We start from the raw sequence: 258,590 nt of genomic DNA, 5'->3' as shown, positions 1-258,590 counted from the left end.
GGAGGTGCCGGAGGGGACAGGTGCGACCAGCCCCCCCAGCAAGCTGAGACCCCGCCCCCGTGCCGGGCCCGGCAGGCTGCCCGGGCATGCTGGGGGTGCTCCCGAGACCCGGTGGGGGGGGGCCACGCAGGGACCAGCCCTCTCCCCAGCTGGCCCTGGCAGCAGGGCAGCAGCCGCCCTTCTCGCATCTTCTCTTGCAGACGGAGAGGCTGGAGGGCTGGGAGGCACTGCCCCGCAGCAGGGTCACACGGGGAGAAAGACTGACCACGCCAGCCTTGCCGCCTCTCCCAAGGCTTGAAGCGATACAGGCAGCCGCACCCCGCTACGCACTTGCAGCTCCAGCGGCAGGATCTGCAAATGTCACCAAGCTGCCCGCTCTGCCAGCAGCAGCAACCTCCGCATCTGCTCTGAGAGGCAGAGCACACGGCGTGGGCCCTGCGGCCAGCGGCCAGCGAGAGCTTGTCCCACCTGCTCGGGGCATCCTCGGTCACCAGGGCGTGGCAGCAAGAGCTGAGAGATGGGGGCCTGCCCCGCACGGCTGCACAACCCGCGACGCGGCTCTGGAGTCCACAGTCCAGCCATTGGTGTCAGAGGTCCTGAGTCGCGTGGTAGCCGCAAGCTGGGGAGGCGGCCAGCAGCCCGCGGCACAGGGCCGCCTTGCGCACACCGCTGGTCTGGCGACACCTCCAAGAACAGCCCAGGTGCAGGCCGCCAGGGGTGGCAAGGCCGCAGCGGCTCAGCCAAGACCTCATGCCCATGCTCCGGGGGGCACCAGGGCTGCTGGCGAGGCCCACGCGCCAGTTTCCCCGGGGAGCTGCACCGGCAAAGGGCACTGGGCACAGCCGGTGGCAAGGCAGGGCCATCGTCTGCCACCCGTGCGACTTGTCCACGGCAAGCCGCTGCGCGCACAGCCTGTGGATGCCCTGAAGCATCTTGTGGTAGCGCAAATCAAGATGGAGCGTCTGGAGGAGCTGGAGGAAGAGGACGACAACAAAACCTCTGAAGACCTGTCAGGACAGAGGCAGCTGGAGGAAGAGGTCTCCATCCATACCCTCTGGGGCAGCCCCAGTCTGCTGAGACTCAGCCAGGAGCCACACGCAGGCCCCCAGAAGGTGGCTGGCGCACCCGGCAGCGTGGCCAGAGATGCCGCAGGAGAGGCAGATGACCACCCTCAGCGCGCGTCTCCTGCCCCGTCAGCAGACTCAGATGTAGAGCCAGCAGCTTGGTGCCTGGCCAGAGCTCCTGGGGAGCAGGGGCACGGCGAGCCTCCCCGCGCATCAGCACCTGACGATGTACAGCCGTTGGCTCCTCCCTTGCCTGCGGCCATGCTCCAGGCAGCAGACGATAGTGCCGATGCCGCGGGCACTGCTCAGGCCGTCCTGGGCAACCGGGACTTGGCAGCGGGGGCTGAGGGCCAGGGGCCTGCCCCTGTTGGCCCCGTAACCAGTGACACTGCTCTGCAGGACCTGGAGGAAGCGTGGGAAGAGGTCCCTGACAGAGACGCAGCAGCAGAGGCAGCAAGCGCCATAAAGAGCGCATCTCTTGCCCCATCAGACGACACAGACACACAGGCAGCAGCTTCTCCCCAGGCCGCATGTCTCGGGCGCGACGGCCACAGAGCACCTCTCCCCGCCCAGCCCCTCGCCTACAGCTCTCCTTCCCCCGCAGGCTTCGTCGCGCGCCCGCACGCCCCGGCTCGCTGGCGATGTCCCTCCGTCCTCAGGACAGCTTGTCGGGCTCTGCGCAGGGCTTTCCGCTGAGCTGCCTCACGGGACCGTGAGAGCAGTGGCGCCCGGCTGCCAGCACCTTGCCAATGGGCTTGCCTGGCCATGCCCTGCACTTGACCAGCGCAGCCTGGCCTGTCTCCCTATTAAACTCCTTCCTGGCTCTGTCCTGTGTGCACGCGTGTGCGCGGGGGGGTGAGTGCAGCAGCTGGGGTCAGACCACGGCGCCGAGGGTCCCCGTGTCCCTGGGGCAGCAACTGGAGCGAGTGCGGGTGTGGGAGTGAGTGTGATGGCCAGCGAAGATCAAGCCGCAGAGGTGGTGAGCAGGTGACGTGGCCTGGGAGCAAGGGGGTGAGTGGGTGTCCGACGGCCAGCCCTGCGTGTGAGAGACCCTGGCTGTCTCTGGTGGTGAGAGCACAGAGGGTCAGCTACGGGACCGGGGGCAGTCCCGGCCGGCTCGGGGTCGTGGGACGGTCTGTACCAGCAAGCAGACAAGGGCTGTGGCCTTGGGGGCTCCTACCTGCAGGGGCCAGCAAGTGGGGAGACTGATTTATTTCAGGTTTGCGCAAGCCTGGGCGCTCGGTGGTTTCCCACAACTCAAGCACACGAGATTTCTGCCAACAGCCCTTGTTTTATACAGTACAAACATAACAGACGTAATCCGTTACATAGCCTTTTTGCTGCCTGATTGGTATAGGTTAATATGCATTCCTCACTTGGTAAGAAGATAAATACATCTTTACAGAGCATGCTCAGAGAGTAGGGGTCCCCTTAATCAGAGGAGGGTCCCACAGTAGCCGGGGAGGGTGATTTTTAGTCTTATAGTCAGGACAGTGCCTAGAAAGGAGAGGTATGTTGTCCACTGTTTCCCTGGTGTCCTTGGTTTGTTCACATCAAAGAATCCAAAATCGACTACTACTGGCATTTCAAAAGACATCCTGTTTCTTTTAATAGACGAGCAACATCTATCGAGCTACGCTCTGACAATCCACCTGTCTCTCTGTTAAGTAGAAGAGGGGAGGCTGAGTGCCTGAGCCCAGCTGCTGGCGGGCTACACCTTGCCCACACGTGTACATTCAGCCTCACTAGTGGCCGTCCTGGGGATAAAGGCCCTCCCGGTGACACTGAGAGCTGCTAAACGAACAGAGGACCATGCTCTGTCCATGTGCCCAGGGGGCTGCGGTCAAACGGGGCGTGGGCGTCTCCACGGTGACCGCCAGGCCTTTGTGACCAGGGGCGGCATCGTGCCCAGAGGCCATTGTGACGGGGGGGTCCGCACGGCAGCCGTGGAGGCTCTCATGGGGCCAGGGCCCTAGGGTGCCCACTCCCAGGAGAGCGGCCCCACCAGGAGGCAGCAGCTGTGCTGGGTGCCCGTGGCAGGCGTCCAACAGACGACCCCGGAGATGGCCGAGAAGCACGAGGCGAACGCTCGCTCCCAGCCCGACAAGGGGCTGCGGCACCTGCAGGAGGACCGCCAAGTGAGGGATGGGGCTGGCGGGAGAGGCGGGGGGCGGCGGGACACGGGGACAGCCGGGAGCGAGACAGCCAGCCCTGAGCGTCGCCGGCCCAGGCACAGCCGTGCCGCGCCCCAGGGGTTTCTCTGGGGCAGGGCAGGCTCCGGGACGGCCGCGGCCCACGCGGCCCCGCAGCAATGCCCCAGAGGCAGAGAGCAGCGCAGAGCCGAGTTCAGCCTGGCTGCAGTAGCCAGGAGCTGCCTTGAAGCCGAGGCCGGGCTTGCCGGTGCTGCGGGGGCCGCTGTGCCGACACAGCCGCCTCCATCCCGCCCCTCCTCCTTCTCCCCACAGGTGCGCTGCAGGCAGCCGCAGGCAGCGCCGCAGCACAGCCGCACCACAGCCTCAGCCCTCCATGGGGACCGGCTGCCACCACTCCCCTGCCCAGCGAGCTCACAGAGCACTTGCAGCCGTCGCACACAGGTAGGGACCTTGAGGGAGACAGGCTCGACCGCCTCCCCGGCGCTGGCAGGTGCCGATGCAAAAGCGGGAGGTGCCGGAGGGGACAGGTGCGACCAGCCCCCCCAGCAAGCTGAGACCCCGCCCCCGTGCCGGGCCCGGCAGGCTGCCCGGGCATGCTGGGGGTGCTCCCGAGACCCGGTGGGGGGGGGCCACGCAGGGACCAGCCCTCTCCCCAGCTGGCCCTGGCAGCAGGGCAGCAGCCGCCCTTCTCACATCTTCTCTTGCAGACGGAGAGGCTGGAGGGCTGGGAGGCACTGCCCCGCAGCAGGGTCACACGGGGAGAAAGACTGACCACGCCAGCCTTGCCGCCTCTCCCAAGGCTTGAAGCGATACAGGCAGCCGCACCCCGCTACGCACTTGCAGCTCCAGCGGCAGGATCTGCAAATGTCACCAAGCTGCCCGCTCTGCCAGCAGCAGCAACCTCCGCATCTGCTCTGAGAGGCAGAGCACACGGCGTGGGCCCTGCGGCCAGCGGCCAGCGAGAGCTTGTCCCACCTGCTCGGGGCATCCTCGGTCACCAGGGCGTGGCAGCAAGAGCTGAGAGATGGGGGCCTGCCCCGCACGGCTGCACAACCCGCGACGCGGCTCTGGAGTCCACAGTCCAGCCATTGGTGTCAGAGGTCCTGAGTCGCGTGGTAGCCGCAAGCTGGGGAGGCGGCCAGCAGGCGGCGGCACAGGGCCGCCTTGCGCACACGGCTGGTCTGGCGACACCTCCAAGAACAGCCCAGGTGCAGGCCGCCAGGGGTGGCAAGGCCGCAGCGGCTCAGCCAAGACCTCATGCCCATGCTCCGGGGGGCACCAGGGCTGCTGGCGAGGCCCACGCGCCAGTTTCCCCGGGGAGCTGCACCGGCAAAGGGCACTGGGCACAGCCGGTGGCAAGGCAGGGCCATCGTCTGCCACCCGTGCGACTTGTCCACGGCAAGCCGCTGCGCGCACAGCCTGTGGATGCCCTGAAGCATCTTGTGGTAGCGCAAATCAAGATGGAGCGTCTGGAGGAGCTGGAGGAAGAGGACGACAACAAAACCTCTGAAGACCTGTCAGGACAGAGGCAGCTGGAGGAAGAGGTCTCCATCCATACCCTCTGGGGCAGCCCCAGTCTGCTGAGACTCAGCCAGGAGCCACACGCAGGCCCCCAGAAGGTGCCCGGCTCACCCGGCAGCGTGGCCAGAGATGCCGCAGGAGAGGCAGATGACCACCCTCAGCGCGCGTCTCCTGCCCCGTCAGCAGACTCAGACGTAGAGCCAGTAGCTTGGTGCCTGGCCAGAGCTCCTGGGGAGCAGGGGCACGGCGAGCCTCCCCGCGCATCAGCACCTGACGATGTACAGCCGTTGGCTCCTCCCTTGCCTGCGGCCATGCTCCAGGCAGCAGACGATAGTGCCGATGCCGTGGGCACTGCTCAGGCCATCCTGGGCAACCGGGACTTGGCAGCGGGGGCTGAGGGCCAGGGGCCTGCCCCTGTTGGCCCCGTAACCAGTGACACTGCTCTGCAGAACCTGGAGGAAGCGTGGGAAGAGGTCCCTGACAGAGACGCAGCAGCAGAGGCAGCAAGCGCCATAAAGAGCGCATCTCTTGCCCCATCAGACGACGCAGACACACAGGCAGCAGCTTCTCCCCAGGCCGCATGTCTCGGGCGCGACGGCCACAGAGCACCTCTCCCCGCCCAGCCCCTCACCTACAGCTCTCCTTCCCCCGCAGGCTTCGTCGCGCGCCTGCACGCCCCGGCTCGCTGGCGATGTCCCTCCGTCCTCAGGACAGCTTGTCGGGCTCTGCGCAGGGCTTTCTGCTGAGCTGCCTCACGGGACCGTGAGAGCAGCGGCGCCCGGCTGCCAGCACCTTGCCAATGGGCTTGCCTGGCCATGCCCTGCACCTGACCAGCGCAGCCTGGCCTGTCTCCCTATTAAACTCCTTCCTGGCTCTGTCCTGTGTGCACGCGTGTGCGCGGGGGGGTGAGTGCAGCAGCTGGGGTCAGACCATGGCGCCGAGGGTCCCCGTGTCCCTGGGGCAGCGACTGGAGCAAGTGCGGGTGTGGGAGTGAGTGTGATGGCCAGCGAAGATCAAGCCGCAGAGGCGGTGAGCAGGTGACGTGGCCTGGGAGCAAGGGGGTGAGTGGGTGTCCGACGGCCAGCCCTGCGTGTGAGAGACCCTGGCTGTCTCTGGTGGTGAGAGCACAGAGGGTCAGCTACGGGACCGGGGGCAGTCCCGGCCGGCTCGGGGTCGTGGGACGGTCTGTACCAGCAAGCAGACAAGGGCTGTGGCCTTGGGGGCTCCTACCTGCAGGGGCCAGCAAGTGGGGAGACTGATTTATTTCAGGTTTGCGCAAGCCTGGGCGCTCGGTGGTTTCCCACAAATCAAGCACACGAGATTTCTGCCAACAGCCCTTGTTTTATACAGTACAAACATAACAGACGTAATCCGTTACATAGCCTTTTTGCTGCCTGATTGGTATAGGTTAATATGCATTCCTAACTTGGTAAGAAGATAAATACATCTTTACAGAGCATGCTCAGAGAGTAGGGGTCCCCTTAATCAGAGGAGGGTCCCACAGTAGCCGGGGGGGGGGGTGATTTTTAGTCTTATAGTCAGGACAGTGCCTAGAAAGGAGAGGTATGTTGTCCACTGTTTCCCTGGTGTCCTTGGTTAGTTCACATCAAAGAATCCAAAATCAACTACTACTGGCATTTCAAAAGACATCCTGTTTCTTTTAATAGACGAGCAACATCTATCGAGCTACGCTCTGACAATCCACCTGTCTCTCTGTTAAGTAGAAGAGGGGAGGCTGAGTGCCTGAGCCCAGCTGCTGGCGGGCTACACCTTGCCCACACGTGTACATTCAGCCTCACTAGTGGCCGTCCTGGGGATAAAGGCCCTCCCGGTGACACTGAGAGCTGCTAAACGAACAGAGGACCATGCTCTGTCCATGTGCCCAGGGGGCTGCGGTCAAACGGGGCGTGGGCGTCTCCACGGTGACCGCCAGGCCTTTGTGACCAGGGGCGGCATCGTGCCCAGAGGCCATTGTGACGGGGGGGTCCGCACGGCAGCCGTGGAGGCTCTCATGGGGCCAGGGCCCTAGGGTGCCCACTCCCAGGAGAGCGGCCCCACCAGGAGGCAGCAGCTGTGCTGGGTGCCCGTGGCAGGCGTCCAACAGACGACCCCGGAGATGGCCGAGAAGCACGAGGCGAACGCTTGCTCCCAGCCCGACAAGGGGCTGCGGCGCCTGCAGGAGGACCGCCAAGTGAGGGATGGGGCTGGCGGGAGAGGCGGGGGGCGGCGGGACACGGGGACAGCCGGGAGCGAGACAGCCAGCCCTGAGCGTCGCCGGCCCAGGCACAGCCGTGCCGCGCCCCAGGGGTTTCTCTGGGGCAGGGCAGGCTCCGGGACGGCCGCGGCCCACGCGGCCCCGCAGCAATGCCCCAGAGGCAGAGAGCAGCGCAGAGCCAAGTTCAGCCTGGCTGGAGTAGCCAGGAGCTGCCTTGAAGCCGAGGCCGGGCTTGCCGGTGCTGCGGGGGCCGCTGTGCCGACACAGCCGCCTCTATCCCGCCCCTCCTCCTTCTCCCCACAGGTGCGCTGCAGGCAGCCGCAGGCAGCGCCGCAGCGCAGCCGCACCACAGCCTCAGCCCTCCATGGGGACCGGCTGCCACTACTCCCCTGCCCAGCGAGCTCACAGAGCACTTGCAGCCGTCGCACACAGGTAGGGACCTTGAGGGAGACAGGCTCGACCGCCTCCCCGGCGCTGGCAGGTGCCGATGCAAAAGCGGGAGGTGCCGGAGGGGACAGGTGCGACCAGCCCCCCCAGCAAGCTGAGACCCCGCCCCCGTGCCGGGCCCGGCAGGCTGCCCGGGCATGCTGGGGGTGCTCCCGAGACCCGGTGGGGGGGGGCCACGCAGGGACCAGCCCTCTCCCCAGCTGGCCCTGGCAGCAGGGCAGCAGCCGCCCTTCTCGCATCTTCTCTTGCAGACGGAGAGGCTGGAGGGCTGGGAGGCACTGCCCCGCAGCAGGGTCACACGGGGAGAAAGACTGACCACGCCAGCCTTGCCGCCTCTCCCAAGGCTTGAAGCGATACAGGCAGCCGCACCCCGCTACGCACTTGCAGCTCCAGCGGCAGGATCTGCAAATGTCACCAAGCTGCCCGCTCTGCCAGCAGCAGCAACCTCCGCATCTGCTCTGAGAGGCAGAGCACACGGCGTGGGCCCTGCGGCCAGCGGCCAGCGAGAGCTTGTCCCACCTGCTCGGGGCATCCTCGGTCACCAGGGCGTGGCAGCAAGAGCTGAGAGATGGGGGCCTGCCCCGCACGGCTGCACAACCCGCGACGCGGCTCTGGAGTCCACAGTCCAGCCATTGGTGTCAGAGGTCCTGAGTCGCGTGGTAGCCGCAAGCTGGGGAGGCGGCCAGCAGGCGGCGGCACAGGGCCGCCTTGCGCACACGGCTGGTCTGGCGACACCTCCAAGAACAGCCCAGGTGCAGGCCGCCAGGGGTGGCAAGGCCGCAGCGGCTCAGCCAAGACCTCATGCCCATGCTCCGGGGGGCACCAGGGCTGCTGGCGAGGCCCACGCGCCAGTTTCCCCGGGGAGCTGCACCGGCAAAGGGCACTGGGCACAGCCGGTGGCAAGGCAGGGCCATCGTCTGCCACCCGTGCGACTTGTCCACGGCAAGCCGCTGCGCGCACAGCCTGTGGATGCCCTGAAGCATCTTGTGGTAGCGCAAATCAAGATGGAGCGTCTGGAGGAGCTGGAGGAAGAGGACGACAACAAAACCTCTGAAGACCTGTCAGGACAGAGGCAGCTGGAGGAAGAGGTCTCCATCCATACCCTCTGGGGCAGCCCCAGTCTGCTGAGACTCAGCCAGGAGCCACACGCAGGCCCCCAGAAGGTGCCCGGCTCACCCGGCAGCGTGGCCAGAGATGCCGCAGGAGAGGCAGATGACCACCCTCAGCGCGCGTCTCCTGCCCCGTCAGCAGACTCAGACGTAGAGCCAGTAGCTTGGTGCCTGGCCAGAGCTCCTGGGGAGCAGGGGCACGGCGAGCCTCCCCGCGCATCAGCACCTGACGATGTACAGCCGTTGGCTCCTCCCTTGCCTGCGGCCATGCTCCAGGCAGCAGACGATAGTGCCGATGCCGTGGGCACTGCTCAGGCCATCCTGGGCAACCGGGACTTGGCAGCGGGGGCTGAGGGCCAGGGGCCTGCCCCTGTTGGCCCCGTAACCAGTGACACTGCTCTGCAGAACCTGGAGGAAGCGTGGGAAGAGGTCCCTGACAGAGACGCAGCAGCAGAGGCAGCAAGCGCCATAAAGAGCGCATCTCTTGCCCCATCAGACGACGCAGACACACAGGCAGCAGCTTCTCCCCAGGCCGCATGTCTCGGGCGCGACGGCCACAGAGCACCTCTCCCCGCCCAGCCCCTCGCCTACAGCTCTCCTTCCCCCGCAGGCTTCGTCGCGCGCCTGCACGCCCCGGCTCGCTGGCGATGTCCCTCCGTCCTCAGGACAGCTTGTCGGGCTCTGCGCAGGGCTTTCTGCTGAGCTGCCTCACGGGACCGTGAGAGCAGCGGCGCCCGGCTGCCAGCACCTTGCCAATGGGCTTGCCTGGCCATGCCCTGCACCTGACCAGCGCAGCCTGGCCTGTCTCCCTATTAAACTCCTTCCTGGCTCTGTCCTGTGTGCACGCGTGTGCGCGGGGGGGTGAGTGCAGCAGCTGGGGTCAGACCATGGCGCCGAGGGTCCCCGTGTCCCTGGGGCAGCGACTGGAGCAAGTGCGGGTGTGGGAGTGAGTGTGATGGCCAGCGAAGATCAAGCCGCAGAGGCGGTGAGCAGGTGACGTGGCCTGGGAGCAAGGGGGTGAGTGGGTGTCCGACGGCCAGCCCTGCGTGTGAGAGACCCTGGCTGTCTCTGGTGGTGAGAGCACAGAGGGTCAGCTACGGGACCGGGGGCAGTCCCGGCCGGCTCGGGGTCGTGGGACGGTCTGTACCAGCAAGCAGACAAGGGCTGTGGCCTTGGGGGCTCCTACCTGCAGGGGCCAGCAAGTGGGGAGACTGATTTATTTCAGGTTTGCGCAAGCCTGGGCGCTCGGTGGTTTCCCACAAATCAAGCACACGAGATTTCTGCCAACAGCCCTTGTTTTATACAGTACAAACATAACAGACGTAATCCGTTACATAGCCTTTTTGCTGCCTGATTGGTATAGGTTAATATGCATTCCTCACTTGGTAAGAAGATAAATACATCTTTACAGAGCATGCTCAGAGAGTAGGGGTCCCCTTAATCAGAGGAGGGTCCCACAGTAGCCGGGGGGGGGTGATTTTTAGTCTTATAGTCAGGACAGTGCCTAGAAAGGAGAGGTATGTTGTCCACTGTTTCCCTGGTGTCCTTGGTTAGTTCACATCAAAGAATCCAAAATCAACTACTACTGGCATTTCAAAAGACATCCTGTTTCTTTTAATAGACGAGCAACATCTATCGAGCTACGCTCTGACAATCCACCTGTCTCTCTGTTAAGTAGAAGAGGGGAGGCTGAGTGCCTGAGCCCAGCTGCTGGCGGGCTACAGCTTGCCCACACGTGTACATTCAGCCTCACTAGTGGCCGTCCTGGGGATAAAGGCCCTCCCGGTGACACTGAGAGCTGCTAAACGACCAGAGGACCATGCTCTGTCCATGTGCCCAGGGGGCTGTGGTCAAACGGGGCGTGGGCGTCTCCACGGTGACCGCCAGGCCTTTGTGACCAGGGGCGGCATCGTGCCCAGAGGCCATTGTGACGGGGGGGTCCGCACGGCAGCCGTGGAGGCTCTCATGGGGCCAGGGCCCTAGGGTGCCCACTCCCAGGAGAGCGGCCCCACCAGGAGGCAGCAGCTGTGCTGGGTGCCCGTGGCAGGCGTCCAACAGACGACCCCGGAGATGGCCGAGAAGCACGAGGCGAACGCTCGCTCCCAGCCCGACAAGGGGCTGCGGCGCCTGCAGGAGGACCGCCAAGTGAGGGATGGGGCTGGCGGGAGAGGCGGGGGGCGGCGGGACACGGGGACAGCCGGGAGCGAGACAGCCAGCCCTGAGCGTCGCCGGCCCAGGCACAGCCGTGCCGCGCCCCAGGGGTTTCTCTGGGGCAGGGCAGGCTCCGGGACGGCCGCGGCCCACGCGGCCCCGCAGCAATGCCCCAGAGGCAGAGAGCAGCGCAGAGCCAAGTTCAGCCTGGCTGGAGTAGCCAGGAGCTGCCTTGAAGCCGAGGCCGGGCTTGCCGGTGCTGCGGGGGCCGCTGTGCCGACACAGCCGCCTCCATCCCGCCCCTCCTCCTTCTCCCCACAGGTGCGCTGCAGGCAGCCGCAGGCAGCGCCGCAGCGCAGCCGCACCACAGCCTCAGCCCTCCATGGGGACCGGCTGCCACCACTCCCCTGCCCAGCGAGCTCACAGAGCACTTGCAGCCGTCGCACACAGGTAGGGACCTTGAGGGAGACAGGCTCGACCGCCTCCCCGGCGCTGGCAGGTGCCGATGCAAAAGCGGGAGGTGCCGGAGGGGACAGGTGCGACCAGCCCCCCCAGCAAGCTGAGACCCCGCCCCCGTGCCGGGCCCGGCAGGCTGCCCGGGCATGCTGGGGGTGCTCCCGAGACCCGGTGGGGGGGGCCACGCAGGGACCAGCCCTCTCCCCAGCTGGCCCTGGCAGCAGGGCAGCAGCCGCCCTTCTCGCATCTTCTCTTGCAGACGGAGAGGCTGGAGGGCTGGGAGGCACTGCCCCGCAGCAGGGTCACACGGGGAGAAAGACTGACCACGCCAGCCTTGCCGCCTCTCCCAAGGCTTGAAGCGATACAGGCAGCCGCACCCCGCTACGCACTTGCAGCTCCAGCGGCAGGATCTGCAAATGTCACCAAGCTGCCCGCTCTGCCAGCAGCAGCAACCTCCGCATCTGCTCTGAGAGGCAGAGCACACGGCGTGGGCCCTGCGGCCAGCGGCCAGCGAGAGCTTGTCCCACCTGCTCGGGGCATCCTCGGTCACCAGGGCGTGGCAGCAAGAGCTGAGAGATGGGGGCCTGCCCCGCACGGCTGCACAACCCGCGACGCGGCTCTGGAGTCCACAGTCCAGCCATTGGTGTCAGAGGTCCTGAGTCGCGTGGTAGCCGCAAGCTGGGGAGGCGGCCAGCAGGCGGCGGCACAGGGCCGCCTTGCGCACACGGCTGGTCTGGCGACACCTCCAAGAACAGCCCAGGTGCAGGCCGCCAGGGGTGGCAAGGCCGCAGCGGCTCAGCCAAGACCTCATGCCCATGCTCCGGGGGGCACCAGGGCTGCTGGCGAGGCCCGCGCGCCAGTTTCCCCGGGGAGCTGCACCGGCAAAGGGCACTGGGCACAGCCGGTGGCAAGGCAGGGCCATCGTCTGCCACCCGTGCGACTTGTCCACGGCAAGCCGCTGCGCGCACAGCCTGTGGATGCCCTGAAGCATCTTGTGGTCGCGCAAATCAAGATGGAGCGTCTGGAGGAGCTGGAGGAAGAGGACGACAACAAAACCTCTGAAGACCTGTCAGGACAGAGGCAGCTGGAGGAAGAGGTCTCCATCCATACCCTCTGGGGCAGCCCCAGTCTGCTGAGACTCAGCCAGGAGCCACACGCAGGCCCCCAGAAGGTGCCCGGCTCACCCGGCAGCGTGGCCAGAGATGCCGCAGGAGAGGCAGATGACCACCCTCAGCGCGCGTCTCCTGCCCCGTCAGCAGACTCAGACGTAGAGCCAGTAGCTTGGTGCCTGGCCAGAGCTCCTGGGGAGCAGGGGCACGGCGAGCCTCCCCGCGCATCAGCACCTGATGATGTACAGCCGTTGGCTCCTCCCTTGCCTGCGGCCATGCTCCAGGCAGCAGACGATAGTGCCGATGCCGTGGGCACTGCTCAGGCCATCCTGGGCAACCGGGACTTGGCAGCGGGGGCTGAGGGCCAGGGGCCTGCCCCTGTTGGCCCCGTAACCAGTGACACTGCTCTGCAGAACCTGGAGGAAGCGTGGGAAGAGGTCCCTGACAGAGACGCAGCAGCAGAGGCAGCAAGCGCCATAAAGAGCGCATCTCTTGCCCCATCAGACGACGCAGACACACAGGCAGCAGCTTCTCCCCAGGCCGCATGTCTCGGGCGCGACGGCCACAGAGCACCTCTCCCCGCCCAGCCCCTCGCCTACAGCTCTCCTTCCCCCGCAGGCTTCGTCGCGCGCCTGCACGCCCCGGCTCGCTGGCGATGTCCCTCCGTCCTCAGGACAGCTTGTCGGGCTCTGCGCAGGGCTTTCTGCTGAGCTGCCTCACGGGACCGTGAGAGCAGCGGCGCCCGGCTGCCAGCACCTTGCCAATGGGCTTGCCTGGCCATGCCCTGCACCTGACCAGCGCAGCCTGGCCTGTCTCCCTATTAAACTCCTTCCTGGCTCTGTCCTGTGTGCACGCGTGTGCGCGGGGGGGTGAGTGCAGCAGCTGGGGTCAGACCATGGCGCCGAGGGTCCCCGTGTCCCTGGGGCAGCGACTGGAGCAAGTGCGGGTGTGGGAGTGAGTGTGATGGCCAGCGAAGATCAAGCCGCAGAGGCGGTGAGCAGGTGACGTGGCCTGGGAGCAAGGGGGTGAGTGGGTGTCCGACGGCCAGCCCTGCGTGTGAGAGACCCTGGCTGTCTCTGGTGGTGAGAGCACAGAGGGTCAGCTACGGGACCGGGGGCAGTCCCGGCCGGCTCGGGGTCGTGGGACGGTCTGTACCAGCAAGCAGACAAGGGCTGTGGCCTTGGGGGCTCCTACCTGCAGGGGCCAGCAAGTGGGGAGACTGATTTATTTCAGGTTTGCGCAAGCCTGGGCGCTCGGTGGTTTCCCACAAATCAAGCACACGAGATTTCTGCCAACAGCCCTTGTTTTATACAGTACAAACATAACAGACGTAATCCGTTACATAGCCTTTTTGCTGCCTGATTGGTATAGGTTAATATGCATTCCTAACTTGGTAAGAAGATAAATACATCTTTACAGAGCATGCTCAGAGAGTAGGGGTCCCCTTAATCAGAGGAGGGTCCCACAGTAGCCGGGGGGGGGTGATTTTTAGTCTTATAGTCAGGACAGTGCCTAGAAAGGAGAGGTATGTTGTCCACTGTTTCCCTGGTGTCCTTGGTTAGTTCACATCAAAGAATCCAAAATCAACTACTACTGGCATTTCAAAAGACATCCTGTTTCTTTTAATAGACGAGCAACATCTATCGAGCTACGCTCTGACAATCCACCTGTCTCTCTGTTAAGTAGAAGAGGGGAGGCTGAGTGCCTGAGCCCAGCTGCTGGCGGGCTACAGCTTGCCCACACGTGTACATTCAGCCTCACTAGTGGCCGTCCTGGGGATAAAGGCCCTCCCGGTGACACTGAGAGCTGCTAAACGACCAGAGGACCATGCTCTGTCCATGTGCCCAGGGGGCTGCGGTCAAACGGGGCGTGGGCGTCTCCACGGTGACCGCCAGGCCTTTGTGACCAGGGGCGGCATCGTGCCCAGAGGCCATTGTGACGGGGGGGTCCGCACGGCAGCCGTGGAGGCTCTCATGGGGCCAGGGCCCTAGGGTGCCCACTCCCAGGAGAGCGGCCCCACCAGGAGGCAGCAGCTGTGCTGGGTGCCCGTGGCAGGCGTCCAACAGACGACCCCGGAGATGGCCGAGAAGCACGAGGCGAACGCTCGCTCCCAGCCCGACAAGGGGCTGCGGCGCCTGCAGGAGGACCGCCAAGTGAGGGATGGGGCTGGCGGGAGAGGCGGGGGGCGGCGGGACACGGGGACAGCCGGGAGCGAGACAGCCAGCCCTGAGCGTCGCCGGCCCAGGCACAGCCGTGCCGCGCCCCAGGGGTTTCTCTGGGGCAGGGCAGGCTCCGGGACGGCCGCGGCCCACGCGGCCCCGCAGCAATGCCCCAGAGGCAGAGAGCAGCGCAGAGCCAAGTTCAGCCTGGCTGGAGTAGCCAGGAGCTGCCTTGAAGCCGAGGCCGGGCTTGCCGGTGCTGCGGGGGCCGCTGTGCCGACACAGCCGCCTCCATCCCGCCCCTCCTCCTTCTCCCCACAGGTGCGCTGCAGGCAGCCGCAGGCAGCGCCGCAGCGCAGCCGCACCACAGCCTCAGCCCTCCATGGGGACCGGCTGCCACCACTCCCCTGCCCAGCGAGCTCACAGAGCACTTGCAGCCGTCGCACACAGGTAGGGACCTTGAGGGAGACAGGCTCGACCGCCTCCCCGGCGCTGGCAGGTGCCGATGCAAAAGCGGGAGGTGCCGGAGGGGACAGGTGCGACCAGCCCCCCCAGCAAGCTGAGACCCCGCCCCCGTGCCGGGCCCGGCAGGCTGCCCGGGCATGCTGGGGGTGCTCCCGAGACCCGGTGGGGGGGGCCACGCAGGGACCAGCCCTCTCCCCAGCTGGCCCTGGCAGCAGGGCAGCAGCCGCCCTTCTCGCATCTTCTCTTGCAGACGGAGAGGCTGGAGGGCTGGGAGGCACTGCCCCGCAGCAGGGTCACACGGGGAGAAAGACTGACCACGCCAGCCTTGCCGCCTCTCCCAAGGCTTGAAGCGATACAGGCAGCCGCACCCCGCTACGCACTTGCAGCTCCAGCGGCAGGATCTGCAAATGTCACCAAGCTGCCCGCTCTGCCAGCAGCAGCAACCTCCGCATCTGCTCTGAGAGGCAGAGCACACGGCGTGGGCCCTGCGGCCAGCGGCCAGCGAGAGCTTGTCCCACCTGCTCGGGGCATCCTCGGTCACCAGGGCGTGGCAGCAAGAGCTGAGAGATGGGGGCCTGCCCCGCACGGCTGCACAACCCGCGACGCGGCTCTGGAGTCCACAGTCCAGCCATTGGTGTCAGAGGTCCTGAGTCGCGTGGTAGCCGCAAGCTGGGGAGGCGGCCAGCAGGCGGCGGCACAGGGCCGCCTTGCGCACACGGCTGGTCTGGCGACACCTCCAAGAACAGCCCAGGTGCAGGCCGCCAGGGGTGGCAAGGCCGCAGTGGCTCAGCCAAGACCTCATGCCCATGCTCCGGGGGGCACCAGGGCTGCTGGCGAGGCCCGCGCGCCAGTTTCCCCGGGGAGCTGCACCGGCAAAGGGCACTGGGCACAGCCGGTGGCAAGGCAGGGCCATCGTCTGCCACCCGTGCGACTTGTCCACGGCAAGCCGCTGCGCGCACAGCCTGTGGATGCCCTGAAGCATCTTGTGGTCGCGCAAATCAAGATGGAGCGTCTGGAGGAGCTGGAGGAAGAGGACGACAACAAAACCTCTGAAGACCTGTCAGGACAGAGGCAGCTGGAGGAAGAGGTCTCCATCCATACCCTCTGGGGCAGCCCCAGTCTGCTGAGACTCAGCCAGGAGCCACACGCAGGCCCCCAGAAGGTGCCCGGCTCACCCGGCAGCGTGGCCAGAGATGCCGCAGGAGAGGCAGATGACCACCCTCAGCGCGCGTCTCCTGCCCCGTCAGCAGACTCAGACGTAGAGCCAGTAGCTTGGTGCCTGGCCAGAGCTCCTGGGGAGCAGGGGCACGGCGAGCCTCCCCGCGCATCAGCACCTGACGATGTACAGCCGTTGGCTCCTCCCTTGCCTGCGGCCATGCTCCAGGCAGCAGACGATAGTGCCGATGCCGTGGGCACTGCTCAGGCCATCCTGGGCAACCGGGACTTGGCAGCGGGGGCTGAGGGCCAGGGGCCTGCCCCTGTTGGCCCCGTAACCAGTGACACTGCTCTGCAGAACCTGGAGGAAGCGTGGGAAGAGGTCCCTGACAGAGACGCAGCAGCAGAGGCAGCAAGCGCCATAAAGAGCGCATCTCTTGCCCCATCAGACGACGCAGACACACAGGCAGCAGCTTCTCCCCAGGCCGCATGTCTCGGGCGCGACGGCCACAGAGCACCTCTCCCCGCCCAGCCCCTCGCCTACAGCTCTCCTTCCCCCGCAGGCTTCGTCGCGCGCCCGCACGCCCCGGCTCGCTGGCGATGTCCCTCCGTCCTCAGGACAGCTTGTCGGGCTCTGCGCAGGGCTTTCCGCTGAGCTGCCTCACGGGACCGTGAGAGCAGCGGCGCCCGGCTGCCAGCACCTTGCCAATGGGCTTGCCTGGCCATGCCCTGCACCTGACCAGCGCAGCCTGGCCTGTCTCCCTATTAAACTCCTTCCTGGCTCTGTCCTGTGTGCACGCGTGTGCGCGGGGGGGTGAGTGCAGCAGCTGGGGTCAGACCACGGCGCCGAGGGTCCCCGTGTCCCTGGGGCAGCGACTGGAGCGAGTGCGGGTGTGGGAGTGAGTGTGATGGCCAGCGAAGATCAAGCCGCAGAGGCGGTGAGCAGGTGACGTGGCCTGGGAGCAAGGGGGTGAGTGGGTGTCCGACGGCCAGCCCTGCGTGTGAGAGACCCTGGCTGTCTCTGGTGGTGAGAGCACAGAGGGTCAGCTACGGGACCGGGGGCAGTCCCGGCCGGCTCGGGGTCGTGGGACAGTCTGTACCAGCAAGCAGACAAGGGCTGTGGCCTTGGGGGCTCCTACCTGCAGGGGCCAGCAAGTGGGGAGACTGATTTATTTCAGGTTTGCGCAAGCCTGGCCGCTCGGTGGTTTCCCACAACTCAAGCACACGAGATTTCTGCCAACAGCCCTTGTTTTATACAGTACAAACATAACAGACGTAATCCGTTACATAGCCTTTTTGCTGCCTGATTGGTATAGGTTAATATGCATTCCTAACTTGGTAAGAAGATAAATACATCTTTACAGAGCATGCTCAGAGAGTAGGGGTCCCCTTAATCAGAGGAGGGTCCCACAGTAGCCGGGGGGGGGTGATTTTTAGTCTTATAGTCAGGACAGTGCCTAGAAAGGAGAGGTATGTTGTCCACTGTTTCCCTGGTGTCCTTGGTTAGTTCACATCAAAGAATCCAAAATCAACTACTACTGGCATTTCAAAAGACATCCTGTTTCTTTTAATAGACGAGCAACATCTATCGAGCTACGCTCTGACAATCCACCTGTCTCTCTGTTAAGTAGAAGAGGGGAGGCTGAGTGCCTGAGCCCAGCTGCTGGCGGGCTACACCTTGCCCACACGTGTACATTCAGCCTCACTAGTGGCCGTCCTGGGGATAAAGGCCCTCCCGGTGACACTGAGAGCTGCTAAACGACCAGAGGACCATACTCTGTCCATGTGCCCAGGGGGCTGCGGTCAAACGGGGCGTGGGCGTCTCCACGGTGACCGCCAGGCCTTTGTGACCAGGGGCGGCATCGTGCCCAGAGGCCATTGTGACGGGGGGGTCCGCACGGCAGCCGTGGAGGCTCTCATGGGGCCAGGGCCCTAGGGTGCCCACTCCCAGGAGAGCGGCCCCACCAGGAGGCAGCAGCTGTGCTGGGTGCCCGTGGCAGGCGTCCAACAGACGACCCCGGAGATGGCCGAGAAGCACGAGGCGAACGCTCGCTCCCAGCCCGACAAGGGGCTGCGGCGCCTGCAGGAGGACCGCCAAGTGAGGGATGGGGCTGGCGGGAGAGGCGGGGGGCGGCGGGACACGGGGACAGCCGGGAGCGAGACAGCCAGCCCTGAGCGTCGCCGGCCCAGGCACAGCCGTGCCGCGCCCCAGGGGTTTCTCTGGGGCAGGGCAGGCTCCGGGACGGCCGCGGCCCACGCGGCCCCGCAGCAATGCCCCAGAGGCAGAGAGCAGCGCAGAGCCAAGTTCAGCCTGGCTGGAGTAGCCAGGAGCTGCCTTGAAGCCGAGGCCGGGCTTGCCGGTGCTGCGGGGGCCACTGTGCCGACACAGCCGCCTCCATCCCGCCCCTCCTCCTTCTCCCCACAGGTGCGCTGCAGGCAGCCGCAGGCAGCGCCGCAGCGCAGCCGCACCACAGCCTCAGCCCTCCATGGGGACCGGCTGCCACTACTCCCCTGCCCAGCGAGCTCACAGAGCACTTGCAGCCGTCGCACACAGGTAGGGACCTTGAGGGAGACAGGCTCGACCGCCTCCCCGGCGCTGGCAGGTGCCGATGCAAAAGCGGGAGGTGCCGGAGGGGACAGGTGCGACCAGCCCCCCCAGCAAGCTGAGACCCCGCCCCCGTGCCGGGCCCGGCAGGCTGCCCGGGCATGCTGGGGGTGCTCCCGAGACCCGGTGGGGGGGGGCCACGCAGGGACCAGCCCTCTCCCCAGCTGGCCCTGGCAGCAGGGCAGCAGCCGCCCTTCTCGCATCTTCTCTTGCAGACGGAGAGGCTGGAGGGCTGGGAGGCACTGCCCCGCAGCAGGGTCACACGGGGAGAAAGACTGACCACGCCAGCCTTGCCGCCTCTCCCAAGGCTTGAAGCGATACAGGCAGCCGCACCCCGCTACGCACTTGCAGCTCCAGCGGCAGGATCTGCAAATGTCACCAAGCTGCCCGCTCTGCCAGCAGCAGCAACCTCCGCATCTGCTCTGAGAGGCAGAGCACACGGCGTGGGCCCTGCGGCCAGCGGCCAGCGAGAGCTTGTCCCACCTGCTCGGGGCATCCTCGGTCACCAGGGCGTGGCAGCAAGAGCTGAGAGATGGGGGCCTGCCCCGCACGGCTGCACAACCCGCGACGCGGCTCTGGAGTCCACAGTCCAGCCATTGGTGTCAGAGGTCCTGAGTCGCGTGGTAGCCGCAAGCTGGGGAGGCGGCCAGCAGGCGGCGGCACAGGGCCGCCTTGCGCACACGGCTGGTCTGGCGACACCTCCAAGAACAGCCCAGGTGCAGGCCGCCAGGGGTGGCAAGGCCGCAGCGGCTCAGCCAAGACCTCATGCCCATGCTCCGGGGGGCACCAGGGCTGCTGGCGAGGCCCACGCGCCAGTTTCCCCGGGGAGCTGCACCGGCAAAGGGCACTGGGCACAGCCGGTGGCAAGGCAGGGCCATCGTCTGCCACCCGTGCGACTTGTCCACGGCAAGCCGCTGCGCGCACAGCCTGTGGATGCCCTGAAGCATCTTGTGGTAGCGCAAATCAAGATGGAGCGTCTGGAGGAGCTGGAGGAAGAGGACGACAACAAAACCTCTGAAGACCTGTCAGGACAGAGGCAGCTGGAGGAAGAGGTCTCCATCCATACCCTCTGGGGCAGCCCCAGTCTGCTGAGACTCAGCCAGGAGCCACACGCAGGCCCCCAGAAGGTGCCCGGCTCACCCGGCAGCGTGGCCAGAGATGCCGCAGGAGAGGCAGATGACCACCCTCAGCGCGCGTCTCCTGCCCCGTCAGCAGACTCAGACGTAGAGCCAGTAGCTTGGTGCCTGGCCAGAGCTCCTGGGGAGCAGGGGCACGGCGAGCCTCCCCGCGCATCAGCACCTGACGATGTACAGCCGTTGGCTCCTCCCTTGCCTGCGGCCATGCTCCAGGCAGCAGACGATAGTGCCGATGCCGTGGGCACTGCTCAGGCCATCCTGGGCAACCGGGACTTGGCAGCGGGGGCTGAGGGCCAGGGGCCTGCCCCTGTTGGCCCCGTAACCAGTGACACTGCTCTGCAGGACCTGGAGGAAGCGTGGGAAGAGGTCCCTGACAGAGACGCAGCAGCAGAGGCAGCAAGCGCCATAAAGAGCGCATCTCTTGCCCCATCAGACGACGCAGACACACAGGCAGCAGCTTCTCCCCAGGCCGCATGTCTCGGGCGCGACGGCCACAGAGCACCTCTCCCCGCCCAGCCCCTCGCCTACAGCTCTCCTTCCCCCGCAGGCTTCGTCGCGCGCCCGCACGCCCCGGCTCGCTGGCGATGTCCCTCCGTCCTCAGGACAGCTTGTCGGGCTCTGCGCAGGGCTTTCCGCTGAGCTGCCTCACGGGACCGTGAGAGCAGCGGCGCCTGGCTGCCAGCACCTTGCCAATGGGCTTGCCTGGCCATGCCCTGCACCTGACCAGCGCAGCCTGGCCTGTCTCCCTATTAAAGTCCTTCCTGGCTCTGTCCTAGGTGAGGGCTCTCTGTCCTGTGTGCACGCGTGTGCGCGGGGGGGTGAGTGCAGCAGCTGGGGTCAGACCACGGCGCCGAGGGTCCCCGTGTCCCTGGGGCAGCGACTGGAGCGAGTGCGGGTGTGGGAGTGAGTGTGATGGCCAGCGAAGATCAAGCCGCAGAGGCGGTGAGCAGGTGACGTGGCCTGGGAGCAAGGGGGTGAGTGGGTGTCCAACGGCCAGCCCTGTGTGTGAGAGACCCTGGCTGTCTCTGGTGGTGAGAGCACAGAGGGTCAGCTACGGGACCGGGGGCAGTCCCGGCCGGCTCGGGGTCGTGGGACGGTCTGTACCAGCAAGCAGACAAGGGCTGTGGCCTTGGGGGCTCCTACCTGCAGGGGCCAGCAAGTGGGGAGACTGATTTATTTCAGGTTTGCGCAAGCCTGGGCGCTCGGTGGTTTCCCACAAAGCAAGCACACGAGATTTCTGCCAACAGCCCTTGTTTTATACAGTACAAACATAACAGACGTAATCCGTTACATAGCCTTTTTGCTGCCTGATTGGTATAGGTTAATATGCATTCCTAGCTTGGTAAGAAGATAAATACATCTTTACAGAGCATGCTCAGAGAGTAGGGGTCCCCTTAATCAGAGGAGGGTCCCACAGTAGCCGGGGAGGGGGGGAGGTGATTTTTAGTCTTATAGTCAGGACAGTGCCTAGAAAGGAGAGGTATGTTGTCCACTGTTTCCCTGGTGTCCTTGGTTAGTTCACATCAAAGAATCCAAAATCAACTACTACTGGCATTTCAAAAGACATCCTGTTTCTTTTAATAGACGAGCAACATCTATCGAGCTACGCTCTGACAATCCACCTGTCTCTCTGTTAAGTAGAAGAGGGGAGGCTGAGTGCCTGAGCCCAGCTGCTGGCGGGCTACACCTTGCCCACACGTGTACATTCAGCCTCACTAGTGGCCGTCCTGGGGATAAAGGCCCTCCCGGTGACACTGAGAGCTGCTAAACGAACAGAGGACCATGCTCTGTCCATGTGCCCAGGGGGCTGCGGTCAAACGGGGCGTGGGCGTCTCCACGGTGACCGCCAGGCCTTTGTGACCAGGGGCGGCATCGTGCCCAGAGGCCATTGTGACGGGGGGTCCGCACGGCAGCCGTGGAGGCTCTCATGGGGCCAGGGCCCTAGGGTGCCCACTCCCAGGAGAGCGGCCCCACCAGGAGGCAGCAGCTGTGCTGGGTGCCCGTGGCAGGCATCCAACAGACGACCCCGGAGATGGCCGAGAAGCACGAGGCGAACGCTCGCTCCCAGCCCGACAAGGGGCTGCGGCGCCTGCAGGAGGACCGCCAAGTGAGGGATGGGGCTGGCGGGAGAGGCGGGGGGCGGCGGGACACGGGGACAGCCGGGAGCGAGACAGCCAGCCCTGAGCGTCGCCGGCCCAGGCACAGCCGTGCCGCGCCCCAGGGGTTTCTCTGGGGCAGGGCAGGCTCCGGGACGGCCACGGCCCACGCGGCCCCGCAGCAATGCCCCAGAGGCAGAGAGCAGCGCAGAGCCGAGTTCAGCCTGGCTGCAGTAGCCAGGAGCTGCCTTGAAGCCGAGGCCGGGCTTGCCGGTGCTGTGGGGGCCGCTGTGCCGACACAGCCGCCTCCATCCCGCCCCTCCTCCTTCTCCCCACAGGTGCGCTGCAGGCAGCCGCAGGCAGCGCCGCAGCGCAGCCGCACCACAGCCTCGGCCCTCCATGGGGACCGGCTGCCACCGCTCCCCTGCCCAGCGAGCTCACAGAGCACTTGCAGCCGTCGCACACAGGTAGGGACCTTGAGGGAGACAGGCTCGACCGCCTCCCCGGCGCTGGCAGGTGCCGATGCAAAAGCGGGAGGTGCCGGAGGGGACAGGTGCGACCAGCCCCCCCAGCAAGCTGAGACCCCGCCCCCGTGCCGGGCCCGGCAGGCTGCCCGGGCATGCTGGGGGTGCTCCCGAGACCCGGTGGGGGGGGGCCACGCAGGGACCAGCCCTCTCCCCAGCTGGCCCTGGCAGCAGGGCAGCAGCCGCCCTTCTCGCATCTTCTCTTGCAGACGGACAGGCTGGAGGGCTGGGAGGCACTGCCCCGCAGCAGGGTCACACGGGGAGAAAGACTGACCACGCCAGCCTTGCCGCCTCTCCCAAGGCTTGAAGCGATGCAGGCAGCCGCACCCCGCTACGCGCTTGCAGCTCCAGCGGCAGGATCTGCAAATGTCACCAAGCTGCCCGCTCTGCCAGCAGCAGCAACCTCCGCATCTGCTCTGAGAGGCAGAGCACACGGCGTGGGCCCTGCGGCCAGCGGCCAGCGAGAGCTTGTCCCACCTGCTCAGGGCATCCTCGGTCACCAGGGCGTGGCAGCGAGAGCTGAGAGATGGGGGCCTGCCCCGCACGGCTGCGCAACCCGCGACGCGGCTCTGGAGTCCACAGTCCAGCCATTGGTGTCAGAGGTCCTGAGTCGCGTGGTAGCCGCAAGCTGGGGAGCCGGCCAGCAGCCGGCGGCACAGGGCCACCTTGCGCACACCGCTGCTCCGGCGACACCTCCAAGAACAGCCCAGGTGCAGGCCGCCAGGGGTGGCAAGGCCGCAGCGGCTCAGCCAAGACCTCATGCCCATGCTCCGGGGGGCACCAGGGCTGCTGGCGAGGCCCGCGCGCCAGTTTCCCCGGGGAGCTGCACCGGCAAAGGGCACTGGGCACAGCCGGTGGCAAGGCAGGGCCATCGTCTGCCACCCGTGCGACTTGTCCACGGCAAGCCGCTGCACGCACAGCCTGTGGATGCCCTGAAGCACCTTGTGGTCGCGCAAATCAAGATGGCGCATCTGGAGGAGTTGGAGGAAGAGGACGACAACAAAACCTCTGAAGACCTGTCAGGACAGAGGCAGCTGGAGGAAGAGGTCTCCATCCATACCCTCTGGGGCAGCCCCAGTCTGCTGAGACTCAGCCAGGAGCCACACGCAGGCCCCCAGAAGGTGCCCGGCTCACGGCTCACCCGGCAGCGTGGCCAGAGATGCCGCAGGAGAGGCAGATGACCACCCTCAGCGCGCGTCTCCTGCCCCGTCAGCAGACTCAGACGTAGAGCCAGCAGCTTGGTGCCTGGCCAGAGCTCCTGGGGAGCAGGGGCACGGCGAGCCTCCCCGCGCATCAGCACCTGACGATGTACAGCCGTTGGCTCCTCCCTTGCCTGCGGCCATGCTCCAGGCAGCAGACGATAGTGCCGATGCCGTGGGCACTGCTCAGGCCATCCTGGGCAACCGGGACTTGGCAGCGGGGGTGAGGGCCCCCCCTGTTGGCCCCGTAACCAGTGACACTGCTCTGCAGGACCTGGAGGAAGCGTGGGAAGAGGTCCCTGACAGAGACGCAGCAGCAGAGGCAGCAAGCGCCATAAAGAGCGCATCTCTTGCCCCATCAGACGACGCAGACACACAGGCAGCAGCTTCTCCCCAGGCCGCATGTCTCGGGCGCGACGGCCACAGAGCACCTCTCCCCGCCCAGCCCCTCGCCTACAGCTCTCCTTCCCCCGCAGGCTTCGTCGCGCGCCCGCACGCCCCGGCTCGCTGGCGATGTCCCTCCGTCCTCAGGACAGCTTGTCGGGCTCTGCGCAGGGCTTTCCGCTGAGCTGCCTCACGGGACCGTGAGAGCAGCGGCGCCCGGCTGCCAGCACCTTGCCAATGGGCTTGCCTGGCCATGCCCTGCACCTGACCAGCGCAGCCTGGCCTGTCTCCCTATTAAACTCCTTCCTGGCTCTGTCCTAGGTGAGGGCTCTCTGTCCTGTGTGCACGCGTGTGCGCGGGGGGGTGAGTGCAGCAGCTGGGGTCAGACCACGGCGCCGAGGGTCCCCGTGTCCCTGGGGCAGCGACTGGAGCGAGCGCGGGTGTGGGAGTGAGCGTGATGGCCAGCGAAGATCAAGCCGCAGAGGCGGTGAGCAGGTGACGTGGCCTGGGAGCCAGGGGGTGAGTGGGTCTCCGACGGCCAGCCCTGCGTGTGAGAGACCCTGGCTGTCTCTGGTGGTGAGAGCACGGAGGGTCAGCTACGGGACCGGGGGCAGTCCCGGCCGGCTCGGGGGCCGTGGGACGGTCTGTACCAGCAAGCAGACAAGGGCTGCGGCCTTGGGGGCTCCTACCTGCAGGGGCCAGCAAGTGGGGAGACTGATTTATTTCAGGTTTGCGCAAGCCTGGGCGCTCGGTGGTTTCCCACAAAGCAAGCACACGAGATTTCTGCCAACAGCCCTTTTCTTTATACAGTACAAGCATAACAGACGTAATCTGTTACATAGCCTTTTTGCTGCCTGATTGGTATATGTTAATATGCATTCCTAACTTGGTAAGAAGATAAATACATCTTTACAGAGCATGCTCAGAGAGTAGGGGTCCCCTTAATCAGAGGAGGGTCCCACAGTAGCCGGGGAGGGGGGGAGGTGATTTTTAGTCTTATAGTCAGGACAGTGCCTAGAAAGGAGAGGTATGTTGTCCACTGTTTCCCTGGTGTCCTTGGTTAGTTCACATCAAAGAATCCAAAATCAACTACTACTGGCATTTCAAAAGACATCCTGTTTGTATTTAAACTTTTAATAGACGAGCAACATCTATCGAGCTACGCTCTGACAATGCACCTGTCTCTCTGTTAAGTAGAAGAGGGGAGGCTGAGTGCCTGAGCCCAGCTGCTGGCGGGCTACACCTTGCCCACACGTGTACATTCAGCCTCACTAGTGGCCGTCCTGGGGATAAAGGCCCTCCCGGTGACACTGAGAGCTGCTAAACGAACAGAGGACCATGCTCTGTCCATGTGCCCAGGGGGCTGCGGTCAAACGGGGCGTGGGCGTCTCCACGGTGACCGCCAGGCCTTTGTGACCAGGGGCGGCATCGTGCCCAGAGGCCATTGTGACGGGGGGTCCGCACGGCAGCCGTGGAGGCTCTTATGGGGCCAGGGCCCTAGGGTGCCCACTCCCAGGAGAGCGGCCCCGCCAGGAGGCAGCAGCTGCGCTGGGTGCCCGTGGCAGGCGTCCAACAGACGACCCCGGAGATGGCCGAGAAGCACGAGGCGAACGCTCGCTCCCAGCCCGACAAGGGGCTGCGGCGCCTGCAGGAGGACCGCCAAGTGAGGGATGGGGCTGGCGGGAGAGGCGGGGGGCGGCGGGACACGGGGACAGCCGGGAGCGAGACAGCCAGCCCTGAGCGTCGCCGGCCCAGGCACAGCCGTGCCGCGCCCCAGGGGTTTCTCTGGGGCAGGGCAGGCTCCGGGACGGCCGCGGCCCACGCGGCCCCGCAGCAATGCCCCAGAGGCAGAGAGCAGCGCAGAGCCGAGTTCAGCCTGGCTGCAGTAGCCAGGAGCTGCCTTGAAGCCGAGGCCGGGCTTGCCGGTGCTGCGGGGGCCGCTGTGCCGACACAGCCGCCTCCATCCCGCCCCTCCTCCTTCTCCCCACAGGTGCGCTGCAGGCAGCCGCAGGCAGCGCCGCAGCGCAGCCGCACCACAGCCTCAGCCCTCCATGGGGACCGGCTGCCACCACTCCCCTGCCCAGCGAGCTCACAGAGCACTTGCAGCCGTCGCACACAGGTAGGGACCTTGAGGGAGACAGGCTCGACCGCCTCCCCGGCGCTGGCAGGTGCCGATGCAAAAGCGGGAGGTGCCGGAGGGGACAGGTGCGACCAGCCCGCCAGCAAGCTGAGACTCCGCCCCCGTGCCAGGCCCGGCAGGCTGCCCGGGCATGCTGGGGGTGCTCCCGAGACGCGGTGAGGGGGGGCCACGCAGGGACCAGCCCTCTCCCCAGCTGGCCCTGGCAGCAGGGCAGCAGCCGCCCTTCTCGCATCTTCTCTTGCAGACGGACAGGCTGGAGGGCTGGGAGGCACTGCCCCGCAGCAGGGCCCCGCAGCCAGCCTTGCCGCCTCTCCCAAGGCTTGAAGCGATGCAGGCAGCCGCACCCCGCTACGCGCTTGCAGCTCCAGCGGCAGGATCTGCAAATGTCACCAAGCTGCCCGCTCTGCCAGCAGCTCTGCCAGCAGCAGCAACCTCCGCATCTGCTCTGAGAGGCAGAGCACACGGCGTGGGCCCTGCGGCCAGCGGCCAGCGAGAGCTTGTCCCACCTGCTCGGGGCATCCTCCGTCACCAGGGCGTGGCAGCGAGAGCTGAGAGATGGGGGCCTGCCCCGCACGGCTGCACAACCCGCGACGCGGCTCTGGAGTCCACAGTCCAGCCATTGGTGTCAGAGGTCCTGAGTCGCGTGGTAGCCGCAAGCTGGGGAGCCGGCCAGCAGCCCGCGGCACAGGGCCGCCTTGCGCACACCGCTGCTCTGGCGACACCTCCAAGAACAGCCCAGGTGCAGGCCGCCAGGGGTGGCAAGGCCGCAGCGGCTCAGCCAAGACCTCATGCCCATGCTCCGGGGGGGCACCAGGGCTGCTGGCGAGGCCCGCGCACCAGTTTCCCCGGGGAGCTGCACCAGCAAAGGGCACTGGGCACAGCCGGTGGCAAGGCAGGGCCATCGTCTGCCACCCGTGCGACTTGTCCACGGCAAGCCGCTGCGCGCACAGCCTGTGGATGCCCTGAAGCATCTTGTGGTCGCGCAAATCAAGATGGAGCATCTGGAGGAGCTGGAGGAAGAGGACGACAACAAAACCTCTGAAGACCTGTCAGGACAGAGGCAGCTGGAGGAAGAGGTCTCCATCCATACCCTCTGGGGCAGCCCCAGTCTGCTGAGACTCAGCCAGGAGCCACACGCAGGCCCCCAGAAGGTGGCCGGCTCACCCGGCAGCGTGGCCAGAGATGCCGCAGGAGAGGCAGATGACCACCCTCAGCGCGCGTCTCCTGCCCCGTCAGCAGACTCAGACGTAGAGCCAGCAGCTTGGTGCCTGGCCAGAGCTCCTGGGGAGCAGGGGCACGGCGAGCCTCCCCGCGCATCAGCACCTGACGATGTACAGCCGTTGGCTCCTCCCTTGCCTGCGGCCATGCTCCAGGCAGCAGACGATAGTGCCGATGCCGTGGGCACTGCTCAGGCCATCCTGGGCAACCGGGACTTGGCAGCGGGGGTGAGGGCCCCCCCTGTTGGCCCCGTAACCAGTGACACTGCTCTGCAGGACCTGGAGGAAGCGTGGGAAGAGGTCCCTGACAGAGACGCAGCAGCAGAGGCAGCAAGCGCCATAAAGAGCGCATCTCTTGCCCCATCAGACGACGCAGACACACAGGCAGCAGCTTCTCCCCAGGCCGCATGTCTCGGGCGCGACGGCCACAGAGCACCTCTCCCCGCCCAGCCCCTCGCCTACAGCTCTCCTTCCCCCGCAGGCTTCGTCGCGCGCCCGCACGCCCCGGCTCGCTGGCGATGTCCCTCCGTCCTCAGGACAGCTTGTCGGGCTCTGCGCAGGGCTTTCCGCTGAGCTGCCTCACGGGACCGTGAGAGCAGCGGCGCCCAGCTGCCAGCACCTTGCCAATGGGCTTGCCTGGCCATGCCCTGCACCTGACCAGCGCAGCCTGGCCTGTCTCCCTATTAAACTCCTTCCTGGCTCTGTCCTAGGTGAGGGCTCTCTGTCCTGTGTGCACGCGTGTGCGCGGGGGGGTGAGTGCAGCAGCTGGGGTCAGACCACGGCGCCGAGGGTCCCCGTGTCCCTGGGGCAGCGACTGGAGCGAGCGCGGGTGTGGGAGTGAGCGTGATGGCCAGCGAAGATCAAGCCGCAGAGGCGGTGAGCAGGTGACGTGGCCTGGGAGCCAGGGGGTGAGTGGGTCTCCGACGGCCAGCCCTGCGTGTGAGAGACCCTGGCTGTCTCTGGTGGTGAGAGCACGGAGGGTCAGCTACGGGACCGGGGGCAGTCCCGGCCGGCTCGGGGGCCGTGGGACGGTCTGTACCAGCAAGCAGACAAGGGCTGCGGCCTTGGGGGCTCCTACCTGCAGGGGCCAGCAAGTGGGGAGACTGATTTATTTCAGGTTTGCGCAAGCCTGGGCGCTCGGTGGTTTCCCACAAAGCAAGCACACGAGATTTCTGCCAACAGCCCTTTTCTTTATACAGTACAAGCATAACAGACGTAATCTGTTACATAGCCTTTTTGCTGCCTGATTGGTATATGTTAATATGCATTCCTAACTTGGTAAGAAGATAAATACATCTTTACAGAGCATGCTCAGAGAGTAGGGGTCCCCTTAATCAGAGGAGGGTCCCACAGTAGCCGGGGAGGGGGGGAGGTGATTTTTAGTCTTATAGTCAGGACAGTGCATAGAAAGGACAGGTATGTTGTCCACTGTTTCCCTGGTGTCCTTGGTTAGTTCACATCAAAGAATCTAAAATCAACTACTACTGGCATTTCAAAAGACATCCTGTTTATAAACTTTTAATATACGAGCAACATCTATTGAGCTACACTCCTACAATCTACCTGTCTATCCATTAAGTACACCCTGTTTCCTAATAATGAATTTCTAGTTAACCCCAACACCAGCACCTACAGTTCTTTCACTATCACAGGTTTACCTTTTTTTTTTCTTCAATGCCTTCAATTCCACTTGTTCTTATCTTACTGAAAACCTTGGACAGCAGGGAGCCCGGAAGAAGAAATGGTGAACATTTGCATCCTTGGCCAGGGCTGCTGGCAATGTTGTGTGCTTCCTGGGTGAGCACCCAGCAGCATGAGATGTATCACCCTGCTCTTGTCCCCTCACCACAGATCCTGGCACTCGGGACAGATCACAGACCAGGAGCACCAGCAGCTGCATGCGTACTCCTTCCACCTCTCCTTTTACTCCCTCCCTGCATCTGCCTTCAAAAGCAACATGGGAACCCCAGGACCTGCTCCCTTGCAACTCCCACGAGCACTGTATTGCACAAGATACTTTATTTTCCGTGCACGTCTTTGTGGCAGCAACCCCATGGGACACCCAGCCCTGCCTCATGTGCCCCCCACAGGGCATAGGAGAGCCGGGAGGAGGAGGCAGGGAAGAGAGAAAGGAAATAAACTGAAGTATTGCACCCAAACAGGGACGCAGCACAGAGGCAGGATGCTGGAGCAGGAGAGGTTGCTGAGAAAAATGCTCTCATGATCTCAGCTCTTATTCTCCTCCTTACTCTCCTCTTTTCACGTGCACATGGCTGGGAGCCTCTCCCCCAAGGCCAGGTCACCCACAGTCTCTTCAGCCACTCCCGTGCCTCAGTTTCCCTCCTTATAATAGCAGTGCACTACTGGATTTGAGTGTTTTTTATACCTGCTTTACAGATGCAGCCAGTGAACGCCACTCCCAAGGATCAGCTTTCTCAGGAGACAGGGGAAGAGGCTCTGCCTCCCGCTGTTAGACAGCATGCCCTGGTGATGCATGCTGGTGGAAAGAAGGCAGCAAAAGGCATGCCGCAGGACCAGTGCAGCATCAAGGCAGCCGAGGCCTGACAAGGAGGTTTCCAGCCCTCTGAGCAGGCAGCTGCCCTCTGCCAGGCAGAAGGGGGCATTAACCAGAAACTCTCCTCCTCCAGACCTCCCCACCCCGGCCGGGGTGGCTGACATTCGTGTTTTACACCAGTGGGCCAAATGGCCCATGGCTCTAGAGGTGTCAGAAATCCTACGTCCATTTAAATAAGCACGCATGGCTGAGACATCCAGCAGCAAGTCAGAGTCCTGCCGGCGAGGAAATAAACCTTACTTAGCCCCATCCCCTGGGATACCAGGATCAGACTCCATGGTTGGTAGAAAAGACAGATTCAGCACACATCCGGGTTTATTCAAATACACATTTTTCAGTGTGTCCAGATTTACATGAGGACTGATGCCCTATGTAAAAGCCATGTTGTATCCTCTATAACCTGCCAATAACTAGCCTGTGAGAACACATACAGTTTGATCACCTCTCCTCCAAACATCTTCAATCCACACTTTGAAGGTGGTGTGCCCCCCCGCAAAGGGTCAGCCCTTCTCACCCTAAAATAGAGCTTAAAACAAAAAACCCCATGAGCTTCCTCCAAAACACGTTTGCACCTCTCATAAAAGAGAAACCAGCCAAACCATTTACCTGCTTTTCTGACACAAGTCACGCAGGGACAGCCCCCTTAATACAGACACCTTTTGTAACGTCCCTTGACGACCCTGACCACATCCCTGAGACTCAAGCCACAGGAACCGCCCCTGCACCAGTGCTCCCATCCCTAGCATACACCCTGCCACAGCACAGCACACCAAGCCCACCACACCATCCTGGCTCTCTCTCAAATAAATCTCAGTGCTCTCCTCAGCTCAGCTATCAGGCACAAGTTCAGACCTGCAATTACTTGTGGGACAGTTATTTATTAGTCAGTGTCCAGCTGCCAGATTTACAGTCATGAATGCTTGATGCAGTTGCAGGCAGAAAGTACCCAATCATCCATATCTGTAAATAAGCTCTTGGGATAGCTGGATGACGTGCAGATCCAGCTAAAATTACTTATGGGTGAAACAGAGAGGCACTGTTAGGCCATGCCAAAACCTGCTCCCAGAACCTGCAAGCACAACTCCAGCATCTCAAACTCACCTCAGATCCAAGTGTTACTAAACTCCACAGAAGGGAAGTGTCCTGCTTTCAGCTGGGACAGAGTTAATTTTCTACTTAGTAGCTGGTATAGTGCTGTGTTTTGGATTTAGTATGAGAATAATGTTGATAACATACTCATGTTTTGGTTGTTGCTGAGTCGTGTTTACACTAGTCAAGGACTTTCCAGCTTCTCGTGCTCTGCCAGTAGCACAAGAAATTGGGAGGGAGCACAGCCAGGACGGCTGACCCAGACTGGCCAAAGGGATATTCCATACCATATGACATCATGCTCAGTATATAAACTGGGGGAAGAAGAAGGAAGGGGGGGACATTCGGAGTGATGGCATTTTGTCTTCCCAAGTAACTGTTACACATGATGGAGCCCTGCTTTCCTGGAGATGACTGAACCCCTGCCTGCTGATGAGAAGCAGTGAATGAATTCCTTGCTTTGCTTTACTTGTGTGCGTAGCTTTTGCTTTACCTATTAAACTGTCTTTATCTCAACCCACAAGTTTTCTCACTTTTACCCTTCCGATTTTCTCCCCCATCCCACCGGGGGAGAGTGAGTGAGTGGCTGTGTGGGGCTTAGTTGCCGGCTGAAGTTAAACCACAACAGAAATAAATGGCAAAGCTGTTGAACTGGGCTTGTTTTTAGCTAAAGAGCATCTGGGCCAAGAATTCCCCTCACCTGTGTTCTTGCACCATCGCTGAAGTTTCAGCTTGGCAGCAGACCTGGGAGCAATCCTGCCCTCTGGCACTGGCAACCTAACAAATATCTACTGCTTCCCAAATGGGCAATTTTCCATGACCCCGTCAGGTCCCACCTGTGGGGGGAGGACTAAGATTCACAAATCCTCTCGGTGTGGATTAATGTGGGCCAACACTCAAAGTTCGTACACAAACACCAGCTTTAATAGAAAGCTTTTATAGATTATATCTACCCCAGCTATGTGGCTAAGCTATGCAGCTAAGGTATGCAGCTCTATGGAAAATCGAGGTAGGCCATGCAGTACTCTTAACTACAATTTATCAACTTTGACGACTTAATTACCTTAGGAGAAGTGAAAAGGAGAGAGGGGGGGAGAGAAAGAGGGAAGAAGAGGAGACTCACCAGTCCTGGATTCAGCGTTGGACCTGCTAATGGGAGTATTCGGTGGAGAAAGCCCCCCACAGACAGTCCCTATTTATAGATTTCAGTCTCCAGACTTCTGGAACCTTCTCTCGTTCGAGTTCCAGGAGTGGTGGAGATACCAGTCGATTAAGAGGGGCGACCAGTCAGACCAAGAGGAGTGACACCAGGCCTGTCCCCCAAGCAGTAGGTGGGGGGGGGAAATAAGAGGCTTCACAGACCACGGGGGATGGGGCTGAGGCAAGGCCATCCTGTCTCCACAGGGCTCCCTCCCCCACCCCCCTCCAAGGTACTGTCCGGTCCTGGGTCCTAGCGACCGTCGCTCTGCAGTGTGGTTTTAGCACCCAGGCTGTTTGAGACGTCTTGTTGTTTTACACTAGCAGTTCTCTACAGACCTGTCTGGTGCTGCCACTGTTGGTATGAGGTCTTATAATCCAGAGAGCCACCATGGGGAGGTTTGCCATGTAAATCTCTCTGGAAAAGAGCCAAGCTCCTGGATAAACCCAGACCTCAGCAACGCTCTCAGAGTCACTTTAGATCTGAACATTTGCAAACCCACTGCTGAACAGCCTTGAGCAGGATAGGAGCCGATGAGATGGTGGCTCAGCAGCAGCTGCAGGGATGTGAGCTCCCAGCCCCTCCAGCTGCATCTGTCCTAGAGAAGGGGCTATTCTGGCACAGGAGAACTGGCAGTACTACATCCACCAAAGAGCAGTTGCACAAGGAAGAACAGAATCATAGAATGCTGTGGAAGACAGTGTCAAAGGCCTTACTAAAGTCCAGGTAGACAACAGCCACAGCCTTTCCCTCATCCACTAACCTGGTCACCTTGTCATAGAAGTAGATCAGGTTAGTCAAGCACGACCTGCCTTTCATGAACCCATGCTGACTGGGCCTGATATCCTGGTTGTCCTGTACATGCTGTGTGATGGCACTCAGGACGATCTGCTCCATAAAGTTCCCCAGCACCAAGGTCAGGCTGACAGGCCTGTAGTTCCCTGGATCCCCCTTCCAGCCCTTCTTGTAGAGGGACGTCACATTTGCTAACTTCCAGTCAACTGGGACCTCCCGGCTTAGCCAGGACTGCTGACAGATGATGGAGAGCAGCTTGGTGAGCACTTCCACCAGCTCCCTCAGTTCCCTTGGGTGGATCCCATCCGGCCCCATAGACTTGTGCACGTCTAAGTGGTGTAGCAGGTCACTAACCATTTCCCCTTGGATTATGGGGGCTTCACTCTGCTTCCCATCCCTGTCTTCCAGCTCACGGGGCTGGGTACCCCGAGAACAACTGGTCTGACTATTAAAGACCAAGGCAAAGAACGCATTAAGTACCTCAGCCTTTTCCTTGCCCTCTGTCACTATGTTCCCCCCCGCATCCAATAAAGGATGGAGATTCTCCTTAGCTCTCCTTTTGTTGCTAACGTCTTTGTAGAAACATTTTTTGTTGTCTTTTACAGCTCTAGCCAGATTAAGTTCCAGCTGGGCTTTGGCCCTTCTAATTCTCTCCCTATGTAACCTCATGACATCCTTGCAGTCCTCCTGAGTTGCCTGCCCCTTCTTCCAAAGGTCATCAACTCCCCTTTTTTTCCTGAGTTCCAGCCAAAGCTCTCTGTTCAGCCAGGCCGGTCTTCTCCCACACCAGCCTGTCTTTTGGCACATGGGGACAGCCTGCTACTGAGCCTTTAAGATTTCCTTCTTGAAGAACGTCCAGCCTTCCTGGACTCCTTTGCCCTTCAGAACTGCCTCCCAAGGGACTCTGTCAACCAGGCTCCTGAACAGGCCGAAGTCTGCCTTCCTCAAGTCCAAGGTAGCAGTTCTGCTGATCCCCTCCTTACTTCTCCAAGAATCAAAAACTCTGTCATTCCATGATCACTATGCCCGAGACGGCCTCCAACTGTCGCATCACCCACCAGGCCTTCTCTGTTCACAAACAAGAGGTCCAGCGGGCGCCTTCCCTAGTGGGCTCCCTCACCAGCCGTGTCAGGAAGTTATCTCCCACACACTCCAGGAACCTCCCAGACTGCTTCCTCTCCGCTGTATTATAAGTTGAAGTCCCCCACGAGATCAAAGGCTAGTGATCGTGAAACTTCTCCCAGCTGCTTATAGACTACTACTTCGGTCTCTTCATCCTGGTTGCGTGGTCTATAACAGACTCCCACCATGATATCTGCCTTGTTGGCCTTCCCCTGATTCTTACCCAGAAACACTCAACCCTATCGTCACCATCATTAAGTTCTAGGCAAGCAAAACACTCCCTAACATACAGGGCTACCCCATTGCCTCTCCTTCCTTGCCTGTCCCTTCTGAAGAGTTTATAGCTGTCCATTGCAGCACTCCAATTGTGCGAGTCATCCCACCATGTTTCCACGATGGCAACTCCGTCAATAGTTTTCCTGCTGCACAACGGCTTCTAGCTCCTCCTGTTTGTTGCCCATGCTGCGTGCGTTGGTGTAGATGCACTTCAGTTGGGCTATTGCTCCTGCCGCGTTTTGGGGGGGGGGAGAAGCCCTAGTTCATAAATGAACATTCTGAGGTGCTTCCGTGGTTTCTAACACATCCATAGCCCTTGCATCTTTGCTGCCGCACGGATAAAAAAAAAAAAAAAAAAAACCTCTTTTGCAAGAAGGAAAGACTTACAACCCTTAACAAAGGTAAGTAAATTCTCACGTCTTGGAAAACAGGAACTCAAAACCAAGGCAATTTAAACAGTCATGGGGCAAACAATGGAACTGGGAATTAGTTCTGTTTACAACCTCAATCCCTTAACATGACACCCAAATAAATACATATGTAACCGTATTGCTAAATTTCATATGTTCCTTCTGGAGTGTAGCGTATCATTTCCTTTTGAAAAAGCAGTAGCCAGACCAATGTGAAGTCCATGTTTGTGATTCAGGTATCCCAGAGAAAAATACATGTAAAAAAGCCAGCATCAGAGAGTGAACAAAACACAGACACATATCTGTAAATCACAAGTAACCAGGCAGTAATAGCTTGATGCTGAAACACATCTACTAAAGAAGAGCAGCTGAAGCTTAAAAGAAGTTTTCCATGGGCCAGAAATCCAACCTACAGTAATTCTAAGGACAGGCATCTAATTAGCCCACCTTCTAAATAACACTACAACAACAACAACAACAAACCCTAGAAACAAAAATTTGCCCTTCCCTACTTCACTTGCCTGCACTGAGAAAAAGGAAGTGCCACTTACAGCTGTATTTAAAGCTTTAAGCATGCCATTTATATTTTTACCTCAAATTTGTCTGGGTTATGCATGCCTGGGATTGACTGCATTAGGTGTGAGGTTGGATGGTTTCCAAAATCAGAGCTCACATAGCCAATACGAAGTCGACCTTCACTGGCCTTCAAATCCTTGGGATGCTCATATGGTGGTTTGTGAAGAACGTTAATCTGTCAAGAAAACATACACAACTGTTTATAAACTCAGGAACCAAAACCAAATACTAAAACAGAGGAACAAATAAACCCCATGAGTTTAGAATTAGCCTTATCCCACATTCAAGTAAGTGGTCTCTGGGCATCTGTTGTTTCAAACCTGCATTATATGTATTCCATTGGAGCCAAGTGTGAAGTCCACAAACTGTGTTACGAGATGTCACGTACCTACATTCAGCCAAATAAAGACAGACATCACTACTGCAAGTTGACATTTCTGCTTTTCTACCGGTTTATTTTTTAAGTATTCCACCCCTGATTATTAAATATACTGATACCATACCACTATGACCAGGAAGTTCTCAAACTACAAGCCACTTGTGACCAGAACAGTATTCCTGTGAAGTATCACAGCATGCTTTCCGTTCTTATGCTCACCATCTTCCCCAGACATCAGCTTGTAGCCACTATCACTGACAGGATTATCAGACTATTAAGACAAGCCAGTTTGAAGGCTAAATGTTATCTTCTGAAGTTTGAGATCTTTGCATTAGCTAACCAGACCCTTCCACTGGTTGACAGTGTATTTTCAATTATTATTGGCAATCTGCTCAAGTAGTCCATCTCAACATTCACAAGCTCTAACAGCTATGACTCTCTGGTTGAAGAGAAAAAGAAGTTGCATCAAATTTTAGTTAAAGAATTTGCCATCGATTGCAACTGCACTCCTGGCAGCTTGAGGTGCTGTGTAGTCTCATGGAACTGGCACACAGCTAAGTACTTACAGCAAGAGAAGACATGGTTTTGCAAGAATCTGTTCTACTGTACACAAAGTAATCCAAACCAGAATCACAACAAATACTCAAGTACTTAGAAACTCAAGAAACTTCTCCCAGCTGCTTATAGAATACTACTTCGGTCTCTTCATCCTGGTTGCGTGGTCTATAACAGACTCCCACCATGATATCTGCCTTGTTGGCCTTCCCCTGATTCTTACCCAGAAACACTCAACCCTATCGTCACCATCATTAAGTTCTAGGCAAGCAAAACACTCCCTAACATACAGGGCTACCCCATTGCCTCTCCTTCCTTGCCTGTCCCTTCTGAAGAGTTTATAGCTGTCCATTGCAGCACTCCAATTGTGCGAGTCATCCCACCATGTTTCCACGATGGCAACTCCGTCAATAGTTTTCCTGCTGCACAACGGCTTCTAGCTCCTCCTGTTTGTTGCCCATGCTGCGTGCGTTGGTGTAGATGCACTTCAGTTGGGCTATTGCTCCTGCCGCGTTTTGGGGGGGAGAAGCCCTAGTTCATAAATGAACATTCTGAGGTGCTTCCGTGGTTTCTAACACATCCATAGCCCTTGCATCTTTGCTGCTGCATGGCTCTCTATCCCCTATCTCCACCGAGACAGCAGACCAAAGGACCTCGCTACCACACAGTCCCTCAAATGTTCGTGTGCCACCCCTAGGCTTATCTCTAGCAAGCCTGGTTTTACCCCTTCCCACATTCCAATCTAGTTTAAAGCTCTTTCAAAGATCCCTGCTAACTCCTGTGCTAGGATCCTTTTCCCCGTTTGAGACAGGTGTACCCTGTCTGTTGCCAGCAGGCCTGGTGACATCTAAACTGACCCGTGATCAAAAAAACCAAAATCTTGCCAGAGACACCAGGCCTGAAGCCAGGTATTGATCTGCTGGCTCCTTCTGCATCTTTCCTCATCATTCCCTGCAACCAGGATAGAGGAGAACACTACTTGTGCTCCTGATCCCTTAACCAGTTGTCCCAAGGCCCTGAAGTCTCTCTTGATTGCCCTTAGACTTCTAGTTGCAAAAGAAAGCCTACAGAAAAGAAAGCCTACAGCAGTTTAAAAGCACTCAACCACTCTGCATAAGCTTTTGGGGTGGAAGATGAGGAACAGATCACAGCAGTTGGCTGAGGACTTTTATGAAGTCAGAACTGAGTTGTCCAAGCTGGGACGTGGTCAGGGAACTCAGCTCACCACAGCCTAAGACTGTAACAGGACCCAGTGTCTGCAAACACCCAACACCGTGGGTTTGCATCTCTTCTGGAATACAGCCCAAGGGCCAGAGGGTCTCCCATTGCTTTCTGCAGGACAGACACCTCCTGTGTTAGCCACCAATTTCTTATGAGACCTGGGCTCTTCACAACAGTTTCCCACACAATCACTGACCCCATCTAACATACAGGGTGGTTGCTAGTGTATGCAGAGCCTAGGACTACACCTTTTGGGCCATAATCCTTGTACCCCATGTCTCCATGAGATCATCACAGAGTAGACCAGGGTGTCCTTCTGATGTCAGGCATTGCCCTGCTCCTCCAGCATGTGGAGCCTCCCCAGGATCCTTGTCAACTGCAAGGGAAACACTGGGGCCACTGTCAGCCCTGCAGCAAATTACAGGACACTGGCTGCATCCCAGAGACATGGGACAGCAAGGGATGGAGGAATAGGAGCTGCCGTTTCCTTCAGATCCGCCTTTTCTAGAGCAGCAGCTATCTTTGCATGGATAACTAATAACCCTAGTCTTATTCTCACCTAAATTACTAGGAGACCCAGAGAACTTCAACCCAGCAAACTCACTAGTCACACCCCCTCATATCAAGCCAGAATGATAACTTGCTTATCACATACGCCATCTTGCACTCAATGCCCAACAAACTAGGAGTACTAGCCCTAGCTGCCTCAGTATTAGTCCTATTCCTAAGACCACTCTTCCACAAATGCAAACAACACACAATAGCTTTCCGCACCCTCTCAGCTCCTATTCTGAATCTTAGTTGCCAACCTCTTCATCCTAACATAACTGGGCTGCCAACCAGTAGAACACCCATTCATAATTATCAGCCAACTAGCTTCCCTTGCCTACTTCACCATCCTCGTAATCCTCTTTCCCATTACTGGAGCCCTAGAAAATAAAATACTCAATTACTAAAAATACTTAGTTCATAAAAAAAGCATTGGTCTTGTAAACCAAAGAGTGAAGATTACATCCCTTCTTGGTTATTTCTAGTTATGGTGTTCCTGGGCTAGAGTTGGGCTTCAGATGATCTGGTGGGTGGCAGACATCTTTCAGGTATAAGCTGAATGCTTTCAGGTTATAGCTAAGTGCACCTTCTGGGACTTACCCCATCTTCAGCTGATATGTGCATTAGCTACGAGGGCTTATAGCTTGTGAGAAGGGTGACAGCAGTATGTATGTGCCCAGGGCCCACTTAAAGGGGCTCTATTTTTCCGCTTTACTGCTAAATCTGCCTTCTAGGGATGATTTCACATCCCCTCCTGTGAAGTTTTCTATTTTAGAAAATGTAGCCCATTTCTTTCACCCCATGAGCTATACCTTGAGCTGTCTTGTTAGCAGGGCTAGGGCTAGTATACTGTTACACTCTCAGGAGATGTGAGCTGGTGACGGCAGTATGTAGGCTGTCCTGGCAAGGACCAGTTGGGTGTATCATGGGTTACCAATTATAGAACAGTCTCCTCTAGGTGAGTTTGGGGCACCACCAAGTCCTTACAAGGTTTAAGCATTTGTGCTCATGCTTCTCAGGCAGATACTTTGGTAGGGTAAGTGTCAAGATTTAGGGCTAGGCATAGTGAGGTATCTAATCCCAGTTTGCGTCTTAGCTTTTGTGGGGTTTAATTAATCGTCGATGCTAAAATCGTCTTGAGGATGCTTTTAGCTGCATCTTAGGCTTATGACAGCTCAGGCATTGGAGCAGGAATTCCCCTGCAGAGGACACAATGCTGGTCTGGCTAACTCTGGGAGACATTCACACTCTGGTAGTAAACTCATAGAGAAACATTTACACTACCAGCTGATCCATTCAAGTGTTGACAGCTGTTTATTTAAAACAAAGGCCACCATTGTAGGGGCTTATTGGTCAGTCACAGACCCTTGCAAATCCTCTAGCATTACTAGCCAAGTGACTTCTGCTAAGTTTGTATCCCAGTGCTTGAATGTCCCAGCACCCATTGCTCTCAGTGTAGTTTTTAACAGTCCATTGTATCGTCCAATTTTCCCACAGGTTGGTGCGTGATAGGGGATGTGATACACCCAGTCAATGCCAGGATCCTTAGCCCAGGTGTTTATGAGGTTGTTTTGGAAATGTCTGATTCAATTCTTTCACAGGTGCCACATCACCATAAAACTTGTTTTTCAAGGCCCAAGGTCATATTCTGAGCAGTGGCATGGGTCACAGGGTGTTTCCAAATATCCAGTAGTCACTTCAACCATTGTAAGCACATGGTGCTTGCCATAGCGGGTTCATAGTAGTGTGATATAATCAATCTGCCAGGCTTCCCCATGTTGGTATTTCAGCCATCATCCTCTATACCAAAAAGGCTTTAGCTGCTTAGCTTGTTTGACTATGGTGCACGTCTTACATTCATGGATAACCTGTGCAGAGGCATCAATGGTCAGGTCCACCCCTCGATCACAACCCCATTTGTATGTTGCATCCCTTCCTAGATATCCTGATGCGTCATGGGCCCATCGAGCTATAAAGAGCTCACCCCTATGTTCCCAGTCCAGATCCACCTGAGCCACTTCAATTCTAACAGCCTGGTCCACCAGCTCATTGTTTCAATGTTCTCCAATGGCATGACTCTTGGGTAAGTGGGCATCTACATGACATACTTTTACCACCAGGTTCTCTACCTAAGCAGCAATATCTTGCCACGATTTAGCAGCCCAGATGGGTTTGCCTCTGCACTGCCAGTTGGTCCACTTCCATTGCTGTAGCCACCCCCATAGAGCATTTGCTACCATCCATGAGTCAGTACAGAGATTTTTCTCATTCAGCAATATCTAAAGCCAGCTCGATGGCTTTGACTTCTGCAAACTGACTCAATTCACCTTTTCCTTCAGCAGTCTCAGAGACTTGTTGTGTAGGATCCCACACAGCAGCTTTCCACCTCCAATGTCCTCCCACAATACGACACAGCTTATTACTTTTCATTTGCTGGTAATTTACTATACAGTCGGGCCTCTTCACCATGAGTCACCTCCTCTGACAACACTCCAAAGTTTCAGACCTCTGGCCAGTCCATCATCATTTCCAAGATTCCTGGGTGGTCAGGGTTTCCCATTCGAGCCCATTGTGTAAGCAGTGCAACCCACTTATGCAATGTAGCATCAGTTGCATGATGTGTAGAGAGGACCCTCCCTTTGAACACCCAGCTCAGCACAGGCAATTGAGGTATCAAGAGGACCTGTGCTTCAGTACCAACTATTTCTGAAGCGGCTCAAACTCCTTCATATGCTGCTAATATTTCTTTTTCAGTTGGAGAGTAACGAGATTGATAAAGGCAGGGCAGGAAGTGGGGAGCAGGGAGAGGTATTCTCGACAGCAAGCAGGGTGACGTGCTGTATGTGAAACTCAAAACTAGCTAGGAGAAAGCTTTCACATACTATACCTACACAGCCATGGTTAAATTGAAACAAAGAATCTTGGTTCATTGCCACAGTTCGTATAAAATTGGCATTTATTGATTATTCAAAATTACTAATCCCCTGAGCAATTTGTTCACAGCAGACACAAACACTGTAACACACATTCAGTCATGTTCTGCATGAAAGACTTAAGTCATCTGACTAGACCTTCTCATTCTATGGTGGAAAGTGTTTGAATTTGCTTTCCTCAGCCTGACCGCTTGCATCTATTTTAGCTTCTATGAAATTTCAGTGATAGAGGCACAACTACAATCAAAATTTAATCAGAGAGAGCTTTGATCTCACTAAGGACCAGAGAGCTTTGCAGAAACTCACGCTTTCTCTAAGAGCTGAGGCATCATCTACCTACCACTTACTTTTAACAAAAACAGCCAAGGATCACTCAAGACACTCTCCCTGGGAGAATGCCTGAACCCATGTTGAAGCCTTCTTCAGGTCTGCCCCTTTTCCTTCCTGGAAGTCATCCAGACAGAATCAGAGGACTTTGGCTTGTGGGCCTAGATTTTTCTTGCATTTAGCAATCCCAGACAGATGTAGACCTAGCAGTTCTTCAGCACATATACAGAGTCTATAGCATACCAGATACCCAGATAAAAGAGTAAATCCATTGCTCACTGGAGTCACTGAAGACCTGCTATGAAGCAGCACGTATAAATACCATTCAGAACATTCCAGACAAACATAGTGAGTCAGTCCCACGAAGGGCCTAGATCTGCATCTTCCCAGGCACAGGTGGTGTTTATCTGAAGTCTAAGAAGGATACCCTGACTTGTGCATCGCCATAGATTTTCTATCATCATTACTTCTTGCTCACTCTTGCTCATTTTAGAAAAGGCCTTAAGGTCTTCTTTATTAGGAGTATTTTATACTAAAATATTAACATTATCTGGAATCCTCTGAAAGACATTCTTACACTCATGTTAGGCTCATTTACTACTACATACAAAATTTAAGTGGCATCAAGAAGTGCATTGAGATATTACAAGGAATCTTGAAGCCTAGTTTTTAAAGCAAAATCAGCACTGAGTTTCCGCATGACTTCTGCATGACTTAGCCCATGCTGCTCTCTTCTAGTAAGTCCATAGTTTTCTTTCACATACTTTGCAAAGGGCATTAGATGTGTCCTAGCAGGAGTGCCATCCTTCCGAGTGGGCTGACTCAGGACCAGCTGCCCCCCGCAGAATGCACACATGAAGCAGTCTGTGTCCAGAGACTTGGAATGACGTCCAATCCTGAAATGGGAAAATAAGTACTTCGATTTCACACTTGCAGTAGACAGTACTTGAGGGAAAGGGCTCCTTTCTCTTCTGCGAGGCTACTTAGGTCAGATTTCTAAGCTAGCATTTTAGAAAAGGAAACAGACTACATACTTCACACAGCGGAACAATCAAATCTGTATTACACATTTCTCTACCCTAGAACTTTTTCCACTGCCTTTTCAGCTTCGTTCCTTCCTCTGTCTCTTTTCCTCTCAGCCTAATAGTATGAAGTGCTACAACATTTTGAAACACCTCCATAATCCATGTATCAATTACCCCTTGGAGCTTCTCCTCAAAGCCATGACTATTAAATCTTCTCAATGCTCTGTTGCATCTAAGCCACTAATGCATTGCATAGTCGTATTAAACACTCCAGGAAGATTCTTTCATATGTGAAATATTGTTTCCTTCCAGTGCTTCTGGAAGTAGCACATATGATCCTGAGAGAGAAAAGCCCCTAAAGTTGGGGGGGGGGGGACGACAGAAATACTAATGATTTTTTTAAAAAAATTTAAAAAAAAAAAATCATCACACCATTGTCAGCCACTTTCCTGGGCTATGCAGAACTGAATTCACAAAACTTCATGCTCTCCCACTGAGACTGAGGTCATTATATACAGAAGCCTGTGGTCATCTTTGATCTTCCAGAAAAGGCAACACATCCCATACCCATGAAAGGTAAGAAACCTGTAAAATTACTATAGCAACTATTTCTTCTGCTTGATCTCAGCAACATATATAGTTCTCATTTCACAAATGCAGTAAGCAAGACAGAAGTCTGATGACCAATGTTGCAATCTATCAGTAGATCTGTGTCCTAGCTTCAATCCTTCACATCACAGTGCTGCTCACATCTGTGTGGCTGCAGACATCTATTCTTCCTTTAATATATGCACAACCTGAAAAGAGCCCACGAGGTAGAAGATCAACTAGAAAACTGACTATAGCTTTTATAGAGTTTTAAACCAATAGAAATCACTATACTGTTGGTATCTACATTTTATTTCGTACTACCATAACAAAAATTCAAGATTAGTCAAAATGTTTAGTCTTAATTCAAAGTCATCAAGATATTAAACCAGAAAGCTTCCTCTGATACTTTGTTCTAATATCTAATTACCATCACACATTTTGTGCCCAGTTTTTATGGGTACTTGTTCTGCTTTTGAATTCCGGTTACTACTAACTGACTTCTTTCAGTATCAGATGGTCCTCAGTACCTTTACAAGGATGAGCATATGAAAAGTAACTCAGTCCACCATACCAAGTCTAGCACTCCCTTGTGGACTGCTTTTTCTTAGATCAAACCTAGATTGTTATGGCACATTCAAAGATGTTACTTTGTAAAATATGGATAGATTTCAAAAGAACTTGGAATGCCTTATTTCTGCAACACATGCTAGTACTTTGCTTACATGCATTCTAAAGGGATGTGCCAGATCCAGTCATTGCTCTGTCAGTGTAGGCCCACAAGTATTACTCCTGATGTAGTAGTACTTAGTTAAGACTGGAAATATCACCCCCTACAAAAAAGTCTATAGTAGGATCAGTGTTGGTCATGAAATCAGAGATGAGTGGTCAAAAACTTTCACAAGTTCACTCCATATTAACTACAGTAGAAGGCGAATCCAAATTTACATCATTTGAGCAATGCTTGAAAAGCGAGAGCAGCCACATGGGGTGTGACCTTTCCCTGCCATGTCCTTCAAAACTGAGGCAGATATTCTGATCTCTTACTGCTTCCCAAAGACCTTCCATCATCAGCAATGGCCCTCAGAAGACACTTCTGCCTGTCCTGACCTCTGAACCGTAACTGCAACTACCTGGAAGCAAACACGTGGAATCATGTAGTGAAGTTCTGTGGGCTCAGGAAATGTGAAGTGACAACTCAGAGAGTATCCTAATTGCTTCACAGTTTGAGATACCCATGATTTCTAGACACAGGAGGCTGCCAAGTTAGAGGCAAAGTTAATACATAGTCATGCGCGAGATTAAAACATTACTCACGTAGCTTTGCACAGAACACACTCATAGATGAATTTGTAATTAATCTCATAGCTATGGCATCGTGTTACTACTGGCAGTTCCGGATGAATTACAGCTGATTTATTGGCATAGAATCTCCAGAATCGTCCATGTCCATCGCGAACACCATTGATCAGCCAGGTGGCTGCATGGCAAGCCTCATGAATTAGCGTGTCTCGAAGACGATCTTGGGGTAAGGCAAACAAAAGACATTAAGATCAGTCAGGTATGAGGAAGTATGGAATTTCATCCTTGGTCACTGCTTCAGACCTTTGACGCTCATTCTTTATTAAGATGCAAGTTATTTTGGAGATTGGAATTACCAATGTTTTGATAAGATAAAACACCCCAAAACAAGGTTTTACTCAGTGCATTTCCAGTTTTGCAATTAGCCCTAATTCTGCATCCTAGTTACTTCCCTGCATGCCTAATGTGTTTGGGGTTTTTTTGTTGTTGTTTGTTTGGGGGTTTTTTGTTTTGTTAGGTTTTTTTAATGGACCTGAAACACCTTTATTTAGACCAAGATTCATTGATTGCTTTTGTAACATTGATATTTTTCATCCAGGAACAACTAGAGTGGAGCACTGAATTTTCTCCACAATTAGAGCAGAATATTTCAGTTGGAAGGGACCTACAAGGATCATCTAGTCCAACTGCCTGACCAATTCAGGGCTGACCAAAAGTTAAACCAAATTACTAAGGGCATTGTCCAAATGCCTCTCAAACACTGACAGGCTTGGAGCATCGACCACCTCTCTAGGAAGCCTGTTCCAGTGTTTGATCACCCTCTCGGTACAGAAATGCTTCCTAATGCCCAGTCTAAACCTCCCCTGGCGCAGTTTTGCACCATTCCTACACATGCTATCACTGGATACCAGGGAGAAGAGATCAGCACCTCCCTCTCCACTTCCCCTCCTCAGGAAGCTGTAGAGAGCAATGAGGTCACCCCTCAGCCTCCTCCAAACTAGACAAATCCAAAGTCCTTAGCTGCTCCTCACAGGACATTCCTTCCAGCCCTTTCACCAGCATTGTTGCCTTTCTCTGGACACATTCAAGTACCTTCGCATCCTTCTTAAGCTGTTGGGCCCAGAACTGCACACAGTACTCAAAGTGAGGCTGCACCAACACTGAATACAGCAGGATAATCACTTCTTTTGACCAGCTGGTTATGCTGTGTTTGATGCACTCCAGGACGCAGCTTCCCCTTTTGGCTGCCAGGGCACACTCCTGACTTATATGGAGCCTGCTGCCAACCAGCACTCCCAGATCCCTTTCTGCAGGGCTGCTCTCCAGCCACTCCTCTCCCAATTTACAATTGTGCCTGGCATTACTCCCTCCCAGGTGCAGAATCCAGCATTTGGACTCGTTAAATTTTATCTCATTAGTAATTGCCCAATGCTCTAATCTATCTAGATCCCTCTGCAAGGTATCCTGCCCCTCAAGAGAGTCAACAGCACCTCCCAGTTTGGTATCATCAGCAAACTCGCTAATGGTGCATTCAACTCCTGCATTCAGACAGTTGATAAATGTATTGAACAGGACTGGCCCTAGAATTGAACCCTGAGGAACACCGCTAGTGATCGGTCACCAGCCAGATGTAGGCCCATTCACTGCAACCCTTTGAGCTCTGCCCTTCAGCCAGTTCTTCGCCCAGCGCACCGTGAACCTACTCATCCCACAGCTGGACAACTTGTCCAGAAGGATGCTGTGAGGGACAGTATCAAAAGCCTTACTAAAATCCAGAAAAACTACATCCACCACCTTCCCTTCATCTACTAAGTGGGTGACCTTATCATAGATGGATATCAAATTAGTTAAACAGGACTTAAAAATTAGTTAGTTAAACAGGACTCATGGCTTAGATGAGTGTACTCTTCACTGGGTAGAAAACTGGCTGGGTGGCCAAAGAATTGTGGTAAATGAAGTTAAATCCAGTTGGCGGCCGGTCATGAGTGGTGTTCCCCAAGGCTCAGTACTGGGGCCAGTCCTGTTTAATATCTTTATCAATAATCTGGATGAGGGGGTCGAGCGCATCCTCAGTAAGTTTGCAGACAACACCAAGTTGATCTGCTGGAGGGTAGGAAGGCTCTACAGGAGGATCTGGACAGGCTGGATCAATGGGCCAAGGCCAAGTGTATGAGGTCCAACAAGACTAACTGCTGGGTCCTGCACTTGGCTCACAACAACCCCATGCAACACTGCAGGCTTGGGGAAGAGTGGCCGGAGAGCTGCCCAGCGGGAAAGGACCTGGGGGTGTTGGTTAACAGCCAACATGAGCCAGCAGTGTGCTCAGGTGGCCAAGAAGGCCAATAGCATCCTGGCTTGCATCAGAAATAGTGTGGCCAGCAGAATTAGGGAAGTGACCATTCCCTTGTACTCGGCACTGGTGAGGCCACACCTTGAATGCTGTGTTCAGTTTTGGGCCCCTGTGGTGGTGCATTTAAGCAGCTTAACCACTCTCCCGTGACAGCCCCTCACTACAAGGACATTGAGGTGCTGGAGCATGTCCAAAGGGCAACGAAGCTGGTGAAGGGTCTAGAGCACAAGAGTGGCTGAGGGAGCTGGGGTTGTTTAGCCTGGACAAAAGGAGGCTTAGGGGAGACCTCGTTGCTCTCTACAACTACCTGAAAGCAGGTTGTAGTGAGGTTGGGGTCGGTCTCTTTTCCCAAGTAACAAGCAATAGGATAAGAGGAAATGGCCTCAAGCTGCACCAGGGGAAGTTTAGGTTGGATATTAGGAAAAATTTCTTCACCAAAATGGCTGTCAAGCACTGGAACAGGCTGTCCAGGGAAGTGGTTGAGTCCCCATCCCTGGAGGTATTTAAAAGATGGATAGATGTAATGCTTAGGGATGTGGTTTAGTGGTGGACTTGGCAGTGCTAGGTTAACAGTTGGACTTGATGATCTTAAGGGTCTTTTCTAACCTAAATGAGTCTATGACTTTCCCTTTGTGAACCCATGTTGACTGTGCCTGATGATTGCATTAGTCTTTAAATGCCTTTCAATAGTACTCACTACTATCTTCTCCGTAGTTTTTCCAGGAAGTGAGATTAGACTAAGAGATCTGTAGTTTCCTACATGCCCTTCCCTCACACCCTTCTTGTAAACTGGAATAACGCTGGCTCGCTTCCAGTCAGCAGGGACCTCCCCAGACTCCCAAGACCTTTGGTAGATGATCGAGAGGGGTCCTGCCATAACATCCGCCAGCTCCTTCAAGTACTCTGGGCTGAATCCCATCAGGGCCCATGGACTTGTGAACATTCAGCTGATACAGATGGTCCCTGACAATTTCAGTGTCCACAAATGGAAAGTCACTGTTCCTGCACTCGTGGTCCTCCGATGCAGGGGACTGGGCAGCCCAAGGTCTGTCAGTTTTCTTAAAGACTGAGGCAAAAAGAAAAAAAAAAGCCTTGAATGCCTCTGCTTTTTCTTCATCCGTTAGTCAGATGACCATCTTCAACAGGCATCAGTCCAATGTTTTCTTTAGACCTCCTCTTGCTATTAATGTACTTAAAAAAGCCCTTGTTATCTGACATGGCACTGGCCAGTTTCAACTCTAATTGAGCTTTGGCCTTCTGTGTCTTCTCTCTGCAAATATGAACCACAGCTCTGTAACCTTCCTGCGAAGCCTGACCTCACTTCCAGAGATAATACAATTTCTTTTTCCTCTTGAGCTCCATGAGGAGTTCCCTGTTCAGTGAAGCTGGTCTTCCACCCTGCTTGCTTGACTTACAGCCTGCTCCCGTGCTTCTTAAAAACTGACCAGCATTCATGGACTCCTAAGCCCTCAAAAGCAGATTCCCAGGGTACTCTGTTGTATCTCTCAAATCAAATTTATTAAGCTTACTTCAAAATATTCTATTAATTACAGAACTGGTTCTCCTACAGTAACTGCAACATTCATTTCCCCAAATTGGGAGGGGATGAGGGAGAAATAAGTTACAGTACCCACCACATAGAAGAACTTAATTTGGCACTGGCTTGTCTTTATTCCAGCTTTAAATACTACCAACAAGGTGGCTAGCTATGATGGAAGAAGTTAGATTTTAGATTGCCGTTATAGTACATACAGAATTAGATTAACCTATAGATCTTCAAATCAATAATATAAACAAAATACTGCAGTTAGCATGAATACATCACTGTTCTCACGTTTTGTAAATTTGTCCAGTCTCTTAGAATGGTTGTGAGGACAAGTACTACCATTAATGGATTTATATATTCAAGGTAATATGAAATTTCAAAGCAGGGTCCAGTTCCAGATCTCTTAGGCCTCAGATTCATGTTTTTATCTCTAGAACTTGCTTTTTCAAAGAAGAATCAACATATCTTTTCTTTTACCTACCTGCAGAGTCACAGACTTTCTCAGAAAGTTCTATGCGAGCATAACGCTTTGCTTCAGGACCTTCTGTCTGCCCAGTTACACAATATCCTGCTGTTTTTCTCATTTTCTTATTCCAGATTATTGCCATTTTCTCTGGTAACTGAAAAACAAAACAGTACATGTAATCTGCCCTCTCCTACCTCTCATCTTCTTCTGGCCCTCTGGCTTCCCCTTATATTTACTGCAAAGCCAGTACAGGATGTCTATTAGTGTCCTTAACACTGTTGTCACTTAAGATGCAAACCCACCCTCCATGGCTTCTTATTCCCATCATCAGTTTTTCTGTAAGCAACACTGGGAGTTTCACAATGCAGGATGAGACAAAAAGTCCCTTAGTTCCTCTGTTCTGCCTCCAACAGTGGCTAACACATGCTGCTTAAGAGAAAATACAAGGACAGGTCAGGCATAAAACAGCATTTCCTTTTCAAAAAAAGTACTCTTCTCAACTGCTAGTCATTTGCAAGACAACACCTCACTGAGCCACAGGTGGTTCTTTACATTAAATAGCCCTTAAAGTTGTTTTCTGGTGTTTTGGGAAGAGTGTGTGTGTACGTATGTTTAAGAATATACATGCATTGTTAGCATCCACAATAGTCTATGATCAGAAGTTCTACAGCTTAATAATTTACAGGTCAAGTACCATCTGCCTTGGTTGTTCTGAACCTGCAATTTTTTATTTGCCATTTTTATTTGATGCCATTTTTATTTGATGCACCTTCACACTGCAAAGGGTGAATAATCACCCCTTGCTTACCCTCTGTACTATTCCTGGTTTTATAAGCCCACATCGTATCTATGTTGGTTAGCTTTGTTCTTTTACAAACAGTTTTCTGTCATCTAAATTAGTTAATGAGCTTAAGTAACTGGTCCAACAGTAGTAAGGCCAGCACAGGTACAGGGCTGAAGCACTAGCGAGCAAGATATTTTGCTTTCAGCAGTAGTGAGCCTGTTCAGCTCAGCTTTATGTGAAATCACGACCTCACCCTGTCCTTGGTCAGCTCGACAATATTTTCTCAGCTGCACAGAAACATTTTCCTTCCTGAAGGAAATTCTATTGGAATTGCTGAGGGCAGCATCCTTCCTTTCAAGGATGTTTTGACCAGAGGAGGGTCTCCAGTATCCCAGAAGATGTAAAGGTCAGGGCAGCGGTTCTCTGAAATTGAACCTTCAGTTTGAAACACAACTTAAAGCTTTAGGTTCACCCAAAACTGTTACTCAAAGGATAAGCAGCTTTTTAATCTGGCCCAGAAAGGCAGACATGAACATGCAATATGAATAAATGAAGACTGCATGTAGCATGACTAACCATGAGGCAAGAGGCCCTAGTGACAAAGGGAAGCACTTTTATCCATCAGCCACTTGCCTTCTGTCAGCTGCAGGGAAGAAAGTTGTGCTACAACCAGCTATTAAGCCGTGGTAACGCTGTAGAGCTCACTAGTACATGTTACTTCCGTAAAAGCTGAATGAGCAACAGTGGTAGGCAACCTTGAGCTTCTTTTAGGAGCAGAAAGCCATAACTGCCTTTGCTGGGGTCTACTACCACAGAGGCAGCAATAGAAACATTCCTGGGCTGCTGAGTTGATGACCATGCAGGTACTAGAAAATACATGAAGATAAATATCAGTCGCCTCTTCAAAGATGAAACTGATCCAAGGCCCCTCATGTAGCAGTTTCTCTCATCAAGGACTCTTGGACACCATCCAGACTGCTCACTTAAGGATAGTACACCATTACAGCTAGGAAAGCAAGCCAAGCTGAAAACTGCTGCATCACAGTGGTGATAAACCTCTTTCAAATAAATTGCTTGAACTAATTCAAACATAAGCCATTGCTATAAAGCCTAACATGTACTAACTGAAGGCAATAAAGAGCAATCACATCAAAAAGTGAGGAGCAACATATTAACCAGCATTTTAGAATTGTAGTTTTTGTTTTGAAGCCAACCTTCTGCTCAAAGATGGTACTATTATACAGACAGTAGAGCTTCTGTGCCAGCTCCTCTTTATTTTTCTTGAAATACTTCACGTAGTGGGAAGCCGGATTTGAGAGATCTTGCAAGAAACAGCCAGGCACTGAGCACACCCTGAGCCTGCAAGAAAAGCCATAAAGCAGTTTACCAAAGTACAGAGATATCACATTGAAAAATAATGGCCACTTGATAGCCAATAAAGGTCTCTGGCATGCTGCCACTGGCATAAACTTCTCCTGACTCTTTTCACTAGCTTGCCTTCATGAGGCATATGCTTATACTGTCGTCTTCCCCCTTCAGGGGCATGAAGGGGCAGAGCTGTTGCAGCAGTTCTGCAGTTGAAATTTCATTAATTCACAAAACTAGATTATGAGGACTCCTAAGTAGGAAAAGAGGGTGGCTCAGATCTTTGTGACACAGCAAGCCACAATTATACCAAAACTTGATCGATATATGAACAGTCCTAATGTGATCACCCACAATAAAGGTGTATTTTGGGAAACATAGCCAAAGATGTTCTGGGAATCCTCGGGAATTCATTCAGGGGAAGCAGATATTCCACCAGGATGACTAACTTCAATACTGCAGCATTCTGACAAAGCATCAGCTTTGAAGACATCATTTAAAGCTTTTGTACTGGTATACACAATTATAAAATGACTAAAGAAAACATCACATGGCTAAAAGGCAGAATAAAGGCAGCTATTAGAAATGAAAAAGACATTCTTCTGAAAAGCTTAAGCTGCATCCACATATAGAAAAATAAACATGAATTCTGTAAGTTAGAAGGACACAAGTCTAAAATATCAAGCCAGGCTTGTTAAAAGGCATGAATTACTAACAGAATCAGTTTTGATATATTTTTCAGAAGCAGGCAGCTGGATAGGTAGAATCTGTAGGGCCAGCACACATCAGAAGTATGCTCTGCCAAGACAAGGAATAGCAAGAGAGCTAACATTTACAAAGAAGATTTGACATTTGTCAGATTTATTTGTCATCAATTCCTCTAAGCGGAGATTAGCTTATATTCTTCCTGTCATACCCATACTGAAAGCTTTGACTGCCAGCTACTTAACCATTAACAACTGCTGAATTGGTAGCAGAAGTTTCTAGGTACCAGAAAAATCAGAACGTCATCCTAGGCAAAATGCTTAGCATCTCTTTGTCCATCTATAATGGTCCTAGAACATAGTAAAGATGGAGAACCAATTACCTTTTCTCTGTCTTTGCTGACTGTGAGCAACTGACCAATTCATTCCTAGGAGTTCTTGCAGAAGTAATTTTCCTGGAAGGTGTTTCTTGAAGTGAAATGGAAGTTGGCCTTGGTGTCTTGACTCCCTCCCCTTTCAAGGGCTGGGAATCTTCACAGGGTGGCTTGATGTTTTCTAGTTCAACAGAAAGAGTCATACAATTACATGCTGTGAAAGAATCAGGAGCACAGATGTCAGCAACCAGGTAACAGACAATGGTGAAAAAAGTCAAATATTCCACCTCAGCATACACACTCTTACTATGCACACTTGAATGCAAAGGCTTTTACAACTGATGGAAAGTTAATTTGCTGTTTATACTACAAAAACTACCATTCAATGAAGGAGTGGCAGACTCCAAACTTTCAAACATTCAGCTAAGAGGAAGTGGAGGGAAAAGCATTTGTGACCTCACTCAGGCATTTCTGTGACATTTCACCAATTCAAAATGCATCACCAGCACATTGGGAGCAGTAATGCAGAGACACCATTTGAACAAAAACGTCATCCTAACCTTCTGTTGTGTACCGTAAGTCACGTCATTTGTTTCACAGGCAAGTTCTGATCAGATAGCTGCCTATTTCCCCAGTCCACGTCTGCACAGATTGCTAAAATGACTGTCCCTCACACCAGAAACTAAGGACCGCTTCAAGGTTTGCGGTTTCAGAAGATGTTCTCTCTGCTGGCTTTTCTATAACTGTTGCCCGATCTGGGCCACCTGTCTCCTTTCACTATTCAACCATACACAGAGAAGCCAATGCAGCTGCCAGCTCACTTCTAGAATGTTTTCAAGACCACATTGACATACTCCAGTTAAAAAAAAAAAAATTTGCTCTTTCCCAGGGCATATTTCTATGCTGTCAGCTATCCTCTTCCATTGGTCTCCTTGCCCTGAACTAGTCCTTGTTAGTGAGGAAGGCACCCTGTGTTTACTCTTCTAGAAAGAAATTTGTTTCACCTGCTCTTAACTTAGCAATAGTCCTCTTCCCCCTTTGCAATCTTTCAGTTGGAGCTCACTTCAGTTAGTCAAAGGAGAGAAGGAGCTATTGATTTAGGAAATTCTCATCATAAGCAGTATTTTAAATAAAATAAAGTCAATTATAAATCAAAATACTAAATTAACAGCATCTAAACAGCTCAAAATTTCAGTCTTACCAAAATGACAGCTTCACATTAACTACTATCATACATAAAAAAATTAGTTAACATCATTCAAAACCACCAATTAGCTTTGTTTTCAGAACAATTTTAAAAACTAAAAATGCCTACAATTATAGGAAAATGATAGTGAAAAACTTAAATCTTGATACCACAAGACTAGTAGAATCACTTTTCAGAATGCTCAGAGGAATAATTTCTGACTGCATCAAATTCAATTGCAAGACAAGGGGTTCTAAAGCATATGCCACACAAATGAAAAGAATGAGGCAATTAGCACTACCATTGCTGCCAATAGGTAGCTTGCAAGTTAGCTAAGAACAATTGCTTACCTATTGAGCTTGGCCGGTAGACAGTTTTACTTGTGCTTAAGATTGGTTTTCGGGGTATACTTTGTTTCCTTATCCGTTCTATTAATGATTCAAATTCATCATCTGAGCTATCTGATTCTACCTCTGTCCTCTGTCGTAGTGCCGCAGGTAGCACTTTATTTCCTGTACTGTTTTCATAGCTTGCTTCTTTCCTTCTAACAAGTAAGTCTGGACTGCCTCTGGAAATTGACTCTTTCAGATTCTGTGGAGGTGGGAGTTTTATGCACCTCCAACTCTCTTTCAAGTCCTTCACTCCCCCTTTTTGGTAGTCATGCCATGAACTTTCTACAAAGACAGAATCTTCAGTGTCACTTGAAGCCTCTGGATACTGCAATTCTTGGCAGCAGGAGTTTTTCTTTCCAGAAGTCATCAGCTTCTTTGGGGTCTGAAGATCCTTCTGTGCTGCAATTCAAAAGAAACAGCTTAAAGTTTTGGTAATTTGATTTAGGAGACCTGCCTTTGTCTTAACACAAAAAAAAATCCCTTGAAAGATAGGAAAATACAAAGAATAGAAAGATATCTTTGCATTTTCCTTATTACACCCTGCTCATTTACCATCATACTATCATACTAAATGGAAAGCCACTGAAAGATGTATAAAAAAAAAAAAGTAGCTTAAACCGCAGGTATGTATACCTCAGCCACCAGGCCCACCAATCCCAAATAGGTAGCTAGCACTGGCATAATCTTCATTCCCAGCACCAAAAGCTACATGCTTTGGTGAATAAGGTTGAACGTTTTATATTAAAGTTTTATAAAACTACCAAGTGAAGGGTGACTTAAAAAAGTCAGCCTTAGCTGATCAGACCATAGCCTACAGCACAAAGCACACACTTGCCAACAAACAAGGCTTCTGACTTCTCAGATTTGACCTATCAAGATCAAGGGATCATGTCAGATCTATTGGTGACTTTTTTTTTTTAATGATGCTTCTGGTCTACTTTGCTTCCCCTATTTCCCCTCCAGAAACGATTCCATTAGCTTTTTACAGTCTGCAGCTGGCATACATGTTTCAGTGTTGACATTCACACCAGCTGCAAGAGATCCTGCCCTTCTTGATCCAGGGTCAGAGCTTCTTCAGGTTCACATGAGATCACTGTTATCATCCCTCATCTACTAGAATTCTGTCACCTGACCGCTGGCCTAGTGGCTGTGTCAAGAATTCCAGAGCCCTGTTCACTCCTTCTAGGAAAGTCCAGTTCACTCATATCAATGAGAAGCGTGCCAGATACCTGTAGCCAGGCTCTGAATGTAAGTAAACCAAGGCACTTTCCATCCCTTGGGGAAAACAGGGATCCTCTGCTCAGACAAGCACTGAAACTCCTCAAGTCGTGGTTTGCCGGAGCGTCTTGTAGCCAGTGTTAACACATAGGACCTTGGCTAAAGAAGCTCCAAATTAAAGGACCCTATCTGTGGCTCTACAACACCCATAGGCAAGACTGGCCTGATTGCCAACATCTGCATCAAATTAAAGGTATCTAGCTTAACAACAGTTACCTCCTTTCTTTACCCAGTGACTTTTAGCCACAGAATGAGCTGGTACAGCCACAGGAACGCTGTTTTGCATAGCCTAAGTCCTCTCTCCACAATGATCATTCCATATTTGCAGCTCAGTCTAATCAACCATGAGTTGCTACTCTTTTCACAGACCCAAATACTAGCAGATAGTCCACAGTATCTGCAGACCTACAGCAATGCTTCAAAACGTACAGCTGTCAGAACGGTATGATCACGCTTTCCTCTTACCCCCAGAGGAAACAGAAAAGCCTCTCCTCTGTTACCCTCAAGGAAGAGACAAGTGGTCTTATGTTTAACAAGCTCCCTCAGAAATTTATGAGCTCAGCAATGAACGTTATCTTTCTACCCATTCAAATTTCTGCTGCATATTTGCTGTTGGACAATTACTTGCCATTCTTTGCTGTGCTCTTTCTCACTTTAAAGTCCAAGAAGAAATCATCTGAGTCATCAATTAAGTCCTTCAAACTGTAAAACAAGCAAATAATGTGAAAAAGGTAGGCACAAGCAGGAAAATAGAAGAGTAAATTTGTCTTGCTAAAAAGGCAAACCAAAAAAGCCACCCAGTATAGCATTATCAGTTGCTCACAGCAAATGTTACCAACTACATCCATTAACAGGCATGGCAATAAAGCACGTACACCTCCACTCACCCCATTTTACATTTGATCTGAACATACAGATTGAACACATAACAGTTCTGTCTGCGCTCACTTCTATACATGTATCTGCCTATGAATCACTAAAACTTTTGATCATTTTTCTGTATTCTGAATAGTAGATGTGATACAGAAAACTAATATAAAAACACTGAAAACTCATTAATTACAGCACCCACCTTGCATCTGCCTTTTTAGTAAAAGATTTGGGAGTCTTCATTCCAGCTAAAACTGAAACAATAAAAGATTAATTAAGAACAAGGTTCTGTTTCTTTTGTTATGTATTTAAGAGGAAAGTTTGCAACTAGTAAATATTCAGTCTAAAGTTAAAAAAAAAACAAACATAAGAATCCTTTAAAGTTGAAGGGGAACAAATTTCATTGAAGCATAAATCAGACTGGGGAGAAGGGAAACAACTGTCCCTTCTTCAGAACACAATGGGCCAAAATACCAGTTAAGGAGTGTTTCTTCTCACAATCTGAAGCTGCATGCATGACTTCAGTGGGATTATAAACTTTTGCACTATGCCATAAGCCCAAAACCAGAAGATAGGTTTGCTTCATAAAGCTTTTATGGCTGATTGGTAGATTCTGGTACCAGGAAGAGCAGCTGAGCTACACCTGAACGCTACCCTGACAGCACACTGTAAGTTAAAAAGCATAGGATGGGACTGAGTGCTGTCGTCTTTGAAGAGGAGCACAAGGCTGGGGGCAGGGAGCAAGAATTCAAGACCTTGAAGCTGAAGAAGTATTTGGGGTAATAAGTTATTTTCAGTTTAGGCACCCAGAAGTCTTCACCACTACCTTCATTACAAAAGAAGTAAACACAGCATCTGCTGCCTTCCAAGCCACTACATCAAGGTGACTCACTGAAGCACAAATGGCCAGCAGCCTTCCTAGATGATCATAACCACAGTGTTCCTAGACCATGAAGCAACACCAAACTAATAAGGCTGACAGCTGGTCACAGGAAACCAAAAGCTTACAGAAAAATATGACTCGCTACTTAATAAATGAATTTCTTTAGTTTCTTGTCTCTTAGCACCTGTTTTCATTTCACTTTTCCCTACAACTGTCTCTATAGTAATAGTATGGCAATAGAATAGTTTTGCAAATATCCTGCTCCAAGCCCCAACTAGTTACTCTCAGCTACCTTCCATGCCAGAGCTGACACATGACTTCAGCCTCAACAGCCTCCTAGATGAAGGAGGCAAAAAGAGTAGAAAAAAAGAGCAGACTGTCAAATATTTAAGTTTAAAAAAATTATAGGAAAGTGAGCAATGACCTAATGAATAGACAGTATTGAAATATTTATCATATTTAAAAGCCCAGAGGTAGTGCAGGAACTACACACAGCACATTTTAATTCAAGTGGATGTAAGTAGTAAGGCTTGACAATCCTTAATATCATTCACATGGCACTGAGCTGGAGGAGAGCATGAACTCTAAAGTAATGAGAAATCTACTTTAAAAGCAGCTGGACTAACACAAGAGTGATACGCAAAAGGCAAAATAAACAGATACGACTTGTTGCCTTACCATTTCTACCATCTCTGTTCAAATGTTGAATACATAATGAGAAACATATTGCAAGATATACAAACCTTTAAATTACTTACCAGTCTGAAACCCACTTGAGGTGTGGTAGAGCCATGATTAGTCCATCTAAGGAATGAGCTAAATAGAACTCTTGCAATAGGAAAAAACAGCGTGTACTCAACTACCCTGGCACAAAATGATAGTCATAATGGCTATTGCCAAAAAGAAAAATATGAGTATCAGGTTTTGCATGCACAGGCTAAACAAAGTCAGGAAGTTATGCACAGCAGAAGCCACCACGTAAAATTTAGTATTCAGTTCCATCTTACCAAGACCTTGAGCCACTATGAAAAGCCAAAAACATCCTTCCGCCTGGTTAAGACTCATGCAGCGAAAGCCATGACACGTAAGAGGGAATTCTGAGTAGTTTAGACATATGTTTGGAACAGCATTCAAAGATGCTCCGTAGACTAAGAAGGAAGCAAGTGATTGACGGGGAACAGACAAAACTGAGGCAACAAGAAAAAGTGATGCAAGGCAAAAAGCATCCAAGATTGAGACATGAGATTCAAGGACGCTCACTGTGGCATACAACTACCAACACTACACTGCAAGGAGAAAATGTATTTTGCAGCAGAAGCAATGAAAGAAAATCATGCGTAAAACCAACTTCACTATAACTAGATAGAAATGTGTCCTTTTCATACTCCTTCAAAAAACAAACTAACGTATGCTATTACTTACACGTTTCAAATTCATCATCACTGCTAGAAGAGAAGTACAGGGCATAGCTGCAAAAAATGAAATGCAGAATAGTATCAAGAACATTAGGTCAACGGCAAGTAGATCTGCATCTCTACTGGTCTGAAGTACCTGTGAACACTGAGAACCAAATATATACTGAAAAAACACTGAACATCTCAAATAAGCTGAACTGTTTTAAATTATTTAAAATAGAAATATTAGAACTTGTATATTAAAATTTATAACAACCATTATATGTTCAATATTCAAGCAGTAATCAATCACTATCAAAGTCTGAAAGACTGAACTGTTTGGAGACAGGCTTAGGACATTACATTGGTTTGAGTTCAAATCAGGTGTCAGAATTCAGAAGGGAAAGAAAGCTTGTTTCTCATCTTACACATGGTTTACGATCAGGTAGAGAATGCTGTGTTGCATTAAGTCTGAAACCTCAAAACATGCAACAATGAGAAACAACCTGCTTTTGTATGAAGTGCACCTTAATATAGCTACTATGATTATTCAGCAAACTGCAGTGGCTTTCATAAAGCTTTAAGATACACAATGGATACACTACCACTTAGACTGCAATTCTCATGCAAATGTAGAGACAAGCCATAATGCTCTTATCACATTACTTATTTCATTTTCTGACAAAAAACAAACATTAACAACGTGAAAAATACACTGTGCAATTGCTTAAAAATACGAAGACAGCTTCTTTTAATTAAAGTTACCCAAACCTTAAAGACTATAATTCTGAAACATGCTAATACTTAGTAATTATCATAAAACAATTGAGAGCATAATCTAAAGTTACATTTATATACGATCAATAAAAATAACGAGGGACGCGAGGGCCGGGCCTGCTGCCGCCCCCTCACCTGCCGCCGCGTCGGCCCTGGCCCCCTGCGGCCGCCCTCCCTGAGCCGCGTCCGCCTGAGGCCAGCCCGCAGCAAGAGCCTGACGGCCCGCCGCCGGGGGGTCCCCCGGCCCCGCTTCCCGCCCGCCCCCGGCGCTGACCGCCTGCAGGGGGGGTGGCGGCGGCGGGGCGCCCCCCGCTGCCCTCAGCAGCCCGCGGGGCCTGCGGGCGCCTCTGCTGCGGCGGGGCCGCGTCCCGTGCCTCCTCCAACTGCAAAGGAACGAGAGCGTGAGCGTCCCGCCGGTCCCCGGGGCGGGCCGGGGCGGGGGGAGAGGGGGCTGGCGGCCCCCGCCGCACCGCTGCCCGCTCCATCCCGCTTCAAATCGCCCGCGCCCCGCCGCAGCGCTTCCGGGGCACCGGGCCAGGCCGCATGCGCGGCACCCCGCGCCTGCGCGGGACGGGAGGGCGGGCCCAGCCCGCCGCGCCCCGCCGGCGCTCGCCGCTCCTGGCGGCGGGGGAACCGGCACCGGCTCCAGCCGAGCGGCGGGTTCGGCCACGGCAACGGCGTAGGTCGTGAAAGGGTCGTTACCCGCCGCGCGCTACCACCGCTGCGGCTCACAGGGGAGGGTGCGAGAGCGACTGCAGCCAGGCTTCCTCCTCGGGGCGCGCAGGCAGCGACGGCACCCCACCGCCAAAGGGGGGCTCCTCGGACAGGGCGCACCCGCGGGTGACCCAGCGGCACCGGGCAGCAGCACCTGGCAGACGCCGGAGTCTCAAGCGAAGTACAGCCAGGAGACAAACTCACCTGCCACACATCAGCAACAGCCCTAGCACCCTTAGCAAGGCTGGCACTCATTTCAAATTGCAGTCCTTGACCCACCACAGAGATTTAGGAGTTGGGGAATGCTGCTGTTGCGTATTCAAAACAAAAATACTAATTTACACATAGGCCATGACCTTCAAGGTACTACAGAGTTTGACCTGAGATGACAGCACTGTGAAGGCCAGAAGAAACAAGCTGCTGTGAGGCCTCAAAACACTTCAGAATCAAGCGTGCACACACCCCAGCGCTGTTACGTTTGGGTGGGTCTAGTCTAACCTAGGGGAAACAAACATCTATGTACAAGACCTACACTTACCTGGGATTACTTCTGCTGAAATAAATAGTGTTATTTAAAACAAAATTACACAAAGGAAGATGAAAGGCCAGCAGTTCAGAATACTTTTCTGACAGCAGCACAAGAAGGGCAGCAAAAAACATAAAACACTGGTCAAATCAGTCAAACTGGCAAACCAAAGCTTTATTTTTTGTTTAAAGTCTTTGCTACAGTACCTAGGACTGCGCCTCTATACATAATTAACAATCGTTCCTGAAAGATCTGTATTTGGCACCAGTTTGTGTTTACCTTAAACACTTGTGGGGAGGATTAATTTCAAATCAAATTTGGTTTTTCAACAGAATAGGAGCTGCCATCACGAAGCCAATTAGCTGAGTTATTAGAGAAGCTTAAAAACAAAACAAAAAACCAAAGTCCTTATCTAAACCAACACATTACAGAGAGCTCCAAAACAGAGGTCAAACATTAAAAGGCTGATATAGGCTTAAGTGGTTTATAAAACCTATAAAAAAAGACTACACCAGCAAATATGCCCTTTCAGTCCACACAGTTTAGAAATTAATGCAGGGAGCAACACTCACTAGCTGGAAATCTTGGTATATGTGTGGTTCTCCCATGACGACAGGAGTACTCAAAATCAAATGTTAAAACGCTCCAATTCCCAATCCACGTAAAAGGAGAGAGATTCATAGGAAGATTAAATCAATCCATGAAATCATAATTGGTTGGGCAGTTCAAACTTCCCCCAGCAACGACTACGTCACTCATACACACAGGCTCACATGTACACGGCTCAATCCCATTCAAATTCCTCATGGAATAAAAGGATCCCAGGCTCTATTGAGTCTTTCCCTATCATGCAAGAAATAAGTCTGGCTGTGCTTTAATCACCATCATGTATTACTTCAGCCACAGAGTACCAGGCAGATTAAGTAGAAATGCACAGTTTTTAGCTCATCATCTCTGCAGAAGTGTTTGAGAGGCTCAGTTTCTGGAGAGTTCTGGGTGGACACACAGTCTCTCTTCATGCAGACTCACTAGCCTCTACTGGTTTAATCATGTGGTCCGGTTTGTTGCCAGCAGCATAGTGATCCCACATTTGAAGATAAAGCCGCTCCAGGTCCATTGTGTACTGTTTCGTGTTGAACAAAGGACTGGATATTCTCTGCTTCCAGACTTTGCCACGTATTTTTTTCAGGCTACAAAAAGAATTAAAGCAGTCACGAGAGGTTCCAAACACTTCATAATATTGTTCACTTTTGAAGTCTACTATTTTCAGCTAACCCAGAACTGTCAGTACTTCAAAAACATCTGCTCTCCCACTTCTACGAAATTCATATGGCTGTTTCATCCCCTCATCACTTCTGATAGACCAGCATGACCACTTCAACTCAGAAGAGTTGTGACATTAACACATTAACTTGTTGCATTACCTGTACTGCAGTAACTTTTTACAGCGCAATTTTAACTTACAGTAAGTGACAAACTGCTTAATCTTCAATTTAAAAAGAACAAAAAGTGAACTATATTGCATTTTTTACCAGGTAAGAGCCTGCACATGAGCAATGTCTTCAGAACAGGCAGCATTGTTACTCAATTGGGAGCGCTGTTAAGTTTACTGTAAAAGCAGAAGCTGAGTTAACTGCAAGACAAGAAACCTCTAGATGAGGATTGCCTAGCTATTTTACATATTAATATATCTACAAGATTAAAACTACTGATAAGTCTCAGCACCATGCCCAAACATAGCACTTTACATTCTTGATGTTACCACATTACACAGTACAAGTTTGCTTACTATTCCAGATCAGTTCCCAGTTTCACAGCAATATCCTCATATTCCTGTCTACTTTTGGCAATGAGCTCAAGACAACCCAGGCAAGTAAGCTGGGAGGCAGCAACTCGTGATGCAAGAGTCTCGCCTGTTAAAAAAAAAAAAAAAAAAAAAATTGGTAACAGGAGTAAGCTTGTCAAGTAACATATTGCAGAGTCTGCCTCTAAAAGACAGAACAAAGTTTGCTGGGCTTGTTGTCTGTTATTAAAAAATTAATAATATTCAAACCCATCTGTTCTACATAGGTTCCCCGCTGTGTTACCTGGCATAGTGACCATTGGAGTCCCAGCCCAGAGTACATCCATCCCAGTTGTGTGCCCATTGCAAAGTGGAGTGTCTAGACAAACATCAGCCAATTGCCCTCTCCTCACGTGTTCTTCTTTGGGGGCAACAGGAGAAAAGATGATTCGGTTTTGGGAAAGACCCAAGTTTTGTGCGTATTGCTGAATATTGGGTTCTCCTACAGCTGGGAAACGTAGCAGCCACAGCACGCTGTTCGGAACTCTTTTTAGGATCTATAACAAAAATAAAGAAGCAAATACAGAAAGTTCAGTCAGAAACATTTCCTTTTATGAACAAGAGATTACCACATACCAAAATGAACCAAAAGGCATAGTCATTCAATATTTTAATCTTCTGAGGTATAGAGCAGGAAAACTAGGATTGCATTTCTAATCCCACTTAAAGAGACAGCAACTCTGAGCAACAGTTCATAGAGCAGTACTAAGTCTTGAAATTTATGATGCCATTTCTTTATAGGCCCATGCTATGGAATATAAAAAAAATTATCCCGCAAGTAACTGTCAGCAATACACTATAAACTGGACCACTCAGTGCTCAGATCTATCAATCTACCAACTGCCAAGGCCAGTTATGACTTAATTGTGCAGACTAGGGAAGACTAAACTTCTTTCACAATGGAGTACCAGCGTACTTAAGCTGTCCAAGACGTAATTTTTCACTGGCTAGAAGCATAGATGTGATTTGAAATCAATGTGAAAAATTCTATATTCTATTAACACTAAGCCCTGCAACATGAGTATTGTAAGGATTCCAATGTTTTCCACAGAACAGTTACAGTCCTAACTTGCATGAAGTTTCTGCCAACTCGAACAGAACAGCTATGTTCAAGAAGTCTGACCTTAGCTTTTGTATTAGATACAGATACTCACATTAGCCCACATCTGTAAAGTGGAAGGATCAATCTTATACAGCTGATTAAAGTTACAGTATACAACAGCATCCTCTGGTAAGCCATACTGAGAACGGGTAGTAACAATTATAGTTCGTGGAACTTCTTCGCCAGTTGCTGCTTTGTTGTTAATCTGAAGAAGAAAAAAAAAAAACAAAACAGCTATTGGAACACTGAAATGGCAGGGAACAAGACTATGCCCTGGGGAATCGTCCCGAGACACACTGCAACATTTGTTAGCATCATAAGTTACTGTAAGCATATCTCTGGTTTTATTATACTAAACCAAAATTGTCTACTTACCTGTAACAAGAATTTAACTGGTATGCATACACACTTGTGGATGCCCCTATGTTGCAACCACCAAGTCACAAAACACTGGGCATTTTCATGCCCTTGCTACATCTCCCTGGAATTCCAAGTAACTCGAATAATTGGAAAGGAGAATCGTATAAAGAGCCATTACACATGGATTCGTCCCCTCCTCAAGGTCACTTCCTTTCCTTGAGACCAAAAAATGAAATTAAGACTTCAATGAAGAATAAAAAAGTATTTAGAAAGAAAAGGGGTTTTTTGGTTTGTTTGGTTTTTTGTGGTTTGCTTTGGGGTTTTGGTTTGTTTTGGTTTTTTTTAAGATAAAAGACAATAGGCACAAAACAGATAGCCAAGACTGAAGATGCAGACTAATATGTAACTGATAGACTGTAAGGAACTAGCTGACAAGGAAATAATGGGAAATGCTGAAAATTAGACTAGAAGAGTTATTAATGAACTTTCAAAAAAGAATGGATCTTACAGCCTTCACAAATAATAGGAATATGCAAAAAACAGCAGAGGATGAAGTTGTGATAATCAGCGTACCATGCAAGAGTCTTGATGATTAGTAAAATGGAAGTATGATTTTTAATTTTTTTTTTTTTTTAAGTAATAACAGATAATGGTGGGACAAAGAGACAAAAACATCTAAGCATACTGTTGGCAAACTTGACATGAATGACAATGACTCACTGTCACTGATTCCATTAGAAGATGCACAAGATAACTTAGTTCAACAAAAGTTGGTAAAAGTGCTACTTATACAGGTCACTAAGGAGACCTCAAAAGCACAATGCACAGTTCTCATCAACCTATGCCCAAAAGTAACTTATTTCAAATTAGAACAAGCACAAAGAAGGGTTATATTAGCGTGATCAAAAGATGGAAATCCTGTTTTAGACGTGCACCAACAGAGCTCAGATTGTTTCATCTTGGTGGTGGAGTGCTAAGACAAGAATTCTCTATTATTCTCAGAGGACAACAATTACAGAAAAAAATGCTAATAAGCTTACTGACCAAACTAAGACATAACCTATTACCAACTTAAAGGAAAGTCTCAGCTGTGAACAAAAGAACTTATAAAAAGAAACCGAGGCATGAGATTATGGATAGAGCAGCGATAATAAAAGGTCTCATAAAATGACATAAAAGAGTCTCCTGAAGGACTGTAAACTGAATAAAATTCACAAGTCAAAAGAGTTAAGCCAATGTCAAAATATGGTATTTTTAAAAAGGAAGATCTGTTTTGCAAAGCAAGAAGTATTAAACAAAACCAGTAACTGTCACTATCACTAAAATCCCATGAACTGTTAAGCACTGACAGGTGGTGGTATAGTGTGTAGTTCAGAAAGATGGAAGGAGATGAATAAACATTGTTGAGATACAGTGGAATAACTTTGCCTGTATTACCCAGCAATTTTTTTCTAAAGGAAAAACACAACTGAAACTGGGTAACAGCTCACAAATGCCCTGTTGGCTGCAGGCAATGAGCAAATCTTGCCTTCAAATTCTGAATAATCAAGTGTCATCTTTATGCAACAAGATTAAATTTCTTTGGACTTTAGATACCTCTTGATGTAATCCCTGTCTTTGGGGGGAAAGATCATCTTCCAGTGTATCTGTGGCTTAGAACAACATTTGCAAGTTTCCTTCAGTATGAGAACTAAACAAATCAACATGACAGAAGACAGACATTTGCTTGGAGGCTTTTCTTCCTTGTTATGTTAAAACATTCAGATATAACATAAAACCCAAAAGAAGAGCATCTTGAAGTGCCTCACCTGAGTAGTTGCTAATCCATTACTGATGTTGAATCCATTGATAGTTATCTGAATTTGCCCACGATTAATCATCTCAATCACAGCTTCTGCAATTGTGTTCATAGGAATGACTGGCATACTGAGGGCGGCATTACCATCTGCATTGTCACAACTGTCAGGACACTTCATCTAAGATAAATCACATAAGCATTAGAGAAAGTACTAGCTTCGGTCCCTAAGACTGGACACACAAAGGAGTAGCTCTCACCTTAACAATCTTGACATCGGGGAGGCTGTCAAGGAAAGCCTTCAAGTCAATGCCATTCAAAACAATTCTGTTATCATAAATATGACCATTGGACTTGAAATCAATGACTGCTTTTTTCTGTTAAAAAAAAAGAAGTTTTAAAAAAGTTACAAGATCCCTTACCAAGTACTATACTAAGTGCCATTTTATAAGGACAGCTACGGAAAACACCTACTTTTCTTGTCTTATCTTCCTACATACCTTCAGATGGGGGAACATGTTGGCGTGGTCTCCAATAAAGAAAGTGTTTGGCATGTAAGCTAATTTCTCTGAATACTGCTCAGCCACCTCAACTGGCGAAGTTTCTTTATCTGTGATGATGTAATCCATGAACAACGCCCCACTGGTTCCAGGATACCCTAGCCACATTGCCTAAAAAACAAGAAAGCAAGACTCCAGTCCCAGATGCGTTGCAAAAATAAAGTTAAAAATCAACACATTTTAAGTTAAATTTTCCACCTACAGATTCAAGTTCCTTCTTGTGCTTTATCAACTGAAGAGCAACCACTAACCCCAAAAATTTCACTACCGAGACAGTGAGCACTCCAAGGATGTTCTAAATCCATCAAGCAAAGGGCCAAAGTATCCAACTACGTGCAGCTATAGCCAGAATAGTGATTACAGCTTCTCTTAGCTGAGACGACTTCTGTAGCCTAGAGTGACTCTGATTCAGGCTTCTCTCATTCTCTTTCCATAGGCATTTTAGAAAATCCTGAGTCAAAAAACTAACTCTGACATTGATTCTGACTTATTCTAACTAGGATTTCACTAAGCCTAAAGAGATTAAAACCAACAACTCATTTCCACAACTGCTTGAAATACCCTTTCCTTGTTCTCACTAATGCAAGAAAGCCAGTGGTGTACAGGGACCTCATAGAATTAAGGAGTTCTCTTGCAGGACACAGTCAACTGCCAATAAAGTACATAAAAAACCAAACTACTCTGCTTCAGCAGAATGATCCTATTTGCCTCACATACGCTAAGCCCTAAAAAGTCTTTCGCTTACTGATCAACATGAGCCTTCAACGTTTTTTCCACTCTGAGAGAAGAAAAACAGAAACTATTTGTACTCACAAGTGGTTTTCTTGGAGATACAGAGCCCCCTAACTTAGTTACCTGAATAGGTGCTGGTCTCAGGGCAAATAATTCATTTCTGGCTCCTTTGGTGTAACCATTCATATTAATGAGAATGTGTATCCCATCCTGATGGATGCGGTCTGCTGCTTTTCCATTACATGGTATCTGAAGAATAAATATATATATATAAATAAAAAGTTATTTTTGTTTTCAGTCTTTCAGTAATAAATGTGGTTAGTCATCAGTGCACCAATGGATAAATGTCAACCACATAATTTAATTTAGGTGAGACTTAAATCTCATTACTCCTGGTTTTACAGAGATATAAGTCTTCAACTCAATCAAAAAAAACCCTGTTGAAGCTAAGAAAAACATAAGTTTGCTAGACACAGTTGAAGCAGTTGCTGACAGAAATTTTAACTGTGGTACTTGAAGATTGCCTCCGCACATTCAAATCAGGAGTGATACCTAGCATTGCCAAGCTCAGCAAGTCACAGAAAAATATCACAAATGGACCACAGAAGAAACTTCAAACATCACTGAAACTTCTTCAGTTCTTGGCTAAATCAAAAACAAAGAGCAGAACTTCACAAAAGGTATTACCAGTGACTTTCAAGAAAAGCAAAGCCTTGGAAATTACAATGTGTCTCTTCCTGTCTATTACAGAAAAGTAAACCATTTTCAACAGTTTTAAACTCCTCCAAGAATTAATTATATAATTAGTCATTACCTACAAGCAGATTAAAGAAAATAGATAGATATCTCTAGTTCAGCAGCAGTAAAACAAAAACCAAAGGCTAGAAACTGAGGCTATACAAACCAGAACAGCCCCACCACCACTACTCCTGTAAGGCTAATTAATGATCAAAGCTCAGGTAGGGCAAGTGGTAGATTCCCAAACTGAGGCAATACAGAGAAATTACTTCAGACTGAAGACCAAGAGTAAGCCAATTAACTACTCTGCAGCTACTGCTAATGCTGACTCACTCTACAATTAATATGCACCATAAAAGTACTTCGTTTTTGTAAAAAAGGAAAGCTACTTCATATTTTATAGCAGGGTAAATGCATGCACATAGGCAGTTCTATCTCTGAGTGGACAACAATCTGAATGCCCATCTTAGTTTAACTTTCAGTAAGTTACACTGCTAATGCAACAGATCACAGCAAAGTGTTTCTAGCTGTTTGATTCTCCTGTACAAATCTGTTAAAGAGTTGCACTGTAACCTAAAAATACGAGTTTGATGCCTCAAGAATTTTAAATAAGAAAACTCAGTTTATCACTCTGGGCAAAGGAAAGAATTTTTCCTAGACAGCTGTTAAGTGCAACAACAAATATGAAATTGCTGCCCTGTTTTACTATGACCCAGGGCTTTCAATATCCACAGCTGCAAAAGCCAGGGGGTGGACTGCTTTCCACAAGCATAACTGAAGCTTATTATTCTAAAAGACTATTTTAAAAGATGAAGATCAACTTTGCAAAATCCATCTCAAAGAGCAATTCTGCTGACATCAATTTACCATTTTTACTTATGAGAGCAGGTTCTGAACAACACGATGAGTTTAAAAACTACAGGCAAGTTTTATCTATCACCTAATCTGGGACTGTCTGTGTGCCAATCCAGTTTCACTATTAATGTACACTGATTATCCCATGTTGCTTTAGGGTTTTGCCAGTTATCTTGAGATAGCGTAACAACTCCTTGACTTCTGTGTATACTGAATTCTCAATCAGTTTTCATATGGAACTTAAAAAAAAAAAAACAGAACCACCTGAGTATGTTACCAAAGCAGCCTTTTGATAGAGGGGCAAAATCCCCCCGTTAATCATTAAGCCTCTGTCCTGCTTCACTGGAGTAAAGCACGCTTAAATATACTTGCAGTTGTGGCATCTTGACTTATCCATGACATTTAGATATGACTATTATCTTAAGACCTAATGAAACAGTTACTCAACATTGCTAATATTACTTTTTAATAATCTCACAGAGGTCACACAATAAGCACTGCATCCCAGGTAAAGCATAACACCAATACATCTACAAACTCCAAAATTCTCAAGACTAACATCAGCCTAATTCAAGAAATGATTGCAACTAAAAATCTCAAACTACAGACTACTCTTTCTTCATTTACGTTTCCTAAAAGGTCACTGCATCGAAAAAGCTCACCTGAGATAAGTCAATGAAATGATTTGCTTCAGCCATCACTTTTACACGGAAATTTGTACCATCATCAGGACTCAGGGCATAGCAGAATACCTAGAATATGAGGCACCAAGAATTGAGTATCTGCAACAACTTGTCAACAAAATAACTTTGCTATAAAGCATATGGTATTTCAATTTTAAGTTACAAGTTAAGCAAAATTATATCTAGCTTCATACAAATTATATTTATTTGTGTTGCTTTTACCAGTTGAGAAAGTGAAAAAAAAAGGGGGGGGGGGGGGGAGGAGGTGCTGTGCATTTGACATATTTACACCAGGCCCTAGTTTTACCTAAGTTTGGGTGCTAGAGCATGGCACTGCATCTTGCATAGACATATATACAATCTTCTCCTCAGTGCAAGGTAAAGTCATTTTAACAAATGGATTTGCCTAAGCATTGAATTCTCTAAGAATGTCTTTTACAAGACACATTTAAATTTGTAATTTGCGATATTCATAATTATGACTCCGGTTGAACAGACAAGCTAAGCCTTGGGGAAGATTTTTAACAGATTCTTTAAACAGTGACGAGTTCTCTCCAATTAAGAAACTGCACATATATCTGAGAAACTCAAAGTTGACAAGGTTATGTAAACAGACATCTTCAGTTAACCTAGCACATACAGATACAGAACAACAGAACCAATATGCAGAGAATTTATTATCTTGCAGGACAAAAGCATAGTTTAAGTAAAATAAGATGTAACTTCTATTTAGTATTTAAATTAAGCTCTGTAGAGCTTTATAAACCCAGAAGAAGAAAGACTGCCCTTTATCTTAAGCTGATTCGAAGTTAAATGGTATGTTCTCCTCACACCCCATGTACTCAGACCACCAATTTAATTGTTTCATGAAAAAAACTGCTTCATAGTAACACTTCTAGCAACAATTCAACCATGCAGCTTTGCCACAAGGATTTCAGACTACAAAGACTTCACAACCACGAAAAAGCAAGAAGGTAGTGGAAAAGCAGCCCAAAACCAAAACAAAACAAGATTAATAATTATAGAATACTTTAGGTTGGAAAAGACCCTTAAAATCATCAAGCCCAACTGTTAACCTACCACTGCCAAGTCCACCACTAAACCACATCCCTAAGCACCACATCTACCTGTCTTTTAAATACCTCCAGGGATGGGGACTCAACCACTTCCCTGGGCAGCCTGTGCCAGTGCCTGACAGCCATTTTGGTGAAAAAATTTTTCCTAATATCTAACATAAACCTCCCCTGGCACAACTTGAGGCCACTTCCTCTTATCCTATTCCTTGTTACTTGGGAGAAGAGACCGACATCCACCTCACTACAACCTCCTTTCAGGTAGCTATAGAGAGCGATAAGGTCTCCCCTCAGCCTCCGCTAAACAACTCCAGTTCCCTCAGCCACTCCTCATAAAACTTGTACTCCAGACCCTTCACCAGCTTCCCTGCCCTTCTTTGGGAGAAGGAGATCAGGTTAGTCAAGCACGACCTGCCTTTCATGAACCCATGCTGACTGGGCCTGATATCCTGGTTGTCCTGTACGTGCCGCGTGATGGCACTCAGGACGATCTGCTCCATAAACTTCCCCAGCACCAAGGTCAGGCTGACAGGCCTGTAGTACCCCGGATCCCCCTTCCAGCCCTTCTTGTAGGGGGACGTCGCATTTGCTAACTTCCAGTCAACTGGGACCTCCCGGCTTTCTCTCCGGGAAGAGAGAAAGGAAATAAACTGAAGTATTGCACCCAAACAGGGACGCAGCACAGAGGCAGGATGCTGGAGCAGGAGAGGTTGCTGAGAAAAATGCTCTCATGATCTCAGCTCTTATTCTCCTCCTTACTCTCCTCTTTTCACATGCACATGGCTGGGAGCCTCTCCCCCAAGGCCAGGTCACCCACAGTCTCTTCAGCCACTCCCGTGCCTCAGTTTCCCTCCTTATAATAGCAGTGCACTACTGGATTTGAGTGTTTTTTATACCTGCTTTACAGATGCAGCCAGTGAACGCCACTCCCAAGGATCAGCTTTCTCAGGAGACAGGGGAAGAGGCTCTGCCTCCCGCTGTTAGACAGCATGCCCTGGTGATGCATGCTGGTGGAAAGAAGGCAGCAAAAGGCATGCCGCAGGACCAGTGCAGCATCAAGGCAGCCGAGGCCTGACAAGGAGGTTTCCAGCCCTCTGAGCAGGCAGCTGCCCTCTGCCAGGCAGAAGGGGGCATTAACCAGAAACTCTCCTCCTCCAGACCTCCCCACCCCGGCCGGGGTGGCTGACATTCGTGTTTTACACCAGTGGGCCAAATGGCCCATGGCTCTAGAGGTGTCAGAAATCCTACGTCCATTTAAATAAGCACGCATGGCTGAGACATCCAGCAGCAAGTCAGAGTCCTGCCGGCGAGGAAATAAACCTTACTTAGCCCCATCCCCTGGGATACCAGGATCAGACTCCATGGTTGGTAGAAAAGACAGATTCAGCACACATCCGGGTTTATTCAAATACACATTTTTCAGTGTGTCCAGATTTACATGAGGACTGATGCCCTATGTAAAAGCCATGTTGTATCCTCTATAACCTGCCAATAACTAGCCTGTGAGAACACATACAGTTTGATCACCTCTCCTCCAAACATCTTCAATCCACACTTTGAAGGTGGTGTGCCCCCCCGCAAAGGGTCAGCCCTTCTCACCCTAAAATAGAGCTTAAAACAAAAAACCCCATGAGCTTCCTCCAAAACACGTTTGCACCTCTCATAAAAGAGAAACCAGCCAAACCATTTACCTGCTTTTCTGACACAAGTCACGCAGGGACAGCCCCCTTAATACAGACACCTTTTGTAACGTCCCTTGACGACCCTGACCACATCCCTGAGACTCAAGCCACAGGAACCGCCCCTGCACCAGTGCTCCCATCCCTAGCATACACCCTGCCACAGCACAGCACACCAAGCCCACCACACCATCCTGGCTCTCTCTCAAATAAATCTCAGTGCTCTCCTCAGCTCAGCTATCAGGCACAAGTTCAGACCTGCAATTACTTGTGGGACAGTTATTTATTAGTCAGTGTCCAGCTGCCAGATTTACAGTCATGAATGCTTGATGCAGTTGCAGGCAGAAAGTACCCAATCATCCATATCTGTAAATAAGCTCTTGGGATAGCTGGATGACGTGCAGATCCAGCTAAAATTACTTATGGGTGAAACAGAGAGGCACTGTTAGGCCATGCCAAAACCTGCTCCCAGAACCTGCAAGCACAACTCCAGCATCTCAAACTCACCTCAGATCCAAGTGTTACTAAACTCCACAGAAGGGAAGTGTCCTGCTTTCAGCTGGGACAGAGTTAATTTTCTACTTAGTAGCTGGTATAGTGCTGTGTTTTGGATTTAGTATGAGAATAATGTTGATAACATACTCATGTTTTGGTTGTTGCTGAGTCGTGTTTACACTAGTCAAGGACTTTCCAGCTTCTCGTGCTCTGCCAGTAGCACAAGAAATTGGGAGGGAGCACAGCCAGGACGGCTGACCCAGACTGGCCAAAGGGATATTCCATACCATATGACATCATGCTCAGTATATAAACTGGGGGAAGAAGAAGGAAGGGGGGGACATTCGGAGTGATGGCATTTTGTCTTCCCAAGTAACTGTTACACATGATGGAGCCCTGCTTTCCTGGAGATGACTGAACCCCTGCCTGCTGATGAGAAGCAGTGAATGAATTCCTTGCTTTGCTTTACTTGTGTGCGTAGCTTTTGCTTTACCTATTAAACTGTCTTTATCTCAACCCACAAGTTTTCTCACTTTTACCCTTCCGATTTTCTCCCCCATCCCACCGGGGGAGAGTGAGTGAGTGGCTGTGTGGGGCTTAGTTGCCGGCTGAAGTTAAACCACAACAGAAATAAATGGCAAAGCTGTTGAACTGGGCTTGTTTTTAGCTAAAGAGCATCTGGGCCAAGAATTCCCCTCACCTGTGTTCTTGCACCATCGCTGAAGTTTCAGCTTGGCAGCAGACCTGGGAGCAATCCTGCCCTCTGGCACTGGCAACCTAACAAATATCTACTGCTTCCCAAATGGGCAATTTTCCATGACCCCGTCAGGTCCCACCTGTGGGGGGAGGACTAAGATTCACAAATCCTCTCGGTGTGGATTAATGTGGGCCAACACTCAAAGTTCGTACACAAACACCAGCTTTAATAGAAAGCTTTTATAGATTATATCTACCCCAGCTATGTGGCTAAGCTATGCAGCTAAGGTATGCAGCTCTATGGAAAATCGAGGTAGGCCATGCAGTACTCTTAACTACAATTTATCAACTTTGACGACTTAATTACCTTAGGAGAAGTGAAAAGGAGAGAGGGGGGGAGAGAAAGAGGGAAGAAGAGGAGACTCACCAGTCCTGGATTCAGCGTTGGACCTGCTAATGGGAGTATTCGGTGGAGAAAGCCCCCCACAGACAGTCCCTATTTATAGATTTCAGTCTCCAGACTTCTGGAACCTTCTCTCGTTCGAGTTCCAGGAGTGGTGGAGATACCAGTCGATTAAGAGGGGCGACCAGTCAGACCAAGAGGAGTGACACCAGGCCTGTCCCCCAAGCAGTAGGTGGGGGGGGGAAATAAGAGGCTTCACAGACCACGGGGGATGGGGCTGAGGCAAGGCCATCCTGTCTCCACAGGGCTCCCTCCCCCACCCCCCTCCAAGGTACTGTCCGGTCCTGGGTCCTAGCGACCGTCGCTCTGCAGTGTGGTTTTAGCACCCAGGCTGTTTGAGACGTCTTGTTGTTTTACACTAGCAGTTCTCTACAGACCTGTCTGGTGCTGCCACTGTTGGTATGAGGTCTTATAATCCAGAGAGCCACCATGGGGAGGTTTGCCATGTAAATCTCTCTGGAAAAGAGCCAAGCTCCTGGATAAACCCAGACCTCAGCAACGCTCTCAGAGTCACTTTAGATCTGAACATTTGCAAACCCACTGCTGAACAGCCTTGAGCAGGATAGGAGCCGATGAGATGGTGGCTCAGCAGCAGCTGCAGGGATGTGAGCTCCCAGCCCCTCCAGCTGCATCTGTCCTAGAGAAGGGGCTATTCTGGCACAGGAGAACTGGCAGTACTACATCCACCAAAGAGCAGTTGCACAAGGAAGAACAGAATCATAGAATGCTGTGGAAGACAGTGTCAAAGGCCTTACTAAAGTCCAGGTAGACAACAGCCACAGCCTTTCCCTCATCCACTAACCTGGTCACCTTGTCATAGAAGTAGATCAGGTTAGTCAAGCACGACCTGCCTTTCATGAACCCATGCTGACTGGGCCTGATATCCTGGTTGTCCTGTACATGCTGTGTGATGGCACTCAGGACGATCTGCTCCATAAAGTTCCCCAGCACCAAGGTCAGGCTGACAGGCCTGTAGTTCCCTGGATCCCCCTTCCAGCCCTTCTTGTAGAGGGACGTCACATTTGCTAACTTCCAGTCAACTGGGACCTCCCGGCTTAGCCAGGACTGCTGACAGATGATGGAGAGCAGCTTGGTGAGCACTTCCACCAGCTCCCTCAGTTCCCTTGGGTGGATCCCATCCGGCCCCATAGACTTGTGCACGTCTAAGTGGTGTAGCAGGTCACTAACCATTTCCCCTTGGATTATGGGGGCTTCACTCTGCTTCCCATCCCTGTCTTCCAGCTCACGGGGCTGGGTACCCCGAGAACAACTGGTCTGACTATTAAAGACCAAGGCAAAGAACGCATTAAGTACCTCAGCCTTTTCCTTGCCCTCTGTCACTATGTTCCCCCCCGCATCCAATAAAGGATGGAGATTCTCCTTAGCTCTCCTTTTGTTGCTAACGTCTTTGTAGAAACATTTTTTGTTGTCTTTTACAGCTCTAGCCAGATTAAGTTCCAGCTGGGCTTTGGCCCTTCTAATTCTCTCCCTATGTAACCTCATGACATCCTTGCAGTCCTCCTGAGTTGCCTGCCCCTTCTTCCAAAGGTCATCAACTCCCCTTTTTTTCCTGAGTTCCAGCCAAAGCTCTCTGTTCAGCCAGGCCGGTCTTCTCCCACACCAGCCTGTCTTTTGGCACATGGGGACAGCCTGCTACTGAGCCTTTAAGATTTCCTTCTTGAAGAACGTCCAGCCTTCCTGGACTCCTTTGCCCTTCAGAACTGCCTCCCAAGGGACTCTGTCAACCAGGCTCCTGAACAGGCCGAAGTCTGCCTTCCTCAAGTCCAAGGTAGCAGTTCTGCTGATCCCCTCCTTACTTCTCCAAGAATCAAAAACTCTGTCATTCCATGATCACTATGCCCGAGACGGCCTCCAACTGTCGCATCACCCACCAGGCCTTCTCTGTTCACAAACAAGAGGTCCAGCGGGCGCCTTCCCTAGTGGGCTCCCTCACCAGCCGTGTCAGGAAGTTATCTCCCACACACTCCAGGAACCTCCCAGACTGCTTCCTCTCCGCTGTATTATAAGTTGAAGTCCCCCACGAGATCAAAGGCTAGTGATCGTGAAACTTCTCCCAGCTGCTTATAGACTACTACTTCGGTCTCTTCATCCTGGTTGCGTGGTCTATAACAGACTCCCACCATGATATCTGCCTTGTTGGCCTTCCCCTGATTCTTACCCAGAAACACTCAACCCTATCGTCACCATCATTAAGTTCTAGGCAAGCAAAACACTCCCTAACATACAGGGCTACCCCATTGCCTCTCCTTCCTTGCCTGTCCCTTCTGAAGAGTTTATAGCTGTCCATTGCAGCACTCCAATTGTGCGAGTCATCCCACCATGTTTCCACGATGGCAACTCCGTCAATAGTTTTCCTGCTGCACAACGGCTTCTAGCTCCTCCTGTTTGTTGCCCATGCTGCGTGCGTTGGTGTAGATGCACTTCAGTTGGGCTATTGCTCCTGCCGCGTTTTGGGGGGGGGGAGAAGCCCTAGTTCATAAATGAACATTCTGAGGTGCTTCCGTGGTTTCTAACACATCCATAGCCCTTGCATCTTTGCTGCCGCACGGATAAAAAAAAAAAAAAAAAAAACCTCTTTTGCAAGAAGGAAAGACTTACAACCCTTAACAAAGGTAAGTAAATTCTCACGTCTTGGAAAACAGGAACTCAAAACCAAGGCAATTTAAACAGTCATGGGGCAAACAATGGAACTGGGAATTAGTTCTGTTTACAACCTCAATCCCTTAACATGACACCCAAATAAATACATATGTAACCGTATTGCTAAATTTCATATGTTCCTTCTGGAGTGTAGCGTATCATTTCCTTTTGAAAAAGCAGTAGCCAGACCAATGTGAAGTCCATGTTTGTGATTCAGGTATCCCAGAGAAAAATACATGTAAAAAAGCCAGCATCAGAGAGTGAACAAAACACAGACACATATCTGTAAATCACAAGTAACCAGGCAGTAATAGCTTGATGCTGAAACACATCTACTAAAGAAGAGCAGCTGAAGCTTAAAAGAAGTTTTCCATGGGCCAGAAATCCAACCTACAGTAATTCTAAGGACAGGCATCTAATTAGCCCACCTTCTAAATAACACTACAACAACAACAACAACAAACCCTAGAAACAAAAATTTGCCCTTCCCTACTTCACTTGCCTGCACTGAGAAAAAGGAAGTGCCACTTACAGCTGTATTTAAAGCTTTAAGCATGCCATTTATATTTTTACCTCAAATTTGTCTGGGTTATGCATGCCTGGGATTGACTGCATTAGGTGTGAGGTTGGATGGTTTCCAAAATCAGAGCTCACATAGCCAATACGAAGTCGACCTTCACTGGCCTTCAAATCCTTGGGATGCTCATATGGTGGTTTGTGAAGAACGTTAATCTGTCAAGAAAACATACACAACTGTTTATAAACTCAGGAACCAAAACCAAATACTAAAACAGAGGAACAAATAAACCCCATGAGTTTAGAATTAGCCTTATCCCACATTCAAGTAAGTGGTCTCTGGGCATCTGTTGTTTCAAACCTGCATTATATGTATTCCATTGGAGCCAAGTGTGAAGTCCACAAACTGTGTTACGAGATGTCACGTACCTACATTCAGCCAAATAAAGACAGACATCACTACTGCAAGTTGACATTTCTGCTTTTCTACCGGTTTATTTTTTAAGTATTCCACCCCTGATTATTAAATATACTGATACCATACCACTATGACCAGGAAGTTCTCAAACTACAAGCCACTTGTGACCAGAACAGTATTCCTGTGAAGTATCACAGCATGCTTTCCGTTCTTATGCTCACCATCTTCCCCAGACATCAGCTTGTAGCCACTATCACTGACAGGATTATCAGACTATTAAGACAAGCCAGTTTGAAGGCTAAATGTTATCTTCTGAAGTTTGAGATCTTTGCATTAGCTAACCAGACCCTTCCACTGGTTGACAGTGTATTTTCAATTATTATTGGCAATCTGCTCAAGTAGTCCATCTCAACATTCACAAGCTCTAACAGCTATGACTCTCTGGTTGAAGAGAAAAAGAAGTTGCATCAAATTTTAGTTAAAGAATTTGCCATCGATTGCAACTGCACTCCTGGCAGCTTGAGGTGCTGTGTAGTCTCATGGAACTGGCACACAGCTAAGTACTTACAGCAAGAGAAGACATGGTTTTGCAAGAATCTGTTCTACTGTACACAAAGTACTCCAAACCAGAATCACAACAAATACTCAAGTACTTCCTACTGTGATGCATCACCCCTGTATCATTGCTGCCATCACCACTAAAGGAAGTGCATTTGGAAATCCCAGAGCCACCCACAAAGCTCTCAACATTCCAGCAAGGATTCACTAGAGGCAAGGTCAGGTTCCAAGCACTATGGATGCTGGAAAGGACCAGATTTTAAGAAATACTACCACACAGCTGCCTGGATCTGTTTTACCACCAGGAAAGAATAATTTACTCACTCTGCTTTTCCAAAATGCCCCTCGCATGTACTTTGCAAAACTAGATGAGTAACACTATGTCCTATTTCTCTACAGGTCAGTGACTCAGAAACCTTACAAAGGCTAATACTAACCATGCAAGTATTAGATTTTCAGTAGGAACACGCAGAAGTACTTCACTCACAATTGCCGTGTATAAAACTTCCTACCTTGTCCAAACACAGATTTCCGTGTCTCTCAGCAATAGCCTTCCTAAAACTGTGAGAAAGGGGATAGAGCATGCTATGATGTGGGTGGACAGAAGGCAGTCTGTTTTTCTCCAGTTGATCAGCTACAATGCTAACCAGCTTCTTCATTCTTTCATCATAGTCTGTCCAGTCACAGACAATCTAGAAAAAGGAAAAATTAAAAGAACGTTAGGACAGCAGCTTCCTTTGATCTGTATCAGATATTTCACAAGTTGAGACTAATGCTTCTTCCAAAAATGGAAGTGAGAACTTTAGTAATTACTGTTGATGACTGTATAATCTTATCTTCTGATTTAAGACTTAAGTCTACTCTTTACATTTAAATTAGTGATTGGTTGAGGTGATCAAGCTTGGCATTTGCTGCAGAAGAATCTTAAGAATTACAATCAAAATCTCATCTTCCTCACCTGCAAACAGTGGGCCAAGTTGCAGTAGGCATCTGGGAAATCAGGTTTCAGTTTCAGAGCAGTGCGGTAAGAGGCAATGGCTTCTGGTATATTCCCTGAATCCTGTAAAGACACAGAAATGAGTCAGCAGATAAAAATATACTCAGGGTAAGTACTCACAGTGCCCCGTCATGGTCTAAGAGTGAATCATTCGCATGTGCTACCTTGTGAATAGAGGCCAGGTTGCTGTGGGCATCAGCAAAAGCTGGGTTTATCTGAATGGCACGGGTGTAGCACTGTAGAGCTCCTTGAACATCCTGCATCTCCTTCAAAGTATTTCCCATATTAGAATAAGCATCTGCAAACGTGGGGCTGATTCTGAGAAATAAAGATAATAGATGTCATGAATAATAAAAGCTCCTCCTCCAATAAGAAACCATACCCAGACTTTCTGGTTTGCAAAGCAACTATCTGAATTAAAATACGCTACTGTAAGTCACTTTCTGTACAAGTCTATGGCACCTTCCTGTTATGAAAGGCTCGGACTATTACATATAGTATCCATTTACCTAATAGCCTCTTTGTAATGCATCAGAGCTTCCTGTAACTTCCCTTGCTGTTGCAGAACACTTGCTAAGTTTGAATGCGCAGCAGCAAACTCTGGAAACACCTGAAAGAAAAAGAAGTAGATTCTATCTCTCAAATACCCCAAGTAGACCATATCAAAAAAATACTTGTGCGTTTCTCACTCTTCTTTTATATGACTCAGGTCTCTGAGCAGACGTTCCTCCGCTTACGACCGCAGAAGGAAAACCCTATGTCGTATTACACATTCCCAACTTTAATTCTCCACCTCTCCCTCACCACATTCAACCGTACCTCAAGAGCCTTCCGATAAAGACGGACAGCTTCCTCAATATTCCCCTGTTCCCGTTTGATGTTTGCTAGATTGTTGAGAGAATCTGCATGAGTGGGACAAAGTCGAAGAGCTGTATTGTAGCATTCTTCTGCTTCTACCACCTTCAAAAAAAGGGATATTATTAACATGGTAATATTTGTTATAACAGCACTGTTTATGAGAAGTCATTATACAATCACTTTTAAGAGGTTCAAGGTGGAGTTTTCTTGAATTATTCTTCCTTATGACTAACTAAATCAGGGTAACATCCCATCTCAATAAATCTGGTGACACCTGATGTCTAAAATAAACATTCACTACACTTTAAAACACTTTAAAAAGGAAAAAAAGTACTTCTTACACTGCCTTTCTCCTTTAAGGCATTGGCCAAGTTACAATAGGCGTCAGGGAAGTGGGGTTGTAGTTCAATCGCCCTCCTGTACGTGTCTATTGCTAGGTCTATTAGTCCTTGCTCATAATACACACAGGCAAGGTTGCCGTGCACAACTGCATGATTTGGACTCAAACTCAAGGCTCGTAGATAAGCTGCTACAGCTCTGTAACAAGAAAAAGAAGGCAAACAATCATCCACAGAGCAGTAATTATATTTACCTTGGTCATAAAAACGACCTACACAAAAAAACCCAAACTTCAAGGGATATGTATTATTAACACACACAGATCTGTCCTGTAAGATGTTACTGAAAACACAAAAGAGTACTGCCTGAATTAAAAGCCTAATCAAGGGATGAATTATTATTATTATTCATGTTATTTTAAAGCTATACTCAATTCCATAATTGACTAGCAGACTAGAAGAAATACATTGTAAAAGAGGAACGTCTTCCTCCCACCTGATGCTGTATACTGATCAACATAAGTCTTTTGGGGAAAAAGTAAAACTTTCATCTACTTTTTTAAAACACTCTGTTACTAGGATAAGCATGAGACCTTTGCTCCATTTTTTTCCAGTTTATTATTCAATTGCAACAATATAAACAGTAGCATATTATTATGTCTTTATTCTCTCCACTAACCTAACACATGTATCATGCTTTATTTACACTTCAAACTCCACTTTGTTCAAAAGTGAGATCTTTAATTATATGCTCCTATAGCACTATATAAGTAACTGACGTATTCAAATCCAATTTCTAGAAAAATCACAACAGTATACATAGTAAGTAAATTCTCAAAAAAGTGACATAACGTCTAAAATGATGAGGAAACATGCCCCTGTTTGGCCCATTGATTTGTGGTTAAACAGAAATCACTGAATGATTTACACTGTGTGCAATGCAACTAGTTAGAATAATTAACCTCTTCCCTGCAAGATTTTATTAAATTTGGAGCCACAAACCACAGCTACTAGAAATTATAATCCAATTAACAGATGCAATATGGTACATTGCATATAAACAACGCAGCCTGCATCTCCTTCCAGAAACAAAAGTAAGATTTGTGTATCAGATTAGGTCTCAAAACAAGTTAGTTCACAAAGACAGCAACAATACTGCAACCCCATGCAATAACATGATGCCAACACATAACAAATACTGAATATTCAATTACATGCTTAGCTGAATTTCAGCATTTTAGCTTGTCTTACATAGATGGAAAATTTTAGAAGATACATACTTGTAGATCATGCCCTGAATAACATAATGAAAACAGACAACACAAGGGTTCATGCCTTTTTCAGACATATTATCTTCACCCATCCCCAGCCTTAATTTCAAATCTATTTTCATCAATTCCTTCAGAAACTCTAATTTTTAACATTTTTTTTAAGTACAGGAAAGTAACATAAAGGAATACATTCCACAGAATTTTTCTTTTTAATTCCAGTAACCCGCTCTGTATGCATTTCAAAGCCATTTGCTTGCTTAGCTTACAGCAGAAGTCTTTGCTATACTGTCCAAAGGTATTTTACAGCAGGAACATAATTTGTATCTTGATACATCTGAGAGGCCACTGACAGAGCGACAGTACTTATCTGCTTACCTGTCAAATATCCTTGCCTCCTTCAGGACATTTCCCAGATTGATGTAAGCATCCAAAAAATTTGGGTCAAGTGTTACAGCCTGAAAATATTTTTGAAGTAACAGTTTTGAGCATTAAAACAAAAACATTCTCTATGAAACCTAGTTGGTTTTGTTTTGGTTTAGTTTTTGTTTTGTTTTGTTTAAAATTTGACAAACCCCATCTGTAAGCATCTAAGACTTTATCAATAACCTAGTAAGGAAGGAAAACTTAAATTATATAAATCAATCACAGAGCATCAAAGTTATTTATCTGTAGAAACGACAACATACACTACCTTCAAATTTATTCATTTGCTTACCTAGTCAGTTGCAACTATTGCAGAATAAAGTGTTAAACATTTAGTTCATGTTATGCTAATCATACTTATCACTCCTGTTTATCCATGCTATGCTGCCTTTAATTTTGTTTTAGAGGAGAAAAATCTAAAAAACCTGATCCCTCTCTTTTATTTACTGCGAAGTAAGACAGCATTTTAAAACTTTACCAGCCCAGGAAAACAGAGACAGTTTCACAAGAGCGAGAAAAGAGCAAATACATCATGTGTGTAGCAAAAATTCAGTAGCCGGGGGGGGGGGGGCGCAAAAAAAACCAACACCAAACCACATTTTCACTCCCTTCAAAACTAATAAAATGCAAAAAGCTTAAGAACCAATAAAGTTACAGAAGATGCAGTAATAAGCTACATGTGAGTACTTGACAGACCACACTCTTACAGTCTTTCTCATAGGAATTATTATTTCCAAATTAGAATACTTTATAAATCTATCACTAACTAGATACAGATCAAAAAAAAATCCCAAGCAGTTAAAATTATTTTTGTAGATCTTAAGTCATAAATATCAGGAAGAAACTGTCCACCACATCTTAAATCTGGCTTTAGGTCACTTTAGAAACTTAAAGAGATGAGTACAAACTTAATTAAGATACTAACTAGAAGGTATCAGACAACTAGTTAATGACACCTATCTAGAGAATTCTGAAACAACAGTGGTGAAAAACAACCCTGGAGAAGAGGAATTAGTGTGTCACTTAAAATTGTTCTCCTCAGCTACTCAAAGGACAGTAATACCTGAAATAAAATCAGAATGAAAAATAATTTTAAGCAGAAAGTTGTTTCTCCCTCTCACACATGAAACATGCAAAACCTTATTCCCATCAAATTAGATTTAAAAAAAAATTTATTCCGGAAAGGACTGTAAAACAACTTAATGAATTTTCTTATATTTGACATGTGTGTGAAGTCCTTAGGGCAATTCTAAACATCTCTCTCTAGTGGCAAACAGGCAGTCTGAAACATCAGGAAGTAAAAAAACCTATTAACATACAATGTTAACTAACAGGAGCCTAAGAAGTTCTCTGCCAATCAAAATATTTCTACCACCTACAAACAGCCAACTGCATGTACATCAAAATCTAGCAGTGAAGCTGACTGGCTTAGATAGTTACCTTTTCAAAGTGATGAATTGCAAGCCAAATTTCTCCTTGGGCATTGAAAACACAGCCAAGATTACTCCAAGCCACTGCAAAGTTTGGTTGAGTCTCAATTGCTTTTAAGTAACAGGCCTTGGAACAGTTAAAGAAGAGAGATACAAGGGAAGGGGAATATTTGTAAAAAGAAAAAAATGAGAAAAAATAATTGTTAGTATGCCTTCTCTAACCAGCCAAAAGTGACCCTGCAGTATAGGCTAGCTTGCGCCAAAACTAATGCGCTGCAAACTGTTGTTGATCCTGCGCCAGCGCAAACCAAAACCCAGGTGCAAGCCCACCATTTTTCAGTTATGCTGATAACAAATTAACATGCCTTTAGATACCAGGTCACCACAGAAATCATCTTGGAAATAATTCAAGTAGTTCAGCAGAAATATCTGGCACCCTTAAGTGCATAAAAACAAAAAAATTACTGTGCATAAACAACTTTGCTGTGAAATAAAATTATTAAATTGTGAAATATTCTAAAACAGATAGAAATTACATTAAAAATTAGAAAAACTACTGAAAAAGATTAAGCCATTCTTCGGTTTTAATTGTCCTTGTCAAGTGAGATGACACACCCAATCCGCATCTTGTTTCCTAGTTTCTTCAAATATATTCAATCATCTGCAGCTTCAAAACCTCAAATGACAGGATTGCATGAAGGTTTAGGTCCCTGTAATGCAAGCGCAAAAAATCGCTGCGCATCCTAAACAGCACGGCGCCACGCTATCGCTGCGAACTGCTTTGCTATATTGATTGCCCCTAGGTCCAGTGAACGGCCAACCAGAATCATTAATCTACCAGACAGGCCCATACAGAAACTTGCATATTAAATTTGACGTTTGGACTCTAAATGCATTACAACCCAATTTTATCCAAAAGGCTACAGCCTGGAACTTGGGCAGTCACCCAATCAGAGATTAATCATCTAGTCAACCGTTCACGAGGGCTTAATCGCACGCAATGCGCGTTACCGCTGCGCAGCCTTTGCGCTACTGCAGGATCACAGCGCATCATCAGAAGAGCAGAACGCTGCAATCCAAACAAAGAAGAAAAAAGGAAAAAAATGAACAACCAGAAGAGTTAGAAGCTTTTACTATTAACTATCTCCAATTATTTCTTTAAAAAAATATTTTAATTTACTTTTACTTTATTTCTTTGAAAGAATTTGTGGCTACTAGTATAAAATATTCTTACATTACTTGCTTGTAATTAAATATTTTAAGCTGTTTCTGAAGCCACAAGACAGAAGATTCAGGCATGGAGGCAAATGGTTTTGCTGTGGCAGTTACAAACCCGTTACCATATTTCTCATCATGTGACTTTTCGGTGCGTTCCTTGCTGGAAGAGGAGGAGGAGGTGTGTGTCTGCCCTAGATCCAGGCCTCGAGCTCCCTTCAGCGAGGCACCTTACGCATGGAATAGGAGGTTTCACCCACCTGAAACCTTCTAAATACAATATCAGTGGTGAAAAACCAAAAACAAGAGAGAAAATAAAACAAGATCATTAGTAAGAGTTCAACAAAGCAATTGCATTTTTTTGGATATGTCTTAACACATGGGAATGAGGACAATCTGTCTGTAACAAGGGAGACATGCAGAAGGGAGAGGGTTAATCAGGGCAATTGCATACAGCAGGGACTTTTTTTTTTTGGAAGAAAGGCTCTGAAATATCTACAAAGAAATTAAATTTTAGTTCAAACTGTAAGGAATCTGCTGGCTTGATCTTTCAAATGGACTGATAGCCAAAGAAACACATTGCAATTTACTCAAGATGTTTTTCCTCATTTATTAAGTTCTCACAAAACGGAATAACACTTTCAAACTAGGTGTCTCCAGAGCTCTGAAACAAAGAAGTCAGCAACCTAAGGCAGGCGCAGTGTCTTGGCCTATACCAGTCACACTAAAGCTGCAGTGAAGTGCAATTCATGTTAGCTGTCCGCTTGGTGGGCTGAGAACCAAGTGTCTCAAAGACTGTTCAAACTCTAAATGCTGCTACAAAATATTTTCAACTTGGATCTGACCAAATCAATTAGGCTGCCCTAGGATGGTACGCACATCCAAGTTGTTAAGAGAAATCAAAAAAATAATGAATTTTGAACCTGCACTCCCATTACCCCATAAAAATCATAACCCTCCCCAAATGGTGCTGCAGCCAAACAGACAGCTACGCTATTCATACACTCCACTTTTTAGCATGCGCGTGGGGCTTGGAGTGACAGATGTGGAGTCCAGAGTGTTTCCGATTTCTCCACACTCCTCACCCCTGCAGCGCGGACGCGTAAGGTGGCTTGTAACAAGACAATTTCTTTGTGCAATCCAAGTTTTAACATGCCAAGAATTTTAAACTCATCTTGGTGTTCAAATTCTCAGTTTAGGAAACACAAGACTGCTAGAAGCCACCTTTCCACTACAGCAAGTTTTCTTTCGATCAGTTCATTTCCCAAACAAACCAGCTTTGTCCTTCTGATGTCTTTATTTTGGGGGAGGGGAGAGGGAAGACACGAAGAAAAGATATTCCGGGGGTTTGCATACTGCAGCTATTGATGATTTACTAGCCTTTCTTCCACTACCAAGGGAAGGGAAAAGTTAAAAGAATAAAAATCCTTAAAAGCCAATATTACAAGGTAACATTTGGATAAGTTTCTTCTCCACTTACAAGCCACAAAGGACTTTAGAAGAGCAGCGTTTTCAATAGCACCTGCATCGTACAGGGATCTCGAGCTAACCACAGGCTCTCTGCTTGGCACCAGCAGGCAAGCCTCAGGTTTGAAGGACTGTTACTTATTTCCAGATAAGAGCATGATGGAGCCCCTGCCCAATACTTCAGAATGGTATCAGATAGTCTAGTTCAGCAGGAAGGCTTGGTAACGTTCCATTTCTTGACTTAAGCCAACTTTTAAACATGGACATGCCATATCTTGCCCTGCAACTACTCTGGGGGTGTTTCAGTGCCTTCAGTTTTCAGCAGTTTCTCAGACTGTCTGTAGATCAACGCAGATTTGAAGACTTGGTGCAAAGTTCAAGTTTTCAAAACACTGACGTTTACATGTATTCTACCCAACACCTACCTTGGCTTCTTCCAAGCGACCCAGGGCTTTGAGCAGGTTCCCCAGGTCACTACGAACACAGTACAAGTCCTGAAAAATCAAAGTCGCACTATCAGCTTCAGGACTTTAGAAGCCCCAAAGGTCTTCACAGAGAACTTGCAAAGGAACGCCCCAGTCCTCTACAGCTTATTTTAAATTCTTAATAAATACACCACAAATGTAAATTATTTTTCTTGACCTAACATTACAGCCAACAGATCTTACTGATTTTAGTACTGTAAAAATACAACCATAAAGAAGTAGAAAGAAGTAAAAAGTAATATTTCATATAATTCCTTTTTATACAGAAATATAAAAGAAAACAAAAAACAAACGCCCCCCCAAGCAACTTAAGTTCTTTTGCCATACATAAGTATTTGAAGTCGTCCCCCCCCTTTTTTTTAAAGCATGACTGCAAACCTGTATTCTTAAGTTATATCATTGCCATTATGGCTTTTAAATAGATTATATATAGCAATTTTGCTTCCTGTATCCCCAAAGCAGTTTTTCTCCCTGGTTTTCCTACTAATCCATCCATTTTCAACAGCCTTGCCACTTGTTCTTGTTCTTTCGTTTGTAACCACAGCACAAGCTTCAACTGCATTATCTAGCAGTAAAGATCACAAAGAATGGGGACATTTTTGTTAGCGCTAACAAAAGAAGTCTCTAACATAAACAAAACTCAACTCCTGTAAGAAAACACCATCTTACAGTATTTCTAAACAGGGCATAAACTCCACTACTCACACTGCTTAGCATAAGTTAGACAAGTTCACCTAGGCTGAAGAACACAGCGAAACAAGATTCTGAGCTTCTGGACTGGGTTTGCATTTGCTTTTCCAAAGGAAAAAGGATATACCCGCACCAGACCAATGCTGCATTTTAAGTATTTTTTGACAAAACCTATGACCAAATAGCATGATGAAGGTTTCTGCTTCCTCAGTAGTACTATACAAATTATTTGAATACAATGCAAAATAAACAGCAGATAGCAGCCTGATACACTGTTTACTAAAAATGTCAATTCAAAACAGTTACAACTGAAAATCCAAACACCACATCTATTTTACAGGAGTCACTTACAGACAGATGCTCAGTTTCAGCCTATAACAGTGGTGCTTCTGTAAACCAGTCCACAGTGGAAATCTAACCAAGGCAACTGTCACCACCATGGAATTTCTGACTTTGTGATAAAGTAACACCTGATGATTTTTCAAGACCTCACATTGAAGTCTGAGCAGTGATTCTCTCACTGTAATAATACTACCTTAAAGCACACGAAGCTAAATGAGGTTATTCACTGAAACTTCTGACTTCAGAAAAAAAAAAAAAAAAAAACAAAAAAAAAACAACAATTCCTTGCTTTTGTTATCTCAACAAGAACACAACCAGCAGGCTTTACTGTATTGCAACATAAAACTTTCTGTGACAGAAGTCTTTCAAAGATCCTTAAAAAAAGTATTATAATGATCTACTGATCATTATATAATTGTATAATAATGATCTAGTGATCAGGTTAGAGGGAAGGGTTATTACTCTTTCATTCTTTGAAACCTGCTATTTGTGTGTCCTGGAACAGTAGTAAAGTATGGAGTTCTTCTATAAAATAAAGTGCTACTTACAGGGTTGTACTGAAGGGCAGACACATATGCCTGTACTGCTCCTTCCATATCACCTGCAGCTACCAGTGCAGCAGCCAAATTAATATATCCATCAATGAAATCTGGTTTGAGGCGTAGTGCATGTCTATAATGTTCAATTGCTTCTTGTAGCTGTCCACGTTCCTTGTACACATTGCCTAGATTCGAGTAGGCTTCGGCCAACAGGGGATTCTGTTTAATAGCCAAAGTGCTGAAGTGAGCAGACCTGGAGAAAATTAGACAAGTTAGCAAAAAAACCAAAAACCAAACCAAAAAAATACCCACAAAACCACCAACGCCACCCTTGACTTTCAGTGTTTGCCTGTTTACCTAGTCACTTAATGAACATTCATGCTTCAGTGAGCCAAACAGCCAACAAATCTGGAGTTACAGAGCTGTCTTGTATGTTTAGCTTCTCCTAGCTTAAACTATCATCTCCCTTGTTCCTATTTTAGATCTACTGCAGAAAGGCAACTCTCATTTACAATCAGTAGGGTCCAAGTCGCCTCATCAAACCTGAACTCAGTGCACTTGGAGAAAACACAACAGAAATCCTGTGAAGCCTCTTCCAACATTTGTATGCTTTAAGCAATGTTCCACTCAATAATCTTTTCAAGAAGCAGGACACAGCTGACAGATGTAGATGTAAAATTCTGTTGTGTACTCCCCCATTTTATTTTCCCATACCCGAATTGTTATTACAACTCTATTCAGAAGCCTATATAAAATAAATCTCAGTCAAAAGTTCTTACTTCCTTCACCAGCACATGAAGATTTACAGCTGTAAAAGTAAAGTTCAAAATGCCTGAGGCACAGAAAGCAAGATCAGGAACAGGCAAGCAAAAAAAATATAGACAACTTTCAGATAACAAAAATCCTTAACTAATTATGCCATTTTGCAGCAAACAATCAGTCCTGCAACTTAAAAAAAAAAAACAAGACAAAAAAAAAAAAACCACACACAAAACTACCCCACTTCAGGTGGAATAAACAAACAAAAGTCTTTGTTTACACATGTAAATACCTCCAGTACACACAAGTGTGGCTGACACACCAATATTAACGTATAGAATATTAAAATCACATGAGAATAATGGCAAGATCTGTTGTTTGTTGTAAAGTTAGCAATTCCAATTTGTATTTCTCTTACCCTAACAAAATTCAAAAAGTAAGAACATTATTTTTGCCTAGTCCTTACTGCTGCCATGAAGTTAGTTGTTATTTCCATTCAGTGATAAAAAATGAAATCAATGTTAGAACAGAACTTTTGTCAGCTATGCTTAGTACTATTAGAGGTGCAAACTATATAGAAAGCTTGGCAGAACACCTCAAGTCACCTACCTGTCCAATCTGCGACACTGGAAGTGAATGGACGATAGTAATAAAAGCACACCAGTATTATCAGGCTCTTGTCTCCAAAGCTGCATGCAGTGTCTCTCTGCTGCTTCAAAGTCTCCTGCCTGATACTCACGATGAGCCAACTCCGCTAACCCTTGGAAGGAAAGCATACGTTTCGTTGGTTCTGGAGAATCACCAAAACATTTAAGGGGGGAAAACAAAAAGTTAGATAATGGGAACAGAACAAAAACCAAAACAAAACAATGTGAAAAAAAGCATACACAACTGAAAGATGAAAATGTTTTAAATTACATAAAACACTACAGCACATGACAGTTTGCACTCTAGGATCTTCATGTCCCAACCTATTACTATGATCTTTCTAACACTATCTGTACAAGTCCATGACTTCATCAGCTAATAATAGGAAACATGTAGATTGTAATGACTGTGAATATTTGTAAGTCAATCTTTTTCCATTAACCTGGAATATACTTAAAGAGATACCTGACATGATATTGTACTTTGGTTCATAATAGAAGAAGTTTGGCTAACAGAACAATGACTCTCCTCACTCTCCCCCAAGACTGTAAATCTTATGCTTTGTAGTATTAAAAACAAGTTCTAAAACTTAATAGGGAAATGAAGGACAGCAGACAAAGACTTCAAAGGACTTGAACGAAATAAAAGTTTTGCTGTGCCAGCAGTGAAAGGCCTTTTTAGGGGAAAAAAAAAGGGGGGGGGGGGGGGGGGGCACCATGTAACATTCCTTGAATCCTCTATACCCCTACATTCTCTATAATGAGTAAAAATTCCTTCATAGAAAAAAAAATTGGCCTTGGAACAATATCTGATGAGAGACAAACACACACTTCAATGATTATGCAACTGGCCTACAGAAGGAAACATTAAACAGACAGGGTACAGGAAAGGAGTTACTGCTTCTGGAGGCTTAGCTGAAATGGGAGTGACAAAATGGTTTTAGTATTTAAGATACAATTGCGGAGATCAAAACACTTAAATAAAACACCACCTGTTTTAGATAAAACATCCTTAAGTGTGGAAAGGAAATAAAATTTCTTACAAAGCATGGTTCTGTATTAAAATATAGACAAGTGCAGCTTGGAAAAAATCAGAACAGTTCATTCTAGAAAGAAGTGTTGGCTTTCAAATTCCGCCAATTTATACCAATGACTCTTACTATTACAAGTTTGATTACTGCAAGTATCTCTTAATTTTCCTCCTGAAGTCCAGCATTTCCAGTACTCTGCAGTCACTTAATTCCATTCATGAAACGCTTCCCACCTGGACCTACAGAGTTCTAAAATTTTGAATTTAAATGAAACAGATAAATCCTTCCTAATACAAGGAAGCACCTCAGTATCTGAGTACACATATTTTTGCAGTTAGGTACTACAAAAATCCTCTGAGACTCTTTAACTCTTTTGTAAGAACTTTAAAGATAGCAAAATAATCACAAAGATATTAGGTAGAGTTACTATCTAGTGTTTATTTTATGAAATTGGGATTGATGAAAATCATTTAAATTACTGTCAAAATTGCTTTTTTAGCACTAGCAGGTTTTGAAGGTAAGATTGCAAACACTACATGTAACTAAAGTTGTTTTTCCAGATAGTACAGTCTCTGTCAGTGCTAAAAACTTTAACTGTTTCACAGTAAGCTGTAACTAGCAAAGCTACTCACTTTCAGATACTTGACAAATTACTAACCAAGTATCTTCATCCAGATTAGACTCCTGTTTTCTACGAGCCTAGCTTAATAGTTTTCCAAACCCTGACTAAGGGAAAAGTAGATTTCAGTATCTGGTTAAACCTACTGGCAATAAACAGATACAACTGTTTTTAAACATGAGAATCACAGCACCATTTATGAAAGTCCATGGTGCTGACAGTAATAACGATATTGGAGTACCAACATGCTGCTCCTCACTCCCTCCTGCCGTTAACAGGCACACAGGTGTAGGTTTAGCCCCTCTGGCAGTCAGGGTATTTTCAAGTTCTGCTGATGGCACAAACACAAGGAAGCTGGATAGAGGAAGAGCGTGTCCCATGGACCTAACTGAATAACTTCTTCTTCAAATAAATTTCAATGGTGTTATTAAATTTCAAAGCTAAAGCAAAAAAAAAAAAATCAAAACAAACAAAAAAAAAACCCCAAAAAACCCCACAACCAACCAACCAACCAAACCTGAAAGTTTAGACTTAAATTTTTATGACCACTTGGAAAGAACCTTCGAATCGTTATCTAAGTGCTACATTTTGCCTACTTAAGCAGAAAGTGAAACTGAAGTTGCAACTCCCAAGGCAAGAGAGAAGGCAGTGCAGAAATACTGTATTTAACACCTGGGAATAAGAATTGCTAACAAAAGCAAGAAAATAAGTGAAACGCTAAAATTTTCTTTCATTTATCAAGTCTCTTCACAAAACAAACCCCCAGAAAAGATAAAGCAAACCAATCCCTCAGTGTAAAACAGCCAGTCATCTACCTCCAAAAAAGTATTTTAGCAATGACCCTTGAGAAGTTCATTGAAAAGTAGAAGGTGGACAGCTATATCACAAAGTTCAAAATCAACTAAACTTTTAATAGAAAGTTGGCAGGAAGAGAAGTTCTACAGCCCAAAGAATCCATAACACAGCCATCAATGGTTGCTCACTGAATCCATTTCTAAAGGAAATAATTGCAGTGAAGAGTCACAGCCAGAAGAATCCCTTATCAAGTCTTGCATACATGAATTTATGTACCTAGGCTAACTTGTGCTACATGCTTTGACTATGACCTTGGAAAAGCCTAGTACATGCTATGACAACCACCTTTCCTGAGATTTCTACAGAATACAAGCAAAATAAAAACCCACACAGAACTGTCGCAAAGGTACCCAAGGCCATTTTTTTTCCCAGAAATAACATCCTAAGCACTTACCATATGCTCATGCTCAACCTTACATTTAGATAAAATCTAGGCCCAGACGGGAGCAGTTGCCACCTTCATCTGGGAGGCCGGGGTGACAAGGAGCACAGGGCTCTCCCCAAGCATGCACATGTTCTTTTCACCTCCACAGATCAAAGCTGTAAGAGGATGCTGCAGCCTCGCTGACTAGACATGCAGTTCTAACCGAGGAGCAATGAAATACCGTATTGCAGCACTTAAGCCTCTCCATCTCTACTTCTGTATTGCTACCATTTCCCTTCGCATCCCTATCTCCGCATTGCTATCAGATCTCTTTCTCCATAGATCCTATTTTTTTTTCCTACTTCTCCCAGACATCGTTTTAGCTTTTCATACTCTTCCTTCCCTCTGGTTACAGAAATCTCCAAAAATCTGGGGGATAAAGCCGTGTTGTCCTTTCATCCTTTCAGTAATCAGAATACTGCTTTTTCTCGTTCTACAGGGAAAGTGAGATTTCTCCTCCCTCCAGCCCTCAAGTTCTGTATCTGTAAACTAAATACAGGACAGGATCTTTCTTGGCTAGAGCCCACTATCTTACTGTCCAGAAAAGCGCTGTACTTCTCGGCTATGCCACAGAAGACCTGCTCCTTAAGTGCAGCGAGATATTCTGGACCAGTCAACGTGCATTTTGGGTCAGGTTTTTATCCTCCTTCGTCCTCTACAAAAACGCAGTCACCTGATAGTCGGATAAATATAGCAGTGAGAGAGCACCGCACTAAGAACTAATCGTGCCGTGCTCCCCCAAGAGCGGCTCGCAGGCTGCAGCCGGGAAGCGCCGACAGGAGCCCGTCGAGGGACGAGCCCGGGCCCGTCGGCGCCCCGAGGCGAGGGGAGACGAGCACAAAGGCGGCGGGGGCCGCGCCGGGAGCCACCGCCTAGCCCAGGCCGCCGCTTCTGGAAAGTTCCGCCGGGAGCGGGCCCGGCGAGCAGGGAGCGCCGCGCTCGGGGCGAGCCAGGCGCGGCCCCGGGGGACGCAGGCCGCCTGTGCGGCCCCGGGCGAGGGCAGGGCCCGGCCTCCGCAGGGCTGCGGCTGCGGCGCTGCCGGCCCCCGGCGCGCCCGTCCCCGCGCGGCAGGTCACGGTACCTGTGCTGTCAGCCACGTTCCCCACGGAGGTCGCCATCGGGAGATGGGGCCAGTGAGGCTCTGGTGGAGGCAGCAGAAGGGCCGCGGGCGCGGAGAGGCCCACTCGGCTGAAGCGGGCGGCGCAGGACCGAGCTGTCCGCGATCCAGGCACGCTGAGGCGGCGGCTCCCGAAATGGCGGTGGCGGAGGCAGTAAATTTCCGAATGGCTGCTGCCGGAACTAGCTCCCCCCGGCAAGTAGTCCGGGCGGAGCCAGCCAGCGGTCCCCCATGGAGCCCCCGTGCGGCGGATGGACCCCTACCGGAACTTCGTCCGTCTCCTTCCACCAAGCCCGCCCGCCGGCAATCTCATGGGCAACCGAGCGCAGTCCGGTATCCTTCCGCGCAAAGCCGTTGCGACAAACGCAGCGGAGCCGCGCGTGCGCAACCCCCCCCCGTCGTGCGGCTCCCCCGCGCACGGCGCCCGCGCTGCATCCGGACGCCGGCGGCGCAGGGCCTGGCGGGAAGGCAAGGCCGGGGGCGAGCTACACCGGCCGCGGGGAGACGGCGGTAAAACCTTCTCGAGTTGTACCGACGTGAACCCCGTTTACGGTGCAGCAGCATTTCGTACGGAACTCCAGGGTCTGCGCGTGCTTTCCAAGTGCCTGAAAATGAGGGATCTCCTGTCAATAATGAACCTTCCTTAAGACTCAAATTACCAAATTCTGATTTCTGGGACTAATTGTAATTTAAAAAAAAAAAAATAGGGCAGCTGTTTACTGAAGTATTCAAAGTAGTTAAGCAATTTTCAAAACCAGTCTGGGGTAACACTTCAGACACTGTGTTCATGCTGTGGTCCCAGAGAAAAACCTTCCCTTTATGAAATGAAAATTGTTTTATAGTTGTTCATCAACAGCAGGTATTTTATTCTGAACAAGCATTTTTTTTCCTGACAGACGTGCATGTATCCAACAGGCCGTTATTTATGAGAAATTATTTTACATCTATAAAGACTGAAGAACAAACCATACAAATCTTCATCTGCATTCTGGAACTAGTACAGGCTACAACAACCCAAAACCATAGCAGGGCATGCTTCTCTAAAGCTTATTTTTCACCATTTACTCAGATAACATTTTTAATAACTCATTAAAATATTATATAAAAAAATCTACTTCTCGTTAATACAGTCCACATTACACTGTTCCTCATAGCAAACTGAGGCAAGAGAAGTTGAGGAGCCCAGGATGACCATCCTCAGGAAAGGGAGTTTATTCATCTGAGTCCAGGTCACTGTCTCCTGCAATGGAATGAAAATCCTCACTGTCTTCCTCATCCTCAGACAGATGGACCTGACTTAATACGCTTGGCCCGCAGCGCTGCTGTTCTTCCTCTTCCTCTTCTTCTGAGATCTCATACCCTCCAATACTGCTGAAACTTGTATCTCTTGTGTTGGATTTTGGGTCTGGTTCTTCATAGCTGCCATAACTAGAAGAAAGAAGATACTCTTACCATACCATCATTTCAAATCAACTGCATTCTGTATTTAACTCCTGTAAAACGTCCCTGGCTTGAAGTCCTTGTGGAACACTCGGAACCACTGTGCACTTCAACTCTGTCAATGGCCACCTTTTTAAAATAAAAAAGCAGTTCTGATGAAACAATCATCTACCAGCATCCTCATGCCACTCTGATATACTCAGGGCAGGAAAAACAGGTCGCTCCAACACCTTCCATCTGTCACCTTTACTGCAGACAGGAAGGCAGACAGCCCATTCTCATCATCTTCTCTAGCATTTTCTGCTGACTATTGTCAAGGTACTGGCCGGACCAACCATTTGCCTAACCCAGCACTGGTACAATACCTGTACAATACTGCCTGTACGAGAACTTATTAGGCAAATATCAATAACAGCATTAAGGGACTGAATTCCATGAGTAGAAAAAGAACAGAGAATCTAATGCTAATACTCTACAGAATGGCCAGAGAAAGAAGAGTAGGTCAGTACTGTCTCAAGTGAATGCAAAAAAATAAAGCTGATATTGCTGGACTTGTCATTTTCTAATAATGGAACTCCTTCCAAAATGCAGAATACGCATATTCCTATTCTTTTGGCCTTCAACTAAGCAGTTTTCTTTCAAGTAAGGAAATGCTTATTCTTAGAGGAAAAAAAACCAAAACAAAAACAAAACCAGAAAACATGAAGTTAATCAGCTAAATCATCTTTTAACTGCAAAGGCATCTTGTAGTTTCCAAGACAACCTATAAAAACCTTTATTTGTCCTGCCTTCAAAAACCACTATGTACAGGAAATCATCTAACTTACAAGAAAGAATGTTTTTTTAATTTAACTAACATTTTTATCAATGAAGATTAACAGCAAAACCAAATTTCTGTTGATAAGAAGTAAATTGCAATTATGGTAACTATGGTTGCAACACTAAAAACAGTGACAAAATAACATGAGATATTCTTCAGCTTTTTATGATAAACACTTCAGAAATCTTTAAGAGAAGGGACTTTGTTTTGAAGAATTGTTTTAACAAGATTCTCGGCTCTAATTACCTGATATTACTGTCCTCCATAACATGAGATGTCTCCCCACCATCTCCTTCATAAGACATCATGCTTTCTTCATTGTCCATGCCCATTCGTGTGTTCTCTTGAAGAACATGAGGTTGTTTAGGTCGCACTGCATTGGGCTCCACATCTGAGTCACTGCCACTCTCACTCAGTTGGATAGCTGCGTAATAAACCAACATTTGGTCATAAATCAACAGTTTTGTCCAGTCAGTTACATATGCATTGTCTTTGTTTAAAGGCTACAATACTGACTGTAAGGAATGTACACAAAGTAGTGTCTCCACAAGGTAGCAGAAAGGGTATCTGGGAGGTGATACCACTTACTGAGTACCCAATTCTGATGTTATTTCAAAGCAATCTCATTACCACCATTACTCGAAAAGGCCTTATTTGTTTGTCTACTCTGAATAATTCCCCCTTCTTCCCCCCTAATAATTTTCAGAAGCCATTTCTAAATACCACTATAAGTTTTTCTGCATGGCAAGTTTTTTAGTAAAACAGGGAACCTCCAGGCACCTCTTCCAGTTCTTCATAAATTCATGACACTGCTTCATATCAAAATAAATGTGCTTTTACTAAACTGCCCATTCCTGGCTCTGCACACCAAATCATAGTTCCAGTCTTTTCAGAACCATTTGCAGTTTCATTTTATGAAATACAATCGACCAGATCTTGTCTTAACTCTGCTTTCCTTTGTGTCCGTACTTACAGCACTCCTATTCCACTTTGTTTTCATTTCCATTTATGTTCATCCCGTTTTCTCATCTTGCCCTTTGTTCTCTTTTCCTTTTTGACTACTAGACCACCTGGCCTACATATCCCAATTATGCTCTACGCTCTCTACCGCATGTTTTTGTGATGGAATCATGAGAAGATTAGCTGGGCTTGTGAACAACCAGTTCTTATTCAACCTTTTATAAAAAAGGACACCTACATGAGAAAGGATTATCTCCCTCTTCATCACTCCCATCATCATCATCCTCTCCATCTGACATGAGCAAATCTTCATAGAGGACACTAGCCTGGGGCTGCTGGGCTGATCCTTCTTCTTCATCAGCAAGGTCCCCATCTGCATCTTCAACTTCCTAGGTCATACAGAACAGGGATAGTGAAGATCAAAACATATAAACTACTGCTGCCATTTCCAGCATATGCCTATTATTTATCACACCGTTCATTCTGAAGTATTCACTCATTTCATAATGCTAAGATTTTAAAACTACATTTAAGAGTCTAGCTATTGCTACGAATACTGCTGTCTTTCAGGGTGGCAGACACAGCAGACAACCCTTATACTATGGAGACTTCTACCACAAGTATTCAAGTCAATACGTAGACTGTGGCTGGGATTTCTGTAAATATACTCACTGGGGCTGGAGTCTTAGGTTTCCCATCATCATCCTCATCAAACCCTTCAATATCTACGTCAGAGTCTTCCTCGCCCAGCCTACCTCGCCCCTGGCGCATCTGAATGGGGAACACAAATAGCAATACCATTGAGGAAGGCACTACTGGACATAAACCAAAGGGTATGACTGACATCTGGACCACAATGATGGGTGTGGGAGTACTGGGGGGGGAAAGACAAAAAGAAAAATGTATGTATATCACTCTCAACGCAAGGATCCTTTCTCTTTTTATTCCAAGATCAGAGAGCACAGTCTCCACACGCTTTTACCCTGATGTGCTCATCCTTGAAAAGGGAATCTCCAGCCTTACAGCACCACAGTTCTTTGTTTACCTATTACTGGAAAATACCACTAGATCTTAAAAAGTGCTTATTTTCACAAAATATTTTAAAAGCAGACAGTAGTTTCCAACAAATCTTTTCCTGCCCTTCTCTCTCCTCTTCTTCCCTCAGTCACCATGAGTCCAAGGTAGAGAGGACATGTAGGTACTGTCCCAAAGACTATAAATTGAAAGTCTGTAGAAAGCTTGAAGACTTCCAAATCTAGAAGGCATTCTCAAAGCTACAGACAGCCACAATACTAGACGGAACTATTCATATTCAATCTCTGTTTGTCTGGATAGCTCAAAATAGCGCTCACTAGTCTTTCTCGTACCACCTTCAGTCTCATGGCCCTCCTCACCTTCTTCCTCCTCCTGGTAATTTATTTTCATGGTCATATTACTTCATCTCCTTCTGCTATTCCCTCTCCTCCAACATCTTTTTTTGTTTAATACAGAATAAAGACTAAGAAAAAGTATTCTGCAGTTACTGTAACAAGTTCATTTATAATGATTTAATACCTTTTACCCATCTGCTTTTTTTTTCTTTTACAACTATAAGGAATCTACAGTGGCAACCATCTCTTCCTAGGTGTTTGTACAGCTTCTAGTCATCACTGGATGCAACCATAATAATCTAATTATCATCTTCCAAATCTGTAGACTATACTTCACCATTTCCCTATTCAGAATCAACAACGGATTGCATATTATCCCTCTGTAGCATGAGTCACCAGGTTTCTACTCCCAGAAGTAGTGAAGCAAACAAATATCTGGCCTGAGGCAGATTCTTTTGCACCTTTTGATTCTCCATTCTTTGTTTTGCAGTATCTCAATTCCCAGTGCTCTTTAAATTTTTCCTTTTCCCTCAGAGCAGTCAAAATGAAGGAAATTGCATAACATTTGAAATGGATTCCCTTCTCTGCTTGGGAAACCTGCTGATCTTTGTCACCTGTTTCCTACAAAGTAATTGCCTCCTTTCAGTAATTTGCTTATACAACCCGACTCTCCAACCACACGAAAAAAATGGAGGATTCTGACCTGAGTTCCTCGCTTCTCTGGGGTAGTGATGGGAGTGTCCATAGCAGACAAATTGCTCTCATCTTGATAGACTGAACCATCATGTGACATACTGAGGGAAGTGTTGGTATCATACAAATCAGGTGGCTAAAGTATATGTGGAAACAGGAGACATAACATTCTCAGGCACTGAACTGAGACTAGAACAGTATCTTGAGAGGCAAGACTGGGATTTCAGGACTAAATGCAAAATGCATTTTTTGGCATGGTGTTTGTATTATTAAACACTGTTTAATCAAAATAAGCTATTTATTCTTAAAGAATAAACATGGTAAAATGCAATGGCTCACAACCTCAGGTTTGAAGTTTGCCAAATAGCAGATTTTAAAATAGAAGTCAGTACTTCTATGCAGTGCAATCCTACAGAGGCCAAAATTGCAAATGGATTCCAAAAGGATTAGATAGATTTATAGAGAACAGGCCTCTCTGCAGCTCTTAAATACAATGGCTGATGCAACACCAGTTTACGGTGCCTGAACAGCCAATTGCCAGAAGCAGAGAGGCTTCACTGTAAGAAGGATAACTGTACGTTTGCATCCACTTACTTCTGGTCCCTGCCAGAGACAGAATACTTGATTACATCAACCTTTGGTTTGACTCAGCATGGCCCTTTTAATTTCTATTCCTACAATGGAAATGGTGTTGCAAGCACAAATGCTGCTGTCACAACTGGAAGAAGTCTATCACATATGAAATAGCAAAGCTTCAACTTTCAATCAATTCTATATAAATCACTGGCTCAAGAGTCCCTAAAGCTGACAAAAGCAAGAAAAAAGGGGGGGTTGGGTAGCGTTCTAAAATCCAATCTGTAGTTTGCATGCCATTTGACCTCTGAAGAGTTAATGAGGAACTACAGATTAGGATTTTCATAAAACGCCCTTATAATACACAGTTTATATATCAAAACAATCCTGAAAGTGTTAAAAGCAGCAGCAATATCATTTAAATTAGGCAAAACAGCCTTCCTAAGAATTTAAACAGACATGTAAACCACAGACAGCTCTCTGCTTGCTGTATTTGCTTTTTATATCCTGGAGTCCAACTCCTGAAGACACATATGGGGAGATAAATATTAGTCATCACAACTATATTTGAAATAAAGGGAACTAAAGCCAAGCAACCATCACCAGACCTGCCATCTGTGACAAGTTTGGGAGTGTGCGAAGCGGGAGCGTACCTCCAGCCAAGAAGCAGAGGGAAAGGGTGGCCTTCAGATGGCAAATTCAAGGGAGAAGCTCAGGAAGCTCTCTCCTTTAGCAAGCACAGAGAAGGAGCAGACAACTATTAGGCAGTTCACTGCTCAGGCCTCTTTTCCTCTCTCCTGATCACCAACTTGGAAAAAAATCAGAACAGGTAATACTGCTCTTGGGAAGGAAACCATCAGATAGAGAGAAGAATGACATTTTTGTCCCTCATTCTCTGAGGTACTGGGATCATCCTTGATTCCATCTAATCTTCCTTTAAATGTGTCATAGATAGTTTCAACAACTAATCTCCAAAGACTCCCTTGCAGCCTGACACTTACCATTGCTAGGAAGGTCTTTTTCCGTGATACTCTGTTTCAGTATTCCCACCTCATTGAATTCAATCATCATTCCTAGCAAGTTCTTTCTAGCTTCCTAAAATGCTACATTTTGGGGGGAGGTTTTGTGGGGAGAGACGGATGGAGGGTGTTAAATATTGCCCCAAAATTGTTTGTAGCCTGCTATCCTGGCTCCAGCCATATATTCTTTGTATACTTATTACCTAAACAAATTTTAAACTCATTTTTCTCATAAAAATTATCTTTATAAGATCTTAAATAGTTCCTGAACTTCAAGCTCCTCTTTTCTGCTCTGACTTTACTAAAATTAAATGCAACTTTCCAGACGTAATCACACCAGACTTGCACAGAACAGAAAAATTATTGGTCTACAACTGGGATGAACAACTGCGAAGAAAGCTTTGCTCTGTCTTCCTACACTGGGTATACAACATTTGAATTTTGATCATTCAGTTATTAGCAGAGATATCTTTCGAAAGGCTTTTGAACTTTAACAGTTTTTCCAAATAAACAAAAGGCACATCTCAGACACTAGGATGACATTCCCTGAACCATTACCTAATTTATCAGGCAAATTCCAAAGGCAATTTTATTTTTCAGGAATGAACTTGTCATTCCTGGTGAAAGTTTTTTACCAATGTTTTTAAAAACAACCAAACAGCTCAAGGCAAGAAGCATTTAAAAAAAAAAAAAAAGTCTAAATAGCTTATAAAACTTTGCCAAACTGTAAACACTGAAAAAGCAGTCTGTTATACAATCTTCAGCATTGATTATGCTTCCAACTTGGTCTATAATACATAAAAAATAACTGACAGACACAATTGTCTGCTATAAAATAATAATGAAGAGTAAAAAATGTTACTCCCATTAGAACCAAAATAAAGAAATTTAAAAGAATCCCACCAGAGAATGCAGAGGAGTCGTACTTTGCTGACCATATTAGGCAAGTTTCTTTGCTCACAGCAATAAGCCCTTTCAAAAATACCTCCACCAAACAGCTTTCTGGCTTCTTCTCAGCACTACAGTATTGATGTTTTTTCCTCACATTCTCCTTACCTTTTCACTGCTTGCTTTCTGAGGGTTTCTAACTGCTACACTTGCACAGTCTTTGAACTTCCAACCAACATTGAGTTGTACCTGACTGTACACAGCTCATCTTGAGACCAGTTTTGCAAGTTGCTAGGGAAATTACCTTCCTTGTCTTAGGTATCTCACTCTTTGAAGCATCTTAACCACTTCTCATATTTATCCTTAAAAAATAGCTGTTAGCACACCATCCAACAAGATACTCTACTAAAAGACAAACTGCAGACAGATGGAGAACAGTAAACAAAGAGGCACCTCTAGATCAAAGATCCAGGAGATTGAAACTAAAAGAAAGGAAGTGAAAACTTTGCTTGGTCACTTGCCTGTGGAGTGTAGGGACCAGGGGTCATAGGATCAAGACTTTCCAGATCTGCCTCCTCTAGTGCTGCTTCCTTAGCAGTAGAGATATCTCTCTCAAGTTGAGTCAGGTGCTCATCATACTAAGAACAAAGAAGCTCGCTAAGGTTGCAGAACAAAAAATTCAAACATACAAAAATATTACAGTAGAGTTGTCCACATACCTCAGCTAAAGTTTGATAACAGATGTTTACAATCTCCTGAGCTGTTTTTGTGTACTGACTGTCTGGCCCTGTAGTAAGAAACAAATCTCTTTATGCATTCTGACATTTGCTCAGTTCCAGCTGCTGAGACAGAAAGACTGGTTTTGGTTACACAGCTCTCATGACACAGGTGCCTAAATCCCAACACCTTCTGATCTAAGGAGAAATATAAAGCAGGGTTCACATTCAGCTAACAAAGAGCAACCAGTTTGTTCCAGTATTAAAAATATGACTTAGGAGATAGGAAGGTTGTACTCTGTCAAACTCAAAGCAATTCCCAGGAACAAATCACTGAAGCAGAGATGTGTACTTAACAAGTAGAAAATCCTCCCCAAATGTAACTGCCCCATTCTGCACAAGATGGTAAATAAAGCACCATGTGACAGTGAAAATGCCACTGTTTAAGCATCTCTTTTCTCAGCAGGAAAGGAAAGCAACAATCAAGCTCAGGATTCACAGCTTCAGGCTTTGACAGCACTACAGAACAGGTGCCCAGATGTATTCATTTAAGTACAGAAGGCCCTATTTTCACCACCTACCATTGTACTTAATGCTGTTGGCAAGGATGAGGTTAACATCATCCAGGAAAGTCTCTCTGTTCTGGTATTTGTGTTTGGAGATATTCTGGAAGAGATTGTCACCCATTAAGTAATCAAGTCTAAACATCTCTCAAGCGGCTGCTCAGTTCAAACTACACACCTTGCGGATAGTCTCCAGATCCATTGGATTAGCAATCACCTTGTAATAATCAGGAACAAACTTTTTGTTAACTGGATGATGAAATGGCCAAGACTGAAGGAAAGAAAACAGACAAGTTTAGAAAGCTTCTGTGTAGAATTTTTTACAGTTTGAGCTACAAATTTCATAAATCAAGTCTCCAGAACTGATTAACACTCAAAATGTATGGGAAGTATTTATCACAAGGCATCTTGAATCCAGTCATTTAGCTTCAGGAGGGACACAGAAAATGGATCTACCAGTTGGATTTTTAACTAGGCCTGTTGATACCTGTTTGACAGTAGGACCATGTAATACAAAATAATAATCATACAAAGGACTTTTCTATTTAATATCACTGTGTCCTTCACAACATAACTGCAGCGTCCAGCAAGAGCATTCATTGCTTGTACAATAAACAAAGAATATAAACCTAGGTCTGATCTCACAATGGGGGCTATATATACCAATTTAACAGTTCATCATGGTGCAACAGCATAGAAAAACTCTACAATCTGTTTCTAAACATCAGAAGTGAGAGAATTGAACCAATGAAGTTTTAAAGAGGACAGGCATTAAGCCCTCTCTCATTCAGTCTAACCACTACAGGCTTTTGTTCCTTATTCCATTCAGACACAATACACGTTATTGATGAATGACACTGAAGTCCTTATCTGTGCAGTTTTATTTGGTAAACTTAAAGGTTTGGGTTTTTTTAATACTAATAAACTAGTACAACACTGGGTAAGCCTGATCAATGAGAAATCTGCTTGTGTTTCGTTTGCACCTGAAAACTGTACCTTTGCAGAGTGCTTCGAGATCTACCAAAGCAAGTGCTATAAGCAGGAGAAGAGTAGGTTTTATAATGACCATGCTTAATGAAGATCAGTGACTTCATACTAATGGGAGGCTGACACAGGCACTATCCAGGAGTGAGAGCAGCAGGAAAAAAACCTGCAACCCAGCCTTCGCTTCCAGACCTTTGCTCCAGTGAAGGGGGTGAGTACAGGTGTGTCTGTACTAGTCAGAAAATCACAAGCCAGCACTCTTTTTATTTGCAGTGCACTAACAACCACAATGTAAATGTACAGCCACAGGACTATGATCAGCACATTTTGCACATCACACACACACACTCTACTCAAGCTACGTACATCTGGAACTGCCATCATCTTTTGAGTGACAATGTTATCCAAAATGAAGGAAAAGGCCACTTGATCATCATCATCCAGGAGGGGATTAATTGCTTTTTCTAATCGAGCCAGTTTATCTTCCTTCTGCAATAAAAGTAAGGAACATCAGTGGCTGACCCTAGATTAATAACTGCTAATATCAGGATACTCAGTCCCAAAGGGACTCCCATTCACCTTTATATGAACACACTTGTAAATAAGGAGGAATAAGAGCCTAGATATAAGCCAACATACAAGACAAAGTAACTAGAATAACAAACAAGCATCTGTTCTCTGAGAAAGACTCCAGTGTGAACTGTTTAAAATTGTAAAAATTCAAATGCAGCCCGGGGTGGGGGGAGGAGTTCCCTTATTCTTCTACTCTCCTTAAAGACCTGTGTTTTGCCTACTCATGTCCTCTATCCTCAAACTCCTCAACCACCCCAACCATCCCTCCCTCTCCACTCTGATCACAACTCATTCACAAGACTTGCCTCTTTTAGCTTTTCATCACACAGGTCCAGCATGGACTGAGATATCTGTGTCAGTGAGTGTTTTGGCCCTGCAAACACACAGCAAGTACAGTGAGATACTCCAGCCTGATTAAAAAGGCCAATTGTGTCACAACATGAATTAATCTTAACTCCTAAAGCATCACTGATTATATATCTAGCACAGTTGGGAGTATATCCTCAAGTATATTCTCAATACACACAATTACTAAAGATTAGTACGGATTTTATATGAGAAAAGGTTATTTGCAGCAAATATTCTGGTATACATTCTGTTAAGGTTTGGAAACCCTATGGGAAAGCAGCTGTGCCTGTGGAAGACTGGCCTCTAAGCCCTCCACCTTTGCCAAACTTTCAGAGTATAAGTCATGAAATTTCCGTTTCCTTCACTAAATCCAGTCAGTGAAGCAGAACTGCTAAGGAAGGCAAGATGGACATTTAAGGAATATTCAGAAAACCACAGCTTTAAATAATGTTATGATTCCTCAGACATGGAAACAAGTATTTGCAACAGAACTATGAAAAAAATCTCATTTATTAGGATAAAACAGGGACCTAGCTGTCAAAATAATAAAAGGAAGCAGTAAAGGCCTAAAACCAGTGCTGCCAGTGTCACCCTGAATGCTGCAAAGCCCAGAGAGACTCAATGCAGCTGGGAGGTTTTTTTTTTATCTGTCGAATGAATATTTTTTGGACAAAGACCCTTCTATCAGTGGTCAGAATACAGCCAACCTACAGTTGCTCAATGAACCAGCACTTTTCCCCAGCAGATGTATGCTCTACAACAGAATCTACGCTTTTTGGTTTTTTTAAACTAGCTTTCTGACCTTCCCAAATGGGGAAAAATTTATTGCAACTAAGCACCAAAACATGCAAAATCATTACAGTAAATTCTACGCAGACCTGCATGCTCCAAGGCAATGGCTTCAAAAGGTGTGAACTATTCCTATTTGTATCGAAAGATTCATTCACTAAAGCATAATATTGAGAAAGTAAGTTCACAAGTATCTCCCCACCCATCCATGTCTGAAAGCAAAAAGGAAGGACACTCATAATGTAGTCTACTGAAAACAATGTTTTGCTTAGCTTCACCCTATATGAAGGGGATATGCAGGACTTTGCTTCAGTGCAGTTTGACTTAATACATGCACCAGTGTCTTCAGTCATTGACAGGTCCATAATTGAACTTACTACATCACAGTTATCATTTAGTTACTGTTAAATGCTAGGGTCCACTTCTTTCTTATTTATGAATTAGCTCATTAACACTGATGCAGTCTATCAGGTATATCTAGAAAGAGATATGTTTATTGTTGCCATCTGACAGTGAATTTATTCTGCTTTTCTGTTGCTTTCATTATTTCTAAAAGATCCACACCTCATACATGTACAACGTATTAGCAGAAGCACAGTTTCCCTGAGTTGTTAATAGCCTACCATTGTATGTCGCACTGTTCTTAACAATTAGTTCCAGATGTTCTCTGAACTCTTCTCGGGATGGGTACTGCCGCTTACGAACATTTTCACGCAGGGTTTGTAAATCCATGGGCCGAGTAATGATCTTATAATAATCTTTGACAACTTTTGGATTTACAGGTGTATGAAAGGGGTATGTCTGAGGATGAGAAGAAAAAAATGAATGCTTATTAACACAGTACTAGCACAGCTAATCTCAGTGTAACCTCCAGAGTTGAATAGGCACTAATGTATAAAACCTTTACACAATCAGTTCCTTAACTGCACCAGGGAAAATATGATAAGCTCAGCCCCATGGTGGCTATCACTTTCTTCTACAAAATGTTCTTTAATACCATTATAAGAAGAAAAATCTCACAAAGAATTCTGAGATGGTGTTTTTGGTTATGCAGCACAAAAGTCAAGAAAGTGAACTTTAAATTCTCATTTCAACTCAAATCTTCCATTTAATCTTTTGATTTTGCAAGTTTCTGGTAAAATCTGGTCAGAAACAGTGAAGTACACAATTTTCTCTAGTGCCACATATATAAAACTACTCCACATTGCTACATCGAGCGTTATGCATCTTCTTCTGGTTTTGTTGAAAAAACAAACAAACAAAAAAATCACATCCCAGGCTTTCCATATGTTTCCATACAGAACTATTCAACATTATTTTCTGATGTGGACATTTTCATCTCGAAAAGATTCTGAGCTGAGATAACTTAAGAAATAATGAACACCAACTGTGTGCAGGGCAGGGGGGAAATGGGTGGCACATCACTCATCTGAGAAAAGCCTAGTCTAATTTTGGCACGTACAACACAACCTACTTCAACCATACTGCTTAAGACACAGGGTTTTGGTCTCATTGCTTAAACTTACATTAGGAAGATCCCTTATGTCATTGATGATGCCCTCCAAGATGGACGACAGTGTCACCATGGGATCTGTTCGCCGTCGGTGGATAGATTTATGAGGACGCTGAAGAAATCAGAGGCAGAAAAATTAAGGCAGTTCCAAGATGCAAAATATTTACCCACAGAAATCTTAGGCAATTTAGTTTATTAATTTACTGGGCAGGTATCTGTGTTGCATGCAGAGGATGCACAGGAGTAGTAAAGAAACTGGCCAGTTGGCACAAACAGAAATAGAGATGCTGCAATCAGCTCAGTAACACCTTCACTCACATTCAGATAATCACAGTGAACGGTTGTCCCTACTCGCCGCTTCTTCTTTGGAGGAAGCTGCTGTTTAGGAAACTTCAGGACCAGTGATTTCCTGCGAACCTCATCCGCACTAGGTAAAAACGAAAAAGTTTAATACTTTCTCCAGCCCTCTTACGAATCAAGACCATTCATCCCCCAGTATATTGGCTCTGGTCCCGTCTGCCATAATACCAAACACACAATCAAAATACTGTAGTAATAGTCTATGTAAAGCCCTGTCACTTTATTCCTGTGATTAATATACATAGGAGCATTCTGCACTAAGCTCTAAATTGTTTTTTCTTACTACCCATCAGTATCTCTGCTTCTTCCCTTACCTCTCAATCAGTTGTTTTCCCAGGACAATTTTTGTTCCTTCTACTTTGATGAGTTCTTCATTATCATTGTGAATGACTGTTTTTTCCAGCTCTTCCTCCTGCTCCTCTGTCATTGCAACAGGATTAGAAGGTGGGGCATTTGTTTGGTAGTAAAGAGGGCAGAACTTATTAGTCCTCATATGGCCAATTGCACCACATGCTCCACATTTTAGCTGCAAAAATATAAGAAGGATGACATATCAGAATTCATACATAGGCTCCTAGTTTAGAGGCAAAGTATCATTAAAATCCTCTAGTCAGACCTTTAGTACATCACTAGAACAGAAAATTTCTCCAATAACTAAGACCTGTTAGCATGCTTTACGTATGGATATGCTTACTTTCAAGTCTGGACGCTCTTTCATTTTCTTGGGCTTCTTTTCTGGAGGGCCCTTGAGTTTCTCTTTTTCTTGGTTCCGTTTTAACCGCCGTAATTGTTCCTGGATCCTGCGCCGCTCCTTCCGCATTTCCTCACGGTGCTGTTCGTCAAATAGAGCAAACTTTCGTCTGGGGGGAAAAAGAATGAAACAAAACAAAACACACAAGTTTTTCATCTGAGTTGATGATTTACCAGGTACTCTTCTGCCAGGTCAATCACTGCACAAAATTCGTAATACCCTCCAAATGGACAGCCATTAACTCTCTAAATATATACAATTACCATGCCAGGCTACTACATTCAATTCTACATTTCTTCATACTGCCAACAGAATGAAATAGTCTACAGGCAAAGTTAAAAAGAAAAAAAAAAAGAAAAAAATCATGTAGGTCTTACATGAACTCTTCATCCTTGGTAGTCCGTATTCGGCAGTAGGCATCAATAACAGCAGGCTTCCGAACTGTCTCGCACCTCACATATTCTTTCCCATCCTCATCTCTAAACGTGCGATAGATTTTGAGGCGGCGGCCAGTGGCAGAGGAATTAAGGCTGGTTACAGAGGCAGTGTCATCATCTTTGTGAGAGTTTGCTGAGGCTCCTGAAGCTGATGCTACAAGAGAGTGTTTTATTTACTTTTCATTTCTTTCATACTGTAGAAACATCATTGTTTAAACACAGCATATAGTTTTGGCTTAAAAACTTCCAAGACACAAATCCAGGAAAACCTGAGCAATAGAAATCTTTCCCTTGCTTGTTCATGTTCTATTATCATGACATATATCAATCTGAAATAAAGGTAAGCTACTGAATTATCCACATGGATTATAAAGCCAGAAGGAACAGCTACAGTCAAAAAGGACCCACAGGTGCTGAAGTGCAACCTGTAAGGCAACTGCAACATGGCCCTGCAGACTGCTTATAGTTACAGTGGTTTTGATCATAGGTATGGAGATTTAGCAGAAGCTGAAAGTCCACAATTATCCAGTTCTCCAACTAGTGTTACAACCAGTGAGCTAACTTGGTCTCATGTGACCACAGAATCTCACAGAATTTTCCAGCACCATCCATAATTTTGGTTGAGAGATTTTGTTCAAAGTAACACTGGGTATCTTTTCATAAGGCAACAATCATCAGCAAATCTTCCACATATCCCTTACTAAATTATTCCAGTAATTATTTAATTAGTGATTTATTCCCAATCTGGGTTTCCAACAGCAACAATAATGTTGACCCAGATGCAGCAGAGCTCAACTTTGCTCATACACATGCAACAAGTAACAGTGGCCATGAGCACCGTCACACAGCCAAAAGTTCATTCACAGATCAAACACTTCTACCTGCCAGTTAGGGACCTGTCAGATTCTCTGTTGGAATGCACTGAAAATAAACACATTTCCAAGAGATCCAAATCTGGCAGCTGCCCAGTTACCTCCCAAACACACTGCTACCGCACACGGTATAACAGACACTGCTATCAGCCTACGTATTGTGCCTATCTGTTTCGTATACATTGCTGTGTTTACACACGAGATCCAATTAGAGCACCATAAGCTGGTTTCAGGAACTATTTGTGAACACATCTTGAGAAAACTACACAAAAACAACCCCCTCTCCCCCCCCCAAAAAAAAGGGAAACTTAAGCAGCAAGCAGCAGTGAATATCTGAAGAAATACCAGAGTAAGTTTATAGTTCCAAATAAGCAAAGCTATGGGGCAAAGAAAACACTTCAAATGCATTTTCAGCCAGTAACTGCTCAGGAGAAGGAAGAAGCCCCAGATAAGCATATCTGTACATTCTTCCTCTAAGGAATCCACACTGTCCTCTGAGAGGCCAGACCAGCACAGTTTGCAGCCCAACACAAAGTTCTGCATCCCTTCCCAGGCACATTCTGGTGGTTGCAGTTACTTACACAGCCCCTTTTTGTCTCTCCTGTCCTTTTTGCCCCTCTCTTTGTCATTGCCACTGTCTTCTCCCAGAAGCATCCTTTGCAATTCCTTTCGTTCCTGCTCTTCTCTTTCCCGAGAGAGTTGAGAACTGGTTTTCTTGTTCTGTAACATATTCTCAATATTCTTTCCCATCTCTTCAAAGTCACTGTCTTCAGCTGAGCTGCTATCTGTGTCTGTGGACAGGATCTCAGTAGATTCCAGAACCCTGAAACAGGAGGCACCTTAAAAGTCAGTTAGTCCCCCCGCCAAAAAAAGTCAGCCTGTTACCCTCCCAGAAATACAAAGGTAAAAATGACACAAAGGTTTGAAAATTAATGTTGCAAACCACTACTACAAGAATAGGCATAATATATTCCCTTCTCAGTCCTCCTGTAATCCCCATGTCCAAAAGATCTATTGTTCCAAGCCAATCGTCTCCATCAAGTTGATCTCTTTGTCATCAACAGGACTATATTCCCTCCCCACTCTCAGGTCTTGGGCCAGAACAAGGAATAATACATTAATTCTTCTGGCAGTTCTAAAGAATAGAACATAGAATTGGTAGCTGCTACCCAAGAGAGAGATGGCAAACTGCTGTTAACAAAACAAATTAAAAAAATAAAAAAAAAGAACGGAAATAGGGTGAACTACTGATCTGTGGAACAGTGGAGCATTCTCATGCCATTATACATGGCAGACTATGCAACTCATTCTACCTTTCCAAAAGGTCTATGACAGCAAGACACTAAGGCTAACCCGTAAGTTTCTATTAACAGCCAAAGCTCTCTTTCTCAGTGCTCTATTTTGTGGGCCCAACCAGTTAAATCAACATCTATACCACAACATATCAGTGAGCCCCAGGCACACATGGTTCTGGACTTTCAAGGTGGGGACAGGGTGGGGTTCAAGGCTGTGAACATCAGATAAGAACTTACTTATTTTGTAAATCAAAGATGCGCTGACACTCTTCTTTGTATCTCTCCTGATGTTCTGCTACAGAAAACCGAGACCCACGTGCAAATTTGCTCATAGGACCTTCTCCTGAACGAGCCTGCTCTGTAGACATCGTACGTACCACATCAATCACTTCCCACCGGGACAGCTTCTTTATCTGGAAAGAGGAAGACAGACTAGAAATGGCTTTAGAGACATACAACCGAGGTAGCTGACTGTGGATTTCAACTCCCTTCCACACAAGGTCAGAGTAGAAACATATACGTTCCTTCCACCGCCAGCCGCTGAAGCCATTAGTGAAGAGAACTCTGTAACCTGCTCCAGGTTCACGCTCACCTCCTCTTCCGGCACTCCAAATTTACGCAGAAGCTGTTTGGCATTTTTGAGAGAAAGTCGGCGCAGATCAGCATCTGTCCCGGTCACTGTCTTTTTCACTGGCTGAGGTTCTTTATCATCCTGTTCAGAGGAAGATGCAGCCTATTAATGTCATCACATAATAGTCTTTCCTAGGCTCATCTTTTGATATTTTCTCTTCCTGATGCCCCATATTTGCTCCATTTCTCCCACATGACTTTCCAGTTATTGCTCCTTGTCCAACCCAACGTCGGGAACTATACCTTCTGCTGAGTTGGTTTGTTTGGAATCTTCACATAAGAAAATCCTTCACCACAACCGGTAGGATCTGCTACACCAGTCACTTCTAGGAGGCACTTGCCCTTCATAGCAGCAATGAAGGCTCGTGTGGTGTTCCATGGAGCTGTGCGCACCTGCCAGTGAGAAGAGAAACATGCCCTCACAATCCTCCTACCATCGAGGAGAATTCCAAGCTATTTATTTTGGATTCTTCCAATCATACTGAGAACTTTTCAATTAACATAATGAGGGTGAATTCCACTTCTTGATCCTTCAGCTGCCCTGATAAAACCTCTAGGAAGAATCAAAGTGCTAAATAATTCACAAAATGCATTTAATGCAAAAAGCCTAGTCCTGAAAGGACTTGGCAAGACGGATCCCCAAACACAGGTATAAACAGGGTTTATACCTGGCAGCAGAGTTCCCAGGAAAGTCGCAAGAACATTTGATCTACTGAATCCTACTTTTACTATATCCTTTATATTTAAAGACCTCATTTCTTTTCTGCCATGCAGATTCATATATTGGCATGCATGCTCATGCATCGCTCTGACAGTACCTCATCATCAATCTTCATTTGGAAATCCTCTTCATTCTCCTCTTCTGGCGCAAAGAAGGATTTCTCCCCGTAACCTGCATCCTGCAGAGAAATATTAGGAAAAAATGAGAACCTAAAGTCTTAAAAAGGTTACTGGAGAGAGAACCAGAAGTGTATTACGAATCTCCTGTGGAGACCTGTCATGCTGAACAAGCACACTTCCACAGACAGTTGTTTGCAAGATTCACTGTGACCCACAGTATCACAGATGTCAAACTGCCCAGTATTTTGACAAACTCCATAACTAAATACTGCACTCAACTTCAAAAAAATAACCAGTCTCTCTCACAGCCACATACTGGTTACTTTCTGCCGTAGAGCTCCAGGTGGAAACATAAGCCCTTTCTTGGACATTCCCTATGCAACCTTTGAGCATAGCTAACTCAATATCTAAATAATAGGTGATAAGAATATAACGTCTCTCTCTGTAAGAATTTAACTCGCTTTTTACGCAGCAGAAAACTTCGCAAGTTGCCCAGTAGTCAGGGGCCTAATTTGCCTATTTTGTAGCAAAATTAGCTTTAGGCAAAAGGTGTTACCTAGCCTCACCCTTCACAGAACTACTTGTCAGTAACTTGCCTTATAGCCTGCAAGGAGTGCTTACCTTCAGTCGCTGCTCAGCCGCAATCATGCTGTAATAAGCACAGCACTGTTCTGGGGATACCATTGCTCTGATCTCTTCCTCTGTTGGCAATCTGAAATCTGGCTTTAAAACCCACCAATTTGAGTCCATCCCTGAAAAATGCACAGATCAAACATATAGTAGTTTCTCACAAATGTTGGATCCCATGACAATCTTAACTGTATTTCAAGATTTGGTACCCTGCTGCAATGCTGGCAAAAGGAGCAAGTATGACAAAACTGTGACACTTAGACCACCAGAAGTGATAGGTTTTTTCATTCTGCATTTGTCTAAATCAACGTCCCGTTACTCACCACCTGTTGTATCACCAAAAACTCTCATACATTCATGCTCATTCAAGGTATAAACTACATTTCAAAAGCATTTAATCCACCTTTCACCTCCTCACCTCAAACTACTTTTCCCCTTGGCCGGCCTAAAAAGCTTTGTATTACCATCTGTTTATCATTCTGCATATACAAAAATCAGAACTCAGGCTCTCAGAGCACTGTTAAACTCATGAAGATAGGACAAGTTTCTACTGGCATGTATTTGCTTGCAAAACACAACACAGCCATACACAGAGGGAAAGGAACATGTATGTGTTGGTGTCGTACATTGTTACTTTACGAGTAAATCATTGCCCAAAGGGTTATAAAAAAATGCCGAAACTGTAGTCATTTCTCACCATCAAGCACACTTGTGCCAAAAGAAAGTGCACATTTATAAAAATCGGAACAAAAAACCCTATCATTACATTTCAGTTCTTCAAATAGATGTTTTCAAAAATGGTTTTTCAGGAGGAGATGTTGCCTCCTCCTGCTCTATCTGGAACTCCAAGAGCAGCAAAGAATGGCTGACGGCCACATAAAATCTTTAAATACCTGTGCGTTTGAAATCTGCACAAAGCTTTAGCCGCTTTCGGATGCTACTCTCTGAGTGCGAGGGAAAGGCCTTCTTAATATCCTCCATGCGAATTCTCCGAGGACGGTCTCTGCTTTTCCAGAACAGACGATAAATAAAAACCTACAAAACAAGATTCATTTGTGATGTCCAAAGAAAGAATACAACAAACCTGCAATGACAGTATAGACAATGCTGTGTCTAGTGACTACTTCAGACTTCCTACTTAAAACCCATTGTTTCTTATAAATCTACTTAGTAAAGTTTTCCGAGCCACATGTCTGATTCAGGTTCAGCTATTTTTGAGAATGAGATGTGGAAAAAATATTTGTCTTAAAATTTTGTTATTATATCACATTAGAAATGTTCATGCTTTGGTACAGAAACTTGAACTCTGGGACTGACAGGGATTTTTGTGCTCTGCAAATACCTCTTGAGTCATAATTTTGAATTAAACTGACAGTAAATTACTAGAAATTTTCTCCAAAATCTAAATTTGGGGATATTTATTTGAATGGTCACGGACAGAGCCAAAGCTTAACTGCCTCAAGATCTAGGAAATCAACAAAGACCTACGAAGCAACTCTAATTCCGTGCTATGTAATAGGACTGTGATAAGATCCCCTAATTGCCTCTTAGTAAAACCCACGTAACTGTCATTTTATACAGCATAACCACTTCAAAGTTCATTCTAACTTTTTCAGTTTCCTACACTTTATATAATCTTATAACCTTTTATTTTGGCTAATAAAAAGCCTCTATCATATACTTATCAGATAGGATGCAAGTAAACAGAAGAAGCATGCTGTAAATTATTGGTTAAATGACAACCAAAATGGTCTGTATGGTTAACATCCAACTCTTGCAGTGCTGTCACCTCACAACACAACAAAAAAAAAAAAAAAAAAAAAAAAAGGAACCGTAGCAGGCCAATGAGCTTCTCAAATCAAGGCTGTCCACATGAGGCTCATGCCTATCATGGACTTTCTCCAAAGACCCCTCAGATCCCAAACTGTCTCTTATCACATACCTGCAGAAAATCTCTGATATGGGTGTTAGCTCGTTTAGAGTTGGGACCAGGTACTTCATAAAGTGGGCACTCCTGACCAACTACAAAAATATCCACTAATTCTCGAACATAATAGCCTTGTCGTGTCCGGATAATCAGGAAATCCGTTTCAGGCATCTTATGTAAATAGATAGGGGCCCGGAAAAGGTTGTTTTCAAATGCCTAATAAGAGAAGCAAATCAAAGTTTGAAAGTTAGGTTTTGATCAAATTTTCTGTAACTCAATCTATAAAAAAGATCTTAAAAAAAAAAAGTCATTCCAATGATACACAATCATTTATATCACAATATATGTAGATGTGCAGTCAGAACATTCCTTGCTTACACAGAGAATAACCAAGGATGAAGCACAAAAGCATAAGAAAACCTAGAACAAATGCAGAAAGAGTTTGAAGGGCTCTTTGGACTGACCTTTAAGGAGGTACCTTAAAAAGGGACACAAAGAACACATATGCAGAAGAACACTATAACCAGAGGAACCAGCGCAGGACACACATGCAGTCTGTGAATGGGAGAAGGCAACAGAAGCAAGGACTGAAGACTTTGCTCAGGAAGGAAGCTTGTAAGAACCTAACCAGAAAAGCAGAGAGCAGTGGAGTTCAGCATTTAAAGGTAAGAAAGTTTAAACTAGCACCAGGGAGGCACTAGACTGAGTGGAACTGGAAAGACCATCCTCTTCTATAAAGTGTTTTCTCCACCCATCGGGCTTCCACAAGCCTTACCCACTGCTACTCTCCCACACTACCCTCATCCACATTGCAAAGCTTTCCCTGAGATGGCCCTGTCCTCACTTCAAGCTTTCCAGAAGTCCTGTTTTGTCCATGATGAAGTCCTCTCAGGCTTGAGCAATTAGCATTGTCGGTTCTGTGATGAATCTCTAGTATCAACCTTCACCTTACTTTTTTCCTGTGGTACATGGACAGAATTATTGCTGCACCAAGAGCAGCTAGCATTAACTGAAATAGATTTATTTTTACATTTATCATGGATTTTGTAACCAGATGGTCCTTACAACATTCTTAATTCCTCTCCCCATCTCAACTGATGTATTTGAACAACACAGAAAGGCTCAAAAAAGCAGAAGTCTACACACCTGACTAGTAACTGGCATCCAGCAGACGACTAGCAGTGCAATTCTCAGAAAGTACACATAAGGTTTTGCTCACACAAACCATGATAAATCCATGTTTTCTATGCCCTCCAACACCTATTTACTGAGCTCCCCAACATTCAAGCAGCTTTGGCCTTCCACTCAGTCCTCTCTAACAGTATTTCTAATGCGGTTACAAAGCAAAGCAGCAAAGATTCACTTCCTGCAATTCCTATCATTCCCATAACAATTTTAAAAAACATACAACATAGAGAGATATTTTTTTTAAAAAAAAGTCAACTGAATTATTATCAGTAAACACAAAGACTTAAACTGGAAATCAAACTGAATCTGTTTTCTGGAAGTTGAGCATTATTTGTGATTTGATAAACAGGGCACAAAACATTCCGCCTATTACTCCACATTCAACCTGTCGTCTTATGCTTGCTTTTCTCACCTGCAGTAACTGGCCTGGATGCAGAGAACCCAGGAACGGAGAAGTGTGACAATAAACAGTCTCTCCATATTTACAGTCTGGAGCTCCCGGATCTTTGCCAGGTTTCTGCAACATGCAATGAAGGTGCAGTTAGCAGTCAGTGAGAGGCAGAAGAAAATCACTGTCCAACAGCAAAACCTGCATACTCACCCTTTTGTAGTAATTTTTAATCTTTGTTGCCATGCCAACCTGCATCATTAAAGGGGCATTTTCCTCACTGTATTCAGCAAGGATGAGATCTCCATCCTTGCCAGTTAGGTCCTGTGGTGTGCGCATGAAGAACATTTCTCCCCCGCCAGAAGCCTGACGCTCCTGCTCTCTCATCTGTGCCAGTGAAAAGACAGTGTTAGGAAAACAGCACATCAAACAAATCTGCTGTGCAAATGGAGCCACAGCAGACATCAGGTACGGAGAAAAATAACTGCACCTTGGCTTTTTTTTTTATGTGCTTCAGCAGAGGTTGCACAGCATGGGGCCCAGGCTGGGACAAGGCACCAAAAGAGTATTTCTTCAGGGGAGGCCGATGAAATTGTCGGAGCTTCATAGGACCCATATGGGTGGGAAAGAATGGCTGGCGAAGTTCCACTGCTGGGATAGAGTGCTAACACAGTAACAAAATGTGTGTTAAGAATGACACGTATCACCTCAAAACCAAGATCATCCTCCTATCCTGCAAACCCTTATATAACAGAACCTAGTAATATTTTTATGTCTGCTAAGAGTAATACTAGTGCACTGAAATTCACTTATCATATATGTTGCTATTTGACAGAAAGTGCTTAGGTCCATATATAGATCTTTCCTTTCTGTACAGAGATTACTTTAATTTTAATATTTCATATGGTACCCAATGAAAGCATTTTTTTTATTAACTAGGAGCATGCAAAGCCATTATCCCTATCAGTGGGACAGAAGCGCATTTAGAACTACATACATTTTTGCCATTACAGAAGAGGCTGGAATCAGATGAGGTTTTAGAAGAGGTCATTGAATACCACAATTAAGGAGGAAAAAATATCACCTCTTCGCCTAGGGCTAGGGAACAGTAGTTCAAATTCATCATTATCTAAATTATTTTTATAATATCCAGATTAAAACACACACTAGTAGCAGAAGTACAGCCTCATCTCATGACTATCTGCACCACTCCTCCCCCCCCCCCCCCCCCCCCCCCCCCCCGCTTCAGAAAGAGTACTACAGAAAGAGACACCAAACAAAAGCATGGCGAGTATGACAGCAAGATCTGGCACCTAAACCTCAGTTTGATGGGGCAATCAAGAAAAGTTAGTTCAAGCTCCTTTTAATCATTTTAATTAAACATTAAAAATCACTCTCATGAACACTTAACTGACCTGCTGTAATCTAAATTCTGTTTTTCTACAAATCCTAAATCACAGAAACCTCCTACCAAGACACACTTTCTATCTCTCACTCTATAGCCAACACTACTGTGACTACCTGAATGATGTTGCCTCCAAAGGTTCCTCGAAGTCCCTGCTGTTTGGGGTAGTAAAACTCATCATTGGAGAGGTTCCAGGGATCCTTCACCTCTGGCTGAGACATGTTCTAATTCAATTTTAAACACAGAGAGGTGTCAGGGGAAAAAAAAAAAAAAAAAAAAAAAAAAAATCACTCCTTCCATGTTGTTCCCAACCTGCAAGGTGCTAAAGCTTATGCTGACCTGCTGTGGTTCTTCCTTGATGACGCCTGTTTTTCCCAACAGGATTCGACTCTTCTTTAAAGAAGATTCTTTCTTGTTCTCCTTGGACGGAGAGTTCAAAGTCATTTCTTCCTTTTCATCAGGAATTTCTAAAAACACAAGCAATCACTCTGTAGGGCACTTGTTCTAGGGTTCTCTTTTCAGCACCACAACCACCTACTGAGCTACAGCTTGGTCCAGACATTCTAGCCTTTCTGTTCAGTTTCTGGGGTGACTGTCCTCCTTCTACACTCCTCCCCCTTTTTCCTCCATAGAGGTTAATATGAAACAAGCTCAAAAAACACAGAAAAGCTCCATGCTTAAATCTCTTTGATTTGAGATTACCTTGCCTTCTTCAGCAGTGAGTAGATTTGAGTGGGAGGAGGGTAATTGTGGGGATTACTTGGAGTATCCACTGCTCAACACAAAATTTACTTATAATCTAATCAATGAAAGTACAAGAAATAGCATCTGTTCTGCCAAAGCTATTCTAAAGAATTGAGAGTCAAGGCGACAGGAGTGTCAATACTGTTTCCTAACTACATGTATTAATAATCCTTTTCTTCCCCACACATATGCAACACAAAAGTGAGTCTGAATCCAAAGATAATATGGACCTGAACCCAAAGAGGATTCCTGAAAAATTCCAGGAAAGTAGTATGAATTTTAAAAGTTGGCAATTTGTGAAGCATGGATTCTCCAAGTAAGATTTTCACACGAGAAGCAGGGCCTAGTGACATGGGCTTGGTAAACGCTATATCAACTTCATGCACAGATCTCATGTCACTCTATATAAAATAAGAATGGGTTCACCTTTGTCACTATTTATACAAACATCTGCAATTTTGTGGTGTATTTCAGACTTGGAAAGCAAATAGTGCAAGTCTGTTTGTCTTTACTTTAACCAAGCTCAAATTAAGAGTGATTTTCAAGGTCGCTGGCTAGTACCAAAACATTCCCATCAATACATATAGAAATTCTTAGAACTGACCCACTTTCCTGAGGAAGGAAATGCAATTGAGGCCATATAAAAGTGTAGCAAAATATGCCTGTCCTTAAATTACATAAGGCTGCTTGAAGATTACCAACACACACATCTTAGAAAGTGGTGATTTTAGTGGTCCAAATAAGACAAAAATCTCTCCAGCTTGTAGCAATATAAGCAGGGAGTACATTCAAGTTGAACTCCAGGAATACTGAGTAAGTTTGTAGCAGCAACAAAAATGCTGACAGGTCTTATGCAAAGTCATTGCTTCCATGTGCCATTACCATAGCCTGAAAGAGGCTTAAGGAATCTGCTTCTTCAGGCTTTGAATACAAGCCATGCTGAGAATGGCATGGGCTAGTTTGTGGTTTACTACTTTACCTTCCCTCTTCAAACCAGCATGCATGCAAGTAAAACTAATAAGACAGTCGCTTCTAAAACACACCAAGAGTCAGATTAATTACATTAAATTTAAGTTTCAGAACATTAATTTTTACTCTCCTGTTACTGCTTTTATCTTTGGAGCTGAAAGTATATACCACACCATTAGTTATTAGCATTGCCTTCTTGTGCTTAGGCCTTTAATTACTTGCAAATTATTTTCAAAAGCCAGAAGAAAGAAAGGCTGTAAGTATTGCCCCAGTCCGTTTATTTCCATTACAGTGTGACTACAAATCCTTGCTTCCATTTCCACCTGTCTTTTCCCATTTAAGTCAAATTTCCGGATGCCATAAACATACCTAGAATTATGTTTTCATCATTTGGATCAAGTGTTAAGACAGGGGGATCCAAGTAGGTTTCCATTGCCTGATCATCCCAGATGATATTGTCTTCCCAACGGCCATATACTAACTCTTCATTATCAATTGGGAAAATAGAGTACCAGGGCTTGTCTTCATCCAGGGAAACTGCAACAATCATAAGGTAGAATCCTTGGGAGTTTTATACACTGCCTTGGCAGAAAAACATTTCAGAACTCATCCCCACGTCTTATTCCCTCAACCTTCCCCATCTTTCAGGGCTTTCTGAGGCAGAACCTCTAAAAGGCAAAAGAAAACTCATCTTGGAAGTACAGAGGAAGCAGAGACCCAAGTCTCAGCTTTACCAACGCTTAGAGATTTTGCTCCATTGAAACACAGAGAACCTCCAAGAATGAAACAGGGCCTCTAACAGGTTTTAGAGCAAACAAGTACCGCTTTTTTCTACACCTTGTTGCCAAAAAAAGGACCCTGCTATTACACAGAACACAAGTCTACACAGAAACCTGTGTCACATGCACCTATTCATAAGCCAAACATTGACATCCTCATTACCTTGCTGTTCAGGGACCTGCTTTTCTTTGCCCTTTGCTATACCTAGGACTCCTGCTACATTTGGTTTCTGTGCTAGTGGAATTGGAGGATTGAGCAAAGAGCCACTCCGGTTCAAACCTAGAGAAAAGGAAAACAAAAGTAAGGTTAGCTTGAGCGGGAGGGTTAGGGGGCATCACATTGCCTTAAATCAGAACTTAGGGGTTGCACGTAGAGCGATTTCCAGCCTGGACCAGGATAGGCCTACTGCTCATATCACAGAGCGTCACGTCATTAGTACGAGTAAGACTCACAAAAACACGTTCACCCACAGCTTACTGCTGGAGTCTGCAGCCTCTTCAAAGCTATGTTTGGCTGGCTTTACATATGCTGCACGACAATGCATAAGGTGCATTTCTATACAGTCCCTATAAAAGTGAGAGGCCTTGACCAGACAGTTGCCATCAACAGAATAGTTGGTCTGGCCTCCAGCAGCCTCCTGTCTTATGTGAAACGGTCATAGAAAAAAGGATGGCCAAGCAGACCTCAAGGAATTGTTCTGTGGAGGCAGCTTCTCCCAGGGCAGACCAACTCACCTATGCTCACATGTCACTTATGTCGCTGAAGTGAAAGCTTCTGGAAGGCATAAGGCCTAAGGCATGTGAACAGACCAACCATCTTTAACATGTTACTGTAGCTTTTGATGGGACTCATACACAGCAAGCCCAGGCCTGGATAGCTCAGGTACAACAGTGCTTAAATGAAAACTATTATAAAAGGCTATCCCCAATTCACCTACCCAGCTCCTCAGAGTGTCTTGTACTCAGAGCGAAACAGTAAAGAATTGACACTAGTACCCAATAAAGATCTGACCTTCCCATTAGTCTTTCCTTGTAAAAGCAGGATAAGATATAACAAACAGATGATAAACATTCATTCTACACAAGCAATTTAAATTTAAAATGCATTTGTGTCTAAGAGAAGCCTGAGGCTTCTAAGAATTGTTACTTCGTATCTAAAAAAAACAGAATACCATTATTAGTCCAGAAGAAACTTCAGAAGACTTTTACACAATTCCTCCAATTAAAAAAACATATAAAGAAAATTCCATTGGCTTATAAACAGCAGACATCCTACATATAGCATTGCCTGATACAAATGTAGAAGGATCTAGCATCTGGTATTCCACATGGAGAGAAGAAAGCCAGAGTTGATATTTTCTTTAACAGAAGGGACCTACTCTGTTTTTGGAAAGAAAGAGTCTCAGAATTCTGAGCAGAGCTGTGATTTTGCTAAAAAACATTCCCTGACAGGAAGAATTATGTTCTTCATTTGAGATGAAAGCACAGAATGAGTCAGCTCAACCACAGCAAGTACAATTCATATCAGACCATTGATTACCTTGTTGGGCATTGTATGCAGTGGCATTTCTAGTCATGCTGGATGGCAGCCAGCCAGCCAAACTTGCCCGCTGTGTCTTAGTCCCTTTGTGCTTGACATCTTCTCCATTCCAGATAACATCATCCTCCCATTGGAGCTGCGTCACCATAAGGAAGTGCTCATCAGCTAGCAGATCATCCTTCTCATCCATCAGCCCTGCATCCTGGAAGGAAAGAAAAGTTGCTTGAAGACCTGCATCAACTTTATACTTTCATACTAAAGGAGGAAAATTAAAAGCCTCATTTTGCATGGTGCACAACCATCCACTGGCCCATCACCAAGCTCTCATTGCACAGCAATCCCCAGTGCCACACATATCTCCACACCTTCCCCCACAGTTCCCCTCTCACCCCCTCATCTGTGTGTCCTTTAACCTCCTGCTCCTTCTTCTTCTCTTTCAGCTTGAAGCCATAATCAAATCCACTGCCATCTTCAGGGATCCCCAGCATATCATACCAGAGCTGGGCTGGGCCATAGCGCCATTCTGCCACTTTGGGCTTTGTATCTGTCACTTTGTCTATATCACCAGTTGACTGGGAAAATTTCGATTCCACAGGTGCCATCATGGTAATCTGAAGCACAGCAAAGGAGAGAATGGTTACGCTGATGGTCTATCTAAATGTCAGCAAGAGGTTTCTTCCTTCCAAGTTTCCCAGCTTATTCTCGGAGGAGAAAAGTATTTCTAAGTGCTTTTCCATACTTACTAGCTGCCTTAAGAATGTTCTGCAATTAGACTTCCAAGAACACAGAGATTTCTTCTTGATACAAAGAGGATAAGCTCTCCTATTGATCCTGTACCACGGATGCAGCCTTCTCAGTAAGAAGAAATCACCTGCAGTCACTGACTAGTATCTGAAGAAGAGCTTCTGCACAGCTGGAATACAAGCCAACCCTGTCCTCCAGTTTTATTTTGGAGGAAAAGCTCTTAACTCTAAAAGTTGCTGTCCAATCTGCTACTACCCCCAGTGCTAGCTGGCGACCCTCCCTAAGTCTCAGATATCCCACCTCATCATCTGAAAGGCACTGCTCAGGAGGGGGAGGAGCAGCAAACTCATATTCCCAAGGAGATTTTCCTTCCATTCCACTCTCAACTACAACTTCACCCTCCTGTATCTGCACTTCTTGTGCCAACTCCCGATGTTTCTTCTTGCGTTTCCTTCGGGCACTACGCCAAACCGATGGAACATTCTTTCCAGGGCCAAAGAGACGCAGGAAACGCAGCACCTAGAATAGCAAAAAACAAGAGAGTCAGAGAAAAAAAAACACTGTGGAATGCTTGCCTGTCTTTCCCTCACCTGAAAAGCAGTAATGAAAGAGAGCACTCTGGAATTCAGAAGCTTGGCCTGTACTACAATCCCAGCTCCTGATGCAATCAACAATCTCTTGGTTAAACTTGAAAAAAAAGTTTCTGATCCACCTGTTTGATGGATCCTTCCTTTTCAAAAGGATTTTTTCTTAATTTCAGACACCAAGAAACTCAACAGAGGGGAGAAAGATTGCCTTTACATATTGAGCATATGGTAAGGCACCACCTGGAAATAAATATTTTCATTTTGAACAATCCATAACATTCAGAAAGACACATGGAGATGAAGAAGAGTTGATAAAATTATTAGCAAAAGAGACAAAGCTAGAAGACAGTTATATAAAGCAGAGATTTCTTAAACAACCAAATAAAAACAAATACCACAGTCCAGAAATAACACACTCTTTTTACTTCCACCATAATGCAGTTCCCCTATATGCATACTGCATACCTGCAAAACCTGCACTAATAACAATGACAAACTGTCTCTTCTGTTTCTTCTATGATTATGATTGCTGTTTTTTAAGCACTGGTAATTGTTTCTTCAGAGCACTCTTGTAAAGAGGGAAAGCATTATTCCCAAATTAATTGACAGATTTAGGAAACGGGAATTAAAACCAAAGATTTGTAAAGAGACATCCTATTAATGCTCATTGTTAATCTGTTACACTGATCCCCAGAGGAAATAATGTTTATATGGCCACTCTGTCCATCTCTGCCCACATCCACATTATCCTTCTTCCCAAAACTCCCCCAGATTACTTCTGAACCCTTTGGCCAGTTTCAATGAGCTTTCACCAATGAGCAAAGGTCTCAGATGTAGTTAAGCTGCTAACAGTTTAATGAAACACAAGTCTGCTTCTCCACATGCTATTTTAAGTGGTTTCATCAAGAAAAGCAGTGCTACATTAACATGCATATTCTCAGGCATCAACCAATCCTCATAACCAACTCTACAGGATTTCAGGCTTTGCCAGCTCTAGTGCTCATGAATTAATTATGAAAAGCGCTCAGCATTAACAGCTTGCACTGATTTCTGCACCCACTGGGCACATTCAACACTGAACCAGTCCCTGGCATTACATGTTGAGCACCAAAGAAATGAACACATCAACTGCTAATGCAGTAACACAGGAAACACGAAATTTGCAAAAGCCAAGAGAGTGTCCAGAAGGCTAATTTCTGTGCTAGAGCCTCATCTAGATTTCTAATAGACAGAGGTTAGCCAAATTATTAAAATATGACTTTTAATTATGCAAATTGCTCTGCTCCTTACACAAAGCCTGTGACAGAGGCACACATGAAACCAAGTTATCCTGGCTCACAACCACCTGTTTGGCAACTATAAGCTCATATTTATTCTTCTTCCGCTCCCACATTTCCTCTCCTCTTGACAGCTTTAAAACTTTCAAAATAATTATTGAAATACATCGACTATATTTGCTATTTGAGAGCATTTAGGAAAGTATTGTAATGAATTCACTTTGTGCAAAAAACAATCATTCTTTCAACCAATGTGTTATTGAGCTAATTTCTGATCCATACTCGGAGCAGTTTTGAGGAAGAATTAAGTAAAGGATACAGATCACAAATTGTTTCAGGAAGAGCACACCAAATTCAGGACAGTACGAAAGGAGGAGCAAATACTTGCCAGAAAAGCCAGAAAGCAGACAGATTAGCATTATATTTTTAATCATCTGGCAAAAGTATTCTCTACTATCTCAGAAAACCAGTTTTCACAAATCAACAGGCCTGTGCTATGGTCTTACAGAACAGCAAAACATTACTTCACACCCTGATTCATATGATGCTTTTTAAGAGGCTCCTGCAAATAGCAGGAAAAGCATTACATGTTAAGCAGTCTGGAAACAGCAGCACACAGAAACTAAAGTAAGTATCGAGGTGAGCAAGAACACCTATGCAATTACTTACTACATACCCATAATACTATACAATTCATATTTAGAGGGCTTACATGATACAGTTTATGTCACTTCCACGTATCTCTTACAATACCTTGCCTGGTCGAAATTCCGGGAAGAGCTCTGTAACACTTGGCAACTGTTTGGTAGCATCTCGCTGCATGATTCCTGCAAGAGGAAGTGTGAGTTTGCCTTCCTTGGATTCTGCCTGCCTGGCTTCTTGAGGTCCCATCTCTGACTCAGAATCAGAGCTGCTGCTGAAATCCACCTTGTCGGAGGCAGCAGAGGAAGGAGCAATGATGGAGGGCAAAATGATACCGTCTCCATCTTCAGATACTACAACAGAACAAGCACCTTATAAACAAAGAGGTTTCCTCCCTGTCCCCTAGTACAACCCCATAATGCCACATCTACTGTTTATACCAAGTTATGCAAAAATTAAGCTTCTGCAGGTGTTATGAGTACCATTCTGGTTTAACCTTTCATTTTATCCTAAGCGTTCCAGGTGAATTTCCCAGCCACAACTGAGAGGATGAGATAAAAAAGCAGTTTCATTGTCAGTATCAGTATTTTAACAATCACTGGAAATACAATATTTCACCCTACATTTCAGACAATCCTATAACATTGCATATCAGGACAAAGACCCACCTTTAGATGCAGTCTGCAGATCGAATTTTGACGACGCGTGGTGCTTGCTGCAGAACGAACTGCTACACAGCAGCGTTTGCTTCCTTCAGACATTCACATTGCCAGAGAGAAGAAGAAAGTCCTCACTCACCAGTGGCAGCTGCATCCTTTTCATCTTCTTTCTTTCCAGGTACTGGAGGTGGCGGTGGTGGCGGCATCAACTTGGAATCAATATCTTCACAGTCAGCATCATAATCATCCTCATCTTCATCTAACCAGTCAGGAGACAAGACTGCATATTAAGCAGACAATAAAAGGGAACCAGGCACCCTTCCCATTCATACTATCTCATACCTGTCCCAGCCTGATGAGAAGACCATGTCTTCTCATTAGTAAGGAGACCATTCTCATTTTGTAACTAGGTGCAAGACTCTTACAAGTCCAGCTTCCTGCACAAACTCATTTGCAAGACTGAAATTTAAGAAAGAGTGGGAAGGAGGGAAAAAGGCAAACTGACATAAAGATGACTGAAGCACTTAAAATATATATATATATATATGTATTTCCTGTCACCTCCCTATTCTCCTATCACCTCCCCTTATTCATGCTTTGCAGAGCAAATAAAGCTGCTAAAAAAGTAAGAAAAATGTGGTTAAAAAGCCCAAATCACCTTTACATCCCACTAACCACAATATGTTAACAGAAAGGTTAAGTGTAAGGCAGCTTTAGGGAATATGCAAAGATGTAGCATTTGCACTAGCAGCTCCTGAAAGGGAAAAGCTGCATGTTTTTGAAAATCTGTTCTAGGCCAGACAGAGATCCCTGGGACTGACAAAAGAACCAAAGTGCCTTCTGCAGTCATTTCAGAAAAGGAATTCAAGGGTAAAACAGGAGAGAGATACTAAGATTGAACTGACTTTCTAAGGGACCAGGGCCTTATCTCTATCTTTGAGTATCTCTGAGAAGCACCTGGCCTCCTGCATAACCCTCTTCCTAAGAACACAGGTTAAAGAAATATAAGCAGGTATTGGGTATTCTCTGCAGGGGATCCCAGAGCAAGAGGAGGATCCTGGTTTCTCTTCTGAGTATAGTTTAACTCTAATGAGGAACTAATTCCTTGAAAAAGGAAGATATCAAGCAGTGGCTTCACCCAGTGAACACAGTTTCACAAAGGCTTATATTGGGTTCTTGAAGCAAGGAGTGAAAAGGCACAAGGTCACCTGTATAAGAGATTACCCTAAAATACCTTCTAGAGATAGAGCTGTAACGCTAATCCCGTTTACCTTGTCTTCGAACTGGTTGCAAGCTGCCCATTGCCTGTTTATACCTACGGCTCTCATCTTCTGCCACTTCGTTAATATCTGAATAATCAACAGCATCTTCCGTGCTCTTAACCCAGCCTAGGAAGAAAAGAAATCTAGTCACACAAAACTTTATCCTAACATATATTACTAACTTCAGACTTCACTATGTACATACAAATCCTTTCCTATGCTTCCTTTTCTTAGAGGAACAAAAACATCCGATTAGCATCCCCCATCAAACTATTTTTCCCCTCATTCCAACCAAAAGCTCCAAGTGCTCCAAGCTCTGACTTTCCCCTAAAGATTAGTAAGTAACCAACTTCAGCATAAGGAACACCTTTCACTTACTCAATAAAACTGTTCAACAAGCTCAGAAATAAAAAAAGAGACATAATAATGCCGTGCACTAAATAGGCTTGTTTAACACAGGGGAAAACACAGAATAAACTTATTTATGAGGGAGAAGAGACAAGGAAAAAAAAGTTATAAAAAATGAAAGAGAACAAGCGCAAAAGTGACCAGGAGATAATGTGGAATTCACTCTGGCAAGAAGGCGGCAAGGCCTTTGCCAGAGGACTGCTGACCAGACAATTACGATATTCCCTGCAGCCCCAGACGACCTGGGTGCGTTTCTTCCTCTCCAGTCAGAACTCTGATCCAGCGCCCCTCTGCCATTTCACCGCAGGTACCCCAGCGCCTAACCTTCCTCGTCCAGGTGGGCTCCATCGGCCTCCGGGCTGTCCTCCTCGCTGGCTGTGATCTCAGTGATCAGGTTGCCCAGTCCCAGCACACCCAACCCGGCCAAGTGCTTCTTGGATTCCTGAAGAGACCGGAGCCACGTCCAAGCCGGGAGGCTCTGCCAGCCGGGCCGGGCCGGGCCGGGCCGGGCCGGGCCGAGCCCCCCAACCGCCTGCTCGGTCCCGTCCTGGAGCCTGCCCCACCGACGCCTCCTCCCTGGCCCGCCCCGGAGCCGCGCCGCTGGGACCCCGTTTCTTTTCCCGTCCCTCAGCCCGCGCCGCCAGCCGGGCTGGGCCGAAGCGGCGTCTCCCCAGAGCGACACAGCCCTACCTTGTCGAGGACGCTGTCCCCCTCCAGCTGCCCCGCCTCATTGATGTTGCCGAAGAGGAACCCAGCCAGCGAGAAGGGCTCGGCGCGGCCGCCATCCGCATCCTCCTCGCTCTCCGAGTCTGACATGGCGGCGGCGCCGGCCCGGAACCGGAACCACGGCCCGGACGCGCGCGGAAGGAGGCTCCGCCCCCCCCGGCCGGCAGACAGCGCCCCCGCGCGGCCGCGCCCCGCCCCAAGGAAGCGCGGAGGCTCCGGCGTTCACCGAAAAATCGTTTATTGCCTTTGGGAAAGGGGGTCCGGCTTTCCACAGGAAAGAACTACGTTTAGAAGAGGCGCGTTACAAACAGCAGGGTGAGTTAATACGAGAGCCAGAGAGATGAGGAAAGGTTTATTACAACTTAATTCCGCATAATTTAAAACAAAACAAAAAAAAAATCCTTTAAAAGTGTTAGCTGTAATACAAATTCTTTTATAGTATAAAATCAAGATGCCAGTGTATGTATCAGTACCACACTTAAGAGCCTTGGGCTGCCGCTGCTGACGGGTGCTCCCTGCAGCCCACCCGGGGGTTGGGACCCCCGCGAGATCCATCTGCTTCCCAGGGTCAGCCCAAGCAGCACCGAGGTTTCTACAGAGTGAGGTTTAGCACTCGGAGACAAAGCACAGCGAGGCTCTTCTAGTTTAAATTTCATAGAAATAGCTACAGCTGTAAACTGGAGAAAGCACTCGTACATCTAAGCGCACCTCATAACATCCTTTGGACACAGAATTCCTGAACTGCTCAGCTCCCTGTGGATGGCTTCAGCTATATTTAAAAAAAAAAAAAAATTTAAGTATTTCAGAAATCATTCACGAACTGAAAGATTAGAATCAGTCTCTTCATAGAGTCTCTTCTGTGAATTAAGACATACACACTGCATTTCTATTCAGTAACAAACCAAGGAATCTTGAACAGTTCAGGAAACCCGCACAGCTTAATCTGGGTTTTCTGATCTCCCAAAACCAGACAAAACCCATCCGTGGGATTGTGCGAAGTCTGTATTTGTTACCTGCCTACAGGAAAAAAAAAAACAACCAACAAAAAAAACCCACAAAAAATCCACAAAAACAACGTGGGAGAAACGGAATGGATTGTAGACTGAAGCACTGGACTACTTACAATAAAATGCACCAAGAATTGTAGGGGGAAAAGGGAATGAAGATCACCAACTGAGAATGCCCACTGAATGGAAAAGCTCATTGGATCCCTGTGCTCCTGAAAAGCAGAGGCTGGAGGAAACCAGCTGTCAGCCAGCAGGATTTCTACTCCTGGCAGAAAGTGACAGAAATAACAGGCATCTAAATGACTATTAATGAGGTACTCCAAAGCCAATAAAAAAGTTTTTGACTGTGTTTAAAGTTCACTTTCTGCTCATTTTCATCACTGTCGTGTTATTCTCCTCAGTACTGTTGTGCAATCAATTTATTAAGTAATCTAGATGGGGATAAAGTGTTCTAGCATAATGTAATCAATAATGTAATCAATTCAAATAAATTGATTAAGTAGTTGAATTTTATCTCACCATACTCTCTTCCAGTTAACACCAGGATGGCTGCTCTGTGAGCCTACAGAAACAGGGGGGGTGTGTGCAATACTTGCTCACAGGATTTCTTCTTCTCCACAAAATTATTGTAATCCAGTTAGGAATAACCACAAAAGATGCAGAACTAAAAGATTTCAGTATGTAAAAAAGTAAAAACTTTTAAAAACAGTAGTAGCTTCAGTACAAAATTGCAAATATATGTAGCAAGAAAAAAAAAAAAAAAAAGAGGTGCCTGTTGTTGAAATTAAAAGTCTATTTAAGAGCAGTTCAAATATATCACAAACTTTTTAAAGTACATCTCTGAATGAAGCGAAGGTTATGGGCTTGCACCAGGGTAACTAGACAGTTGATTTAGGCCTGACCAGCATTAAAAAAAAAAATGTACACTGGCTTAAATAAATACATTTTAAAAACGATAAACTATTTACTCAGCTACTGAAATTTACCTACAGAAAATAATCGTGAATTACAAGGCACAGAGTTAATTGCTGCCTGCAAGTCAAGCCCACACTAAAGGCCTACTACTAAAGTAAAGGCAGAACATGGTGAGTAGAGGTTACCTCACTGAAATACTCCTACACCCTCACAGCCTGCAGGGCACTGCGGTAGGAGCCACATCTGGAACAGCACTTCTTCTATGAGTGCAAAAGACACAAAGAGACTCCAGGCAATGGCACTTGGTGAAGAAAAATATGCAGAGCCTCGAGGCTTCTGCAGAAGTCATGCATAACGGGTGTTTTGGTGTTGCCTGCCATCAGGCAATGTTCGGAACTCGGTGTTGGTTCACTAGCCGCATATACCAGTATTTGCATTAACTGCAGTTTATAATCTATGGGTTGCAGTTTGCTAAAGCAGTACCAGTACAAGCATCTCAGATAAACAAAAATTGCAGTTAGTGTCAGCATCAGTTACACCAGCTGAAGAAAGGCACATCCTCTTCAAAGAGCAGAATTAGGGCACAAATACGTATGTTTCTATCCACCTGGCATTTTTGCCCGTATCAGATAAAGCAAGGTTAAATTAACACAAGATCCCTAATAACCTTGTTGATGTATTTTCTGTTATCTTGCTAAAATGAGGTTTTTTTCTGCCCAGGATATACACCAGTGCACTTTTGCATGTGTGGGATTCACAGGAAAGCAAGTTCTGAATTACCAATTGAGGCTGCATCCAGACAAAGACAGCACTGTCAACTTCAGACAACAAAGCCCAGTCCAGCACCACTGGTTTCACACAAAATATTCATGCTTCAAAGGAAGCATGCTGCTTTCATACTACCAAGCTGTAAGGTTAAGGCTAAGGAAGGTTTCATGCGCTCACTCCTCAGCTGGTCCCGGAATGACACATAAAGAACAGTGCACATCCTGAAAATAAAAGCAAGCTGCCACTCACTAGAGCTGCTAAAGGAAGTTAAAAAGTATGTCAATAGAACTTCAGTTAAAAGAGTTTATAATAACTGATCACCTAGTAGAGAGGAGAAAACTGCCCAGGTAAACCTACCCAGTGACTGGCTAACCATTACAAATTTAACTGAAACCATCAGTGAGTTGCCAGGAAAAAACAAGGGTTCCTGGTTCCTGTAAATAGAACCTCCAAATTTTCTGTCAGTGTTCTCTCAGAAAAACAACAAAGGAATTTGCCATAAAAATCTCAGGTGATGGCCCCAAGAACATTAAGAAGTGAAGCAATGAATTTCTCAAGAGCAAACGGGCTGCTATCAAGTCTCTGAGATTCATCAAACGGATCACACTGAAAATCTCGTTTTGAGAAGTGTCATCCCAACTACCTCAGTCAGTCTGAGAAGGTAACTGTTAACTTTATTCTCAGGGTGCAAAGTCTCTTTGGAGAGTGAAATAAAAACACAGTTTAGAAGATTATGGAAGACTTGCATCTAAACTACTCTTCTACCTCTCCAATTCAAAAGTACAAAAATCACGCATTTGAGTGATTCATCATTATTCTAAGTTCCTTACATTAGGAGAAATCAGCTCCTGCTTCTATTAATAAAATCACTGCAGGTGTTCCCTGGGTCTTGCTCATTGCATTAAACATGCCTTATGCTAACTCTTCATATAAACGATCACAGTTCACTATAAGGTCAATCTCAGTAATATTTCAGGCATTTTTGCATGTAAACAAATTGTTTTCAAGCTTTAAATTGACAAAGTAAAACAACCGGACAGCCAGGCTTCTGTTTGTAAAACAAATTCAAAGTAAATAAGAGATGGGAAAAGCAGCAGCTACACTTAAAGCAAATTTATCAGAATTTGTGCTTTTCAGCAAATCTAGTAACTGATGGCTATCTAGTAAAGAAGTCTGGCTTCAAAGAAGTCCCTTCTTTTATTTTGCTCCATTAAATAAGGACAGAAGCCAAGTGATCCCTGGAGAAGCTGGAGACTGGAACTTTAGAAATAAAGTAGATATTTGACCTCTCAGTTGGGAAAAAAAAAAAAAAAAAAAAAACACAACTGTTGTGTTTCAGTTTCCCTGAAGCAGTAAGACTGCAAGAATATTCGTTGCATAAACCATTTCTGCTTAGAGCTGTTAGTGCAAGATGCAAATCTTCAATTTAACTCATTAAAGAGCCCTCCAAGATTCTAGTCAATATTCAACTTCGAACATCCATCACCCGAGGTAACTACAATAAGACACATTTTCTTGTGTTCTTCTTTGTCACAGGATACAGAACTGCACGCACAGCTTCAGCAAACACCTCCCGAACACCCTCCTGATTCAACGCTGAACACTCCAAATATTTGACTGCTCCAATTTGTTTAGCCAGCGAAGTACCCTGCTGCGGGGTAGTGGGAGCCAAGCTTTGCTCTTTCAACTTTTTAACTGTTTCCAGGTCATTTCTCAAGTCTCTCTTCGTGCCCACTAAAAGAATGGGAACATTTGGACAGTGGTGAGAAACTTCAGGATGCCATTTGTGCCTCACATTTGCATAGGAAGAGGGGCTACCGATGGAGAAACAGATGACGAATACATTGGTTTGAGGATAAGAGAGTGTGCGCAGGCGGTCGTACTCCTCCTGGCCTGCAGTGTCCCAGAGATTCAGGCTAACTGTCCGTCCATCAACAGTCATTTGGGCACTGTAGTTGTCAAACACAGTAGGGATGTACTCTTCTGGGAAGGCATTGGTGGTATAGCTGATGAGAAGACAAGTTTTTCCCACAGCGCCATCTCCAACAACTACGCACTTTATAGTCTGCATTCTTTACCCGGAAACAAAGTCCTGCACAAAGCAAGAAAAAAAAGTTAGGAAAAGCACACTCAATGATAGCCATTTTAAAGATAAGCTTTAGCAAGTGTGTTTAATATTGCTAACAATTTCTTATCACAGCTAGACACACTCAGTGTCTGAGAAGCCATTATGAAGAGCTCACAGCCTAGAAAGGCAATAGTGAAATGGAGACGCATTGAGTTGAGAGCTCAGTGACAACTGGCCGCATTCCAACCACGTAAGTACAAATTAGCCAAATTCTCACAGTCTTGCCTTACTGCCAGACAGTTTCCCACAGGCAAAGGGACAAGTCCTTAGAGGTACCTGCAAGTGGAAAGGGATCGTGACCTCAGATCTAGTAACAAGATACTCTGTCATTTGTAGGTTCACACACACACCTCTGTACACACACACCCTCCAAGATTCACACTTCTTGTCTACATAGTCTACTGCCTAAACAGTTTACCACAAAGAAAGGTCCAAAAATTATACAATAAACGAAGATACCCATTGCTGGGCTGCACTGCTACTGTTTACTATGATAATTGACTCGACTCAGGATCAATCAGACCTCAAGATACAGCAGTATTTAGAGGACACCAGATACAAGGTTCAGAAAGTAGCATGTACAAGAAAAGCTGTTCTTTGAAATATAACTAGCCATACTACCCATATTAGAATACATCAAGAATTTTTCTAAAGAAGCCAAGAACAGATTATTCTCACTAATCAGTGACAGAACAAGCAGAACTCAATAGGCTTGAGCTACAATAAAGAAAGCTTTTACTGAGCATCAGAAAAATACATGCTGTAAGAGATCAGCAAACAGCCTTCCTAGGCAGACTGGGGAATTGTTACAGGAGATATTTGACACTTAAAGGCTTCCCTATCCCTTTCCTGGTATGTGAAGAGTAGAGATAATCAAATGGATATAGCCTAAAATGCAATTAATTCTAAACTTTCATTACATGAACAGCAGGAACTTTGAAAATAGCATGGAATAATTACAAGCAGTCATTTGTTGTACATTTGTTGTATGCTGGAGCTTCCACTGCTAGCCTGAACAAGAAGGAACTTGCGTCTGCCTTCTCACCCAAATGCCTTTGAGGTACTATCAGTAATCCTCAACTTGCAACCAGCAGAAATACGTTGCTTCAAACAGAAGAAACAAATAGTAGGCGGAACTATATTGCATATTCCAGAAAGATACAGCTCCAACACCATCAAAATAGCAAAGGGAATATATGAAAATGAGCAATAGTAAAGTATTTCACTTATAAAAGTCATGAAACCCCCTCCCTCCAACTTCCTCTTCAAGACCATCCAGACAAATCAACAACTTATTACCATTTAAGTCTCAGCTTCGTCCTTTTCGACAAAGTCTTTATCTATATCTACATACTGTTGTCTTCCCACTGGGAGCACACATGATTCCTCTGCACTAAGCGAAAATAGGCTACCTTAAGCTTTGGCACAAAGCTGCAACAGGCGACTTTGCAAAAGACAGAGTGCAACTTTGCAAAAGACAAAGTAATATCGACTTTGGTCACTACAACACACAGTGCTTAAGGAAGTATCAATGTACGTACACATGCACTGCTGAAAACCAATCAGTGGTGGGAAGCAGTGCAGAAACCTTGCTCCAGAAAGACCCAGCAGGACATTGGAGGGGAAGAATTTGGAGGAAAACAAGCAGGAGGAAGATGGAGAAGTAGTTTTATCTTTTTTGAAAATGGCAGGAATTACTTTTCTAAAACAACATGAATCAGCTGAAATGAAATCTGGCAAGTACTTTTGAGCTTTGGCAGAAAAGCATACATGTGAATTCCATCATACATCAAAAAAATCAGTGATCCTGTTTCAAGGCTCCGGTCAAACGTAAAGAGATGTGTATGCAACTGCATATTGTAAAGGTAATCAGTAAAATGAAGAACAGCACTGACCAGCAAAAGCTGACAGCAGGACTGCATATATTATTCCAGAACAGTTGCGCCAAGATTTTCATTTAACAGGGCTGGGGAGGGGGGGAGAAAAAAATAGGTAAGTTCTGTCAAATTAGAGGCTTAGAAACATTTCTTGCATTTTGCAAACCCCAACATTGAAACCCGTTTTAATATAAAATTACTTAAAACAATTAAACATTTTTAGCATTATATTAAACACTGTTACTGGCAGCATACAATACAACATAATATTTCTGAACACAAAGGGTGTACGCGCTAGAAGCAAACAGTGACAGAGCAGCAGACATATTTTAATACCATAACATTGTTCTACCTGAAGATGCAACCGTAACTCACCATCCTAGTCCCTACTGCTGCTCTCCCTGCAGGGCAGATCACTACCTGCTTTGAGACACCGCCATGCTCTCTCCAGCAGCGAGGCTGCCTTCAGGCATTTCCAAACCCTGTTTCCCCTTCCCACTCAGGTAGCACGCCACCTCCTCAGCTGTGACGACACACTGAAAAAGGGTGAGGAGTTGTTTCATCCAGTTTACCAAGTCGTACCACAACGAACTGTGTTGGTACAACCAAGCCAGCGGTAGCATATGGTGGGAATGCATCATGGGGGAGGAACACCATATGCTGCTATTGCTGGCAACATATCACTGGACTGCAGCACAGAGAGCAGGTTTTAAAGCTTATTCCTGTGTTTACTTCAAACCACTGAAGTACTAGAAGATGCTATGCCAGAAACCTTAGTGGTGACAAACAATTCCAGAGCAAAAGTTTTTTTCCCGAATGAACTACCTATGCAACAAACCGCTATTTTGATCAGTCAATAACAAGTGACATCACAGAGATGGCAGAACCAAGTCAGCTGGATACATGCAATAAAAACTCAACTATAGCAACAAAAGTATTGTGGAGAACGAGATACACAAAGCCTTTTATATGCCCAGTTTCTAAAATAAACAAATTGCGAAGACTTGGAAACAGAGATCTCTTTAAAACACAAACCATGAGCTCCCCGAAGGGCTTGCACCTCTATGCATTTCTGTCCACAGCTTTTCACAGAAAGATAGGGTATCCCAGAATTGCACCCCTACCTGCACACGCCAGGCACGGATATCTGGTCTTCACACCAATACTGTAAGACAATACAGGCAGTTTCATATATTGGTAAACTACAAAGCCACATGTATCCTGTGCCATCAGCAGCTAAAATAGCTTGATTCGACCTGATTTAAAACTTCCAATGAAAGTGTATTACCCAAAGATTATTTTGTTGGGGCTTTATTTAAGAGGTCATTAGAGCTTTCAATTCAGAGAACAGTAGTAAGGTAACAAAAAAGCCTGGAACACAAATGCTCTTTCACAGCATTACTATCTTGAATTACCTGACTAAGGCTTGGATTTTAGAAGAGCAACGTTTGCAATACAAAATAGCTCTACGCAAACATGCCAAAACATCAGGCTAAGTATGAACTACACAAATACAATTAGAGAGTTTGTAGGCTTTTAAGTATGCTTCTCTTCAGGGCTCCCTTAAAGTAGTAAGCAGCGTCTTAGCTGAAAGGACTCATGTATGGCATATGCAATACAGGAAAAACAAACACACACCAGGATACATGATTTAGTACTTAAACACAAAATTCAGAGAAATTAAAAAAAAATTAAGATAAATAAATTCTAAAAAAAGAGCAGAAAGAAGCTCCTACACTCCAGAAACCTGTATTTTGTGAGCAGGTGTAGTTTGGTTAAAGATTTACATGTGGAAGACAAAGGTTTTTTTAATTTAAGCCACAACCAAGCAAACAATATTACCTCCATCAGGCCTTTTCTATTAAATCCACATATCTTTTTGTTCAAAATGTATAAAGTCTCTATTTTTTTTCTTGTAAACAATTTGCCTAGCAATAAAACTCTCATAATATAGAAAGAAGCTGGGGTTCAAATTTGCATAGAAAATGCTTTTTATTTCTCAAGCACCCTTGAAGTTGGCACTGCATGCTATTTGAATATAAATATATGCTGGAAAAAAACATACTCCAAAAACAAAATTACCAACGAACATTACCAAGAGCAGGAAAATCAGTTTAGGGTTTGTTTGGGGTTTTTTTGGTGAGCTTCAAAATAATTTGGGGGGAAAACTTTAGAGAGAAAATCTCCACGTACAACAGGTAACAAGAACTAAAAAAAAAGAGAAAAATACAGATTAACACATCAACACATCAAAAACAAGACTTAGAATTTAGAAAAAGAAAGCTAGGCACAAGCTCCAAAGCCAAGTTTAAAGGTTACTCGACAAGAGAAAGAAGCGAACGGAAAGTCCAAAGTAGTGAGAGGTAATTCAGGTTGCTTAGTCCTGCCAGAGAAAGAACTTTCATTAGAGTTAAGGTCGAAGATCATCAGAACATGAAGAGTTCTAGCAGTTACAGCAAAATGGGAATAATTTTCAAAGAATAAACAAAAAAAAAACCACAAACCCAACCACCCCACAAAGAAGTGTTGTGCAAAAACTCGTAGATGAGAGTTATTTCTATCTTGTCCACCAGTGGCTTTGATTTAGAAAACTGGCATTCCTGTTTGAGTTAGTTTCCTTCTCAGAAGATGCTGCAAAGCCTGGCTTCACTGCCTGCACACCTGGCACTTCCTCTGGAATGTGCAAGATTTCAATCGACGTGTCGAGACATTGTCTGGAGAGCTGCTCCCGTTCTGACCTAATTACATATTTTCTGGTATCATTAACATGGACAGCTTGCTCCCCTGTAACCCAGCTAGACATTTGCTGGGGAAATTCACTATTTGGATTCCGCTCCCGCTCCCCACAAAGCTATCGTAAGTGAAATCATAGAATAACTTCATGTTGCATCAAAATTTTTTTGTGGGAGAGAAAAAACTTCTAGATCTTCCATTTAATACTTCTGAAGGAAAGTTCCCTGCTTGCTAAGAGGAGGGAGAAAACAGCAACAGAAAACAGAGAGGAAACATGAACCTGAATTCTTCTGGGGCTTTCTAGATTTATGCTTTTTATACTTCCTGCACTTCAAAAAATTCTTGGCAGAGGAACTACTTCTTAGCAGGATATGTCTCTGCCCTTGTACGTTAACACCAGATGCCTCTTTGTTAGATGGATTTTAGCTTTGGTATTGTTCTTTGATAACTTCATTTGCAGAGAGTTTGTCAGGTCTTCCGTATCTCTCTCTCCCGTTTGGATAGGGCCCCATTTTGGCCAAAACCAAGCAGAAAACGCACTAGGAGTTCAGCCGAAATCACCTGTACTGAGCTATGTCATTCTGTTCAGCCACCACCTTTGATCAATCCCTGTTTTGCAGGCTCAGAAGTTTGATACCGCTTTATCAGGAGCAAGCAGAAGCAGACATTAAGAAATCTAAACGACTTAATTGCTCATCTTTCAGTAACAAAAACGAGATCAGAGATGATTCACTCTGTCCACCTGATACGTGAAGTCAGGCAGAAACTTTCAACAATGAATTAGGTGAATAAGGCAGTTCTAAGTACATCCCACCATCCTCACACATGCAAAGGAGTTAAGATTTTTTTTCATGTGTGCAGCTTAGCCACCAGACCTGAGAGAAGGGGGCTCTCAGTAATTTAATCAAGACTGCGTTACTATTCCACAACAGCTCAGCTTACTTGCCGTTGTTTTAGGCAAGCACCAAATGAATGGACAAGTGCCAGACTTTTAGAACGCATGCCAAGAAAGAGTAAAAAATTTAAATAGGAGACCTCATCCCTAATACCCTTCAGCAATGAATGACCTACTTGGAATTCTCAGTGCCTTTCAAAGTTTTCACATCGCTTTCTGTCCTGCCATTTACCTGCAAGAGAAACAAAACACAGGGCAACAGCCTGAGTGGCAGCAGATGGGGGGGGGGGGGGGGGGGGAATCAACAAGCCAAGCCAGATTTCAGCAGCACAGCAGGAACCGTGCAGTCCACGGTCCAGAGCTCCATGTGAACAGCAGAATCGAGGAAGCTCGCTTTCTGCAGAGCTCTACCTGGAGGTTCAGCTCCCATGCGCATATTACTGATGCCTAACAAGAGCGCAGTTCTCACAGGTTGTTCCCTCAGTGTGAATGCTAGAAAGGCCTTACCCCTTTTGGCACAAAAAGCTATTTCAAAGAAATAAAAGAAATTACCCAAAACCTTTCATATTATGTTTTTAAAACCTCTACCCCTGTCAAATTAGGCTGAAATTGGTTTATCAATTTAAATATTTTTTTTTGCAGGGATGAAACATGCATAAGCTTTACCACATAAGCAGTATTTCTTAGGGAACCACAGTGAAAACTAAGTGGTCTGCATGAGGTATTTGGGCACCTCAACCACACAAACCTCAGTGCTTCAACACTCTTACTACAGGCACTCATACTCCAAATTTTGTAAGAGAGCAAAGATACTAGTGACCAAGTATCAATGACCTTAAATTCCATTAATCCAAGATTATGTTTATTGGATAATAAATATTTCCAAAGGGCATTAGAAACCACCTCATCAAACAGCTGCACAGCTGTGAAATAACACTACAACAAGGTGCAGCTGCACAGTCATATAGGAACTAAAAAATAGGACTTCAGTAGGTATCTGAATCCCCAGTATATGAATGTGACATGTATCCTGCCATAATTAAAAGCTGCAGAGTATTAAACTTGACTTGCCTCCTGCAACCACATGCAGAAGCATGGATTCATCAAGACGGGTACCCTTCACAATTTATTTGAATGCAAGCGACCCTGACACACTTCAAGGGTGAGCACAGTAAAGGTGTAAGACTAGGAGCTGTGACTGCAGGGTTCTGTGCCCAGATCCACTGCACGCCTCCTGGGTATCACAGTCAGTTCATAAAAAGTGAATAACATATGTCCTTCCTACCTTTTATAGATTCTGGCAAGGCCTTAATTCACTACTGTTGGCTAAAAGAAAAAAAGACAGTACCTCAGAGATGAGGTTCTGTGAAGAGGCCCATTAAGCACATTGCAGGATGAACGATAAATCCAGTTAAAGCATCCCTGATTCCTATTTGAAGTGGAAAAAAAAACCTGTTAGTCTATCTTCCTATCATCTTTTGTCATCTGGCATTCATTGGCACCCTAAACACTCTTTATTTTTAAGAAAAGTTCTAACAAAGCCACTGTTGTATTTCAAGGGCAATGTTTATACCAGGAAAACCTAAGCTTTTTCCTCGAGAAAAAAGCCCACACACACTTTTCATTCTCTTTGATTTCTCCTCCTCTGCCCCCAAATTTCACTGGGGGGTAAAAAAAAAATGCACTTGGTCAATTAATAACAGTTTTCATAAGTGTCTTCAAATAGTTTTGATACAATTAAAACACGAGTTAAAGTGTGCACTCACTGTGTATTGTATGTGCTTGTGCACTACAATATTGCAATATTTACCAGTCTCATTTGCATCAAGTATTGCAGTTCTAAAAAGGGAGCAGAAGTTACCAGTGGCAAGGAGTCTCTCAGCAGTCTATCAGATTTACACATACAGGCATAGGAAAGTAAAGAAAAAAAATTAAAATACTCCTTTTAAGGGTATGGATCTTTACATGGTACCAAATTGTGTGAAAACATTTTGGACTCCAAAAGAATCACAGCCTCATCACGTAAGCAAATCAAACTGCATATTCATTTTCCTCCTACTAATTGCAAACCGCATATTTCATTGTTCTTCCAAGATCTCTGTAAAATTCCTTCTAAGAAGAACATTTAAAAGCATCCTTTTTTAAGGAAATAGTAAGCCAAAATGCCAAATATGTCTCATAAGCGTAAGTTCCCTATAGAAAAACTTGTGTGCAGATGAACACTGGCAAACTTGCCAAACAGAGCCTTCATGCTATGTATTTTACATTTGACACAGAAGAGAATGTAAGCGTTTTAAACTCAAAAAATAAGCTTGGGACAACGAGCACAGAGCTAATGATGCTGGCACAAGGAGCACCACACTCCAGCGCGGGACACGTTGCAAGTATAGGGTACACATAAAGAACAAATGCATTTAAAGCTTTTTTATAACTCAGAGTAAATATGATGGGAATCCCAAGTGTTTATAAAGAGTAAACAGATACTGACTATTCATTGGTTCTTTCAAAAAAAAAACAACCAAACCACACAAACGGACATCAAATTAAATCAAAGGGACAGCAAATTGAATCAGAAAGAGGGAGGTTCAGAACAAATAAAAGGTATCATTGCTTCTCAGGGTTTGAGGTTAAGCTAGGAATTCCTCAGTAGGGGATGTTACAAATGCTGAAAGTTTACGGGACTCAAGAAGAGAACCATTAAGCTTGTAAAAGAGAGCTCTGTAGCAGCTGCTAAATGATATAATACCTGTGACTCCTGAAACCCCTCAGCACTCGGAATATTTTAGGTCACTACCTTGCTCTACTCTTCCTGAGACAACAATTTAGCAGTTTTTAGAGAACAGATCAAATACGATTACTCTTACGTATCGCTGTAAAGGAAAATCCACTCTCAGCACTTGAACAACAGACCTTTAGAAAAGGCTAACTCATCATATGCCAACCTTTTATTATATCAGCTGAGAGCAGAGGTCGCCTTAAATTTGTCACGATAGTCCTAACGAGGATTAGCATCAGCCTGAGTTCAGAACAGCCCAGCCCAACCCTCGGGCGCTGCGGTGGAGGAGGAGGAGGACCTGCCCACGGGGCCGTTCCCGCCTCCCGCACATCCCGCGGCGAGAAGCGCGACCAGAGAAAAGCTTGTTCCAAACATCGCCTTTCCCCTGGGCCTCCGGCACCCCCGGTGCTCTCACGGGCACCTTCACCTCCACAAACCCCGCCGGGCGCAGGAGCCGGGCCCCGCGCCCCATCTCCCGCAGCCTCGGCAAACCAAGAAAACAACACGCCCCGCGGCCGGGCGTGACTACCCCGCTACTCCCGCGCTCGCCCTTCCCGCTCCCGCAGCCGGCCGCTTCCCCAGCAGGGCAGGTGCCGAAGGGCACCGCGCAGCCCGGGAAGGAAACCGCGACCGCCGCAGCCCCCAGGCCGGGAGAGGCCGGCGCCGGCCCCGGGCCGCCGCCCCGCTGACAGCCAGGGTGGCGGCGGCCGGACGCGGAGGATCTTCCTCCCCAGCGCTGCCGCCGGGCGGAGGCTGGGGCAGGCGGGGCGCTGAGGAGGAACCCCCGCGGAGACGCGGGGCGCCCGGGGCCCGCGGAGGCCGCTCCCCCGCCGCCGGGCCCGCGGCCACCGCGCCTCGCTTCACCTCGCGGCCCCTCAGGGCCCGCCACGGGCCGCGCCGCCGCCCGTGGGGAGCCCGGGGCGCCGCCCGGCACCGCACCGCGCCCCCGCCGCCGGCCCACCGCCCCGCCCCGCGAGCCCCGCGCTCACGCCCCGCGCTCACCTCCCGCGCCGCCGGCGGCCACTGCTCCCCGGGGCGGCGGCGGACCCTGCACCCGGCCGCACCCCGGCGCCCGCCCCTGCCGCCGCCGCGCGCACGCGCCCCGCTCCCGCCGCGCGCAGGCGCCCTCCGCGCCGCCGCCGCCCCCGGAGGGCCCCGCCAGGGGGCGCCGCCGCGGGAGGGCGCCGCCCCGGGGCTGCGCGGCCCTTCCCGGCGCCGGGAGCGGCGGGGCCGGGCCCCGGGCGGGGCGGGGGGCGGCCGGGAGTCCCTGCCGGGTCCTGCTGGCGGACTTCGATACCGGAATATCTTCGTACCGTCGGCAAATGGTGCGCGTCGCCCTCCGACCCCCTTCCTAGCGCGGGGAGGCGCTACACAGCGAGACCCCCTCGGGGATCCCCCGCCGCCGCGGCCGCTTTGTCTCCCGTCCCTCGGTCGATGTCGGCCTCTCGGCCCGGGCCTGTAACGGTCTTTGCAGAGGAGGACGTCAGGTCCCCGCAGGCAGCGATGACGTTTCCCTTCTGCCCGCAGCCTCCATCTCCCTCCTCACACCTCCCGGGCCCGGCTCCCCTTCCCGCCGCGGAGGCAGGGAGGCGGCGGGGGGGTTAAGCTCGGCTCACCCTGCTGCCCCGGGGCTCCGCGCCCCCCAGCAATGCCAGGGTCAGGCAGAACACCGGGCTACGAGCACCCCGGCCCCAAGGAGACCTGGCACAGGCACAGGCAGAGGCTGCCTGAGGTGCAGCCAAGGGGGCTCCTCCCGTTGTCCTGCCCTGGGCCCGGCACAGGAGAGGGAGAGACGGATGGCAGGGTTCAGCCCACTGACGTTTCTTAAGCGCCTATCAGGAATTTCAGAGCATAACCTTTGCTCTGGGTTTTTATTACTTGCCCCTTCTGACTGGGGGAGAGGGCCGTGCTGCAGCCTGCGCATGGCTCTGGGCTGGGTCTGCTCCTCAGGAGCTGGTGCCAAGGTCCCTGGCAGCTCAGGAGCTGGCACTGCTCGGCTGCTGAAGCACTTGGCTGTCAGTTGCTCGGTGTTCCCATCTCCAGCTCCTCATCTTCCTCCTCCGACCAGCTCAAGCTATCGTCCGAGTCCTCCTCCTGCTCTGCCCCGGGCTCCTCTGCACTGGCAGCCTCCTCCTGCTCGCCACGGGAGTGTGACCTGCTTTGGGGGAGCTCCAGCCTGGCCCAGGAGCCAGGGCTGGCTTTGCAAAGCGTGATCTCCACCTTGGTCGGGACCATGCTCACAAAGCTCTTCTCTATTTCAATGACCTAGAGAGAGGGAAAGGTGCAGTGAGCTGGGCAGGGGAGGGCAGGCCGCACACACTCATCCTTCCCCTTACTGACAGAGCCCTGCCAGAGGAGAAGAGAGGGGAGACCTCCTCTCCTTGTGTGCCAGGAGACAGAGCAGGATGAAACGTGGGCTCCAGCTGAGCTTCACAGTGCTACATATAAGCAGCAGTGCAGTGCTGGTACAGAGCTCAGGAGAGCTCAGCTAGCCGCAGCCACGTGCACAGCTGTGGTACAGCCCTCTCCCCACGGCAGTGAGCTGCGCTGAGACACAGGCATACCCACACCCGGCAGCACACTCTGCTGCCTGCAGGCACAGGCAGCACGCACCAGAAATAAAGGCAAGAAATGTACATGCAAATTCCTGAGTCTCACTGCTCCTCCCCAGCCAGCAAGCAGCTGAGAAATCTGAGAGCGAGTCTCTGCCCTCGCACCACTGCCTGCCCGCAGGCATAGCAGGATTGCAGGGGGAGACAGGGACCTGCTGGGCCAAAGACCCTTTGGGGCTGTCTGGGACCAAACCCAGAACACCTACAGAGCCGGCAGCGACATCCAGCTCTGCTCTTAGTCCAGGATCGATCTGTGCAGCCACCAGCAGCCTCCTTAACAGCCCTCCTCACAACCCCTAAAGCATTTCCTAGCAGACATGGCTGTAAATGCCGGTACCTGAGCAACCTGGCTCCCAGACAATCCCAACAAGAGCAAGCCAGCACTGTGGCAGCATTTAAAAGAGAGTAGCTGGGGTACCTCAGGTAGTGCACAGCAGTCAGACAGGCACCGAGCCCAGGCACAGTCCTGGTGTGGCTCCCAGGGAGTGCTACCACTATGGGATCAATAAAGAAAAAACTAATTTCCCCATCAGCCTTTCCTGCTATAGAAAACTGGAGCTCTGGAGATAAACGGGTCCTCTCTGCTGCGACAGTTGTGGCGGACCTGTGTTCTCCACAAGGCTTAGAGAGCTGGCAATGAATCACACCGAGGGAGGGACTATGAAATGGCTGTTTGTTCCACAGATGTGCCAGCCGGGGAAGAGATGGCGTCCCAAGGGGCCACAGCATTTCTATGCAATAATACAGTCAAAGTCTGCCTCATGCTCCATGCACAGGAAGGACTGTGCAGAAATTGCAGCAACAACCGTTTTGCTGCTTTTTCAAAAGTCTGAGAATCCTGACTACGCAGAGAGTAATTTTCCTTACTGGGATCCTGTGTTTGGGGCTGCAAATGCTTCTCCCAGAGCACGGGCTGCCTCGCAGCATTGCAGCCCAGCCCCACGCAGGCTACTGGAATAGGGAGATCAAAGTAAACAGGATCTTACCCCCCAGAGATCCAGTTCTGCCTGGAAAATCTTATTCCCTTCAAAGATGACATGAACCTCAAGCTGAAAGATCAACAGAAAATTATCTGAGTGGGTAGCACAGCACTGCCAGAGCTCTCCCACCAGACAGTGCAGCTGCCTTCCAGCACCATAATGCATCCCATGTCCTGGCTCTGGTGTAACGGTCTGCTGGGAGACCAAGCAGACCTTGGCATCTGGGAGCATTTCATCCCCTTCAGAGCATGCCGGGTTCACCTCTGCTACCAGCTGAGGCATTCAAGGCCAGCAAAGCCACCCATTGAGGGTGAAAGCCACGGAGCCAGAGTGGCTGGGCAGATGCTGCTGCAGCAGCAAAGCTGCCGAGCTCTCAGCTTGGGGATGGCAGATCAGCAGTGCCAGTGCCAGCTGCAGCAACAGACCAAACAGGCCATCAAAAAGCACTGGGCACCCGGCCGGCTCCTGGCTGTTGGCTCATCAAAATCAGATGCCATGAAAGCGCGCATCCCCAGCCCACCTCTGCCGGCCCCACTCACCACAGTGCGGTTGGCTTTCACACTGCTGAGGGTGGGCAGGGGGTTCTTGGCATAGACCGTCACCACCACCTGGCTGCTGGTTTGGTGCCAGTCCTGCCGGCACGACACCGCCTTCTTGTCCTGCGGGGAGGGGAATCCATCACAGCACGGCATCTAGCCCAAGCACAGCCCAAACAGAGGGGATGTCTGTGCCAGAGGATGCTCCTTTGCACGTCTGCTTCGCAGAGCGCCGGCTGAGGTCGGCATCAGCTAAGCAAGATCAAACCCTGCCTTTTGTGCAGGTTTTTGAGGAGAGGTTGTTCATGCGAAGGTGGGCAGCCCCTGTCAAGCTGTCCCATGCCATGGGGCATCTATACTGTGCTTGGGGTCGCTCCAGAAGGTTATGTTAAGACCAGAGACATCCCCTTCTTGTTCCAGAGTCACTCTGCTGTGCCCAAGCTCATAGGTGCTGTGCACAGTCAGGAAACTTGGTCTGGAGGGCAGAGCAGGGGCTGTTGCTGGACATGGATCATGCCACCATGCTAAATTTGGGAGACAGATGAGCCCCAACTGGCCACGTTTCACCTTTCTCCCACAGGACTCCCCCTTCATCCATGCCACAGGCAGCTTTGGCCCCACCAGGCATTTCTGAGCATCACCAGGAGACAGACCCCCTGCAGGCCTCAGCATTGCCAGCCAAAGAAATGCCCTGGGAGTAATCCCAGCCCCAAACTCAGGTGACAATTAGCACAAAGCATCTGCATCACAACATCACAGTTCATTCACTGCAGCCTCCTTTACATCTACTATACGCTTTCTGCTCCAGGACAAAGAACAGACTGGGCTCAGAGGGGGTTGCTCAGAGCAGTTCTGCCTCAGAGGAACATGATGCCTTTTCAGGGATATCCTGGGTCGTTTTGGTGCAACTTTCCCAGCTCAAACCTGTTTCCAGCCAAGAGCTTTCCTGGGGAAACTTGCACACACACACACACAATACTGGGAATCGGGATCTTCTCCCCATTGCCCTGCCACAACTCCATGCCGCTATGTAGATGAGGTCCCTCCTGGGAAGCAGTTGCAGAGGGAAAGCTTCATTAAAACCCAATTCAGTCATCTGCAGTCATCTGTCAAAACTTTGGGTGTTTTTTGCAGGGCTTTTCCCATGTTCAGCTGCCTATCTCTGTGCAGCAGCCTGCAGCACTGGCTATGCCATGCCTGGGGCCAGCTCCTGCCTCATTCAGCTTCCTATTGCACATCTGCCCATTGGGTGTGAGAGCTGACACGTTTTGTGAATGCAGGAGCAGCATTTTAAACAGCAGATGGGTGGAGATTAGGCATTCAAACCCTGTGCAGTCATCTGTCAGCAATTATGAAAATTAAGAGAATTAAATGCAGAAACCCCTGTGAATGCAGAGCAAGAGGGAAGGAGCACTCCTCAGGTGTCAGTAACGGCACTTTCCTCACATGAGTTGCCCCTGCTGAGAGCCCCCTTACCCCCTTCCCCGTCCAGCAGTGCCGCCCGCTGCTGCAGCCTGGCTGCTCCAGGAAGGTGCTGAAGTCTGTCGTTTTGACTCTGCAGCAGCTCCAGTACTTCATCCTGGGGAGAGCAGGGTGACCTGAGCGGGGAGCACCCACAGCAGAGGGGACCAGAGCGGGCTTCAGGGTGGTGAGGGAGAGGGGCTCGGAAGCAGCAGCTCCCCCTGCCCACCTGTCACCCAGGGGGTGTCACCCACGCCTGCACCGGCCGTGCTGCTGAGGCCACACAGCCTTGCAGTGCGGCACTTTCAGCCCTCAGCAGGATCAGTTTGCTCTCCAGTAAAGGGTTGTTTCTTACCCTTCATGGAAGACAGGAACGCCAGGATGGAAAGTACAAATCTCTGTGTTGCTCTCTGGGCCCTGGTAGATCTGTGGAGCGAGAAGCAGAGGAAAGTTTCGGCTGTGCCTCTGGCATGGCAGTGCACAGCCAGGCATCCACCCATCGGTGCCCATCCCTGCATAGGGCACAGCACAATGCCCAACGTCACCCTTTCGCCAGGTCCAGCATCTGTGAGGACTTACTCTGGCACTATGCCCAGCCGGCAGCCCGGCACTGGTCCCTGCTTCCTGCTGGCAGGGCAGCAACCCTGGCCTTGCCGGCACCCCAGTGTCATCCCCACAACCCTGGCAGCAACCCTTCCGTATGCCCTCTCCCAAACACAGCCTGGTCCCAGCCCAGGGCTGAGCAGCACCGAGACAGTGGGCAAGTCTGGGCACCACAGAAACTCTCTCTGAGGTGCAAGGGGCTGTTTGTCCATCCTGTCCCTTCCCCTCCTTCCCAGAGTGTGTCAGTCTCATGTCCTTATCCACCTCCCGCCTTTTGCTCCCTGCTCATTCCCTTCTCTGCTGCTTTCCAAGCAGGCCGGCCCTCCTGCAGCTTGGTCCCTCCAGCGCACACCTCGAGGCAAGATAGAAAGTGGGCTGTGCTACATTAATTAAATGCAGGTGGGAATTTTCCACATGCATTTTACCTATACGCCCATATCCTGAATATGTGCTATATTTCATTGCAAGCAATTAGCAGCAGTGAAATGCAAATGTACCAGCAATCCAGGAATCTGGAAGCCTCTTGCAGGAACATGCCTGGGAGGCGACAGAAGCAGCTGCTCTAGGGGCAGGAAGAGCAGGAGCATACGGAGCCGATGGGCACTGCCAACTCCCACCCGCCCGGCACCCTGCCCTGCACCTGGTGGCAGCTGGGAGATGAGCCCCCACGCCGGACCTGCAATGCTCCCGGCCATGCGATGCAGACCGTACAAAGATGGGACCCTGCCAGGTACTCACCACCTTGCAGGCTGAGTTCTTGCAGGTGGTGCCAGCTCTCACCTGGGCAGCCGTCTCCCCTGCGAGAGCAACACAGCTTCACCCCGGGGCATGCGCTGACCGCGCCTGCCCCCAAACCCTCCGTACAGCCTCACTGCCAGCTCCCCAGCTTAGCACCCACAGCCCCTGAGCACAGACCATTGCAACACAGCTCCGAGACACAGCTCTGTGGGTTTGCAGGTGGCTGAGCAGACAGCACCCACCATCCTGCACTGAACCTGCCATGCAAAACCCCACACTGAACTTGCCACATGCAATCCCGCTGCCATCCATCAGCTCGTCACTACCTGCACAACCGCCCTCAGGTGCCTCGTCCTTGGAGGACAGGTTCAGTTTCTCCAGTGCCTGCTCCAGAGACCTGGATACTTTAATTGGCAGCAGTTGTCTTGGCTCATCGGAGCTAGGAAACAGCAGCAGCAAAGGCTGAGTGGTTTTTTTTTTTGCAATTTAAGTGTCGTTGCCTCTCCTGAGGAAGCAGCAGGGTGGGACAGGTGCAGAAGAAGTGGCACAGCAGGGCGACACTTAGCTTAGCCCATCTCACCTTGGTCTTTCCCGCTGCATCTTCTCAGCTGATTTTGGTCCTTGGATGATGAGCTCTTCCACTGGTTTGGCCTTTGGCTTGTCTGAGGTCTCCTCTTGGCTGAAAGGCTCAGGGGGCTTCTCCTTGCTGTGAAACCCCTTTGTGCATCCCTAGGCAGCAGAGGCAAGGCTGATGCCTGCTTTGCCCCCCCTAACCTGGTGGCTGCTCTCAAACCCTGTGAGTTTCCCTGCTCTGGTGGCTCTGTGTCCTGCAGGGATGGGCTCTGACCCTGCACCAGGGCAGGGGCTGCGTCCACAGGGATTCCCAGAGACAAGACAGTGCGGCAGCCTCACTGGGGCCATGGCAGATAGGCCTCAGCTCTGCTGCACCCCAGCCTGGCAGCTGAAGGGCAGCAAGAGTCTCCCCCATGTCCCCGGGCCTCTGCTGCCTCCTTCCCCTGGCCAGGACCGCTCAGACATTCACAGCTGTGCTGGCGCTTGGGGCATTTGTGTTCATCCCACAAGATCCTGGAGGGGGATCCCAGCCCCTTCTAGCACCCTTCTCTGGGAGCACCTGCCCTGCACTTTGGGAGCAGCACCCTTGCTTGCAGGCTCCTTGGAAGCAGATAGGAAATCCCCGGCTGGCAGGGTGAAGGGGGCAGCCTTGGTGCGAGATGGGGATGGGACAGGACAGGGCAGGGGCAAGGAGGAGAGGACAGAGAAGCAGCGGGTGCGTTTGGGCTGGCAGGTCGCTCACCTTTATGGAGAGGAACTCGGAGAAGTCTGTTGTGCGTTTCTTGCAACAAGACCAGCCCTAGGCACCAGGGGATAACAAACAGGTCAGGTGTGGGCAATCCTGCCGGGCACAAGGTCCCTCCCTGCAGCCCTGGCTCCTGCCCCACTCACCTTCAGGGCATCGTGGAAGATGGGGACACCTGGGTGATACAGGCAGGAATCTGAAAAGGGAAAATCAGGCGGAACATTTCAGGAGGAGCAATCCTGCCCACGAGCCACCCGTGACGCCCAGCAGCTCCTGCCATGTGGGCTGCCTGCGCTGGGCTCGGCTCAGCCCTGCTTGGCAGCTCAGGCCGCGGCATGGTGGCCGAGGCCGCTGCCCAGGAAAGCGGCATGCTTTCCCGCTCACCCCAGTGCAAGGCAGATGAGCCCACTTACCCTTGGTGTTGTGCTCAGGATCAAACCTCTGCCCACAGCCCTTGTTGTAGCACAGCGATGCCATAGCTCAGGCGTACTCACGGCGTCCTTCACTCCTTTCACAAAAATCCCATCAATCTCATCCCTGCCTGTGATCCCCTCTCTGCTTCCCCGCAGTTTCCAGCGCAGGCACTGGGAGGTGGCTTTGCCTATCTTTGGAGGCAGCCGGAGGAGGTGTCTGGTAACTGGAGAGCAGGCTAAAGATGGACACAGCAGCTTGGCAGCTGACGGGACCCGGCGCCCACGTTATCTTGAGAGGCATTTTTGTCCTGCCCCTGCACCCGGCAGAGGGAATGGGCGCTGTGGGGTGGCTCCACACCTGGGGTGGGCAGAGGACCTCCCAGCACCTGCCGTCCCACCAGCACCCGGCACAGAGGCATCAGGGCCACCCCGGTGCTCACGCTCGGCTCGGGACAACCTGCGACTCCTCTTGACCAATGGCTCTCAGTTTCTTTAGCATTTATAGAAGCAGCTGAAAGTTTCCTGCAAAAGAAGGGAAGCAACTTCCCACAGCCCCAGGGCAAAACCTGTGCTGATCCCCCCAGCCCCAAAAGGCACAACCATCTGCTAGACAGAGGCACCAGTGGACCAAAACAGTGCGTGTGGCCAAGACATCCTTCAATGCAGGATCTTGCGCAACCCAGGGATGAAATCTGTCCCCTGGAAGATCGTTGTTGTCACAGAAGAAGAACACAAAATGTTACATGGGCCCCTCATACCCAGAAGAGATTTGCTTGGACTCCCTGCTCCCATTCTGGGACACAAGGGTTTTCCTCTATAAACAGGAAACCCTCTTGAGGTCAAAGGTTTTACTTAGTTCCTACAAGCATCTAGAATAAATATTATTTTCTTTTTGTTGTTCTTGTTTGCAGAGACAGCTGTTTCCTGGGTGCTGCCCTGACCTGCTGGAGCACACAGCACCTGGAGAGCGTTTCTGCTCAGGAACCGGGTTCAACATAAGCCCTTGGCACTATCAGAAAGCGCAAAGGGCAGTTCCTGCAGGCAGCCCAGGGAGTCCACCATGGCTGATGTGACCCCATCCCTGTCCCACGATGTTTGTTTAACCTAGTTAATCCCCCTACAACAGCCTGCAGGATCTGCTGCCATGCCAAGGGGATCTCCAAAATCCAGAGTTAGGATGAACCCTTGCCGAAATTCTGGAGCTCACCAGGGAGATGACTCAAGACTCATTTCACACTGCCCCACTGCTCCACCGCCAGCTCGGCTCTGCCATCCCCACCTTGAGACGCCCTGGCCAGCAGCAACGTCAAGCTCTTCCTTGTCATCTCATTAGCAAGGAAGATGGCCTTGCTGGAGGGGAGGACATGTGTCACCATCAGGCCTCCTTATACCTGGGTAGCCTGTGTATAAATCCATATCCAACCCAAAATCTAGGAGGGAAATGAGAGGGCACTGGGGAACCGTCATACCAGCATGAGCCGCATGGCTTCAAGGTGGTACCTCCCCCAAAGGACTGCAGTGCCTCAAGGCACAATAAATGACCCAACGGTCCCAAAGGTGGGTAAAAAAACACTGCTGGCATCCAGAGCCTCAGCTCAGGCAGGAGGGATCACCTGGGACCCGGGAAGCCGGGCAGAGCCCTGTGACAGGGGAATTTGTGGTGCTGGGGGCTGAGCAGAGCTATAGGGTTTCAGATCTCCTTGTCCTTTCCACAAGCTGTCAGCAAGGCTGCAGCTGTCGCCATCCCTGTGCCAGTAAGAATCTGGAATCTGGAGCTCAGATTACCTCGCATGCCTCGGAGGAAACGCCAAGAGGATGCTGTGGCTGACCCACACACCCAGGCTCATGGCAGAGGGACCAGCAGGTAGCTGGGGGGGGCCATGGCCAAGCAGAGTGCCCTCAGCACCCAAGGAGCAGCGGCAGGCAGCCGAGAGCATGCAGCGGCACTGCTCTGCCCTCGCTCCTCTGCTGCACTGCTGCAAATGTCTGCAGGGAACGAGGTGTCTTGAAAGACAGAACCTACTGGGAACATAGCACAGTGACATACAGTGAATTGGGGTGTCCACAGCTCCTGGCCCAAGGGGAGGCTCCTCAGGGAGGACAAGGTGAGGGGTGCAGCCCGGGGGACAGACACGAGACATTCACCATGAAACAGATGAGCTCCAGGGGAATTGCTCACTCAGCCATCAGGAGACTCAAGGCCCTGCTGGAGCTGGTGCTTAAAAATTAGGAAAAAGAGGAGATGAGGTTCAGGTGATGGCAAAGAATGTGCTGGACTGCACATCCATCACACAGCATCTAGTTTGAAGCTGTGGCTTCTGGCAGTTGTAGTTGGGCCACAGGGCTGCGTTGCTGAGTCTGGCCCTCGTCGGGGCAGAGCTCCAAGTAAAGCAGAAGTCACCGTGTGAGCCGGCCAAGCAGGGACGGTCGTGACCAACACCTTTGAAACAGCTTGCAAGGAACGGGCCAGCTGAGAATTAAAAATGAGGCTTGTTTAACATGCACTTAATTTGATATATAACAGAACAAAAAGGAGGTAGAAAAAAAGGACCAAATGATTCTCAACCCCAACTTAATGCGTTTGCACTTGAACGATCAGGGTCAGAGTCCTGGGGAGAACATGCTGATGCCTCTGGGGAGAGAAACCCAGCTCACCCTGACCTTGCAGTTGTTCGGGATGCTCTGTGGAGCCCAGGGTACCGGGAAGGGAGTGCATTTCTATAGCATGGAGTAGTTCCTCCATACAAAAGGCTCATTAGGAGGAGAATCCCTGACATATATATTACTGCTATGTATGCTACACAAAGCTAGTAGGCAGGATTCATGTTTTAGCTATTTGGGGAATAAAATCTTCCCCATAGGAATATGTGCTGAGCAATTCTACAGCAGAAGTTCTGCCCGGCCACTCCTGACAGCACTGCTCAGGGGTTACGTACCAGCTGTTGTCCACGAGGTCTGCACTGATTGTACATAGCAGCTCAGAGAAGAGGTTTGTGTCTTGCTCCCAGGGATAATTTCGTCTCCTCGGAGCTGAGCTGCTAAAGGAGCCTGTTTACTCTGGTGCTCGCTCTGAAAATGCAGGCAATACTCCTCATCAAAAAGTGCACTTCGCTCCTGAACAGGAACCGGTCCAAAAAGAAGAGTTCAGTCTACTCCTAAGACTCAGTTTTCTTGTCATTAGCTGGCATCCCCAATAAAAACCTGCTGCCCAAAATAGCCTGAGCAGGCAGGGAGTGCGGGGTTTTACAGGTTTTCCTTTGGAGGGTCCTGTTGCCTTAAAGCACGGTCACTACGAGCTCAGGTAGAGCAGAGTGGCCAGGCTGTAGCAAGGGAAAATGTCTCAAAGGCAGTGTTGTGCCTGGCTGAGCTCCCTTTCTTCCTCTCCTTTTGGCTACCTCTGGCACCCGGTGACTCACCAGGTAGGCAAGCAGGTACCCAAGCCATGACCAAGACAGAAGAGGGAATGATGGCTCCTTTCAGCAAAGCCACAAGAAACCACATCTTCCTTCTTTCAGCTCCCAAAGGTAGCTCGCTGGAGTAGTTTAGCATATTCCACCACTTGTAGCTTTCTGTGATGACAGCTTCTAGTGAGATGCACTGTGCTAGAAAAAAAAGCAAATGTTTGTCTACTGCTTTGATGTGACAAAATTATCCAGGTACCAGTTGGATTTTTCAGACATCTTTCTTGCAAATGCCGTCACTGTTGTTTAAGGGGAAGCTGCATAAAGCACAAGTTATAACTTCTGAAGCACACAAATGACGGGGGTTTAAAGCTAACAGCAAAGTGATAAGAACCAGACTGCTCATCAGTCCTTGGTCTGATATGAACTGATACTGTGTAAGTGCATTTTAAACGAGCTGATCAGATACGACAATAAAAAAGCAAGGGTGTCTCTTCAAGACAGTCAAAATACTTCATCAGTCTGCAACTACGTAATGGCCAGCGATTTGGAAAAGCGTGCAGAGGAAAGCATTCCCTTCTGTGCGCTGGCTGAACCTCAGCACATCACAACAGTGCTCGTGCAGAGTCCAGCCTCTGGAGCCCCGTATCACCTCAGCAAGTCAGCTACTGGTGCTGATGCTTTGCAATGTGGGAAACAAAACAAAACAAGCAAAAGAAACAAGACCATCAGCTGCAGTCTCTCTTCAATACAGCTTCTTATCAGTCATCCCATTCCCAGCTAATTATAAGCCATCAAATGACAGGGGTAAACCAATAACACCTCCAGAGAGATTATTTCATCTTTCCCTACTTACACAGTACCTACAGAACCAAACCCTAATTTTTTTAAGGTTATTGCCTTAGTAACATTAGGCATCTGAAAAATCTGTTCTAATCTCCTCTATTATTTCACAAGTCTGTAAGGCAGCTCCTTATGCTCTCAGGCTGTAACTCCTTCTCCCTCCCTTTCCCACCTAAATCTCTTTCTGAGCTTCCCCCTCTGCTCCCCCCTCCCCAGCGTCACGAGCTTCAGTGTGAGAACACAACTCTCAGAAGGCTCCTGACCCTACAGATTCCCTCCTCTAATTATACGAGATAAATCATCACTGTTGCCGCTGACCATTGCGAGTCCTCTGCTGCCTGCCCCAGCCCAGCAGTTGAGAGCTCTGCAGGGAGGTCTGCATCCCAGCCAGAGGCAACTGCAGCACGGGGCAGGCAGGCAGGCAGGCAGGCAACAGATGAGATGTGAACTGAACTCCATGCTCCCAGTGACACATGAACAAGTGTCTTGCTTCTCTGCATCCACAACATAGACACATCCCAAGTGCATCAGGAGCTCCCTTACTGTATTCTGAAATGCTGAAGTTGAAGGTCTCATTGCAACACACAAATAGAACTCCTTCTGTGACAAGAACTGTTAGAAAATTCTCAGGGGTTGAACACCCTCTTTCTAGAGCTATGCAAGAACAACTTCTGTGCCATAATCTAAAGCTTGATTTACTTCAATCCATATGTACATATTTTTATTCCAAAAACAGAAGAGACAACACACCAGATAAAAAAGGCTTAAAATCCACTTTAATAATGCATTCCTGTAACATTCCTCAGACAAACTCAAACTTGTTAGTGGGACAATTACAGCTTGTGTTCAAACAGTTTACATTAAATGAAAAATCTTGTAGTACTTCTACACAAAAGACAGGCAAGGTTAAGATTATACAAACATTTGTTTCAGTTAAATCTTCAGCATAAGATACAGTATCTTTGTCCAATAGATTGTACTTTACTACCAGTAAAAATAAACAGTGATACAACACGTTATCAAAAAATCCATCGAAACAAGAGCCTCCCAGCCATTCAGGCTGCACATGACGGTCAACTACTTTAAAGAAACAGATGGTCCAGATAAAAGGAATAACTACAAGTTAGGAGGGGGGGTAAAAAAAAAAAGAAAAGAAAAAAATGAACATAAAATTTCCCCCAATTCACTACATGATTTGGAGCTATATAAATTTACAGAATCATGGGAGCTGCAAAGTACCCAGATGCTGCCCTAGTTCTCCAGAGACTTCCCTGCGCTCTTAAGCAAGATATGCTACACTAAAAAAAAATGCCAAGACATACTGCAATTTTATCTAGTTTAGTCTCAGGACTTCGGCTGCAAATAGGAAACCTGGAATGGTCAAGGCATTAAGGTCCTTGCCAGATTTTACCGTTACCGAACAACCATGGCAGCCTCCCAGAATCCATTTTTCACATTGAAATTATAGGAATGCACCACATGAAATTTTCTAAAACCTTTACCAGTCAGACTGCACTCCCCTTGTCCTAGAGTGGCTTTACCAAAACAGGCCCTAATTAACTGTTTTTAATGCCCCCCCATCCCCCCCACCCCCAGTTGAACCCTGTATGGCCTGCCAAGATTCCTTTCCTCTTTGGGGCGTGTGCAGAGGGTAGCTTAATTCTGTTAGTATCTGCGACGCTTGTTAGGGCCAAAATCACCCCCTGGATTTCCTCTGTTGAAGGCAGGTGGGTTCCCTCCCATCGCTCCGAGGCCTTCCATCGTGCCACCCTGGCCAAAGCGATCTGCAGGCGGTGGTGGAGTCTTGTAATGAGGACAAATACAGAAGAGGCAGGAAGAAAAACAAGGAACAAGGGCAGTTAAAAGCCATGTGAGTTGATTCAAATTCCACCAGGATTCTACAATTCCAGCTGACCTTGCTACAAACCTTCACCCCACCAAAAATATCCCCAAAGCCCCAAAACTGGACTGACAGGACCACTGCAGGACCAAGTATCTTTCCCCATGTAACTTGTAGTCAAGCATACTGGAATACAGTTTGCAGCATCTCACAGACTAGTGCCCTGCTGTGGAGCATGCGAGTAATGCAGCCTGGGAAAGGAGAACACATTTCCACCATGTTCCTTCACCCAAACTGAATGCAAATGAGGAGCAGCGTACTGACACGAGTGTCATTGCACTATCACAGTCCAGGTGTACACAATACTCCAATACCAAAGTAAGTCTGCAATACTAGTCTTGTGCCCTGATCATATCCTGTTATTTCCATTCTTTCGTGCCTTGATCGTATGCTGTTATTTCCATTCCTTTGGCTCTCCCCTCTCCCAGCTGGATTAGTGCTATTGCACAGCCTCTTCCTTCCAGCAGAGAGGAGATGATCGAAGGATAATTCAGGTGGGAAGGTACCTCAGGAGGTCTCTAGTCCAACCTCCTGCTCAAAGTGGAATCGGCTATGAGGTCAAACTAGCTTAGTCACAGCTTTATCCAGTCAGGTCTTGCAAACATCCAAGGATGAAGACTGCACAACCTCTCTGCGCAACCAGCTCCACTGCTTGAATGTCCTCATGGTGGACATGGTACTTCCTTTGGGGAAGGTACTGGAGGCAACCACTGCCTCTTCCTTCCCCCTGCACTGGGGCAAGTGACTACATAGAGCAGAGCTGCTTTACACCAGGCTCCTGGGTTCCATTGATTCCTTATCCACAGGTTTACAGCAGTGATACATATATATGCAATGTAATGCGACACATATATGAACATCATCATTGGTATTAGTACTGTAGATGAATCCATGGTACTGCCTGGTTCTACAGAACACAGACCCAAACTTCAGTAAAAGTGTCAATGGGGAAGACCCAGGGACTCTCAATGCTCCCTTCGCTGGCAGTGTAGGGGAGGAACTAGCAGTAACATAGCACTCCTTCTACCTTTTTCCCTTCCCTACAGATGAAAAATTCTGAGTAATCATGAACTTATCCTGTAGGACACATCACAGGGAAGGACACTGCAATTGCTCCAAGTAGCTGGAGCAAATATGCAAAATAACTGCTCCCTGCATGAATAAAAAGCTGGAATACATGAGCCCAGTAACTTCTAAAATGAAGCACATGGCCAGGATAAATAGTTTCCAAAAAGACTATGCATATTTCTGGCCATTAGAGAAACAGCTTATTGCTTTTTAGTCTAAATGGTATTATTTCATCATATTCATCTGAACTCACCTCCCCCTTCCATTCCTCTCTTCATCTTCCCCTTAATTTCCTTGTGCAGTATGCATTCCCTTAACCTCAGCTGCTCCACTGTCCCTACCACTTAGGTACAAAAGTTTATAGCCAAATAAAACTGTTCTTTATGACAAAAAAAATTCCGTGATGTAGCAGTCACAATAGATCAAGAAGTCTAAGTTGGAAGGTTTGCAGGAAAAATTGTTTATTAGACCAACTGATATAAACTGCTAAAGGAAGATGAGCTTTCAGGACAAACTTGACTGTGACTGCTGCTGCTTCTGCTGCTGACTGGAAGTGCTGACCCTGTGAGAGGATCGATCCTCTGTGTGACAGAGAGGAATGACAGATGCCACAGAAGCCATGGTCTATTGTAAAGCTCTGCAGTAAAGTTTAAAATTAAATTAAATACAAAAATTAAAAAAGACAAATAAATAAGCATAACCTCCACTGATTCTTTGCTCTTTACCTCCTCAGCAAATTAGCTGAACTCATTTTAGCATACTGACTATTACCATACTGATTTTACCCTATTAGCATAGGAGATAACTGTTTTTAAAACTGGTGATGGACAGAACATTCCTGAAAGCTTGGCTTTATGCCTGCAAGAATCTACTCTCAAAACACTCTCATTCAACAAAGTGCTTCCCATTATGCCATTTAAAAAATAACCATATATTACTGCTAAGATCTTCCTAACAAACGTTTTATAACTAGCAATCTGGGAAGTAAAGTAAGTAGTTACTAGATTTGGCTCAATCTCCTGAAAATTACCAAGTAGTAGCAAGGCAAGATTAACTTCTAAAGATTTCAGCAGGAGTTAAGCAACAGGTCTACTTAGACAAACAAGCTTCAACTTTAGCAGCATAGTGCTTAACAATGGAAACAACATAATCTGCATTTAAAAGGTGTGCAAGCAGATGGAGATACATTACCATTCCCATGGCTCCATCAGGTATCATAGCTCCAGGACCAGTCGCAGGAGGCGCAGCAGCTGGGACATTGGTACCACCCATAGCTCCTCTATTGTTCATGCCAATGGTACCTGGAAAAGAAAACTGAACAATAGTCCTGGCAGACACAGCGACTGGGGTCTACTCATCGCTCCAGAGCCACAAAACCCGGTGTAAGCTCCCGGTAATGTTATATTCAGGGATAGAGTCCTAGTCTATTAACTAGCTTTGCACTATTAGGTCAAGACAAACTGATCTTGGATCCCAGTATTATCTGAAACTACAGCAGGCTCTAACATTCACCACCTTCATTAACCACTAAGCCCCCATCGCCTTTTCACTTGCTCTTGTATGTGTGGCCTGAAACTAAATCATGTAGTCAAAATACAGAAATACAGTAATCAAGATTATTTCCTGGGCTCAAGGTCTAGCACCACATGTTGTACCAGCTGCTGTATCAGTGCAAACTTCCGAAGCACACTATGGGTCTGATAGCAACTTCAGCCAAGTCTTTCACTTACTGAACTGAGTCTTTCACAAATGTACAGTACTGCTTCGTACCCAAATTTTTTTATGTTTCCTGTCACATGAATGCTTCCTGTCACATGAACTGGGAGAAGATTACTATGATTGAGTTTCTAAATAAGGAGCCAATAAGACAAAATGTACAGATTTTGTAAAGGAGGGAAGGAACATGCATAGGAACAAAGATGGCCACAGAATACTCTTACCTCCCATACCCATCTGTCCCATTCGCATGTCTGGTGGCTCCCTCTGGAAAAAAAAAAGACACACTCATTTTCAAATGATAAAAATTCAGGCTTTTTAAATGCAATTATACAAATTCAATGAGTTCTGGGGTTTTACTACTGAAAACTGTGTAGAAAAGTCATTCCCAGGGTAAATTTCAAAAGATCTGAGCTACCTTCACACAATTAACTGCTGAACAAACAAGTCTTACTTAAAGTATCTCATTCTGAAAGACTGTTTTTCACAATCATGGTAAAACACCCAGCAGCAAAGCTGCGCACGCAGATTTTACCAAACAGCAGCATAAGGAGATATCTGATATCTGGATGGAAAGATCTGCTGAGCAGCAGTAACACATTAGATAGATAGAATTAGTTTTGCTACTTCCTCAGCATAGCTAAGAAGCTTTTCCTGTTGAAAGGAATGCAAGCTTACATAAAGACACAGCACTGGGTCACTTGCATTAAAACACCAGTTAGTGAGTTCAATTTCTCTTTTATTAACTAAGCATAGGAGGCACATCACAGATCTCACTGCAATGCTAAAAGCACCTCCCCACTTCAGTGAGAGTACTACTTTTTCCACAGTGGGAACTGAAGAAGATATTTCACTTCATCTGTAGTCTCAGTGCCACTATTTATCATATGAAGGCACTATTATTTAGAGAAATCAGGAGTTCTGCTACGCAGGGTAATATTCACACATTTAGGTCAGTCACACGGTTTTGGCCCTTTTGGTTGGACATATATCTAGCTATTTTGCTTAGGGTCCAATTTTTCACTAGGATACGTGAACACTTGCCACCCTGCTGCATCGATGCCATTATACCACCTCAATAGCACTACAGCCGCCTCCACAATAGAAAATTGCTGGAACTGGAAATTAAGTGTAAGACAGTTCTTCGTAGAGCTAGAGATACTGCTATTAAAAAGCAGGTTACCACACATTTTACATTACAAGAAAATACTTGACCAACTGACTTTTAAGTACAAGCAATTATCATGCCTGCAGCAGCGCCTCAAATTGGGATCATTTCATCTAAGCATGACTAAGACAGACTGCAGGCTAGGGATATAGCCGGGCGTATGACCATAAGATGGTTCTGCAGCAGTACTTCAGGACAGTACATCTTTGTTAGTGTTAGAATGAAATCAGTTAGCGTATATTCTTGTATATTCTTCTGAACAGCAATACAGCCAGTGAGGGTCCTACATGAACAGCAGCGGGACAGTAACTTGGGTATTTATATTTTCCAGACTAAACTGTATTAAGATTGGAGGGACTCAATAATTTAAGGCAGAATGCACTAAAGATGTAGAGTCTCTCAACCAACAAGTTAAGCATTCACAGAAAGTCCCATGCTGTGGAAGGGCAAAAATCTAACGTCAGTGTCCAGATGTAATGGGAAGGTAGAAGCACTCATACCGCATCAGCAAAATTCCCTTTAAACCCTTCCTGCTGGCGTCTCATCATCTCTTCTTGCTGCCTTCTCATTTCCTCCTCACGGCGCCTGCGTTCTTCCTCTTGCCTGCAAAAAAGGTCCAAGGATGCTCAGCACAACATACACCAACCATCTGCATCAGTGTTGCAGTGCTGCCTAATGGGCTATTTGGAAACCTACAACTTTAAGAACATTATTTTGCTGAGGCTGTAAAATATTAGGTACCTCATGATGCAAACAGAAACATGTATTTGCACCAAGACATTTCCAACACTTTCAATTTTAAGTTTATTATAAAACCCAACATGAGCACGCCCATGTGTGTGTCTCACAAGGAACAGATGCGGGAACTGGGCTTGTTTAGTCTGGAGAAAAGGAGGCTGAGGGGAGACGTTATCGCTCTCTACAACTACCCAAAAGGAGGTTGTAGCGAGGTGAGTGTCAGTCTCTTTTCCCAAGTAGCAAGCGATAGGACGAGAGGAAATGACCTCAAGTTGCTCCAGGGGAGGTTTAGATTGGATATATATATTATGAAAAATTTCTTTACTAAAAGGGTAGTCAGGCACTGCAACAGGCTGCCCAGGGAAGTGGTTGAATCTCCACCCCTGGAGGTATTTAAAAGATGGGTAGATGTGGTGCTTAGGGACATGGTTTAGTGGTGTACTTGGCAGTGCTGGGTTAATGGTTGGACTCGATGATCTTAAGGGTCTTTTCCAACCTAAATGATTCTATGTACACAGCAGCTTCCAAATACATGCTGACTACGTGGAATATAATGCATACAAGCCAGACAGTTCTCAAGCCCCTTCTATTACAGGCATAGTCTGGAGACCTTCCTGGAGCTTCTGAAAATGACCCCGAGACAAGGAAGAGCTAGAACGGAGAGAGAAATCTCTGAAACTAAGTTACCCCTCAAACGAAAAGATAGATGCTAGAAGGGGCTTTCCCAGCCTGTAGCAATGAAGCCACTGAATCACTGCACAGATTCTGATTTTTCTATCTGCCTCGGTCAAGGAGCTAAACTGAGACACAGAACTGTAAAAAAACAAATACTAATCAGTGAAAGAAACTCCTAACTCTTCCATTTTAAACCAACTGTACACTCTCCCTGTGAACAAAAAGGCCCAAAATAACAGCCACACTTTAGGTAGTAATTAAATTGTCACACTGAACAATTAGGTGCACTGAAGAAGCATTTCATTCCATAATATTATGGATTCACAGCATTTCATAACCTGCCCCCTTACCTGAGTTCCAACTGTTTACGTTTTTGTACTTCTTGGTTATGCAATTCCTCCATTCTCCTCAGCTCTTCCTGGCGTCTCATTAAATCTGTAAAAGACGACAGTAAAAAACCCAATCAAACTCACCTCCCATGCCTTCTCTTTATCAGTTCCTGAACTAGAACCATAACACACAAGAGAATAAGGTAACAGAGCCTCCAGCAATGCAGTAACATCTCCCCATTAATTTGCTGCTACCATGCTCGGTTACAAGTCAAGCAGCTACACCACAGCTCACCTTCAGCAGGCTCTAGCCAGTCTACTGAGCTACCCACCCCTGGATGTTGCAGGGCCATGTTCTGATACTGTATTTATCTTTGGTTGGTACCTTGCCGCATGAGCATAACTTGGTGCTCATGGCGAGCTGCTTCCATTTCCATTTCCAGCTTCTCTCGAGCTTCCTTGATGTTGCGGTCTACTTGTTCTTGCTGCTGCTTCTCCATTTCTATTAGAGCCTTCCAACGCATGGCATATTCGTACTCGAAACTGCCAGGCTGTGCAAATCGAGGAGGCTGCTCACGCTCCCTGTCAAACAAGGAAGAGCTAGTGAATGCTCCAACAGAGCAGGGAGGAGCCAAGAAAAATACATTTTTGTGTTAAATGCAATGGCAGATCGTTTTCACAGTTTGAAATGCATTTCTTAGTGCAACAAGTAAGGAACCACTTTGTCTTCTACTTTCTCACAAATAGCTATGCCTGAGATACCAGTGTGTCTGCTCCTCAGGAATCATCTTATTCAAAGGAGAAACTTAGGCAGAATCCTCCTGCAGGATTAATTACACATGGAAACTGTGCCCTGCCCTCCTCCGTAACAAGCAATGACACTGCTTTCATAAGACACCAAAAGGTTCTGGGTAAAGACATTTAGAAATACTCTTGAAAGAAACAGCCTTTGCTCCTGCTGAACATCTTATGGACAGATCCACTCCAGAAACAAACACTGCCCAAACGTGTGTGTTTATTTCACTAATCTCTGCAGCCCCTGCACCTGGAGCACATGACTATTCCTAATGCAGTCTCCCAGCTCCTGAAGCTCTCATCTTCCTTACTTCAAAAATTCATGCACTCACATGGTTTACTAATTCCCACTGCTCGGAGCACATGATACCTACTTGCACTGGGAAGCCTTCAAAGACCACGGCCTTACACCTGGATAGCTCTACAATCTCCTAACGCTATTCACATCATTCCTCACATTTTCACTGTGGGTTCAAATCTGTTTCCTCTACAGAGTTTCTGTAATACTTAGAGCAAGTAACTTAAGTCTTTGCTTCAGCTTCTCATCTGAGCAAGAGGATCTCAGGTTATCTCACACTGACACAATTTTTTATTCCAACAACTGAAATGGACTTATGAAAAATATGTAGAGGCTGCCAGTCTTATCCAGCAGTGTGGATCCAAAACCACTGCTTTCTTTCAGCTAACCACGGCAAGAGAACTGTGTATGCAATTCTCTTTCCAGAGTCGGGTCACATTTACAGAAAAAAAGGAGGACCTTTAGTAGCACTGATGAGCCACCCCCTAGACTGAGGCACTAGTCAATGTCCTGGTCCACAGGTAGTCTCATCTCCTGCCACACGGCAGGCACATACTTGTGATATTGCTGGTTTTTGATGACTAGTTTCTCTGGTAGTCCCTCTTCATCATCATACTGATCCATGGGCTCCACAGTGACAGGCCGAGGGAATCTGTAAAGAAAAGATGAGGTGTTTTCAAGAAAATTCAAGAATGAGCTTGCAGTGTAGGAAAGCATGTGTACTGTGTCTGAACTTAGAAATTCAGAGCAGTTGGGGATCTCAACCAAAATGAAACCAGAAATCACTTTGAACATTTTTTCTTTCTTTCTAGAATAACAGCTGAACTGTTAATCAAAATCCTTGTTGAATCCAAACCAAAACTGTACTGAAAGAATACCTGCAGTTACTAGTTCAAATTAACAGCTTAACTGGAACCTGACATCCTCCAGTAGGATCTACTCAGTATGAAGTCTTGTAGTCCCTAGAGTCTGTTTTTAATCCCTTTCCTCCCTTGCTACATGGCCAACCACAGGCTGCACAAGTCCCTGTGTGCTTTTGTATAGCTGCCTAAACCGAAGAGTAACTACACTGCTCCTCACTGGAGGTTGCTGGCTGTACCATTCAGTCATACTCTCCTGCCACTATTGCCAAGCAGCAGCACTCTGTCCATGCCTGTCAAGCCCTGTCTGCATTTCCCCCCCAAGAAATCCCCTGGTGCACTTCACAACACAGACACTGCACATGTGTGCTTCTGTCCTCTTGGTTTCTGTGTGCAGAAGAAAGTATTTAACTAAAGTGTCCCCAATCTCTGAATTAGCTCCCCACCACAGCACTGACGGCTCATCCTCAGCACCGCAGCTTCTCATTAGCTCCTCAATCCCATTTACCAGAGCTGGGGAAATGGAAGAGAAATGGTCACACTATGCCAAGTGGCAAGCGGTGCCCAGACTCCAGCAGGAAGGCAGGATATAGAGGCTAAAATCTCTCTCAGCTGAAGATTCACACTGTAGCTTTTCACTTCGATGTGACACATTCCATTATTAATAGTCTTATGTTCCAACGTGAACCAATTCCAACCAGTTTATCTAGCTGTTACTCTCATGAACTAGGACAAACCAGATCAAATTTAATCAAAACCAAAACATAACTAGAAATAAGCAACATACTGGTTTGCTGTCCTAGATATCAGAATCTAATACACCGATAGCTACAAAAAGATTGAATGTTACCCTCAGGTGCTCTCAGTTACACACTGGTAGTCATTAGTTTTGCATGATCACTTTTAAAATTGTTTTCATGATTCTTTCAGGATATAGACTTAGCAAAAGCTAAGGATATAAAATTAGCAAAAGCTCTCTAACAGCAATCTTCCTGCAGAGCACTACACTGGTTATCCCCAAAGTGTCTCATGGAGAAAAACAGATATTAAAAAATACACAGTAATTTTTATTTCCAAGAGATGAAAAACGGCTCCCTCTTAATAGTTAGAGCAACAAGCCATGCTCCGTGGAATGCATCTAGAATTAGTCATTTACTTGAGCAAGTTCACATAATTATGCAAGAACATGCTTTGTTGCTTTATGATATTCAAGCACAAGGAAAACAGTTTATTACGGTGAAAACTCCAAACAATCCAATCTATCTGACCAGCTTCTCCAACACATCCCATGCCCACAGTGCTGGATCAGCATTCCAGCCCAGCAGTACACGCTGCTGAGTGGAGCCCCAGCCCAAGACTGTTCTCTGAAGCGACCCAGAGTGTACAATGAACACACTTGAGCTTCGTTTCCAACAAATGACATGGACGGTCTCTGAAATAGCTCCTGCTTCTTAAAGGCTGCTTTAATTGCCCTAAGAAGGCGTTATCGAGAAAGAGCTTATCGGGAAGTTTTACGCACTTACCCCACTAGCAGCTTCCCAGAAGAAAGTTTTCAGACCCGAGTTTCAACACAGACTCACTCTTGTCAGAACAAAGCTAAGTAAAGTCCTCCCCGGGCAAATCACGTACCACCTCCTGCCCCATATCTCATCTGTCCCACTCTGGTGTTAAGAAACACTGTTCACAAGCCAATGCCACCCATCAACTTGCACACATGCCAGTATAGCACTTCTCACCCTCCACACTTACGTAGTTAGCAGGAAAGACCCATCACTACATCTATCCAGGGCTTTCCTAGCAGCAGGCTTCCCTGAGAACTCCACAATGCCTTTCCCAGAGGATCGTCCTCTGTCATCCACAATAACCACAGCCCTTTCCACCTGGCCAAACACTGAGAAGGCTTCCTCCAGGAGCTCATTGGACACAAACTGAGGCAGGTTCCTGACTGTCAGCGATGCGCTGTGGCATGCAAAACGCACTCTTAGCTGCTTCCCACGTAGAGGCATGTTGTCTAGTTCCACCTTTGCAATCTCTGCCAGAGTGCGAGTTTCCTGAAGATAAAAAAAGTTATTATTAAAACTCTCAATGCAGTACAGAATCAGCCAGTCACAGTCACAACAGAGTCACAAGCCTATTTCCCCGAACAAGTACTTCACAGAGAGGAACAAATAATCCTCCCATAGGATGGTAAAAAGTGTCCTACCAAACCATAGCTATTCTCTGTTATCAATGACTCTAGCTGAATAGGCACGTGCAGAGTGGGGGGGGGGGGGGGGGCGCGGAGGGGGAATGTATCAGACATAAGCTTAATCCGACAACCAGTACGAACTAAGCAAACAACTAAATGATCACTATCTATCAGACATAAATATATTAAGGCTACAAAGCATAAATACATTAAAAAAAAAAAATCAAGATTCAACTATTAGCCAAGTCTGATAACTGTAAAAGGGAATGCTGATTGTATGACAATCCATGAAAGACATCCTATGCCAGTTTCACGCCTTTCCACTCATTTAAATCACAACCAAGCAGCTACACTACAGCAAAGCACCCCACACTTTGGTGTGGGAACCTCATGCTCCATCCACGCACCTTGGGGCTTTCAGAAAGGTTGTACCTCAGCCAATGAAGTCTGAGAACCATTACTCTATGTTGGTAGCTACCTCCCTCCTAGCCACGCTTCAACGTGATCATCTAGAGATCCCCTGCCTCAAGAGCATCCATCATGCTAGTAATATTGCATGTGTCCTGGTTTAAGCTGGGATAGTGTTAATCTTCTTCTTAGTAGCTGGTAGAGTGCTGTGTTTTGGATTTAGGATGAGAATAATGTTGATAACACACTCATGTTTTGGTTCTTGCTGAGCAGAGTTTACACTAGTCAAGGACTTTTTAGCTTCTTGTGCTCTGCCAGGTGCATAAGAAGCTGGGAGGGAGCATAGCTAGGACAGCTGACCCAGACTGGCCCAAGGGCTATTCCATACCGTATGGCACCATGCTCAGTATATAAAGCTGGGGGAAGAAGAAGGAAGGGGGGGACGTTCAGAGTGATGGCGTTTGTCTTCCCAAGTAACCGTTACGCGTGATGGAGCCCTGCTTTCCTGAGGATGGCTGAACACCTGCCTGCCAATGGGAAGTAGTGAATGAATTCCTTGCTTTGCTTTGCTTGTGCGCGCGGCTTTTGCTGTACCTATTAAACTGTCTTCATCTCAGCCCATGAGTTTTCTCACTTTTACTCTTCCGATTCTCTCCCCCATCCCACCGGGGGGGAGTGAGCAAGTGGCTGTGTGGTGCTTAGTTGCTGGCTGGGGTTAAACCACGACACATGACAACCCATGTTCATAAAAATTTTGTGTTCACACCCTTCCAGAAAACAGAAGTCCACCTTGTCTATAATAGCATCACGTTCGTGTTTTATTTCTGTTTTCTACCAGCTGACTTCAGAATAACTTTGTATCAGATATCTCAGAAGCCCTGCCACAAGCTGCCTGAATTCACATGCCTTCTCATAACAAGCTCTAGGACAAAGCACTTGTAGAATCTGATCCCGTATTCCACGTTACTAAAATCAACAGCAGGCTTAATTAGCAATTTATCTGAACATCTACTACTTCCAATTAGCAATACTCCTCCAGTGTGAGTCATTGCCACAAAAACACCCCAAAGGTAGCAAGTCACTCACCAGCCTGATAAAGCCAAAGCCTTTGTCCTTGTGTATGAAGACTTCACCTGCCTTGCCATACTTCTCGAATAACTTTCTCATCTCTTCCTCTGTAATATCTGGGGGCAGATTCCCCACAAACAGGCGGCTTCTTTGGGTGAAGGTCTTTTCACCAGGTTTCCGGAAATTCTTCAGGTCAATAGTCAGGCCTTCATCTGAGGGGAATAAGGTACACAGCTGCTCTACAGTTGGGGGGATAAATTCTATTAGGTTTCGTCACAGTGAACACAGAGACATAGGACAATATAGGTAACACCACCCATTCACTTCAGTCTCAAACCTCTCCAGCCATCTCTACAGCAACAAGGCGATTTTATGTCAGAATAGGCCCATATTCTTTTTGAAGAAAACACATGCTCTGACCTCAGTGCTCATTAACACCAGTGAAAGATAACTGAGAACTGGAGAAAAGAAGAACACTGCAGCTTGAAAGAAAACGAGAGATTCCACTCAACTTTTGGATGTCTGGTCAAGATGACTGGCCCGCAACAAAATCAACTGTAGTCGCAATACAGGATTTTGCTATTATAACCTGAGTAATTCTACAAAAGCCACAGTTTGGCCAGCAAATAGATTTTTACTCAAAAAAACCCAACCCCGGATGTCTAGAAAAATATGCAAACAAGAGGATATTTTGCCCAGACAGATAACATTTGAGATAGCTGTCATTCTACGAGATGGGATTTGGGTTCTAGAGTCCTGGGTTCCAAGCTGACGAGAAGGCTGGAATGGTGAAAATGGTGAAGAAAAAAAACAAACACAAAACCAAAACCCAGCCATATAGGCGAGACCGCAGAAAAATTACAAAGTTCATTATATAAATCTATATAAGTAATGCTATATCTAATACTAATAAACAGGACAGATTGTAGGAACCTTCTCAAATCCCCACATGCATTTAACCCTGAATCTTTAACCCTTAATTCAGCAAGAGTCCAGCACAATCCTGGAAGCTCTGCTACATGCCAGACACAGGGGTGGCTTTATCATCATTTTACCTTCCCATGTCCCATATTCTTAAACATATAGAGGACTTCCCCGCACAGGACAGCAAGCCACAGAAAGCAAACCCTTGGCTTTGCAGAGGACACGCCTCATGGCTACACATATGAAATAAACTATGAACATGAGCAGCTTCATTCAGGCTACAAAGCACGGCACTAACCAGGAAAGGCTATTCATGCAAAGACAATGCATGCAAAACATGCAAGGACAACTCTTTTAGAAGGATAAGCACACCTCCATGGCTAACACTAAAAAAAAATAAGACTGACAGTATATCTATAGAAGATTAGTGAGAGTAAGTTATTTCCTTCACACAGCAAGGGAGCATAAGTGAAGTGTTTTGTCTTGTGAACTTCACACCATTATCAGAAGTATTTGGGGATCAGTTGCAAGGCCTGTGAATACAGTAGGAGGGACTTACAGCAGAGTTACACCACTACCGCTGTTCTGCCTTAAGCAGATGCACTTTAAGGAATCTCAGATACAGTTGCTTACTAAAAGCTAATCCCTGTGGAAATACCACAATACAGTTGTTGTGTTGTATTGTTTCCAACCTGACTGGAAACGGACTGGTCTGCCACCCTCATCTATTATCTTCTATGAACTGATAAGAAGCCTGTTTAACAGGGCCACCTCATAAAAACATGCAGGATTTTTTTCAGTTACGTAGTATCCCTGCATGTGTGTGTATATAGTTAAACCTGCAACTTTGACAGAACACAAAGAATCATGCAAAGTGCACGTGACTTCTATACATTTTTGTTTTGAACAGCCAAAGTGTCCAAACTTAAAAAAAAAAAAAAAAAAAAAAAAACTCTAATATAACTAAAGCACTTCCTCCCCCAAAAATGCTAACGGCAATGCCTTGCTGCCATACTTCTAAACTATCAAGTTAGATCAGTTAAGGCCCCAGAAGCCATTAATGTGTATTGTCTCAGCTCACAAGCACCCCCTCTGTATCCCAAGTAAAGAGCTACAGTGTACACTGATTAAGAACAAACCCGGAAACACAAGAGTAACAGCCACCATCAATATCAGCTGATACTTGAATGCCGAAATACTATTAAGTAAAGCTGGGTATCTCCTGGTCCCTTCCATGTAAAAATTTAGTCTTAACTGGTGACTGCAGATTGCTGAGACAAAGAAGGAACCTCTACATCACTGCCCAGTTTCGGGAACGCAAGAAACTTGCAAACAAATCCCAGCCAAGCCTACGGCAGCCGCGTGCATCTGTGAGCAGACTGTGAAAAAAAAACCCAAAAAACAACCCAGCTGCAATTCAAACCACCGTCTGCAACAGTGGAAAAACCGGACCATTGCAGGCGAACAGGGAACGCCAGTCGCGGTTTGCTTAAGGACCTGAGTTTTTATTGTTTAACACAGAAAGAGCGGGTTCTGTTTGTTTCCGCCAAGACCTGTTGCACCCGTACGGGCCGGCAGCCAACCGGGACCCGAAGTTACCCTCTATAAGCGAGGGCGGTCGCTCATCGCCTACCCAAAGCGGGGCCGGGCGGCCCCCCGCGGCGGGCCCGGGACTCACTCTGGCTGTTGGCCTGCTGCCCGTTGGCCGGGATGGACGGCGGCGGGTGTTGTTGGTGCTGGTGCTGTTTCCGCGGAGTGTGGTTCTGCTTCTCCATGTTGAAGCCCTTGTTGCCCTGCATCTTCTCCACCTAGAGGCAGACACGCCCGGTCGGCCGCAGCCCAGAGCTCGGCCTCGGCCCCGGCTCCCGCTTGCAGCCCCCAGCCCCCAGGTGGCTCCCGCCGCCCCCGACCCCGCCTCACCGGGGCCCGCCCGCCCGCCAAACCAGCCGCGTGCAGCGGCGGGGCGGGACGGGCCGCGCAGGCCGCGGCGGGCCTCGGCAGGGCCCTAGCGGCGGCGGCCGCCCAGGAACGCCCGCCCCGCGACGGAGCGGAGCCGAGCCGCGACCCTGCCACCGCCGCGGCCTCACCTGGCGGCGGACGCCGGCGCTGAGACGGATCGCGGCCTCCCCTCCCCGCAGCAGCCCGAGGAGAAGCGCTCGCGCGGCCGGAACTCGCGCAGCCTAACGAGGCACCCGCCACCCGCGCTCCCATTGGCCTGTCAGTCTCTAGCGCCGCGCCACGACTGGCCGTGCTCGCCGCCACTCACAGCGCGGCCGCGGCGGGGCGGGACTAGCCGCCCCAGCAGCCCTCCGCGCTGAGCCCATTGGCTGCGCGGCGGCGGGAGGCTGCCGCGCGCGCTGCCAATCACCGCCGCAGACATAAGGCTTGGGTGAGAGGCGAGCGAGGGACAAAGGAGCCCCGCGAGCCGCCGGAGCGCGCCGCGCAGGCGCGGTGGGAGGAGGAGGGGGCGCGCAGGCGCGGCGGGGGCCGCGCGCTTTAAAGGGACAGCGGCGGGGGCTGAGCGCGTGCCGCGCCGCGCGCTCACCCGGCGCCTCGCCTAGCGCGCTGTGCCTGCCTTCCCCCCCGCCCCCGCGTGCTCGGCCCAGTGGCGGGAGCGGCGCGAGGGGCGGCCGCTCCGCCCGCCTGCGGGTACTGGAGCCCCGGCGGACGCTCCGGTCTTCTCAAGGCGCCGCGGCGAGCGCCAGCCCCGCGCCCGCTGCTTTCCCCGTCCGGCCGCGGGCGCCCCCTCACCGCCCCCCGTTCCCGCCATCCCGCTCCCGCCATCCCGCTCCCTCGGGGCGGTGCTGCCCCGCCGCGGGAGCGCAGCCGGCTCGGCGGGAGGAACCGGCCCGCGGGAGCGGGGAGGGTCCTGCCGTGCCCTGCCCGCGGCGGCTGCTCAGCGCCGGGAGCGGTCCCGGGCGCCGCGGGAGCGCGGTCGTTAACTGCCTGGGGCCGGCTCGGTCCCCCGCCTCTCAGTAAAGCCGCCCGTCTCCCTCCGTGTCGCGTCGCACGTAACGGCGAGCGGCGCCGGGCGCGGGAGCCCCGCGGCGGCCTCTCAGCCCTCCCGAAGCGGGGAGCGGCCGGCGGTGCGGCCGGTTCCCCGCGACTCCGCCGTCCCCTCCTGACGGCCGTAACCCTGCCTTCCCCTCCCGGAGCGCGGGGGTCGCCCCGGCGCCTCCTCGCCGGGGCCCAGCCCCGCACTCCCGCGGGGAGACAAAAAAGGGGGCGGGGAGGGGGCCGGTTCCGGGGGGACGAAGGAAGGGTGGAGGAGCCCCGCGGGGCAGCGGGGCGCCGAGGGTGGAACGGTGCCCTCGGGGACGGAGGGGGCCCGGGCGCCGCCGGGAGCGGAGCCGCGGGGGTGGGGCAGGCCCGGCTGCGGGGAGTCGCGCGGGGGGCACGGCGGGGCTCGCGAGTGGGGGCGGGGTGCCCGCCGGAGGGGGCGTCGCGGGTGGGGGAGGGGAGCCCGGGTGGGGGCTGTCACGGTGGGGGAGGGGAGCCCGAGAGGGGTGCGGGGTGCCGCGGGGGGGGGCACGGAGGGGGGCGGGGCCCGGTTGGGGAGGGGAGCGGGGGGGGGGGGGAGGCGCGCGCGGCGGGCGCCGGCCGGGGCAGCCCCTCCCGGGGGCGGTGCCGTGTCCCGGGCCCCCGCGGAAGCCCCGCCCGGCCGCGCTGTCACTCACCGCCCCGGGGAGACGCTCCAGCTCCAGGGAGGCGGTGGCGGTGGCGGCGCCTGGACCCGGCCGGGCGGCTCCCCCCGCGCGCAGGTAGCGGCTGTGGCGGCGCGGCCGGGCCGGGCCCCCCGGGGCGGCAGCGGGGCCCGGGCCGCGCGAGGCGGCAGCGAGAGGGTTAAGGGCGGGGGGGGAGGGAGCGGGGTGGGAAGCCCGCTCCGCGCGATCCGCTCCGCACTTTGCGGGTGGCCGCGCGGGCACCGGCGGGGACCGGGGCGCCCCGTTCCGGCCCGCGCCCCCCCGCAAAGCCCGCCCCCCGCCCCGCGCCGTGCCCCGCTGGGCTGCGGCCGCTGCCTGCGCTCGGCTCCGCGCTGCCCGTCCGCGCGGCCCCGCTCCGCCACGCTGATCCGTTCCGGGTTTTCCGGCCGCCCGGCGGAGTCGGGGCTCTTGCGCCGATCCCGGGTTCTCAACTCCGCTCCGCGTTTCCGAGGCCGCCGCCTGCAAGCGAGTCTCGCGAGCCCAGGTCCCGCCGCGGCCAATGGGAACGCGTCCCTCGCTCTGCACAGCCAATGGGGCGCTGCCCCCGCCCCCCCCGGGCCGCAGCGCGCTGAGGGCTCCGAGCGGCGCCTCCATTTAAAGGGGCCGCGACCCGAATCCGGGCTCCGGGCAGAGCGGGCGGCGCAGCGCCGGGGAGCCAGGTACGAGCGGCGCTGGCCGCGGGCGCCTCCCTACGGCTGCACGGGCGACGCAGGTGGGGCGGCGGCGCGGCGCGGTTCGGCCTCGGGGCCGCCGGCCCGTGGGGCGCCGGTGCTTGGCCCCGCGGGTGGGGGCGGGGCAGGCGCGTGCAGCGCGGGCCCCGGGGGAGTGGGGGCCCCCCCCACAGAGTGGGGGGCGGGGCGCGTGCCCGGCGGGAGGGGGCGGGGCCTGCCGCGCCGCGAGGGGGCGGGGCCGGTGCCGCTCCCCCCAGCCCGTGGCGGCCGCTTGGGGGCGCCCTGCGGCGGGGGGCGGCTCCCGGGGGACCTCGCCCCGCTGCGGCGCCGGCCCCGCGTCTGCGGGAGGGGGCGCGGGTCGGGACCGGGGAGGCCCCGCTGAGGCTCTCGCCCCTGCTGGGGGGCGCAGGCCTCGGGGTGCCCCCGCCTCCGCGGGGGAGGCCCCAGCCCGGCACCCATCCCCGCGCAGCCCCCGCTCCGGTGCCGGTTGGCCCCGGGGTGGCCCCTGGTTGCGGCCCCCGCCATCTCGGTGCCCCGGCACGGGCTGGGCCCGGGGGTGCGTGGCTCACGAGACTCGCCTCGGCCCCCGGTGCACCCGCCCCAGCGGGGCCTCTCCTGCTGTGGGGAGCTGCGCTGCGGGGTGGCAGCAAACGGCCCCGGCACCCAGCTGCCCCGAAGCGAAGCCTGCTACTGCGCGGCCGGTGCCCTGCCCCAGCACCCGCCTCGCCTCTCTCGCCTCTCCCTGCCTCTCGGGCAGAGGCTTTGAGCGACACAGCCTTTATGCTGTTGTCACCACACGTCGTAACGAAGTCTGCGGAGCTCGCAGAAAACGCAGCTGCTGCTGGTCTGTGAAGTGTCCCACCGCCCTGCCTGCCTGGGCGGGTGGGGAGGGTCTGGACCGAGGCAGGGCTTGGGAGCGTCCCCGAGGCTTGGAGCGTGTGTGCGGATCCCTGGACGCCGTGCCCTGCTCTCGATTAGGCCCTGTGAGAGAAAGGTGCAACCCCACGGGGCTGCAGCTGCCTTGTGCCGCCGGAGGAGGCAAAGCCCCGATCTGCCGAAGCCTCCAGCAAGGCGTCCTGGGGAGCGTCACTGCCTCCCGTGCGGTCTGCAGAGGTGGAGGCAGGACTGGCCCCGGGCGGGAGGGCGTGCACCAGCGAGGCTGGGAGCTGGCTGTGGTCTGTGCCTGGCATGGGCAAAGGCCCTGGCGGTCGGATCTGCTTGTGTGGGCAGAGGCGGCGCTGGACATGGTCTGTGTAAGGTGATGGTGAGGGATAGGATGCTCAGCTGAGCGCTGGGGAATGGTTCCTGGAGTCTCCTGATGATGATGAGAGTTGCTTCGTTTGTGCTCTTCCCTTCTCCTACTGCCGTGCTTCAGCTATGGCTCTTGCTCTAGGCTGTAACTTCTTTCCCTCTCACTGCTGCTGTATTCCCCAAGAAAACTTTTAATCTGCATTTTCTTGCCTAACTGTGCCTATCCTGGGATCAAAGCTGTTAGTAAGAGTCGCTCTGTCATTATTGCCAGCCCAGCTTTACTAAAGGAATAGCTGCAACCTACAGAGCTGCTGCCTGTAATGGCCAGCCTGCAGCTTACAGCCTCAGCATGCATATTTGCACAATCTCTGTTTCTCTCTGCACCTGCTTACATCTCTCTTACTACAAGTGCTCTTGCTTTGGAGGATACTTTGGAGGATGACAATAAGTCACACCAGATTCCTCCACAGCTCTGACAGCCAGAGCAAGGGGCAGAGGCTGAGCCCATGGCCTTACTTGGGGAGCAAAGCCCCTTGTGTTCTTTCTGTTTTATGGTCAGTGATGCTGGGATGCGTGACCCTGATGGACACAGATGTGCTAGCAGAGGCCTCTAGTGCAGAAGGGTTATGGTGAAAGCAATCCAAGGGAAGTATGGAATAGGCTACAGCTGTGACAATGAATTCATTAGCTTAGTGAAGACTGTGCTAGCAGGATTTCACTGGAATTGTCTTTTAATCTCAGTAGAGCATTTTAAGCATTAACTTCTTCCTCTGCTGGCAGCACAGGTCAGGAAAGGGCAGTGCTTAAGACCATCTTCACCAGTCCTGCTGGCCATGGGCTCTGGTGGTGTCTTCTGGCCGCTTCCCGTAAGCCTGCTCTGCTGGCTCAGCCCTCGGCAGTGTAAAGAGAAAGGAGTCAGTCACTAGGCTGGGTGAGACGTTGGTCTGTTCAGCACTGTGTTACCCGGGGCCAGTTTGTACAGCTGCACATGAGGTGAAGCGTCCCAGTGCTGAGATGCCTTTTTGGGGACTTGGCAGCAGGCACCTTGCAGAGCCATCTGGGACTGTCAGCGAGGCCAAAGAGGCAGCTCACCTTGAGCTTCTGGTATTTTGGCTCTGTAAGGCCACTTTTGCCCTCATAGGCACATCCTCCTTGAGGCTCTGCCCTCTTGTCCTCTCTCTCTTCCCTGTTTAGTGAGGTTTATTCAAAGAACCACAGACAGATTTAGGTTGGAAGGGAGCTCTGGAGGTCTCTAGTCCAACTGACCTCCTGCTCACAGCAGAGCTGACTTGAGACTGTGTTGTTCAGGGCTTTGTCCAGTTAAGTTTTGAGGACCTCTAGGGCCGGGGAGTCCATGGCCCATTCCCAGGCTGTGGCACTCTCCTCTGGAGAGTCCCCTGCTGTGCCTGCAGCTTTCCTCTCCAGCTGGCAGTGGCTGCTTGTGGGAGGTGTCCAGGACTTTGTGTTAGGTGGTCTGACACCCTCCTGCAGCATTTGTTCAACAGGTAGAGACCTGGGGGCCATCTTTTTTTGACCACTTCCAGGTCTACTGTCTATTTCTTGTCCTTTAATCAGGGTCTTAATATCATTAGGGCAGTTTCAACACACGCTGCTCGACCATGCCATGCACCTCCATGCTTTTTTGTTGTGCTTCAGATAGTACTCCCAAAGCTTTTTTCTCCCACCCACCCTTTTCCCCTGTGTATAATGCTATTTTGGCAGATGTCATGTGGCGAGTGGTGAGCCTTGGAAGAAATGTTGCTTATTCATGCTATAGACACAAAGCTGTACAAGCAGCAGGAGAGTTTTCTCTGTGACTTGATCTCCAAGTTGAGCTGGTTCTGGAAGCTGAATTGCTCTCCAGACACCAGGCATGCTGCTAAGACCTCTGTCTTAACTCATGTAAACAAAGCAAGCGGTGTTAGAGCATACCTAGAGTTGTTGCTCCTTTCTCTGTTGCAAAGCCTTGACACTTTGTGCTTGGGGGGCATCCTGGTCTTACGAAAAGATGTGAGAGTATCCAAGCAGTTTCAAACTGCTGCCAGGATGGTGTTCCGGATGGATGAGCATGCTCCTGTTGGTTGTTTTAGAGTTTGCTACTAGTACAGAGGTGTTGGCAGCAAATAATGCTGAGATCTGAGGAAAGTTGTCAAGTACCTTTGAAGTGTTGCAGGGAGTCTCCTGGTAAACCTAATTCCAGACAATTCTGTAAGAAGGTTTCTGAAATTTGTCCTTCCTCTTGCACTTTCTTGAAGCTGAGATGAAGTTTCTGGAATGCAAGCTCAAAATCTAGTTTGGTTATTCCTGCCTTTGAGGAATTAACAGGAAACTCATGGTGCTGTTTTGCAGCACCGTCTGCTCTGTGTTGGAGGTTCAGGCTCTCTTGATCCTGGGTGACTGCTATGCTAAGTTTGAGGTCTGCACCCTAAGCCAGTGCTCCTGCTGTAGAAAAATCTAGCAGTGGTCTTGGTACCTGCTGGTTTTGGGATCTTGGTTAGAAAACCATTGCTGGAGTCTTGAGGCTGCTGGTGGTGTTCTAGGAAGGACCTTCTTTTCCCTATCTACCAGTTCCTGTTGTGTAGACAGTTCCAGTCACACATGAAGACTGGACTGAAGGGGACATGGTGATAGCTACTGCTGTTTGCACTCTAACTGAGAGAACCAATAATACGTTTGGAGATGAGAAAACTGTTCACCGAGCCCTGCCTGCAAAGCACAAGCTGAAGAACTTGACCAGTGACATCTGCGGTAGCTGTAGCTGACTTGGAGAGAGTCACTGAATGCTGTTGTAAAACCTCCAAGTCACAGAGGGTTTACATAACCCTGGGTCAGTTGTTTAAGTAATCCATAGTGTTAATCTGGAAACAGCTGTTTCTGAGTTTGGCCAACTTTTGACTTCCAGCTTTTTGAGTCCTCGTGCATTTGTCTGTATCTCTGAAGAGTCCTCTGCTGTAGATCTTACCTTGTGGTTTTTTTGGGATGGGTCATGTCTCCCCATTTCTTTTCAATGAACAAAACAGGTTTATCACTGGCGGGTGTTTTCTGAACCATGGTTGATTCTTAAAGCAGTGGGGTTCTTGAGTTACTATGTCAGATATTTATTTTTATTTGAAACATCTCAGCTCTTCCAGTATCTGTCATCAAGTGTAGACACTAGCCAAGAATGAGACAATAATGGTCTAACGTGGTACTGTGTGCAAGCAGCGCTGTACTGAATGTCACCGATGGGCTTTGTGCTCTTTGAAGACTGAGTTTGGGCTGCCAGGTGGGACTCAGAGAGCTGCCTCTCCAAGAACACTAGTGAATAACGAAATCCATTCTGCTCCATTCTGGAGAATTTTGACTGGACTGAAACCTGGTCCTTAGCAGTGTGCTTAGTTTACTGGTGATTCTTCATAAATTAATTTGCTTTAAAATGAGTTAACCAATCTGTAATAAATGTTTGCAGTGCTTGAATCTGGAAAGCTATCAGCTGCCCAGATAAACTCAGATAAGTCACAGCAATGAAGTTAGCTTTTGCTGTATTTGTCACCCGAGGTATAATATTGTTAATGAAGATCTGTTGACTGAAACCATGCTGGTAGGACATTATCTTATTAATGTTTTATTGACAGAACTGTGTATTGACCACTGTTGTTTTTGTTGAGAAATACTAGGTTGGGTGTTACTGTTTATTCTAAAATTTGGCATAAAAAATAGGACCTTCCTCCAGAGCTCTGCTCAGGTCTTACAGAACTCATAGGTAGGAATTAGCTGGAATGTTGATTTAAGTGCCTTAATTTTTGTAGTTATTAGTTACTGCTTTTCATATTTCAAATTATCTCTAATAGCGAAAAAGATAAATCCGTCAGCCTTCAAAAGTCTTGAAAATCTGAATCCATATCCATGTACAAAAGTCTAGGACAGGTACCCAAGCAGTTGCTGTTCCTTTGCTAGAGGAAAGCAGTAACTGCATGGCCGTGCTCTTTCATGGGCAGTGCAGTAGAGACTTCTGAGGTATTCACTTCATCATGAGGGAGTAGCAACAGTATTTTTTTCTTAGTGTCTGATTTTAATTAAATATTTGATGATAGTGCCTCATTTTTGTAGGTAGGCCACATATTCCCCTGCTAATAGTTATCTGAGGACATTAAGATGTGGCAGATCTGTGCAGTTACAGCACCACTGATGTCTTTAATAAGCTAGATGAAGTCCCAGGTAGTCACCTGGTGTACTTGAGTGTCCTGGCAGAGGTGTCTCACTCTGAGCTTCCAGGCCTGAGAGGAGATCCAGGTGCCCCCTCTTTGGCAGAAAGGGAAGATCAGGTCTGGTAGTCACACATGTTGGATTTGGCAGTCAGCGTTGCGTTCTGTGCCATTCCTGTGCACTCGGGGAGGACCCTCAGCTGTCCCATCACTTCTTTGGAAACTGTTGCATGCTACCTGAGAAGCACTCTGCTTCAGACTCTTGGGCAGGGGACTTCGCTCCCTGAAATTGATCTTCCCAGGAATATCTGTTACTGAATACTCCGGAGAAGATGGTGCTGAGTTCTAAGTAAGGAGTTTCCAAATATCCAATAAAGCAGTTGTATCCGCTGTAACATGCAGCATTTCAGCACACTGCCTCCTCTTTGTCTGAGTCGTGTTCCAGCATACTCTCCTCGCTGCCAGGTATGTGGCTGGAAGAGATGAAGATTTCCAGCAGATCAGTGACCAGAGCCCAGTGACTGAGCTGTGCATTAGATGGTCCTGAAATAAAAAAGATGATGACTTGTGGTGGATCATTTCAGCATCTGCCAGAAACAATAAGCTATTTTTCTTCTGTTGGAGAAAGTGAGAAGAGACTTTACCAGAGGTAAAGTGCACATTCAGTTGGCAGCTTAACTCACTGTGAAGCTCAGCAGAAAGCCCAGATGAATCTGAATGCCTGGGGCAAACAGAAGTAGCGTTTCTTACCCTGCTGCAGCTGGGCAGCTCTAATTTCCTCAGGTTGAGTTTGACTTCAGAGCAACCCACGGAGCTGGAAAGCATCATTCTCTCCTATTCTGAGGGCTGCCCTCTTCATCCTCATCAGCTGGTGGTTGAAAGCCACTGTAAAGACTTCCTTGTCAGGGAAAGAGAATTGCAGTGATGGGCAGGGACATTCCTTGCTTTTCCACTCAGACTGCTTGTCAGCATCGCTTCCTTGGGTCCAGCCTCAACTTTAACTCCATCAGCTTTTCCAGATTCTTATAAATACATCAAAAGTCAGCACTCATCTGCTCTGTATTGCCTTGTCACGGAGCTCTGCTGCAGCAGGTTTAAAATAAACAAAAGGAAAATACTTTTAAAAACTAAATGTTAGGCTGCAGAATGTATTGCCACTGGAATTTTGGGAGGCCCAAAGTATAAATTGGTTCAAATGGGAATTAGGCAGATTCGTAGAGGATTTGCCCAGTACAGACTCTTAAGAGTGACAGTCTCAGTGCAACTCAAGCCAGGCAGTTCTTCAGCAGCTGATTGCTGCTTGATTGGAGGACGTGCTAAAGAAGAATGTCCTGTTAGTTATGTTTCTTATACTCTCTCCCCAGGTATCCATTCTGGGTGTGAATAGGAACAGGATATTTGAATGCATGGTCCTTTCGTTTGACTGACTGCAGCACTCCTTAGCTTTGCACATGCTAGGAAGTTGTTTTAGGTCATTCGCCAGAACGTGAGCTCTTCTGCCAGGGGTTTCAGGCAGAGCTGATGAAAGCGGACAGAACCTTGAACATACAGGTCAAGCGCTGTGCTTCCAACCAGAACGTGCAAGTGAGCGGTCTTACTGTGGACTCTCGGGTCTGCAGAAAGGTCTGCGTATCTATCCCAACCACATACCTATAGTTTGGGGTTGACTTAATCTGCAGAATACTTGTTCTCTTTAAGACTGTTTTGTTGGTCAGTATTGTCGCCATTAAGTTTGTCAGAGTCTTGTCTTGCATTGTAATGCTCTTGCGCCCAAACCTTGAAAGCAGTGTTAAGGTATACGCTATTGAAACCAGATGCTTTTGGTCTATTTGTAGAGCACATGTGTAGCATGGCAAGTTCATAGATTAATTGTTGCTTGCATTATCCTCTGGGAGGGAATGCCCAAATGGATTTCTTATGCTCCAAAATTGTTCCCAGGGTCTATTTCTACCAAGCAAAGACTAGGCCAGCTGAAAGTGGCAAATACTGTAGGCGTATCACCTCTGTGGTTCATTGCAGGCTCGTGCAAAGGGTCTGAAGGTGAATTTGAGGAGTATGTTAGTCCTGTTAAGTATACCTATAAATAAACTTCCCTTATTCATCTGGGTGGCTTGACCTTTCTGCTGCTTATTGTTGTGAGGTCTGCTGTCTGTCTGGAAATCTGAGTGGGGGACATCTTTGAGAAGGAGGCATTGTTTGTATTCCGAGCAGCAGAAAAAATGTGTTTATCATCTTGAGAGGCTTCTCACCTGCTTCAAATCCTTAGGACCTTTCTTTCAGATGTCTTTATTTCTATTTCACTTTGTTCTTTTTTCTGTCAGCCATCCTCAAACATGTATTAGATCCTGTATTGCTCTGGAATTGGCTCATTCTAGAAGCTTTGTCTCCTCTGTAACTAAAGAAAGCGAACAGAACCACCAAAGTCTTTAGTGGCAAAACTTGCTGAGCATCTCTGAAGGTTACATCTTCTGTAGTTTCTGCTTGTGATTGTGGGAACAGTGCTTATCTGCCACTATGAAACAGAAAATGTCACTGTGTTTTTAGATAAAATAAGGAAGCAATGACTTTGAACTCCAGCTGTAGGGTATGATTCCCTAAACTCCTGCTTAAATTAGTTTCAGAAGTTGGGTACATTCTCTGTCCAAATATGTCCTGTTTAGTTCTGAGTAAACCATTTGTGAGTGAGACTTGGTTATCCTTTCAGAGGGAAGGATATAAAGAAAGAATTAATTAGCCATCACCAGTGCAATTATTTCGAGTGTCCTCCTTCATTGATGTAGATGACTTATGCCCATAGTAAGCCCCAATAGGTAGGAATACTGAATCTTCTGCTTCAGGGCTTAAAACAGTGCCAAATTTAGAATTAGAATTACTCTAATGGGAGGGGGAAAGGTTGGTGCCACATCTTTTGATTCTAGTGCCTTCCTTGTAGTGTCTACTTACAGCCTGTTCTGGGGATGTGATGCTACTTCAAATCTTACTCTGCCTCACCACTTGTAGACTCCACCTCCTTCTCCCTTTCCCTCTTCAGGTTTGTCAACCATTATCTCTTTGTGGGAGTATAATTCATTTTTAGCCAGTAATGATATAAATGCTTACTTGCCTCATCTCAAAGTCTTGCCCTTTCTGTCTTATGATAATCATGTCGACCATGAGGAGCTGGGCTGTAACTTTGTCCCCTGATGTTAGCAGTCAGTATCGCATCTTCCTGTGCGAGCGCGCTGTCTGTGCAAAGTCACATCGGTCTTTTTTCCTGACTCCGCATTGCATGCTCATGTCTACTTTGCTACTTGTTCTTCCTCTTATGACTGCTTTTAACATCATTGGCTTTACCACCTTTCTTCTTGCCACTTTCCAGAATTCCTCCTTGTTCTAACTTAAACTTTTCCAATTGTTCTGTGTCTGAATATGAGCCCACATAGTTTTGGGGCTATGCTGTAGCTGTAGTTTTACTATAACATGGTTTATATCTGTCCTCTGACAAAATTCATGCATCTCGTCATACTGTATCTTGTTCAAGACACAAGCTACAGAGCTGTAAAGGAGTTCTTTCTGCCTCTGGGTTTAAGAGAAAATATATTTAAAAAATAAAAGATATGTTAGTTCCATGAGAACAGGTCAGGAGAAAGGACAGACCAGATTATTTGGGTCTGATGAGACAGAGAAGACAGGGAAGGGGGTATTACATAGCACAGAACAGCTGTGTGAAGCCTCCTGAATTGGTACTCAAGTTGTTTCTGATACCTCACTGTGTTATTTAGCATCAGCACATCTGCCATGCTGTGGTGAGGTGTGTGGAGGCTGTAGAGTTCCCAAAGGTCGTCTATACTGAACCGCTGCATCCCGCTGCTGCTGTTTGGCTTTGGAGTTTTGTAACCTCACAAGTAGGTGCCATTGACCTGCTGGTATCCTGGTTATGGCTAGCAGTATTACTGGGCCTTGTTTTACTCCAGACTTGTTTTACTTCAGAAGAGTGGACGATTAATGCGCTGTGTCAGACTACTTTTCATTTAACTTGCAAGTCTCTCTCATTTCCAGTTGCCATCTTCTAAATGGATTCCAGTGAATTTTCGGGATCTTTGGACCCCCTGTCCTTGCCTGACAAACCGCTCATTGGTGATCTCCCTGCTGACATGGAGTTTGGGGAAGATCTCCTGGGGTCCCAAACAGCTTCTACCCAGGAAGTTTCAGTTCTTCAGCCCCCTGACTGGGATCAATCCAAGCAGATGACTGCAGATGGGGACTTGGACCTTCTAGTGAAAGCAGACAGCCTGTCTGAAATAAACAAATCAAATGACCTCGTTCTAGATAAACCTAGTGTCTTGGATATGCTGGAGAAACCTGATGTCTTAGATGACTTGGATAAAACTGCTGACTTGATGGAGCTAGATAAATCGGAGGGTCTGGATGGGCTATATAAGGCACATCCTTCCCAGGACGTGGAGGATGGACCGGCAGACTCCTCTGCCCTCTCTAGAGAAGCCCTTGTTCCAGAATCATGGAAAGAAGGGGAAGATGCACCAAAAAATTATTCTGGGGACCTAAAGGAAGATGGTACTGCTGCTATGTCTGCACTGTCTGATGACAACACCCCTGAATCGCCCCGGCAGCCCATTCCTGACTCCGGGGACATCAGCAGTGCCCCAGCCACAGAAGAAATCACAGCACAATCCTCAAGTCCACCAATGGCCCCCCCACAGCTCAATCTTAGACAGACAAGGAAGCCGAGGTTGAAGGCACCAAGGAAAAGCTCACCCATGCAGAGGGAAGGGGTGGCTGGGGAAGCAGACGTGGAACTGAGCCCGGACAACAGTGCTGCAGCCTTGCCCCCTGAGCCTACAGAGGAAAACCAGGCAGAGGAAGGGGATGATAGTGGGAACAACTCGCTTAAAGAAAGTAGTGTACTGAAAGCACAGGAAGCCTCACCACCAGCAGGTAGGTTGTTATCTCTGCAGAACTTGGCTTCCTTTTGCTCAGGAGGTTATTCTGCTGCACATTGCTGAAGCTGGAGTCTGTTCTGCGCTCCAGCTTTTCCCATTGTCCCCTGCTATGGAAATTGTCAATGGTACTGATGGGCTAGATTTGGGGAAAGCGTCTTGCCTACAGGGAATAATGCTCTGGAAGCTGCTCCCTTGGTGCACATAAGCTCTTGCTCTGGCTTTCATAGCTTTAACTTTGATTTTCAATGCTTATGTCAGCTAGGAGCTTCCCTGATAAAGCTGCAGCTGTGCATCAGCTTAGCTCACACTCTTCAGCATTAGAGTCTTTGCTGGAACTGAGGATCACTATGAGAAGGTGTTTCCAATAGGCAAAGTCCCTCTGCCCAGGCTGGCCATCCTCAGGACATGCTCAGTCTCAGTCAAAAGCAGTTGGAGGCAACTGCCCAGCATGCCTCCCTCATGCAGGGAGGTCTCCTCCTTACAGGAGTCCTCCCAAGCTGCATGTTTGGATCTCTAACTACAGGTGGTGGGTTTAGGAGCTTTCCTGTGTCTGATCACCACCAGAACTGTGCTTGTTAGCCAGGACTATCTGAGGCTTCATGTGCAGACTGACCCAACAGGTGGCTGCATTTGAAGAACAGCTGTCCTCTTCTGTTGAAGAAAAGCAAGATGTTAGATGCAAGCTTCTTCTGTGCTTCTGTTCCAGGAGAAGGCCTGTCTGGGAAGGGAAGTGAGCTGCCAACTGAGAAGGTGAGGACAAGGCAGTCAAGTACGTATGCTACGGGAGCATAGAGGGTGGCTGGCTGTTGTCAAACTCCGTGAGGGACACTGCCTGTCTTGTCACCCCTCTGGGAAGGAGTTTGCATGTCTCCTGTGATGGAGTGACCCCTGTGCACTGCCACTGTGCTGTCACGTGGCTTCAGTGTGTCCCTGCTACCCCCAGCTGGAATGTCATTCTCATAAACCTCCTTCCCCTTCTCCCCCATTTTGCCAACTCTGGTCAAGTATCCATGGAGGTTTATCCATTTTCAGCCTAGTTATTGGGAAAGCAAATCCCAGAAGTTGGAACTCCACCATGATCTGGGATATTTATCCATGGTTGTCCTAGCAGATGGTTAGCCTAAGTATTTTCTGAATGTCTTCTAGGAGCAGAAAAGAAGTGAACGAGCCAGAAGAACAGAAACTGCCAGGCCTGAAACTGTGAACTCCTCTGAGAGCAGTGAGTAACTAGGGCTGGCCAATGCCTGTTTTCAGCCAGAGAGCAGGGCCCAGGCCTGTTGTGGGCAGGTGTGAGTGCCGTGGGAACTCTGGAGCTTCTGTGCAGACTTTCCTCTTACCCAGGACAGGTCCCTTCACCCTGTGAGTCTTCATCCTGGGGTACTTGCCTTGCTTTCTCAGGGCACTTAGGTTGAAGGGAGGGTTGTAGTATTTTTACCGTGGTGCGTGGACACCGAGCACCAAGTAATAGGATGAGACTCTGGGGTTGTTCCCAGGAAATCCATCTTCCATCTCCTCAGCCAGGAACTTTCTTCCTTTGCCTCTATGGCAGCAGGCTGTCTGAAGGAAGGTTGCATTTTGGGGATTTTCCTGCAGAAGTACGTGAAGTCTCTGTTGTTTGAGACATTGAGTGTCAGCCTGCCATTCCCTAGTATTTGTGTGTTGCTCCTTCATTGCCTGCCTGTGCTGGAGGCTGGTGATCCAGCTTGTTCCCTTTAAGGTCTACCTGTTCTTGGAGGGTTTTCTGCTGTAAATGTTCACAGTTTGGGCTTCTGCTCAACCTTGGCAAACCGTGACTTCCTAGAGAGGAATTGTACTTAAGCCCAGTTTGCTTAATAGACCTCCTGACTCATATCCAATTCCACGAGAATATCTTTTAAGGGTCCCTTTATCATTCCACCCAGACAGGTACAAAGCATGTAGAGGGACTCCAGAAAGGTGACCCCAGAAAGCCCCAGCATGTGTCTCAGGGTAGGGGTTTCTGTTTCAGTTCCTAATGAGGGATTTCTGTGCATCTTTCTCTGCTGCTTTGCAGTTCCAGTCTCTGATGAAGACTCTGATGCAATGGTGGATGATCCCAACGATGAGGATTTTGTTCCTTTTCGTACCCGACGCTCAACTCGCATGTCTTTACGTACTCAGATGGCTCAGCGAGCTGCCCGCTCTACTGTCACCAAGATGACTTGTGCCAACTGCAGGACCCCACTGCAGAAGGGCCAAACTGCCTACCAGCGTAAAGGGCTCCCTCAGCTTTTCTGCTCCAGCTCCTGTCTCACCACCTTCTCAAAAAAACCACCTGGCAAGAAGATATGCACCTTCTGTAAAAAGTGTGTGTTCATTCCCCTTTCCTCAATGCTCCCGCACTTGTGACCCCATTCACCTGCCCCACAACCCTACCTGCCAGTCCCCATCCCTGTGACCCTCATGCTTCCCATTCACCCACGTCATTTCTGCCAGCTGCTGCCCCATATCTTCCTTCACACACCGCATATCCCATGCTCCCTACACCCCCTTCACATTACTGCCTTTCCCTGCCTGTCCCCAGGCTTAATATCCCATATCCCGGCCTCCTCTCAGAAAAACTCATGCATGCTCAGTCTTCAGGCACCATCCCTCTGGGCCAGGACAGAAGCTGCTGTGAGACGGTTCTTGCCACCCTTTTGGGACACCAGAAAGTCCTGTGCATTGCAGTGTGCCATCCTGTCCGTTCATGGCAGGACTGGTGTGTCCCTGCACTAACACATCCCCTCCTGATCCCCAGGGAGATCTGGAACACCAAGGACTCTGTGGTTGCCCAGATAGGTTCAGGTGGCTCTTTCCATGAGTTCTGCACCTCTGTCTGCCTCTCCCTCTACGAGGCCCAGCAGCACAGACCAGCACCTCAGTCCGCAGATGCCTCGGACACCAGCCGCTGCAGCGTCTGCCACAAACCTGGCGAGGTAAACAAATCCCTTGTCCTTCCCATGTCCTGGATGAGGTGCTTGTGACCTGCAGCACTTGGCCCTGCCTGGGACCATCACAGGGCATTTGCCAGGTTCTCCCATGGTGTGAAGCCTCAGCCCCTGAGCTGGCTTGGGCTCGCTCCCAGGTCCTTCCTTGTTACTGTGAACCAGCCCTTACTCCAGCAGAAGAAATAAGGCTTCTGCTTCTCCCTGCCCTGAAGCTCATTGCTTCCCGTCACTCTGCTCTCCCAATTGCTCCGCTGACTTTTGGTGAGGGGGGCCAGCCTGAGTCCACACCAGCTTCCAGTATGGCACTTGCCTGAGTTTTAGCGTAACAGCCTGTTATTCCAGGGGCCGTGGTAGTAGTGGTGCACGTGCATCAGAAGGAGGCACATGGTGGTTTGGGGGAGTGACAGCAATGATGTCTCTGCAGATCCAGCATGAGGTCAGCAATGGGAATGTGGTTCACCACATCTGCAGCGACGCCTGCTTCACCAAGTTCCGGGCCACCAAGGGGCTGAAAACCAACTGCTGTGACAACTGTGGACTTTACATCTACAACAAGGGCTTGCCTCTGGAGTACCTCTTCCACGAAGGCCAGCAAAAACGCTTCTGCAACTCTGCCTGTCTCAACAGTTACAAGAAGGTGTGTGGAGTCAGCTGCCTGGCATGGGGGGTCTCCATGGGCACACAGCTCCTTTGCTTGGTGTGGCACAGGGCACTTTATGCAATAGCAGGTGACTTGAATCCCCTTGGCCTTTTGTTGCTGACAAAACATTTAAGAGATTGCTGTGGAGAAACTCTGAAGCAGGCAAACGGAATTTATTTATTCTGCATGGGGCCCATCTTGGACCCAATTACGGGTCCACATAAGCTGGAATGTGCAGCGACACTGGTATATGCAGTTAGCATGGGCTGGCTTCTTTTGGATGTCCCCCCAAAACTTGGCTGGATATGGTCCTCTGTGGCCTGAGCAGGCTTCACTTAACTGTCTTGACGGGATTGCCAAGCTCTGTATTCCTGCCAGGGTAGCCTTGAAATGAGAAGGTGAGGTGCTGAAGGCAGCTTTTTTTGCTACCACCACCTGAACCTGCAGACTATCAGCCTGGCTCTGGCATCAGGTGTTCCCTGCAGGAGAGCTGCCCTGTGGTGGATACAGCAGTGGGGTGGGATATGAGGGTCGGACCTTGCTGGCTATGATGGTCTCCCTGGCAGCTCTGTTCTGCTCTGTGTTTGCAGAAGAACACTCGGGTCTACCCATGCATGTGGTGCAAGACATTGTGCAAGAACTTCGACATGCTGCCCAACGTGGATCGCAGTGGCAAGATGGGCCTGTTCTGCTCCATTTGCTGCACTACCTCCCACAAAGTGAAGCAGTCAGGCTTGGTTGGTAAGAGCACCTACGTAAAGGGAATCAGTCACCTCTCCACTTTAACTTCTTCCTTGGTACTATTTATTGCTTGTGGATGAGACTGAAAAGAAGGCATGTTGGTTGCCTGGGGAGGAGTCCAGTGAGACAAGTGGAAGGAGATTTGGAGAGGGAGGAACCCTCACAGCATGTAGACGTCTTAATACTGAGGGGTAGTGTACATTGCTGTTCTTGGGAATGCAGGAAGCAGTTGTAGTGCCGTACTGTGCTGGCATTGCCCTTTCCATTACACAGAGTACCAGGGTGTCCAGGAATGGGTATGGTCTGTGGTGCAAGTATTGCTGCCTGTTTTGTCCAAATTCCTGTAGAGCCAGGGTCACTTCCTTGAACCACTCTGCTCTCCATCCTTGTTTAATGTTTCTGTCCTGGCAGAACCTGGTGCTCTTAGTTCCTTGGTGTTCTTGTCCCTTGCTTTTTGATTATAGCTTGACAGACTGAGGATGAGTGAGTAGCTTGCATGCCATCCTCAGAATCCAGTCCCACATCCTGTGCTGCTGCCCTCACCAATTCCTATCTGTTTCATCAGGTCCCCCTAGACCCTGCAGCTTCTGCAGAAAGAGTTTATCTGAACCCTGCTATTACAACAAGACAGACCGGGTTGTCTACCAGTTCTGCAGCCCCAGCTGCTGGACCAAATTCCAGGTACTGAAATACCCTTCATGCTGGGCTGGGCTGTAGAGCTCATGGTTCCTTTCACACTTAGCAGAGGCTCCACCTTCCTCAAGCTCCTCAGGGAGGGTCCATAAGAAAGTCTCTGCTAGAGCACAAGAGTTGCAGTGACTGTAGTTGCCAATAACTCAGTCTTGACCCTATCTCCCCCTTCATCCTTTGGGATAAGATGGGCTGTAATTCACTCCTGTCTCTCAGGTTATGCCCAGCAGGAGTGCAATGCAGAGCTGTGCTGCATGAGTGGTTTGGGATGTAGTGGCCTTACAAGGACGAGCAAAAGCACAAGTAAGCTAGCAAAGCACAGTGGGCACCTGCTAGTGGGGTGGAAAGGAGCAGAGCTGCTCTCTGAGCCAGGTGTCACCAAGGAAAATAAGTCTTCTAGAATATGTTGTCTAAAAATTTACAACCAGCAGGCCTGGATACCTCATGTTTAATAATCCTCAAAGGCTTGACTGGTGGTTTTTAATCTTCTGATGTTAAGTTTCAGCATATGTGAAATGTTTGTGGTATTCCAAGGCAACTGGAAGAATATTAGTTTTGTACTGTTGTCAAGAGAACAAAGCAACAGCCAGGAAGACCTGGGAGACTTAGGCCAGGACATGCCTTGGGCAACTGAGAAAACTTAGAGAATCTAGAGGTAGAGAGTTAGTAACTGGCAGTTGTAGCATTTGGGTTTGGGGTTTGTTTTCTTGTGGTTTTTATGTTGAGGGTTTTTTGGGTGTTGTTTTGGGGGGTTTTTTGGTTTTTGTTTGTTTGTTTTAATTAATCCTTGATGTAATCCTTCGCTGACATCACAAATGGTGTTGGTAGGGTAGCTGTAGAGTTTTTACAGTTGTAGACTTCATTAAGACTTGTATCATAGAATTGTAGAATAGATTGGGTTGGAAGGGACCTTTAAAGGTCATCTAGTCCAACACCCCCCTGCAATGAGCAGAGACATCTTCAACTAGATCAGGTTGCTCAGAGCCCCATCCAACCTGACCTTGAATGTTTCCAGGGATGAGGCATCTACCACCTCTCTGGGCAACCTGTTCCAGTGTTTCACCACCCTCATTGTAAAAAATTTCTTCCTTATATCTAGTCTGAATCAATCCTCTTCTGGTTTAAAACCATTACCCCCTGTCATATTGCAACAGGCCCTGCTAAAAAGTTTGTCCCCATCTTTCTTATGAGCCCCCTTTAAGTATTGAAAGGCTGCAATAAGGTCTCCCTGGAGCCTTCTCTTCTCCAGGCTGAACAACCCCAACCCTCTCAGCCTTTCTTCATAGGAGAGGTGTTCCACCCCTCTGATCATCTTTGTGGCCCTCCTCTGGACCTGCTCCAACAGGTCCACGTCTTTCTTGTGCTGGGGGGCCCAGAGCTGGACGCAGGACTCCAGGTAGTGGCTCACCAGAGCAGAGTAGAGGGGCAGAATCACCTCCCTCAACCTGCTGGCCACGCTTCTTTTTGAGCAGCCCAGGATATGGTTGGCTTTCTGGGCTGCGAGCACACATTGCCAGCTCATGTCCAGCTTTTCATCCACCAGTACCCCCAAGTGCTTCTCTGCAGGGCTGCTCTCAATCCCTTCATCCTCCAGCTTGTATTGATAATGAGGGTTGCCCTGATCCAGGTGCAGCACCTTGCACTTGGCCTATTGAACTTCATAAGATTCACATCGGCCCACTTCTTGAGCTTGTCCAGGTCCCTCTGGATGACACCCTGTCCCTCAGGTGTGTCAGCCACACCACTCAGCTTGGTGGCATCTGCAAACTTGCTGAGGGTGTATGCGATCCCATTACATCATTGATGAAGATATTAAACAGTACTGGTCCCAATATGGACCCCTGAGGGACACCACTCATCACTGATCTCCATCTGGACATTGAGCTATTGACTACTACGCTCTGGATGTGACCATCCAACCAATTCATCCACTGAACAGTCCATCTATCAAATCCATATCTCTCCAATTTAGAGAGAAGGATGTTGTGGGGGACCGTGTCAAAGGCCTTACAGAAGTCCAGATAGATGACATCCATAGCTCTTCCCTTGTCCACTGATGTAGGTACTCCGTCATAGAAGGCCACCACGTTGGTCAGGCAGGATTTGCCCTTGGTGAAGCCATGCTGGCTGCCTTGAATCACCTCCCTGTCCCCCACGTGCCTTACCATAACTTCCAGGAGGATCTGTTCCATGATCTTCCGAGGCACAGAGGTGAGGCTGACAGGTCAGTAGTTCCCAGGGTCCTCCTTTCCTCCCTTTTTAAAAATGGGTGCAATGTTTCCCTTTTTCCAGCCACCAGGGACTTCACCTAATTCACCTAACTTGGATTATTGCCATGTAAAATCAGCATTGTAACGTATCAGTAAACCCATGCATAACCTGGGTTAGGAACTGTCTTGCTGGCAGATCTCGGAATACACTTGTCAAAGAAAAAACACTGAAAAGAGTGTTTCAAGATGGCTTCTTGGGGATCAGTATTAAGCCCAAGGAGTCAACAACTTCATCAGTCATCTGGCAATAAAGTCAAAGTAAGCATGATAAAATTTTGCAGGTGAAACAAAAACTGGTGAAGTGTTAACTCATGCTGAGGTCAGGGCAGTCATAGAAAGCAAAGCAATTGGATTACTTGACAAGACTGGTTCCTCCTAACCTGTGCTTAAACACAGTTCAATGCAAGATCCTGTATCAGCCTTGCTCAAGTAGTGTGGGGATGTAAGTTCTGGCAAAGTAACGATTTTGAAAAGGCCCTGGGATTACAGAAGATAAGCCATTCAGTATGAGCATCTCAATTTACAGCCAGAGAGGGAAGGATTAATGAAGTTATTGCAAGTACAAGCAGAAGAACGGGGAGTTAAACTTTGGGGGCTAGGGAGCAAAAGAGCTACCTAGAATGTTGCACAGATAGGTAGGATGTTCATCCGATGTCCACTTTATTTTCAATGTTGAAGAAAAATTGGAAGTATGCTGAAAAAAGACAGGAAAAATTACATTTGGGCTTGAAAAATGCATCTACTGAGTCACTCACAGAGCACCTTATCTGAGGTTATCAGAAAGAAAACCAGGAAGATGACTTTATTAATAAATATATCCTTGTGGACAAGACGCCAAGTGCTTAATGGCTGTTTAATCTAGCAGAGGAAGGTGGGATGAGAACGGCTGCTTGAATTCTGAAGTTGCATTACCTTGAAAATAGAAACCAGGCACCTGTGCTTCAAGATCTTTTAGAGAAATTCTCAGAAGAGGTAGCGGAGCCCCCGTCTCTTAATGATTTCAAATCCAGAGGGGTGGCAGCTTGAAAGCTTGCTTTCCTGAGAAGAACTGGACCCAGTACACTGGAAGCAAAGTGAAAGTGCTCAAGAATCTGCTCTCCAGGAGCTTGAGACATGATCTGATGGACTGACTGTGAGTCAGTGACAGTGGCAGCAAGCACAGGTCTGAGCAGGGGCAGACAGACTGCTGTGAACAGTGGAGAAGGCAGGAGGTGGTAGCAGTGCGAAGCGGGTGCTCACTGCCCTCTGTGTGCCTCTCCCTCCATGAGCTGTCTCTGTCTCCTGCAGCGAACGAGCCCGGAAGGTGGGATCCACCTCAACTGCCATTACTGCCACAATCTTTTCAGCGGGAAGCCGGAGATCCTAGACTGGCAGGTGAGGACTTTCCCCAGGGGGATGTTGAGGCAGAGGCCAAGCTGAGTGAGGACCACAGGGCTCCATCCTCTCCCTGCTCAAAGCGGAGCTCCTTCTGTGCCAGAGCTCTGAATACCTTAGCTGCAGAGATGCGCCTGGAGAGCGTGCGCCAAGTGCTGCGCTCCTGATGTTCAGCAGGATGTCAGAAGGGCAGGAGGAGACCACTTCTGCCAAACCCTGTGCCAGGAGAGCTGGGAACTTGGCTCAGCCCCATAGTCTTGCTCTTGCTTCCCCAAGGAGTGTGGGGACCTCCTGCTGGCCTGGCTGACCCGGTGGCGATCTCTTTGGCAGGACAAAGTGTATCAGTTCTGCTGTAAGGACTGCTGCGAGGACTTCAAGCGGCTGCGTGGGGTGGTGTCTCAGTGTGAGCACTGCAAGCAGGAGAAACTGCTGCATGAGAAGATCCGCTTCTCTGGAGTGGAGAAGAACTTCTGCAGCGAAGGTACTTGGGGAAGGCACGGGAGAGGCAGACCCCCCACGCCAGCCCATGCTGGGGGAGGAGAAGAGAGCATGGAGAGGAGCAGAGGGGAGATTGTCTTAGCCAGGCCCCCGGGGCTAGAGCCTTGCCATGCAGTGAAGGGAGGACTGTCGTGGGGATGGCTTGCTGTCCAGCCAGGCCCTAGGGCAAGATCTTTACCGTTCATTGTGTCCTTGGGGAGGGCTTTCTCACAGCTTTTCTCTCTCTGGGGGCTGGGGAGACAGCAGGTGGCAGCTCCGCTCCTCCTGTCATCATGCACTTCTACGCTCTTGCGTCTGGGCTGGCCTGACCTGGCCTTGCCCTGCCTGCTGGGTTCCTGCACACAGGAGGTTGGAGTCAGACTCTTCCTAGAAGCATGGAGGTGAGAGATGGCAAGTCCCCATGAGGTCCCATCTTATCCCAGCCCCAGGGGCCAGTGCTGGATTGTTCCCTACAGTGTGTTGCGTGTGCTCTGTTGTCTCCGCAGACCTGGATTCTGGTCATGTTTGGGTCAGGGAGGCCCCCAGTTCATCCTGGGAAGGTTTCACTCCTATTGTTTCTCCGCAGGGTGTGTGCTTCTTTACAAACAGGATTTCACCAAGAACCTGGGCCTGTGCTGCATCACCTGCACCTACTGTTCTCAGACCTGCCAGCGGGCGGTCACCGAGCAGCTGGAGGGCAGCACCTGGGACTTCTGTAGTGAAGACTGCAAAAGCAAATACTTGCTCTGGTACTTCAAGGTCAGTATTGGCACTGGCAGCTTGTGCTAAGTGCTGTGGTGGGCACGGCACCCAGATAAGTGGGCATTGCACTGAGGAAGTTCGCACTGCTGGAGTCTGGCTGGCACTGCTGCGGAGAACCTGGCACTGCTGGAGTCCTGCCTGGCAATGACGGGACACTGCTACGGGGAAGCTCACGTAGCTGGAGTCCCCAGCTGATCCTGCCAGAGCACTGCACTGAGGAAGCTCACAGTGCTGGATCCGCGGCTAGTGCTGCTGTGAGAAGTTCGCACCGCTGGAGTCCCTGGCTGGCACTGGCAGGGCACTGCTGTGGGGAAGCTCACAGCACCTTGCTATGTGCACCTTTCACTGGAGAGTTGTGTTGCACTCGGAGGGGGTGTGGTTAGTTACTCGTTGTTTCTCTCCTGCTGATGCGGGCTTTAGGCAGCTCGGTGCCATGCCTGCAAGCGTCAGGGGAAGCTGCTGGAAACCATCCACTGGCGGGGGCAAATCAAACACTTCTGCAACCAGCAGTGTCTGCTGCGATTTTACAATCAACAGAACCAGCCCAACCTGGACACGCAGAAGGGGCCCGAGAGCCTGCTGAACAGTGAGTAGGAGGGAGGGAGGGGATCTGCATAGCTCAATCCGAGAGACACAGGGAAGACTGAACAGCGAGGGGTGGAAGCTTCGTGCCTGGGACTGGATGAGACGCTAGGGAACAATCCTGCACTGGCCCTTGGGGGGGAAAGGACGGAGTGGGACCTAATGGGGCTTCTCCATCTCTAACGTCTATGGTTCTATGACACACAGGGCCCAGACGGGAGGAGCCGGTGCCAGCGTGCTGCCTGTAGCTCACACTCTTAGCGAGGATACTCAGGGATTTAACATCCTCATGTTGCCAGCGGAGAGCTCGATTTACAGGGTTAGGGGACAGCGTGGTTTGGCATGATAATCCACCTGCAGCCCCACACCACCTCCGAGCTGTGACCTTCTCAGATCTCATAAGCTAATCAGGATTGGGCCAGGTCAGTGCTTGGATGGGAAACATTCAAGGAAAATGCAGGGTGCTGCAGGAAGTGGTGCTGGTGATGCTGTAGGTGGGCTCTCCTCAGCCAGAGCTGAACCTAGAACGATCTTGAGGGAGCGCTGAGCTGCTGGAGGCACTCTATCTTGCGATGTTAGATTGGAGTCCTGCCACTTACCCAAAGATCGCTGCAGCTTTGGGGAGTTGCCAACCGCATGTCCCGGATAACCCCATTCTGCATCTGTGGAGTTGCAGCTGGAGAGGAGATTTTTACTGCCTGTTGCCCCATTTCCTATCATTAACTTGAGCCAGTTGCTTATGGAAGATTGCAAAGTGCTTTGGGGTCCCTCAGGATGGAAGGTGCTCATAGTGACAGTGACAAGACATCGCTTGGCCGTTGGATACTCACGTAGTCTCATTCTGCTTGGTCTTTCATAGGCCACGATCTTCTAGGTAATCTCTGTGATCTAGTTAAAATGCCTGCAGCTTACAGTGTGACTCGCTTTGGTGCATCAAGTTTCGGCAGATACCTGCATTGCAGGCTCAGGGCTTTGCTGCCCTCCGTGGGATTTCATGAGGTGTAATACCCTGACTAGGGTGCACCAAGGAGGGGAAACCAAGACAAGGACCTTCCCGTGAGAGATCTCATCCTCCATCTCCAGACTCTTCCTGGTTCCTCTCCTGACAGCAGTGGGCTAATTGCAAGACGGGGGAAGCCCTGGATGTCCGTGCTGCTCTAGGCACCAAAGCAGAGCTGCTCTGTCAGAAGCAGCAGGTTCCCCCAGCCAGGGGCGTCCCAACCTGCCCTCCGAGAGCCACATTCTGTAAAAGGCCATGTGAGGCGACAGCTCAAGTGGCAGCACACTGGAGTGACCTGGATAAGGAACTGTTGGTTTCTGCTGGCATGGGAGCACCCAGGGGGAGTCTGCTTGATGGGACACAGACTCTCCTGCTACCCAGGGGAGGAAGAGGTGTTAAACTTGCTGGTTCCTGTAGCTCACCAAGTGATTCCACAGCCCTAGCCATGCTGTTCCATTTGTCCTCTGCTTTCAAGGCATCTCGCTTGTGAGGAACCAGTAGCACTGCTTTTGGGACACAGGCACAGTGAGCAAGCTCTGCCTGCAGAGGGAAGCATGTTTCACACCATTTGGCCATTGTCTCCTTGGAGCCACGGACCACAAGACTAAGGAGTACCTTCTCCACCACCAACAACCACGAGAGTCTGAGCTCCCCCCTCCACCGCATCTCTGGAGGCCCGCAAGAACTTTGCTGTTTGGCACGTGGGGCATCACCCTTCACTGTGCGACAGCTGCCTCTCCGTGCGCCCTGTGAGGGAGAGGACTCTGAGGGCAGCCAAGGAAAAGCCCGTCAGCAGTGGTAAGCGCTCAGCTGAACACAAGCTCCAGGCTGCCTCAGCAGCTGCCACGTTTGGTGAATGCTGCTGGTGGCACTGAGCCCTCCGTGTGCGCTGGCACACCCATCCCCTACCAGCTGTGGGATAGCTGCGGACATCCTTGTCCTGGGACTGTGGCATACTGCTCAGCTTGCAAAGGAAGGGTGCTGGAGCCAGGGCCTGCTGTGTGCTTACACAGAGAGCTTTCCAGCCCAGCATGCTGTGCAGGGGATTTCAGGAGGAGCAGCTTGTCAGTGCATGGTGAGGAACAGCTTCTGCCTGGTCCAGCCAGGGTCTCCTGTGGACCTGGCAGCTGTGTTGCCAGCTCACAAGGGACTACCTGGATTTCAGGCCCATCTTGGGCAGAGCTGGTGACTACTTCCTTCTTCTCTTGCAGCCAGTGGTTGTCTAAAACCATTCATTCCTGTGACCCAGTGGCTGCTGCCAACCTGGTGATCCTGAGAGTGCTTGCTGACAATAAAAGTGGCCATTCCTTTTCTGGGAATAGTCTGTGTAATGAGGGATTGAGGAGCTTCTGCCACAGAACTGTGCCCAAAGACTTCCAAGGGGAACTGCCTCTGCATGGGGCTGTCCAGCGGGAGAGGACAGAGGGCCAGAAGTCACGGTTGGTGCAGGCAATGCCTTGACAGCTCCTTGCTGGTGTTGGGATGAAGTTGTTCTTTAGAACAAGCTGCAGCTTTCCTGGAAGCTTGGACATGTAGCACATGGAGCTTTGTGGCAGGAAGATCTTGTTTCCCTTAGTTCTAAATCATTGGCCTGTGAGGCAATCAACTTTGCTTTTGATTCTGCTGCAGCAGAAACTCTGCCCATACTCCATAGTTTGCCTTTTCTCATTCAAGCCATTGGTGTCTCCCACCTAGACCTGCTGCCTGTCCACTTTTGGCTGGTCAGAGGGAGTTCTTGGACCCATCGAGACGATTGCAGATCCTGTGGCTGAATGCTCAGCTGCAGGCTAGGGAGCTTCCTTCAACTGGAACTTACCCGTTGCCCTGTGGTGGTCAGCAAGTGGACCCTGCTGGGCCTCCAGTTGCTCAAGAGCTGTCCTGTGTTTCCTCAGGACAGAGAAAATCTGCACAGAGCAAATGCCCATGTGTTGGTCCTTTGGGAGTCTGGGTCTTTCCTGGAGAGTCTATCTACACATAGGAGGTGCAAATGGACCCACCACTCCCTTTGGGTGCTGAGACCTGCTGCTTTCCTTGCAGGTGTCTCCTTCATGGATGGCCCACGGTTAGTCAGTGCTGTAGAAGGCAGTTCTTTTTCCCAGCCACATGGGTAACCAGGGCTCACAGGAGACTTGGATGAAGGTGCTCTTTTAACTCATCAGCCTTTGAGATGGGTGCAGGTTCTCTGCAGAGCAAATGAGCTGGAATTATCATCCAAGCCAGGATGATATTGTCACCGCCTGAGACTAGTGTCTGCCACACGTACCTCTTACCTGCAGGTGATCCCCTCTTTCCTTAGGGGAATGGACTGCATGCCTAGGGCTGGGGGCAAAGCTGTCTCGCTGCTTTCTGGGATATCTTGTAACTCTATTACTAGCTCTGTCACCTTCTTCCTAGGGATCTCGAAGCACTTTGCCAAGATATTTGTAGCAGGGAGATGGAGGCACAGGGAGGGGCCGTGGCTCGGTACAGCAAGCCAATAGGCAGAGCTGGGAATAGAGCCCTGGATTCCTCTCTCTACAAGGGGCTGGGATTTCTCCTGACCTGCTGTGATGGGGATGGGGTGGACTGCAAGGGAGCACAAAATTACATGGGAATGACTTGATTTTTGGAGTTGTAGTGTCTTCTGAGCTGCTAGGGCTAGAGATTGTGGAAATATTAACTGTTCCTGGAGTGGCCAGGAGCAGTTTCTGGGGAGCCTGTCCCTGCCCTCTGGCTGCTGCCACCTCCAGTCCCAGCAGTGGGACCTGTTGGCCCAGGAGCTCTTGAACTTAGAGTTGTTGCTTTCTCTTACAGGTCAGACTTCAGAGCCAAAACCACCTGCCCCTTCCCCACAGAAGGCAGAGACTAACATGGTAAGGCCTGTTGGAGGTAGGAGTTTGCAAGGGGCTGTCCCCAAAGAGAGGACAGATCTGCCATTGCTCAGGGAGATTTCATTCTTCTACAACCAATGCATTTTAAGATGTCTGGGTAGTGGGAGCTGATAACAGCTGCTGGGGAGGGCAGCATCAGCATATCTCCTGCAAGGGGGAGAAAAACCCATTCCCCAGGAATGGGGATGGGCTCCAGAACAGCCTGCCACTGTGGCACTGGCTCTTCTTTGCACGGTGCTTCCCTGTGCCTGGGTATGGTCGCTGTCCCACTGCTGCCCTGTGGGGCAGGAGCAACCAGTGCCAGACTTCCTGCTGGCTGGTGCAGAGATGCTGCACAGGCTTGCTGCCTGCCAGGAGCAGCTTGTCAGTCTTTTGGCCGGGTCTGACCATGGGAGCACTCGTGTGCACATGTGTGCGTGTGTGTGTGTCTGCCATGCTCCAGGAAGTGCTTTGGGACTCTCTCCAGCTGTACCCGTGGTTGGGAAGAGATGGTGCTGCCTTAGGTGGACACCAACCTCCTGCTTTCTGCGTTTCCTCAGCTGTCAGCAAAGACCTCCTCAGCCCAGATGTCTCCAGCCGCGCCGCCTCCCCCGCCCCCTCCGGTTCCAGCCACCCCTCGGAAAAATAAAGCTGCCATGTGTAAACCACTGATGCAGAACCGGGGCGTTTCTTGCAAGATAGAAATGAAGTCCAAAGGATGTCAGACAGGTAGGAAAACAAGACATAACTGCAGGATTACAGGGATGTTTTGGGAAGGCAAGTGGCACGTCCCTGCTCCAGACTAAATGTGAATCCAGCTTAAAATGCTGTACAGAGCAGCTGGGTATTTGGCACTGTGCTGAGGAGTCTCAGGGCAGTGCAGGGCACACACACGGCAGGGCTGGAGGTAGGGAGCCCATTTCCATCAGCAGCAAAAGGAGAGATACAGAGAGCACTGCAGCATGATCCCACCTCTTGTACGACAACTCCTGTTCCTCTGGAGATTGTCAGCTTGTCTGAGGGGCCGTCTGCTGAGCAGGTTTCACTGTGTAGCTCCTGTCCGGCATGTGTGTGTGGTCTCTAGCATATGCAAGGCAACTAGACCTCTCAGCAGGGCCACATAAGAGCAGGGCATGCACCTCTGGCTAAGGCAAGCCTCTCTTGTTGCAGGGCTGTTTGGCTTGCTGCTGCTCCAGCTCTACCAATGAGTCACAGAAGCTGGTGGCTGGAAGGGCCATGGTGCTGGATGGCTGGGGGCATGGCTGTGTGCAGCGGGGCTGGGTGGAGGAGCTGCTGGGAGCAGGCTCACTGACATACTTTTTGCTCTTGTCAGAGGCTGACTGGAAGCCCCAGGTGATTGTGTTGCCAATCCCCGTCCCGATCTTCGTGCCTGTGCCTATGCATATGTACTGCCAGAAAGTACCTGTGCCTTTCTCCATGCCTGTCCCGGTAAGCAACACACTGTGCCTGCTCATGTTCTCTTACTGTCTTGATCCTGCCTTGCTGCAGCCTCCCTGCTTCTCTGTTTGTCCTCTTCTCCTGCCTCTGCTTTTACATCAGTCGGCTGAGTGTCAATTTTCTGCCTGGTGTGCTGCTGTCGACAGGTGCCTGTGCCAATGTTCCTGCCCACCACGCTGGAGAGCACAGATAAGATTGTGGAGACCATTGAGGAGCTGAAGGTGAAGATCCCCTCCAATCCCCTGGAGGCTGACATCCTGGCCATGGCTGAGATGATTGCAGAGGCTGAGGAACTGGACAAGGCTTCCTCGGACCTGTGCGGTAGGTTCTGCCAGGGCTTGGTCTGGCCCAACAGCTGGGATCATGTGGGGTTTGCTGGCTCTTGGAGCTAGAGCATCTGCCTAGATCGCAGCTCCCCCAAAGCCTTTAAAAAGGGAGCAGGGAAGAGCAAGTCCTCAACTTCTGCTGAGGAGGTACCAGGAAGGAAGAGCTGCAGCAGGGAGCAGCATCTGCCACTGTCCCTTTTGGAGGTGCCAGTCTTGTGGCACGTGTGCAGCACTGTTAGTTTATTCAGGTGGCTGTTCAGGCTCTTACCTAAAGCAGCTTCCCAGCCAGAAGACTAGCAGTCCTGACCTGGCAGGTCTTTTTACTTGGGGGCTGCATTCCTCAAGCCCCAGTGACTCTCCCTAGGCTGGGGAGAGGACAAAATGTCCGATGTCTTGCTGTCCAAGGAAAGCTGGGCAGTGCAGACGTCTGGGGCTGCTCTGAGCACAGGACTGTGCTGCAGGGAGCCTGACTTCATTTTCCAACTGTCACAGAGAAAACAGACAAAAGACTTTCAAGAAAGTTCAGTTTATGGTCTACTTTTGCATTGCAGACCTGGTGAGTAACCAGAGTGCAGAGGGTCTCCTGGAGGACTGTGATCTATTTGGACCGGCACGGGACGATGTGTTGGCTATGGCTGTCAAGATGGCAAATGTCCTCGATGAGCCAGGCCAGGACCTGGAGGCTGACTTCCCTAAGAGTAAGAGCCGGGTGAAGCAGGCATGCAGGGCTGCTCATGCTGCAGTGGGGTCCTCCCGCTGCCCTTGGCCAACTGCTGCCAGCAGCATTAAGAGCTGTGTGAACTTCCCTCCCCATGCCCTCTGACTGACCAGGCTTGAGGCCAAGAACTGAGGGTCTTGCAGATGACTGCTTGCAGGAGGGGTGAGGAGAACACCACTTTTGAAGGAGTGTATGTTTGTCTAGACTAACTGACCTGTTGCGAACATAGGTCTGCAGAGAAGGGGGAATGAGAAGCGTGATTTTAACAGCACAAAAAGCAGGGCAGTGGCACTGGTGTGCTTATGGATGATGATTCCAGAGGATCCAGCAAGGCAAGAGAGAGACCTAGACAGGGCATGACATCCTGGGAGACAGCAGAATTGCTGAGTGTTCATTAGCGGGCAGAAGGTGGAAGAAGAGGCAGGGACTTGCCGGAGCACAGCAGTGCTGAGGCAGGATGCTAGCAGCAAGGGACAGAGAATTGGGGTACCAGTGCTAGCCTGGCACAAGGGGACGAGGAATGTTCCTCAGGTTTAAAAAACAAACAAAAAATTGTCAGAGGGGAGAATGTGGGGCTCTGGCTAGTCTGAGAAAGCTTAGCATCATCTGCCAGAGCTGTATTTCCTTTGTTGGGCTGTGGCTGAAAGTTCATGCCAGGCAGTGGTGGAGGGTATGAAGCATTGGGCTGCGTGTTCCCTCTTCATCTTGCTGTAAGAACCACGCCAGCACAGGGTACAGGATGGGAAGTCTCAGGTGAGCCCTTCTGCCTGTGTTTCCTTTCAGACCCTTTAGACATCAATCCCAGTGTGGACTTCCTCTTTGACTGTGGGCTGGTGGGACCAGATGATGTGTCCACAGAGCAAGATCTGCCTCGTCCTGTCCGAAAGGTGAGCTCTCCATGGGTACTGCCTGCTTAAAGCTCTTTGGGTTTGGAGTAGGAGCTGCCATCTGGGATGTATAAGGTAAAGTCTGCCAGAAGCTTTGGTGCGCTGGGGAGGTTGTGGCCTCTCCCTTCGGGGCATGCCTGGCCTGTGGGCTACTCCATGAATGAAAATACTTGCCTGCCACTTTGGAGGAACTTTGAATGCCACAGGTCATGTGAGAGCTGGCCTCTTCCCTGCCTGTGGTCATCATAACTAATGGGCCTTGATGGCATGGCTGTCAGCAGAAGGATGCCTGCTGGCATGGGCACAGGCACACTGGGAGGGAGCTGGCATTCAGCACGTCTGAGGGGCAGCCAGGACGCTTGCTTCTGTCCCAGGTAGGTGCCCAGTCTCACAGTACACCTCTCTGCAGGGGCAGAAGCGTCTGGTGCTCTCTGAAAGCTGTTCCCGGGACTCAATGAGCAGCCAGCCCACCTGCACGGTGCTGAACTACTCATACGGTGTGAATGCCTGGAAGTCCTGGGTGCAAGCCAAGTATGCAGGGGGAGAGACCAGCAAGGGAGAGGAGCTACGCTTTGGCCGTAAGTGCCCTGTCTGGATGGGGTGGAATGGCAGAAGCCTCCCAGAAGCTGGGTCCCAGAGTGTTGAGGACCTCCTGGCCTTGCAGGCTATTGTCTGAGTCTGCTGTGCTTGTCTCCACAGCCAAGCCCATGAGGATCAAGGAAGACATCTTGGCCTGCACAGCAGCTGAGCTCAACTACGGCCTGGCCCAGTTTGTCAAGGAGATAACACGGCCCAATGGGGAGCGCTACGAACCAGACAGCATCTATTACCTCTGCCTTGGCATCCAGCAGGTGAGGGAGGGCTTGCTGCCCTCAAGTCCTCCACAGCCAAACCTGGGGGTCAGATCTGGTGAGGGGAGCTTGTACCCTTTATTCTGCCTTCTGGGGACCCAGAGAGGTTTGCTGGACTGTCCTTCGGTGCCTCACCCCAGGACAGCAGCACACCTGGTTTGGTCTATGTTCCCAAGCCCAGTGGGCAGGGTGGCAGCTGTTCCCCAGCCTTGCACCCTTCTTGCACATCCTTGAGGAGGGCTGGGAGATCTCCCCAAACTCAGTCTCTTCTTCAGCACTAAGTCTGCATTGTCATACCCTGGGGTTTTCCTCATAGCTCTCAGAAGTGGCTGGTTTTAGGAGTCTGCCCTGCAGCTCTGGTTGTACAAGGAAGGGTGCTCTGCATATGTACCTTGGGCTCTCTGGGGAGGGTTTGCATTCCAGGTGCTGCCATGTCTCTCTTGACTGTGTATTCTGTCCTTTCTAGTACCTGCTCGAGAACAATCGTATGGTGAATATATTTACAGACCTTTACTACCTGACCTTCGTGCAGGAGCTGAACAAGTCCCTGAGCGGCTGGCAACCCACAATCTTACCAAATAGTATGTGTCTGCAGAGTACTTTCAGTCACCACATGCATCCAGTTTGTGCTTCTAGCCTTGGATCCTCCCGTGTGATTGTGCTCCTCCAGCCTCAACCCTCTTCCTTGGCATGGGCAGCATGGTCCTGCTGTGTCTTGGACTGACCCATACCAGCAGCAGAGCCAGCCTGATTTACACCTCAGCAGCTTCTGTTGCCCAGAGTCAGGGTAGCTGGGAGCAGAGCACAGCTGCTTTGTGTCCTGGGACAGTCTGAGTCTTTACAACACTTCACAATGATGTCTCCACCCTTTGGCAAAGAGGATACCAAGACAGGCCTTTGCATTCCCAGCATGTGGGCGAGTGCTGCACACTGTGTTAAGTGTTGGCCAGGGTTGCTGTGCTGCTGCCTTGTGAGCGGACTTAGAGCTCTGCAGAGGCTTTTCATGATGCTGTGATCTGGGCTGCTTTCCATGCTGTGTCTTGTCAGTGGTTAGGCCACAGCTCCAGCCTCACCTCTGCATATTGGCTGTCCCAGGCACAGGCATTTGGCTCCAGACCTGTGTGTCTAGGCAGGAGCTGGCCATGTCTGTCCTGCCTGCTGCTTTTCCTTTATCTCATGCCGAGTGTGGTGGAGCACTGACCTGGAGTTCACTTTGTGGCCATCTATAGGGATGAGCGGTTAGGATTGATTTGGGTTCTGGCCTGTGGTTTGGCTGTGCTCTGGGGTCACTTGTGGCTGGGCAGAGCCAGCATCTAGCTCTGCTGATGGCTCTGGAGAAGTAACCCCATGGAAAAGGGGATGTTGTGAAGCATCAGTCTTTTGCAGTGAGCTTGCCTGGGCAGGGTGAAGGGATTGCCACAAGGCCAATGTTGATGTGACCTGGTTCTTCCTCTGTGCATTGCAGACACAGTTTTCTCGCGTGTCGAGGAGGAGCACCTCTGGGAGTGCAAGCAGCTGGGTGTTTACTCACCCTTTGTGCTTCTCAACACCCTCATGTTCTTCAATACCAAGTTCTTCGGGCTGCAGACAGCAGAGGAGCACATGCAGCTCTCCTTCACCAACGTGGTGCGCCAGTCCCGCAAGTGCACAACAGCCCGTGGCATGACAAAGGTGGTGAGCATCCGCTACTACGCTCCTGCCAAGCAGAAGAAAGGTCGAGGTAGGATCCGACAGAGCATCTCTCTGTTCCTCCCTCTGCCTCCCCTGTCAGGTCCCAGCTGTGATCCTGCTCTCTCCCCCTCTGCAGATGGCGGCTCTGGAAAGCGTAAGCGTGAGGAGGAGGTACCGATGCTGGAGCAGCGGGAGAACAGGATGAACCCACTCCGATGCCCAGTCAAGTTCTATGAGTTTTATCTCTCCAAATGGTGAGGCCTTCTCTGGAGAAGGGGCATGTGCCATTTTGGGGCCACTTCTCAGTTTTGGTGGGACCCTGTGGAGTGGCTGCTGCTCTCCAAACATTTGTGCTTGAGAGTGAAGCCTTGCCCAGGGTTTGCGCTACTTGTATAGACCATGGTTGAGAGAATGCTTCTCTCTGGCCCCTTCCACTACTTGCCTCTCTCTAGATAGGCAGGAGTGTGCAGTATGAGTCCTGGTGCTTGGCTGGTTAGGGGCTTTGGTCCTGAGCGAGGGGCTGCAGACTCAGTTTGTGTCCTCATCCTGCCAAAGGATGAGGGGCTGTGACAAGCCTTGAGCCCCCCTTGATGACCATGAGGGCAGGCCAGGCTTTCTGAGCCCCTGGAGCTGGTATTCCAGGGCTCACCTTCTTCTCTCTTTACAGTCCCGAGAGTCTGCGGAACCGCAACGATGTCTTCTATCTGCAGCCCGAACGGTCGTGCATCGCCGAGTCCCCACTCTGGTACTCGGTCATCCCCATGGACCGGAGCATGCTGGAGAGCATGCTGAACCGCATCCTGGCTGTGAGGGAGATCTACGAGGAGCACAGTCGGCTCAGTGGCCTGGAGGATGACATGGACTAAGAGCAAGGTGCTGCCGGGCTGGCTGTGCTCCAGCCCTGGATGCCTTGTCTCCCTGCCTCCCGCTGCACGGTGGGGGCCATGCAGCGCAGGAGGGGATGGTGCTGTGGCAGTGCTGTCCCTTCACCGTTACCGGACTTGGATGTCCCATCCTGCTCATTACAGGCCTCTCCTACATACGTGGCCCCCGCACTCAGCTCTGCCTCCTGTCCCGGCTGCTGGGTGAGCCATCTTCCCCGGGGCCAGTCCCCACAGCACAGGGGTGGCAGAGCCCCCGGGGCAGCTCCCCTTGCCCAGCCCTGTTCCTCCCCCTACCCCCAGCCCTGACACTACCCCCCTCTCCCCTTGCCACAGGGCAGGAACCTGCAGAGCGCTGTCTGGGACCAGTGGCCCCCAGGCTTTTAAATCCCCCTTCCTCTAGCATCCCCTTGTGAGGCTGCGGGTGGCACGGCAGGAACAGTAGCGCTGCTGCTGCTGCTGTGGCAGGATGGTGTTTTTAAGCCAGTGGGGAAGGACCACTGGCAGCCTGAGAGCTGTTGGGTCAGGGGGAGGGCTTGTTCCCAGGGGTGGGAGATGTTTGGGCTGGCTTCGGGAAGCAGAGGGAGCTGGTGCTGGAACGTGAGGGCAGAGACCTGGCCTTGCTGCAGGGATGCCTCTCTCATATGCAGCCAGGCTGCCTCCCTCAATTTTGTCAATGTTTTCTGAATCGGTGGAAAACTGAAGGAGACGGGTCTGTGCCAGCGCTGCCCCTCTCTTCCCCACTCTTCCCCCGTCTTGCATAACCCCCCTCCCTGGTGCAAGGTGCCATCGGTGGGTCCCTCTGCTCCAGCCGGGGCCTCGGGCAGCTGCTGGCAGAAGCAAGGAGCTCTGCCTGGTTTCCCCCTCCCTCCCAAAGCAGCGGGGTGCCAGCACCCTGCCTAGGGCAAGCCTGGCTCTGCCTGTGCTGCTCCCTACTGCCTCCTACCCCTCCTCGTGTTCTGGTCGGTTTTCTTGAGCTGTACATGGGTCTCCTGTTGAGCCTGTATATATTGTTCTGGGCCCTGGCCCGGGGCCATCTGTTCTCTGTGTCCATGTGGAGAGTGAGCCGCTCACCAGTCTTGTTGTAGTGATGCCAGGGCGGTAGGACTAACCCTGTGTCTCTGGAAACCATTCATTTCAAATAAAGATGCGGAAAACTTCTGGCAGCCCCTGCTTTTCCCCCCTGGGCAGGGTGGGCACTGCAGGAGAGCAGAGCCAGTGTCCCACTGCTGCCATGCAACTTGCTCCTGTCCATCCCTGCCTGCCTGTGCTGCCTGCACTTCCTTCCTTGTCTGGTCCCTGGTGTGCTGCCAGCTCTGGCATGCTAGGCTGGCCCCTGACCCCGTGCCTGGTGGTGCCAGCTTGGCATGCCCTGCTTCTCCATACCCAGCCCTTGCCCACAGGGCTGCAGCCCAACCCAACCCAGTGGTGACCCTACCCTGGCCACGCAGTGTGTCCATGGGGCACACTGGTCGGAGAGCGATGCCACGGTGCCCGTGGGCAGAGCAGGAGTCGAGTGAGGTGCAGTGGGTATTTATTTTCTCCCCCAGGGCTGACAGGCCCCTGACCCAGCCTGGCCTTTCTCGTAGGAAGCGCAGGGAGTGGCCGAGCTGGGTCTTTGGGGCCATGCTCATCTCTGATGCTGGTCACAAGCCTGGCAGGGCCTTGAGACAGAACCACAACTGTGCCCACCCATACATCACCCATCCTTGAGCATCCCAGCAGGCCACGTTCACACGGCCAGGTCTGCCACTCGCGCCTTCCCGTGGGACCCACTGGCCACCCCCAGCCATGCACCCGCCTTCCCCAGGGGTGCCAGTCCATGGGGGGGTCTGCCAGCAGCCATGGGGCTGCCACTGCCGGGCAGGGCGACGCGAGTGCTGCAGGGCCCCGCAGGGCCACCAGGACTGGGCAGGATGCGGGACTTGGGGCCTGGCCCCTGCCGGCACTTGGTGAGACCCAGGTGGTAGATCTCCACCAGGTTGAGCAGCAGGGACACGCAGGCCACCCCCAGCATGAAGAGGATGAAGATGGTCTTCTCAGTGGGCCGGGAGATGTAGCAGTTGACGGTGTTGGGGCAGGGCCAGCGGCTGCAGGTGTAGAGGGGCTTCAGCTGGAACCCATACAAGGCGTACTGGCCCACAATGAAGCCCACTTCCAAGAGAGCCTTGAAGACAATGTTGCAGACATACGTCCTCAGAATGGCCCCTCTCATGCAGACCCGTCCCCGCATGTTCCCTGCAGGAAGCTGGGGCTGCCTGGGGCGCTGCCGCCTGGCCCCACTGCCAGCTTGTGCCGCCACTTGCTGCTGTGCCTTCTCCTCCAGATGCACCAGGTGCAGGATGTGGCCCAGGTACACAAGGCTGGGGGTAGAGACGAAGATGATCTGCAGGACCCAGAAACGGAGGTGGGAGATGGGGAAGGTGCTGTCGTAGCAGGCGTTCTGGCAGCCGGGCTGCTGTGTGTCGCAGGAGAAGCCAGACAGCTCGTCACCCCAGACCCGCTCAGCAGCTGCCCCCAGCACCAGAATGCGGAAGACGAAGAGGACGGTGAGCCAGACCTTCCCCACCACTGTGGAGTGCTCCTGGGCGCTCTCCAGTAGCCGCCCCAGCAGGCTCCAGTCCCCCATGGCACGTGCCGCAGTGCCCTGCAAGACAGCCACCCTCCAGACACGGCTGCCCCACAACCCACCAAACCGCCACCCCATCCCCTGCCTGGGCGGGCATGCAGGGACCCAACCCGGGGCTGTCCCTGGAGTGTCCCCTCCCTGCATCCCATGAGACCCCCTAACCTGTCACAGGGAGGGCAGCAGGAGCAAAGACCTCTAGCAGAAAGCAGCCCCACCATGCTGGGAGCACTGTAGGGGACACCGCGGTGGCAATCCGGCATGGGGACCCTCACCGTTAGCAGGCACGTGGGGCAGAGCCCGGCGCTCCCACACTGTTGGCTACCCTTGGTGAGGTGGTGCGGGATGCTGCGAGGCTCCCTTCCTGGCTGGTCCCCAGCTCCTCAGTGGGGTTCGGACAGGTCTGCCTGGCTCCATTCGTCCATTCACCCAACAGCAAGTGCGGGGTTATTGGGGCATGAGGCAGCTGTGTGCCCCATTGGCTTTCATTGTGACTGGCAGATGAAACAGCCACTGGGGAAACTTTTTCCCTCTATTTTTCATCTGAGTACTTTTCTAAATATATTCGGGGCTGCAGGGGCTGGTGGTGGGGGAGCGTGAGCCCTTGGACACTGCTCAATGCCACCCAGGGGTCACTGCTCCTGCATGCTGGCTGCCAGGGCACTGCAGCCATGGCCCTAGCTCAGTCCAGGCACTGCAGCCCCCACAGCCCCTGGTGACACCCACCTGGGCTAGGGTGCAGGGGTGGACACCCCACACCAGCACCCCAGCCCCTAGCACGTCCCAGATGGAGCAGAAAGGAGGGAGGCAGTGCCTGAGAACGGAGATTTAATGGCCCAAGATGCCCTCCTGACCATCTGGGAGGGCTGGACCGGTGCCTGAGGGATGCTATCCATGGGACAGGGACAGCACAGGGCCGTGGGGCGGCTGTGGGGCGGGGGCAAGGGCTGGGACCCCTGCAGCGCTGGCCCTAGCAGGCAGAGCAGCGGTCGCCCTTCTCCTGCAGCCCGGGGTTGCGGCGCAATATGTCTTTGAGGGAGCCGTCCTGCTCTGTCAGCAGCTGGTTGACCTCGTTCTGCTTGTACTCAGAGGAGAGCTTGTGCCCATAGAAGGAGCCCTTCCCTGATGGGGGGTTGGAGTTGTGCTGGACTCGGCGGGCACAGGCCCGCACCACCAGGTAGACCAGCTCCGCCATGTTAAGGACGATACAGATGCTGGAGGTGACCAGCATGAAGACGGTGAAGATGGTCTTCTCAGTGGGTCGCGAGATGAAACAGTCAACGGTGTTGGGGCAGGGGTAAGCCTCGCACTTGACCAGCCGCACCATCTGGTAGCCTGGGTAGAGCATGTAGAAGATGTACATGAACACGGCCTCGAAGAGCAGCCTGAAGACCACGCTGCAAACGTATGTCCACCACAGCGATCCCGATATGCGCATCTTGTGCTTCTTCACTTCCTCCATGTGCTTGGGGTCCGCGTGCCCTGTCAGCACCAGCAGCTTCTTCTCCTGGTGCTGCTGGTAGGCCACGTGCATGGCCACGAGGAGAGCTGGTGTGGTGACAAGGATGAGCTGCAGGGCCCACAGACGGATGTGGGAGATGGGGAAGAAGTGGTCGTAGCAGACACTGTTGCAGCCGGGCTGCTGGGTGTTGCAGGTGAAGGCGGATTTCTCATCCCCCCAGACACTCTCGGCTGCCACCACCAGCACCATTATCCGGAAGATGAAGATGACGGAGAGCCAGATGCGCCCGATGGCAGTGGAGTGGCGGTTCACCCCGCTAAGCACCGTGTAAAGGCCAGCCCAGTTCATCGTTCCTCACGTCTGCAGGAGTGAGCAGAGAGAGATGGTGTTAGGAGCAGGAAGGGCCCCTGGCTGAGAGCCACCTTGTCCTGGCAATGGTGGCAGCAGCCCCAGGAGGGACCCAGGAGCAACTGGCTGCCCCAGCCCTGGTAGGTGGACAGCAGGATGGATGGATGGCAGGACGGCAGCGTGGCTCACACTGCTGACATGGCTCAGGGCAGCATTTTGGCCAGTGCAGGCAGGCAACCAGTTGGCCCTGCAGTGCCAGCTGCTCCTGCCCTGCCACCCCTCACTGGCATGGGGATCCTGACCCACGGCTGCCACAGAGGACAGGGGTGAAGCTCCCACACCTCCGCAGAGACCCCCAATCTGCACACAGCACTGAGCTCTCTCACTACAGATGCACCCAAGGAGCTCCATGGGCTCCTCTGCACCAGCACCTCCCTGCCCTCATCCCCCCATTCCCTGCAGGAGTGGGGCTGGAGAACCCCGAGCTGTGGGGACCCCCCATGCAGCCATGCATTGCCACCGTCCTAGAGCCATCCCTGCCTGGGGAGCATGGGGTGACCCCGCACCCCAAGCACAGACCCCTGCCCCGCCAGGGCCACCCGCTGGCACCGAGCAGCCCCAGAAGCTGCTTCCCACCCTGAGCACAAGGCTGAGGGGCTGGGACCTGCCCTCCAGCCACCCCTGGTGTGGAGGGTCCCGGCGGCGCATACCTGCCGGTGAGGAAGGGTCCTTGCGAGCTGCCCCCAATGGCCCCTCTAAGGTCTCATGTCTCCCGCAGGAGAGCTCTGCTCCGCCTGCCCTCGTCTCTATCCGCCACTGCCCTGCACTGGAAGTCATATGCTGCTTTATAAACTATTTACATACAATGGGGCCTTTATCGGTCCCTGAACAACACACTTTAGCATTCAGATCCAACGCCCTGACTTCCGCCCACCCCAGCCAAACAAAGTGCCTGTGTGCTGCATTCCCGCTGCCTGGCCCCGCACCCGCTCCCACCTCGCCCTGCGCCGACCACAGCCACGGCCCCCCCAGCCACCGGCTTGCAGGGTGCTCGTCGCTCTGCCCAGCGGGACCCGCGCCACAGGCATCACCGGGCTGGACGGCCACCTGGGGTGCCTGGAGGTCCCTTCCCCGGGATGCATGGCAGAGCCCAGCTGTGTGCCCATACCGCATGGACGGTACGGGGCAGTGTCCGGAGCTGGGATCTGGCTGTTCCTCAGTGTGGCACTGAGCAGTCTGTGGGGACCCATGGGGCTGGATGCACTGGGTACAGCCCCCGTGGGTCCCACCATGCCCTCGAGGCTTTGCTGCCAGGGGGTTGGTGCCAGCAGCAACAGCTGCGAGGGCGCTGGAGCTGCCCTGCGCATGCCCCATCCTGTTGGGCACATGGGAAAGAGTCCACCCGGGTGACTCTGGCTGTGCTCAGTGCTGAGAGCCATGTGTCGCAGGAGCTGCGCTCCTCTCCTCTCCTGGGACAGGGGGCCACTGATGCTGCCCCACTGCTCAGACATGCTGGTGGGGACAACAGCCCCTGTGCTTGCAGACCCCCATGCCCGTGTCCCTCAGGGCTGGTGTCCCAGCCACACCATCATACTGTGCCCCATCCTCGTGGGGATGGTGCCATGTCCCTCAGGTTTTGTCCCCAGCCTCAGGTGGTGAGCAGCACATCCAGTAACATCTACCAGCTGGGGCCCACAGGGTGGTGGGGCAACAATGCCATCCCAAATACCACCTCCACCCCTTAGCCCAGGGTGCGAGCGCCTGGAGCTGCGCAAACGGCGGTGAGCAAAGACACTCCGGTGAAGCCACGGGAAGGGCAGCCTGTGCCCAGGCCACGCTCTGCTCCTCACCCCATTCCCCCCATGTGGTCAAGCACCCCTGCTCTGCCCTCCCTGGCCCAAAGCCGAGACCTTCTGCGGCCCCCACCCTGGACCCCCCAGTACCCCCCAGCTGGGGGACGTGTGGCCACCCCCACAGCAGTGCCGTGCCCACCAGGCTCTCACCTCAGCACCGGGACAGGCAAAGCTCTGGGGGAACGCAGCAGCCTCAGCCTCTAGTGCAGCACCCTGGACTTTATACTACCCTCCAACGCGTCAGCCACCCCCTCCCAAACAAACAGCCTCACTCCTTCCAGGACTTGCTCCTTGCCAAGTAAACACCACAGGTGTGTCCAGCCTGCACTCACACCGCCAAAGCACCCACCAGCACCCACTGCTGTGGCCAAGCATCCCCCAGGGACAGCCCAGGGGCCACTGCAGCACTGAGGCAGGGCCAGCCCCCCAGGATGGTCCCCGTGGGAGCTCTGTGGTCCCCCTGGCCGCAATCCCCTGCTGTGAGCATCCTCCTTGCCACATCCCGTGCAAGTCAGGCACATGCACCATGATGGGGCCCTGCTCTCCATCCTGGGGGACAGCTCTGGGCACCCCTAGCACCTGGAGCACCTTGGTCCACTGCTGCAGGCTGAGGGCTGGTCCCTGGGGAGCCACTAACACCCAGATTTAATGTGTAAACGTGTAGCCTGCAAAGGCAAACAGACTGTCAACTATTAACCGAGCTAAAGGCCCACTCAAGGTCCTGCTGCCCTGCACCCTGCATGGCTCTGCAGTGCACTGGGGCATGGCGACCCTGCCCCACATTTTGGGGCCCCGGGCTGGGCTGCAGGACCCCGCACACCATCCCCTGCATGAGGATGGCAGTGGTGCCACTGCCCCCCCCGCAGGAGGATGGCAGGGGGGCGGCGGGGGGCGCGGGGGGCAGTGAAGGGCCGGGGATCGCCGGGGGTGCGGGGCGGGTGGGGCCCGCCGGGGCTGCAATCGCGGCCCACGATAAGCCGCCGGTTGAGTCAGCAGCGCCCGGCGGGGCGCGGGAGCGGCCGCAGCCGCCGGCACCGCCCTGGCCGCGCACCCGGGGCCCGGGACGCGCCGCAGGACCGGGAGGGCCCTGCCGCGGGGGTGCGGGGGGGCAGGCGGAGAGGGGGCCCCGGGGGGTGCCGGGGGGCAGGCTGGGGGGGCAGCATGGGCACGGGGCTAGTGGGGTCAGGCTGGGGGGGGGGGGCACTGGGTGCCCCGAAGGAGCAGACTGGGGGCACTGGGGGATTTGTGGGCCGGGCTAAGTGGGGGGAAGCATTGGCGGGGGGGCTGCAGGAGCCAGGCTGGGGGGCACGGGGAGCCAGGCTGGGGGTTGCCGGGAGCTGCAGGAGGCGGGGCGGGGCGGGAGTGGCGGTCGCCGCCCGCCGTGACGCCTGCGCCCGGCCGCGCCAGCAGGTGGCGCTGCGGGGCCGGGCCGGGCCGGGGGGCGGCGGAGCCGCACCCGCCGGCGGCAGCGCCCGTGGGGCTCAACGCGTGGGAATCACCTACAAATATAGTAAAAATTGATAAAATAAAATTAAAAAAAAAAAGCAAACAGGAAAGAGGGAGGAGGAACCCGGGGCGTTGCCGTCCAGCCCGGTGCCCGCCCGGTGTCCCCACCGGGAGGTGACAGGAGGACCGGGAGCCCCGGGGGTGGGCGGGAGCGCGGGCGGCAGCCTCGCCTGCCCCGGGCTGCGCTGAGCTCCGGGCCCGGCCTCCGGCCACCGCCGCCTGTTTGCAGGAGGGAAAACTGTTCTGCAAAAGCCAGCGGTCAAGGACAGGCCGTACGAAGCAGCCGGGCCGGCGCTGCCCCCGGTGCTCAGCAAAGGGCCCCGTCTGTGACCACGTGCACCAGAAACGGGCTCTTTGTTAATGACGTTAATCGTGAGGTTAATCTGGTGTCTGAAGTTGCAGCGAAAAGCTGGAGGGCGTGGGCACGTCGAACGCAGACAAGCTGATGAGATGGGCAGGGCTGAGCCAACATCCGGATGGTGGGACGGGGTGATGCAGCTGCTGGCACCTTGCTGGGGTCAGAGATCTCACAGCCCGGCAGTCTGCGTCGGTACAATGGAGGAAATCCAAGCATCACTGAAACACCTCTGCTGCCAGGAGGAAAAGGGTGCTGCAGAGCAGGCTGTCAGAACACCCTTTCCCCTGCCATCCTGCCCCGGGCAGGGCTGGCCCCATGGATGGCTCAGCCTTGCCGCCAGCCTGGATGGCTGCTGCGGCACAGGGGCCACTGGGCTTCCAGGTTCACACTGACGGCAGCACAGGTGTCCCTGGATCCAGGCTGCTGCCCTTGGAGAGGCAAAACCCTCTGGTTTAAGTCAGCTCTGCTGGGAAGGGCATTGGCAGCGGGAGAGCACAGAAATCCTTTGTGCTGCTGCAGCATGGGGCAGAGGGAATTGCAGCACACAGCGTAATGGCTTGTCCTGCCGGTCTGTGGGTCTGCTGTCCCGTGTCCTGGGTGCATCAGGGGCGTAGGGACCAGGACACTGTCCCAGTGATGCTGCTGTGTGGAGCAGCATCCCTGCCCTCCTGCTGGCTGTGGCTCCTGGAGCAGGCAGGGGCCAGGCACAGGTCACTCATCCCCTCTCCATGCCAGGGACACCTTTGCGGTTCAGTTCCCTTATGCTTCTCTTTGCCAGCAGCCCTAAACATGTCCCCTGAAGCTGATGATGTCCCACATTGTCACACAGATGCTAACTGCACATACCCTCTGGGACATGGTGTCCCCTGGGCTTTGCCAGGTCTCCAAACGCTGCTGATGGTCAAGGACACCCTGGACAGATGGCGGGCTTGGGAGTTTTGCAAAGGCAATAACGCAATAGCAACGTCTTGTCTGTCACTAGCTTGTCCTTGGGGTCCTAGCTGGGGTGGCCACGCTGGCACATGGGGACAGCAAGCAGCTGGGGCCGTGCAGGGATGAGGAGGGGGACAGAAGGGCAGGGCAAGCTCCTATCGGAAAGGCATTTCCCCTTCAAGAGGGCACTAGGCACGGCAGCGTGGGCAGCTGGCGGTGATGCCGGTGTGTCACCAGGATGGGCCACCGGCCACCAGGCAGGGCTGGCCCTGCTGCTCGCACCGCGGTGAGGCGGCTGCTGTTGGAGCTGTGCTGCAGAGCACTGGCATTTCCATGGAAACCCGGCCCCGTGGCCTGATGTGCGTTTTTCATCTTGGTTCTTCTCGCAGACAGTCACTAAACAGGGGCACCCGGCAACTGCGAGGGAGGGCCCTGGGACCGTGGTCCTGGGGCTGCCGGGTGGGTCAGACCAGGGGGGCCAGTGGTTGGGGCAGCGCTGGATGGGGCTGCGGGTCAGGGTTGAGGGTGAGCAGCCATCCCTCCACACAGAGAGCTGAGTCTGCAGGCAGCAGCTCTGCCCCTTGGCATGGAAAAGCCTGAGGAAGGCAGCCCTGTGCCCTGGGCTGGAGTCCCATTGGGCCATCGGAGTCCTGTGGTGGCTTGGCTCTGCTGCTACCTGTCCCAGGTGCTCTGCAGCATCCCTGCCCTTGGTGGCATGGCACAGCACAGCGCGGCATGGCACAGCATGCTGCCTGCCTCCTGCTCCTTCCTCACCCTCTCCATCTGCCCCATGGTGAGGGCCCTGCCGCCATCCCAGGCTGGTGTCCCGAGGCCATGCCCACAGTGCCTGCCATGTGCTGCAGCTCCAGGACACAGGGCACAGGCTGGCAGGGTCTGCAGGAGCCCCACATTGGGCAGCACTGGGGGCCATGGCGGTCCACTGCAAGGGCTGGAGCACAGTGCCAAGCAGGGTGACATGTGCCAGTGGCACTGCAGCTGCAGAGGCCCCCCAGGAGAGCAAGGTAGAGCCCCAACGCAGACCCCAGCGCAGCCCCCTGCCTGTCCCCCGCCTGGCTGGGGGCCTCAGCCCTGGCTCCACTGCCTGCATGCTGCCTGGAGGCGATTCAGGCCCCATGCCTGGTTTCCATGGCAACTCCAGTTGAAATTACATTAAAAAGAAATGAAACCAGCAGCTTTTCTGGTTGGCAAGCAGGGGGAAGGGAGCTGGCCTGGGAAAGGTGGGGGGGAGCTTGGTGGGAGGGGGCTGTGGGGCAGAGGAGGTCCCACATGGGGTCCCAGTGCTGGGGAGGGGGCCCAGCAGGGCTGGGGGCATGCGGGGACCCCCCCCACTGTGGCACCGGGTGTTGGCAATCCTGGGTTGCATGGTGCTGGCTTGCATGCGTGCTGCACTGGGGGTCCAGCACCCTGACCTGGTGGGGTGATACTGGGGTCCTCCGGGGTGGGTGCCAGGGACATGGGGACTGTCCGGACCCTCTGCCAGCAGGCACAGCCATGGTCGGAGTGGCTCTGAGCCAGCACAGGGCACCCCACCCAGCCTGGGAGCCCCTGGCCCCTGAACGCTCCAAGAAGAGACGAGACACACCGCTATTAAAAATATCACTTCTGTTTTATTTGGAATTTGTTACTCTGCGCGGGTGACAGGGTATAAATACATTCTCCAACGAGCATCCTCACACTCAGCCCTGCCCAGGGGCAGGGGCCTGGGCAGGGTGCAGGGCCAGAGGTGCGCTGGCCCTAGGCAGTAGGGCCAGCCGGCACCGGTGCGTCACGGCCGCCAGCGCGGGCAGCGTCTGCCAGCCGGACCGTCTTGCACAGGGACGAGGTATGGTGTCCCCACAAGGACCCGTCCCTTCCTCCTGCCTCCCCAAGCGCCAGTGCCCACCGTGAGGGGCTGAAACTGGGGTGCCCTGTGTGGGCTCCTGGGCAGCTCCTTCTCCATGCCCGGCTGCACCGAAGCTCCTCGCCTTGAGCCCTGCTACCCGCACCCACATGCGGTTTAGTGGCCGCCACCAGCCCAGCAGGTGCCCCAGCCCCAGGGTGGGTGCTCCCAGCCCCATGCAGGCTGCATCACCCCAGGCAGCCCCACTCGAGCAGCCCCTGCCCAGACGTCTATCCCGGCCACACACCCCAGATGCTGGAGCTGGGGTCACCCTGCAACAGGGGAAAGGTCCCAGCAGGAGCAAGGTGGGAGGCAGGGTCGCTGTTGATGCACAGCTCACCCTGCTCCTGCTAGCCCTGCAGTGCTGCCCACCCCTGCTGCAGGCTGCAAACCGCTGGCTCTGCTTTTGGGCAGCGGCATGGGCAGGGAGGGCACAGCACGGCCCCGGGGCAGTGGTGAAGGCGTGTGGGATGCTTCCGGGGGAATAGGGCTTGGTGGGGAGCACTGGAACACGGTGCTGGGGGGCTGCCCTGGGTTGATGGGGTGGGCAGACGGTGTGGTGCTCACAGCGGGTGATGCCCATGCAGGGCGGTGGGTGGCACTGGCCAGTGGTGGCAGCGGGGTGGGCCAGGGCGGGGGGTGCTCGCGGGCAGGCCATCGGGTAGGCTATTTGGCTGAGATACGTGGGCACGGGCGACAGAGGAGGGAGAATATCAAAAATACAAAAGACTGTGGCCCCGCAGCGCAGGAGGCAGTGCCCTGCCTGGTGCCCGCCTGCGGCAGGCGGGGGCCACGGGGGGCCGGCACCGCGCGCACACGCTGGCTTCTAACTGGCTTTTTATTTTATATCAAGAACACTTGGTTTTAAAATCTTTACAAAGGACAAAACGCGGCGACTCCGTTAGTGTGTAAAGAACTAAAGATCTGCTTAAAAAACGTCTCTGCAAAGAGAAACGACTGACACAAAAGAGATTCTCTGCAGCGCAAAGAGGGGCAGAGGTGCCAAGTCTCCAGCCCGGGGCCCCACTCCCAGGGTCCCCAGGGTGCCCGAGCCCCGGCACTGACCCCAGCGCCCGCACCCAGCACGACGCCGGGTCCCCGGAACCTGCCTGCTCCCTCTGCCTATAGCACCATGGCCCAAGGCCACTTCTTGACACAGTGAAGGAGCCTTTTCCAGGGCACTCGGGATGCCACGCCACCTGGGCATGCCCGGACACCAGCTGAGAGGGATGCCCGGCCCCGCTCCTCATCAGTACCGGGGTGCTCAGCGGGCAGAGCGCTGGGGATGTGATCACCCTGCGGGGAGGCACAGCCCCAGTGCAGGGAGTCCCGTGGCTGCTGCCAGTGGGGTCCCCCCTGCCCGCCCACGCCAGTGCATGGGCTCAGGGACTACACCGTGTCCCCCCTGCACCCCACCGGTGCCCCGGGGCGACCCGCAGGGCCCTCCGGCCGGGAGCTGGGAGAGTCAAAGCACTTCTCAAAAGTTAGATAGGAACGAAAGAAAGCGCCGGGGGGAGAGCGAGGCATCCGGCCATGCCAGGACCCTGCAGGTCTCCAGGCTCGGTGCCGCACAGTCCATGGGCACTGCCCCTCCGTCCGAGGGCTCCATTGGCCCCGCCAGTCCCTCTGCCAGTGTCTGCTGCGTGCGTGTGCGTGCGTGCATGCGTGTGTGCCAGCGGCGGGCAGCTATACCCTGGTGGTGGAGTGTGAGTGTGGGAGCCCCGTGCTGTTGAAGCCGGCAGTGAAGGTGTTGTAGGGGTGCAGGGTCTGCAGCCCCACCAGCGAGTTGGGGATCATGGTGATGGTGTTGGGGGTCATGAGCGGGATGTCGTCCGGAGAGCGGCGCAAGGTGAGGGTGTAGTCGGGCAGAGCGGCCAGGCGTAGGGCGTCGTGGGGCGGCACAGCCTCACACTCATGGTGCCCCTGGCTCACCTGCAAGGAGGGCATCTCCTCATCGGGCGCGTGGGCGATGTCGTTGGCAGCGCCACGCTGGGGGCTGGGCTGCCGGTGCGTGTCCTGCCGGCGCTTGTCCTTGCGGTAGTAGAGGGCGGCGAAGGCCAGCACGTTGAGGAAGAGGAGGGAGGCGCCCACAGCGATGGTGACGCTCAGCTCGGTGGAGTAGTCACGGGGGCTCTCGAGCAGGGTGCCCGCTTCCTGCTCTGGGTTCCACTTCTCCTTCCCATTCTCACTGTTGTAGGCAGGAGAGATGGCAGGGCGCTTGGTGGTCCAGATCTTGCCATTGGGCCGGCGGGTAATGTGGGAATTCTGCGTGGTGTCGGGCGGCGGCACTTTGGTGGTGGTGGAGGTGTAATGGAACATATCATGCAGGTTGTACAGGTGGGGGACCAGGTGCTTCCAGAAAGCCACCTTGGTGGCCCGGTAGTGGTCGCGTACCCGTGGCTTCAACCCAATGTGCAGGTACAGTTGGTCACGGGGGTTGTACTTGGACCAGGCTACCTCCTCAAACCGGTTGGCCTTGGTGTGGATGAACTTGGTGTCCTGGGGGACAGGCTTGTTGGGGTCCCTGTGAAACACAGGTGAAACAGAGCTAGCACCGGGAAAAGCCAGAAAGGCGAAGAGGGAGAGCTGAATGCAGAGGTGGAGGCTGGGGAGACCTTCGCCAGTGGTGGCACAGGGTGGATTGGTGAAAGGTCCTGCATGGCTGGGCAGCACCCCAACCCTGGGTCAAGTCTCACCCACGATAACCATGGCCAACCAACATCCCCACCCTTGCACTTGGCTGGGTCCTGTGCCGGGGGCTGGCCACGCTCTCAGCTTCTCGCTGTATGGTTGATGCCCTGACCCCAGTGAAGGTGCAGCACACAGACCTCTGGGTACAGGGGGGCTCAGTGTCCCATACCAGGCATGACACCCTCCCACCCCAGCACGGTCCAAAGGGGTGCAGCTGCAGTGAGTGCAGAACCCCCCCCAGGCACAGCACCCATCCCCACTCACCCTGTCTTGGCAAAGTTGGTCCAGTAGGTCATCACCACAGCACTGAGCATGACGTCGTTCTTGGAGAAGTTGCAGGGAAAGAGGTCTGTGGGACCAATCATGGGGATCCCGAACACATAAGGCACCTCGTCCCCGTGGGCCGCGTCGGACCACGCAGGCTTCATCAGGCTCTGGCAGTGGTGGTAGAAGGCGTAGAAGTAGGTGGGGGAGCCGTAGCGGGCGTGCAGGTCAGCTGTCACCACCGACGGCTCTACCCACTGGTGGTCAGTGAAGAGGGCCACCAGAGTTTTGCGACGTGTCTCGGGGTTGTCCCTGTCAGCCCAGTCCGTGTACATGAACTTGATGGTCTCCCGCAAGGTGTCCTTGCCCTCGGGGTAGCCGTACAGGTTGTCTACAAAGTTGGAGACTGAGTAGTCAAAGTCACTGCCCGAGACACCGTCCTCAGGGTCCACCACGCCCTCCACAAACTTCAACCCCTCACCCTGGTTGACCCCCAGCATGATATCATAGTTGAGGAACTCGCCCTGCTCCATCAGGATCTCTGGGTCATCCGGGATCACATCGCCATCAATGACCGGCCCAAAGGCCACGTGGTAGCGAGCAGGCTGGATGTCTTGCTCCACCAGCTCCTTGGCACTCTTCTGCCGCAGGCAGTCCACCATGTCCACTGTGTCCAGCACATTGCAGCCCACCTTGTCGGCCAGCATGCTGGTGTACTTCACGGGCTGGTAGTTCACTGCCCAGCTGGAGAGCGCAGAGCCACTCTGGATGATGGCTCTCTGGAAGAGACCTGCAAAACAGGCAAGGAGCGGAGGAAGCTCGCAGGAGGGTGAGCGCCATTCTAGCACCCCAGTGCTGCAGTGCAGGATGCAGCATGAAGAAGGCATCAATGCCCTTGGACCCCTGCAAGGACCCAGCACTCCAGCCTGCGCCTGGCCTTGACCCAGGCTGTGCTGCCCACTGAGACCCTCAGGGCTCGCACAGGGAGCTCAGCTCAGGGCCACCACGAGAGTGGCAGGGGGAGAGCTGGGCATGCAGTAGGTGCTCATGGCAGTAACCGAGGGCTGCTGTGCTCCCCAAGGATCCCATTGCAGGGGACGGCCCGGCATCCCTCTGTCCCGGTGCAGGGAGGAGAGGGGCCATGGTTGCATCACAGCCTGTCCTTGCTGAGCAGTCCACAATGTCCCAGCCACCCAAAGGACATGCTGCTTGAGCCCCTGAGGGGCACACACTGCCCCCGTCTCAGTGGCACCGGCTTCACTGAGCAGCCAGGCTGCAGGCTGGCAGCAGCAGGAGGGTTAACGCCTGCTCGAGGACACTTAACCCTGCATGTCCCACCCCACCGCTTTGTCAGGGTCCCCCTCGCCCCCCTCCCTGCCGCTTCCTGCCCAGCTGGGGCTGCTCGGTGCCAATCCGGCCCCACAGGAGCAGGCTGCCAGAAGCACAAAGAGGGCCTTTCTGCCACCGGGAACACAGAGGGAGTGGACTTTCGCCCTGGAAAACCGGGCCACAAAGGCCCTGGCCCAGGCGGAGGAATGCATGGCTGCGCTCCAGCCCCATGTCAATGGCGCTTGTGCTCAGAATACAAAGGGCAGCGAGGAAGGAGAGCCTCCGGGATGGTGAAAGGCAGGCGGGCTCGGGGTGCACCCTGGGGTCCCTGCTCTCCGGCCAGCCCTCTCCTGCACCCCGAGTGCTGCCTGCACCCTCACTGGACCCTGGCACTCAATGTGAGGGACTCTCTCAGGAGGTCCCCGAACGGTGCTGGCACAGCAGCGTGGTGGCCACGCTGCCCCTGGCCCCCTGAAATGCAGAGCGCCTGCATGAGACCCCCTGTGCAGCCAAGGCCGTGCCACTCTGCAGGGGAGCATGCACCTTCCCAGAGCAGAAGTGTTCAGAGGCTCCTGGCTCCCAGCCACCATGTCCATAGCTCTTGTCTGCATGCACAGTCCTCGCTCTGCCAAGTACCTGACGTACAGTCCCATGCGCTGGGACAAAGAGAAGTCACAAGCTCTGTTTGTCACCTCCCAGTGCCCTAGAAAGCTGTACCCAGCCTACGGGCTGGAGACTGGCCATGGGTTTGCTTGTTCTGTGCCATCATCCACGTGCCGAAGACCAGGATGGGGGCTCCCTGGCTCCCAGGAGACGCCGTCCCAGCAGCAGCTATTGCTCCCCGCCAACAGCATCACCTCCCAGACAGACTCACCAGGCTGGGCTCTGCCCTGCCCGCCCCTGCCTGGGGAAGCACAGGCAGCTGGTGTCACCAACAGCTGGCCACGTCTGTGACGGAGCCCCTTCGCTGTGTCTCTGCATGGCCACGTCCTGACCCAGGAGGACCCAGGAGTCTGCGAGAGCCCAGACCTGCCACGTCCTCCTCCTCCATTCCAGCACCCAGTCGAAGCCTGACAAGCACCCCAGGGAGGCATCGCCACCCTGCAGCTCACCCTGGAGCCCTCCAGCCTGCTGGGGACCAGGCAGGAAGATGCAGCTCTGCCTTCCCTGCCTGTTCCCCTCTGATGTGAGGGTCCCAGCACACCCCGTGTCCTGCAGAGCTGGCTGCCACGGCACAGCAGAGGCCAGCGGTGGGACCAGGGCTCTGCCAGAGGGTGCCCAGTGCTGCAGGCTGCTGCCAGCTCCTGATTTCCCCTTCGCATTGCACACTAGCTGAGACTGGAAACACCTCTGGGGTTGTCTGGGCCAAGGCCTGCTCAAAGCAGTGTGCTGGCTGCCTTGTCCAGCTGAGGTCTGAGCATCCCCGGAGCTGGCAGCAAAGGGCAGCAGCCCCCACGGAGCCGGAGGTGGGGCAAAGGAAGCACAAGAGGTTTGCCTGGCAATGACTGCTCCTGCCCCGGCATGGCTGGCTGGGGTGAGAAGCAGGACTTGGGTCCTTGGCGAGGAGTCCACCCACCCACAAGGGCTGAGGCTGGCAGAGGAGCCATGGGTCTCCCCGGCAGCCAGACACAGCGTGCACTGCACCAGCCTCCAGTGTCTGCCTCTCGCAGCGCCTGGCAGAGCAGGCACAAATTAGCAGCTTCATTAATAGCTCTTGATCACTATGAGTTTTATTTTGACGTGATAAAAACAAACCTGCCTGGTCTGCAGGCTGCATCTTAGTGCAGCTCCCCCGCCATGCTCCAGAGCGGGCTGCCCTGTCCCTGGGGAGATGGGTGCTCCTGCACAGGGTTTTTTTTGAGGTCATTTTATGGCCATTTGCTTTGATGTGACACTGGCTGCAGCACTGAGCGCTCCCCTCCCGCCGCACAGCATTTACAGCTGGCAGCAGCTCCCCTGACACAGCAGCGAGGGTGCTGGGCACCCAGCACCGCTGTGATGCAGGGGGCACCACACCACAGGCATTGGGGGCTGGATGGGGCAGCAAAGGGCATGGCACACGGGTGCAGGATTTAGTGGCAGAAAGTCTAGTGTCACCTAAAAAGTGCCATACTGGAACAACAGCATTTTTTGTGGCTGGCAAATCGGGGAGCAGCCCCTCCAATCCACTCCCAGCCTCTCTCCATGCTGCTCCCTCCATCCCAGGCCCACACAAGCAGTTGGGGCTACCTGGGCACATGGTCTTGCTTCCAAAGAGGTGTCACCATCTGGCCGCAAAAACCAGTCTGCAGCCTTGGGGCTGCCCTGCCAGAAGCACCCAATCCCAGAGAGGAGACTCCTGGACCAAGAGCACCTCCCCGTGATCCTCGCCTGCCTTCCAGGCATTCCTGTGGTGGAGAGGAGCACCCTAAGAAGCATCACAAATGCATTACACCCAGTGTCCCCTCCTTGGCCTTTCACTCAGTATGGGCAGAGAAAATCCTTTCTCTTTCTGCAGGAGCTTTCAGCCTGTAAAAGACTCCCCACTCCGTGCCCAGGGTGCCTGCACAAGGGCAGGAGGGCACGCAGAGCCCCAGGTATCCACACAGGGATGGCATGGCCCCACACAGGCCCCCACAGCTACAGAGCATCCCCTGCCCTGCCCACTGCTCAGAAATGAGTCTGCAAAGATCTACCCATGCTCCTTTCCTACACACTGCTCAATTTACCATCTAACACAAGTGAAACATCCTCTGGCTTTAGCCATCAAAAACGTCTCCTCCTGTGGGCTAGAGAGCTGATGCCTGCCCCGCACAGCTCTGGGTAGCTGGGAATCCTACCCCAAGAGCCCCAAAAGTGGTGAGGGCAGCCCTGGTCCTGCCCTGCTCTGGCATTGCAACATCAGCAGCTGCTCTGTAGGTATAACTCGCATTTTGCATGTTCTCGAGCTTATTGTAGTCTAATACCTGTTAATATTTGTCCAAGTCACCTGATGAGGATGGGGCGACAGCCCCAGGAGCATCCTGCTCAGGACCTGGCACAGGGGGAGCAGGATGACAGGGGGGGCTGACTTCAGGCACTGGACAGTCACGCAGGAGCACGGACTGAGCACAAGTGTCCTGAGTGCCCTGGGGCAGCAGGGAAAGGGGCTTGCCCAGAACAGACATGTCCTGAGCAAGCAACAGCAGCTCCATATATGCTGCCAGGGCTGGATCGCTTCAGCTTTACCTGCCTTTTTGTTTCTCCCTGCTTTAACCAAACATGGCAGGGCTTTGGCGATGGTGACAGCAGAGCCACCAGGCTGTGGGGCAGTCATGGAAGACCAGGGACTTAATGTGGGAGCGTCCAAGCTGCCACCTTTTGGGAAGCAGCTGCCCACCAGGTCCACACATGCCTCTGTTGTCAGATCTGTGGGGCAGAGCATCTCCCAGACCTCTGGTCCTTGGGGTACCAAGGGAAGCCCAGCAGTGGGAGCAGCCACCCTGACAGCAGGAGCACTCTGCACAGGGTGGGATGGTGCTGGCTGTGCCATGGGCTCCAGCACAGAGGGAGCATGGGGCACTGGTGGGCTCCAGAGCCTGCTTGGGATATCCCACCACCCAGGAGGCTCTGTAGCTCCTCTACATACTCTGATCCCATGGGCCATGGCAGCCTGTCTCAGCTTCTCCGCTTCAGTTCACTGGCCCATCCAAGGAGAGGCTGGCAGCCAGCTGCGACTGCTGCGCACCCTGAGGGACAGCAGGGACATGTGCAGAGGCGCGGGCAGCCTGTCAGCCCCACTCTTGTCCCTGGTGAAAGGTCATCAGTGGGAAGCAGAGCCCAGCATGGCGATGGGTCTCTGCGTGGTCATGCACTTACCGCAGGGCAAGTGGTTTGCTGTAATCAGGCAAGTTTAACCAAAAGGGCAGCTGGAGAAATCTGGGAGAAGAGAGCTGTTTCGGGCTTGCCTTTGACTCCATGGTGAACTGCCAGCATCCTACAAGCCCTGTGCCAGGTCTGGGCTCAGCAGGGTGCTGCACTTCACTCCTCACCATGAGCACAGGCTCTGCCACCTCTCACCGCAGCTAATGCCAGCCTTGTGCAGCCTGGAGCACCTGCAAACCTCCACATCGAATACTACCAAGCAGGCTGTGATGCTGGTGCAGCCACCTTCACAGCAGCCTGGGCTGAGATCATTCCTGCTTTCAATATCAGGGCAATCAGTCCATCAACAACTCTCAGAGCTGGAGGAAGGCTGCCCAACTTTGCCGGCAACCTGGCCAGCGCCAGCCTCCTCCCATACACCTTCCACAATGCCATCATCCCTGCTGAGGTTCTGAAGGTCTCCTTCATTCCTGTGCAGTTCCCAGGCTGTTGAGAAGGGCTGCAGCTCTTCACAACAACTTCAAGTGTAATTTCGTCTATGCCTCTGAGGTGCAGACTCACGCCCATCTCCACTGTGCATACGTGTCCCTTTCTCCCCTACACTGCGCTTGGGGAAACAGCACTGGAAGAGGGCTGCACCCTCATATAAAGCCCCTGTGACCAGGTCCTTGGCAGGCTGGTCCCCTGTGGACCACATTCAATTCAGGCTTTGCTCCTGTGATTTCCTTTAGGAAGTTTATCAAGAACTCCTCTACTCCCATGGTTCCATGTTTTTTTCCCCAATGCTCAATGCAAATGTCTTTGCAGGTACTTTACATGCATTTGCTCTTATGCCAGCACAATCTTTTAGTGTAAATAATTCCTTTCTTTATCTAGAGTAAACACTCTTCTATATTTACAGATATCAATCATAACACTTCCACTTGTGTTTTGCTAGTCGCAGCACTTCCAGCTCTCCCAGTCTCGCAAGGTGGGGCCCTCTATCCCTCCCCAGGCTCAGGTCTGGCTTCCCCTCTATTCCAGTATGAATGCCTTTCCAAGCACTGACATCCGTGCTCCTGGTGCCCTGCATGATGCTCTGCACCCTCTCCACACCTGCACGTGGGCGAGCCCAGGCACCTGGGCAGGGCGCCGCAGGAGGGGTCCCCACCTCTCCCCATGCCCCAGTGCTGGCCCCAGGCTGCAGCCCTGCGCGCTGGGAGCCCCAGCTCCATCCCTGGTTCCCACATGCTCTGCTGCTGGCCTCTCCCTGCCCATGATGAGAGGGTTTTGCTTCCCAGCCCTGGATGAGGCTCTCACCAGTGGCTAATTAAAAAGCAGCCCTGACTTTGCTAGGGTGGCTGGTGGTACCCTTCCCCAGGTTAGCATCAGCAAGGTGCTTGCTCGCTCGCAGCTGCAGCATCCTTGGGCACAGCTGGCACCTACCTTCAGAGTGGTGGGAGAGGGTGAGCAGGCTGACGCAGGAGGCACCGATGCCAGAGCCGAAGACGGTGATCCGCAAGGGATCTCCCCCAAAGAAGGCGATGTTCTCACTGACCCAGCGCAGCGCCTGTATCTGGTCCAGCAGCCCATAATTGCCCTTGGCAGCCTGGTCCCCTGTGCTCAGGAACCCTGTGGGCCAAGGGGAGCCTGGTTAGAGATGAGGAAGCAGGGAGTGTGCTGACCTCCCACCCCGCTTTCCCAGGCCTAGGGGAGCTTCTATGGGACCCTGTCCCACCGCAACATGACACCCCACTACCAAGAGAGGCCCATGAGCTCTAAGCTGGAGCAGGGACACCACTGAGCTCCAGCCACCCTCTGCATGGCACAGAGGGGGCGAAAGGCTGTGACTGCAGCTGCAAGTCGCAGGGTGCCTCTCCAGCCAACTGCAAGCAGTGACAAGGTGATGGGCACGAAGCTCTGTCCTACCCAGACCACCACCTGTGCTAATAACGAGTCAAGATGTCTCACGCATGCTCCAAGGAAAGCCAAGAAAGCACCGGTGGCTGCAGGCAGGCTGAGTGCGTGCAGAGCCAATACTTTCCATGGACTAGCGTGGTCTGGAGGAGGCTCTATAAATGTAAGGAGGTGGGCTGGGCAGAGAGGAACCGACTGCAGCTTAAAATACGAAGTCTCTCAGTGAGGAAGATGCTGAGAAATGCAAAGGGAACACCCAAGATAAGCTATCACTGGTGTTTTGTTTGCAAAGCAGGAAGCCAAAACCATGGTGCTAAGGCAAAAATTCAGGTGGGTAACCCCAGCAGGCAGGGAGCGGCGCCAGCGCTGCTCCAGCACTGGAGGTGGTCTGGCTGGGTGCGCTGCAGCACTTCAGTGGAGATGACAATGGCATCACTTATTTCATATTGTGACTTATGTCTCTTAAATTTTCACCTATCCATCTTAAAGGCCTGACTTTTAATATTGAAAGCTCTTGAATAAGCTTGTTTTTACTGAAAAGCTTATTTTCCACCAAGTAACTGCCATCTTCCCCAAGAGACTACAGGGTCCGGAGGCCATCAGAGGGATGTCCTGCCCAGCTGCCCGGGGAGAGCGCCATGCCAGGCTGGATGGCTAGGGAGAGAGCCAGCCCTGCCAGCAGATTGGCTGGGAAGCTCTCCCCAAACCTCTGCACCCCTTGTTCTCCCTGCTGCTAAAGGAGGCAGCAGTGACACTCCAGGCAAATCTCCTGTGCCCCAGCCCCTGGGGGTTTCTGCTGCAGCAGGCAGGGGACCGCACTGCCTTTTGACCCTGTGTCCCCATTTCACCTCTCTAGGTCATCAGTGCTTGTGAAAATGGGACTGCCACCCTCCTCTATACGGCACCCGACGGCCTTCAGTGACCCCCTCTGCAGGCAGCCAGGCCACAGTGGGTGGCTGTGGGGGTCCCAGCAGCTTAACCGGCTTGGAGGCAGCCCGTGCCTGGGGAGGGAGAGCTGCCAGGTCCCCAGGGGCAGCCAGGCAGTACCCGCTGGCAGCTCACCGCTCCGAGCCCTCTCCAGAGGAGATGCTGGGTAAACACATTTATTATTTATTTAACCGCAGACCAATATTTGCTTTCAGCTGAGCCAGGTTGTGTAAATGAGCCTGGGGGGCTGGTGCCAGGAGCCAGACCACGTTGCGACTGCCCGCCTGGGGCACTGCCACGTGGCAACCCGCCTGGCGGCCAGGGCGGAGGCCAGGGGCAGCACCCGCAGCGCAGCCCCCATCCCGCCAGGCTCCATGCCCCTCACTGCCCCCTTCCCGGCTCATTCAAGCCCAGTCAGCCTTGGGGGACTGTGCTGGTGGCACAGCCCATGCTGGCCAGCCCATACCGAGCACTCCAACGCGGTAGTTCAGGGTGATGACAATCACGTTCCCGTAGCTGGCCAGGACGCTGCCATCTATCATGTTCCCTGTGCCCTCCATGTACGAGCCGCCATGGATATACACCATCACCGGCTTGGCCCCGCTGTCCCGGATGTCTGGAAGGAGAGGCAGTTAAACACAGGACCCCGCTGACGGCCGCAGCACCCTGCCAGACAGGCAGACCAAAGACGAGGGCAATGCCAGCTGCTAGGACTGGGGAGGGGGCTTAGGAGCCAAACCCAGAGCTCTCCTGGGGGCCACAGCATGGACCTCCAAAGCTGACCACCACTGAACCAACCTCGCCAGCCCCTCTCCGGGTGGCGGCAGCTACTGCACTGTCCCCACACTGCTGTCGCCTCGGGCGTCTCAGCACATGCAGGAGAGATGCTGGCTGAACCCAGCTGCTCTTCCCCGGAGCTGGGCTCTGGCCGCATGCGGGAGCCAGACCAGTGGCACCTCCGTTGCGGGTGGGAGTTGCGGAGTCCAGCCCCAGGATGCAGCCCCATGTCCCGTCTTTGGCTGGATCCAAGCCCTCAGCTCCGGGAGTCCTGGAAGCTGGCATTGTGGGGGGGGCAGGGATGGGGTGTGCAGGACCTGGAAGGCGGGGGGACACTGGTGGGTGCTCCAACGTCTGACTCTCCCGCCCTCCCCTTCCCATCCCCCTGGGAAGGCAGAAACCTGCCGGCTGCCTGGATGTGAACCCATGGCACCCCAGTGCCCAGACATAGACATGGCGATGAGGCAGACAGTGTGTGCATGTGTGTGTGTCAGGGAGGTGAGCACAGTGTCCAGACAAGGACAGGGCATGAGGCATGGAGTAAGGATAGGGAATGGGACCCTGAGGGCCGGGGAGGAAGGACTGCGGGAGCCTAAGGGACAGGGAGCCGCCACGCTCCCTCTCTCGACTGGCCCTGTCTGGGGGACGTCCTGCCCCTTCTGCCCCACTGGTCTAGGATCCTTCGTGGAGCTGAGCCCGGGTGCAAGGGAAGAACACCTGTGCTTGGCTTCTGGTACATCTCGCCCACATTACACAGAGGAGGTGGTTGCGCCTGTCGTGGTGATGGTGCCAGGTCCCACATGCCTGAGGTGCCCAGCCCTCTCCTGGGCTGGCGAGACAGCACCGATGGACTTTGCCCTCCCTCGTGCTCACCTGCACCCAGTGCCTTGCTCAGGCAGGCTGGCATTGCCTGCTGGGGCTGCTCGGCCTCGGCTGCCCCAGCCAGCCGCTGCTCCCTGTCTGCCTCCCTCACCGGTGCACCACGTCATCCTGGCAGCCAGCCCCCGCAACGGTCCCCACAGGACTGGGACTCCTGGGGCACAGCCACACCAACTCAGCAGGGATGCCTGGCTGGGGTGGACATACTCTCTTGCACCCACCTAACCCCTGCCCACGTCCAGTCCTCCCTGCGACTTGTCCATCACAGGAGGCTGCAGGGCAGGCTGATAGGTACTTCTGGCCATCCCCACCTCCAGCTGTGGCCAGCAGCACAGCTAAGGGTGGCCTCCCCCCCATATACAAAACCTCTTCCCTCCAGGAGAATGAGGATATGGCAAAACCCGTGCCAGCTCTTTTCCTATCACCAGGATGCAGCCAGGCAAATGCACAGACCTGGGGAGCAAAAAGCGCTCATGGCTCCTCCAGGGCAGACATCGCCCATGTGGCAGAGCTATGGCAGGACAACTCTTCCCAGGGCTACCTGCTTGAAACGTGAAGGGCAGGAACATCGGTGCCTGTGCCCACGTCCTCTCCTCCCTGCCACACACTCCCACCGACACACAAAGGGACATGTTTGTAGATGTACCAGGGAATAAATGGCTCCTAATCGCTGCAGCACATTTTAGCGTGCGGGGATTTAGCACAGGCAAGTCACTTAGGCTAAATGCCAGTTTACACCCTGGTACAAGAGATCCTGGACCACAGGTTAGTGGGAGAAAACAATGGGGTTTTGGTACTGCCAAGGAAAAAGCTTTTCATCTCTTTCCCAGATCCTAAATGCCATCTGCCAGGCCATGCTTGAGCTGCCCTGGAACTCCTGCACACCATGAAGTTTTACTGTCCTCGGCACGTTAGAGCTGCACCCTGGTCAACCCTTCCTCCTGCCAAACACACTGACTCCATACCCTGCAGATGAACAACCCCGTTTTACTAAAAATAGATTATTCTGCAGCTTGCTTAGCCCTGGTGTACATTTAGAATCACATCTGCTTGAAAGCCCACTTGCTCTGCCTCAGCTGGTGCTGATGCTCTGGTTGCAAGCAAGACCTCACTCGTGTTGGTTGGAGAAGGTGAGAAGTTAACAGAAACCATGTCCGAGTGGACCTCGGGTCTCCTGGGCATGGCCAGGTACCCTGCAGGTGCCAAAGGTACCAAGCTGCTGGCATGGCCACCTTGTGGCAGTGCCCACGGTGGGGCCGGGCAAGGGTGGAGGGGGAGGTCGCTGGCTCCCAGCTGCATGTCACTGACTCCGGAGGGATGAGGCTGAAGGTGGGATGTGACCGGGCTCGGGGTGAAATGGGCCCAGGTGCCTGAGGGCACCTCTCCTCCCAAGCTGCCATGCTTCCTCCCTGCCCTCGCTCAAGCGGAGCGGGAGCAAACTTCTCCTAAAGCAAAAAAACCCCACAAGCTTCCCCTGCCCCCATCCCGAGGAGGGGAAAGGCCTGGGTGCCCTGCACAGCCGGCCAGCCTGCCCCCCGCCCCGCGCAGCTGCCCGGCACGGCAGACGGACACACACAGGGCTCCCTGGGGAAGGCAGCGGATGGCGGGCAAACGGAGTTGCTTTGCATGTCATGCAGTGGCAGCCTCGAGCACAGAAATACCTTCGTCTTCATCCCCGTCATTATCCGCTAAGTCCTCGCCCTGTTTCTTAGCGCTGGCTCCTAGGGACCAAACACGAGGAGACAGAACAAAAAAGAAAACAAAAGGAAACAAAACCAAAACAAAATAAAAAAAAACAACAACAAAAAAAAACAAAAAACAAAAAACAAAAGAGAATTCAAAAATAGCATGATAGCAGATACGGTGGGGCCAGGCCTGCGCCCCACAGCACTGCTGGCTACTCACACTGCACCTCTCCCAGAGCCAGGGCGGGGCAGGGCGCAGGCAGGACTGCCCCAGGAGCTGCGCCAGGATGTCGCTTCGCCTGGACCCCTTCCCAGATCCTCCCTGGGGAGTGCCGGGGTGGTGGGGAGGAGGAGAGCGGGCCTGGGGCAGCATCAGCGCCGGCAGCGGAACAGCCTCTCAAAGCAGTCGCCGATCCTCCTGCATCCTAGCCTGGCCCCCGCCTGCTCGCACACCCTCGGCTCCCTGCGCCAGGGCAAGGCTCCCTCTCCTACCGCCCAGGTGTCAGCAGGAGCCCTGCTCCCAGCTCTGCTGCCACTGGGGACAACCATCCCCTGCCACCAGCAGAGTCCATGTGAAGGGCTGCGCTGGCTGGCCATTAACCACCGGCTGGGGTCCTGCCCGTCACCCCCATGCAGTGCATGGCCCCTTGTTGTGCCCGGCACAGCTATGCCGCAAACCACCGGTGCTGCAGCACGAGACCACTGTGGCACCTGCCATCGTGATGGGTGCTTCCCTGCACTGCTTGGCTCCACCCTGTACCAACTCCCTTCTTAAAAGACTAGTTGCATGGTTCACCAAGGATTGCAAAGGCACCGATCAGCTTGCCCTGACCAAGACAGAACCCTAAAAACATCAGTTTCTGTAACGCCCTGAACACCCTCCAGTAGTTGCATGGCCCTTAACAAATCCGTGGTGCCAGGGCACAGGCCAGGCCAGTGGCCCCAGCCCGGTACTGCGGGATGCTGCTGCGGATGGCGTGCACTGAGCACAGTGCTTCCCGAGCTGCATGCAGCCGGCGTGAGCCAGGAGAGGTGGCCTGTGGGCTGGCGGGGAGCAGATGCGATGCAGACCTGTACCGAGGCCCCATTGCTGCAAAGGGCTGCGTGCCCTTGTGGGCACAAAGCCGAGTGGTGCCATTCCTGCATCCTGCAGCCCCAAATTTCAGTAAGAGGCTGTGCTCTCCTTATCCCCTTAGAGCTGCAGACCAGTGTCTGTGGTCCTCTGCTCCCTAAGGCCTGTACCAAAAAAGGTCCCTGGGTGACGGTGACCTCAGGGGTGACAGCAGGGTTTCCCCTGGGCAGGACTGCCTCCGCTGTGCCCACACTGCCCAGCAACCTCCCTGAGATGCGCAGGGCTCTGAGGTCCCGCCAGGCACCCGCTGATCCCAGGGCCCCTCTGCTATCACCAACCGGCCCCATCGTCACTACAGCAACGGTTTTGCATGGCATCCAGCAAGCGGAGGCTGCTGGATGTTTCATCCCTGCAGCTGGATAAAACTACGATGAGGTGAGCACAAAACTGGCCAGGAAGATGAAATTGGGGAGTTGTCCTCACTGCCACTCTGGGAGTGGGATCCCACAGGTGACACGGGTGGTGGATAACAGAGATGGCAGCATGGAGAGGGGCAGGATTTGAATTTAAAAGGAATTTGTGATGGGGGAGTGAGAGGTCTGAAACAGCCATAGAGCAGCTCTACTGGGGCAAGAGGCTTGCACAATGCCTTAAGCAGCCACGACCTGCGGGAGAAAGTCCGAAGGAGCAACGACCAGAAGTCTGGAAAAATCCAGCAGACAAGAAAAGTTTGCAGGAGGCCGGGTCACATGAATCCCAGGAGCAGAGGAGTGATGGGAGCTACAGCAGCATCCAGACATATGAAAGGCCACTGTGAGGTGGTGAGGTGGAAAAGCAACTCCCTCTCCACTGCACAGAGCACAGGCTCACGGAGCTACATGAGGCAGGTTGAAGCTGGACGAGAAGCAAACCTTCCTGGCAGAAAGGGCAGGAAAGCACTGAAAGAGGTGGCCTGGGGAGGTGTTTAAGACCAGGCAAGACACACTGCCAGGAAGAAGTGAGGTTGAGCTGCTCCTGCCTGGGGCAGGGATGGATTGGCTGTCTCCAGAGCCGTCCTGATTGACTCGGAGTTCACCTCCCAACCTACCCACTCCATGACCCAGCCCTGCCTCCTCACCTCCTGCTTTGCCACCCAGCCATCCCCTGAGCTCCTGACATCGTTCTCCTGTTTTCACCCAATGCTACCCCCATCCCTGCCACCTCTCGCCCCAGCACCCCAGCCCCAGCATCCCCCCTTCCTGCTGCGTCCTTCCCATGAGCTCCCTCCCCAGCCCACCCGCCAGCTGCACACTTGGCCGGGCACATGCAGCTGCCCAGCCTGTTTGCAGGAGGCTGCAAGCTTGACCTACTGCATCTTCATTAGGAAGAGCTGCAAGCCCAGAAAGCACTTAAATGACGAAGTACTCATGCAATATTTGCTAACTAACTGGTGCTATGTGCCGACCTCCTTGGTACTTCTCAGGGATAGGGATTTTTCTCTAATGAAGACCATGGGCAGCAAGCCTTCATCTGCACTGTGCTTCAGTGAGCTGGGAAGCCGATCACAGGCAGCTGGAGATCCCTTTCCACTGCCGAGGGCCCTGGTGCTGTTAAAGCCCCGGGACCAGCCGGGCTGCAGCCCTCCAGCTTGGTCTCCTTCAGGGGACAAAGGTCTCCACGCAGACAGCGATGGAGGAACCAGCTATGAGAAGCTGTCAGGCTGTAAGAGAGGGCAGTGGGCATCATCTCTGTGATCTGAGCAACTGTCCTGGCTGAGCAGGGTGGGATCTGGCTGGAGCCTGCTGCCCCGGAGCTTATGGATGACTGGGACAAGCCTAGAGCAACCTGAGCTTCACGCACCACAGAAGGGACAGTAGAAAGCAGCCCTGGGAAGCTAAGCAAAGCAGGAGTGCAGTACTGCAGGCCAGGGGGAAGGGGAACAGCGGTGGGACGTGTGCGTGGCAGATGCAAAGCATGAGCCCTCCCCATCAGCAGGAGGGTGCCAGGGTGGCTGGTGTTACGGCAAACACAGGCTGCTGTGACCAAGCAGGCTTTTCACCTCTCACTATGTTGTTCACCTGCACGATGACCCACTGTTGCCCCACACCCTGTGAGAGCAATTACAGCTTCACTTCCCTCACCCATCCCTTGCACTTTGTTCGCCAACCTCCCTCCACTGGTTATTGCCATGTTCAAGGACACCCATCCCATGGGATCTTCCTCCGCACTGGCAAAGGCCACCAAGCAGAGCCCCGCAGCACCTACGCTCACGGGGATGGGTTTAAGTTTGTGGATTCACAGCTGGAAAAAACAAAAGGACTCGTGGCTCTTACTCTCCTTACCCATCAAAAACTCCCTCCACTAACCCAGTGTGAATGCATGTTACGCCGCTTCACTTTAAGCTGACTGCAAAGTGACATTGTTGAGGCCGATAGGAAGGATGCATACGTTCTTATCTGAAGGCTCTAGGAAAATTTAAGCTGAAGTTCAGTAAAAAATAAAATCACTTTCCCTGAAACAGGGGCATCCACACCGGATTTATGCTGTCTTAAGTAAACCACGCCAACAGCACTGACACCAGCGCAAAAATAAAGGAGGACGAGGAGCCTTGGTCCTTGGAGCCTTCACGCTCAGCATGGTGTGCGTAAGAGAAGAGCAGGAGCCTAAGCTGACACCTTTCCAGATCCAAATGTTTGCTCAGGGTGGCCGCAGGCAGCCCCAGCACCCCCTCCTCAGTGCAAGCTCCCCAGGGCACCCGCTCCCATGCAGCAGCCACGATGCCACAGGGAGCAGGAGCCTACAGCAGCACTGCCACCGCGTCCAACAGCCACATGCACCCAGAGGCACACATGCTGGCGGCCACACCAGCTCTGGTGCTTCTCCAGGAGTGACAAGGAATGGGACCAGGACTGATGACAGCTGTTGAACCTGCTGCTGCACAACCCCCTGGGCAGGGGCAGCTCCCTTGGGACCTGTGTCAAGTGGCCCCTCCAGCCATCACCCCTTGCTCCAGGGCTGCAATGCACCTTGGTGCTGCCCTGCCCCTCCCCATCCCTGGGCGATGCAGAGGAGTTCTCTCCATCCTTGAGCGGACTCCATAAAAGCACTGCATCTTCTCACGCTCTGCTGCCTCCACCAGCACAAACACCCTACCCTCACCTTTGCAAATCACTCTCTGGAGCAGAAGTTGAGCACTGGGGTGGTGGTCTGCTCCCAGCCAGCTCTACAAAGCAGCAGGCTTTGCAGGAGGCTGGTGAGAAGCCTTCCCACAAGGGAGCACTGCAGAAGTTACACAGCTGTAGGGAAGCCTCAGCTGATACTCAAACAAGTTAGCTTCTTGGAGAGCAGCAGAGAAGCCACAGTGCTTTTCCTGCAGAGCAGCCAAAGCACATCCTGAGCCCAGGAGCTGCTGAGAGCTCCAGCCCCCTTCACGCAGCAGAGCAAGATGCTGGACTGGCATACTTGTCTCTGCAGCATCACGGACTCTGCACAGCCCCAGCCAGAGAGATTAGGGCAGTCGCTAGTAAAAAACGGGGAGGGCTGCTATGTGCAGGGCAGCCACGCTTTTCCCCTCCAAAAAATGACATCCACCTCCTCATGCCCTGCAGCAAGGCCTGCCCAGGTTGGTGGTGAAGGGAAGGGGAAAGCACCCTGGCACCCACCAGAGCCAAGCACAGGCTGGAACTGTTTGCAGCACAAAGCAAAGGGCAGAGCTGCATTTTGCACATCGGTCCTGTACCATATGCGTGCATACATGCTCTTCAGGTGGGCAGCATTATTTTCACAGCAAAACCTGAGCCTCAGTGCTGTCAGCTCCTGCAGCACCGTGCACAGCTAATTATTCTCAACACTCTGCTGCCCTACCTTGCTCCCAGAGAAGGGACCAATGTGTATGGAGGAAACTAGCATGTAGGAAATTTCCATATAGGAAATTATTGTGGGCAACTAGGCAGGGAAACAAGGATGTTTTTCTGTCCCAGGGATGAACTCTAATAAATTCTCATTCCTTTGGCTGCTATGAAATACACTGAGCTTAGGGGTGGCAGAAATCATGAAAACTCCAGTAAGGTGGAGCTGAGGCATTTTGAACCACCAAAATACTGCACAGTTGCCTGCTCTGCAAGAGGAGAGCTTATTCACTGCTCATATGTGGCCTTAGAAATAATAATCAAGAATATTCCAGAAAGAGCCAATGTTCAAATGACAGGCAGCCTGAGGAAATCAGCACTGCAGGTGCATTATCCTCACCCCAAGCATTACTAACCTGGGATACACAATGAGGGCCAGGGGAGCCTCTGTGTCTCATCACAAGTGACTCAATTAATTTGCACCAACGGCCACCAGAGCTGTGGCTGGAGCTGAAGGGCAGCACCAGTGTCTGGATGCTTGAACTCCCGGCATGTCACGCCTGGATGCCCAAATGGCCGGCACTGGGGATCCGCTGGTCCATGAGTCAGCAGAGCCCGGCGGGGGCAGAGGGTGCATCCCCCACCAGCTCCCTGGGAGGTGACCAGTGGCAACCGCAGATGGATTGCAAAGAAACCCTGCCTGTGAGCAGAGCCGGCAGGGAGGGAAAACCAGGAGACGAGTGCACCGAAGGTGTTTTGCCATGCCTTACGTTGTCCCCCTTCTCCAGCCGTAATCCGGACCCTGCTTCCCTGGCCCCGGCCATAGGACTGGGGGTGGTGGGGGTCCGACAGCCCCGGCAGCCGGTGGGAAGGCCGGGAGAGGAAGTGCTTTGAAGTGGCTGGCGATCACTGGCACAGCCGGCTCCGGAGGCAGCGTGTGGAGACTCCCTAATGCGCCAGCCCTTTCAGGGGCAGTCTTGGAACTCAGAGAGATGGCGTGTGAATAGCCAGGACAGCAACAGGAAAAGCAAAGCAAAGAAACCCAACAACAGAACTGGGGGAAACGGCTGGAAGGAAAGTGGTCCCCAAACCTCCAAGCCCAGCTGCGCCAGCTCCGCCAACCCCAGGGGCGCAAGGAGGCGGAGGCCGGGATGCAGGGACCCCACTGCTGCAGGGTGCCCAGGATGGCAGCCCCTGTCCGCCAGACACCCCCTCCCTGCACTGAGCCTTTCAGAAGAGCTTGGCTGCCGACTGCCTGCACATCCAACTTTGGAATGCACAGAGCAGCCCGGGCTCTCCCTGCCTGCAAGGGGGCTGCGCGGCAGGACGGGCGAAGCATCGTGTCTGACAAGGGGCCAAGCCAGCTCCCATTTGCAAGTCTCCACTTCCCTGCCCGTGGCGCTGGGGCTGGCTGGGAACACAGGATCACTTTGGGGCAAGGGGGGCTGAGCTGCCTCCGTTGCCCCAAAGTGCAGCAGGATGAGCCCCACGCAGCCCTGGAGATGGAGGCAAGGCAAAGCGGAGATGTGTCTGAACTGGAGGTGCTCGGCCGCCCGCAGGGTGGCTGGGGCTCAGGGAGGATGCTGTGCCATGGGGTGGACAGCAGGTCCTTGCTGGCAGGGCTGGCAGAGGTGTGAGCAGTGGGGAGCAGACTTGGCAGGACCATGGGCTGGGGCAGAACATGGCAGCATTTACAAAGCCAGAAGAGATTTTATGCTTTTAACTGAGGAGCTTTGGATGCAAAATGACCAGGGATACAATGGGGAAGAGCTCAGCCCAGGTGCTTCCCTCAGCAGGTCCATACACCCCCAACAGGGGATGCAACCCTAAGGGATGGGTGCATGTAAGTGCTACCTGCCATCAGAGGCTCCCCCTCACACCCAGGGGCTGGGAGGCTGCCGGTGCCAGCGGGATGAATGTGGGAGTGCAGGCTTAGCCCGGGAGAAGCTGTTCTGAAAGGCCTGGAGCAACGTGAGCATCCTCCTCTGACCTGACCCCAGATCTGCACTCCCAGCTGGCACCAGTCCTGCCTCCCCCCGCCGGGGAGTAGAGGTAGCCGGAGCATCCACAGGGCTCCTCCGAGCGGGAAGTGGGGGGTGGCAGGGCGGGCTGCTCGGAGGGCCCGCGGTCTGATTGGCAGCACAGAGAGGTGCCAGAGGAGCATGCCATGGGCCGTGGGCCGGCCAGGCACCCTCTCACTCTCTCACTCTCTCTCTCTTTCCTCTCTGTGCCTCTCTGCCGGTCGGCTTGCTACATACCTCCTTTCCTACATATTTTCTTGTTGGGCTTTCGGGTGCATTCCTTGGAAATCCGTTTTACTGTAAAATGAATAAAAGACTACAAAATAACAGGAGGCTCCACTAGTGGGAGTGGGCATGCAATCACAACCACGCTGCTGCCCTCCCACCGCCCCCGGGACCGCGGGAGGTGGGGAGGGAGCGTCGCCGTGGGAGGAAAACTCTGGGCCAGCCGTGCTGGGCGGGAAGGAAGGCATGATGCATCCCGTGGCCAAGGGCCCCAGGGACAGAGGAGTGGAGCCAGACGGCCTGGGAGAAGCCACCGGCCCGCCAGGCTGCTCCGCCGCGTGCAGCAGACCCACTGCGGGTCCCTTCCAGCCCGCCGAAAATCCCCGGGGGCTCCCATTGCGGTGAGGCTGGGGCAGGTGCACGGGCAGGCACTGCCTCCTCTGCCCTCTACTTACAGTTCAGGTGGGATCCCCTACAAAGGAAAAGGTTAGACAAGGAGGCACCCAGCGCCGCTCAGCCTCACCCCAACAGGACCATGCCCCACGGGTCCCCGGCACCCCAGGCTCATCGCTCTGCTGCTGTCCTGCCGGCGGGCGGGGGAGCAGCCAAGCGATGCGCCTGCTGGTGCCCCCAACCTCCCGTCCGTACCAGGGCCCAGAAAAGGGCTCCACGGTCCCTTCCTTGCCGGAGCATCTCCCCAGGGAGAGGCAGAGAGTGTTCCTCCCAGCCGCAGTCCACGCCCACAACTAGCGCATGGACCTGGGGAGGGTGCGAAGGGGGGAAGGAAGGACGGACCCAAACCAACTCAAGACAGAACCTGGCACTCGGCACCTGGGGAGCACAAACCAGCTTGTCACTCTGTGGATCTGCGGTCAGAGAGTCGGATTCAGATTTAGCAACACAAGAGAGGAACCCGTGACGATGCCATGGAGGTGGAGGGGGGGACCGGGAGGCGTGGAGGAGCAGGAGCACGCGAGACAGAGATGGCAGCTGAGGGCAAGAGGGCGAGCTGCGTGGCCAGAGAAAGCTTTCCACAAACAGACAGCATGCTGCAGGGTCCACAACCACATGCTTCAAACACAACACCCAGGTGAGACCAACCACTGCTGGGGAAGGGCGGAGCAGCCCCTCCCCACCCTCCTGTGGGCACCCTGGCGGGGACTCACCATCCTCTGTGGGGATGTAGATGTTGAGGTACAGACAGTCCTCGTTGGGGTCCTGGATGTATGTGGCCACGATATCCAAATTGGAGGTAAACCAGATGGGCAGCATGATCTCAGGAACGGCGTTGTGGATGTTCTGGGGGCAGACCGGCGAGAAGTGGGTAGCGTTCCTGATGCCCGACCAGGATGGCGGTGGCTCAGGGGGCATGAACCTCTTCTCCCCGATGGGGGGGGCGGCGTAAGGCACCCCCAGGTACTGGTCCACAGGCCCCAGGATCTCGCTGGGCAGTGGCACGCGAACGCCCCGTAATTTCCCATAGTGCGTGTTGACAGTTGGCGAGTAGACCTGGCCCTCCATCTGCACAACCGCTGAGGCGAAGCTTAGGACCCAGAGAGCAAGACGCAGGTCCCAGCCAGCCACCAGCTCAGGCACTTGGACAATGGGGGGCAAGAGAGGGCTCCTCCAGAGTATCAGCCACATCGTCCGGGAGGAGCAGCACCAACATCCAGGCCTGAAGCTCCTGGGGCGAGGGCTCAGGGCATCCCCGTCACGGCAAGCCTCCAATTTGCCCACCAGGAACAGATGGAGCAGGAGAGCCGGGAGTCAGGAGCATGCAGCCCAGCCACACCTTCTGCTGGGTGAGTCAGGAGCACGGATGCAGGGAGATGTGCCACCACTCCTCACAGCCTGCCAGCTGCCCGCTGCTGCCCACCTGCCAACGGCCCGGCCCAGAGGGGACTGCTGATACTGTGGAGAGATGGAGGGAATTAACAGCAGACTTGCTCTGGGAAGAGTCAAAGAGCTGCAGCGCAGAAGGAGACAGGATCCCTGGCCGGACCCTCCCACCCATGGGTGCTCATTGGCTCTGCCACCGCCCAGGCAAGCGGCTCTGGGAGTAGGCAAGTGCGGGCAGCACAAGTTGAGCACGTGCAGACACACAGACTGCGTCTGTCCACGCCTGGAGAGCCTGTCCCCAGCACTCGGGGGCCAGCCCTGCCCCTGCCCTGCTTGGGTGAGCCCTGCAGCTGCCCTGCGCAGCAGCACGGTGCCCTCACCTCATGCTGCAGGAGGGTGTAAGCAGCAGATTATGGGTGCCAAGATAAGCAGGACAGTGCCACTTCTCTGGCACCATCCCTCCCCACAAGGAACCTGTCGGGCACCACCACTGCCCAGCACAGCCCCTGCACAAGAGCCCGCTGGCACCTCTCCGCTCCTGGCTGAGCCAGAGTTGCCTGCGTTCCCGCGCCACACGGTCTGCACTCCTTGCCTCAGCTCCACCCCAGCATCGCTCCCCTGTCCAGGTGCCACGACCTCACCTCACACACCAGCAAATTAGACCCACATGTCCTACCCCGACACCCATCTCACCCACCCACACGCTCTCCAGCCAGCTTTCTCCCTCCATGGGCCGCTGGCTGAAGCGGTGAGACCCCATGCACAACCCAGGTGCCGGGCAGGCAGGACAGGAACAGCCAGAGTGCTTCTGGGCAGCGTCCCCCTGTGCTGGCACCGCAGCCTCCCTGCCACCCCCTCCCTGACCCGGCTGCCTCCCGGCCACCCGAGCAAGCCCCGGGGAGGCAGAGCTCTGCTCCCACGTCCCCACACCGAGCTGTCGGTGGCGGGGAGAGCAGATGTGGCAGCCCCTCATGGGGTCCGCGGGGAAGGGAGGGAGCTGCAGGCAGGCAGGGCAGGCAGCAGCTGCAGATGGGGACCTGCGGATGTATGTCAGCGAGAAGAGCTCCTGCGCCAGGGAGCCCTTGCTGGAGGCTGTGTGGATTTTCAGTGCTCTGCCCTTCACCTCCCCGCACTGCCTGCCGCATTCAGGGCTTATGTAAGTGGCCCCCCCTGCCTCCCCCCGCCAGCACCACTGCTCCCGGGGGACCTGGGCAAGGGGAGCCGTGGAGGCTGCACTCGCCCGCTGCTCGCCCTCACCCTGGCCGCGCGAGAGCAGCATCAGCCGGAGGCTGGCTCCGCACCTCAGCAGGCGGCTTTGCAGCCTGGTCCCTGCTAAAAGGCATTGCTTGGTGGTCAGAGGATGCTCGTCCTGTCTCAGCCACATGTCCTTACCCTGGGAGAGATGACAGCGGTGGCAGGGCACCTCCATTTTGCCCCAGAGCATCCTTACATGCCCACCTAGTAAATCTCTCCCAAGCTCAGAGGGGAGCAGAGTTGCCTTGGAATTATTGGAGCACAAAATAAGGGCTGTATGCAGATGGGAGGACGTGGCTCTGGTGGAGGCTCAGCTGGGCAGGGAATCCACGAATGGAGAACACCTTGTCCAACGAGGAAAATCCGCAGAAAAAAAAAACAAAACCAAACCAAACCAAAACAAAAAAAAAAAAAAAAACAAAAAACACGGAGGGTATCTCAAACCTGCACTGCACATGTGCAGGCAATTCATTGCTGGTCATTAAGGAAATGGGCCCATGCTGTGCCTGCCCTCCTGATATGCCCAGGGAACACAGCAGGCTCAGAAATCAGGGTATGACAGGCATAATAAGAAACACTCATCCCAGAAAATCACGTTACTGCATCCAGCCCGCCCGAGCAGCAAGGCCTCGCAGGGCTGGGCATGCAGACACCTTTCCAGAGCCTGCGGAGGGACCACAGGTAATGCCAGACAAGAAGAGTGGTACAAATGATGGGGAGAAGCAATCGCACCTACTGCCTCATCCATGACACAGGGATGGGCTGAGCCATCACGACTGGGGCTGATCCTGCTCTACCCCTGGCCCCCATCACCTCTGTGCATCATTCCCCTCCACCTCCTCCTGCACCACCAGGCAGTGACAAACACACCCGGCAAAAGCACGACACTGCTGCATTATCCCCCAAACAGCTGCCAAAGCCTAAGAAACAAAAGGTGTATCAAGGGACAGAAATACAGCTGAGGCACCCAGAGCCCCCAAGCTCTGCTCTGCCCCCCCACCCCTGGAGCTGCCTCTGCAGCGCAGTGCCTCAGCTGGCCTGCTCTGCCTCCAGCTCCGGAAGAAAACCATCATTCGTCTAATATTCCTTACAGCAATGCTCCTCCTTCAGCAGAGAACTGACTTTTGCCTAGCAGTGACATCCCAGGGGTGCAATGATGGCTGAGGACCCCCCCAGAGCTGCATTCCCAAGTGGGATCTCAAAGGTGCTTCAGACCCACCACTCTGCCTGACATTGCTGGAAGGCAAACTGCCCAGTGCAAATCATCTGCTCAAGTTCCTTCGGGTACCACGGGTTAGGATAAAGCCAAATTATTAATGACTGTCATATCTAATTTGTATGACTGGAAGCTACAGGCAGCTTCCAGTCTTTATGATAGTGCCCACAACTCCCCACAGAGCCATTTCAACTGACCCGTCATCATTTTCTCTCTGCAGGAACACCACAGCCCTGCCAGCAGTGGCTTACCAGCTGATTTCCTGACTCAAGAGCTTCTTCGGGGCTGCGGCCACATGCTGCCGTGGGCATTGCTGCTCCATCAACTCCTCCAGCCAAGCAATTTCACTGCACCAGGCAGCGCCGCTCTGCAGCCCGCAGCTGCCCGGCTGGGCTGTGCACACCAGTCACTGCAAAATTAGGGCTGAATTCACCACCCACTTTGCGGTCCTTGGAGCGGCCGCACATCCAGCATAACCACCCTATCCTGGCACAATGAGGAATCTCTTTTTACAAAACACAGCCAAAAATCAGCTTCTTGCCACAGCTCCTCAGAATTATGTTATGATGATATTCCTTTGGGTTTTTGTTTAATCCTCATCCATGGTTCTTTTAATAGCTTTTAAAAACCATGGAAATCTGAAGACAAAAACCATAAGCTAAGATAGAATTAAAGTTCCAAGTACACATCCTGAACTTAAATAAAATGATGCTACAGGACTTGCAACTGTCTCCAATTATGAGTTTTATGAAGCATCAGGCACAGAGGTGAGTAACGTTAGCAATAGCCAAATATGTCCAGATATGGAGATGCACAGTTAAGACCACAGCAGCCCTAATGTTACCCTTGAGAGCCACGATGCCTTAACACTCAAATCCAGATCAAAATATTTTAACATTTTAACATTTGTAATTCCACATTTGGTTCTATCATTTTTAAAGACTTTTTCCTCCATCTGCCCCCGCAGCACAGAATAAAGGCACCCAAACAATCTCAGCGACATGCTCCTAAGCCTTCCTATGTTTGGATTGTTTTTCAATTACAAGCCCAAAAAATGATGCAAACCCTAAATCTGGAATTCCCTGGGTTTCAAATGCCTCATTTGGGATGATTACAATACCCCCGTAACACATCTTATACCCTCATATTGCTGTTCTGTGCTCTGTGCTTTCTGCTGTAACTTCATGTTAACATAATGTTTAGGATAGGAATTTAGCCTTAATTTAACATTGACAGACTGCCATGAAAACCTGAGCTCCTTTGCTGGAGGCTGTTGCATGCACCTTGCATTGCTGCCTGCTGCCTCAAGACCTCTTAAGCTTCCCTTTGGTCTTTCAAAGCATGCAAAATAACCAGGAGATCTGAGAAAGGACATTTCATTCAGGGAAGCAATTCCCCTCACATCCCACAGGAGGTGGGAGCAAAACTTCCCCAGTTTTGCCGCCTACAGTGCTCCCATTCTTCCCTCCAGCAGCAAAGCCAAACGCATCCCCCAGCAAAGATGGCTGCTGCCTCCCCGCAGCCCTGCGCCAGGAGGAGCCGTGCCTGCCAACTGGAAGGGAAACCGGGCCGGGCTGGGCAGATACAGCCAAACTGGGGATGCTCAGACAAGCACACAGCGAGGAGCTGGGAGGATAAAGACACCGCAGGCATCCCAGGTCGCTCTGCCAGACCGCTGGTGGGGTGAGCAGAGGAAGTGAGGCTGCTAGCTGTTAGGGATGTTATTCATGTGCTTTGGAAAACAAATGCTCTATCGGTATTTCCACGGCTGTACTGTCTGCCAGACGGCTCCCTCCTCAACAAGGAGATGCTCTCCATGGAAACCTGGGCGGGCGGGATCCTCTGGAAGCCTCCCTCGCAGATGCACAGTCAGGCGTCTCAACACCAGCCAGACGAGCCGGATCCACACCTTCCCTGGCAGGCGGCCGAGGAGATGTGAGCAGGCAGCCTGCCCTCATATTGGACCCTTCATCAGGGTCCAGCCTCCTGCCCCCCTGAGCACTCAGGCTGACCCAGCCCCAAGCTCATCACATTGATGCTGTGGCTCTATGTCCCGTGTGGTCCAGAGCCAGGACAGACTGGGACCTCAAACCGCCCAACTGGCACGGATGGATGATCTCCTCCCAACAGCAAGCGGACAGGATGTCCCGTTGCACCCTCCAGCCACTCTGCCTTGTGCAGCTCTGCTCACCATCTGACCCCATTGTATCACATTGAGAGGTAGCTGGGGGCCAGCTCACACACCCCAGCATGGACACGCACCCAGTACACAGCATGAGAAACCTCGGCCTCCTCTTCCCCAGAGCAACCAAGCTCCAGCCCTTTCCACCAGCCTGTGCTCTGTGACCTCAGGCTGATGCTCAGCTCTCAGGCAGCAGCACCTGCCAGCTGCGCTCCCCACCCTGCCAGCTGCTCTCCTCCACCGGGCAGCGACCCCGGCTCTCACCAACCCCTGGTCCCATCCCACCTGGCCTGCAATGCTGCAGAAACCCCGTAGGAAACCCTGGGGAGCACAGAAGCTGCACCACAACTGGACTGACATGCTTGCGTCCATGTGTTCCAGCGGCTCCGGAGGAGCATCCCTCTGCCAGCAGGTCTCAGCTCGCACCCTCTGCTTGTGACCTGGGTCAATGCTTGAGGATAATACTACAGAGCAATGTTGGTGGTTTCATGCTATAGATTAGATTGTGCCCAGTGGGTCTTTCTGACCCACCCCAGGTTACCCATCCATGCCACAGGCAGACATTTCCCAGTCTCACAGCACTGTGGGAGTGATTCCTAGGACTTCAGGTCCATCACAGAGCTGGTGCACAGTAATAGATGGTTACCAGTGTCTTGCAGTTACACTGAAAGGGGACAAGTAGGGTTTCAGAAAGGTCTGCCCTGCTGCTGCTACTGCTCTGCTTTTCCATGACTGACCTAAATGACAGAACAGAGTGTTTTATAAAATCTGCACATGACATCCAGTGCTTTGGAGGCCAGGACAGGAATTTGACACACTCCCGACAGACTGGGGAAAGGGCTGAGAGATGATGGGCAGGGCTGTAAGTCATTGGGAGGTAAAAAAACTGCACAAACAGACCATGGAAGAAAAGACAGCAGCGTTTCTGCCAGAATGGTCATAAGGGCTACAGGGGAGTACAAACTGAACGTGAGCCAGCATGTCATTGCCACAAAAAAAGGCAAATACAGTAGGATATGTGAAGGGTCAGCTTATAAAGACGTGAAGTAATTGCTCTGCTCTCCTTTCAGCTCATAAAGGCACATCAAGTAATTATACTGTTCTCCTCCAGAGAACCAGTTCATTCCCCAAAAGCTTTGGACCAACTGAGAGAGGCCATGGGAGACCAGCAAGACCACCAAAAAACCTGGGACAAAAGCCTGGAAGAGTGGGGCTAGTCTAGACAAGACAAGTCAGAGGATGCAGTTTTATAACATGTAAAGGCCACTGCAAAAGAGGTCAGAAGAGTCTGACATTGAACTTCATGTTAGGTAGGAGACACATTCCTATTACGAAAGGAGAGTCAAGTGTACACCAGGAAAAGTTAAAGCACCCCATGCATATCTGCAAAGGGTGCTACATGGCAGATGTCTGGACCAAGTAACCCCTCGGCAACCCCTCCAACCCAGTCTCCTACACTTCTCATCACTCTGCCTGGCAGCTCTGTCCCTGCCCTCATTCGTTCAGTGTTTATTACCATTTGGGCAAACTACAGCCACCTTGGCCACGAAGCCTTCAGCATTTGGGATGCTCTGACAGAGCGGAACACTTAGGAGGCTTCCCAGCACTGTGGAGCCCATCACATCTGTTCTCCACTCTGCAGAGGTCTCCCCCAGAGTCTGGTGTCCCCCATCTCACTCTCCTCCTAGAGGCACATTTGCAGCACCTCCGATACCTAGGCACTACAGTCACTCTGATGGGATAGAAGGAAAAACAGTCACAACCTCACCCTCGTTTGCTTCAAGTGCAAGATACATCCCTATGACTTGCCTTTCCTAACTTCTACCCAGAGCACCACCAATATTCAAAGCAAGCTGCACATCAGAAACCTACGAGACACTCCACTGCACATCCTTTGCCCTAGGGAGAGGATGAGAGACTGTGTGAGAAGTGTCAGTGAAGTTCCTCAATGCTGCAAGAACATATGTGGGACAGAAGCTCTTTGACAACTCCCAGACACGTGCCAAGATCCTCGAGAGCTCCCATTCAGAACAGAAGAATGTTACGCAAAACCCCTAGAAACAGACAATTTTAAGTGCCACTTCTGCTGTGGTGCCAATGGCCTGCTGCAATATGACCTGTCCCCATTTGCTCCATGGCCTTTAATGAGTCCTTCATGAAGGAGCCAAGCCTGCCTTACGAAGGACACCAGGGGCAAAGCAGACCTTTCTCTTGCCCACACTTCAGCCTTTCCAGGCACTTTCAGTGTTGAATGGCAGTGCACTGTTCAATGCCCAGCTCCAGAAGGCACACTACGCAGCAGGTGAGACAGCCTGGCTCATGTCCAACTCCTGTTTAGCATCAAAAGCTCCAAAAATGCAGGAGGTTTCTCAGTGTCACTGAGCTGAGACTGGTGATGCTGCTGAAGGACAGCCAGTGAACACTGCAGCAAGGGCAGTGTTGGGGTCAGCACCCAATACTGCCAACGCAAGCAGAGGGTGGCCTCTATAGAGGACCCAATGACAGCCATGCTTGAAAGCCTGGGCTCTTTTGGAGTGGGCTACATGCTCACCTTGAGCTGGTCTAGGTTTTGACTGCCCTTCCCACTCACTGCTTCCCAGGAGCCTAGTGGAAAGCTGAGGCAGGGCCACATGGCACAGCCAGCAGCTGCTGTGTGAGCAAGAGGCTCTGCTGGGACAGATCCCTGGCTGTGAAGAGGGCAGTGGCAGCAGCCTCTTGGTGGGCTGCCGGGTTTCCATGTGGCTCAGGGATAGCTGCTGGAAGTAGGACATTTAGTGCCACAATCTGTATAGGAATAATCTGGATTATCTCACGTTATGGCTTCCCTGACCCCAGCATGAAGAAGTGGCGGCAGCTTTTCTCTCCCTCACCTTGCTGCTTGCAGTTTCAATTTACAAATGCTTCCCTGCAGGGGCAGAGGTTAATGAGAACCACTGTCTAAACAGCAAACACAGTGCCCTGGCCTTGGCACGGATATACATGCACTTGCTCCCCAGCCAGAACAACTGGCAGCAAAGGAAGAGAGCCTGACCCAGCCTGGAAGATCAAAGAGCCCCGGAGGAGACTCCAGAAGCCCCTGCGGTGGCGTCGCGGCACACGCTGCAACGGCTGGATGTGCCATCGCTCTATCCCAGCCCCAACGCACCTGGTCCGGCCTGGCAGGACCGACCACCACGGGACGGCGCTTTGTGCTGTTCCCTGAAGATCGTGAGAGGGAGTGCAGGCTGCTCAGTGTCCCCCAGCCCTGCCAGCACCTTGTCACCCCCGGGCAGGGGCGGCGGGACCGGCGCCCCCCGTCACCGCCCCGGGGCCGGGCGGGAGCTGTCCCTTCAGCACCGCGCCGCTCCCGCCGCCCGCCGGCCTCTCCCGCCCCCGGAGAACGAGCGGTTCTCCTCCTCCGAGCAGACCCGCAGCACAGCCCTGCAGCCCGGATCGCCTAAAAGGCACGGAGTCCTTGCAGGAAAAGGGCTCGGTCTCTCTCCAGCTCCAGCGGGCCGTGTGTCTGGCAGCCGGAGGACGGGCGGGACGTGCAAGGATGTCTGCCGAGCAAACTCTGCATCACCTGGACTAGAGGAGGGGCGACCTCATTGCTCTCCACAGCTTCCTCAGTGGAGAGGGAGGTGTTGAGCTCTTCTCCCTGGTATCCAGCGATAGGATGCGTGGGAATGGTTCAAAGATGCGCCAGGGGAGGTTTAGACTGGGCATTAGGAAGCATTTCTGTACCAAGAGGGTGGTCAAACACTGGAACAGGCTTCCTAGAGAGGTGGTTGATGCCCCAAGCCTGTCAGTGTTTGAGAGGCATTTGGACAATGCCCTTAGTAATTTGCTTTTACTTTTGGTCAGCCCTGAATTGGTCAGGCAGTTGGACTAGATGATCCTTGTAGGTCCCTTTCAACTGAAATATTCTGCTCTATTCTAGACAAAACAGCACTTCTTAAATAAATGGCAGAATTACTCCAGCACTCACTTTGTGTGGGCAGGTGACTTACAATGCAAAAGTGCATCCACAGAACCCTGGCATTTCCAGACATCTATTCAGGAGCGAACTGACAGACAATCTGCTTTCAGCAAGCCCTTGGCACCAGCACAAAGTTCATGCCAAGACAACTCGCTCACTCTCCAACACATCACAAACAAGCACCAGGCACCTACTTTAAGGCAATATAAGATCACTTACAAATCTGAGATCAACACTCCACAGCTAGTGACTGGAGTGCAAATCTCACCCAGCGAAGAGCGAGCTGTCAGCACAAGCAGCATTCCCCTCGCTTCCTTCTCCACCTTCGGTGAGCTGCGCATTGACATTATCCCAGCTGCTCATCACCATCCCCCTCACATCTGCCAGAGTAATGGCTCCTATGTCCTCTCCCAAACAACCGCCTCTGAAACTACCGCGGCTAGCAGGGTCCCCGTTTTTTAAGTTAACATGGATCATTATGACTGAACCATGTTAGGGAGCAATTACACAAACACAAGACTCTTTTCAGAGCAACAAGCTTCTGAAACTGTAAGTCCAAACACGTTCATATTTCTTATGTTAGCAAAAGCTGGTTTGAAATTTAATAAAGAAAGGAGACTTCAGTGACCCAAAGAGGCTGGCTCGATGCAATGACATTTCTGAAATGCCCCAAACTAAGCAGCAAGTGTGAAACCCAGCTGCTGATGGAATGTCCTTCCCCAAAACTCTCTCATACCCCAATCCCTCAAGCTCCTTTCTGGGCACCCAGCCATGCAAAGGACATGGATCCCCCTCCAACCAATTGGGCCATGGGCAATTGGCACAAAGCCCTGTCCTACCTGGACCACCACCTGTGCTAATAACGGGTCAAGACACCTCAACACATGCTCCAAGGAAAGCTGAGAAAGCATCAGCGGCTGCAGGCAGGCTGAGTGCGTGCACAGCCAATGCTTTCCATGGACTAGCGTGGTCCGGAGGAGGCTCTATAAATGTAAGGAGGTGGGCTGGGCAGAGAGGAACCGACTGCAGCTTAAAATACAAAGACTTCCTGCAAATGCGCCTAGAGAGGGTGGGCAACAAAACCCAAGAGTGCTTTGAATGGGAACAGCTACACCCAAAATAAATTGTCAATGTTTCATTTTTACTGACTCAAAGCAGGAAGTCGAAACCACTTAATCACAGGTTGTAATCCAGACTGTGGCTGTAAGAACCTCTGGTTTCAGTAGCAGAGCTGATAAAGGATTGTTTCCTTTGCTGACATCTGCCCCAACTACTTGTTTCTGCCTGACATCACTGCCCACTGCTCTTTGTCAGCTGAGCAAAGTTTTGCGGGGTAAAATTGTAAACCAGATCATGGAGGTGATCAGGGCTAAAGGTAATGAAATCCAGGGCAAAGAACAAAGATAAGTAAAATAGTTGGAGACAAGCAGGGACTAACTTTTCCGTGGCAGCTGAAACATCACACAATTAGTCAGTTTTCCTGTGCAGAGATAAGGTTAGAAGTTATCTCGCAGTGTACAGGCACCACCTTCCTGCACCACCTGTTACCACCCTGTCTTGTACCATGGGATACCAATCCAGCCACCAAGTCCGTGGAGCAGGGTGGCTCTATGGAGACAGCAAATCCCTGTGCAATGGGGGGTGTGGGCCATCCTGACAGAGCCACCCCGTCAGGGTCACAACACAGGCAGCAGGGCCATGCGTGCTCCCTCACGGTGCTAGAAAGCCCAGGCATTGCAGTCCAGCACCAAATAGTTTCCTCACTGCAGGGTCCTTGGTGGCAATGCTCAGGAAAGCTGTCCCAGGAGATGTTTGAGCTAGCATCACCTCCACTGTCCACAGCACCTCCATCTTGTTACAATAGACCCTACTTCCAGGTGAAACACCAGACAGGCTCCATGCAGACCCACACCCCCAGAGCCCAGGCTGTGGGGCTGTGCCACCCCATGCCCCCTGGTTTCCCACAGCTAGGAGAGCTGCAGGTCTTGTCCTGCACCAGAGGGACGCCCCGGCTGAACCACAGGCCATCACCCTACTTGGAGAGGCGAGTGCCCCAGCACATCCCGCCTGACACAAGCTGCTGAGTTGTGTGTTAGTCCCAGTGGCCCTGACCAGAGACCAGACATGATTTTCTGACCATATTGCAAGAGTCAAGCCAGGGTCAGGGGAGCAGCATTTTCTCTGGCCAGCAAGGAACCCCCAGACAGACTCATCATCCTGGCATCACCGTGCTGGTGCCCCTTCCAGGCCTGATGGCATCAGCAGTGACCCACCGTTCCATGACACTGTGGCTTGCCTGGGGACACAGCCGACCCCAGCAGCAGCCACCACCGAGGACCAGGGCACTGCTCAGTCCCAGCTCTGCCGTGGCTGGCCTGGGTGACTGTGCTCCCCTCCTCACAGCACTGGTCTATTCATCTGCAACAGAGGGCAGCTCTCTGCAAAGCACTCAGAGGTGGGAGACCCAGAAAGCTCTGGGCTGGGGCAGGAGAAGGGGAGCTGTGACCACTGGTAGCAACACACACAGAGGACAGAGCACGGGCCAGTGCAAGCTGCATTTGCTAATGCTGTAACACCCATTCCCTCTGCTCCTGCCAGCAAGCGGGACTCACTGGAAATATCAGGAAGGGAAGATTCGAATGTGGAGGTGGGAAAACGCCATCGCTGCTGGAAGCACCACCGACTCCTCCGTCTGCAACACCCATCCTCCCCGCCACCCAGCTTGCAAGCTGCTGGTGGCAGAGAGCACCAGCTCCCTCTCGCTTCCAGCTGCGCCGTGCCCTCCCACACAGGGCAGGGGAGACCAGCCCCAGGGCAGCACCTCTCGGCAGGGCTCCTGCCGGCAGCCGGGGCTGCACACCCAGAGCCAACATGACACAGCGTCAAGCAGCCACGTCCTGCAGCAGCCACTGCTCCTCCAAGGTGACGTCAGCCTCCGCAAGAGCTGGCAGGCAGGACATGCTGTGCATGCCGGCCGCGCTGCTCCCAGACACCGCCTGGCTCCAGCAGACGCCGTGGCCTGTGTTCCTCACCAGCTACAGCTTATTTACAAATTGAATTTCACACTTGCATGCTCCAGAATAAGGCACAGGTGCTGGAGAAGCCACCCTCCCTCTCCACATCTGTCTTCCCCCTCTCCCTACCCTGCTGCAGAGTGCCGGCACTGAGGATAATGGCTGGCGGCTGTGGAGGAGGTCCTGGGCAAAGCTGCCGACCTGCACAGCTAGCATCGGCTCACAGCAGAGCTGCCACGGTGCTGGCGGTGCCCTCCACGCTCGGGGCAGCACCAGGGCGAGGGGAACCCCAGGGCCCCTGGCACAACGGTCTCCCGCACATGCTGCTGGCACAGCACGGCATCCAAAAATGCCTGTCTGCAGCTGACTAAGATAAAAGCCCATCCCAGAGTTACTGGTTTCCCCAGAAACCCTAAAGGCTTTCCCAGGAACTCTGGAAATGCACAGATTTGCTATGTGCTCCAGTGAGCAACCTAAAGAGTTCATATAGGTGTCATGGCCAGAGATCACCATCGTCACAGGTCATACATATAGCTGGCAGCCCGGACAGGTGCGGCATCAGTCACCTTGGAAGGACCTCAAGCAGTTAGATGGTCCAGCCCAAGCCCACAACAGCCTCTACTCAACTAAGACAAGCAGCTTCCTCAAGCAGGGGAGCCTGCCCTCAGCAAGAACCATTAGTCACTCACATTCCCAAACCGAAAAAAAAGCTGGCGTGACCAAGTAGAAGACCATGGAAACCCCCCAGGCTGGAGGGTCAGCCTGCAGCCAGGGCACCTCTGCAAAGCCTGGCTCTTGCTCATACAACCAGGGCTTGCTAAGGACTGAAGGCCAGGCAAACCAGCAGCTAGGAAGGAAGCCTGTTCAAATTTAATCCAAAATGTATTTTCTATTTTCCCTTGTAGCTTTCTCCTCCCATATTTTCTATCTTCAAGCACAAAAAAGCAGAAAGCCTAAAACCTCTGGCAAAAAATCCTTTAATGTGTTTTACTGTAAAGGCTGCCTAGTGTTAAGAAATAAGCTGGACCGGAGCAAATCAAGCAGCCTGGGGATGCCCTGTTTGTCCAGAGGGTGCAGACCAGGATGAAGCAGGATGTACAGGCAGGCTGCAAGGACCAGCAATGCCAAGGAAACGCAACCCCCAGTGCCAAGAAGGCTCCCGTGCTCCCTACTGCTTCTCAGAGGTTCCCGAGCACAGCTCTGTCTTGGCAGATGCCCACTTTGAAGCATCGCTCCCAGCAGACACAGGAGGAGGTTTTTGTTACAAAGAGCAGGTAACCATTTGGCTCCTCTTAAGGTCCTGAGCATCAAAGTACAGCAGCTCCCTGCCCCAGTTTGCAACCTCAGATCCTCATCAAGAGAGCCCAGCAGCAACAGAGACCAAAATGGCAATGAGACAGAAACAGAGATCGTTTCTGTCTTGAGGCACAGGATCTGTCCCCTTACGGCTGCTAGCCAAGGGCAGATTTCAGTTTTGTGGTTGCAAGAACGCCATTGTGCTGGCTGGATACTCCGCTCAGCCCTCGCGGACGAGGTCTTCCTGGAAGTCATGAGGATGGGAAACAGCGTCCTCTTCATGAGCTTCAACCTTGCTTGGCCTCATCCTGCTGCCCCCCACCCAAAGCCCACTGGGGACTGCTAGATCCCAGCTCATCCCTGCATCCTCCTCTCCAAGTCCACTTCTCCCACAGGAAGCAAACCTCTCCCAAGCTGAGCCTCACATCTCCCTGCTGTCCTTGCATGTCCCTGGACTGCTCAAGGAGTTGGGGGACAGCCTTCTGGCACCCCATGTACACCAAGGCAAGGCTGAACTGGACCCTCAATGGTAGCAGGACATGAGTCTTTTCTCATCTGGGCATAAAACCAGGAACAAAACTGAGACTGATGTTTCCTAACGTGTGTGAGAACAGGCAGAGCCAGGGGACAGGAGGAGGGGGAGATGAAGATCAGATCCCCGGTGATCCAAAAGCACCCACCACGTGCAGCGAGTACCAGGGAACTGGGACAATGCTTGGACAAGACTCCAGCTCTGCTGCCCACGTGTCGGGTGGGTGCCTTGTGCCCAGGGAACCAGAGGGAACAGAACTGCCAGGTAACACAGGAGGGAACGGATATTGCCATCCATCTTCAAACCAACTGAATTAGCAACTGTTCAGCGGACAAAAGTCCATCAGAAGTCTCCAGCAAAGGATCCTGTGATGCCAAGGCAGAAGATGGGTGCTTAGCACAGATCCCACCTCTCCCACCAGCTGCATCTCCATCACATGAGGAGAGCATCCCATGCTCTCAGCGAGGAAGCGCAACTGAGCAGGCATCTGTCACTCTGTGCCAAGCAAAGTAACACAGATCTGGATGGGGACAAACCCATCCTTCTTTACCAAAGTCCAGTGCTCCCTCCTGGCTCCACCCTCTCTGGTAGGCACAACATTATGAATATAACAGCTCAGACCAAGGGTCCACCTTGCCTTATGTACTTTCTTGCCAGTAGTCAGAAGCACGAACAATTTGCACTTCAGCAGCTCTCCAAGTCGGAGGTGGATCTCGGTGTATTTATTGGTTCTGGGGGAACCTCTTGTCCTTCTTGAATTCACCCTGTTTCTCCTGGAACCAATGTAAGGTTTCGCTGTTCACAACACCTTATTCTGACGACTTCTGCAGTTTAATAGCATGTCTGCAAGAGGCAATGCCCCTCCTCCTGTTTGGCACCTCCTGCTAGCTTCATTTGATGTGACCTTGTACTTGCATGGAAAGAAACAGTGAACAGTTAACCTCTATCCCTTCTCTCCTGGCCTCCTGTAGACATATCTTACCATCTTCTGTTGTTTCTTTTCCAGTCTGAAGAACCCTGCCTTATTTAGCCATTTTTTGCACAGAGGCCATCAGACCTCTGACCATTCCTACTGCAACTTCCAGGCATTTGAGTCCACAATGATCTCAACACCCACATATCTCTCTGAGCTCCCTTGGGCAGCTCTAGAGACAGAGACACAGAGCAACCCCTGCCCCCTGCCCCTGCATCACTGTCCCACGAGTCCTCAAGTTGCTCAGCAGTGCCTGAAGTCATGTAAGGGTAGAGGAAAGACATGAAGACAGCCGGACTCACAGACTCACCTCCACAACTCCTTTAGCACTGGATGCCAGCACCAGAAGATGGACACAGCCACCTCCATGGTGAGTGGCATGCGGACACTTTGGCCATGCTGCAGACTTGGGCTCCTTCTCCCACTCCTTGAGAGCAGCAGCTAATGAATGCCTGATGAAGACAAAGTCCCTGCAGCCCCTGATCACCATGCCAAAGGGCATTCTGAGCAGCTCCCTCCCCAAGCCCATCTCAAAAGCCTTCCTGACCAGCCTCTGCCAACCATCCTTGTCCTCACAAAGCACCAGCATCCCAGGCCCAGACCCAAACAAGGCTCGTGCACAGTACGAGCCCTGTAACATGCTCTCTCTGCAACCTTTCCCAAACTTTGCCGCCTGCTCTGCTGGCATGGCCAGAGCATCTGGCCACTGGGCAAAGCTTCGGCTCTGCTTGCCAGGCACCTCGCAGGATATGCTCACACTGAGATGCAGTTTAAAAATAACAGATGTTACTCCACTGTTCTGCATTTTGCAGTGTCAGGAACAAGGCTTCTTTACCAACAATCCCTTGAGCTCCTTGCCAAGGCTGTTTCAGCCCAAACAGTGCTCCCCGGCACAAAGTCTTGCTCGCAGACAACCCCCTCCTCCCCCACTGCTGGACAGACAACATGGCAAAAGGAGTATATTGCAAGGGCAGAGTTTCCCCACACAACTGCAAGACTAAGCAGGAACACAGGTTTCATCATGGACTGCAATACCACATTGCTACTGAGCCCAGACAAGCCTCCAAACAAACAGCATGTATCCTCCTAACCAGGGAAAACTTCCAGGAGCTGCACACACCAGACAGGACCTGGCAGCTGCAGCCAGAAGCCCCCGCATCTTTCCGCTGCTCCCGCTTCATCCCTGTTTCCCCTCAGTCAAGACTCGCTCCAGGGTCTGAATGATGTGGGTTCAAACTGCCAGCTCTGGCAACTGCAGGACTTCTTATTCATTCCCCTCACACCCGTTGCAGAATCCTGCTGAGGCCAACAGCACACAGCACTGGTCACAGCCTGCTCCCTGCCCCCAGCCCCGGGGAGCATCACATTAGGAGACCACCGGAGCATTTAGTCCACCATGCAGCACCACTCAGTGCCACAGTGCTCAAACCCAGCTTTCCTCGAGCACCCCAGTACCAGGATCCACCCTGCCTCCTTCTGCTGATGTGCCCCTGCCAGCCGGCTGCGACCACCTCCCCTCCGTGCTGACCCAAGCCGTGCACATGCCCTGGCTGTGGCTGTGGATGCAGGTACAAATGTCAGACCCCGATTAAGGAGCACCTTCTGAAATGCTCTGTCAGCGGCAGCTGATAACCAGACCATCAGGGGAGGAATCTCTGCCTGGGACCCCACAGGGAGCAAATAACTGTCCCATCCCAATGGCACCAAAAGCCCTAATGACAGAGCCAAGTTGTCCCTGCCCCATCCCTCTGCACTTGGTGCACAGCCCCAGGACAGCAGATACTCAGCCCCTCCGTGCTCTGCTGTGAGATTTCACAGGTTCCTCCATGGCTCCTCCTCAGCTCGTGCCCAGACACATGCTCCATGTCCCCATCCCCACCGCTTTCCACCATCCTTCCACCCTCCTCCTGTTACTGGATTCCTCCAGCTGCCACCAGCACAGCATGGACACCCCACACCAGTCTGTCTGAGGCCACAGCTGCTCCTGGACAGCCAAGAGGGCTTCCCTTCTCCCCCACCTGCTGCATAGAAGTAGCTCCTAGCAGGAAGGATAAGGGAAGATGGCAGCAAACTGCTTGGGAGGCAGCAGAACCGCTGTGGTTGGGGAGGTTTAGGAGGTGGATGAGCTGCTGCTGTTCAGGAATGGCTTAGAAGGAGCTTAGAGACTCAATGACCTTCCATACCTGCTGTCCTGAAACAACTCCTCCCTTGACACAAAGACAAGGCCAACGTGGACCTGCCAGAGGATTTTGGCAGTCACTATCTCCTTGCTCTTGCTCACAGACTCAATGTGATCCTGGTCAAAAGGTACCTGGACTGGGTCCCTGTCTGTGTTGGACCTGAGCACCCAGACCGGACCCCACAGAGAGCCAGGACAGACGCAGCCACCACAGCTGGAGCTTCGGCACAGCGCTCTGCCAATTCTCACGCTGCCTTCTGAAGCCTTGGCAGGCCCCTGCCCGCGGTCAAGGCACTGCCAGCCTGCACAGCAGCTCTGCTCGCAACTCCCAGGCTCTGCCTGCCCTCACCACCCTGCTCTCGAGCACCTTCACTCCAGCCCTTTGGGAGCAGAGCCTCTGCACGGGGTCTGGGAAGGAGACAGACCCAGATGTAAGGTCCAGGGCGACACCCTTGGCACAGGCTCAACCTTCCTCTCCAGCAAGGCTGCCCTAGATGCACATTGCATGTTGAATATGGGCAGTTGGAGGCTGTGCAAGGCAGTAGCACACAGACCCTGCCAAGATGGGCACTGCAACTCCATTTCCTCAGCACATCGCTGCACAGGGCCCACACGCCCAGGTTTGAGGGCTGCCCTGCATCTCAGCGGCTTTTGCTCGAGCCCTGGTGCTCCGGAGGTTGAGAGCTGCATGTTTGCAGGTGTCCAACCAAACTCTACATCCCGACTGCACATGTAACCATGGCAACTGCACATGCGAGTGGCAAAGCCTCGAGCTGGGCTAACTGCAAATGCAAATGAAGCAAACACATGCACAATGCTAAAAGTGTGACGTCTAAATGTCAGCCTTTAACCATTTTGCAGACACCAGCTATGGTGGTGGCTACCTGCAGCGTGCAGAGCAGGAGGAGGTCTGCTCCGACAGGGACCTCGGGGTGCCCAGCCCTGCGCCCGGGGCTGGCACGGGTGCAGAGCAGGGAGAAAAGATGGCACACGCGTTTCCCAGAGCTAAGAGTGACCGCTGCCTTGGCAACCCGCAGCTCCCTCTCTGGGGACACATCCACCCCTTACCCAGCTGGCAGATGCCCCTGATTCCACAGAGCACCCCAGTTTCCAGAGGAAGGAAGGTGCCACCAAGCTGACACGAAGCACGGCCAGCGCAGGGGCTTGCGGGGAGCTGGTTCTGTCAGCTCTCTGGCTGCACCCACACGTGCCCAGCCACGAGGGCACCTGCAGCCCCTCTGCCATCGCCTGGGGCCGAGCCAGCAGCAGCAGCGGACGGGGCACCCTCAAAGGACGGAAAGAAAATCACAGCATGGCAGGGACTTCATGCCAGAGCCACCTCCCCGAGGGAGGTCTGTGGCCTTGGGAAGGGCTGCCAGTGGAGGCACTGGGAGGTGTCACCATTTGGGAGAGCGTGGTCCAGAAACTGGCTGGCCAAAGGCCTCACACCCCTCATCACTTCTCCTCTCTGTCACTGCCAACAGTGCCGGACATGGATGTACCTCGCCACTAACCATCACCCACCACACCTGTCCTGCTCCGCGGCTTTGAGTGTGACAGAGCCAAGCTCAGGTGAATGGTGCCGACTCCAGCCATAGCGTGCGTCGGTGGAGCCACCGGCAACCCTTGCGCCATGTGCCTGACCCACTGCCCCACGCGGGGATGAGCACGGCCAGCACGACGGAGCTCCTGTTTGACACCGAGCCTGCCTCTGCCCTGGCCCCCTGCCTACGAGAGGGACACGGAGCGCCCTTTCGCTCCGGCAGCCCAATGACTAATGTCATTCCCCATGTTATGCCAAATAAACAGAGCCAAGGGGATCCCCTGCCCTTGACCCGGGGATGCTCACACCAGCAGCCTCGCGCCGGGCGGCACCGGGTGCACCCTTGCACCCCAAATAACCGGCCCCGCCTGCACCGGCATCCCCACCCCCCCCCAGCCCCGGGGAGGACCCAGTCCCTAGGGCGGGAGGGCCCGAGCCGGGACAGCCCCCGCTCCCCGCTCCCCGCTCGGCGCTGGGCCCGGCGGGCTGAGCCGAGCGGAACCGGGCGGCCCGGCCCCGGGGTGCGGGCGGGGGCCGCGCAGCTGAGGCGGGCGCACAATCCCCCTTTCAGCGCGTCGCCATGGCAACCCGCCGGCTCGCCGCGGCCGCTCATCCGGCCCCGTTAACCCCCGCCGTTGCCCGCCGCCTTTGCCCGCCGCCGCCGCGCTCGGCCCCACCCGTTAACCCCCGCCGCGCCGCGCCCCGCCCCAGCGCCCGGCCCGGCCCCGGGCGCCCACCCCCAGGACCGCGACCGCGACCGGGACCGGGACCGGCCCCGCCGCCACCCCCGCCTCGGGAGCCCCATCACCGCCGCGGCGGCCGGCCCCAGCCCCCGCGCCGGGGGTCCGGTCCGGTCCCGCCCTGCCGCCCCCCCCCCCAGCAAGAGGAATCGCGGGCCGGGCCGGGCCGGGCCGGGCGGCGCGGGGCGGGGCGCACTCACCGTCGGGGGCGGCGGCGCGGCTGGGCCATGCCGGTGGCGGCAGCGGCTGCTCCGCGCCCCGCGCTCCGCTCAGTCCGGCCCGACCCCGCACCGGGAGCGCGCGGCGCGTGCACGGCGGGGGCGGGCGGAGGAGGGGCCGCACCGCAGCACCCCTTCGCTGCCGCCGCCGCCGGCACCGCCGCCCGGTACCGGTACCGGTACCGCACTGGTTGGGCATCCCACGTCCCCGCCGCTGCGCTGGCCGGGCCCGGTACCGCCCCGGGTGCTGCACCGAGGGGGTGTCGCAGCCGCCGGGCACCGTGCAGTCCGGCATCGCTGGGTACCGCCACTGACCGCACCTGCACCCCCGGTGTCCCGCACGGCCCCTGGAGCCCTGCACGGCGCGGCACTGGCACGGCCCAGCTACCGGCCCGGGCCCACCGGCCCGACCGGCACACCTGCACACCCTGGGGCACCCTGCAGAGCCCCAGCAAACCACCCCATGTGTGGGAGCATCCCCGTACCGCCCCGGGCATCCTCCTCTACTCTGGGCATCCTGCAGCACTCCGGGCATCCCTGCACCGCCCCGGGCATCCTCCTCTACTCTGGGCATCCTGCAGCACTCCGGGCATCCCTGCACCGCCCCGGGCATCCTGCCCCATCCTGGGCATCCAGAATCCTGCCCCACTGCACCCTGTACTCTGCACGGGTCCCCTCAACCCCGCTGCGCAGCCCTTGGCCGTGCTGCCCCGGCACACCCTGCAGCAGCTGGAGCACCCCACGCCCTCCAGCCCTGGCATCTTTTCCCATGGCCAGGGGAGCAGCCCCTGCCTCTCCCACTGCTCCACAGCGCCCAGCTGGTCCAGGAAAGACTCACCAGGTACCGGTATGGGATGCCCCATGCCAGCCTCAGCCCTGGGGCCAGGCACAGCCCCGCCACCCATCCACTCCCTGCCGTGCAGTGGGCTGTGGGCTCAGCAGGCACAGCCCCGTAGGCCCCAGCAGCACCATGCAGCAAGACCCAGCACCTCTCTCGTTCCCCTTTCCTCCTGGCATGCCCCTTCCCAGCGTGGGGATATCTTCCCCTCCGCAGAGTGGGGATATCTTCCCCTCCCGTGCACGGCCTCCTGGCAGGAGCCACCTCTCTTCCAGCTGCCTCTGCCAATGGTGGGGCTACCTCTCTGTTTCAGTCCTGCCTGATGGGATTACAGAAATCATTTCAGGCAGGGCATGGATTTGGGTCCTGCTGGATGCGTCTGGTCTCTGCATTTCTCTGCCATAGCCAGGGCAGCATCAGCCGTGATGCCTGATCAAAGAGGAGGACATGCAGTTACCAACAGACACCTCCATGCTTTCCAACCTGGGCGAGGGGAGCTGGGCTCTGCCTCCCTCCTGCTGCCAGAGCTGCAACCCAGACCCTACCTGGGCTCCCCAGAGCAGCCACCGCTTCCTGTTTAAGGTGCTTCTATGGCAGCATGCGAAGGGCAGGCATTTATTTCGGCTCTCCCGCATGCCACCGGCACGTGCGCTGAGTCGGTGAAGGGAGATCCCCGCACCCCAACGCAGGGTGGGCTTCACCGGCCCCAGCGCCTTCCAGCTGCCGCTGCAGAGCAGGTTGGAGCTTCTCTGCCCCACTCCCTCTCCAAGGGACTGCTCGCTAGTGGTTGGCAGCTTGACTGATTTTGTTGCAGGCCTGTTACACGCAGGGTGAGCTGCACGCTGCCACCCTGCACGCCCTTGAGCAGACAACGTGGTCCAGCACCCCGTGGGATAGATGCACAACCCTGCCCCATGCTCACCAGGGTTCATCAGCCCTGAGAAGCATCTTGAAGGGGCCCCTCCTGGACCAGTGCTGAGCTGCCCTGCAGCAGGCAGGGCTCCAGGCGTGGCTCCATGTCCCACTGTCCAGCAAAACCAGCCCAGGACAGGGTCATGGTACAACGGCTGTAGCGGTGCCTCGTGACCCACTCCCCACCAACGTCACCGCACGGGGAGGGTTGGGCACTGCAACGGGAGGGATGGGCACTCGCGGAGTTGCTCCACTCCCAGCTTCAGCTGCTTGAGTGGGCAGCAATCGATTTTCTTGCACAACACCAGCTCTGACAGTGCCTGACAAACCACCTTTGCCTGGGGCACGGTCTATGGGCATCACCTGTGCCAGGCTGCCGGGTGGGGTGGGTGCGTGGGGCACGACCTGCTCCTGCCCACCCATCACCCCACCGTGCCAAGGTTTGTGCAACCTCAGGGTTCTCCCGACGTGCTGGGCACACACCGTGCGGCATCGCCTGCGCACACCGCCCGTGGACCCTGCCTGGGCACCCCTTGGGGCTGGCCCGCAGCCCCAGGGAGCCCAGCATTAAACATGTACACCC

General features: G+C 50.9%; 10 protein-coding genes across 49 annotated transcripts; 1 reads left to right on the top strand and 9 right to left on the bottom strand.

The window, feature by feature from the left end:
* Nucleotides 1–29,648: 29,648 nt before the first annotated feature.
* Nucleotides 29,649–60,515, bottom strand: GCNA (germ cell nuclear acidic peptidase; the record flags this gene model as incomplete). Of its 9 annotated transcripts, XM_082323475.1 has the most annotated exons (11): nt 29,649–35,521; nt 42,075–42,206; nt 44,241–44,445; nt 48,603–48,741; nt 50,586–50,730; nt 51,824–52,028; nt 53,351–53,791; nt 55,299–55,372; nt 55,743–55,794; nt 57,848–57,892; nt 60,407–60,515. In XM_082323475.1, the coding sequence occupies 11 exons, from the start codon at nt 60,513–60,515 to the stop codon at nt 35,476–35,478; spliced, it is 1,593 nt and encodes a 530-aa protein (XP_082179601.1). In that variant the 3' UTR covers nt 29,649–35,475. The 9 variants fall into 9 exon arrangements, 8 of the variants coding, with proteins under 8 accessions (XP_082179601.1, XP_082179599.1, XP_082179600.1 ...); XM_082323473.1 differs by lacking the exon at nt 29,649–35,521 and having other exon boundaries at nt 41,039–42,206; nt 51,824–51,995; XM_082323479.1 differs by lacking the exons at nt 29,649–35,521; nt 42,075–42,206 and adding an exon at nt 42,817–43,132.
* Nucleotides 59,984–92,852, bottom strand: OGT (O-linked N-acetylglucosamine (GlcNAc) transferase). Of its 5 annotated transcripts, none has more exons than XM_082323468.1 (22): nt 92,533–92,852; nt 88,485–88,665; nt 87,126–87,369; nt 85,486–85,554; nt 82,389–82,505; nt 80,901–80,980; nt 79,258–79,453; nt 78,878–79,018; nt 78,568–78,668; nt 78,223–78,376; nt 78,020–78,121; nt 77,574–77,753; nt 76,143–76,301; nt 68,482–68,571; nt 66,350–66,475; nt 65,435–65,605; nt 65,195–65,311; nt 64,948–65,115; nt 62,832–62,984; nt 61,922–62,174; nt 61,624–61,747; nt 59,984–61,024 (listed from the first exon to the last, which is right to left on the bottom strand). In XM_082323468.1, the coding sequence occupies exons 1-22, from the start codon at nt 92,567–92,569 to the stop codon at nt 60,850–60,852; spliced, it is 3,138 nt and encodes a 1,045-aa protein (XP_082179594.1). In that variant the 5' UTR covers nt 92,570–92,852; the 3' UTR covers nt 59,984–60,849. The 5 variants fall into 5 exon arrangements, with proteins under 5 accessions (XP_082179594.1, XP_082179595.1, XP_082179597.1 ...); XM_082323469.1 differs by having other exon boundaries at nt 88,485–88,635; nt 92,533–92,851; XM_082323471.1 differs by lacking the exons at nt 88,485–88,665; nt 92,533–92,852 and adding an exon at nt 83,719–83,863 and having other exon boundaries at nt 85,074–85,554; nt 87,126–87,206.
* A 353-nt stretch (nt 92,853–93,205) lies between these two features.
* Nucleotides 93,206–126,987, bottom strand: TAF1 (TATA-box binding protein associated factor 1). 12 transcript variants are annotated; one of them, XM_082323456.1, is made up of 40 exons: nt 126,842–126,987; nt 126,476–126,593; nt 125,753–125,869; nt 124,621–124,761; nt 123,934–124,175; nt 121,617–121,835; nt 120,962–121,183; nt 120,573–120,774; nt 119,196–119,312; nt 118,623–118,790; nt 116,880–117,007; nt 116,657–116,764; nt 115,626–115,799; nt 115,349–115,522; nt 115,160–115,264; nt 113,575–113,775; nt 112,526–112,667; nt 111,624–111,754; nt 110,981–111,061; nt 110,406–110,555; nt 110,125–110,244; nt 109,770–109,945; nt 108,819–109,060; nt 107,306–107,519; nt 106,872–107,037; nt 106,492–106,703; nt 106,136–106,244; nt 105,831–105,929; nt 104,928–105,105; nt 103,473–103,540; nt 102,961–103,083; nt 101,789–101,881; nt 101,629–101,713; nt 101,051–101,118; nt 100,853–100,969; nt 97,862–97,987; nt 96,461–96,559; nt 96,027–96,177; nt 95,075–95,252; nt 93,206–93,996 (listed from the first exon to the last, which is right to left on the bottom strand). In XM_082323456.1, the coding sequence occupies exons 1-40, from the start codon at nt 126,965–126,967 to the stop codon at nt 93,780–93,782; spliced, it is 5,907 nt and encodes a 1,968-aa protein (XP_082179582.1). In that variant the 5' UTR covers nt 126,968–126,987; the 3' UTR covers nt 93,206–93,779. The 12 variants fall into 12 exon arrangements, with proteins under 12 accessions (XP_082179582.1, XP_082179589.1, XP_082179586.1 ...); XM_082323463.1 differs by having other exon boundaries at nt 123,934–124,007; XM_082323460.1 differs by having other exon boundaries at nt 124,621–124,740.
* Nucleotides 126,988–129,998: 3,011 nt separating this feature from the next.
* On the bottom strand, nt 129,999–141,348 carry LOC309595990 (rho-related GTP-binding protein RhoG-like). 7 transcript variants are annotated; one of them, XM_082323663.1, is made up of 4 exons: nt 140,979–141,052; nt 137,377–137,432; nt 134,697–134,737; nt 129,999–131,659 (listed from the first exon to the last, which is right to left on the bottom strand). In XM_082323663.1, exon 4 carries the CDS (start codon nt 131,636–131,638, stop codon nt 131,063–131,065), a length of 576 nt encoding a protein of 191 aa, XP_082179789.1. In that variant the 5' UTR covers nt 131,639–131,659; nt 134,697–134,737; nt 137,377–137,432; nt 140,979–141,052; the 3' UTR covers nt 129,999–131,062. The 7 variants fall into 7 exon arrangements, with proteins under 7 accessions (XP_082179789.1, XP_082179791.1, XP_082179788.1 ...); XM_082323665.1 differs by lacking the exons at nt 134,697–134,737; nt 137,377–137,432 and adding an exon at nt 138,549–138,629; XM_082323662.1 differs by lacking the exon at nt 134,697–134,737.
* Nucleotides 141,349–141,759: 411 nt separating this feature from the next.
* ITGB1BP2 (integrin subunit beta 1 binding protein 2) lies at nt 141,760–152,220 on the bottom strand. The gene is made up of 13 exons (XM_082322929.1): nt 151,574–152,220; nt 150,685–151,107; nt 148,638–149,159; nt 148,371–148,420; nt 148,222–148,278; nt 147,487–147,635; nt 147,233–147,345; nt 146,907–146,965; nt 145,921–145,991; nt 145,581–145,683; nt 144,108–144,227; nt 143,575–143,637; nt 141,760–142,241 (listed from the first exon to the last, which is right to left on the bottom strand). The coding sequence occupies exons 3-13, from the start codon at nt 148,699–148,701 to the stop codon at nt 141,993–141,995; spliced, it is 1,098 nt and encodes a 365-aa protein (XP_082179055.1). The 5' UTR covers nt 148,702–149,159; nt 150,685–151,107; nt 151,574–152,220; the 3' UTR covers nt 141,760–141,992.
* A 2,259-nt stretch (nt 152,221–154,479) lies between these two features.
* NONO (non-POU domain containing octamer binding) lies at nt 154,480–169,254 on the bottom strand. Of its 4 annotated transcripts, none has more exons than XM_082322925.1 (11): nt 169,104–169,254; nt 168,650–168,824; nt 166,111–166,331; nt 164,178–164,479; nt 162,125–162,220; nt 160,861–161,057; nt 160,497–160,581; nt 159,234–159,336; nt 157,790–157,832; nt 157,041–157,150; nt 154,480–154,684 (listed from the first exon to the last, which is right to left on the bottom strand). In XM_082322925.1, exons 2-11 carry the CDS (start codon nt 168,813–168,815, stop codon nt 154,547–154,549), a joined length of 1,461 nt encoding a protein of 486 aa, XP_082179051.1. In that variant the 5' UTR covers nt 168,816–168,824; nt 169,104–169,254; the 3' UTR covers nt 154,480–154,546. The 4 variants fall into 4 exon arrangements, with proteins under 4 accessions (XP_082179051.1, XP_082179052.1, XP_082179053.1 ...); XM_082322926.1 differs by having other exon boundaries at nt 166,111–166,304; XM_082322927.1 differs by having other exon boundaries at nt 168,695–168,824.
* Nucleotides 169,255–170,696: 1,442 nt separating this feature from the next.
* Nucleotides 170,697–204,010, top strand: ZMYM3 (zinc finger MYM-type containing 3). Of its 4 annotated transcripts, none has more exons than XM_082323646.1 (23): nt 170,697–170,777; nt 180,865–181,761; nt 182,473–182,516; nt 182,913–182,985; nt 183,799–184,090; nt 184,525–184,702; nt 185,139–185,351; nt 185,945–186,095; nt 186,661–186,776; nt 190,343–190,429; nt 190,760–190,910; nt 196,044–196,102; nt 196,660–196,828; nt 197,433–197,548; nt 197,704–197,878; nt 198,435–198,581; nt 199,385–199,488; nt 199,898–200,066; nt 200,188–200,339; nt 200,806–200,920; nt 201,805–202,059; nt 202,147–202,264; nt 202,678–204,010. In XM_082323646.1, exons 2-23 carry the CDS (start codon nt 180,879–180,881, stop codon nt 202,874–202,876), a joined length of 3,966 nt encoding a protein of 1,321 aa, XP_082179772.1. In that variant the 5' UTR covers nt 170,697–170,777; nt 180,865–180,878; the 3' UTR covers nt 202,877–204,010. The 4 variants fall into 4 exon arrangements, with proteins under 4 accessions (XP_082179772.1, XP_082179773.1, XP_082179774.1 ...); XM_082323647.1 differs by lacking the exon at nt 170,697–170,777 and adding an exon at nt 171,115–171,379; XM_082323648.1 differs by lacking the exon at nt 170,697–170,777 and adding an exon at nt 171,115–171,432.
* A 613-nt stretch (nt 204,011–204,623) lies between these two features.
* Nucleotides 204,624–205,520, bottom strand: LOC309595774 (gap junction alpha-3 protein-like; the record flags this gene model as incomplete). Its single annotated transcript, XM_082323085.1, has 1 exon — nt 204,624–205,520. One exon carries the CDS (start codon nt 205,518–205,520, stop codon nt 204,624–204,626), a length of 897 nt encoding a protein of 298 aa, XP_082179211.1.
* Nucleotides 205,521–206,487: 967 nt separating this feature from the next.
* GJB1 (gap junction protein beta 1) lies at nt 206,488–207,327 on the bottom strand (the record flags this gene model as incomplete). The annotated part of the gene is made up of 1 exon (XM_082322870.1): nt 206,488–207,327. One exon carries the CDS (start codon nt 207,325–207,327, stop codon nt 206,488–206,490), a length of 840 nt encoding a protein of 279 aa, XP_082178996.1.
* An 8,236-nt stretch (nt 207,328–215,563) lies between these two features.
* NLGN3 (neuroligin 3) lies at nt 215,564–236,957 on the bottom strand (the record flags this gene model as incomplete). Of its 5 annotated transcripts, XM_082323061.1 has the most annotated exons (7): nt 215,564–216,401; nt 216,833–217,622; nt 223,430–223,615; nt 225,294–225,443; nt 228,145–228,204; nt 235,326–235,385; nt 236,480–236,957. In XM_082323061.1, the coding sequence occupies 7 exons, from the start codon at nt 236,955–236,957 to the stop codon at nt 215,564–215,566; spliced, it is 2,562 nt and encodes an 853-aa protein (XP_082179187.1). The 5 variants fall into 5 exon arrangements, with proteins under 5 accessions (XP_082179187.1, XP_082179190.1, XP_082179189.1 ...); XM_082323064.1 differs by lacking the exon at nt 235,326–235,385 and having other exon boundaries at nt 228,145–228,197; nt 236,464–236,600; XM_082323063.1 differs by lacking the exon at nt 235,326–235,385 and having other exon boundaries at nt 236,480–236,585.
* Nucleotides 236,958–258,590: the final 21,633 nt, after the last annotated feature.

Source organism: Platalea leucorodia (assembly GCF_965183815.1).
Source record: "Platalea leucorodia genome assembly, chromosome: 10".
NCBI classification, from domain to species: domain Eukaryota; kingdom Metazoa; phylum Chordata; class Aves; order Pelecaniformes; family Threskiornithidae; genus Platalea; species Platalea leucorodia.
Note: the sequence above shows the minus strand (reverse complement) of the source record. Positions and strands in the feature narration are given on the sequence as shown.

Coding starts and splice junctions, on each gene's coding strand:
- OGT (XM_082323468.1), bottom strand. CDS start 92,569: ATGGCGACCTCCGTGGGGAACGTGGCTGACAGCACAG. Junction 79,019..79,257: donor CCTTAAAGGAGAAAGGCAGT/GTAAGAAGTACT, acceptor CTTTTTTTGAAG/GTGGTAGAAGCAGAAGAATG. Junction 65,606..66,349: donor TGAGACCAGCACCTATTCAG/GTAACTAAGTTA, acceptor CTTGTTTTTTAG/GCAATGTGGCTAGGGTATCC.
- TAF1 (XM_082323456.1), bottom strand. CDS start 126,967: ATGTCAGACTCGGAGAGCGAGGAGGATGCGGATGGCGGCCGCGCCGAG. Junction 111,755..112,525: donor TGCAGATTTCAAACGCACAG/GTATTTAAAGAT, acceptor TGCATTTTTCAG/GGATGGACTCAAATTGGTGG. Junction 96,560..97,861: donor CAGAGAAGCGAGGAACTCAG/GTCAGAATCCTC, acceptor TTCCCCATTCAG/ATGCGCCAGGGGCGAGGTAG.
- LOC309595990 (XM_082323667.1), bottom strand. CDS start 131,638: ATGCAGACTATAAAGTGCGTAGTTGTTGGAGATGGCGCTGTGGGAAAA.
- ITGB1BP2 (XM_082322929.1), bottom strand. CDS start 148,701: ATGGCATCGCTGTGCTACAACAAGGGCTGTGGGCAGAGGTTTGATCCT. Junction 148,421..148,637: donor TCCTGAGCACAACACCAAGG/GTAAGTGGGCTC, acceptor TTCCCTTTTCAG/ATTCCTGCCTGTATCACCCA. Junction 145,992..146,906: donor AGAACTCAGCCTGCAAGGTG/GTGAGTACCTGG, acceptor CTCGCTCCACAG/ATCTACCAGGGCCCAGAGAG.
- NONO (XM_082322925.1), bottom strand. CDS start 168,815: ATGCAGGGCAACAAGGGCTTCAACATGGAGAAGCAGAACCACACTCCG. Junction 160,582..160,860: donor AGTTATGCTCATGCGGCAAG/GTACCAACCAAA, acceptor CGTCTTTTACAG/ATTTAATGAGACGCCAGGAA. Junction 159,337..160,496: donor CGTAAACAGTTGGAACTCAG/GTAAGGGGGCAG, acceptor CCTTTTTTGCAG/GCAAGAGGAAGAACGCAGGC.
- ZMYM3 (XM_082323646.1), top strand. CDS start 180,879: ATGGATTCCAGTGAATTTTCGGGATCTTTGGACCCCCTGTCCTTGCCT. Junction 184,703..185,138: donor TCTGCCACAAACCTGGCGAG/GTAAACAAATCC, acceptor ATGTCTCTGCAG/ATCCAGCATGAGGTCAGCAA. Junction 200,067..200,187: donor AGAGGAGCTACGCTTTGGCC/GTAAGTGCCCTG, acceptor TTGTCTCCACAG/CCAAGCCCATGAGGATCAAG.